Genomic DNA, 283,305 nt, shown 5'->3' on the forward strand with positions numbered 1-283,305 from the left:
GAGAGGAGGATAGTTAGAGGGAGAAAGAGAGAGAGAGTTAGAGAGACAGAGAGAGAGAGAGAGAGAGAGAGAGAGAGAGAGAAGGAGAGAGAGAGAGAGAGAGAGAGAAGGAGAGAGAAGGAGAGATAGGAGGAGGATAGTTAGAGGGAGAAAAGTATCATAAACGGGCCTCACTCAAATACACATAAGTTGAAACTATGGACCTATACCAGAGATAAGTATTTTAAAAACAAAAGTAGGTCAGGATAAAGTGCAGATTCACATTAGACTTAATTTGGGAAAAAAAGTTTAATACATAAATACAATTTAAAGTAATATAAGAATTGGTTTGGGGCGATTTCTCTTGGGAGGATGAAATTAGAAACCTTCTCTGGAATTATTAGGAGATTCACTGAAATAATTGCAATGTCGGCTCAGAGGTTTGCTAGATCTTAATGTACACATATACATATGGATAAACACCCTTTTCGTAGCATATCTTCTCTTTAGTTGAAAACCCGTCTGTACTTTTTATAGTCTTTTAATACAGAAAAAAACGTAACTTTTATACTAACATAGATAAATGTATAAAATTATTGAAAGATTTTCTATAAAAATCAGCAAAAGCATTTACTCTATGTACATATCAGTGGCATGCAGAGGGTTTTGCCCAAAATGTTGTCACCCCATTACAAGTTTTGACACTTATTTAAAAAAAAAACCGAGGGGGTCTATTACAGAGTACAAGAGGGGTGTATTTTTATTATTAGGGAGGTGGATACGCGCCCGCAACCCACTCAAAAGTAAAAAAAAGTCTCCCTGGATGGTTATCTATTTATGATCTCCTTTACTTAAGGAGAGTGTGCCATTTTTACTTTGACACCCCTCTTGGCTGTAGACTGTTAAAATCATCTTGCTTTCAAGTTCAACTATTCCTTCAATCAGAACTGGTAATCAAGAGAAAAGATTTTTTGTCTGCATTTAATTCTAGCAATAACATCTTAAATTGATTGTTTAAAAAGGTTAGAAGAAAAAAAGTCCATTTTTTTCATGCGTTTAAAAATGGTTTATGAGAACCCCACTCCTTTCAATTTAGATAATAATTTCCATATGAAAGGTGGGGTTTGCACATGGCGAGTGTATTATGAATTGAAGCATGTTGTTTAATCAAGTAATTGGGAATAACCTTTAACCCAGGATAATCTACAGGACCCCCCTTTTATATCCTTATTAGGCGACCCACCCTTAGAGATAGGTAAATAATTAATGTAATTACATTTTTTCCCCTTCAATGTAGATCAAATTAAACTTATAGACATAGAAATGGTTTATGAGATGAAATAAAAGGCTGTCCTATGTTTTAAACCAGCGGCTACTCCCCTAGAGGCCTCTAGAGGCACTTGAGGATTGAGAATATTTTTTATTTTAGATTTTCTAGGGGTGATATCTCTTGTGAGGGTGGTGGTACCCTCACTCAAAATCGTTTTAAACCTTGTACCCATTAGGGTGGGTCGATTTTGGACATTTTTTTTCTGAGGCCACAGCGGGGATCTGCACTCAATTTATATAGATATAATACACCTCTGGATGATTTAAAATTTATCCTAAGTCTTAAAACCGCTGACGACCAGACATTCAATTGTATAGCTATTTGTAAATGGGAGTCAAAAATTTATTGAATCAGAACTATGGCTTCATGGTGCTCCCTGGAAATGCCTTGAGGAGCTGAGTCAGGAACTTTTGTTCGTTTAAAAAAATCTCGTTCCTAGCCTGAGAAAATCTAAAAAACCTCTACAAATTGGACAATTCTCAATAAACCTTAAAAAATTTTGTCTTTTTAGTGATTTCTAAGGCTAGGAACGAGATATTTTGAAACGGACAAAAGTTCCTGATTCAGCTCCTCAAGGCCTTTCCAGGGAGCACCATGAAGCCATAGTTCTGATTCAAAAATTTTTTTGAATGTCGTCTTTGCATACTAATAAGTAAAGAATTATATTTTTAAGTGGTCGTGTTCTAAAACTCAATTTTTTAAAATTCTTTTTCGGTCAGAAATGTTTTTAAGGTTAATTTTATCTGTTGCATATCCCCGCTTTGTCTAATTCCGATATGAACCCACCCTAGTACCCATAAAGAACTGTAAAGGAGAACTATATTGGTTCAGCGGGTTGCGAGATCCTTCGGTACAAACAGACAGACAGACAAAAATCCTGTCATATTATTATAAGGATTAGTTGCATGCACAGAAACTCTATAACTATAACTTTACGTTTGTTCGACCAAGAAAATATTTATTTGCTATTATAATATACCCCTTTACCAAACATTTATAGACAATCGTTTAAATAAAACCAAAACTAAGCAGTTTTTAGACTTAACAAGGATGACAACATCCATAAAAGCGAAGCACTGAAACGGTAGGACAAACGGACATTAACACTTATATATTGTCAGAACTAAATAATCAGAATATAAATATATAAGAGTCGAAGCAAAATTCTAGGTAAATTTGTTAAAAAAATGCTTTATACAGGATAATGTTTATGGACATACCTACATTTTTAGGACTTGATTATAGAGTTGCTTCGCTTATAACATTATACTTTGTTCTTCCAGGAATCAATATACCAAAAATCAGATCAATCGGATGATTTGATCACATAAAAATTTGTTGTTAAAAAAGTAAAAAAATCAACATGTTTAAAACGGACGTACGGACATTTTGGTAATGATTATAGAGTTGCTACGCTTTCTAAATCGTACCTAACTATTAAAGGAATCACCATGCAAAATTTGAAATCGATAGGACAATCCTAACATGCCTAAATTAACGAAAAAAGCTATCCGTTACGGACGTACGGTCGGACGGACGGACGGACCGACCCTAATTATAGAAAAGCTTCGCTTTTAAAAATGAGTGTACGGTTTACCAAAAATGAGTATTATAAAGCCATATGGATCATTTTTTCTTGTTTTTCCTTATTTTACAAATAAATCGAGTAAACCATCTTAAAGTTATGCTCAAACAATCATAAAACTTAACTAAAACTGCAAAATTATCATTAATAATATCTTTAAATTGAGTAAATTACAACACATTTTAAGACTTTTTCGGTACATCTACCCAATAAAAAACTTTTTAGCTGATATAATAACCTTCACGTTAACATGCTTTTCAATTGGTTTTAAATCATTGTTAAGTCCCTGTTCTATTCAAGATTTATTTTAAGTATACCCATTTCTGCTACTGGGGCTAATGTAATTTAGCAATATACCTTCTGGTAACAATTTGATTTACAATCTACTTAAAATCAAATATCAACAAGTAGATGTATTTGAGTGTGTGTGTGTGTGTGTGTGTATATATGTGTGTGTAGGACAACAACCCTTAAGGTATGTGTATGTATTTGAGTAATTGTATGTGCCTGTATTTAAGTGTGTGTGTGTGTTTACGTGTATGAGTTAGACAACAACCCCTTATAGGGTGTTTCTACCAAAAAGCATAACCATTATTTTGTTAGCCATATTATATCAAGTACTGAAACTAATTCTAATGTATAATTTAAAAACATCTAAATCAAAATATTATTCTTAAATTTTAAAGGTTTCGTAGAAAAATATGATGCAAGTTTTTGTATAAATATGCTAGCGGTTGCGCCCTAGAATCTGGGGGCTATGCATTCAAGGAGGCAAAAAAAGCCTAAAACACCCTTAATGCTAAAATAAAAAGCCTCACTACTTAATTTATATCTAAAATTTAGAATATTTATGAAAATCATAGACATAAATCTTGATAAATTATTTAACTTAATCTGAGTTTTGCTAAAATGAAAAATAGGTTATCCGTCCGATATATATAAACACCGCCTTTAGGTATGTAGTAAATATTACCAACCCCCTCCCAACATCATGAACCAACCAACCCCTGTATGTCATGCAACAGAACAACAACAACAACAACAAAACAACACAACAACACCAACAATCTTATTACTCTGCCTAAATTACTTACATCCTCCCCTCCCCCCTCCCCCCTGAATAAACCCCTAGGACAACCCCTATCTCGTTCCGCCCTACTGATACTGATAGCTTTAAGGGGCAAATTTTACAGTTCCTTCAAAGCTAAGGAATTTTTTGCTTTAGAGTTTAAAATATTACCTAACTATAATTAACTATGTATGTATATTAAAGTTTTTAAATTGTGGCTCAGGTTTCAATAAATTCTTTTTTTTAAATTTTAAATGGAATTCTCAATTTTCAAGGTAGCTTTGCACAACTTCTTTGGAGGTTTTAGGCTATTTTACTTATAAATTAAAGTTCCAGGGGTGGTTTTTAGCTATTTTTCTGAGGCCAAGTGACAGGTTCTTCTATGGCAGCGCTTATAATATAGGTATTAAGAACTTTTCCTTTAAGTTTTGTCTATATTTGACTAAGAATTGTGCCTAGCCTATTTATGGTCCTAGACATTGTAGGAGCCTTGCAAAACATATTTTAGATCTTTTTAGTATAACGCATGGTTTAAAAGATTCCAATTGAAACGTGTTACGTTTTGCAAAATTTTCAATATTTAGTAGTATTAAAAGAATATTTAGTTATTATGAGCTCACCCCCCCCCCCCCATGTGTATATATCAGGCAACACATAGATTACAAAATATAATTATCTCAGCTGCAACTTGTTGTTCTTCATATGTAAAGTTTAAAGACAAAGCTTTTTCATGAATTAGATTTTTACTTGATCTTAAAATGAAATTGTTCAATTGTTTGTTCTAAGGTTTTGCCAAAACGTTTTGGGGCATTTTGGGCTCGGCAGCCCTAGCCACCTTTGCCGGGCGCCTTAGATAACCCTCATAAATCCGCCAACCAAGAAGTCGCAGTCACAAATTTATATTCAGCCGTAGCCGTAAATTTGTATTTAGCTACATTCTTTTTGGGGCATTTTTGCTTTAATTAAAGCTTAAAATGAATATATTTTGATGCTTTTTGATGTATAATCAAGACAATTGCAGCGACTTTCAAAATTCAATATTGAGTTTTTTTTTGTCTATTTGGAGAACTTGATAACTTTGCCACCATTTTAAGTGTTGCTTCTGGATAGGAAAACAATGTAAACCTTGAAAACCTTTTGAATACCAACTTGCTTGTTTTAGGTATTATCAAGGAACTAATACGTTTAACAACATGAAATAAACCATAAGTATGAAAAAAGTAGTATTTTAGTAATCGCAAAATATTTAAACCTACTGTACAAAAACTAGAGCGATAACATTCATAAAAGCATAAAAAATTGAAATAACATCTTTTAGGACTAGCTATGCGTGTTATATTAATCAAAGCTGTTTATTACACTAGTTTTTTAATAAGGTTTTTTTTTATCGTTAGCTTTACAACTTTGGTGACATTTGTGACTTTGTATTAGTTGGTTCATTAATTTAAGTGTTAAAACGTTTCAACCACTAACTTTAATCTACATAAGGGATAATTTTGTGCTTCCTCATTGGGGATTCATCGGCCATTTATCCCTTTAAATCTCCGGGTAGAATAGCTATTTATATTAAAAAACCCTTTCGTCTTATACAATCTATCATACGTTATTTTAGAGTTATACTTGATAACATACAAGATCTAAGCATAGAGAAGCTTCGTATTTAATAATGATTAATACACCCGGAATCAAATGGATAAGACAATGGCTGACAAAATGATAAACATCTCCAATGATGATACACAAAAATACTCCTTCTGTACATTACAATAAGTGGTTGAATCGTTGGGACACTCAACTAAATGAACCAACCAAAAACGAAACGAATAAGAAAACGTTATTGTAAGACTATGAGGACTAGTGTAATAACATTCCATTGTCCTCTCCCTCCCTGTTATAACACATATATCTATAATTGTTATCCACACACCATCAGAAGCTTTAATTATTCATATCATGCACAATAAATATTAAAATACATTCTAAATTCAGATTTGAATAAAGAATTTTAAAGAAAAATATTAAAAAATTAATAAATAAATGATGTAAATAATGAAAGCAAAAAAAATAAATGATCATATAAGTAAAAGGATGACAACATTCATAAAGAGAAGCTCAACAAATCAAATAGTTGGACAAACAAATAGCAGGGACGTCCAAGCCTTTTATTTTTAGGGAGGTAAAATGAGGGGTTTTAAAGGTTTGACAGGGGTAATCCAATACATTTCTAAAAATTTTGAGGGGGTTGAAATGTGTGGTTTGAATATTTGAAGGGGATAGAAACCCATTTACCCAGATTCTGGACGTCTAAGATAGCACTTGTAATATCAAAGAAACGAAATATAAAAAATTGTTTTAGATTAATTTTCAAGATAACATTTTTACTAATCATCATTTAAATCACCCAAAATCATCTTCTGGATCAGTCCAAAAAAGCAAATGTATGTCAGTGCTGTTAGTATATCAACACAAGAATATAAAAATTGCGTTACATGAGAAAAATGGATTTTTGGATTAAGCCTTGATTTAGACATTATTAATTCTCTCTTATATTGCAAATCTTTAAGATAATTTAGAATATTACAGACCGAAAGACCATCGTAAAGCGTGTAAAGTAACTCAACTGATCAGAATAAGATATAAAGCAATAAAAGAGCCGAAATTACAGATATCTTAAAAAGTAAATTATAGGCTCAGTGATAGAATAGCGATAAAGGACAATTTCAGACATTTTAGAAAAGAATAGTTGACCACAAAATGACTAAATAAGTACCTTTAATTGCCCAAAGACAATCTAAATTAAATTTTAGAGTGATAGACTTTTGAGAATAGCTTAATTTGTTCAAATTTTGGAAAGAGTAGATACTCTATATGACAAGAACAATATATGAAGTATATTTACTCATTTTTACTTTTTCCGAGAAGGTATCTTGTTTGTCCATCAAAATCTCGCTAACTGATTTGATCATTCATTTAATGACTTCAAAAAAAGTCCACGGAACTTGGAAGGTTTTTGGCTATTTTTAAAGACTTCCACTTAAAGATTAGCCCCTGTGTGCTAGGGGCGCAGACGATTGTTTCATTACATTGTAATTTCTGAAGTATTTATGGATGTTGACATACTTGTTTTTGTACAAATTGAAAGTGTAGTTAACCTTTAAAAGTATTAAATTTGATTCCTTAAGCATGTATTAATGAGATAATCAACATTACTCTTAGTAGGTTGTAGACAGGGATATAAGAGATAACAAAAACCTTATAATAAAGTAACATGATGTCTATCTGTTTGTCTGTACTGAAGGATCTCGCTAACCGCTGAACCTATCGGAACCTTCGTAACAGGGTAGTTTCTCATGGGTCCCGGGAAGGTTTATACCTATTTTAGGGGAGGGTACCACCCCATTTTATTTAAAAAAAAAACAAACATTTATAGTGCCACTAGAGGCTAGTGTACGATAAATCGATATACATTCCAAATGATGATAAACAATATATATCTTATGTAGCTTAAAATAATGGTTGAAAAGCTTGGACACTGTTACTTTGAAACCAACTAATCAAATTCAATAGCAGTATCTTAAGTTTTTGAGCCAACGAATAAGACTAGTGTAACATTCAGTCAAATGTCCCCTCCTTAGGTGTATTATAGAGAGTTAAAAAAACAATGAAAATAACATAATATAAGTTGGATGATAATAATAACCCATTCAAAGCGACATTTAATTTTCGTATAAAGCTAAGATGTAAATAATTTTTCTTATTTTTTTTCTACAAAAGTTTTTATCTGTAAGAAATTGTTTTATAACTGTATTAGTCTTTTTTATAGTCTGCTACTTTTTCCTTTTTATTACTTTTCTTTTCTTTTTTTTTCTAGATAGCTGCCATCATATTATCCTACATTCATGGTTTCTGTAAAGGTCATTTTTATCCCCAAGTAAAGGGTGAACAGATTTAATGTAGGAACGGTAGTTGACATTTACTTAAGATCATATTTACTCAGGGAGCGGGAGTGGGAGAAAGTCACTCAAAAATCAACAACGTGACGTCATAAAAATATGGGAGAGGAGAAGTGGTAAAGGAAAACCCTAAAAAAGAGATGGATAATCCCTCATTTTTATGACGTCACGTGGTAGATTTTTGAGGCTAAAGTAAACTTTTATTTTTATTTTCAAGAATCAGATATTTTTAACAGTCAGCTGCTGAAGTTAAGCCTTTCCAAAATAGCCAGCTGCTTAGCATACATAAAAAAAACATAAAAGTTATTGATTTTTATCTACACTTTCTTATCTCATCTGATTTTATCCTTTTCTGTACTGAACTATAAGTATCAAGTATAAAATGTTCATATTTCCTAATACTAATAACATGCAACCAAAAAACAGCTAAACTAAAAAAGATCAAAATCTAATATTTTTAAAAGAATTAAAAGTTCTGAGAAACGCTTAAATAAGCTGCGCTGTTAGCCTAAAAGTTGTTAATGTAAAAGCTTAATATATTTGGTAGAAAAATTCAAGAGATACAAACGAACAGACAGAACAACATCGTTATACTTGCATTTTATGTAGATTCTTTTTAAAGGTGATCAAAATGTCTATTTCAAAAATATCACTGTTTCATCCGTTTTTGAGATCTTATTGAATAATTGGTACATTGAAGATGATTAAGGTCACTCAACAGATTACGACGTCATACGATAATATAACAAATGAGAGGCCAGCATAAATTTTACCATTGGTCAATTACAGTGTATACTGGCCTCTCATTGGCTATTCTATTGTATGACGTCATAATCTGTTGAGTGACTTTTATCATCTTCTGGTACATTGTACGGCCACCCATTCTTATATGATGCAGCTTTAACCAACCGCTAAATGTTACATTGTAATCAAAACCCTATTATGCCTTTCAGATGGGTATGTGTAGTATCTACATTAGTTTTACAGATGGGGAGGTGTATTCAGAGATCTAAAGGGATAAGACAATGGTCGATAAATTGATGTTCATTCCCAATGATGATTACACCCAATTACCACTTCTTTAGAATCAAATTTGGGGTTGAAACGTTTAAACACTCAACTAAATGAACCATCCAATTAAAATTCAATAAAAGTCCCCAAGGTTGTTAAGTCAGAAAATAAGAAAATGTTATCATAAAACTTTTGGGACTAGTGTAATAAACAGCCCATTGTCCTCTCTCTCTCTCTCTCTGATTTGTATTATATTTCATGTAGGTATATCTTAACAATTCTGAAATCTATTCAAAGTTATAGAATTAGATATAGGTTAAACTATCTAATTTTATAGATATGTCTAGCATTTATGTGACTTCTCTTATTATGACCTACAAATAAATGAAGCAGCTTATAGCTCCCAATAAAAACGCTTTACCATTGGTCAATTTAAATGTATACTTGCCTATTATTGGTCATTTGAATTAGTAAACGGTACTCCTTTTATGACACTTAGATAAAGGGGTAAATTTATTTCAAATTAATCTTACCTTTGTCAAAAAAAAACATACATTGCTTCATTATTGTATTATATCTATTACTTTCTTTTAGGGAAGCTTATCTCTTTCCCTGAAAGCATCTACGTTATTATAGTTTGCTTATACAATTCACACACACACACACATATCTATTGTAATACTGTAATAGGTTGTGCTACTATTCAAATCAAATTATTTCTTCTATTAAATTGAAATTAGCTGAAGTAATATTAGACAGTCATTGTTTAAAATAATGGCAATTTTAAAGTATTTTTGATATAAGGAAGTTTTGGCGACGTCTTCGTTAAAAGGCCTAAGCTATGTTTATATCTTATTAATGACACCCTCATAAAACAGTTTTTCTAGCATTCATTTTGTTTAATGAACTATTTTAATATTATTAGTGACGTTTTTTTTTGAGCCAAGACATTCCCAATACCTTTATCATTTGTTTAGCAGCAGACTCTTGCCATGTTGTAAATTTGAAATTGTTTTAAGCAAATATTTAAAAACATGAATAACTAATCTAAAACCAAATAACATAGTTTTCTTTCATTTTACTTGACTTCAAGGTCAACACAAAATCTTTAAATAGATAAAAAAAATATTCGAAAAAACTTAGAAATGTGTATTTTAAGTATCTTAGAATGTTATGAAACATGTGATACGATAATTAGTTGTAGAGTAGCTATGCTCCCTGGCATAGTTGACCAATATGCTCGACCTAGTAAAGAAATAAATGCTGGTTAAATGTTTATACATTTCTTTTTTTTGCAAATGCAACAGGATCTTGTCTGGAAATATGTATGTGTATGTATGTATGTACACATGGACAAGTACAATTACGCACCAGTTTTCAAATATCTGATCAATTCCACATTTTTTTCATATGCTTTGAATGAAGGCAATTTATGGTAGAGCAAGGGCCAGCTCTAGAGCCTCACAATCCTGAATTTATCAAATAATATCAATGAATGCTATTTTTTTCTCTTATTTCTTTCAAACTTTCGCCATCCATTCTCTTGGCCCCCTTGCTTCAATATGTGCCCATCGCCCCCAGCTAGCCCCCCAACTATCTGCCCCCACGTCATCCTCCCCCCCGAGAATTCATGTCCTGTTTCCTTCTTCTCTCAATCTGACTTCCTTTTTTGTGAAGCCTTTTATTCTTTCCCTTTTTTGTGGCGCATACATGCGTTTTACTCCACACACATTTTTTTAATTGCATAACATGATTTCTATGGAGCTGTGGTGGTCTACCCTATAAGTGGCTAAAAATATGATTTCATTTTATAGCCATTATATATGTATAGACTTTTTTTGTTTTGGTAAACTTGTAACTTTAATTAGACTCCATACTATAGAAGAAAGATCTATTTCGAATTATTAAATTTAAACCTAAATAGTATATTATTAATCAAGCTAATTGTTAACTAAGTAGCTCTAGTAAATATAAATAAAAAGAAGAATCTATGACTATATGATCATTGTCAGATTATAAGGTAAAATAACAGAAAATCAAATAAACATTTAAAAACAAAAAAATTCATATTGAGATTGTAATTCATTTTTGGAAACCCGTTGCTTTTATACTGGTTCAGAGTTATTTATATTAAAATTTAATTATATCTGTATAACAAAAATTTATAAAAAGAATTAGAAATGTTATGAATATGATATTTGCTATTTAAGATTTAACTATGTGTAAGTATGTATAAACACTATGCTGTGGTCCGTCCCAACTGGAATTTTCGTGGCCATGAAGCCATTCACACCACTCCTTAAATCAATTATGATTTATTATAAATATTTTTAATGCTTTATTTGTCTATTTACATTTTAGATGTGACAAAAATTTAAAATCTCTGCAATGAATCCTTAAAAGATAAAGTTTAAGGCCAAAAATGTATTTTATATTTTTTACTGATTTAAGCGAAGTTGTCATGTACTTATAAGTAACAATTTTTAATATTTTTACTTTTTCAACACAAAATCCTTATTTTAGGTTAGTTTTGATACAAAAATGTATTAATTATTGTATTGATATATGCAAAAAAAATGGCCTTAAAAATATCTTAAGCTCGACAGGAGACAGTTTTTAGATTTCTCTATATGGTGTTGAGTCAAGGGGACGCGGGGCGACGACGGGGGCGTCTAAATGGCTGGGGGGTGGAGGGTGCGCTTTGAATTCGCGTACACGCTCCTGACACAACCATGCACGCGCGCCCCACCATGCCCACTAAGCGCCAGTATCAATGAAATCACGTCGTTGGTAGGAAATAACTTACCAAGCATAGGGGGGCTTGATTAGTAAAAGTGTGTGTGTTACTTTTTTCTATACAAGACACGCTTTTATACAAAGTCCAGAGGATATGTAAACTCTAGGGAATTAAAAAATCCCTGAAACTGTGAATTGTTTTTATTTAGATTATTTTTAAAAACGGTTAAGTGATAACAACCCTAAGGATACGAGTCAGGTTAGTAAAGTTTTTTTTTCTTTAATATTTTTTTTCATACTTAAATTCAAAATTTTAAAGTGACAGTCATATATTTGAATTCAAAACACTTTTTCATGCCAATATAACTAAAAATTTCGACGCCAAAGTTTAAAATTTGCATATTTGATGCTTAACCTTGAAAATTGTAATCATGCCTATATGATGTTAAGATATGATACGACCATTGATAGTGTCCTCTATTTTCAGAGTTAGGACACCAGAAGTAATCATGATTTTAAGAGCTTTGATATTAGTAGCGACCGCCGCGACGGTAAGTCACTTTTTTTTTTATACCTTTTTGACCTCTAGTGATATTGTATTTTTTAAAGTTCAAATATGTTTTGACACAGTTTCATTTTTTGACATATGTTTTGTTTCCTAACACTTTCCTTTAATGGTCTAACTTTTAAAATTCCAGCAATGCATTTTTTTATTTCATTATTCTTTTAAAAGTATTTTGCGGTTAACGAAAAATTGTCCCAAGGCCTTAAGTAATGATTCTTATTGATTTTGGTTAGAGTACAATATTATGAATGCAATGTCCTAACCCTCCCTCTCCCTCTCCCTCTGCCCCAACGCCCCTCAGTCTATCCTGTCTTTGGCCCTCATATACTTCCTAACATTGTTGGGAAAGAATTTCATGCAGTATGTGTGTGTGTGTGTGTGTGTGTGTGTGTGGTGCGCCTAGACGCCTAGAATTCTACTTCCACCAAACTCCTTCCTATCTTTCTCTCTCTCTCTCTCTGTATCCTATGTCCTAGGCGCCACTTTCATAGGCGCCGCTCTCAAAATGTGTATATGTTTTTTTTATGAAAAAAGGCGCATTTTGACATTTTAAGTGGGGATTTTTATGAATTTTTTTTTTTTAAATAAAGTTTTTTTTGGCCAATTTTTACATATTTTAATGATTTTTGACAAAACATTAATTTTGATGATTTTTGGACTCAATTTTGGTTTTCTGGATTTTTCCAGTTAAAGTTGTATTAGAGCAAATTTTTGGTTAAAAATTTAGTTTTTATTACAACAAGTATTTTATAAGTTATCTTCTTATTTTTATCAAATTAAGTCGTTTGTACATAACAAAATTATTCAATTAAAAATTACAAAATTTGACCAAACATACAAATTTATGTCAAAATGTCATGTTACCTTTTTTTGAAATTAAATTAAATTAAATTGTCAAACACTTAATTTATAAACATTGATTTTGATAATCATGCCATTTAAAAGTCAATTATATTTACTGTTGCTGTAACAACCCCTGACCTATCCAACCCCTCACCCCCTGAATACGTATCTAAAATATGTGTATATAATATATATTATGTTTGCTATATCCTTCCCGACTTCATTCAGGCCTCATATGTGTACAGGGTGTCCATAAAAATTGTCACTTTTTAAAACTCATTAATTTTCAAAGTCTTAGCTTAGAAAACAGATTTATAAATTTCATACACTAAATTCCAGACAGTATTGTTAAACATTTTCATATAATTATTTTTAATGATTTTCTATGATATTATTGAATTTTAAGATGAGGCAATGATATTGACGCACCCTGTAGTAGATATTCTGCTTCCTTCCATGCCAGTATATACCTCCATCTAGGCGGTATAATAATTCTATTCCCCCTTTTTCCCTGTGTATTACAACAAACTCCCCCCCCCCCCATACACCGGATAAAGATATTGAAGGAGGGAAGGTGTGTATATGTGTGTGTGTGTGTGTGTGTGTGTGTAGGGGAAGTGGCTTGAAGCACAATGGCCTAGAAACCAAATACCTTGAGATTCGGCCGGTTTGTGACCATATTATCCCGGGGCTATAGCACAGGGTCGAGTATACACACACGCACCCACACACACACACACACAACCATACCAGAATTTTTTCAACCAATAATTTAACCATTATCAAAGCTAGCTTTACATAACTTATTAAACACAGTTATTTAGGATAACACTTAATAAATTGAATTAACTTGCAATTATAATAAGTTATTAACAAATTTTTTGAATGACTGCAAATGAATAAAAAAATTCGTGGTTCCAGGATCCTTCGGATTGTGCCCCCTAGGCGCAGCAGGACATACCAAACTTTCACTCTCACTCACACACACACAATATTTTTGTATACACACAGATACACACCTATAAAAATAGTTATTATTACTAAATTAACAATTATGTAGATTGTCCATTTCTAAACCAAAAAAACATGGAATTTTAAAATTTTTCACAACAAAATTTCAAAGTTTTTTTTTGAGGTATATTGTATGTTTCCTAAAATATATGTATTGTACACTACACATGTATGAAACTATCCTTGACCCAATTGACCACAAATTTGGGCATTACTGCAATACTTTTAACTTTTATTTCTAGGGCTGCAAACTTACCCAGCTAAGTTTAGAGTTTTTAAAACTATCAAATTATATAAAGTAGTAAGGTTTTTTTCATGTACGCTAAGATTTCGATAACTACTTAACCGATTGAGTTTTCCATTTAAAGGAAGCTCACATAGGTCCCGGGATGCTTCAAGGCTATTTTGTTTTTATATTAAAGTCTTGGGTTGGTTTAAGGCTATTTCCCTGTTCTTTCCTACCCCTTCTAATACAAAATCCCTAGATACTAGGGGCGCATCCGCTAGTATGTAGATAGAATATAGAAAAATATGCAAATTTAATTATTATAAATTATCTAAAAAAATAGTTTTTTAGCAAAAAAATACATATTTTTCATTTTTTGTTATTTGACCAAATTCCCTTGAATTTGACCAATTCCCAAACTAATGACCATTTGGCCCCTAATTTAAATTTATTATCATAAAATTGAATAGTCCTATGTACATAAATCCCCTGTTAATGATACATAAATTAGGAATGTATCATTAGGAAAACCGCTACCATTAAATCTAATGACAATTTAATATTTATTAAGTAAGTAATCAATATAAATGATTGTTTTCAGACCTCCATAAAGTAATACTTCAATCTTATTATTTGTCTGAGTGGTTTCAATGTCTTAAAAAAACACGATATAAATAACATGTTTAAAATCTAATTATATGAAATGATTAATATATGTTTAAAATGAGACATGTAGGCATTTTAATACAAATTTCATTACCACAAATGATTTATTGAGAAAGGTCAATAATTACTATTTAAAATTATTATATGGACTATGGTCAAATGTTCTGAAAACATTATTTAGTGGAAAATGTTACTTGTTGCAATTTCCAGGAAAATCTTTGCTTAAATCATCAAATATCATGTTCTACTAATTATTTTAAGATATTTTCCCTCCCCGATTAGTTTAAGTCCAATATTTATAAATTTAATTTGTAAGATTTATTACGTAGAATTTGTGTAATAGTTTGGTAACTATTTGTGAATGAATGCGTATAATAGTATAATAGATTTGGTTAATAGACTAAGAATTTAGGATATGTTTATGATTTTGCCCTTGTCCCCTAGGCAGGCCCTCCGTCCCCTTTTTTGCTTCCTTTTTTCCCTAATTCCACCCTCCCCCCCCCCCCCTGGTGGATTACCTTCCCCTAGCCCTGACAGGGCTCCCTTGTGAAATGATAATTATCAGTGACCATGAAATTGAATATCTATCTATTATCTATCTGGTCATACCATACACAAGGTTTACTTACTATAAACTGCTCCCCCTCCCTCCCACTAACCCCCCCCCCCTCCACTACACCACCGCCAACCGCCAAAACCAAGCCATTATAACATTTTAAATTAACCGAAAACTTGTTTTTTTACAATTGAAATATTTTATTTTTTTAAGTCACATGTTTTTTTCTGTCATTGGTTTAGGGATAAGGAAAAATGTTTGTAAAACAGAAAAGTATATATTTATAAAGTAAAAAAAAAATCGTTTACAACAGCGATTCTAGCCACGTTTATAACTCTGTTAGACTTCTTGAATTTTTACCATTTAAAATATAATTTTGTATTATTCATCAATTGTATATTTTTCTCAAGAAAATTGACTCTTATAACATTAATTTGTTTTAAAAGACTTTGACCAAACCAATATCTACAATTTATAATTTTGAGAAAATATGACAAAATGTTTATATGTCTCGCTATGTAATAATGTAACCTTGAATCTTACATGTGTATTATTTGATCATTTTCTCATAGGAAATATAAATTATAATTTATATCTTGAAATATTCCAAGAATGAAGCATCAAATTAATTCCTGTATTAACTAGTTACATACATAGATGGTTAAATTCATTCAATGGAACAATTGTTATAAAAAAAAATGCAGAACATAGCAGAAAAATAAATAAGAAGTTGCAAATCAAAAACATTGGGGACTAAAACTTCGTCTGTGTAAAAAATTTCTACCATAAAGATTTTTATTAATATTTTGTTTTCTGTATACTCATCCATTCTGTAAGTTTGATATAATAAAACATTTCAAATTTGCTACAAGAAAATATTTAAACTAAAATGAAAAAAAAAATGACTGATTGTTAGAAACTATTTCGCATTGATCTCTTTTTTTTTGTGTGCAAATTTGTTATTTGCTCGTATGCAGATTTCCAGAATGAAACTTTGATATTTTCTCTTAGTTAATTTTAACATGTGGTAAGCTTCACTCTCTCTTTCTTCCATTCACTCTCATTTTTTACCCTAGTTTTACACAATTCATATTTCTATCATTTTTAATTGATACATTGTTTTATGCGATAATTTTAAAATCATTGCAAATGGAATTAAAATGAAAGTAAGGCTTAAAATTTTGTAGTGTAATGATTATTTCCATGTTTTCTAAATATAGTCATGTCCAAATTTGGCCAGCTTTGGAGATGCACATAAATAATGCATAAATAAATACATTGTAATGCCTTGCTGGTATTGTCACCAAACTAAGAGAATAATTGTCATGGTAATCATGCACATATACATGCCCTCTCCCCCCCCCCCCCCCTACCTAAAATGCATGCATATACACATGCAAATACATTACTAACTTATGCAACACGAATTTCAATGTAATTGTTAAATTTTGTTTATGTCCTGCCTAATATAGAATAACTACATTATGAATTGAATAATAATATAACATCCATAATTTTAATTCAATAACACAAAGTATGCTTGGATATTATTATAATTTGAAATCTAAAAATATTTTGCAAGATTTGAACTGAAGTGAAACTTTGTGTAATCATCTGGAAAACTTCAATCACTTATTTCTAAAATATTTTTGCAAAAATAATTTATGCATGTTTATGTTATTAAGCAAACTGTTTTTGTGGTGTATGTGTTATTGTGTGTTTGTTTATGTACACACACACACACACACACACACACACACATAATACACAGACACACATATGTCCCTGTCTGAAACCCGACAGATTTTGCAAAACCAATTGGACTTAGCAAACATAAACACACACACACACACACACTCTCATATATATAAACACACTTAAAAAAACACACGCACACACACACACACAGCTTGGGAAATAAACATTGAATTAGAAATTTGTGTCCTTCGTTGACCGATTTCTTGTATTATGCCTCGGGGTTTGGGCTGGCTTTAGCTAAATACATACAACTATATCATATATACTACTTTATACTTTTACTCAAGCAGATTATTATTTTTTTTATTTTGCAAGTTAATGCCAGAGGGTAAGGGAAGGGGGGTGAGTAGTAGCAAGGGGTGAAATTTAGTTTTAAAAATGATAATGTCGGTCAAATTTATTGGATCAAATTTGAAATTTACCCACACCTCTCTTCTTCCTATTCTCCCACGCCCCTGGATTTTTTCCAAATATTTCACATACTCTATTAAGATAGATAGATAGTGTGCCATACCTCTTTCTTTAAATCTAGTTTCTCCAAATATATCAGAATTTCAAATGGAAATGTGTCAAAATGATTTGCTGTCAGCAAAAATAGATTTTAGATTGAGAACAAATTATGTAACTTTAAAAATTTTTATATAAATTCTATTTCTATTCTAGGTTTTGTGTCAAGAACCTGATAGTGTGTCAATAGTAGAAGGAGTTCCTGTGCCAGGCGGACAACAAGCCATTGCTGAAGACAGATCTGACGACTATTCCGATGCCGACCAGCTAGCTGAAGAGAGCCAACTGACCCCACAATACCAGATTGCCCAGGACAGAGACGGCACCGGTGGCCACCATCACGGCGGACACCACGGCGGTGACCACGGACACGGTGCTGGTGGACATGGAAACAATGTTGCCGCCGCCGCTGGCGATACCTACTCTGCACCCCAGGCTGCACCCGCTGCCCCTGCTGTTGATGAATATGGAGCACCCCAGGCCCCACCTGTGTCCAACTACCAGCCTGCACCTGCTCAGCCTATCCCCGTACCTCTGCCCGTTCCTGTCAAGCCTGGATCAATTGTCATTCCCGCTGGGCCCAAGCCAAGCTACAAGCCACCTCCCCCACAGAGGCCAGTCAGCAAGCCCCAGTACAGACCACACCCACCCCAGAAGAAGCCCCACCCACCTCCACCCCAGTACAAGCCTAAGCCCCGTCCTCCCCCACAATACAAGCCCCAGCCCCGTCCCCCTCCACCACAGTACAAGCCTAAGCCTAGGCCTCCTCCACAATACAAGCCTCAGCCTCGCCCACAAGCACCACCACCTAAGCCTGCATACAACAAGCCTGTCGTGCAGGCTCCTCCTCCCAAGCAGACCTACGCCCCTGTACCTGCCAAACCAGTTGCCCAGCCCAGTTATGTGAAGCCCAGCAAACCCGAGGAATCATGGCCCAACGCTCAACCTGACATGCCCAAGATCACCAGCCTCGACGTTCAGTGCGAGAAGAATTTGATGAAGGTGTCCGTCAAGTTTGATAAGCCTTTCTATGGTATCATCTTCAGCAAGGGATTCTACAGTGATGTGAACTGTGTCCACCTTCCAGCTGGTGTTGGCAGAAGCGATGCCACCTTTGATATTGCCATCAACTCTTGCGGTACAACTGGAAACACAGGTAAACATTTTGAAAATGTTTATAACAAAAAAGTAGATAACAATTTTTAATTTGATTGTTTTATTTAAGTATATAAAAAAATACATTATAATAATTTAGAAAACGGTCTGTACGGCTATGGCGCTGACTCCGGCTCCGGAACCTACTTCGAGAACACCATTGTTGTGCAGTACGACCCTCAGGTCCAGGAAGTCTGGGATCAGGCCAGAAAGCTGAGATGCACATGGCACGATCAGTATGAGAAATCTGTCACCTTCAGGTGGGTCATGTTTATATTTATTCACATCATTTTCAACAAACCAAAAAATAACACATTCAAAATTATCTTCTATAAATTTCAAATCAATAATAAATACAATTTTATTTAGACCCTTCCCCGTTGACATGTTGGACGTTGTTCGTGCTGACTTTGCTGGTGACAATGTTGGCTGCTGGATGCAGATCCAGGTTGGAAAGGGACCATGGGCCAGCGAGGTCAGCGGACTTGTCAAGATCGGCCAGACCATGACCATGGTGCTTGCCATCAAGGATGATGAGCAGAAGTTCGACATGTTGGTCCGCAACTGCATGGCCCATGACGGCAAGCGTGCCCCCATCCAGCTGGTCGACCAGAAGGGATGTGTCACCAGACCCAAGCTGATGTCCAAGTTCACCAAGATCAAGAACTTCGGAGCCAGCGCTAGCGTGCTGTCCTACGCCCACTTCCAGGCCTTTAAGTTCCCCGACTCAATGGAGGTTCACTTCCAGTGTACCATACAGATCTGCAGATACCAGTGCCCTGAACAGTGCTCTGGTGCCGAGCCCGCCGCCCTGCCTGCCGCCAAGCCCAGCAACGAAGCCTACGGCGCCCCCAAGGCCCCCGCTCAGTCCAGCTACAACGCCCCCGCCAGAACCAAGAGAGATCTGTCAAAGAGAGACGCAGAAGAGGCTGAGGAGGAGACCGGAGATATTGGTGTGGAGAAGGTTATCCATGTTGTGTCCAGCGGTGACCTCACCTTTGATATCAAGGAGGGCAATGACACTGTTTTAGATGTTTACCCAAGTGTTGCACAATCTCTGCATGAGGAGCAGGTTAATATTTTTTTCTTATTAAAATAACAATAATTTAAGTAAAAAGTTTTTTTTGTCAAATATTAACACATTTCTTAAAAGATTTACTGATTAAATTTTCCATAGCCTTTAAATTTTTATCATTTGAAGCACTAAAATAACGAAAATATTTTACATAATTTTTACTAATAAATTCTTATTTTAATTTCAGGGCTACATCTGTATGTCAACCCCTGCCTTCTCAGCTACGCTCATTATTTTATTAGGAATTTTAGTTATTTCATGTTTCTTGTCAGCTTTCCTGTGTCTCCGACATAGGAGTTATTATGGAGACACGTCTTTGATAGCTGCCTTTACTAATCCTGTATTTGCTCACAAAAAGGGTCATTTTTAATTCATCCCTTTAATAATTATTAATTTTCTTTTTTTAATTTATTTTCCTTGTTATTAATTTATTTAATTTATTTTTCCCTGTTTTGTTTTTTCTAATTAATTTTTTTCCTGTTAATAATTATTTGTTGTTAATTAAATTAATGTAATAATTATCGCGGCGGATGAATTATATATTGATCATAATTAAAGATTTCCAGTTATAATTGTATGTATGAATGTTGATCATGTATTTATTTTTTTTCTATTTTTTTTTATTTTACCAAGAAACTTCCACCAAAATCAAACATATGTATTTCTCGTATTATATATTCTATATATAAATATGTATAATGTTATTATATATATCTATTCAAGTGACTGAATGTTTGGTTGAATTACCTTGCATATATTTTTTATACCATAGTATATAAAAAATGTGCGTCTAAGAATCTCTATTGAAGTAGATCTTTAATTATTGATAATATATAATCAACATTAAAAATGGATAATAAAACATTTTTTGCTGTGGTTCATGTAAATTTTGAAAAGAGACAAAAATTTAGCCATGAATTTCACTAAAAATATTTTATCATCATGACTAGATACCTACTAGATACCTAAACTGTGATACTCCATGTACTTGGAGCATAAGTAGATCAGCATTTCTTATAGCAAATTATTAAAAAAAAATGATTAAAGTAATAATTAATTTGCTCTATTATAAGTGTTCATTCAGCATAATTGTCATTTAATACTCACAGAAAATGCTCAATATCTTCAAATAAAAATGTTTTCAATGAAAGCATTGAAAAAGTAATGTTAATGTGTGCCAAAACAAAAAGCTTTTGAAAAATATTATAAAAATTGTTCATATAGGCAAATGTGCCTATTTCTGCTTCAATTTTGTATGATTTTTTCAAAGCTCTTGCTCATGATGAATACTTTTTTATGTATGATGATGATATGAACAAATGATTCATTACTTTTTAATGTATCTTGAAATGAAGATTTGACATTGATTTTGCTAAATATGTGTAAACTTCTTTTATGGCTTGTTGTTAATATTTTTGTTGTTATCTTTATTGTTATTTGTTTCTTGTTATTGAATTTACCTTTAAACTTTATCTTCTTTCTCATTGCTAGAAATCTCATTCCTAATCAACGATCTCATGCTTTTCAGCCTATTTGACTAAGATTTAATTTTATTTTGTAAGAAAAACAGACCTCCATTTCTATTCTAAAACAGAATCTTTACCATCATGTTTTTTGGATGATAAAAATTCTCACAGAATTGTTATGTTTTCTTATGAAACTTTTTTAAATGGCTGAATCAATTGCATACTTTATTCCTACTAATATTTTTATCCTTGTTACTTGACGCTGTTGATCTGTTATTGTTGTCAGTAGTATATACATAAAAGAAGTTGGCAAGTTTGGAAAAGTATTAAATCAATTATAAAAAAGCCAAAGTCATTAACCCACACACACCCACACACACACACACTGTAAATATTTCTGTTTTCTCTCTCTCTCTCTTACTCTCTTTACTGCTGTCTCTTTTTTATTTGTTATGTGAAAATAAGAATATTGTTAATTTGTTAGAATGTTGTTATTATTATTACTATTATTAAGATAAAAAAAGAATGAAAATGGTTACAATAATATCAAGTTTCATTTTTAATAGAATTTGGAAATGGTCTGGATTAAAAATGAATATTATTGTACAACGATCTTACAATAAAACTTTTAAATAAAATGTTTTTTTTTCTTCTTGTTTAGTTAGTCTATGTCAGTGAGGCTATCTATGATATAAAATGTCCGATCGTATGTCTTTGAAGGAAATATGCAGAAATATTACCCATTTCTTACTTAAAATTTTTAGCCGCTCCAATTTGAGTAATACAATGTTGATAAAATTTTCTGGGCCCTTACTTAAGTCACCATTCCCTTTTTATTACACACAACAAAATCTTTTGTAGAAAAATAATTCACTTACGACCTTAATTGTGTAAGCGCCCTACTGTGTAATTTGACCCATTGAATTGAGTTGTTTAATTAATTACCACCTTAACTTTAGCAAAGCGTTTAATAAACAATTAGCACTTTTATTTAAACGAGTTTTTTACCATATAATATCAAAAAATTATAATAAAGCCCGTTAACATTACCATGACTTATATTTAATGATCAAAAAAACATATTAAGTTTTATGAAATTTTAATTAGGGTATTATTATTATTGATTAATTGAAAAATATATAAGAGTCACGATTATGTTGGTCATATTACAAGCAAGCTGAATTTTTTTTTAAAATCTACAATTCAGTTTCTGGCAAACAAAAAGACTCTTCCGATTGTCGTCTTCAATATTTGAAATTAATTTCAGCCATTTTCTTATTGATGGAAGGCGTATACAAGGTTTATCAACTAAGTTTCAAAAAACTGCTGCAAAAATCTTGAAGAATAACTTCGGATAACCTTTTTTAATTCCTAGAAAAAAATCCTTTGTTTTGGAAAATAAGTTTGGATCACCTTATTTGTAGATATTTATATTTAATTTACTTTTTAGATGACACTATGAACTCAGAATTGGATTGTCTAAGGAATTTAGGGCAGTTTCCATGAAAGTACCTAAACTAATAAAGAAAAATAAACACCTCTTACAATTAAACAAAAATAAAATAGGGAGAGCTGGTAGTTATACTTTAGAAAAGGTAATAATGGGTACAGGGTATCCCCACAGGGTTAGGGCACCGAAGATATAAAGGGTGTGGAAAAAAATGCGGACATTTTTAAATTCAAATTGCGCGGCTTGTGTTAATGGCAGAAAAAATGTTACGCATACCGTTAGAACCGCTTTTGGAAATATAAGAAGGGTTCCTGTGCTACAAATAATCTAGGAGCTAGGTGGTAAAAAGTTAAAAAAAAATACTCGCAAGTCAAGTTTAAAGTCAGTTGAGACATTTTAACACATAGCTCCCTAATTATACGTAGCACAGGAATCGTTCTTATATTTCCAAAAAATATACTTCTTAGCGGTATGCGTCACATTTTTCTACTTTTTGCACAAGCCGCGCAATTTCAATTTTTAAAAATGTCCGCATTTTTTTGCACACCCTTTAATTCTCACAGCGTTAGGGCCTTCCGCTTGGGTTAGGCAAAGTGAAAAAAATAAACAATCACCCCAACCCAACGGTATTGAGAAAGATTGATTGTTTTGTGTTCGCTTGACACTTTATAGGGAAAGCATCTTAAATATTTTCCTTCATAATTTTGATTAGACTACCTCCCATCCTCCATAATAAAAGCTCAAACATTTTTAAAGGCAAAACCCATAGTAGAACTCTAATTAAGTAGCTAGCTAGAGAAACACAAAAATAATAGTATCATTTATTTATAACGCATAATAACCGACATATTCTTTGCTATAAAATGCAATATGAGAAATTTAACAACATAACTTTTATTATCTGTTCTTCGTTTAATAGTTTTTTATTTTTTTTTGTGTAACAATTTTTGTATATATCACTAGATTTCAGAGATTTTTTTTGTCACTTTTGAGTGTTCAATAACTTTACTTCACACATTTTAAGATCACTTGGCCATAAATTAATGAAAATAAATATACAGAAATTTGTGTTTATATATAATATAAAACAAAGTAAGAGAATAATAACATTTTTTTTCATAAAAAATATGAGGCGATTTATATGCTTTATATAGTACAGGAGTTAGAAAAACTATAACATATACCTTTGGTATGAGTTTTAAAGTCTTTTTTTAATCGTTTTATAATACAAAAAATTCATTTTTTTCTACAAATATTATTTTAATGATTATATTAAAGTTATTTACAATTTGTGTCTATAAATGATTTTTAATTCTCAGTTTAGGACATCTAATAAGCTGCAATTTTATTGAATATTACCAAGAACGATATCATCCATATCCAGTAAATAAGAGTATTTTAATATATATATTATTCTTTCTAGCCTTTAAATTCAAAATTAAAACATCAACAAAGGCACAGTTTAGGTTAAAAATATGACAATTTTTGTATGAAAAAGTAAATTTTTAGGAAAATTTTTAATATCTAATATTTATATTTATTTATAAACATCAAATCTAAAACTATTTAATTTCTTAATATTTGACTAGTGACCTTGCCCCTAGTTTCAAAGTGCTTTACTCCTCCCTTAAAGCTAGATTCAATTTAGCAATTCGTTTTCGGTGGCAAGGGATATTCTTTAGAGGATGGAGGTTTACCCCCCCCCCCCCAACACGAAAACAGCTTAAAACCATGCTATGACCAGTAGGTATAATCCCTAAAAAATAAATCCCAAACGGTTCAGCGGTTGTCGAGATATTTGGCTTCAGACAGACAGACAGACATCTTTCTAATTTATATCATAGATTATCACAAATAGCAGAAAAAGTTTGAATAATATGCAAATTTTTGAAAATACAAAATTGAATTTTTAGTAAAGAATCATATGAAAATCAAAAGGATTTTATTTGTGCAAAATAGCTTTTCAAATCTAAGCCTTAACCGATTTTTACAAAAAAAATTGCAGAAATTTAGCGAAAATACTGACAAACATTAGGTTGAGGTCTAAAGCATCCAGATCTCGTGAAGTTTTGAAAGTGCTGTAAAAATATTTAAACTATTAAAGTCAGTTTGTAGAATTTTAGAATAGTACCCGGTTATACATTTAATTATTTTTTACATAATCACAAATTTTCCAACTTAATTGTGACAACTCTTTATAGTGCCTATAAAAAAATGACGTCATACAATACAAATGACCAATGGAAGGCCAAAATAGAGACGAAATTACAAATATCAGGCCAGTATACATTTTAATTGGCCGATGGTAGGCCAGTATGGTGTCATTTTTTATAGGTTCTATAAAAGCTTCTAATTACTGCTTTAATGGACGAAAATTTAATATTAATAGAAAAATAAACTTTTTAATCCTGAAACATTTTTGTGTTAAATTTTGTAATAGTTAGGTATGCTACCAAAAAGTATTTCTCTATTTTCTTATCGTATAATAAATTTGAAGTATTAAAAGAGAAAAGGTCGATTGACCCAACTAAAAGAAACATTTTATATGATTTGTCTATTTAATCATTTAAAATACAAATAAAGATATAAAATTTGTGCTATTATAAAAGGTATGTAGCTGTCTATAGTGTCCTAGCAAAATGGGGATATATGTCACTGCTTTTGGCCTACCTATTACATTGACGTCAGGAAACACCCTATACCCCATCTCTTTTCTAGGGTGTTTTTTTCCTTCCCTTTCTCTTTCCCTCTACTATAACGTCAATAGAATAGGTAGGCCAAAAGCGGTAATATCTATCCCTATTTTCCTAGAGCACTAAACACAGCAAAAAAAAGGTATAAACTAACTTGATATCATTGGTAAGACTACTATCAGAAGACCTATGACAGAATATAAAAATCTGTCTCCTTTCTAAAAAAGATTATATAAGAAATCTACTTCCATAATTTTTTTTAAAATTATTTTTTTTCAAACATAACAAAGTAGTTTAAATTAAAGGAAACTAAAAATCAATTCTGAAAGAATTATAGTATACATCTCTGTATAAATCATATTCAAAATTAGTAATACAATTAAGAAATAGTTTTTTTACATTATCTTTTCTGAGAAAAATATACATTTTTAAATTTAGTTGGATATACTTTTTGATAATTCTATACTTTTATAAATCTATAAGATTTAATAAACAGCAAAATGTAGCAAACAAATGTATAAAAAACTAACAACATAGCAATAAGTATTAATATTGAGTATTTACTATCATACTTGCTTAGGGTTGGGCCTGATATCCGGCCATATTCAATATCTGGCCGGATATCCAGTTAGTTTATAATGCCGGATATCCGGTTATCCGGCGAGATATTCGGTAATTTGTTGGATATCGATATCCGGCATTAAAAATAAGCCGGAGATCCGGTATCCGGCTAAAAAAGTATCCGGTCCAACCCTAATACTTACCATATTCATTATTAATTATAACAGAAATTAATTCTTGTCAGATAGGAACTTTTTTGACCCAATTGAAATAAAGAAGAAAAAAATAGTGTGTTTTGTTTTTATATTGGAAGGCTGAAAATGTTACCTATTCATAGAAAGATAAATTCTCCCGTTTCAAAAGGTAACCATGACAATGCAATGTCAAAGTTACCTGCATGGTTTAGAAGTGTTAAAAAATAAAATTTGGGGGGGGGGGGGGTTTGTTTATTTTAGAGAAATTATTTAAAGTTAAAGAAAATTAATATTATTTTATTTTTCCAAGCCATTTTCAGCCATCCAACTGTCATAGTTTAACCCAGAGTTGGGTTCTTAAAATAAACAAGTATCTCTGGATTGGCTATGGTAGCCAGATCACAAAATCTATTTTGTACAAACTTATCTATTAGTACAAACAAAAGTGCTCTAAAATCATAGAAAGGTTAATATAAGATTTTATCTATTTTTTTATAGATTTTTTACACAAATATTTTTGGTTATTTCCCTTCCATAGCCAATGCAGCGATATTTGTTTTTTATACAAGAATCAAACTCAGATATATTTATCCTTGGTATCCAGCTATCATTCTCTAGGCTAGAAACTTACTAAGCCAATACATATATTTCTCAAACTTGAATTAAACTTTTTATGTTGAAACTTTTGGTCAAGAATGACATAGAAAATATCTAAATTATGAATTTTCACTTAATAAAAACACGATGATGCAATTAAGTTGGTATAAAAAGGCAAATTTCTTTTCTTGTCAATGTTTTTGCCACCTGGTTCACTGTGTGTTTACTTTGTAATTAGTTTTTTTTTATCACATACTTTCTACAGACAATGCGGGAGTTTTTTTGTATCAACATTTAAAAATTTTGAAAATAAATTATCAAAATTATATAATTATTTTCTTTCAACAGATTGGCTTTATATAAAATTGTATATCATATTCTATATATTGCCCTGTATATACATACATCTAGAGGTTTTATTTCAAGCACTCTGTTTTTAGTTTTACTTTAAAAATATTTTCTCTATAATAACTATGTACATAAACTTTGATGATTATGAAATATGTAGCACTCTGAATGTCTTTATATAAATCTAAAGAGACTGGACGGTAGAAAAAAAGCTTAGGTTTAGCTATAGCTGTTGTTTTGAAAATACATTGGTCGATTCACGACGGTAGAGGACTGATACATGGGCACCTGACAAATTAATATGCATTACAATTTTAAAAATGCTGTAAATTAGGGAGAAAATTGACATTTTCTAGAATTAAAAATATCACGAAACCTTTCACAGCTAATTTTCAGAATTTTTATGCTGAAATATACATCACTAGTTACTTCGCCTCCAGCCTCTAGGGGATGGCATGGGGAGGTCAGAAATAGCTTAAAACCAAACCAAGATTTATTACGCTTCCCCGAAAGGCACAAGCAAGTATTTTCCGGGATCTTCAGACAAAATCTTTACTACTTTATTTTATAGGATAAGAATTGAATGCATATAATTTTCCTTGTTTTTATCCGGATCCTCAGCACTGTTGGGTTGGTGCACAAGGCCTGGCTGTTGTGGCTGCTGCCCGCCCATTCCTGGCGGTTGCTGGCCGCCGCCAAGACCTACAGGCTGCGGAGAGAGCGCCGGCTGCTTGTGATTTGTGACTGGTGGACCACTGTGGGGGCGGGGCATTGTCGGGTTCTTTTCAGAATAGGGAGGTGGAGTCCTGAAATAAAAAGTTCATTGTATTTCCAAGAACTAAGGCAAAAAATACATTCAACAAAATTCTATTGATTTTTAAAAATTCAATGTAGGAATAGTTTAATGTTATACATTAAGTAAGATGTTAATGCTTAAATTTTTTTACTTTCATTTCTTCCTGTTACAATTTAAATCTGAATAAAGGCTGGAATAAGGTATAACCAACAAGCGAAATAAATCTAACGGGGGCTAGATCAAAAGGCCGTCAATTGTACTATATATGACCCCCGACGATAGCTAAAAATTAAGTATAGGATTCGTGATTTTTTCCCGAATTAATTTCGTTGTTGGTATAAGCTTGAATACAGGAAATAAAAAAAATTTTTTGATGATCAAGAACATGGTGTGTACAACAGGTATAATACCTTGATAAGCCAGTGAATTGTGAAGGCACTCCAAGGCTTGCCTCTGCCAGCTTCGGATCTGACAGCTTCTTGTTGGCCAGTACTCCACCAACACAGGAGGGAGTTGTGTGGTTAGGATGGGTGGCAACCATGCCTTGATGGTTGGCAGCTATGTTCGGGTGGTTGGCAGCCATGTTTGTGTGGTTAGCAGCCCAGAGGCTCTGAGAACAGCTTCTGAAATATATTTATTTGTTAGTATTTAATAAACAAAGCAAGAAATTTCAGCCGTTTATCTTAAATAGGAGCAGAGATAATCACGTTTGCACCATTCCGTTTGTAATGACGACATTTAGAATTATAGACAAACTTCGCTACTAGAAAATTGGCAATACGATATTTAAAGTAGAATAGTTTAATGGACCTAGCGTCAATGTCATATTGTTTCTTTTTGCTTTTTAGGACTTAAATGACTTAATAAGCTTTAGGAATTAAAAAAAAATATCAAAATCGAAATCTTATTTTATTAATATTGTGCATATATTTCAATGAATAAAATAACTGATAAAGTTTCAATAGAAAAAATAGACTAAAACCATCTTAAGCCAGGCAAAAACTCCCAGAAAAGCACAATCAGTTGAGCCATTTCTGAGATTTTTAACTTCAGACAGAAAAACCACACTAATTTACATTATAGGATATTAATCATATAATTTTAAGAAATGATAAAACAGAATGAAATTAATGAAAGAAAGATGAATTATTTTGTTGACTGTTTTTTTACGATTTAATTTCCCATTTCTCTATCCCTGTTGGAAACAAGTTAAAAAATCTATTTCCTAGTTTATGGAATATGTTTTAGTTTAGAATAATGTCAAAAACATAAATTTACTCTGTAATGAATTCTAGAATATATAATACTAGCGGCTTCGCCCCTAGCCTCTATGGGCTTTGCCCCAAGAGGTTTGATCAATCTAATTTTTCGTACTTTAGATTTAAAAAGAAAAAGTAAAAAAAAAATTTTTTTTGGGGGGTGGGGTATTTTTCATTTTTTGGGGGGGTTGGGGGTGTCCCACCCCCCAAGAAAATAGCTTAAAACCATCACAGGACCAGTAGGTATATTCCCTGAAGAGTAGAACCCAATCGGTTCAGTGGTTACTGAGATCTTAAGCTTCAGACGGACAGACAGACAGACATCGTTCTACTTTGTATTATAGATATATAATAGAGCACAGCTTTGATAAAATAATCAAAAATTATTTAACAATATTCTTAACTTTTTATTAAAATGTAAAAAATTCTACATTAATAATGTAGAAATTCATGTAATTATGCATAATAGAAAAGAAAAAAATAATACTTTAAACCAAAGTTTTTAAATCTATCTCCCTTTTTTATAGGCCCATTTAATCTAAAGTAATATAGTCGACATAAGCCATCGAAATGAAATCTTTACCAAAGTCAAATAAAGTTAATTACATTGCTAAAAGGATTTTTAGATAATATGAATCTTTTTTACACTAAAATGATGTCAATTTTATTAGTCTAATATAAAATATTAATAATAATTCTATTATTAATTCCTACTAACCTAGAAACCTATTTTAAGAAGATAAGTTACTCAATAATTCGAATTATCCTTTAGTCAGCTTTATTTACAAGAAGCGAGGCTACACTATAATTCAAAATGCCCTATATGTCCGTCAGGCAGCTACGTTTTAGGGTATATATAATTTTGAAGTTTTCTACTTTCTATAAATTTCTTCTTGATTGATGACCGTGGTGGTTCGCTACTCATGGATGTTGTCATCCTTGTTGCATGTTCATAATGTAATGTATAATACAAAGTAGCTTGATGTCTGTCCGTCTGTCCATCTGTCTGTCTGTCCGTCCCTTAAGATCTCGGAAACTACAGAACCGATCGGGCTCTACTCTTCAGGGAATATACCTACTGGTCCTGTGGTGATTTTAGACTATTTTCTTGGGGGGGTGGGACACCTCCAATCCCCCTAAAAAAGAAAAAAAATCCCCTCCCTCCATTTTTAAATTTTTTTTTACGAATTTGTACGAATTTTGCGAATTTGCAATATAGCGAAAATGTGCGATCCATTCGCATTTTCTTCCGCTGGTTAGGTAATAGAAGATGTAATTTTACCTCTTAGGGCAAAGTATATTTGTTTGTTTTTCTGTTTGTTTGTACCGATAGATCTCGCTAAACGCTGAACCGATCGGATTCTCATTAACAGGGTAGCTTCTCATAGGTCCTGGGAAGGTTTATAACTATTCTGGGAGAGGGTACCAACACCCTCCCAATTATAAAAAAAAATCGCTTTTGCGTAGAGACTTGAACGCAACATAGACAAATTATTCCTCAAATTAGATATAGGAAAAACAAACATTTAAAGTGTCACTAGAGGTCTCTAGGGGCGTAGCCACTAGTCTTTACATAACAACAGTAAGGTACAAAAATTAGCTAATCTTATCTATGATTTATTCATTAGTAATTGTATTATATTTCATTTGTATGTACGCATTATATAATTTATCTATTATTAAAATGTCTTATATTTTCCATTTTAAGATTTCTTAGATTAGATTAGAGTCGGTATTATTATGCATGTTAGAATTGTCCCCTCTATTTAAAACTTGACATGATGATTCCTACAGCAATTATGTTAAATTTAGAAATCTTAGCAACGCATCTACATATATATTCCGAATTTCCATTATGATATAGATTCCTATGACAATTAAGTATGATGTAGAAACCAAAGCTTCTCTACAATCAAGTCTTAAAGTGTAAGTATGTAATTATTCAACATCCTGTATTTAGATAATATTTGCATAGATTTATACGGATTTTTTGTTCAAACTTCCAATAAAGTTGAATATTTAATGCGTTATTACTTTATGATTGAGAGTCTTCGTGTGTCTGACTTCCTGATATGTTTAGCTTTGCGTTTATGGAAGTTGTCATCCTTGTTTTCATAGCGGATTTCAAAGGTTTAAGGGGGGTAACCTTGTGTATTTTTTTGGAATTTTGAGAGGGGTAAAATGAGGGGTTTCAAAGTTTGAGAGGGGTTAACAACCCTTTGTCCCCGCCATTGGACGTAAGCAGTTCAGGTTTCCTATGAGTTGTTTTCCAACTTAAAACAAATAACTTATGGCCACGGGTCATAGATATCAGAGCAGCAACACCATCATTCTTTAATTATATCAATTTATTGTTGCGTATTTTTAGATTTAATTGTCCATGTTTTATCTGTATATAATGATTAACATTACAAAATTTGACAATATCCTTCAATTTTAGATTATGCACTTATTTAGGGAGTTCTTGTATTTAAACAAAAAATATGTTTATTATTTAAAAATATCTCACAATACCTCAAAAAGCTGGTTATAGTTCCTATAAAAAGGACGTCATACAATACAAATGACCAATGATAGGCCAATACACAGATTAAATTATCAATGGTAGGCCAGTATGTCGTCACTTTTTATAGGTACTATAAAAAGCTTCAAACATAATAAAATGATATGCTTTGGCAAAGTGCTTAGTTGATCATAAAACGTAAGGTAGTTTCTCGTTTTTCTTTATTACTTTAGGTCAAGTAAGGTTAGGCTATAATGGGAAGCTCTTTAGGGGTAACGCACTGCCGGGTTAGGGCCTCCGAAGGGATTAGGCATAGATAATAAACTACTCCTCCCTTATTCTTAATTTATTTAAAATAATTGAGGCTAGATCTAGTTCACAAGAGGCATTTTAAGGAAAAGCACAAGTGTTTTCAATGTTTATTGTATTCCATACAAAAAAAATGTTTCGTTGTTTTCTATAAACGGCTTGTTAGTAGAGTTAAATTTTTAAGATAAATGATATATATCAAGTTTTAATCTCGTGTAATACAAAAGAATGATCTCAAACAGGAGCTTATTTTCTTGATATTATCCTTATAATAAAGTAACAAGATATCTGTGTGTCTGTACCGAATGATCTCGCTAACCTCTGAGGGTGTCCCATAGTGTAGTGGTTAGCGCACTACGCTGTGGTTGGGAGAAACCGAGTTCAAGTCCCCATATAGACTTTCAACTTGGTTGACAAACGCTGTCGCAATTTGTCAGATTATGATCACGCAACCTTCCCTAAGATGCCCTAGGGTTGTAAGGGGGGGGAGATTTGTAGGAAGTTAGAATTCTACAAATCAAGCAGCTCTAACCATGCTTTTATTCATCCATGCTCCTCGTATGAGAGTGCCATTAATTAGGGTGGCTTAATATGGTACACCTGCCAAAACTCTAGGCCAGGGTGATGTAATAATTGAGTAGCTTCCACGAGAATTGCGGGTCAGCTTGTAATATACCACAGAATACAATCAGCTGTGCGCGAAGCTTACCAATCTAAGATTGGCTAAAGGATTCTCACTTCCAGTCTCCGTGTGCATCTGAGTCCTAACTTCAGAGAATCATGGCTACAACAACAACAGCTAACCTCTGAACTGATATGGTACAATGTAGCTTCTCATAGGCTCTTTAAAAGTTTATAAATGTTTTCTACAACCCTTTTCAAGAGAAAAAATCAACCTTCTTACCCCCCCAAGTGCTTCTAGAGGCGTAGCCGCTATTATTATATGAAATAATAAGGTTTTTATAGCCACCCTTTTTAAAATATAGTCTTTATTAGAATAGAATTCTTGTATTTTTTACATGATTTATTTTTCTATCCTATTTTTTTCATAAAATTAAACTCTTTCCAATGTTTATATTTTGTCAAGGATAAATTGATGTAATAATAATCTTGATAATCTTTAACTTTGCATAAATAACATTTTCTAAGTAATAGGTAGAAAATTATTCATATAAATCAAGGAAAATAAATTTTTATTATCTTGTTTTCATTATATTGTAATTCCCTCAGCTCATTAAGTTTAACTTACTAGCGGCTGTGGTTCTAGCATCTACCAGCTCTCTAGTTGAAAAAATAAAAACCATCCCAAGTTTAAATATAAAATTAGAATACCTTAAAACCATCCTAAGACAATTGTAATGCTTTCCTAAAGTGGAGAACTCAATCAGTTCAGTGATTATGGAAATGTTAAGTTATATACAAAAAATAGGGGATCTAAAGGTATAAGACAATGACCGATGAATTGATGTACATCCCTAATGAAGATACATAAAATTACCCCTTCTGTAGATTATAATTAGTGGTTAAAACCTTTGGACGCTTAACTAAATGAACAAACCAATCAAAATTCAATTGAAGTGCTCAAAGTTGTTAAGCCAACGAATAAGAAAACGTTTTTATTAAAACTTAGGGGACTTGTGTAATAAACAGCTATTGTCTCCTCTCCCTCTGGCGGCTATACCTGTGTAGAGTATCCTGCAATGTGTCCAGAGAGATCTGTAGGCTGACCAGCTTCTCCTCCACTGACTGCATCTTCTCTTCAATCATGTCTTGTCGGCTGTTTATTTCACTCACTATCTCGTAAACGGAATTCTGAGTCTGAAAAAAAGGAAGAAAGTCAATATAATAAATCTATAAATATAGATGTATAACCAGACAACTATCTGGATCCCCTTTTTGGGGACCTTTTTCGTCTGCTGGCAAATTGCTCTCTGATCTTTTGTAACAACTTGGCTGTGATAATATTCCCGTTGATTGGTTGATTTTTAAAGACCCAATTGAAAGTAGGCACAGGGTCCTAGGGGTGGGGACATAAAGTTATTTAACTCCATCCCACTATATTGTTTTACTCAAATGTTTGAATTCTAAAAGAAACAATTGCAGAAAATAGTTTCTCGTATTCATTCGAATACGGTGGATAGGAACCGGTTCTTATCCATACGAAAAAACTATGTCTAGCATCGTATTATATACAGCTTTCTACGAATATAAAAATGTACAATCATAATATTAAAACCAGTTTTTTTAGCCGGTGCCTTCGGCACCTCGGGGCTAAAAAACTAGTTTTATTCTTATAATTGTTCATTCTATATCCGCGGAAAGCTGTTTATAATACGATGCGAGAAATAACTATTATTAGAGAATTTAATGGAACTCTCAATCAGCTGTTTAAAAGAGTTAATGACAAGCGTACTTTTAACTATATTTAGCTACCCATCAAAACAGAAGTAGATGAAAAACAGGGCTTGGCAGCCGCGCGTCAGCCGCGATAAAGCATCAAATCATAACCCGTTTGACAATTTTTTCGAAAAGTTGGATTTATCTATTTGGGTCAGGTTTAGACTTCCAGCTGATTTGCTAAGATTGTAAAACGTTGATTTCCCTGAAGCCTACCGGCGGCTGAGGCGCTGCTGCCGAGCCCTGCTGAAAAAATGTATACTATACAGGCATTAGATGATAATTGAAAATTGATATTGAAATATAGCTTTCCGTTTGTTCTCCATTTCAAGTATGGAAATCTAATTTCCTTCTGCCTTACTCAGTTGGGAGGAGGCAAATTTGTTATTCTCTTAAAAATATTTTTTAGGTTTCATTAATATCATTTCGAATAATTCTCATTTTTACAACTACATTTGACATTTGATGTAGAAAAAAAGGATGAAGGCAGCTTTCCGCGGATATTAAAATGAAAAGTTATCAGATTAAAACTAGTTTTGTTAACCACGAGGGACCGAAAACCCAGGCTAACAAAACTGGTATTAATTTATGATTTTATTCTAATAATCCTGGAAAACTGTATGTAATATGATGGTATATACATGATTTTTTAGTATGGCTGAAAACCAGTTCTAATCCAGCGGATATTAATCGGTTTAAAAGCCAAACTAAAAAATAGATTACAGTATAGATCTAAGAGAAGAATCTATAACTAACTCTCCCAACTATATTTGAAAGAGAAAAAATTGAAAAGATAGGACAAAAAATTAAATTTAAAACTAATACATTTCCAACTTTTATTTTTTTCGCAAATTAATTGTATTACATGATAAAAAATATACATTTATAGATATATCTTGATCTTATTTCCTCTTTTATATATCAATTTTATCAAATTCTTATTTGAATGTCATATCCTTTCTCTACCTGTATTTGAAATGTGAAGGCGCAAATCCAATATTTGCTGGATGAAATATTCTTAATATTTTATCTGCTTTTATAATTTCTAGAATATTATTCTAATTAAGCAGGGAAAAGCAATAAAAATAAATGAATCCTCATCTTAATCTGACTATTGGAATTAAAAGAAAATGTTATTTAATATTCCCTTCAAAAATATCAAGTAAAAAATATCAAAAATCATTTGAGGATTTTTTCCAATAAGGAAGTTTATAAAGATATAAAATTATTCATGAGCCCATCTTCTTAATATCAAATATAACAATTTGGAGAAAAAAAGTGCTTTCCCTCACAGAGCTTAGCAAACACAGAAATCCCCCCTCTTACATTTGAAACAAATTGAAAATAATGGTGAGGTTGATTTTTTTATAAGGGTCCTCAACCTGCAGGGCTATCCTTTACCTAATATAACCTAACTTAAGGTAAAACACTAACAAAGGTAAAACTACCTCCCCCCATTATATACTAAAGTAACATGATGTTTGTCTGTCTGTTTGTCTGTGTGTCTGTACTGAAGGATATCGCTAACCGCTGAACCGATCTGGTTCTCCCTAACAGGGTAGAATCTCATATGTCCCGGGAAGGTTTTTAACTATTTTGGGGGAGGGTACCACCACCCTCACAAGAGAAATCACAAAAAATTAGAAAGAGAGTTCAACGCAAACATAAACGTCAAACGCGACATAGACATATTTTAAATATAAAAAAACATTTAAAGTGCCACTAGATGCCTCTAGGGGCGTAGCCGCTAGTTATAGATATAAGACAAATTTGATTACAACGAGTTTACGTGTAAGATATAAGAATACAGACACTATATCAAATTTGGATTTTCTAAACTTAACATTTAGATACACATCCAAATTCATCAATAATTCAGAGTTCGTGTTAAAAGAAATATCACAATACAAACATCTTTAATAGTTATTTATCGCCTCGTTTTATAAACAGCTTTCCGCGGATATTAAAATGTACAATTATAAGGTTAAAACTAGTTTTGCTAGCCCTGGGATGTCAAAGGTGCTGACTAACAAAACTGGTTCAATATTATAATTGTACATTTCTATATTCGTAGTAAATTGGATAAAATACGATACAATACATAATTTTTCAGTGTGACAGAGAACTGGTTCTTATCCAGCGGATATTAATCGGTTTCAAAGCAATACTGGATGGAAAACAGATTACTTCACAGAACAAAAACAAATGTTTTGCACATGAAATATATGAGAACTAAATCAATAAAAGGATGGTAATATTAATTCTTAGCGTGCCTTTTAATTGTTAAAAGCTAAGGGTCGCTCCGTCCGTACGTCCGTAACGGATAGCCTTTTTCGTTATTTTAGGTATGCTAGAATTTTTCTATCGATTTCAAACTTTGCATGATGGTTGCTGTAGTTGTTAGGTAATTTTGTCATAACTTATATATTTATATTTTGTATATTCAGTTCTGACACCTACAAGAGTTAATATCGTCTGTCATATCATTTCAGAGCTTCGCTTTTATGGATGTTGTTGCATCCTTGTTTTTATTTACGTGTATTTGGCTAAATCTTTCCTTAGTTCAATGAATGCATAAGTTTCAATGTAATATCTTCATTTTTTTAAATATAAAAAAAACACTTATTTCTAAATTCTAAAACTTGAAAACTTTTATACAGTATATAGTTTCGATTCTGAAAAAATCCATAAAATAAAATAATGTTCAAAAGTAGTACAAACAGCAGCTATTTTATTTGATATTATTTCGCAACTCTTTAATTAAATATTAATATCCTTATAATAAAGTAACAGGATGTGTGTTTGTCTATCTGTTTGTTTGTACCGAATGATCTCTCTAACCACTGAACCGATCGGGTTCTCCTTAATAGGATAGCTTCTCATAGGTCCCGGGAAGGTTTATAACTATTTTTGGGGAGGGTACCATGACCCTTCCAAGAGAAATCGCCCCTAGAAAAAAAATACTTTTTCTTTTAAAATCTAAAATAATAGATTGGGTTATCAAATTCTACTCTCCCCTCATCAAGTACCCCTAGAGGCCTCTGGGGGAGTAGCCGCTAATATAATATAAACAAAAAAAGATATGTTTTTTTTTATAAAATTAATTATAAAGAAATGAATGAAAGTTTTAATTAAAGAAACAAGGATGAAAATATCCAGAATAAAGTAGCTATTATTACGTTAGTTACAATAGTTAGTATTTGGGCATTTTAAAATTTTTATGCGTTACCTATGTCGCTAGCCTCAAGTAGCGTATAGAGGATGGGATACACAACGATATCTGGAAGTCATAACTGTACATGGTAATGAGTTGTGCCTGTTTGGGGCCAGGGCATCCCCCCAACTCTAACTACTTATGTCGTGCAAATGACATAGCAGCAATATGCACCAATTTTAACGTCTTTAGTTTGACCGAGATGCGCTTTGTGTTACGTCATCACAGTCGCGGGTTTAATTCTCAGATGTATTTAATATATCAATGTGAAAAATCCGCAATTTTTTCCCCTTGATCTATTATTGTTTACCTTAGCCATATCTGTGATTGTGTTTGCATTGTCCATTAGTTTTCTTTGATCCATTTTCACCTTCCTCAACCTAAAACAGTCAAGGATGTCAGGGATGTTTCACCACAGGAAAATAAAAGGATCTCTCAAACTTGTAGATTTATATGGTTTTCCTTTACAGAGAAGCTTCCTATAGATACAGGGAAGGTTTACAACTATTTTAGAGGCCTCAAGGAGTACTTGAGGTGATGAGGGGTTGAATTCCAACCCCTTTCATATCTTATTTTACCCCTCATTAAAATAGTTAAGACTATATCCCTTACTCTTGTAGCTAAACAATCAAAACATTTTAATTAATTTACACTTTTTCATCATCAAAAGAATAAGAGAAAATATTTAGAAAACAATTAAAGACAGGAAGAAATTTTAAGCAAAAACTAAAAACCTATTTTAAATCTAACTTTCTCTTGATTTTTTTTTGGAAGGAAAGGTATAAATCTCCCATCTACCTGTGATAAGTTTCACAGTAAATGAGAACCATATCTATTCAGCAGTTAGCAATATCCTTCACTACAGACAAAAAAGCTTACTACTTTATAATAGAAGGATTATGTACTCCGTAAGCAAATGAAGTAAAACATCCGTTGTAAGTTGGGAAGCATGAAATAAAAGTTTTTAGGTTTGCCATACGGACAAAATTAATTAATGAGTATCTAGGCTGCTACAAAAAGGGATACTTACGCATATATAGCAAGGAGAAATTTTCTCTGGTGTGTTCTAACACGACTTGAAACAACTTTTTTCACCAACTATCAAATATAGATATTCTCATCTAACTTTTGCCCACAGCAGTTTTTAAAAGCGAAGATTTTCTATAATTAGGGTCGGTCCGTCCATCCGTCCGAGATAGTTAGCTTTCATTCGTTAATTTAGGCATGTTAGAATTGTCCTATCGATTTCAAACTTCGCATGGTGATTCCTGTAGTAGTTAGGTACGATTTAGAAAGCGTAGCAACTCTATAATCGTTACCAGAATGTCCGTACGTCCATTTTAAACATGTTGATTTTCTTACTTTTTTAATAATAATTTTTTTATGTGATAAAATCATCCGATTGATCTGGTTTTTTAAATTACTGATTCCTATAACAATAAGGTACATAAATATGAGCGAAGCATCTCTATAGTCAAGTATCAAAATGTCAATATGTCCACAGAATTCTGTATTTAAGAAGTTTTGCAACAAATTTACGTATAATTTTGTCAAACCTTATATTTTCATATTTTGTATATTCAGTTCTGACACTCAACAAAAGTTAATGTTCGTCTGTCATGTCGTTTCAGAGCTTCGCTTGTATGGATGTTTTCATCCTTGTTTATATATATTTTTTCGTTGTTTTTTGGACAGCAGGAAAATAAAGGAAAAATATTCAGGGAGGTAGGGGTCATTGGGCTGTTAATTATACCAGTCCCCAAAGTTTTATAATAAGTTTCTGATTTGTTGTATTAAACAACTTTGGAGACTGGTGAATTGATTGGTTAGTTCATTAAGTTGAGTGTTCAAAGTTTTAACCAGAAATTTTAATCTTCAGAAGGGGTAATTTTGTACATCATTATAGGTCATAAACATCAATTTATTGTCCATTGTCTTATCCCTTAAGGTCCCTGGTAAATATTAGACTAGTTTGTTCTTTTCATATGAAATGGAGATACATCATAAAGAATGTCTATAGGCTTTGTAATTTCTTTCTGATATCTTAAATACATCCATGAAATAATAATAATAATTTTAGAAAATAATTGTATACAATTTTAAAAGTTAAACTGACAAAGAAGTTCTAAATAGAACCAAAAATCAAGATATGAATAAAAACGGACTTTTAAAAAGGGTAAAGTTTTAACTAAATGCAAAAATGCTGATCTGTTAAAGATTAAAATCAGTTTCGAAACTTAATATTAACGTTTGGTCATAGATTTAGACAGGTGTGTGTTGTGTGGCCTCTTATAAAAGTAACAGGGTTTCTGTCTGTCTATCTGGCCCTAAGGAACTCGCTAACCGCTAAAATCTTACAGATTAACTGTGAAGCTTCTCACAGATCCTGGGAAGGTTTTTAACTACTTTGTGGGAGAGTAACAACCCTCAGAAAAAAGGCCCCTCGTCTAAAAAACACTTTCTTTTTGAAGCTAAAATCAAAACTGGAGGCCACTCCCCAACTTCCCTTACTTCAAGTGCCACTAGAGGCTTCTAGGGGCGCAGCAGCTTGTGTATTATATAAATTAATTGAACTATCAGCTTCAGCGCAGCCAGACTTAAGCTCAACTTTTTACAAAAACTTTTCTTCCGCACAAGGACAAGGACAAGGACTTTTATGTTAAAAACAGAATGAAAAAAGAAGCATTTTTTAGTGCCTAATAAAAATGACCTCAAAGTTCCCAGTGAGCACAGAACTCCTCCATTTTCTCAAAAAACTTAAAATAAGAGTAAGGTGGAATCATTTTCAAAATTTTTTGCCTAACCCCTGTCGAGTTACTTTGTTGGGCTTTTAACTCCGTGGCTCCTACCTGCATTTATCTAACCCTATTGGGCTTAGTTGTACCAAATATAACCTAACATAACCTGACCCAAAGTAACAGGTTCTAAGTCCTACTGAAAAATAATGTTTAGCATTGTCTAACAGACAAAAAGCTTTCTATTATACGATGCGATAAACAACTATTAAGAGTCCATATTCCTGTTGCATACAACAACTTTGGATTTAACAAAGAAATAAACCATGCTGCCTCGCTTTTAAATTTTGAACCAACTTACTCTCAGCTAGGCATATTGTGAGAATATAATAACATTCATTATGCATAAAAGTTTTGTTTGGTCAAATTAATAATTAAGTAGTGAAGCAGGGCTGTTGTTGATTTAGAATGCATTTTTTAGGCTATCCAGTAGTACAATTATTGTGCTTTTTAAATTTCAGAAAGCGTTTTGGTTTCAAAATGCGTTAATAAGGATTATAGTTTGAGCCAGAGCCAATGTGAAAATCTCATTAAAATGGAGCTGGATTGGAGCCGACTTGATTCACCCCCTATCCAACTACCACCTCAACCCCCCACCCCCACCCATATAATCCTTTAAAGCACACAAAAAAAAAAACGTCGGAGTTAAATATCAGAATAACAGTACAAAATGTAGCACACAATAAAAGCAGGTTCTGGAGACACATTTTTTTTATGACAATTGCATCCTACACTATTGCTGCCTTACGGCTGACAGCTAAGGACTTTAGAACCAAAAAATAATTAGATAATTATCAATCTTTGTTAGTATGTGCAAGCTCGGTTCTTAAAACAAAAATAACAAAGTAGGACAGAACATTTTCAGCTTATATTTTAGTGTAATTTTTGAAAGATTTAGCAAGTTATAAATTGTTAGAGCCTATCCTTTTAAGATAAAGTAATTAGCCACGTTTTGTAATTATCATAAGTGTATCAATAAATTATATAAATGAACATAGAGAAAATATACACTATTGTTATTATAATTTTTTTATGGCCTCTGCAAGAAGAGGTCAAATTTAATTCAGTAAATGTATTCTTTTAGCTAAACATCAGAAATAATTATTACGACAGTGCAAAATAGAGAAATTCAAGACTCGACTTATTAAAACTTGATCATAGTCAATCAGAGTACCCATCTTTTTGAAGTACCCATTAGAGAAGTAGAATAAATTAAATTTTCGTGAATATTATGCTCTATAATCCCAAAAGCTTTTAACAATAGTTTTTGCTTTAGACTTTTGTAATGTTTTTATTTTTTCAATTTGTCTATTGTTGCATATATCTAAGCCAGTAAAAAGGTATAACCAACAAGCGAAATAAATCTAAAATAATATTTAGGGGGCAAATGGAGAGGTCGTCAATTTTACGATGTGTTGCCACCAAACGACAGCTGAAAAACACGTATAGGTTTTGTGATTTTTTCCAAATTGATTTCGTTATTAGTATAAGCTGTATCCAAGCGAAGCGTCTCTATAATTAGTTAAACTGAGAATATTTTCCTTTGTGTGTTTGTAGATCAACCAAGTTTCCCGTAGCACGTTGGCGGCTGCGTTCTTCAACTAGAACAAAAATACATAATTAATGCTCAATATTATTATACAAAAGGGGAGGTAGGTTTCACTAAATATTTTAAACTAATATTTTATTCTATAGTTCTTTTCAATAAGGAATACACATATTTAGTATATATATTCAAATACGAAGCTCTTCATAGTAAAAAATCACATCATGCAATACATATGACCAATGATAGGCCAATACACAGACAAAATTACCAAAGATAGGCCAGTATGACGTCATTTTTATAGGTACTATAAAAAGTTTTTATCAAATACCTTATTATTATCAGGGAGTAAGGGAGGGGACAATGGGCAATTAATTCTATATAAGAGTTATCAAAGAAAGGGCATGAAATCCAGTTTAATCCAATAAATTTGTAGGAAATTAGAAAGGGATTGTTAATTAAATAATAGATTTCCTTAGCGTCATGTAAAGTGAAATCACAACTTGTTTTTGATGAAATATATTGAGGTTTTTTGGTGTGATTTTTATATTAAAAGATTATTGGACCCGGCCAGCTGCTAGCAAGAATATTACTGCCCCTTTTTATTCTGTTTATTTCCCTTGCCCCCACCTCCCTTCTCCCTTCTCCCCGTCTGCTACATTCCAAACTAACAACACAACGAGTGTTTATTTCCCTTCCCCCCCACTTCCCTTATCTCTTCTCCCCGTCTGCAATATTCAAAACATACATGACGAGTTGCGGCATTCTATGCGCAAGTCCCCAAACTCAGTCAGAAACTGCTAAATTCTTGCACATTCCCTTTAAGCCAGTCCCCAAAGTCTGAGACTCCTAAAAATTGAATATTCGATCCATTGTCCCCTCCCTTACTCCCTGATTATTATAGAGAAAAGCTTTAAAACACATTGTCCTAATCGTTTTACAGTTTTTGCAACATTAATTAAAATGCATTTCATTAATTTGCAGAGACAAAAAAGAGAATAAAAGAGATTAATAGAGATTCAGGTATATTTTTCTTTTGCTTAGATTGTAAAATAAATCAATAAAAGGCTTTCTAGTATAGGTTCGAAACAGATTAATCACCGCTGGATTAGAACCAGTTTTGACCAAAACTAAAAAATCTTGTATAGCATCGTATACCATACAATTTTCTTCGAATATTTAAATCAAAAACTATAAAATTAATACTTGTTTTGTTAGCTCGGGCCTTCGACCGGTCAGGGCTAACCAAACTTGTTTTAATCTTAATTTTTTTTAAAAATCCATGGAAGCTGTCTTTAATCCGATGCGATAAATAACTATTATATTCAATATTTGATATCAATTAAATTTTGTTAACATATATGTTGCTTGTTCTATTTAAACCATCTTTAAATTTTATCTCTTTTCCTTAACCTGCAGTTAAGAATATTGTATGTAATGTACATACATACTTGTGGAAGTAAAATAAAATATTCATAGTAAATTTTCAAAGTTATGAAAATTTTGGTCAGTACACAACATAGACAACTAGAGATAAATATCCAGGTAGTGTCTACAAGGCTGGCTGCATTTGAGTAAATAGTTGCTGTAGTGAAGTTGTAGGGTTCGAGATAGGACATCACTGATTCATATAAGAGACGTTAAAAATGTTTATGCTAATGCTAAATCTGACGCAAGAAAGTGACGGGAGGGGACGGTTTTGGCATGTAAACAGGCGCATTGCAAAGAACGGTTAGGCTTTCAATACAAAGGTTTTGCAATCAAAGGATTTATTATCTGTTGGATGTTACATTACCTACTAAAACAAAAACAATAAAAATCTACAATGGCATAAATAACAAAATGACAATAGAGGACTTCACCCCTACTAGTTAATGATAAAAGGGTTTTCATAGATAAAGACTCATTTTCAAACCATCTTTGTTAATTACAATCAACTACCTGTCTGTCTATCTAATATTTAGAGTTCGTTGTTGAAATGTATTACACAAATTGTACATTGAAATAGTTTTAAATTTTGCAGTTTAAAAATCTTATGTGTATTAAGGTTTAAAGTTGATCAAATTTTTAATTGTTTTATCATTGGAAACATTGTAATTTTTACATTTTATGTAATAAACACAGTACATTTTATTACAGTAACGCAAATTATTATATCCCTCCTCCCATTATTTTAAAATAAGTTAAAAAAAAGAGAGGCAGGTTTCGTCTGTTAGTCTCTTACCCGAGATTAATTAAGGTTACATGGTAGCACTGTATAGTTAAGTTACCGTAGGCCCTGGAGGTTAGGGATAAAAAGATCCCCTTATGAAGGTGGGAGGGGTGGTTCTGGGCTCGCTAAGAACTTTAAGGGAAAGAACATATTGTTCTAAGTTCAGATAATGAAATAAATCAAGATTTAATTTTTTTTACATTTATTTTTGTGACTGTGAAGTACGCTAATACAGACGTATGTTTTATCCTATTATTAAGAAGCTGCGCTACAAAAAAGATGTTTATAGGAAATGATAAAATATTAACCATTATGATTTTTATACCATAAATATTCTTTTATCCTCCTAGGCTATAAAATTTCTATCAGTTATGAGTGACGTCACTTGTCCTGTTATCTTTATAGAGAGCTCTCTGCCCGTAAAACAGTTGCAGATTTAAACAGAAAATGACGTGTTTTCAATACAGCAAACTTGAAAAAAAAAATCTATTGTAATTTTATTAAATACTTTGCTAGATCACAAAATTAAATTCAGCCTTTAACGTAAAGATTTAAAATAAAGTTTTCTTGACACGTTGAGGCTTTTCTGGCGGGTTTAATTAATAAAAATCAAACCAAGAATCTCAAAATGACTTCCTTAAATTTTTTTTTAATATAATTTCGTGGTTGGTTTAAATGATAAATTTTTTTTTCAAGATAGAAGAAAGATTTTATGGAAAGAACTTAACAGTATACCGTTTGGCTATTCATAGAAATGCTATGTAAATGTACTAGAATGTCCATTTTTACATTTTTGTCCCCAACTTGCATTGCTTGTTCCACAGATACTGTTCTTACATGGAATAATAACAGAAGATCGAGGATAAAACATTCTATAAGAATTTACAGCCTGAAAATTATATGAGATAACTGAAAACTTCACATCTTCTAATTCCTTTCTAGTACTTTTTTGTAGGACTAATAAGTGTTAAATTGATGAGCTACCTGACTTTTTAGCGATAACAATCACTGCAGCTTTCATATTCCAAGAAATAATTTACTTTTTTATGTTTAGAATTGGCAGAGCTATGGAAAAATAACATAACAACGTGTTATTTACAAATCATTTGGGAAGTGAATCAACTCTATATACAATTTCATATTTAGAAACAGTTTGACTTAATCAGCGCATTTGACTAAACTGTAACACACAACTTTACGGAAAATACCCAAAAAATGATAACTTGACAAAGTGTCTCAAAATCAGCCATGTGACGTCATAAAAATGAGGGAGATGAGAGGAGTACTGAGAAAAAAACCTAAAAAAGAGATGGATAGTCCCACATTTTTTTTACGTCTCAAAGCTGATTTTTGAGACACTTTGTCCAGTTACAAAAAATGACCCCCTTTTAATCGGGTTTACTTAAAAAAAGAATAAACAAAATTTGTTATCTGAACTTACTGGATTTATATTTCTTTGGGCATATTCGTTCTTGTTGATAATATCAATAATATCCATGCACGTGTTTTATCACATGGAAAATTCTTACCAACCATCCATCCTCTCACACATGGTAAGAGTTCAGGAATAAAGAAATGGTTGAAATGATCATAATTTGGTTCAAGACAATTGTTAGTGGTCAATTGATCAATTGGTTCCATATGTTATAACCACTAATTATAATCTACAGAAGGAGTAATTTTGTGTATCATCATTAGGGATGTTCATCAATTTATCTACTATTGTCCTATCCCTTTAGATCCCTCACTATAAATCACACATTCCTATCATAACCGACAGACAAAAGTTCAATAACTGTTTTAGAGTAGAATCCCTATTAAGTACTTAATGAAAGATTTCGTCAATTTCCCCCTCAATTTTGATTATAAATCTTTGGAATTAAGTGCTTGACGTGTTAGAAAACCCTGTTTTTTACTATTTCATTATTTCTGTAAAAAAAATATGTTTTCTGTGTATTACTTTACACAAAGATCTTCACTGAAAAAGCATTGAACATAAATAATTTCTTTGAATTGGAACATTTCCTAAATTTTACTTAGAATTATTTCCGTTTGTCAGTACGATATTTATGTTAATGTTTTCTTTTGAATGCTTTACATGTTCTAACTTAATATTTTGATAAAGAAGGTGTATCAACTATTTTTTTTATAGCTAGCCGGTTCTTTTAGTAAGTAGTAGATGTAAAATTTTTCATAGAATTCAGATATGCAATCGTTTTTTTTGTAGACCTCTTATTTTTTAAGTAATTTAAGTTTAAAAAAAAAAAAATTAAGTCGATTTTAAGGTACTAAAATGCAACAAAAAAAAGAAAGAAAATGGTCATTATGAACAAAAATAGTAAGATCTTTAATTTGACACCTTACTTTTTCAATTCTGTCAGGTAATTATTGAAAAAATCGATTTTTTTTAACCCACGAGAATAAAAACTTTGAACTTAATTTTATTATTTCACAAATAAAAAAATATGGGTTCATATATACCTTTAGAATCAGAAAAATATTACGAATCCATTGTAAGCAAAATTGAAAAAAAAAGTTTACAATATAGTATATAAACTACAATAAAAGGAATTATATGAAAATATCATATTATATTGTACAGGCAACGTCTTAATTCTTCAATTGAGTATAAAAATGGGAAGGGGGTAAAGAGGGGGTAAAGAGGGGGTAAAAAAGGGAAGACAATAGTGTTGTCTGAACAAAAAAAATAATTGGCCATTTCTTTAATTTTTTAATTTTTTAATTTTTTTCAATTTTGCTTACAATGGATTCGTAATATTTTTCTGATTCTGAAGGTATATATGAACCCATGTTTTTTATGTCTGTTTGAGAAAATATTTAGGTCTAAAGTTTTTATTATACCGAGGTTAAAAAAATAGATTTTTTCAATAATTACTCAACAGAATTTTAAAAGTAAGGTGTCAAATTAAAGATCTTACTATTTTTGTTCTTACTGGCCATTTTCTTCTTTTATTTTGTTGCGTTTTAGTACCTTAAAACCGACTTAATTATTTTTTTAAAAAACTTAAATTACTTAAAAAATAAGAGGTCTACAAAAAAACCGATTGCATATCTGAATTCTATGAAAAATTTTACATCTACTACTTACTAAAAGAACCGGCTAGCTATAAAAAAAAAAGTTGATACAACTTCTTTTGTACATTATACATATAAAGACAATGTATAATTTTGTAATTGAATTCCTATTGCATATTTTAATCAATTTATTTGCAATCTTGAAGATTATTCTTGATTGATTTTTGTTTTAGTTCCAGGCAAAAGTATAAAAAATTCTAAAAAAATTGTAGATGCAGCTTATACTGCCTAATAAACGTCATACAATTTAAATGACAAATGATAGGCCAGTATACATTTTAATTGAATAATGGTAAAATACATGCTGGACTATCATTTTCTAATAAGCACTATAATCCACTTCAAACTTGAATCTTTTTATTTCTCCACAAAAAGAATACTTACTCGTTTAGTTAGCTGGGTATCCATCATGAAGTTATGAACATGCTTCTCAGCCCTGGTGAGCTCCAACTTCCTGGAGACCACAGCCACCAGCAGAGCTGTACAGCCAGCACCCTGAATATTAAATAATATCATTATCATAGTATGTATGTGTCCTGGTCAGCTCCAACTTCCTGGATACCACAGCCACCAGCAGAGCTGTAACGCCAGCATCCTGAATGAAATAATAATGTCTATACGTCCTGGTGAGATTCAACTTCATGGAGACCACAGCCAGCACTCTGAATATTAAATAATATTATCATAATGTCTATGTGTTCTGGTCGGCTCTAACTTCCTTTTGACAACAGCCACCAGAATAGCTGTACACTCACAGCTAGCATCCTTTTTTTAAATAGCGATGGCGCATAGGAAAATGCCTTTTGACAAGGGAATTAGTCACAAGAAATATTTTATTTAGATTACGAGTTATTTTTATTTTCCATATAGAAATCATTTTTCAATTATAGATATAAATTTTCCTGAAAAATATCACTCTATTATTGATTAATACACATTTTTTGTACAGTATACTAATAAATAACTGAAAAAGGTAAATTGAAACAAATTGTTTGTCAATCTGCCTTGGAGCTATCATACTTTGATTTATTATATTTACTTTTGGATCAATTTATATTTTCTAAACAAATTTGTATATCTTACATTAAGATACTTTAAAGCTTGTATTTAAGTACTTATTTCATATTTCAATATAAACATGGCCAAGAACTGAATGTTTTTATGAGATTATCATGGATCTTAAGAAATGGTTAATGGACGAAATATGGATGTACTAACCATCTTCAAAACCCTCCAAAAATGACGTCATACAATAAAATGACCATTGATAGGCCAGTATACACTGTAATTGACCAATGGTAAAATTTATACTGGCCTCTCATTGGTCATTTTCTTGTATGACGTCATTTTTTGGCGGCACTTTACGCTATCTCTCTTAGACTATCTGATTTTTAGGTTCATTTGTCCCTTGTTATAGTATAAAAAGCAGAATTTCCTAGAATTCCTAAGATGAAACATCACTTCCACAATCAAAAACATAGGTTCAAAATTGTTATTTATTGCATCGTATTATAAACAGCTTTCCGTGGATATAAAAATGTATAATTATAAGATTAACACCAGTTTTTTATCCAATGCCTTTGGCTAAAAACTGGTTTTAATCTTATTATTGTACATTTTTATATTAGTAGAAAACTAGATATAATATGATGCTAAACATAATTTTTCAGTTTGGCTGAAAACCGGTTCTAACGCACCGGATATTAATCGGTTTCGAAGCGATACTGGAAAGTAGTTCTGACACACCCATGATACACCAATTTGTATGAGTACAATAGTTTGTACTGCCAATGCAAAATCTTTGGGTTGTGATCATGGTTAATTAAATGTATTGCTTGGTCGCAAAGAGAAATTTCATAAATTTGTACAACATGACACGTCCCTCTGTCAACGTATTTGTAGTTACAATGTAGATATAAAAAAATTTCATTGCTAGATATGGGAGGACCACTGATTAAAGTAAGCGTGTAAAGTGGCGCAAAGTAATGAATTTAATATTACTAGATTATCATGTTCTCTAATAAATTGCAACTTGTAGCGAGCTAAAATATCATCCACATATATTCTTAATCCATTCTCAAACTGTTTGTATGTCAAAAAAACACATCTAGGAGACAATGAACTTCGATGTGTTGATGTAAATCTTTTTCTGTTTATTAACAATAAAAAACTAAAAAAAGTAGTCTATGTATTTATATAAAAACTTAAAAATAAATAAGAATGTAAAAAAATCAAACATAAATAAAATATGCACAATGTACACTTATCAAAATTAACTTCTAGGAAGCCTAGAGGTTTTAAATTTGAGTGGTCTATGTGTTGTACTAATGGTTACGGAATATTAGTGGATATTATTACAGGCGATGAATTATCGCCAATTTAGGTTGCTAACATGGAAAACTCTCATTGATCAGTTCGTTCATCCAGTAGGAAGAATGGGGAAGGGAGTGTAACTTTACAAAGCGTCTCAAAATCATCCATGTAACATTATAAAAATGAGAATTATTCATTTTTTTGGTGGGGGGTTTCTTTTCCACTTCTCCTCTCATCTTCCTCATTTTTATGACGTCGCATGGCTCATTTTTGAGACACTTTGTAAAGTTACATGGAAGTTATCTTTATTTTAGCCCACTGCGAGTTTCACTCTACTAGAGAGCATGCAAATCTGTAAGATCCAGGTAATAAAATATCCATTGTTGTACTTTATAAATGTAATCATGATAAAAAGATAAATGTACTTTGGATAGGAACTATATACTTTCATTTCATATTACTGGTAAGGAATATAAATTTTCATAAAGATTGATCTAAAATGCATTTTTCAAAACTTTTTTTTAATGCTGTTTTTTGGGCGTCTTTGCTTTATGTCGAGCGAAAAACTGGTGGCTCCAGTAAAAAAGGGATAGTTGCATGAAGTGCATTTAAAAAGTTTGATTACAAGCATAAGTTACAAGAATACCATCTAACATAAATGATTTTGTAGCAATATAATTGTAAGGGGCGTCGTAGCTCAGTGGTAACGCACTGAGTTACGGTGATGAGAGTTCGAGTTCTAGTCCCCATATGGCAACTCGAATTTCTCAGTTGAATACATTCACGCAACTTCCCCTGGTTGTGTAAGAAGGGGATTATTGAGTAAGTTTGGAAACTTAATAGTCAAGTACATAATATCAGTACTACCCTTATCCCAAGCTCCTCGGCGGAGAGCGTCATTCATTACGGTGACTTAATTTGGGACACCTGCCATACTCGGCGAGGGTGAGGTAATAATGAGTAGGTCCCTTGAGACAGCGGGTCAAGTACTTGTACTTGAGCGTGGACCTTGAGCTGGCCCTGGTGTTAGCATACAAAAGTGTCTCGTCCTACTCCATGACTACTTAGGTCCAAACACTAAGAAACTATGGCTGCACACACACAATGATTTTGTATTACAATAAATAGAATCAATTAGACACCACCAAAATAGTCATCATGATGTTTTTGTGAAAACAGGACAGCCATATAAGTTGCATATATTCAAAAACATTATTATTGGAAATACCTGATATTATTGGAAATACCTGCTAGAAAATTTAAATTCTTTCAAATGTATGGCCTATACATATTACATGTAGTTTAAATTGTTGAACTGAAAAAAATATGCAGTTCACTAAATTCAAGTTTAAATGCACTTCGTGCAACTACCCCTTTGATAAATTATCTCTGTTATGTGTGAGTTAGCATTTACAACTTATTAGACCTCTATAATATATAGATAGATACACACAACAAACATCCATACATTACAACTCATTTTTTCTTTGATTTGAAGGACATATTTTGTCTAAAAAACGATTTTCTTCGATTTTAATGCTCAGAAATAAATTAAAGAAAATTGGGGGTGGGGCTTCGTGTATTTTAGGTTAGGTTATATTGGGTAATGGAAAGCGCAGGGCCTCCCGCAGGGGGTTTACATAAATAAAACAAAAACTATCTTATTAACAATCTATTCAAACATAAGGGAGGACGAGTTTTCTGCTCAATTGGTACTTTGACGGAAAGAACCAAAAAAGGATCTAATCATTTTTTATAAACTTGAAATTTACTTTTGGATAATGTTATGCATAAATATGGTAAATGTTAAACATTATTGCATGCTGCTAAAACTTTTGACAATTCTAGACTCAGAAAATCTGTTTTAACATTCTTTCCATTATAGGTTTTCAATATAGGTAAAACTTGTATATGGCTATGTTTAAGCAATTCTCTTTTTATTTTTCATTTTACACAGAAGCAATCTTTATAATATCCTTAACTTTTGTGCTTTCTTTTATAAAAATTTTAAAATCGAAGCTTTTCTATAGTTAGGGTCCATCTGTCCGTAACGGTTAGCTGTTATTTAAACATGTTAGAATTGTCATATCAATTTCAAACTTTGTAGGATGATTCCTATAAACTTTTAATACAAATAAACAAGGAAAATTACAAAAAAGAACATTAATAAAACAATAATTGTATGACATTTAAAGTAAAAAACAATTAAAATCTTTAAATGTTAGGTGATATTTTGTAAATTTAATGACGCAATCATCCCTCTACTATCATCACATTGTGACGTCTTTCTTTCTTTTATGAAAAAATAACAATTGTTATTTTCATTTAATTCATTTCAGAATCTAGGTTTATTTTCTTCAGTTTAAAAGTTAGAATAACAATGAAGTAGCTCTTTAAAGAAAAGTTTAACTAATGCAAGGACGGAATAGCGGAAAGTGTCATGTGTGACGTCATAAAATAGTCTATTATCCATCTTTTTTTAAATGGTTTCCCATCCTCTCATCCCTTTTTGACGTCACACATGACACTTTTCGCTGTCACCTAAAGCAATTATAAGGTTTTAACCAAAATCTGTATTTAATTTTTTCTCTTATTTACTAATTTGGTTCTTTTTTTCCAGGGCAGCTTTAAGTCTATATTATTTCAGGTCGATAATAAATCCACTCCTCTACCAGAAAGAAAACTGAAGATGTATTTTTCTTTTATGATTTGTGAAGCTTTGTAACGCTTTTAAGCATTCAACCAAACGAAAGGCTACGTGTTAATTTAACAAGTTTCGTAATTGTTAAGCAATTTTTAATGTTATTATTCCCATAAAGAGAGGGGACAATAGGCTGTGTATTACAATAGTCTTCAAAGTTCTTTAATAACTTTTCTCATTCGTTAGCTAACAACTTTGGGGACTTTTGTGAATTTTGATTGGTTGGTTAATTCAACCACTAATTTAAATCTACAGAAGGGGTATTTAAGTGTATCATCATTGTGAATGTACATCAATTTATCGGCCATTGTCTTATCCCTTTAGATTCCTGGCTTACCCATATCATGGAAAATGCTTACCATCATTCCCGTAGTGACCGCTATGCCCCTGCCACAGTAGGTGTTAGGAACAATGTCACCATAGCCAACACTCAGGAAGGTGATGGCGATCAGCCACATTGTGTTCAACAGATTCGCGTGCTCCTCATCATGGTATCTAAATGTGTTATTAAAGATGAATTTATTAACATATGATTTCAAGTAGTAAGATTTTTTCGTCTGAAATTTAAGATCTCAATAACTACTGAATTAATTAGGTTCCCTATTTTAGTATTGTAAGGTTAGTATGTTTTTCAACCTATTTTTAAAAAAATACACTATTCTTAGACTTAAAGATACATTTCGATTTTAGCAATCATTTTCAATTCATCTTGTCTCTTGTAGAAGTAAATCAAGCAATATTAGCTTGGTCGTTTTATGTAAACTTTACATAGGTCCCATGGTGGTTTTAGACTATTTAATTTTCTATTTTAATAATTGATAATTAAATAATTATTTTTTAGCTCCTTTGAATATAAAGCCGCTAGTAAATGAACTAGTTAGTTCAACCTTATGAAGTCTTGAAAAATTAAAAAAAACAATGTTTAAATAAGAATAATGTTTAGACCTAATCCTTGTGAAAAATATGAAGTGGTTGAAACTATTAAATCAGCACTAAACCAAAATTAATTCAGCGTTTGGCCACTTGATGAGTTGACAAAATAAATCAGCAATGATTGTTAATCTAATTTAAGTTGGATCAACTTTATCATAAAGTTTTTGGATAAAATCGTTTTCTGCTAGCTTTAGATCAAAAAGGCAAAATTATAGCATTAACCTTACATTGTAAACCCTATAATTAATCCTATAATCTATAATTTTTCTATCCCAAAACATCTTTCTAAAATATCATAAATAAATTTATAAAGATATTTTTATGAGTTCTTTCGATATTGAAGCTCTTTATAGTCATACAATACAAATGACCAATGATAGGACAGTACACAAATTAAATTACCAATGGAAGGTTAGTATACATTTAATTGACCAATGGTAGGCCAATATGACGTCATTTTTTATAGGCACTATATACAGCTTCTCGATATTCATTAAGTTATTTTCACCTGAACAATATAAAAAATGTTTATGATTGAGGTCCATAATTTTTGAAAATAAATGGGATATTGGTAATAAGCCAAATGCTCTTCACTAAAACTGCTGATAAAAGTTAGATAAAACAACATCATTAACTTTATCGAATAGTTTGGTAAAAACATCATGTTGTTTTTGATCAGTTCAAATTACATTATTTTTTTCCAAGTAATAATATCACTTAGTTTATTACTTTTAGCCTTGAAACTCTATTTTTAGATTATAAAAAGAAACGTACTTCGAAAAATGATTTGTTAATAGATAAACTGTTACAGCAGTTGAGTTGTTAGGTATAGGTAGATCGAGACTTTGCATTTAAAATTATTTTTGGTTGTATCTTTTACTTTTTGAAAACACTTCTGCATCACTAGTCCACTACAACTACATTTCCGTTTAAAAAAAGACCTTTAAAGATCCTACAAGTATGAAGGTTTGACTTTGGCAAAACATTTAAAATTGATTAAATATTAAAATTATTAATTTAAGTATTTTTTTTGAGAATTTTTGGCCTCTAGCTATAAAATAAAAGTAAAATGTTGCTTAATATTTCAACTTTTCAAATAAGATAAACATAAAATGTTTAAAAAAAAGAAAAATACAACTTTGTTTAGACCCCTAGCTTTAATATAGGAGTTTCATTTGATTACTAGAAAATTTGTGCCTGTTTTTCATATTTTATCGTTGATAAAACAAACATATAATTACATTAATGAAAATTGTAAACTTTAGGAAATATAAAAGGCTTGAACGCAATGCGGATATTTTTTCGTTTATGTTTTTATATAGTTCTAAAATATAACAGGTTTGTTGTGATAAATGTATAGGCAATTTTGCTAAATATCATAAAATGAATCATATTTATAACAAGATAATAATGATACTTTTCAATATAGAGGAATTAAACATGAATCTGCATTTATATCTTTACCATAAAATCTTAAAAGTATTATCAGAGAAGCTTCAATTTTGTATAAGAAAAAAAAATCTGTTGCAGAGAATATATTTTCCAGCTTCAAAACCGTATAATATCGGGTGAATAAGAACCAGTTCTCAGTCACACTGAAAAATCACGTATGGTATCGTATTATATCCAATTCTCCGCGGAAAGCTATTTATAAAACGATTCGATAAATAACTATTAAAACACAAATTTAATTATCCCCTTAAAGTTGACTAAATTGGACTTTTGCGTATTAATTTTTGTAAATTGTGTGCATTACCATTGGGGTTGTTCATCAATTTATCGGCCATTGTCTTATCCCTTTAGATTCCTGCATGTTATATCATAATTAGTGATGTAATTTTATAAAGAGAAATTATCAAATGGCCTAAGAAGAACAATAGGATTAATAATATTAAAAATATTGAGGAAAAGATTTCTTGTTACATAACTACATATTATTAAAATTATATAAAAAGTATTTCTTTATGATAGCTGTTTTTTTTTATCATAGTATCTGAAAACTAGTCCTCTTCTTCCTGGGAGATTTACTGGATAAAAATTGGTCAAAAACGACCAGGCTAATATTACTTGATTCACTTCTACAAGAGACAAAATGAATTGAAAATGATTGCTAAAATCGAAATATATCTTCATGTCTTAGAATAGTGTATTTTTTTTAAAAAATAGGTTAAAAAACATACAAACTTTAAAACAAAAGTAAAAGAAAAATTCTCCCCATTCCAAAAAATGGGGTGGGGGGGGGGGAGGATCCTCTCCCAAAATAGTTATAAACCTTCCCAGGACTTATGAGAAGCTACATTGTACAGTAGAACCATATCGGTTCAGCGGTTAGCGAGATTATTCGGTACAATATAAGGATGAAATAATAAATGAGAATATAAAAAATTTGGCAACCAAAAAAGGTAAAAAGGGTTGTAATCTGACATATACACTACACTAATATACGCTAAGGGCACTCAAGAAGCATTTATTAGGGAAGCGGAAACCTATAGATATGCTACACATCTAAAATCAATTACAATTACTAAATGTAAATATCTGTCAAAACATCAAATTAAGGTGTATTACTTTTCGAGTAGCCACTTTTTAGTGTAAAAATAAAACCCTTTACTTTAATTGCTATTACCAATTGTTATATAAGAGTTGTACAATGTAATTAAAGTAAGTTAAAAGTGTTGTCTAGTACAACTTAACAACTGATTGTTTTGTTAAGTAAACAAGTTTGACAGTATCCAAAAGTAGGACAGCAATTTGATTAGGTTCTGCCTCCGCTAAGTTTACCCAGTTTGTTAACTATTATAATAAGACATTTTATTTTTATTTCCATATTTTAACTTTTTGTAAAACTGAGATTTAAATCAAAAATGATTTAATGGAAAAAAAACTGTTTTCTATAATCCAATGATTACATATTATTTTTTTATTTACAGCACTATACTTCGAAAGTCAAAATTTCGTCATACAAAAAATGAGAAATAGAGAAATAGTTTTATGTTATCAACTCTTGATAATGTTAACTCTTTTAATCGATTTATTATTCTTTTATGATAAATTCAATGAGTGAAAAAGTATTTAATACTTCTTAGTTATTTATTGAAATATATTTCGGTGGACATTGCACCCTCTTCAGTCTAAAGGACACAAATAATATTAATTTAATTTACATATTAACAGATAAGTAAAAATAAATTTTTAGAACTATAAAGGCAGAAAATGTTGCTAAATTGAAAAAAATAATATGATTAACCTTACAGTTTAACTGGATGTTAAAAGTAAACTGAAAGGGATTTTTTAGCAAATGACAAAAATCAGCAGGGGGGAGGGGGATGTTTTATGTTGCACCATATTTTAATGTACTCTGGTAAATTGATTCTAGCAGCTAGGTACAATAACGATACCCCCATTCCCCATCCCATCACTTTCTACTGGATAAACGAACTGACTAATAGAAAATTTAGGTCCATATTAGCAAACTAAATTGACGACCAATTCCCTAGAAATATATCTTATATCCATTCCCTTTTGGTGTATCATTCCATTGGCAAGCAATATAAATATAATAAGATTTGATGTTGATATAAGTTATTTACAATTAGATTCGCAGTAATACACTTTCATAATTGCAAAGATAAGATGATTGATTTTATCCTAAAGAATTAAGGGGGTAAAGGAAAAGTAATATGTACGGACGGGGGGTCAAAGTAAATATTCATGGGTTTAAAAATAAATGTATATCGCCAAATCTCCTTCATAGCTTTTTTGGACATATTATCATGAACTTAAAAAGACCGTTATTAAAGAAATATTCACAAGAAAATTTAACTGTTAATCTTAAATGACAGTCAAGGTACTCAGGGAGGGAAAGAACATTGGACTGTTTATTACACTAGTCCCCAAAGTTTCATATTAACGTGTTCTTATTCGTTAGCTTAACAACCTTGGGGATTATAAATTAATTAAATTATTAAGTTCAGTTTCTTTATGTTTTCACCACTTAATAATATCTACAATAGGAGTAATTTTGTGTATCATCATTGGGACTGTACATTAATTCATCGACCATTGTTTTATCCCTTGTTTATACTATTAATAAACTCATATACTTTTAGATTCTGGCTTCTTTAATATTCCCTTTATCTGAGATGATCAGAAATCTAAGGGATACGGCAACGACCGATAAAATGATGTACATACCCAATGATGATACACAAAATTACCCCTTCTGTAAATTACAATTAAAAGTTAAAACATAAGTACACTCAATACAATGAAATAACCAATCAAATTCAGTACAGTCCTCAAAGTCGTTAATTGCCAACGAATAAGAAAGCGTTATAAAAAAAACTTTGGGGACTTTTGTATTTCACAGCTCATTGTCCCCTTCCTCCCTGGAGATGATATTATTTATATACACATTATACATAATCTAATACATATATATCACGATGACACTAGGGGTTATTATAATATATTATCACGGGACTTTTATACACAGATTTAAATCAAATTGCATCATGTATGTATGTATTATTTATGAGGACATTGTTAGATTCTTTAAAAAAAGGACAAAATAATCATTGTCTGATTTAGGGTTTTAAAACAAGGATAACCATGGGCAAAATTTGTGCGGTTATTGTAAACTATTTTGAAAGAATTAACAAATAATCTAGGGTAAATATTGACAAAAAATATCAATAAAATTATAGTTCCGTTAAACAGATCATTTGATCAATTAAAAAATGCTTAATTATTTTAAATATCTAATAGCAGCTACGCACTCAGCCTCTAATGGCTCTTTATTTAAAGAGGCAGAGAGGAGCTGGAAAAACAGCTTAAAACGGTCCGGATGACTAAGACTTAATTATGCTAATAGTTTGGCCTAAAACTATCCCAGAGGAGAATAATATGATTTACGGCAGTATTAACGTGCCTAACCCATCTCCCTTATATAGTAACTGCGTTCCAAGAAACAGAAAAACATAATGATCCAAATATTTAGATCTAATTGTCTGAGTACCTATCCCTCTCCCTTGTACTTAGGATATAAGGGAATATAAAGCTGTTGGTGGATTTATTAATATATATTTGTAAATAAATATTCAGGGATCTTAAAAGATAAGACAATATATAAATGTACAGTAACCCCTTATTATGAACAACACAAATAACCCGAAGTTTTAGCAAAGAAATTTTGCACCAACCTATCAAGAAATGATAAAGGTTCACCAAGATGTTAGTGCAACAAATGAGAGAACGTGTTTAATTTACAGCCCTTTCTTTCTTTGGTAATACTAAAGATTTTACACCCAAAGAGAGAGGGGAATGGGCTGTTTATTACACTAGTCCCTAAAGTTTTTCAATAACGTTTCTTATTCGTTCGCTTAACAGCTTTAGGGACTTTTCCTGAATTTTGATTGGTTGGTTCATTAAGTTAAATGTTCACTACGTGTTAACCACTAATTTTAATTTACAGAAGGGGTAATTGTGTTTACATTGGAGATGTACATCAATTTATCGGCCATTGTCTTATCCCTTTAGATCCTTGTGTTGCAACCCTTCCAGGAACCTGTATTTGAACTCTGTACATTTACAAGAACATAGGTTATGATCCAACTAATTAGAAAATCTTACACAATAAGCAATACAAATATTTAATTCCTTGTGAAATAAAAGTACAGTTCACAGAGAAATAAAGGTATACTAAAAGATGTAAAACATGACAAATACCAAGCTAAATTAACAAGGCTAAAGTAAATGTTATTTTGATCAAATACATTGACCAAATATATACATTATATTTATTTCAAAATAATTTTAGATATTTGTGTTATTATCGAATCAACTAAGAACTGCTTTAATAATTAAAACGTAGTGATTATTTTTATAAAATGCCATACAGTCTATATTATAAGTCAATTTATATTAGTGCAGTTATTATAAATTTTAATAGTGAAGTTCTTCTAAATACAGGTTCGGTGTGTCCGTCCGTTAGTAACTGCCAACTCTTATCATTAATTAGAATTGTCCAATCGATTTCAAACTGTGCCTGTTAATTTGGTACAGTTTAGAAAGTGTAGCAACTCTATAATCATTACCGAAAAGTCCTATCTGATTTTTTAGGCTTCGCTTTTATTGTCATCAATGTTTACTTTTTTGAATATCTAACCCTCTCGGAGAAGAAAACGCATTTAAAAGTTTTATCCAAATAAATTCTGACGTACCCCCTCCGTTGCAAGTACAAACTTACAAACAAAGTAAAACAAATCTTCACGTAATTCCTATGCAACTAACTGTCTATCCATATCAAATAGTTTTTTAATGACGTGTGGAAAATCGATGAAAAGCTCAAATCCTATAACCAAATCTAGCATTTTGAGCAGCTTTAAATTTATCTAAAATAGCCTTTGAAATACGTGCTATATACAAAATGCCCCAACCCAATGAAGAAAACATGATATTAATTACTAATTTCTTTTAATTGTAAGTAGCTTAAATTAAGCAATACTTTTGTTCCTTGAATAACGTTGCAGAACTTTAAAAGAAAGAACAAAACAAAAATTACTAAAATTTCTTTAAAATGATATCAAATTCTTTCAATGAACATATATTTTGTTCTTTAAATAAATGCATAATTCATAAGATTATGATATTAATTATACATGGATAAATATTATAATATTTTGATAGACATAATTATTACAATAAGCATTACCAAATTTTTCCTCAGGGGGGGATGGGTGGAGCTGGTATACCTTCCCAAAGTATCAATCAAAACAGCATTAAACTGTCCTTTGATAATTTATGTACTTCTATGAAAATTTTGGAGCTAATAACCGTTTATAAGATACTAATTCACACAAAAAATGTAACTTTTGCCTTTCGGATTTGAAATCTTATTATTTTTAAAACTTATTGTTTTTATGAAAATCATTCCCTTTCTTTTGATACAATACAATAATATTTTAATGAATTATTCTGTTTTTAATTAGTAAAGAGTGAATCAATAAGGTTTCCTACAGAAAGAAAAAATAATATTTCTGAATGAAAAAGCATGTAATAATCTTAATCCCAGTATTAATATCAAAAGGATAATTCTTAATTGGTAATTTAATATTAAATATGTTTCATTTGTTAAAAATCATTAAAAGAATAAAATTTATCTGATCAGCTTTTTAAAATTTATCATTAATTTATCTTTAATACAAAGTAGAACGATGTCTGTCTGTCTGTTTGTTTGTTTGTAGCGAAGATCTCGCTAACCCCTGAACCAATTACAGGTCAGTATATATTTAAATTGATCAATAGTACGCCAGTTTGACGTAATTTTTATAGGCACTGAAATAAGCTTCTACAAATAGCTGTCCTACTAAAAGCACCTAAAAGGTAATTTCGTTCGAAAAATTGTATTTACTAATTTTCAAATAGATTCATCGTTTTTTAATCTACAATACAAAGTAGAACTATGTCTGTCTGTCTGTTTGTACCGAAGGATCTCGCTAACCGCTGAACCGATTGGATTCAGGGAATATACCTACTGGTCCTGTGGTGGTTTTAGGCTTTTTCTGGAGGGGGGGGGGGGGGTGGACAACCCCAAACACCCAAAAAACAAAAAAAAAATCCTCCCCCATTATTTAAAAGTAGTGGTTTCAGCTCCAGAGGTACTTAATTTTTTTTAATTACCTCTTGGTGCAAAGCTCCTAGAGACTAGGGGCAAAGCCGCTAGTGAACTAATATAGAATTATTTTCTTTTTGGTGGACAATTAAAAAATGGTAAGAGTTTTTTTTCTCAGTACTGCTCAGAACCACATTATAGGACTTAATGGAAAATCTTTTTCAATTTTCCTTTTTAAAAAAAAAGTAAAAGTGGAATTGCAAAATTTGTTGAAATTGATTTTTCCTCGTAAATATCTTATTTGACTGTCATACTCAGGGGTAAGGAACAAATATTTCATTAGGGCTTCGAATAAGATTAAAATTCGCTCGATTAGAACCGGTCCAGCCATACTGAAAAATCATTTAATGTTGGCATTGTAGATATTTTTTCACGAATATAAATAAAGATAGAAAGTATTTTTTTATATTTATAAAATAAAGAGGCATTCGAAAAAAGGGATCGTTGATAAATTAACTAAAAACATCCATTGATAAGATAAATAAAAAATTTTGATTATCTATCTATGTTTGAATGCTGCTCTTTACATTATATTTTAAAATTTCCAAATTATGAAATTTTATTGAACCTCGATTTTAGTTTCATAATGCTAGATTTTGAAAATTTTTTTTTGAATGACATAATCCTATTCACTAAAGTAGCTGGATGTGTATTTGTCAGTTTGTTTGTGTAGGTATGGAAAACTACAGAGTCGCGTTATTTTGACATTTTTATGAAAGCTTTGTGAATGTTGAGGATGATTTTGGCTATTCTCCCAACTAACCATAAAAAAGTTTACAAAAATATTTGTCACTAAGGTGGTTTTCATCAAAGGCCACAGAAAATCTCCTCCTTTATTTGAAATTGATTTCTTCATGTGTTTGTTTTTGTTATATTGGACACAGGAAAACCCCCGAAATTTTAACACAAAATAGATATAAAACCCACAGGGTCATGAATCAACTGAATGAAACCAGGAGGGGATATTGGGCTGTTTATTACATTAGTCCCCAACGTTTAATAACTAACGTTTTCTTATTTGTTGGCTTAACAACTTTTGTTGAATTTTAATTTGTTGGTTCATTAAGCTATTGTCCAATCGTTTCAACCACTAATTACAATCTACAGAAGGAGCAATTTAGTACACCATCATTGAAGACATACATCAATTTATCCGCCATTGTCTTATCACTTTAGATCCCTGAAATGAAACATGCCTTTCACACTGTCTGAGTGTCCAGCTGGCAATGAAACCTATCTTTCACACTGTCTGAGTGTCCAGCTGGCAAAGAAACCTACCTTTCACACTGTCTGAGTGTCCAGCTGGCAATGAAACCTACCTTTCACACTGTCTGAGTGTCCAGCTGGCAATGAAACATACCTTTCACACTGTCTGAGTGTCCAGCTGGCAATAAAACCTACCTTTCACACTGTCTGAGTGTCCAGCTGGCAATGAAACCTACCTTTCACACTGTCTGAGTGTCCAGCTGGCAGTGAAACCTACCTTTCACACTGTCTGAGTGTCCAGCTGGCAATGAAACCTACCTTTCACACTGTCTGAGTGTCCAGCTGGCAGTGAAACCTACCTTTCACACTGTCTGAGTGTCCAGCTGGCAATGAAACCTACCTTTCACACTGTCTGAGTGTCCAGCTGGCAGTGAAACCTACCTTTCACACTGTCTGAGTGTCCAGCTGGCAATGAAACCTACCTTTCACACTGTCTGAGTGTCCAGCTGGCAATGAAACCTACCTTTCACACTGTCTGAGTGTCCAGCTGGCAATGATCCACAGAGTCACCATGAACACCAACAGAACAGTTCCAGGACAAATTGTCATCAACGTTTTCAAAACGAACCGCGTGTTGAAATTTATTCTAAATAATATAAAAATTAATAACCTAATATTAATATTAAGTATGCATTGTTAAAAATTTTTGTAATCTCCTAAAACGCGAATAATACTGTATTTCATTATTAAGCGTTTTGTTACTAAAAATTTTATTACGCCTCTAGGGGCCTTTAATGACTTTTTTTTCTTCATTATTTACTATTAGGATGATAGAGTTTCCCTCTTTTGAAATGTTTAAAAACCTTCCTAGGACGGATAACAACCGTCTCTGTAAAGGAAAACCATATCGGGCAAGTGTTAAGCGAAATTCTTCCCTATAGAAACATGGACATCCTGTTACTTTTATGTAAGAATATAAAATCCACACTACTGGTTTGATTAAATATTACTAGGAAAAATAATTGTCAAAGGGAAGATGATTAAAGTCCCTCCACAGATTATGACGTCATACGATAGAATAGCCAATGAGAGGCCAGTATAAACTGTAATTGACCAATGGTAAAATTTATGCTGGCTTTTCATTGGTCATTCTATGGTATGACGTCATCTTCTATCAAAGTCAATAACTATGTTAATAATTATCATACAATGCAGTTATTACTAAAAAATGCAGAAGTCTGAAAAATTGTCTCTACCTATCAATCTAAATATAATAATACTTTATCTTTAATCTAATATACTCGGAAGAATTTCCAATTAAGAACTAATCTTATCCTTTATAATGATTATAAATTACAGAAATGATGTAGTTTAGAAACATTAAGAGGAAGTTTTTATTAATTTGATTAATCCCTATTATAAAGAATATTATATTCAATAATCAAAATATGCATATTTGGCCTACTAAATTTAATTATATACTAGCAGCTACGCCCCTAGAGGTCTCTATGAAAAAGTTCAATCTGCCCCCACCAAAAAAATAGTTAAAAACTTTTCCAAAACCTATGAGAAGCTACCCTGCAAAAGAGAAACATATCGGTTCAGCGGTTATCAGAATTTTTTTATTACACTAGTCTCCAAAGTTTAATAAGAATGTTTTCTTTTTCGTTGGCTCAACAACTTTGGAGACTTTTATTTAATTTAAATTGCTTTTTTCATCAAGTTGAGTGTCGAAATGTTTTATCACTAATTTTAATCTACATAAGGGGTAATTTTGTGTATCATCGTTGGGATGTATCGGCCTATGTCTTATCCCTTTATATCCCTGAAATATGCACACATATTATAAATGTAGCCAAATTTTAAACTTTTCATTCGTATCCATTCTTAAACTTATTTATGTGTGTATAATAGGAATACTTGGTTTAGCAATACAAGTAGGATCATAGACATGGACTGGTATTCTTTAAATATTTCATAAAAGAGAAATTCCTTAAAAGTGCCTAGTCGAGGACACTACCCCCCCCCCCCCCCCTAATAAATTGAAATTATGGTGAAAGATATTTAGTTTTTCGTGTTAGTGTATAACATTTGGCTAGGTTAGGTTATATTGGATACAGTGTAGCCCTGTGCGGCTAGGGTATCTTATCCCCTTATTTTTTTCGGGGGGGGGGGGATTATTCTTAGGCACCTTGAATAAAAGCACCAATTTACCACATCCCCTCCCCTTCTACTTAATAATCAAACTGACCAATAAATGACAGGGGAAATAGCAAGCTAATTTTACCCCTGTCATGATCTCCTCATATATTGTACATCAATTTCAATACATTTGATTAGAAATCAAACATATTTAATTTTTGTATAAACTGTATGTATCCTTGGGATTAACCTAAAACAAGATATAAGCAAGTTTGGTATATGAAACACAATACCAAGATAGGCAAAGTTGTTGCATATAACAAATACTTACTAATAAATTATACTAATGCCAAAATATCAAGTACATATATACTTAGTTACAACCCTTAAAAGCTTTTATTATAGATACACTGTGTATAATGTAAAAGGCATACTTCACTTTTATATCAAAAATCATATAAAATGTTTTAGAGATGGTCTAAAAGTATAAGATAAATGTTCGTTTGAAAATTTAATGTATAAAGAAATCCAGCTATTGACAATTTAGTAAGATTAGGGTAGGCTAAAAAATACAAACTTAACCCCTTTGCGCAAGGGGGGGGGGGTCAAAATATCCCCTATTTCTCGGAAGCCAAAAGTTAATTCATAGACCTCCCATCCCAAGTAAAGGTTTAAAATGTATAATCTAAGATATTCTTTTATTGTTCTAGGAGAATTGATACTTCATACAGTCAGAAAGATTAATCGACTTTGAGTCAATTTGGTGCATCTTTTTGCCTAGTTTCTTAATATATAGATGTGTACATTATATACGATTATATAATAATAATTATATAATATAATATCTATATTATCATCTGGTTATCTTGTATCTTACCAGAGAGATAGGATAATGGAAGAAAATAATATTGTCTTTAAAACGTTTATAAACTCATTTTTTTCATTCACTAGCTTAAATACTTTGTGGGTTCAGATCGAATTATGATTAGGTTGTACTAAGTAACCTTGTACAAAATTTTTCATCACAAATTGGAATCTATAGAAGCGATTTTTTTGTTTATTATGATTTTTAGCAATCTTTTATTGTCAAGTCCCTGTATCCATATTTCTATATTATACACACATATAGTTGTATAAAATCATTAATAGCAATTATGTTTTTCTTGTGTACAAGCATAACTGGATTATCCCATGTATTATTAAAGATAATAAGCCTAGTGTAGTAATATTCTATCCGTGGGGATTTACTTTCTTGTTTCGGTCAGGAAAGGTATTTTTTGTTGCTGGAGCAAAGGAGATCATTTTTTTGAAGAAAAAAAAAAACAATGAGACTAATTACAAATTTATATGGGTAAGGTTGATTTTTTAAAAATTATTTTTGTCTCTTAACTAACAGTTTAAAACACTTTTCAAGGCATTCCTTAGTCTTGTGTCCATTAACTTATGTTGACTACATGGCACTTGTTCAAAAAGTTAAAATTTACTTGATATAAATGTTCAAATTATGAGCAATTATTTTCATTTAAGCACTAGTATTATTACTAGCGCCTACTCCCCTAGAGGCTTCTAGAGGGATATAAAGTAGGGAAGTTGCCTCCACCCCATTTTTAAATTTAGTATTTCTCTTGAGAGAATGGTGGTACCCTCCCAACTCAAGGACTTATGAGAAGCTACATTGTAAAGGAGAACAATATAAGTTTAGCAGTTAGCGAGATCCGCCTGTATGTATAGACAGATACAGACATCCTGTTACTTTTATTTAAGAATTATATCTTAATTCTGATTTTATTTTTTCATATACTATTCCTTGTTCTAAAGTTGATTGTTATATAAATTCTTATTGGATAACTAAAGGATATTAGTATAGCCACGTTTTCCCTATGTCACATCATATCATTCGTTTCAAACATTTCAAAACCATAAATTTGGGATAAGAAAATGATGACAGTTATACCTATGAACAATTTTTATTTTACATTTGAGAACCCTAGAAGGTTCTAAATTGGCAAAACATCCTGTTGATTTTATATACTCCAAAAGTAACATTCATTTGAAATGGTAACTGGTTTGTTTCACAAGAAAAAAGTCATTTTCTTATTTTTTTTTTGCCATTAAACTGAATACAAGATTTTTTTTATATTTAAAGTCCTTTGAAATGCGCTCCTGAAAGGAACATATCAATGCAATATATATATAATATATTAGCCTTCATTCTTAATTAAAACTAACATTTTTAGCATGTAAACAGCTTTATAGGTATAAACCTAAGCTTTCTAGGGTCAACTATTTTTAGCAATCTTAAGAAATAAGACAATAACCGACTTCAAAAATAATAAGCAAAATTACCCTTCTGTACTTCAATCTTATTGGTTGAAAAGTTTGAACACTAATTTATGACATTAGGTTGCTTGCCTTTTGAAAATAACTATATTTTACCTGTTTAAAGCTCCTATACTCCGTGAACTGGCGTCTGTAAATAGTTTACTGTGAAGTAACATCACCCTAAAATTAAAACAATATAATAATTTTTTATGTAAACAATCGGATAGCGGAAATGTCATATGTGACGTCATGAAAATACGTCTATTATCCATCTCTTTTTAGGAGTTACCTTTCTCACTTCTTCTCTTATCCTCCCTTTTTAGGCGTATTTTTATGACGCCACACTCGATACTTTCCGCTGTCACCAAAAAAAAAACTAACTTTTTGGCAGGTATTACCTCGCAACAGATTAGAAAAAAATGAAAAAACTCGCTACAAAAAGGACGCCCAATATTTTTGAAGACGAAGAAAGTCTCTCAATTACGTCATAAACATGAGGGATAAGGAGGGGAGGAGTGGGAAAGAAAACCTCTAAAAAAGAGATGGATAATCCATCGTTTTTATGACGTAACATGCTGATTTTTTAAGGGCATTTCTTCGTTTTTTTTATTTTGAAGGGAAGGGGGTGGAGTCAATCATCCCTTTACGCCCCCCCTCCTTTGACGTTCCTGGTACTGGTATCTGAGCCTTCGGCGCTAATCAGGGAATTCTTAAGAATTATCAATTTGTTTCTTATATACTTTTATTACATAGTACACACAATATGAATATTAGAGCAAACAAAATTATAGACATACAAATATATTATTTGATGCGTAATCTCTTTTCTATAAGTTTCTTCCCTCAGTGATTTTATTTTTGATGTCAAGTTTAATTTTTTTTCTGCTAACGGGACAAAGTGTCTCAAAAATCAGCCATGTGAAGTCTTAAAAATAAAGGATATAAGAGAAGAAGTAGGAAAGAAAAACCCTAAAAAAGAGATGGATAATCCCTCATAGTTATGACGTCACATGGCTGATTTTTGAGACAACTAGTCCAAAATGTACAAGGGCAAGTATTCTGTAAAAACTTGCTTCTAATATTATTATTGATATAAGATTTTGAGAATCTCTTTGTTTTTCGCATATCTTAAGGGAAAAAATATCTTTCGTCAAACTCTTGATTTAACTTACATTATATTTTTTAATATATACAGAAGCAGCTTATAGTGCCTAATAAAAAATGACGTCAAACATTACAAATGACCAATAATAGGCCAGTATACATTGCATTTGACAAATAGTTAATGTTTTTGGCTCCATAAGATGCTTCTAAAATACATATTTTGATATTTTTTGGTCTTTTTATTTCAAGAAAAATTATATGATTTGTCTTTGCATGTATTCGATCTTGTTTGGTGATTACCTAGCTATGTCACGAAGTGAGACAAAGAAAATATGTAATTGAGTTAAATAGTAGTTACTAGTTACCATGATAATCTACAAATTATATACATTATCAGGTATCCAGGGGTTAGGACAAGACCCCAAAGTTTTAAAAAGTTTTGGGGACTTCAATTGAATTTGATTGGTTGATTCATTAAGTTGAGTGTCCAAACGTTCCAACCAAAAATTGTAATCTACAGAAGGAATAAATTTGTGTATCATCATTGGGGATGTACATACATCAGTTTATCGGCTATTATCTTATCTCTTTAGATCCCGTGTATAATAAACATTTACAGATAAGGCCTATTATATTTCTACTACTTTTATGTGGCTGTCCGATTTAATCAAAAATTTTAATTCGTATTACTCTATTTATTGTAAATTAGCATATCCCTTTATACAAAGTAGATATTTTGTGCATCTTAATTAAAAATCCTTGAAAATATCAAGCTTATTTATGTAACATTAATAAATATTTCTTAGAAAATTCATAATTATTATTTGGTAAACTTTGTTACAGGGAGATAGATAATAATTATTAAAAAAATAATAAAGGGAGAGTTAGGTTGTGCTAAATTTCCGTAAAGGTTTGAGTTTTAGGGCTTAAAAACAGTAGTAGAATGATAATATTCACTAAACACGTGTATTCTTTATTGAAAAAATTTTTAAAATTAACTATACCTGAAAATTTTTTTTTAAAAACCTGAAAATGTCACCAAAAGCTTTGCTAATGTCAAGCTGACAAAAATTTATTTTTAACATATAATACATAGAATTACCATAGACAATCAAAGAATGTTTTAAAAATTAATATCTTTGAAATAATTGTCAGTTTGTTTTTTGTTTAACATTTTTGTTAACTCCAAAAAAAATTGGTCTATAGTTCTTTTCAATAAGGAATACACATATTTAGTGATTATCATTGTTCTACACCTGTTTTTGCTATTGTACAGTTTAGCCAGACCTTTTATTTTACAAAATATATTTTGGCAGAATTATACTTAACCATTTAATTAAAAAAGTAATAAGCTATTTTGATACTAAAAGTATTCTTACAATTTAGTTTACTATTTATTAATTATAACACTTATTACAATTTATGCATGATCCAGACTAAATTAATTAATTTCCGTCTTTTAAAACAGTTTGACTTTAACAAAATGTTTGATGAAAAACGAAACTTTTGCAATTAAGATTTTTGGTATAGTCCCTTTCGTGACAACGCATCACAAGGGGCGTTTGGTCGTATTTTCACAGTAGTTTTTCTCCTATTTCTAGCCCCTGCGGCGGTCTTTAAACCTGCGGGACAATCACCTAACCTAATATAACCTAAAATAACTTATCAAAGCAATACGACAACACGCCCCTTTAGAGGTGTTGTCACGAAAGGGACTATACCCAAGAGTGTTAATAGTTATTTATCGCTTTAATAATGAAAGGGTCATGTTTTTAAGAACATCCCTAAATCGGATTCGGAGCAATAATCGAAAAATATTGACGCAATAAATATTAAAAACTACAACATATAGCTATACAGTCACAAGAGATTAAAAACTGCTACGCTTATAAAAGAGTAACCTACCTACAAATAAGATATAACCTAGTAAACATTGGTAATGATAACATCACATCCACTGGTACCCACTGAAATATAAATAAATAGGATTAATATATTTTTACGGCAAAGTATGTTTTGGTGCTTTCCAGGAATAAGGTATAACCAACAAGCGAAAAAAATCTAAAATAATATTTGGGGGTCAAATGGAGAGGTCGTCCATTTTACGATGTATTGCCCCCCCCCCCAACGACAGCTGAAAAAGACGTATAAGTTTCGTGATTTTTTCCGCATTAATTTCGTTATTGGTATAAGCTGTGTGCTTTCTCTTTAGTAAACCTAGCGAATTTTGAAATGCTTAACTCATCATGCTTGATGTCCCTTACCCTGTGGTGCTACCCTGTAGCCTAACCTAAGGTAAATCAATAACACAAGAAAAGCAACTCCCACCCCCTCATTTTTTATTTAAAAAGGGGGGGGGGGGAGTGCTCGACTAGCGACTTTTAGGGTACTCCATTCCAATCAAACTTTACTCAAAACATTTAGTTTATCATACATAATAATTCATTAAACTTAACAAAATGATATTCTATTAACATTTAGTTTTGAACAATACTTTGATGGTTTTGAAAAAAATATATATTGAAGCTTGTAACCAGATTGTCAGGACAGATAGTTGGATTTTAGTTTAATGACTGCTCAGGAAAGAGAGGTATGGTAATTCAACAACAAAAAAATAATTTCAATGTTTTTGTTAGCAAAGTTACTTTATAAGTTACGGGGTAATGGGATTATCTTTTTTTACTTAGATAAGCGAATGAAATTCTGTAAATATTTACACCAGCAGAGCTTCTATTTTATAATTCACGTAATCCGTTAGTACGTCCATTACGCCGGGGGGGGGGGGGGGGGAATGGAATTTACTTGTGAGAATCAAAATTTTCTAGGATTTTTTTGAATACATGTTTTTAAATCTTTCTTTATCGTTAACAAGGCTACGAGAGAAACAAAAGTTGAATAAATGACTTTATTATTAAAGTATAGAATTAAAATTGATTACTTTTCCCTGTAATCATATTTTGGATTTGTTCAAAAGTACATACGGAGAAACTTTACTAGCTTGGCACTAGTACAAAGACCAATTAAAATACAAATAATGTCAATTTCCATTCCTTCTTATTATTCAATTTCTGAGAACAGTACCTTTAGCCAGAAACTTGCGTTGTAAAACTTTCTATTCCAAGATATCTGATATGTAGTTCTCAGAAAAACATACAAATTGTAAATTGTTTGAAACAAAAATCTGTAATTCAAACTTTGCTTTCATGTCTTTTCACATTGGCAAGAAGAATTTAGAAAAGTTTAAAAAGCATTTTAATCTTCGAATATGCCTTTAGACCCTTTGACCTCTGACGTAGATTCAAGAGAGTAAAAATGAATGACCAAACTATACCCTATTATGTAAAGTAGTAAGTTTTTTTTTATCTTTAGCTAACCACAAAGGATATATGGTTCTCATTTAAAGTGAAGCTTCTTATTAGGTCTTGGGAAGGTTTATAACTATTAGATTTCTAAACAAAAACCCAACTGAACACTATAATTAATTTTTATAACTTAATAGTTATTTAGCGAATTGTTTTCCGCGGATATAAAAATAAAGAATTATAAGATTAAAACGAGTTTTGTTAACCCTTAAGGGCCAAAGGAAAATCCCTAAAAGTCTTTTTTTAAAATACTCTTTTGTAGTCGTCCTGTACATACATTACAACATCCTACTACTTTTCAACGTACCTGTGAGCCAATTTTGCCACCATGGTTTGAAAGTTTGGTGGTCCATAGGAAGTAAAACTTTCCTGGAATTGGGTGGATAGCGCACAAAAATAATTCCATTATAACCTAAAAATAGAAATACATTTATCATTATGTATAAAAAATAGACGGTAATAAAATAGTTTAAGTTAACACTAAAAAGCGGTAACAGAAAGGTGTTGGTTTCAAAAGCATCATACATAAGACGTTAATGAAATTATTTACTTCATTTATCCCGCTCCCTCCTACCCCCCTCACATTTCTGTTATTTTTTTTCTTCTCGATTTCGTCCGAAACCGGTTAATATCCGGTGGATTAGAACCAGTTCTCCGGAAATGCTATGTCTAGTATTTAATCCAGTTTTATACGAAATTTTAAAAAATGTAGAATTGTAAGATTAAAACCATTTTTTTCAGCCCGATATGCCGAAGGCACGGGCTAAAAGCTAAACACGAAAAGCTGTTTATAATACGATGCGAGAAATAACTATTCTCAAACACTACAAAAAAGGTCCATCCCTGTTTTTGCCATTTTTTTCCTTCTTCTTTTACAAATAGAAGAAAATGTATTGTTGCCCTAATAAGTGTTGTCATATTTATAAATAGAAAAAAATACAATAAATATGTAATAACGATGCTTTTCCTTATTACATGGAGCTTATTGTTAGAAATTATCATAATATCATAACTATAAGAATAGTTAGCAGCGAGAGAAAATTATGTTCTGAAAAGATTTATAATATGTTCAGAAAAAAAGTGAATGATTTCTATTAATTAAGAACCAAAACTTCATTTGTAGATGCTAAAATCTTTTTATAAATATTTTATAAACTTCCCATTAAATTTTTATTTCTAACACGTCTCCTTATTCTATAATAATTATCTTACATTGAAAAAAGTACAATCAAAGCGTTTTCTATTACATATTTATTTTTATTAATATGGTATGATCTTTACACTAGGATGATAAATTGATAATATTCATAAAGAAAACAAAAAACAAAAAGTATGTCAATATATTTTTCAATAAACTCAGCATAACCGATAGACGGACAAAGTGGGTTATAGAGTGAATATTTATAAGGTAGGACAATTTTTACGCAGAAAACAGCAGTAGTCCTTTATAAATCACAACTAGCCTGCATAATTAATTTCCTGTATAGTGGCGTAATGGACGAACGGACAGACCGACCGACTGACAAATTAAAGTAAATAGTAGATACTCATTAGCCAAATTATATGTTTGTTTTTATAGTAGCCAAAAAAAACCACATATATCCTTTTTGTTATGACTGACGGTCACATTATAATTAAAGGACGCCTGCAAGAAATAACACGCTTTAACTGCTGAAAGACTGCCACAAGAAGACCCAATACCCCAAATTTAAAGCCTTCAGCTTCAATAACAAAAAAGTTCTAAGCATTTCAAAATAGCATTTTATGAACAATGGAATTGTTGAAAGATTTTCAATGCTCATAAAAGAAAAAAACAATATTAAATTACGTCGCCTAGACACAAAAATTATAACCTTATCTTTGTCAGAAACTTAGATTGCATGTAACTAATTACATTTTTACAATAAAAACACCACATTTCATAGTCAAAATCTATGAAAAAAATTCGATTTAAATTGCATTTTTTTACGAAAATCATAGCGGAAACAAAGGGGTAAACTAATAAAAGCTTAGCTGTGATTGGTTGTTAAGCTGATTCAGCCTTCTGATTGGCTACAGTACATTCGGTACAACGCAAGTAAAACTTAATTTTTTAAAATGATTTTGACTATAAAAATGGGTATTTTTATTGTAACAAGGATGCCAACATCCATAAAAGCGAAGCATTGAAACGGCAGGACAAACGGACATCAACACTTGTATAGCGTCTAAACTGAATAATCAGAATATAAAAGTATAGTCATAGCAAAATTGTAAATTAATTTGTTGAAAAACTGCTTAATACAGGATAATGTTTGTGGACATTTTTAGGACCTGATTATAGAGTTGCTTCGCTTATAATATTGTTCTTTGTTATCCTAGGAATCAATATATCAGATCAAACGGATAATTAGATCACATAAAAATTTGTTGTTAAAAAAGTAGAAAAATCAACATGTTTAAAATGGACGTACGGAACTTCTGGTAATGATTATAGAGTTGCTACGCTTTCTAAATCGTACCTAACTACTACATAAATCATAATGCAAAGTTTGAAATCGATAGGACAATTCTAACAGGCCTAAATTAACGATTAAAAGCTATCTATCTCGGACGGACGGACGGACGTACGGACTGACGTACGGACGGACGGACGGACGTACGGACGGACGTACGGACGGACCGACCCTAATTATAGAAAAGCTTCGCTTTTAAAAATATAATTAGTTACTGGAAACCTAAATTTATGACAAAAATAAGCTTATAATTTTGTTTCTAGGCCACGTAGTTTAATTTCAAAGTTTTCAACATGAGCATTGCAATTCTTTCAAAATTTTCATTGTACATAAAATGTCATTTTAAAATGCCTAGAACTTTTTTGTTATAGAAGCTGAAGGCTTCAAATTTGGGGTATTTGGTCTACTTGTGGCAGTCTTTCAGCAGTTAAAGCGTGGTATTTCTTGCAGGCTTCCTTTAAAGGAGAATGATTGTTTTTGCAATATTCCATAACATTGGACGCAAGCTTCCAGTCAAATACGCTTATTAGGTCTGATTTTGACTAAAAGCGTAGTATAATTAAACACATAATTAAGAATAATTTGAACTAATAAGCGCATTTGACAGGAAGCTTGCATTCAACTTTACAAATTAATAAGAAAACAAGGATGACAACATCCATAAAAGCGAAGCTCTTAAACGATAGGAAATACAGACATTAACACTTGTATAGTGTCAGAACTGAATAATCAGAATATTAATGAATAAGAGTCGAAGCAAAATTGTAAGTATTGTTGAAAAACTTCTTTAGGACTTGATTATAGAGTTGCTTTGCCTATAATATTGTCCCAGGAATCAGTATTACCAAAACAAAACAATCGGATAATTAGATCACATAAAAAATTATTCTTAAAAAAGTAAAAAAAATCAGAATGTTTAAAATGGACGTACGGACATCCTGGGAACGACTATAGAGTTGCTACGTTTTCTAAATAGTACCTAACTATTACAGGAATCATCATGCAAAGTTTGAAATCGATAGGACAATTATAACATTCCTAAATTAACGATGAAAGCTAATCGTAACGGACAGTCGGACCGACTGTAATTATAGAAAATCTACGCTTTTAATAAATACTTCTAAACACATAGTGCATGCCTACATATAAAAAATGTAGGAAGCTTAATATGATTAATGTAGCTATATTATATAGGTATGCTGGATATATATTTATTGATTATTTTTCTGCAACACATTATTCATTTAAATAAAATATTTAATATTCCAGTTTTTCCTAAAATTTTTCTTTTTAACAAATGTATTTTTATTTGCATTTTATGAAGGCCTCTTGAGAAAAAAACATAGAAAAGGGATTAAGGAGCTAAAAATGTTAATATTAAAAACTAATAACTAAGGTGCCATGATGGTTTTAGGCTATTTCAATATTACTTTCAATCGTTGGGATGGTTTAAGCTTTTTTTGCTCTATATCTATCCCTTTGAATACAGAGCCCTTTATATGCTAGGGGCGTAGCCTTTAGTGTATTTAGAAATACTAATATCTAAATAATTATATTTATTTAGAACTTTGAATATAGTTATAACGTAACAAAATTTACGATTTCTATTAAATTGTTCTCCATTTCTCCATAGTTATAGAGAAGTTTCTGTACAAAAAAAAAAAACATTTTAATTTAAAGAGAAATTTAATATGCAGTCGCCATTCCCCTCGTAAAAAATGAAATAGCATAAATATTACAGGAGGTTGAAATAGTGAAATGATCGAGAAAATTTATTCACATAATTCTCACCAAATCCAGGATTTACCAGCCGTCATTCAAACTGGGATAATACTTCTGCAAAATATGAAGCTCTTTATAGTGCCTATCTATAATACAAAGTAGAACGATGCAGGGAGTAAGGGAGGGGACAATGGATCGAATATTCAATTTTTAGGAGTCTCAGACTTTGGGGACTGGCTTAAAGGGAACATGCAAGAATTTAGCAGTTTCTAACCAATCTTGGGGACCAATTATGAATGACGTCACGCAAAATCATGCATAATCTCGCGGCAAACTAGCGCGTCAACAAAAAGATAAACAATAACAAGCAGACAGAATATTTTGATTTTGAAAATTATTTTGTAAATTGAATCATTACATTTTTTATATCTAATTCTTGTTTAATGTTAATTCATTTCGATTAGTGCGTTGTAGAAAGAAATTACATTAAGATTATTAGTTATTATAAGCAAAGCTTTCCTATAATTAGGTCCTGCACATTTGAACGTCCGTAACGGTTAGCTCTTTTCGTTACTTTAGACATGTTAGATGTTTCTTATTGATTTAATGTAAAGGCAAAAGTTTTTTGTCTTTAGCTTAATATTTTTGTAATTAATGATCCGATTAATTTTAAAATTTTAGGGAATATTCACGAAGTCCTGAGTTGTTCAAGGTTTGTTTATCATTAAAATCTCAAGATGGTGTTATTTTATTTTCTGTCCTGGATGCTAGGAGCGCAGCTACCAGTTATCCTAAGATATGTTACTTTAACCTTAAGATCTTTAAAATTAAGATGTACTTATGTTCTCAACTATTTTATTTATGTAGTATGAAATTTTGACGCAAGGTATCTCATTTTTATTTCGTTAAATGAAATAACTTGAGTTAAAAGTTCTGTAGGAAGGTAATTGTTTTAGTAAGTTTTGTAATATAAGTATTTAAAGGCTTTTTCATGTCTAAGCTTTTTAATAAATACAATAAAAAAATTTGGGTGAAAGATGTTGTAAAAGTAAAATGGTATGTTTCCTTAATTTTCCGAGGTTCAAATGATAACAATTATGGAAATGAATTGTAAACAAGGGTTTTGATCTCTAGAATCAAAGGCTTGTAGCAAAGCATCAGTTTAAGGATGGTGCATTTCGAATTAAAAACAAGTCAAAAATTTCCACTAAAGGTTGCTATATTGCAAATACTTGTTTTATCTGGAAATATCTGGGTTTACAACCTTAAAGGGTCACAACTTTAAAATTGAATTAACTGCCCATTGTCCCCTCCCTTACTCCCTGAGAACGATGTCTCTCTGTTTGTTTGTCTGTCTGTCTGTTTGTTTGTTTGTAGCGAAAGATCTCGCTAACCGCTGAACCGATCGGGTTCTCCTTTACAGGGTAGCTTCTCATAGGTCCCGGGAAGGTTTATAACTATTTTCTTGGGGGATGGGACACCCCTAATCCCCCTAAAAAATGAAAGATACCCCCCAAAAAAAATTTTTCTTTTTCTTTTTAAAACTAAAATTAAAATAGTGGTGTGAACTACCCCCACCCCCTCCCCCTCAAAAAAAAATTCCCCCCCCCCCCAAAGAATTTTTTCTTTCTTCAAAATTCTTATTTTAAATCTTTTTCTCTTGGGGCCCAAGCCCCTAGAGGCAAGGGGCGAAACCGCAAGTAGACATATAAAGAATAATGTATAAAGCATAACAAAGTATAATTTGTGACTGCTAAAAAAATCATTATCAAAAGAGCATTTGTATGATTCTATTTCAAATACAAAAGACTCATTATTATGTAAAAGTAAGAGGATCTTTGTTTGTTTGTCTGTATCGAAGGATCTCGTTAACTGCTGAACCGATATGTTCCTGGGTAGGTTTATAACTATTTGAGGGTAGGGTACCACCACTCCTCAAAGCGAAATTGCCAAAAAAAAACACATTAAATTTATTTTACAGGCAGCACCAATATTTAAGTGCTGCTAGGAGCGAAGCCAATAGTTTTAACATACAGAACTAGCAACACTTATTATAATATTTCATCAATGAGTATCTTTATTGATAGTAAAACCACCATATTTCATATGCGTCTAAATACACCTTTTTATTATAATATTATTCTCTTTTCTAGGTTTAAAGGGTTAAGTGTGAGGAAAAGCTATAAAAACATGGAAATGCCACGGACAGAATCAATTATTTTAAAATAAGAATATGTAAGATTAAGCTATTTTTATTTTCTTGAGAGCATATTAAATGTAAAATAAGAATATTTAGTATTAAATAACTAGTTTTTTTCACTATCATTGCTTAATGGCCGTTGCTTTTTAGCAGTATAATATCTAAATAAGCTAAACAATTTATTTTATTTCAAATTATATAAAGTAGTAAGGTTTTTTTAGTCTTGAGATTTCGATAACTACTAAACCGATTGAGTTCTACAATTTGTAAAAGCTTCACATAGGTCCCAGGATGGTTGTAGTTTTACGTCTTTTAATGATTTACGAATATCTTTCTGTACTTCACTACCCCTTTGAATACTAGTCACTAGATGCTGTGGCGCCGCCACTAATATTCATAAAAAGTAAGCATCTTTGCCTTTAATAAAATTAAAAGTTACACTTGATTGTTTTAATGTAGTATGTACATATTCAAATCTGACTTCAGAGAAGTATACATTGAATTATTAATTTCTTTATTTACTTTTCAATTGTTTCTCCATCATTAAGTTAGGCATACACTTTACAGTAGTATATGTGTACATGTACAAACAATTATACAATATACAAATATATGTAAATACCAGAGATCTAAAGAGATAAGACAATGGCCGTTAAATTAAAATACATCCCCAATGATGATACACATTATCACACATTGATTTTATTATAGTTAGTTGCTGAAAAGTTTAAAAACTCAACTTAATGAAACAACATATCAAATTCAAAATAGTCCCATTCCCCAAAGTTATTAAGCCAAAAAATAAGAAAATGTTATTATAAAACTTTGGGGACTATTCCCCAAACTTTACATGGCCTAAATCGATTTTTTTACTATTTTGTTTGCTCTCATTTACATAATTAATATACCCAATCCCTATTTCTGCTTAAAAACAGACAGAGGTATGTTAAAAACGCAGTTAATGTATATCATTAGTTGAAGAAACCTTGCAATAATCATCTTACTGCACTTACAAAATTGCATCTTTACATTAGTAAGATTATTTGGTTCTTTCCCTTAAAGTGGTAAAAAGGAAAAGAACCCCCTCTATTTAAATAATCTATTGAAAAAAGGGGAGATAGGCTAACCTGCTTATACCTGCTTCGTCCTAACCCGTAAGGCTACCCTGTAACATATATAACCTTACCTTGCCTAAAAAGGAAGAAATAATAGTTCAATTTGTTTCAAAATAAAGTGGGGAGGGAGGGGAGGGGATCCTATGCTCGATTAAACACTTTAAGGGAAATTGTTGATTATTCGTGTACTGGCTGATTAACATAATGGCTGATACAGAAGAATAAAATACTTCTGGTAAAAATATGATTTACAATCATTTGTATGATTTTAGTTTGGTTGGATTCATAACAATTTGCCCAAGCAATAAAAAATGCTGATGTATATAAAGAAAAATATTAATAATACACCCTTAAAGCTTGGGGAAAATGCTTACATAACTTGGCCTTAATCCTTCCTTGATGCTGATGGTTAAGAAGAAAAAATAAATATTCCGAAACATTCTTAAGATTTATTCTATATATAAAGTTGTAAGTTTTATCCGTATCTCTCTAACCGCTGAACCGATATGGTGTGAGTGAAGCTCCTTATGGGTCCTGAGATTGTCTCAGGTTAGTAGAAATATATTTAACTAGTGGTTGCTCCACTAGCATCTTGGGGCTATATATCTAAAAGGTCAGGTAAAAGTAGAAAAAAAATATTCCAAAACTTAATCTAAAAAAATAGATTAAACCCTTCCTGGAACCTATGTGAAGTTTTCTTTAAAGAAACAACTCAATCAGTTCAGTAATCATCGCAATCTTAAGCTACAAACAAAAATAACCTTACAACTGTATATAATGGGATAGATAATGATATACATTATAAATAATAGATTTTTATTTGGGGTTCCTAAGTAATTAAACTAGGATTACTGATTAGCCACAAATATTTAAAATTCCAATTGCGTTATAATGGGAATTTTTCTATTATTTATTACAATAAAATGTCTTTGACGTTGAAACATTTACGTTATTATCATTTCCCCAATCTTAAAATGTAAACATTATATTTACTTATAAGATGAAATATTAAATGAAAACCTTTATTTTCTATTTAATTATCCATTTATCCATGACAAATATTATCCATTTATCCATGACAAACACTAAACTCGGACTTCCCAAAGAAAATGCAAAACAAGGCAAATTATAATTCACAAAGTACCATTAAAATAGAAGAAAAGACACACTAACTATATATAATCTATTATGTTATGCAGGCTTGAAACATATAATCAAGTCAAAATATTTTCATAAAATTCCATATTTTGAATGGGTTAACCTAAAGAATATTTACTTGATTGTACTCTAACTTCTTTTTATAAAAATTATTACAATTAGATGAATTTTCCTAGCCCTGTATTTTGAGTTTTGACGTATTTCCATACAATATCATAAAAAGAAAGCTAGAAAAAACATGACTTGAATCGATTAACACCTCCTACTTTTTCAGAAATGCTTTTTTTCATGGGTTACAATCCCCCCCTCTCTCCCATAGAAATAAAAAAAACAGATAACCAAAATTAAATATTGGGCTAAAAAATGTATTTAAAAAGAAAACACAAAAAACTTTGCAAAATGCGCACAATTTAATGTATATACATTTATCCAAAGTCTACATGTTGCTATCGAAATTTTGTGTTTTCAACTGAACAGATGAATAGGAATTGTTGAGTTAATTTGTTTAAAAATTTGAATGTGCACATTTCTGTGTAGAGGTCTCTTCAAACTTTCAACCACAATTTTCCTTTTACTCTTGAATAGGTATAAGTATTTTGTATATTGGTTTGGTTATTCGTACAAGCACATAATAACATAAAGCAATATTATTTGAGTTGATTTTTAAGATTTATTAAATCTCAAAATCAATAAAAAGCTTCACTAAAAAAGACAATTGGCTGTTGAATACACGTGGATATTATTACTAAGTCGTAAATTTAGCTTGCTAAAATGGAGCTCATTTATTGGTCAGAAATAGGAGAGGGGATGAGGTAAAATGGGATGTAAGGGGAAAAGTCGTTATTTTAGTCTGCTGTGTTTTTACTTTATTAGACTCCAGAGAACATGAAAATATGGTGTAAGATCCAAGTAATAATATATCCATTGTCAGACGGATACAAATATTTACATGAAATAATTCAAATATATTAGAGTATATTAGAATTACCTAACATCGTTTTCCATTACGTCCCTGTAGAGGTGAGAATATTTAATTATCGCATCGTGTTACAGACAACTTTCCGCTGATATTAAAATAAAAATCATAAGATTAAATATATAGTGACCGAATGCCCGGTTTAACAAAACTGGTATTGATTTCATGATTTTTATTTTATTATTCTTGGATGTTTTTTTTGTTATACGATACTATACATGACTTTTCAGAATGGCTGAGATCCTGTTCTAATCCAGCAGATATTATTCGAGCCATACTGGAAAATAAAATCTAACCTGCATTAACCGTTGCCATGTCATGGCTATCCTCCAATCATCTGCACAATTGTCAATCATAAATAACTGAAAGAATAAAAAAATATTAAAATTATAACATAAATTATTCTAAATGTGATTATCATCTGTGAAAAATCATAAATAAAGTCTTGATTTTTTTATTAAATATAGCTTCAAAATCTGCAAAATATTCATATTCATAAATTCTGAAATAATAATAATCAATATGATTTCGATATATACTTAAGTATCACGATATTTGTCTGTCATTTCTGTCTGTCAGGTTGAAGTTTAAGATCTCGCTAACCGCTGTTACGAATTGGCTCTGCTTTTTAGGGAATATACTTTCTGGCTATAAAAAGGTTTTAGACTATTTATTTGGGAGGTTGGAAACCTAAAGGATAGATCTATTATATAAAGCTTTTTGTCTGTAGCGAAGGATCTTACAAACCACTAAACCAATATGGTTCTGATTTACAAGGTTGCTTTTAATAGGTCTTGGGAAGGTAATAACTTTTTTTGAGAGGATACCACTACCCTCCCATGATAAATAACCCATAGAGACCCCCCCAAAAAACTAAAATTGAAAATAAGGGTTTTGATCGACATTCCTTTTCTTACATCTCAAGTGTCCGGCGTAGAGGCCTCTTTATTTGATTTTTGATCAGTTTCAATTAAAAACAGTAAAAAAAACGTATTATATTTACATACGTCATAGTTATAAAAATGAAGGAAAAATCATTATTTGTTACTTTTCCTATTTTATTAATTTGAAATGATTCCAATTGAAATTTGAAATCTTGCATATTGCATCAAGTTTCCTCTTAATTTTACAACCAAGCTTTTTGCTTTGCAACCAAACATGCTTTTGATCCCCTTTTCATTCTAGTATAAAGATAAGAATTATGAAAGAAAACTTTATCTTTAACCTTTGTTTTTATTTCTGATTTTGGACTTTTAATTAAACTTGTACTCAAAGTTTTATAAACATGAACTCTCATTAAATTTCTTTTAAGCCTTTTGGACTTTTATACAATCTGGATTTGGTTGTACAGTGTACAAACCTTTCAACCATTAATTTTAATCTTTTTTTCTGCAGAACACCTAGTCCTGTACCTGATTACCATCGCAACAAAACGTTTTCAGAATGACCTTGCAGTACCGCTTGAAACAAGGATTGCAGGGACTGGTAAATGGAATATAAACTTTCAACATTAGAGGAAAACAAAAGTGATGGAAGGGGTTAAATAACTGTATGTCCCCCTGACCCGAGGACTTTCAATTGAGTCTTTGAAATCAACTAATAGAGTCGGGAATATTAGCATATCCAAGTCTCTACAAAAGAGCAGAGAGCAATTTGCTAGCAGACGAAAAAGGTCCCCAACAGGTGGATCCAGATAGTTGTCTGTGTAATATTTAACAATCGGCCTTGTACTTTCCCAGTAAAAAATATATCTTTGAATTTGATAATGGCTGATTTATTTTAAGGTAACCTGTCGATCCCTACATTCCTACTTTGAACAAAAAGGTTTCCTACTAAAGTTTGCAATTAATCAGAAAGAGGGACAGTTGTTCATAATGCAGACTAATTTTCTTGTTTTTACATATTTTGTCTATTTTCCTTATTCCTGGCAGTTAATACCTTTTTCTGCTTTCTTATTGCATGATTTTCATAATAACAAAACAAATTTTTTACATTAATAAATTATTAACTCTCAAAATTAAAAGCTCTTTGTTTAGTAGACTTTTGGAACTTTTTACCACTTGTTTTTCTACTTATAATTTTAAAAAAAAACAGGGATTTAAAGGGAAACGACAATGGACGATAAATTTATATACATCCACAATGATGATAAACAAAGTTATCCCTTCAAAATATTTAAATTATTGGTTAAAAAGTTCGGACACCAACCAATAAAAATCTAATAAAAGTACCCAAATTTTTTGAGCCAACAAATACGATAACGTGGTACCAGTGTAATTTACAGACCTTTGTCCCTCCGTTCCAGAGTGTACAGAATTGGATTTGCATTATTATTGCAGCGTATTATAAACATCTTTCCCCGGATATTAAAATGAAAAATTGAAAGATTAAATTTTTTTTGTTAACATTGAAGGGCCAAAAACTTGTATTGATTTTATTATTTTTATCTTAATATTCGTAGAAAATTGTTTGTAATACAATGCTTTACATGATTGTTTAGTATAGAAGAGAACCGTTTCAAATCCAGCGGATATTAATCGGTTTCGAAGCAATACTGGAAATATTTAAAAAAGATATTATTTACCTGAACTTCTAAAGAATGATAAACAAGAATGAGACCGAGTAGAAACAGTGTGGATGTGCTTATGAGAACTTTTAATGCTGTAGAGTAGGTATCCTCCTAAAATTTTAATAAAAGTAAAATAATTTGGGAGATTTATCTCAAAATACATTGCGAGAACACCCATATCCCCAACACCCATACCCAAAATTTAACCTTACCTAGGACAATACAAAAATAAAAAAAACTGCCTTCCCCCACCCTTATTTTTGGTTTATTTCAAATGAAGCGTGTGGGTTTTTAACTTCGAAAGGGCCCGAAAGGACCTTCCAAATCATATTCATATAGTTAAAACGTAGATGCCTGCCCATTAAATAGATCAGAAGAAAATTTCTTAAAGTTAGTAAATAATTTAGTACATAGAGTATAAGGCATTTATAAAAGTAAGGTTAGAAACAATTCCTTTTGATATTTGAGTAATTCTTAGGCATAGCTTCGCTCCGTGCCTCTAAGAGCTTTCAAAGGGAGCATGCATACATCAAATCTTATTATATTTCTACATCAGGTCGGAGGTAAAAAATATTTTTATAACTTTACACGATTAAATCAATTTGAACAGAAAATCAACAAAATTTGATAAAGAATTTTCATTGAGTGCGAGAAAAGATAAATCTTGGCTGTCAAAAACTTGACAGAAAAACCACAAAATTCTAGAAGTTAGTAAATTTAGACAAACTTAGGAACTTGTGACTCTCTATGTATGTTTGCCGCGGGCGGAAGGGGAATTGTATCAAAAAGATATAGGTGGAAAGAAGAACTAAAATTAAGTTGTTATGAGAAAATTTTTTTTGTCTGAATCTTTTTCAAAAAAGATATTTAGAATCTTTATAAAGCTCCCCTTTCCCCTCAATTAAAAAGCCTTTATTTAATAAAACACGTAGCTTGTATACAATGCACATTGGGGCAAATCAACCAAAAAGGGGATTTAATTATTTAGTACCCTTAAAATTCGTCTCACAAAAATTTCATTTTATACTTTTTTGTAGGTAATTAAACAACAAACAAATTTGCTTTAATGTTTTTTTCTGTCATTTGAAAGGAACATGGAGATAAAGGTCATTTTATGAAGGTAGATAGAAAATTACCAGATTAACCCCTCCCGAAAATAGCCCCCCCTTACCCTATCCATCTATCTATCCATCAATCTATCCATCTATCTATCCATATATCTATCCATCTGTCTATCCATCTATCTATCCATCTATCTATCCATCTATCTATACATCTATCTATCCATCTATCTATTCATCTATCTATCCATCTATCTATCCATCTATCTATCCATCTATCTATCCATCTATCTATCCATCTATCTATCCATATATCTATCCATCTGTCTATCCATCTATCTATCTATCTATCTATCTATCTATCCATCTATCTATCCATCTATCTATCCATCTATCTATCCATCTGTCTATCCATCTATCTATCCATCTATCTATCCATCTATCTATCCATCTATCTATCCATCTATCTATCCATCTATCTATCCATCTATCTATCCATCTATCTATCCATCTCTCTATCCATCTCTCTATCCATCTATATATCGATCCATCTATCTATCCATCTATCTATCCATCTATCTATCCATCTATCTATCCATCTATCTATCTATCTATCTATCCATCTATCTATCCATCTATCTATCCATCTATCTATCCATCTATCTATCCATCTATCTATCCATCTATCTATCCATCTATCTATCCATCTATCTATCCATCTATCTATCCATCTATCTATCCATCTATCTATCCATCTATCTATCCATATATCTATCCATCTGTCTATCCATCTATCTATCTATCTATCCATCTATCTATACATCTATCTATCCATCTATCTATCCATCTATCTATCCATCTATCTATCCATCTATCTATCCATCTATCTATCCATCTATCTATCCATCTATCTATCCATCTATCTATCCATCTCTCTATCCATCTCTCTATCCATCTATATATCGATCCATCTTTCTATCCATCAACTATTCATCTCTTTTTCCATCAACTATCAATTTATCCATCCATCAATCTATCCCTCTATCTATCCATCCATCTATCCATCTGTCTATCCATTTACTTATCCATCTATCTATCCATATATCTATTCATCTACCTATCCATCTATCTATCCATCAACTATCTTGAATTTCGTGTTTAAAATGTCTAATTAGAGGTTTTGGTTATCAGAGCAATATGAGAATTTTTTAGTAGCGCAGCTACCCTATCACTAGCTTTTTGGGCCCTTTAAAGTGTAACTAGGTTAATTGTAGTCCGATTTTAGTGTTCAAAGTGTCAAATTTGGGGTCATGGAATTCATTTCAGTAGGAGGGGAGGGGATGGTGTAAATGGGGGTGGATGGGGATCCTTATTTTAGCAAGCTACAAGTTTCACTTTATTTTTATTTTTAATAAATCCATTATAAATGTGGGCATGATTAACATAAATTTTTATTAACTAATATCTATATTTATAATGATATTATGATTCTTGTTTACTGTTTATATGTATACTAGCGGCTTCGCCCCTAGCCTCTAGGGGATTTGCCCCAAGAGGTAATTAAAAAAGGATGACAACATCCATGAAAGAAGCGAAGCTCTGAAATTGAAGGACAAACGAACATTAACACTTGTGAAGTGTCAGAACTGAATATTAATGCATGTCTATATAAAATTGTAATTAAAACTGATTAAATACATATTACTGTTTAAGGACATACTGTCGTTTTTAGGACTTGATTATAGAGATGCTTCGCTTATAACAATAGACGTTATTGAAATAGGAATCAGTATTCAAAAAATCAGATGAATAGGATATTTTTAACATTCAAAACCATTAGGTATTTGTTGTCAAAAAAGTAAAAATCAGCTTGTTATAAATGGATGTAAGGACTTTCTGGTAAAGATTATAGAGTTGCTGTGCTTTCTAAGTCGTACCTAACTGTTGTAGAAATCAGCATGAAACGTTTGAGATCGATAGGAAAATTCTAGCCTGTTTAAGTTAAGTAAAAGAGCTAACTGTACCAGACGTACGGACGTACCGACCCTAATTATAGAAATATGAAAAAATTGAGGGGGATTTTTATTTTTGAAAAAGATCTTTAAACAACCACAGGACCAGTAGATATATTCCCTGAAGAGTAGAATTCAATCAGTTTAGTGGTTAGCAAGATCTAAAGGGATGGGCGGACAGACAAACAGACATCAAGCTACTTTGTATTATATATTAACACCTAGGGATCTAAGGAACAAAACAATAACCGATTAATATATACATCCCCAATATTGATACATATTTAATAAATACATATTTAATAAATTATATTACAAAATTATTTGTCTGTAGATGACAATTAGTGGTTGAAAAGTTTTGACACTCATCTTAATGAACCAACCAATAAAAAATCAATTAAATTTCCTGAAGTTCTTATGCTAACGAATATAAAAACGTTATTATAAAACTTTGAAGTTTGGGTACTAGTGTAATTAACAGTCCCCTCCCTTTCTAAATAAAACTGCTGACTTTAAACATGAATACCCTGTAACTACATAATTTAAAAACAAAGCATTATCAATAGACAGACAGATAGACTACTTGCTAATTCCAATTTAGAATGATTATAAGAACCTCACGTTATTTGCATATTAACTTTACCTTTCCGCAGTGAGGTAGGGGACATTGGGCTGTTTATAACACTAGTCCCCAAAGTTTTACAGTTGTGTGTTCAAACGTTTTAACTACTAACTTTAATCTACACAAGGGGTAATTTTGTGTATTATCATTGGGGATGTACAACAATTTATTGACCTTTGTCTTATCCCTTTAGATCCCTGATATTTGTAAAAATCTATAGAAACGATTATTTAGTTACATTAAAACATCAAACATAAAGAGGTTTAGGTTTAGGTTTAGCCCCCCCCCCCCCTCTCCTCCCCATCATTTAGTACAATAGAACTTGAAAATATTTATTATTAACTTTAATTCTAAGTCAGAATAAGTATTTCCCAATATGTCTATGTTTTTGTGTCTTTTATTTATTTGAATTATATCTTAAGTTTTGACTTTAAAAGCGCACTTAAACGCCTTTTCTTACAAGCTTTTCGTGCACCCACGTTCAGAAAACGGGCTAAAAACCCCTACGGGGGCGCGGGGGGGTAAATGAAACCAGTACTGGCGATTAAAATATGTCCTTGGGTAATCAAATATCGTATTTTTAGCCGGTGGCAACCGGTGAAAACATGTTTCCTCTTACTGTCTTCTGAAATGTTGATTAAAAAACAAACAAATAAAAACTAAAATCTTGACTTCAACTAGAATTATTTAGGACTAATTTCTTCAATTTGTGTTTTTTTCTTTTATACTGTCAAAATATATGTAATGCATGACTCATCAGAAGTTATTTTGTCTAATTACGTTAATTCTAAGAGATTTTATAATACTTTTAAAATTGTTGGTGAAACACAAAAAGTATGCCTTTTTCTGTAAGAAAATTTTTGCATTTCTTGACTTTCATGCATTAGAATGCTTACTTAAAAAGCGTATTTTTACGATTCCTTTGAAATCTGATGTACATTGGGTATGATAATACTCATAGAATGTTTAAAACTTGATTTGGGGGTGGTGAATTGTTGCCCCTTGTTGCCCCTATGTGCAATGTCCAATCGTTGATTTCGATTTGACAATTTATTTGAAAGAATAACCTATCCTTTCCGGCCTTTGGGCGTTAAAACAAATTTATATTTTATTACTTTAAGGGATAGAAAATAAACTTGTATTTGCTACAAGGAAAGTTAAATCATTTTGAAATATGTATTTTAAAATCTAAAATCAAGTTGAAGTTCAGTTATTTAAACTAAATTTCTTTAATGTATATTGGAGATGTCCCAAAGGCTTTAAAGCTATAGAAATAAAATTTTGACGGTTTCCCTGGAGGTGACTAGTCGAGCATTTTCCAACCCTCTCTTCACTATTTTTGAAATTCATTGAAAAAAGGGTTGTTTTTCATTTTTTTTTTATAAGTTTAGGTCAGTTATGTTAGGTTAGGTTATATTTGAAACTGGGTTAATAAGGTAATTGGGTAGAGGACCCTGACAGTAAAGAACTGCAGGGTTAGGACTTTTGCAATGGTAGGGAATGATTTTCAGTTCTAGATAGGAACTTTGAGACAAAACACTAACATTTTTAGATAGTACGCACTTAAAAAAGAGACAAGAAATGGGAAAACAAAATATAAATCTATTTGTGTGGTTTAATGTAAGTAACTGACTATACACGTTGTTTTGATTAACCTCAATACGTCTTTACATCATTGCATTTGACATAGTTTGAAATTACCAATTTAAAAAAAAAGTTTTTAACCCGCAAACCAAGCCCTCCCCCCCCCCCCCCCCCCCCTACACTGAACTGTTGATAGCAATTTATTACTGCGATACGCATTGATATAATCATAATGGTTGTTGAATTGAATGCTAGATTTGATACAATCTTAAAAATTTAGCAGGCATTTTATGAGAAAAGCGTTATCTGAGTAGGATTTTTTGAAAGGCGTTTTATGAGATGACCCATGTTAATTACCTTTCCATAGACACCAGCTGAGGAAAGCTCATTTTCAATGACCATAACTATAATACCAAACATGCCCATGGCCAGGGCATAATCACTTATCCGTTTTCTCTTCTCAAACAATAGTTTTCGTCGTCCAAGCCGGTGGGAGAGCCTAAATCATAGAATAATATAGAATACAAACGTGAAGTTTTCTCTCATTTGATAGAGAACTAAATGAATACACTTTTCATCAGTTAAAAGTAATTTTAAAACACCATATCAATTTATTTATAGAAAAAATTATTGCAAATATAGAAAAGTTATTTTTAAAGAATATGGATCAAACAACCTTTACAAAAGGTAGAGACATTAATGTCAGGCGGGTTAACTTTTTACTCATACTTAAATGATGCTAAGTTAATTAAGTTATAAAATTAATGGAATTTTAGGGATCTAAAGGGATATGACAATGGCCGATTAATTTATGTTCATCCCAATGACCATACCCCTTCTAATTATTGCAATTGTTATTTGGACACTCAACCTAAAGAACCAACTAATCAGAATTCAAGAAAAGCCCCAAAGTAGTTAAGCCAGCGAATAAGAAAACGATATTATAAAATTTTGAGGACTACTGTAATAAACACCCCAATGTCTTAACCCGCCCTGGGAATTTTTTATGATAATTATGTTTTTATTTTAAAATTTTGTTACAATCTAAAATTCTCTCTAAAGTATGTACGTAAAAAATGATTATTCTAATCTAAACACAATTAGCTACCTGGCGTTGTACCATAGTAACTTAGTAATCCCTGTCATAAATACATAAATTTTACTCTGACAGTCAAAATATACAGACAATATTAATAAATCTAGGTTTATGTCTGATGTACAAAGGACTATTTTTGTCATATTGGTATTTTGGTAACAGAATATCTACTTTAATGACTTTTGTTTTTAGGTATAAGGTTTGTAGCGACGGCGCCCCTATCATCTACAAGCTCTATATTCAAAAGGACATGGAAGGGCAAAAAAGCATACATAGAGATCCTTCGCTACAGAAAAAAAGCTTACTACTTTATATGATAGGATCAAAATTTTATAGCTTTTGATAGAAAATATAAGAAATAGTCTGTGTGGCTGCTACGAAATAAATTTTCTAAACTAATAATGTAAATTCTCTTTTTACTCTTTTAATGTTCTTTTATATGTCTACCCAATTTACATTAATTATTTTATTTAAATTTTTATAATATTTTTAGTAAAAATGCTTTACAATGCCCATTTTGTTATTATGATGTAATAAATTGTACGATTATAAAAATATTCTAAATAATACATTATAATGGTTATAACATCTCAATTATTCCTAATTGGAATCAAATTTCCCAAAAACTCGGCACAGTTTATATAATATTTCTGTGGGTTTACTCAGATTGGCTTTAGAGTAATAATTTCTAGCCGTAAAGCTTGTTTACAGTTAGGAAAGTTTATAGAAAATTAGGGCGGCTCGATGAAATAAAAAGTCTGTAGGGTTTGAATCTTTTTATTATTTTAACTTAATCCCTAAATATTCATCTATGATACAAAGTATAACGATGTTTTGTTTGTCTGTCTGTTTGTTTGTAGCGAAGGATCTCGCTAACTGCTGAACCGATCGGGTTCTCCTTTACAGGGTAGCTTCTCATAGATCCCGGAAAGGTTTATAACTATTTTCTTGGGGAGGTGGGACACCCCTAACCCCCCAAAAAATGAAATTACCTCCCCCCCCCCAAATTTTTTTACCAAAATTAAAATAGTGGGGTCGACTAACCCCCCACCCCAAAATATTTTTTTTTCTTTAAAATCTAAACACGAAAAATTAGTTTGATTAAACCTCTTGGGGCAAAGTCCCTAGAGGCTAGGGGTGAAGCCGCTAGTAATTATATATTATACTAGCGGCTGTGCCCCTATGAACTCTGTATTCAAAGTGATAAAAAACAGAAAATAGGGCATAACCAGCCCAAGACTTTTCTAAAAATAAATGGCTTCCATAGAATAGACAACTCAGTAGTTAAGTAGTTATCAAAATCTTAATCTTCAGACAAAAAGACATTACTACTTTATATAATACTAGGGGCTTTGCCCCAAGACGTTTGATCAAACCAATTTTTCGTATTTTAGAATTAAAAGAAAAATAAAAAAATAAAAATTCTTTGTCGGGGGGGGGGGGGGGAGAAGTCGGTCCCACTATTTTAGTTTTAGTTTTAAAAAGAAATTTTTTGGTGTTTATTTTATTTCATTTTTGGGGGGGTTGGGAGTGTCCCACCCCCCAAGAAAATAGTTATAAACCTTACCGGGACCTATGAGAAGCTACCCTGTAAAGGAGAACCCGATCGGTTTAGCAGTTAGCGAGATCCTTTGCTACAAACAAACAAACAGACAGACATCGTTCTACTTTGTATCATAGATAATTAATAAATATTTATTGCTTACTATCTATATTCTTATACAACTGTTTTTAACTTTATTAGTTAACTTAATTACCTATGTCTCTTATATCATTTATATTAAGACTATGACGTCACAAAGATATCTTATCAAGTCAAAAAATACGTTTAATAGAAATCCTCTGATATTTTCATAAATAATGATCCAAGATAAGAATTTGTAAAAATAATAAAAAGAACTGCTTTTTCATGGAAAGAAAAAATAAAGGGGGGGGGGGGGTAGTAGTTTTTTGTTTTTTATCATTTATTTAGGGTAATTTGTTTATTGGGCACTGGGCAGCCCCGAAGGATTATGGGTAACTTTACAAAGTGTATCAAAAATCATCCATGTGACGTCATAAAAAATGAGGGAGATGAGGAGAGAAGTGGTAAAGAAAACCATTAAAAAGAGATGGATAATCCCTTACTATTTATGATGTCACATGGCTGATTTTTGATACACTTTGTAAAGTTACGGTTATGGCCCTACGCAAAAAACTATCACGCCCAGTATTTAATTTTTTGTTGTTGAATGTTTGTTGGGAGGGGGGCATTGCTTAACAGGAACTTTGAGGGAAAGCATCTAAATTTTGAACAGCGTCGAACACAGCGGTAAAAAGCTGGCCACGACAGCCAACGTTCGCCCATGAGTAGACAATGTTAACAGTTTGTATATTACATTGAAATTGGATATTCCAGACACTTTGTAGGCAATGTTTTGTTAATGTAGGCTGGGTGGTCAACAATTTCGTAATAAAATACTTTCAAAGTTTTAGAAAAAACTTTAAAAATTAAGCAAAATGATTAAATTAGGCTTATCTTTGTTTAAAATCATGCATTTTTTCCGGTGTTGTTAAATTCTTAACATTTTTTAAATTTCTTTCTGAAAATAAAATTGCGCCTAGACTAAACTAAATCTAAACTATGGAAGGATGTATTTCTTACCTGTTTATTAAAATTGAAATAATAATAATTAGATTGTTTTTGTTGTAATGTATATGTTTTCGTAGAATATAACTTTGTGTAATTTAGATTTTTATCTTTAATTTCAGATTTAGAATAAACCTTAAAACATATAATTTTGATAATTTATGATTTACATTATTATAAGAAGTAATCTTTTAATCTTTAGAATTATAATACTGTTAGTGTTGCCTATAAAAAGGATACATAAATTTATTTTAATTTATGATAATATATGTATGTGATTTTCTTAAATTCTTTTCTTTAGAGACCTATCACTTAGGGTTCTTTTGGTTTATACATTTTGTAGGCTTTTTATAAACTTTCCATACTAAAGAATATTTTAAGACACCGTAATTATTGGTATTCTACACAGATCTAACATTTGAAATAAAATCCAATTGAAAAAGTAAAAATAACCTTGCTCTATAATGAATGTATGATGTGTACTGTAATAGATAAATATTCATAAATTTGGAAATGATATTTTGCCAATAAAACCAATTTTACATTGCAGCTTGCCAGAAAAGTTTATAAAAAGCCTACACACAGACCTTATCTCTTACTTACGGGTATAGTCCCTTTCGTGGCAACGCTCCTTAAGGGTCGATTCTTTTTTTTTCACAGCAGCTTTTCTCCTATTTCTAGCCCATGCGGGGGGCTCTAATCCTGCGAGGACAATTGCTTAACCCTGTGGGGCAATCACCTAACCCAATATAACCTAACTTAATCTAAAATAACCTATCAAAAGGCATTTTAAAACTATGACGAATCACCCCTTAAGGGGCGTTGCTACGAAAGAGACTTTTCCTTTACTTACTTCTCACATATATCGTCTATTCTATCGATATAACGAAATACGGTGTGAGTTTGTATGTCCGACTCAATGTTTAAATCGTTCATGTGGCTTGAATGAATATAATTAGGAGGGAGCTTCCTGAATAGAATAATACAAGAAATTTTCCACGTTTGTTAATATTTAACAGAAAAGATGCTTTTTAATAAACTTTTTAAATATCAAGCAAAGGTTTTTAAATAACAAAGCTACACTAGAATAAAATTTTCCTGTCCGTCCGTCTGTATGTTTGTAATTTTCTCAGCTGCTATTTAAGATAGACGACTGCTTTTTTGGTTATAAAGAGCTTCCAAAATACAACATACTTGCTCCGTTGATCTGTCGGTCATTTTATAAGGCAAATAATCCTCCTACTCTTTTTCCCGTATTTTATGACCACTGAACATCTACTCTATAGCTCACTATTTGCGTTTGTCCACATCCATGATTTTTTGTGCTTTGCTACTTTTCATGATAAACTATGCAAAATTTTGTAGTAAAAGTATCACTATTTGACTTTTAATAGTAAGAATCTTAAACTACTATTTTTAAAAACGAAGCTTTTCTATAATTAGGGTCCGTCCGTATGTAAGGATAGCTTTATCGTTAATTTAAGCATGTTAGAATTGTCCTATCGATTTCAAACTTGGCATGATGATTCCTGTACTAGTTAGGTACGATTTAGAAAGCGTAGCAACTTTATAATCGTTACCATAATGTCCGTACGTCCATTTTAAACATGTTGATTTTTTACTTTTTTTATGGGATATAATCATCAGATAAGATTGATCTAATTTTTTGCTAGCATCTCTATTATCAAGTCCTAAAAATTAAGTATATCCTAAAACAGTAATTCTGTATTTAAGAGTTTTTGCAACAAATTTACGTAAAATATTGTCAAAACATTTATATTAATATTTTGTATATTCAGTAATGACACTCTACAAGAGTTAATGTTCGTCTGTCATACCGTTTCAGAGTTTCGCTTTTATGGATGTTGTCATCCATGTTTTCTGAAAAATATTAAATAAAATAAGAAAGCAATGTTATAAAGGAGTATGAAACAATATTGAAAATAAAATTCTTTTATAACCAATAAAATTGAAAGATAAAACAGTAAAATGTAATAAAAGTCAACTATTTATTTTATGACCTTTCCCAACTAACTGCGGATAACCCTGAAAATGTCCCGCTTTCATAAAAATGCAGATTATTTATTGTTTTGTATTGAAGTCAATTTATGTAACTTTTATTTGTTTCATAGTCTTTGAAAACCCATATTTTTTTTGTATAAGGTAAAAATGATTTTCCAGTAAGGCTGCGAAACCGAATAATATCCGCTGGATTAGAACAGGTTTTTAACTATATTAAAAAATTATGTATTACATCATATTACAGACAATTTTCTACGAATATTAAAGTAGAAATTACAAAATTAAAACCAGTTTTAACCCGAGCCTTCGGTCCTTTGTGGCTAACAAAGCTGGTTATAATCTTAAAAGTTTTCATTTCAATATCCACGGAAATCTGTTCATAATACAATGCAATAAATAACCATTCTTCTCTGCTTTTTAAAAACATGTATTATTATTATTATTGATTTCATATTATCAACGCATTATTGAACTATAAAAATTAATGAATAACTCTACTCTGAATGAACCAAGTGCAAAATAGTTTCTACTCACCCAATATTAGATTGATTCTTTTCATCTTTCTTATATTCTTCTGAATATTTGTTATACTCTGAGTTGATACCAACAAGTGCTATACCAGCCTCACCATCATCCTAAAAATAAAATCTTATATCAATAATGTCCACCAAAATTATTTTCATGTTATTTTATTCAGTGAGGAAGGCTTTTTATTACATTAGTCCCCAAAGGTTTATAATAGCGTTTTCTTATTCATTAGCTTAGCAACTTTGGTGAATCTTATTAAATATAGATTTTTTTGTTCATTAAGTTGAGTGTCCACACGTTTAAACCAATTAGTGTAACCTACAAAAGAAAAAATCAACAGTTATCGGCCATTGCCTTATCCCTTTAGATATCTTCATCTTAATTTACTCTTTTATTATGAAGATTTAGTTTTTAAAAATCCCTAAAAACAATAGTTTCAAATAATTTTTGTTTCAAATGTAAAATTATTTTAAGCATAAATAGAACAAAAGAATATAAAAAATTTCTAATGCTTTTTAGAACACAAGCGTTTTTGTTTCACTTTTCAATTTAGAGAAATCTTTACCAAAATGTAAAATCTATATATTGAAATGTGCATTCAATCTTCTGCTTTAAATCTCATCAATTTAAAATTGCTTTTCATTTTACAAAAATCTTACTTGCATTATATTTTTTTTTCTCTTTTTTGATTAGTATATCCTTTTAGAAAATAAAATAAAATGATATTAGGATCAAGACAAATCCTGTTTTTCTTTAATCCTTAATCTCAAGTTTTAAGTGGAAACATCTAAATTAAAGATTGAGAAATTAATTAAAAGAGAGAGAGAGAGAGAGAGAGAGAGGTAAGAACAAAAACACTGAGAGATGTCAGAGGCAGAAAATAAAAGAATAGATTTAGTAGGTTGGTATAAATAATGGAAGTATTTGAAAAAACAAGACAGATATTGGGCAAGGTTAAAATGAGAGGAAAAGCGCCAGAAATTTCATAGAAATATATCATTGTAATAGAGCATATACTTATAATAAAGTAACAGGATGTCTCTTTGTCTCGCTATTTGTATGTGTGTACCGAAGGATCTAGCTAATCGCTGAACTGATCGGGCTCTCCTTAACAGGGTAGCTTTTATAGGTCCCAAGAAGGTTTATAACTATTTTAGGGGAGGGTATCACAAAAAAATATAAAAAAAATTTGACAAAAAAGACTCCAACGCAACATAGAGAGGTATCTTAGAGACTTGAAACAAAAAAAACATTTAGAGTGCCACTAAAGGCCTCTAGGGGCGTAGCCGCTAGTATTGTTAAAAGTAAAGACTTTGTTTTTCTAAGGGATTATTCATAGTAGCCACACTTTAGTAATGCTCTTTCCAGAGGAGGAATTCCCCCTCCCCCCTTAGAAATGAATTTGAGGTTGAAAAGTCACTGATGTTTTTTTTTGACATCTAGAGGGCTTACACATTCCCCTCTCCCGGCTAGCGGCGAAGCAACTGTTTTCATACCAAATAAGAAAAGCAAAGATATCAATGTGTTTGAATAAGAGAAATAAGAAAGAAAAGTCTGTAATTATCTGAGATAATATGCATATATATGCAATACATTATAGAACACACACACATTCAGAATATTATTATTATTACATTATATTTATCAAAAGATAAGCAAAAAGGTACATATACAAGCTTTTTTATTGTTGTATCATAAAATAAATAATCAATTATTAGAACATGACAACTATTTGGCAGACAAAATCTAGGTCGGAATGGATTTTGGACCAATTGAGCATGAAAATATTGTTGGAAATGGTTTATGGGTTAGGGAAGATGATTTCTTATTCCACCTTGCCAACCCAATTATTTTTCCAATTCGGCCAGCACTTTCAGCTTTTAATGTGGTAGATAACAGGAATATCAAGGGATAAGACAATTGTCCAGAAATTGATTCAATTCCCCAATGATGATATACAAAATTATTGCTTCTGTAGATTACAATTAGTGGATGAGACGTTTGGACACTCAACTTAATTAACCAACTAATAAAAATTTAATAAAAGTCCACAAAGTTATTAAGCTAACGAATAAGAAAACGTTATTATAAAACTTTGGGGACTAGTGTAATAAACATCCCAATGTCCCCTCCCTCCCAAGCTGAGTTTTAAGAAATTTAAAATACTAATAAGATTAGTTGATGCAAAACGTATACCTTTTTTGAAATTTAGAAGAAGAAAAAAATTACTGTCCTTTCCTGTTCGAACCCAAAGAACGTCTAGAAATTATTATCTGACAATGAAAGCTAAAAAATGAAAGTTTGAAAAATAATTTCCAGGATTTACAAATTTTGATTTATAAATACACTTATACATCATAATACTTTGGTAATAAGACATCCAATTGCGGCAGCTGCCAAGTACAGCTGCAGCTGCTGAAATTTACATTTTGATATTTCTAATATAAATTTACATAAAGATAAACATTTTCTGCAAAAAAATTTTCTTCTAGCTTCAAAAATAAGAAAATTACAGCCGTTTGAAATTTTTAAGTAAAAAAAGACTTAAAAACAAAGGTTGTTAAATAAAAGGGGGAAGGAAGCGAAAATTGAAATTTATTATCAAACAGGGGATTTGCGCAAAAAAATTTAGCCCTCTAGTTCTAATAGGAACTGAGATAATAGGGGGGGGGGCATTGAACGCCCCCCCCCCCAGGCCGATTTAGGTGCGGCAAGGGGCCCGACTGTTAAGGGTTAATGGCCAGGTTTCTTATCCCTTATCCCTGATCTCCAGGGGTTAATGTCCCACCTCCCACTAAATAGCCTCAAACCTTTATGAAAAAAATTGTGAATTATCGATCCTGCCGTTTACAAGATCTTAGCAGACATAAGTATAGACATCCAGTTACTTGTTTTTTTTTTTTAAAGTAATGCATTCTAATGCTTATTGTTCAGTATCAAATAGAGTGTAAAGCTTAATTAAGTAATGGAATGCAATAGTTTTTGGTTTGACTCAAACTGATTAAATTGTTGCACAAATTGTTATAAAAATAAAAAGTATAAATATTTTTAATTTTAAAAATCTTTTTTTAGTATCACACCATATTCTGATAAAAGTATCATTAATATGTTGAGATATCCTATGGATATAAATATATTTATTCTTTAGGGAAATGTTTTCTAAGCATACTAATGAGATTTTCCGGCTGAAGAAGTAAACACTAACTTTATTTCAAGTTAATTAAGTATTCACTACTCTATACCTTTTTACTAATACAATTTCTTATTTCATTAACTACTGCAAAAAACCTAGAAATTTTTGGTAAATATTTCTTTATGGTTGTAGATTCTCTATAACTAGTTCGTGTCTGTATGTTCTCTAAGAAGATTTACTCTTTTGAGAACTCTAATGTCCCTCGGCAAATAATACACAAAGAGGGTCTTTTTTTGCATAATTCCTTAAAGTTGGGTGTTGGGTTGTAGTCAAATGCTCTTATTTAGTCAAAGTGTTCTTAATTATAACCAAATAAATACATTTTGATCTTATAAGAGCATTTGACATATGAGAAGCTACAAAGTAAAAGAGAACCGTATAGGATCAGTGGTTAGCGAGATCCTTCGCTACAGACAAAAAAGTACCTTACTAATTTATATTATTGGACAGCTTTCCATAAATTATACATTAATTGTTAGTTATTCTTACACTTTTGCCATTTTGGCAGATATACAAAGAAAATCTACTCTGGGTCCAAATGAAGGGTAATAATGTAAATAGACAAACATTAACATCTAATGAGAGCCATACATCTAATTTCTTACAGTGTACATTTTGATGCAGATAAAAAAATAGAAAATGAAATTGATTAATAAAATTAAGTTAACTTTTTATATGTAATATTCAAGAAATGGATGAATATGATCATTTCAAGTAATAATAATAGTTATTTCTCGCATCGTATTATAATTGGCTTTCCTCGGATATAGAATGTACAATTATAAGATTAAAACTAGTTTTTTTAGTCCCGAGGTGCCAAAGGCACCGGCTAAAAAAAATTGGTTTTAATCTTATGATTGTAATCTTTATATTCGTAGAAAGCTTTATATAATTCGGTGCTAGAAATATTTTTTTCGTATGGATGAGAACCGGTTTCTATCCATAGGATTTTAATGAATACGAGAAATATTATTAAAACATTATGAGAAGAAACCATTCTATGAAAATAAGTATATTAAGTACATCAACAGGCAAACTTTAAAGAAACTTAGCTATAAAATAAATGCCTTAAAAATTAACAATAAAGTTTTTCTTTCTAATAGATTTTCATTTTTCTAAAGGACATATGTCAGCAGGAAAAATGTGAAAGGATTCTAACCGTGCAAAAAGTGAAACTTATATTTGGATTATATTCTTGAATAAAGGGGATTAATGAAATCTTCACAGTACACTATCACAAGCAGAAAGTTCTAACTTTTTTATCACATATTAAAAAAGTATTTAGTTTCCTCGTGGGGTAAAGATATGAATGGTTTATGTTGCTGATTCTACACTTATTCAGATCACGATTCATTTTTATCATCTTTAAAAGTAGTAAAACAAATAAAATTTTTAATTTAAAAAAAAGGAAAATTACTTGTACCTTCTTTTAAATTTTTTTAATGATTTTGTTAATTTTAAGCTAATGTATAATATTACAAGTTTTAAATAATGAATTTATGGCCTCTATGGTTCGGACTCAATTTAATGTTATATTTACATATAAATAAATAGTTATCCTCTCTATTTAAGGGTATTTCAAGAAAAAAAGTGTACTGTATTTATTTTTTTTTCTATAGTGAAAGTTAACCGGAGGCGATATTGCATAATTCTCATAAAAAAGTTGATTTTTTTACCAGGGCGAGAATAAGAATTTATCTTTTGTGAATATCTGAGGTGCACCAAGTAGGAATTGGGATATTTATGTTTCAAAAAAGATATGAGACTGTGTTTCTTATAGATATTTTAATTCCGATTCTTATGATTAATTTTTCCGAAATCATATATTATGGAAAAACAAGTTTTTGAGGTATAATTAGTGGAAAACTGCTAAATATTTTTTCCCCGATACAAGATGCCCTAAGCCAATGAAGAAAATAAGATATTGATTATTAATTTTTGTCAATGTTAAGTGGGTTAATTTTGTTTCTGGAAATGACTGAAAATAATCATAAACAAGATTAGTGTAAGGAAAACTTACGCCTGTGGCAATAATCCTTTTTGTATATGTTTGAAAAATCATATGAAAATTTTAAAAAAAATATATTTAAAACTTTGTTTCGAACTATAATGAGAACAGTCGAGATATTTTAGATTTTATAGTGTGAATAACAAACTTATTTTTAAAGTTCTTTAGAAATCTACCAAAAATTTAATTGGAGAATAACAGTATATCTTTTTTTCAAGAAGAGTAAACAAAATACAAAATATTTTGCAAAGTATTCGGTGACATTTAATTACCAACCTATATCATTGTTGTTTTGTTGACTTCTGTGTTTTCATGTATAGGGATGAAATACTAATATATAGTTTGAATATTAACACACTGGCTTTAGATGGGTAGTTCAGAAGGCGATGTCAGACTCGCATACTCGCATACCTTACCTTACCCTGGCATGTGTCCTACTTTAGTCTAACATTATTTATGATGTCAGACTCAAATATATATTTAACAAGAGCTTACTTAGAATCACCTAACCAAGAAATCAGCACTTACTCAGAATTACCTAATCCTGGCAGGTGTCTTACTTCAAACTTTATGAATAGATATAAGATTCACATTCCTAACCAGAGCTTACTCAGAATTACCTAACCATGACAGGTGTCCTACTTCAAACTTTATGATTGATATACGATTCACATTCCTAACCAGGTCTTACTCAGAATTACCTAACCATGGCAGGTGTCCTACTTCAAACTTTATGATTGATATACGATTCACATTCCTAACCAGAGCTTACTCAGAATTACCTACCCCTGGCAGGTGTCCTACTTTAAACTTTATGAATAGATATAAGATTAACATTCCTAACCAGAGTTTACATAACCCTGGCAGGTGTTCTTCTTCAATCAAACTTTTTGAATGGATTTAACCTAAGAGGATATTATAATAAGATGAAATTACATATAGACTCGAACTCAGGGATCTAAAGACAATGGTCGGATCATGAATTGATGTACATCCTCAATGATGATATACAAGATTATTCCTTCTGTAAATTACAACTAGTGGTTTAAAAACGTTTGTACACCCATTTTTATAACCAACTTATCAAAATTCAATAAAAGTTCTCAAAGTTGCTAAGCCAGCAAATAAGAAAACAGTATTATAAAACTTTGGGGACAATGTAATAAACAGCCCAATGTCCCTCTCTATGTATGTAATTTGTTATTTAAGAAGAATTGAAAATCCAGAATAGCAGAAATTAATAAAGATTTGTACTTGAGAAGAAACTTATATAAAATATCTGTTTCCATAGATGTACAATGTACATTGTACTTCTACTATAGTGTCCACTCTTGCCTAGGGGTTGGAAAAACAGCTTTTACTGCAAAATTTTACATTCACTTCAAGTTTGATAATCCATCATGTTTAAATTTTTTTTACGGCTATAGAGAATCTCAAAAGGTAAAGGCATTCGGATATCTATAGTTGGGTTTGTATTCTATCTAAAAAGAACTAAATCGCTTAATTATTTTATTAAAATATTTTGTTTTTAGCAATGATATAAAGCAGTATTTTTTGTAGAAAATTTCTGAAGTAGCTGGTTCTATTGAGTTCAAATCTTTAGAGAACAATATTTACTATTACTCTAAAGGCTAGGAACGAAGCCACCAGTAATTGTAAAGATGATGAGACTTTTGATTTAAAAACGTAAAGGTTAATAATTGTACGCTATTTCATTATTTGTCTTAAGAATTTTTTTTTTTTATCTATAGCATATAAGTTCTTACTCAACTTTAAAAAATTCATTTTATTTTACATGTAAAAAATCTTATAGTATGACTTATGATTTAAGATATTATTACAGTAAAGAAAATCAAAATGGACGGACAATAAAAGAAATTTTTTTGATACATTTTTAATTTTTTTAATTTCTAATTTTTTCCTCAACATTTTAATATTTTATTTATTTTTAATTTGAGATTATAAAAAAGAACTGTTCTCCAAAACTAAGGAAAACCAGGGTAAATGGTTTATTTATCTATCCACAAATACAAAGTTCAAACTATTCGTCTTAGTAACTTACTTTCTATGCTAAAAGTTAAGACAGAAAACACAGGGCAAAACTATTTGATAATAAAGTTCTCAGAGTTTCGGAGTTTATTTTGCTTTTAAAAACCAAGAATAATTTCAAAGTTTTTATTTTATTTGAAATTGAATAAATAACAAGGATGACAACGAAGCGAAGCTCTAAAACGGTAAGATTAACGTACATTAACACTTGTAGAGTGTCAGAACTGAGTAATCAGAATTAGAAATTAATTATACTTTCGAAAAAATTTTTAAGTAAATTTGTTGAAAAACTACTTAAATACAGGATAATTTTTATGGACATACTTATACTATTTTTAGGACTTGATTATAGAGATGCTTCTCTGATAACATTGCACTTTGTTGTCCTAGGAATCAGTATTCCAAACATCAGACCAATAGTATAATTTTATCACATAAAAATTATTTATTAAAAAGTTAAAAAGCAACATGTTTAAAATGGACGTACGAAATTTCTGGTAACGATTATAGAGTTGTATCGCTTTCTAACTCGTACCTAACTCCTATAGGAATCATTATGAAAAGTTTGAAATCGATAGGACAATTCTAACATGCCTAAAAGAGAATAAAAGATAAAAATAATAGATAACAAATATTCAATCATTCACTTAATAAATTGCTAAAAGGGTAGTAGGTAAAAATGACTGAATTTTATTGATTTATACATAAGAATCTATCAAAGAGCAAGTTTTAATTTAGTTTATCTTGTGTGTACATGCAAAAGTGTGAATGTTCCTTAGCTACTGCATGGGGTTTAATAGCAATGTAAGATATTATGTAGAGGCCAGAATAAAAAAATAGAGTAGCTGCACTCCATTTTATTGTTCTATTCCCTATTGTAAATGTTCTATGAAAATTTTGGTTATTTCATTATTGTGAAAATAGTAACTTTTATTTCATAGTTTGAACCAACTGTGTTTGGGACTTAAGAGTGAGGCATCTTTATAATTCGCACTTGATTAGCCTTACATGTCCGCAGGGTTGGCGCCACCACAATACATATACAGTGCAGTGTTTTCAATAATACAAAATTTTAGTAATTGTGGTTTGCTTTATGTTTAAACGCTTAATATTTAGAGTAGCTGCACTAATAGACATACAGTTAAGGATTTCTAGCAACGAGGGTACTCTATAATTCACTTTGTCTGTCAGTTAGTCAGTCTGTCAGTCAGTCCGTAACGCGAAGGGGGAAACGTGATTTTCTCGGCTCCTATTCAAGATAAACACCTGATATTTTTAAGTATTAAAAAAGTTCACATTCTTCATTCTTAACTAAATTTCATCAAGATTTGCCCAATTATTTTGGATGCTAGATCCTATTCAAGAATGATGACTGAAATTTCCAGGGATTAAATACGAACACAGTAATAGTGTCTGAGTGATTATGACGTAACAAAAAAAATTAGCCAATGAGAGGCCACTATAAATTTTAACATTGGTCAATAACGGCCTCTCATTGGCTAATTTTTTTTGTTATCAGTCAGACACTATTACGGTGTTCATTAAATACGTTTACATTTTACATATTTCCATCAAGTTTATTAGGATTTGCTTTTTGATTTTGGTGCTAGATCGATTCCTAACGTTTTCAGGTTTTCATGATTTACTTGACACCTATTAAAGATAAACGGCTGAAATTTTCTGGGAATAAATTTGTATACATTCTATATTTATATTTTTTTCTTGATACCCATTAATAATTGTTGAGCTTCACTACCTATGGATATTGTCATCCTTGTTATTTATTCACTCTTCATGTATATTTCCATGTCACATCTGTGTAGAAAGATTTATTTGTATCAAAAAGTCTGATTAAATTCAAAATTACTTTGTAAGTTTTATCGCCAAGAAGTGTGCAAGTTTCGTAGCATAATGTATAGCATAGAACTATGAATAGACAAGCCGGGCCTACATATTACAATTTATTGTTTTTCTTATCAAGAATAAAGTTAACACACTAACTTACGTTTTGTTACCCAATTCTTTTTCATCTTAAAAAAGTCTTTTTTCCTTATTTATATTCATCCGCAGGAGTGTTAAAATACCAAGGCATAATTAGTGTTTTGATCATTATCACAAAATTAATTTAAACTGGCCTTCGATTAGAACATGCCAAATACCAAGTATTTGCTTACCCCTAAACATATAGATTTTAAAAAGTCGACAGACAGATAAACTGACACCATGCTAGTTAGTATCACATTTAAAAAAAAATGCTTACCTTTCTCGGCATAATTTCTGTAGAATTTGTGTAATTATAAGGTAGGGGTTTTTGCCCAAACTGGAACTGAAACTGAAAAATAATAAAATTAATATACACATGTTTTGGTAAAGTCAAAGTTACAATAATGTTGCAAAATTTATGTACATCCCAAATGATAACTCACAAAATTAGTCCTACTGTAGATTAAAATTAGTGGTTGAAACGTTTGAACACTAAACTCAATAAACAAACCAATTATAATTTAGTAAAAGTCAACAAAGTTGTTAAGCTAACAAATAAAAAAACGTTCCTATAAAACTTTGGGGACTAGTGTAATAAACAGCCCATTGTCCCTTCTCTGGTATTAACCTCTAAATAAGAAAAAATCGCGAAGAAAAAGTCATACAATTTTCTTTCTTTTACTTTTTGCGTAGCAAAAAAAAATGTTTATTTAGCTGCAGAGATTTGGCATATGTATATGATATATACATGGCTCACAGATATGAAAATAAACTATTCAATTTCTTTTTTCGACTTAATCTGGAAATTGTCACTCTTTTCTTGATATCATAAATTGATTGATTTAAGTGACGTCATACAAATACCCTAACAAGGAGGAGTTGAAAAGAAACCTCAATAAAGAGACGGATTTAGACGTATTTTTATGACGTCACACAGGACACTTTCCAGCGGTTCTTGAGGAATTTTTGCAATTTCTGGTCAGTTTTCATGTCATTTTTGAAGAGGAGGGATTTTGGAGAAATTTCCTCCGATTTTGAAGAAAAAACAACAAAAAGATACACAATTTAATTGCTAGGGTAGAAGTGACTGGTACAATAACAGTGATCTATGTAGATTAAGTGAGTACATTATTATGCCTATAATTACACATTACACCAACAAAAGCTGACCCAGAACAATATAACTCCAACAAAAGCATTTGGTAATTTCCTTCAACATTATTTAAAACCTACTATTAAATATTTTTAGAGGAAAATAAGCAGATTTTCAATGAGAATAAAATATTTTTTTCTGAATACATAAATACTGTATCAATATTGATAAACCAAAATATGTTGCCCTAAAAAAATATCTTTAATCTCAATATCAAGTATTTTCACTTACTTTAACTAAAAGAAAATTTAGAGATTTTTTTTTATGAGATGTTTTTTCTTTACAAATTTACTTTTCTCTGTTTCTAGATATTTTTTGCAGTGAAAAATGGGGGAATACTGAAGGAGTTTAACTTTGATAAATGGGAAATTGAGCAAAAGCATTTGATGGGAGAGGTTTACTAATCCTTCCAATACTAGACACAAGAAATGTGGACTCTATACATAATACCTAGGCACAAAAGTTCTAAATAGCATTTATCTATTCGCTCCTTTGCGAAGATCTTTAAAGTGCCTATAAATATAAGGGGGATAGATTTAAAATCTTATGGCAGAAAAATCTCGAATGACGTCATATTACCATGATGAACGACGCAACCCAATCTTTCCCACTTTTGTAGGAACATGATTCCAGTGACGTCATATTTTTCTTTCCCGAAAAAGGGAAGGGGGGAAGAAAATCTCTTCAAAAGAGATGGGGAAAACCCCCTTTTCTCCCATTTCTTTTTTTCTTCCCCCCTTCCCTTTTTCGGGAAAGAAAAATATGACGTCACTGGAATCATGTTCCTACAAAAGTAATACAAAAGTGGGAAAGATTGGGTTGCGTCTGATGAACTATTCTTATATGACGTCATTCGGGATACATTGGCCAAAAGTTTCAATTTATCCCCTTTTTATGAAAGGCACTATAAGGAGCTTCCCCTTATGCTATTACCCTTTGAATGAACAATCTATTGTAACTAAAAATTCTTATTAAAAGCAGAGATAAAAAAGATTGAAAGGCTAAGAATACACATTCAATATGGCTAAAGTAATTATGCTTTCAGAAGATCAATTATTTCTAGGTCATAATTAAATAGGCCTAATGTCCGCACCCCTAGAAATATCAAAAATACCAAAGCATTATAAAGTCCAACCTCTCACATTTAAGGAGCTCACATATGTTATTTTCTTATATAATCTGAAGTGGGCAGTGTAAAGTATCAGAGTGGTTGACCCAAAGTAACAAAATGTGGATTTTTCAATGTACTTTATGTTCTTAATATTATTTCAAGTTGTACAAGTACAAATTTTGTGTTGTACACCAGAGAGGGGGGGGGGCTGGGGGGGAGAATATTTGGCCGTTTATTTTACTAGTCCCCTAAGTTTTATAGTAACCTTTTCTTATTCGTTGGCTTAAAAAACCTTGGGAATTTTATTGGTTGGTTCATTCAGTTTTCATTCCAAACGTTTCAACCACTAATTGTAATATACAGAAGGGATAATTTTGTGTATAATAATCGGGGATATACATCAATTTAGCGGCCATTGTCTTATCCCTTGAGATCCCTGAATGTACACTGCCAACTTAAGATTTTTTTTATCTATTTAGTAGATGACAGGGATTTCTTTTTATGCAAAAAATGTATTAGAAAAAAAGGGGAGAAAGACAGAAAAAGGAAGATAATATATGCAAAGATAGAAGTATCTTTGAAGTGAGATAGCAAAAGTACAATAATAAGATATCAAAATCATAAAATGATTGGCTAAAAGAAACATTTAAGGCATTATTGGCATTAAGTGAGTGAGAGAGAAATAGAGAGATAAGTGGAAATATTTATATGTAAAAATGTGTGTGTGTATGTGTAAGTCTGTGTGACGTCATAGGAAGAATATTAGATCTAAGGAAAACTACTCACTTCATATATACTGCATCTTCTTATAAATACATATATTGATTCTTACTATAAGGATGTAAAATGAGTAAGAACCTTTTTATATTGATTCGAAATGGAGTCAGAATTATTAAGAGACGATTCATCTAAAAAATGTTTTTTTTCCTTCATATTTTCAATTTGAATTTATACATCATCAAAACCATACCAACCTAAATATACATTTTAGTATAAGTAAATAGTTCTTTAATCTATGTTCGTCCGTAAGTCAATTATAAAAGTACTCCTATATCATTGATACTAGCAGCTGCGCTCCCAGCATCTAGGAACTATTATTCGAGGGATTAAGAAAAGTAGAAAAATAGCCCAAAATCAAACTTAAAAATAAGAATTAAATAGCCTAAAAAAATCCAAAGAACTGTAAAAAGCATCCATAAAAAGGATTATTCAATCGATTCAGTAGTTATCGAAATCTTTTATAGGCACTATAGAGAGTTTCATTAACCCATTAGTGCCGAGCGCCACTTTTATGGGCCGATCGAGCTGTAAGTTTCAGGGAAGCTTTATAATGGTCAAAATGGAATTCGTATTTTTTTGTTTTGCTCTAGTGGCGTGCACAGGAAAGTTGCAAAAAAACCCGGTTCGGCTTGGCCATAAATACCAACCAGGCATTAACACCCGTTTTTGGTGCTTTCCCCCAGTTTTAAAACCCGGTTGACCTGTATAAACCCGGTTATTTTGACCAAAAATCGAAAAATGTAATTTTTGAACGCCAAAAGTGAGATGAACACTTTTTAGAACTTTGATACGATCCGTAATTGAAAACTACACAACCTCATGTAATCTAAAGAGCTACAAGTATAATACGAAGCGATTTATTTCAAATTTAGTGTTTCGGCTATAGGTGCCGCCGTTTTCGGGTAAAAAAAACCGTTGCTCGAAGTTTTAAAAGACACACACTACAAAAAAAGAACATATAAAATTTGGGTGTTACATATCAGAAAACGATCATAAAACTATTGGGTGACACCTATAGAGATTACTAGGGTTATTATGGTGGCTCAAACCTTTACTAATGACGTTAATTGTTATTTTTATTGGTTGAAAAGTTAAAACCGGGTAATAAAAACCGAAACCGAGCCGGGTTTTAAAATTTTCGGGTATGTATGGCCAAGCCGAACCGGGTCATAATAGGGCGTAAAAAAACGATAAAAAAATCATATAAAAAATAATAATTTGAATAAAACGAATTCACATATAGATGTACTTGTCAATAAACATTAGATTTCACGAATAAAATCAGCGACTTTACTATAAAAACAAAAAAGTTAGAAGGGGTATTTTGAATTTCATGATTTTCAAATTTTGTTGAGCTATACCATAAAACGGAAGTAAGCTAAACTGCCTGCTCCAGGGGGAAATGAAAGCCAGGGTAGTAGAGGAGGGATTCATACTGAGAATGATGCAATTATGGAGCCGGAAACCGGTTTTTTTTCCATTTTTCGGAACCGGGTTTTAATGTCCGGTTCGGCACTAATGGGTTAAATTAATTTGTAAAAATGTGTATTACTTTATAGAATTGAGAAGTCCTGAAAACGGAGGATATATTTTCTGCTAATAATTTTTTTCTGTTTAGTTTATTTTTTTTAATATCCTTTTATATGAATCTATATTCTATTTGAGAGAGGGCAGATTTGTGATTGTTCACTAAATCTTCACAATTTGCTGATATGTAAAAAATGAAGTCTGCTTATTCATAAATTTAAAATCTTTTCAAAAGTAATTTATATTTAATTTATTTATCTTGCTTTTATAATTTCGTCAATAATCAGTAAGTTTTTAAGGATATACTTATGAAAACCAAAGTATAATGTAGTAAGTTTTTTTTAAGCTACAGATCTATAAAATAATTGGTTCATCTTTACTTAGCTAATTTACAATGCTATTTTTTTTATACATAACAAAGAAAAAAATCCATAAGTAGGATTATGATTAAAGTCCCTCCTTAGATTATGACGTCATACAATATAATAACCAATGAGAGGCCAGTATAAATTATACAATTGGTCAATTACAGTGTATGCTGGCCTCTCATTGGCTATTCTATCGTATGACGTCATAATCTGTGGAGGGACTTCCATGAGTAGCTAAATAAAAAAATCCTAAAATGGACAAACGAACAAAGTGAACTATGAAGCAGATGTTCAGTTGTCATAATACAATGTTAATTATAAAGTTACTTCGCTACTAAAAATAATTTTTATTCTGATAAACAAAAAAAACACAATACAGCAAAATTGTCTTTAAAGTATGGAATTAAAAAAAACTAATAATAAAAACGTAATATCAAATGTTAGAAATCTAAGAAGTGAAATATTTATTGGTATATCTCTACCTGTTCTAAGCATATGATAGCAATTCTTTCTTTTTTCTTGTTAAGAATAGTTTGAATGTTTCTGTATAATTGGATAATAATATATTCTTATACAGTATGATCATATTAATTTTATTTTACTAGAAATATGGATATTATCAGAAAGAGGGGACAATGGACTGTTTATTCACTGGTGCCCAAAGTTTTATAATGACCATTTCTTAATCGTTGACTGAAACAACTTTGGGAATTCGGATTGCTTTGCCCTTGAAAGCTATTAATTTATTAGTATAAAGTTATGTAATAACAATATATGTAGAATTTAGAAAATAAGAAAAAATGGTCTGAAACCTAAAATTAGAATATATTTCAGTATCTTGTTTTTACCTTCTTTATGGTTAAATGATTAAAATATAAAACCTGGATGAAATTTTAACTAATTTACCTGTCCTATATTCCAACTTACTTAGTATGCTTTTATTGAACTAATATACATATAAATCAAAACAAAGTTTATCATAAACAAGGCTTTCTTTATTGAAGAAAACAATAGGCCTAATCATTCTATAGAAAATCTCGACCTAATTTTTTCTTCTTATATAATGAAAAAAAGATAACTTCCATTGAATTTGAGTGATTTTTTTTCAGATTTACCTTCCAACCATCTCAGGGTATATAAGAAGCTTCACTATAAAGAACTGACATATCGGTTCATAGGTATTAGGTAAGGGAGATCCTTCGCTACATATAGTGGGACATTCTGTTATATAAAAATGGAGATAATCCAGAAAGACAGAGATGTGTAGACTTTAAAAATAACACAAATTCTGACATACTGAAAATTGACATGTAGAATATCTTCACATATATTTTCTTCTTCTGATTTGTGTAGATTAATTATCTACCTGCAGTGTGGATATACTATGCTTTGTGACAATTAATTTTCTAGTAGTATATTGACCTATATGTACATGAAGAAGGTAGGGGGGGGGGGGGGGGACACTGGCAGGGATCTAAAGGGATAAGACAATGGCTGAAAAATTTATGTACATACCAATATTGATATACATATTACCCTTTCCGAAATTACACTTAGTGGTTAAAACGTTTACACACTCAACTTGATAAGCAACCAATCAAAATTTATTAGAAGTCCCCATAGTTGTTAAGCCAACTAATAAAGAAACGTTATTATAAAATTTTGGGGACTTGTGTAATAAAAAGCACATTGTCTCCAACCTTTCCACCTATATGTACGTCAGGGAGGGGATACTGGGCTTTAATTCTTCTGGTAACATAAACATGCTCTACATACGTTAGATTTAAAACTTTGTGATTTTTAAAAATCTTAATTGGTTGTGTTCTTCGATCTCTTCGACTAATAATGATGATTTTCAATTGAAGTAACTATTTATATAACTATTAGCTTTCGTTTAAAAAAACAAAATATTCTATTAATAATTCATATGACATCAAGCAGCATAATAAACTTTAGACATGTATTCATGTGATTCCTTGAAAAAATTTCATCAAATATTATTGAATATTCGGAAATGGTGGGCTATTCAGCTTTTTAAATTTTTCAATTCAGATTTTGGTATAGCTTATATTCTCTTTGTTGAATTGTTCAAATGTTTTGAAAACGTTTTATTTTCTAAAATATAAAAAACAACGAAAATTTTAAAACCAAACACTAATTAAGCTTTTTAGGAAACATTATTTTATTTTATCTTGTAGTTTTTAAGCTTGTGTATATTCTCAGATTACGGGGTACCTATGAAGGAAAATATTTATCCTTTTACTAAAGTAACATGATGTCTATCTGTATGTCTGTGTGTTTATATGTTTGTACCAAAAGATCACGCTAACCGCTGAACCGAGATGATTCTCTCTTACAGGGTAGCTTTTCATAGGTCCTGGAAAGGTTTTAAATTATTTTGGGGGAGGGTACCACCACCCTCCCAAGAGAAATCACAAAAAATCGAATTTATTTTTTATGCAAAGGGATTTGAACGCAACATAGATAGGTATCGTAGAGACTTTAACCAAAAAACCAAACCTTTAAAGTGCCACTAGAGGCCTCTAAGGGCGTAACCGCTAGTTAACAATAAAATGACATTATATGTTTTGCGGTCATATAAAAGTTTAAAAATACATACAGAAAAACTGAATCATATAGTATTATAAAAATTACGGAAAATTTATCTCTCTTCCTTTTTTTTACTATCACATACCAGGAATCTAAATGGATAGGACAATGAACGATAAATTGATGTACATCCCTAATGATTCTTCACAAAAAAAACCTTATGCAATTAGTGGTTGAAACGTTTGGACATTCAACTTAATAATCAAACCAAACAAAATTCATAAAAGTCCCCAAAGTTTTTAGGCTCAGGAATATGTAAACATTATCAAAATACTTTGGAGACTAGTGTAATAAACAGCCCAGTGTCCCCTTCCTTCCTGAAAATAATTCATATATGCTATTAAATATTAAAGGATTGTCGCCATTCGTGATCGAATGAAAGACAAAGGCAATTGCGTGATACATGATTTAGGAAAATATTACATTTATTCCAACTCCGGGATCTAAAGGGATAAGACAATGACCGATAAAATGATAATCCCAAATGATAATTCACAAGATAACCCCTTCTTCAAAATACAATTGTTGGTTAAAACTTTTGACATTTAAGTTAATGAACCAACTAATCTAATTCAATAAAAGTCCCCACAGTTATTAAGCAAACCAATAAGAAAACGTTATTATAAAACTTTAGGGACTAGTGTAATAAACAGCCAAGTGTCCCCTCCCTCCCTGGATCCAACTAGTATGTACTTTAATTTGTAATTGAAAATTGGTCCTTGTCAATATATTGTGTATTTTGTAATAAAATGTAGAGCGGAAGTGGACATTGGGCTGTATATTACACTAGTCCCAAAAGTTTTTTTATACCGTTTTATTCTTTGGCTTAACAACTTTTGGGACTTTACTTAGAATTTGATTGGTTGGTTTATTAATTTGAGTGTCCAAACGTTTCAACCACTAATTGTAATCTACAGATGGGGTTATTTTGTGTATCATCATTGGGGATGAATATCAATTTATCGGCATTTGTCATTCCTTTATATCCCTGAATGAAATGAGACCGTATTCAATCATAACGTGGAAAAGTTAAATCGAAACAGGATAATATTTAATCTACAACGCTTTCTTCTGCCAAAATGTATTAAACTTAAATTATAATTAATTAACCATGTCCAGTCTCAATCCCTTTTTATTTGTAAGTTTAGGTAAGACTATGACTAGTAATAAAAAATGTATGGTAGAGCAACAAATCTAGCTCAAATTTTATTTTAACCTGTGAGTAACATCCTAGTTTAACTAATAAAACAAGGTTGATGATAAATTTATAAAAGTTGGATTTAATTTTATGTAAAACCATTTCTCTAGAATATTGGAGTTAATTTGTCCTATAATTTTATACAAGGATTCTGTTGTTAGAAATAGCGAAAATATTTAATATTTTACAATTGGTTGAAGTCTATACCCAGGGATCTAAAGTGATAAGACAATGACTGATAAATTGGTGTACATCCCCAATGATGAAACACAAAGTTATCCCTTCTTTAGATTAAAATTAGTGGTTTGACCTTTTTAACGTTTTAGTACTCAACTTAATTAACCAACCAATCAAAAAGTCCCCAAAGTTAACATAAGTAAAACTACATTCCTTACTTATTTTTAAAATATATTCAAAATTATTGGACGGTATCAATGATCTTCAAGCACTAGAAGGGAAAGCACTTGGAATACAAGTACAAACATCCTTAATTAGCTAACCATTATCTGTAATAAAAAACTGCATTTTTTCACAAAAAAGTTAATATTCTTTGAGGAAAACTTATTTCAATTGAAATAACAACGTTTCTTGTTAAAAATGTGAAAAAATGCATCTTTTTCTTTAGTGTAGCTTCTAGATATTTTATTATATTTGTTTGTTTTTTGTTCTATTTTTAAGTCTATTAAAAATTGTATACGTGGTTTTATAATCAAACTCTAGTAACCGGAAGAATTTATATTATATTTTAAAAACCATTCACAAAAAAATATATATTTTTTTATTTAATTTCAACTTCTTATTTTCAAAATTATATCATGTTAAACCTTTTCTAAAAAATATCTGAGTAATCAAATATTGATCTATTTAGAAGTTTGTCTTTAAGGTTTTGAAAAATTATATTCTTGCAATTTTAGTTTATAACAAGGATGACAACATCCATAAAGCGAAGCACTGAAACGGTAGGACAAACGGACATTAACACTTATATAGTGTCAGAACTGAATAATCAGAATATAAATGTATAAGAGTCGAAGCAAAATTGTAAGTAAATTTGTTTTAAAACAGGATAATGTTTATGGCCATACTTACATTTTCAGGCCTTGATTATAGAACTGCGTCGCTTATAACATTAAACTGTGTTTTCCCAGAAATCAATATACCAAAAATCAGATCAATCGGATTATTAGATTACATAAAATTAGTTATTAAAAAAGTAAAAAAATCAACATGTTTAAAATGGAACGGACATTTTGGTAATCATTATAGAGTTGCTACGGTTTCCAAATCGTACCTAACTACTAAAGGAATTACCATGCAAAATTTGAAATTGATAGGACAATTCTAACATGCCTAAATTAACGAAAAAAAGCTATCCGTTAGGGACGGACGGACGTACGGACGGACGGACCGACCCTAATTATAGAAAAGCTTCGCTTTTAAAAATATGTACTTGTTCGATATTGATACGTCAGCCACAGAAAAAAAACAAGCACAATATGCAAAACAATTCAATAATCATAAAGGGATAGCTCAATGACTTGAAAATTTAAACCAAAAATATAAATCTATTTCTGTGTAGCTTATATAGGGGAATAGATACTTATCGCATCGTATTATAAACAGCTTTCTATAAAACTATGATTATAATGTGTTTTAGCACCAAAATGCAGAAGGCAAGGGCAAAAAACTGGTTTTAATCTTATGATTGTACATTTTTATTTTCGTAGAAAACTAGATATAATACGATGCTAAACATAATTTTTCAGTATGGCTGAGAACCGGTTTTAATGCACCGGATATTAATAGGTTTCGAAGCCAAACGGGAAAAAAGATAATTCCTTTATTAGCTTTCCCTGTGTTTCTGACAATACAAATCCCAAATATTTTTTTCACAGATTTATTTTAATGGTGTTTGTTTAAGTTTTAGATCAACAAGAATGAGAATAAATGAACTCTGTAAAAAAGGATTTTTTGTTATTGATTCTGTTGTTTTTTGTTATGAAAAAAAACTTAAAACCTCGGATCATGGAAATAAAACGAAGAAGCGGGTTTCATCGTATTTTCACAGTAGCCTTTCTCCTAGTTCTAGTCCCTGCGGGGGGCTCTATCCCTACGGGGCCTGTTTCCTAACCATGCGAGGTAAAAAAAGCTATTTCGTTTACTTTCCATGATCCAAAAACTCTTTTTTTCAATAGATATTTATGTTATGGTTTACCTTTAAAATATAAAATCAAAAGATCTTGACTCTTAAAAAGATTAAATTTCTATGGGTTCTACGATTTTATATTGGAAAATTTATATTTGAGTAGATTTATGAAAAAATAAATACAAACTTAAGTGAAAATACACTGAATACATAAACTATCAATGCATAACTGACTCAATGGGTCTCCAATACCCAGCCCAAAATTTGGTAATAAATAAAAAATAAGTTTGGACAAAAAAGAAAGTCAAATGCATAATAGAATATTAATTTAAACAAATAAAGGCTTTCTATGTATATGTCAATTATACCTATCTATTCCATAATACAAAGTAGTATTAAATAAAGAGGTAAGGTTTTTTGTCTGAACCTAAAGATCTCGAAAACTGCTGGTCCAAATGGGTTGTACTTTTCATGGAAACTTAAAACATAAACAGCCCTTAAGTGAATCTACAGTTCTAATCATAACGGACAAACGGACAAAAAGCGATATATAAGAAACAACGCTACAAAAAAAAGTTATTACCTGAGATTTAATCCAATACATAAAGTAGTGTACAACCATACAGACCCATTAATTGTTCTTCTTTGCCTGCAATAAATATTTATAATAAATGATAATTAAGTTTGTCCATGGATATTAATGTATTTATCCTTATATAAAAGTTACAGGGAGTATGAGTGTTTGTAATTGTGTATATGTCTCTTTGTGGCTAATGATAAGTTCTTTTTGAGTCCAAGTCAGGTTTATAACTATTAATGGGAAAGGCATCTTGGCCCTCCAAAGAAAAATAGCCCCTGAAAAAGAATGTCTCTATTTAAACTAAAACTTAAAGTTGAGGGTTCACCCCCCCCCCTCCCCCACTTTCTCTCGTGTTCTCTTGGAGAAGAACGATAACGAAAAACTTTTTATAATTGGCAGAATGTGCTTAGATTTATTTATAACTAAAAACTAGTTTTTTCACCATTTTTCCTCTAAGGATTCATAAAATTTCACATCCAGAATTTGTACAGTTATTTTTTTAAAACAATGTGCATGTGCAAAGAAGTAAGAAAATCAATAAATTATGAAAATGGTTAAAATTAAGTTGCAATTTCTAATATTAAAATTTTTTAAAAAGCTTAGACGTTGCTGGAAATTAGCTGCTCATGGTCATGTAAATAATACTATTTTCGAAACATCTTATAGTGCCTATAAAATAAAACTACGCCAAACAATACAAATGACCAATGATAGTCCAGTATTAATTTTTATTGACCAATAGTAAAATGTATACTGGCCTATCATTTGTCATTTGTATTTATGACTCTAAAAACTGCCTCACTTTTTCTTTTTCAAGTGTTAGTTTATCTACTCTGTTTATGGATATTGTCAACCTTGTTTGTAAGGTCAACAAAGTTTGTACAAGAGTGGAGACAACCCTATGAATGATTCAGAAATAGAATTAGGAATTACCATCAATCAATTTATCATCGAGGTTACCACAAACACGGGACAAAAGTTAGAAAATTAATCAGGGTTGCAATTATAGGTATAGGATTATGATAGATAATTAATCCTATAATATAAAGTACTAATTTGTTTTGTTTGTAGCGAAGGATCTCGCTAACCGCAAAATCAATATGGTTCTCCTTTTGAGGGAAGCTTTGTATAGGCCCTAGAATGGTTTTATGCTATTTTTTTTAAAGTCTGGGTATGGTTTTAAGCTATTTTTCTACCCTTCCATTTCCCTTTGAATATAGAGCCCCAAGATGCTAGAGGCGCAGCCGCTAATATTTAAATAATTTAACACATTTGAAGGGTTTATTATTAAATGTCATAAAATGGTACAACTAAACCATAACTAGTTATTTATAGCAGAGTTCTGCGGACATTAAAATAAAAAAAAATAAGTTTTGTTAGCCCGAGGGGCCAAGGGCCATGAATAACAGAAATGTTATCGATATTATAATTCTTATCTTAATATTCATGAAAATTGTCTATAATACGTTGCTTTATATGGCTTTTAAAGAATGGCTGAGAACCGGTTCTAATTTTGCGGAGATTAATCGGTTTCGAAGACATACAGAAAACAACTTGAATTTATAATAATTTATGAAATATGACAATGAATGCTAAATAAATTCCAATCCCCAATTTTATTAAAAATTTGCTCCATGAGCATTATTTAGTTTCGAGAGTATATATTCGACTTCTAAAAGTTAGGCTATATACAGAATTCAAATCATGGGGTGACACGCAAACAAAGAAACCATCCTTTACATTTCAATATATAATAATGATAATTTTGAAAAAAAAATTAAATTGTTTTTTTACAATCTTTTTTAAATAATACAAACAAAAAAAATATTTTTTATTCTAATCTTATGTATAAATTCTATTTTATACAAATTACTTAATATGTTACTTTAATTTTGATAAACAGTATACATATTAGTTAGGAAACAAGGACGGAAAAAGGCCAAGAATTGTAATATTAATATTATCCAAAGTTAGTTTACAATTTGGTTACACTTTAAAATCAATAACTTATAGTTAGCTCATAGACGTCCAAGGGGGGGGGGGTAATGGGGCGATTACCCCTCGCCTCTAAACGAATTTTTTTTCATTTTACCCCCCCCCCCCCTCCTATTCAAAATTTACCCCTACCTTGGGGGTGCCGTAGGCACCCCCAACCATTTAGGAGGGGGTATTTACCCCCCCCCACACAATATTATAAGCGAAGCAACTCTATAATCAAGTCCTAAAAATGTAAGTATGTCCATAATCATTATCCTGTATCAAGCAGTTTTTCTACTTTACTTACAATTTTGCTTTGACTCTTATATATTCACATTCTGATTATTCAGTTCTGATATTATATATGTGTTAATGTCCGTTTGTCCTACCGTTTCAGAGCTTCGCTTTTTATGGATGTTGTCATACTTGTTAAAGTATGTATTATTTAGTATCCAAGGTAGATAGTACATGTTTTTGTAAAAAAATAGATCAAGTCTGAATTGTGAAAAAGATTTGTTTTATAACCCCTTTAGCCAATGGTCATCTATTAGTTGCTAAGCACTAAAAATGTATGAACGAACAGATAAAGTTAGTTATAGAGCAGATGTTTATTTGTCATAAAAACAAGTATGACAACATCCATAAAAGCGAAGCACTGAAACGGTAGGACAAACGGACACTAACAGTTGTATAGTGCCAGAACTGAATAATCAGAATATAAATGTATAAATGTCGAAGCAAAATTTAAGTAAAATTGTTGAAAAACTGCTTGATACAGAATAATGTTTATGGACATACTTACATTTTTAGGACTTGATTATAGAGTTGCTTCGCTTATAATATTGTACTTTGTTGTCAAAATCAATATACCAAAAATCAGATCATTCGGATTATTAGATCACATAAAAATTTGTTGTTAAAAAAGTAAAAAAATCAACATGTTTAAAATGGACGTACGGACATTCTGGTAATGATTATAGAGTTGCTACGCTTTCTAAATCGTACCTAACTACTACAGGAATCACCATGCAAAGTTTGAAACCAATAGGACAATTCTAACATGCCTAAATTAGGGAAAAAAGCTATCCGTTACGGACGGACGGACGGACGGACCGACCCTAATTATAGAAAAGCTTCGCTTTTAAAAAAAATGGAGACAATGTACAAAAAATCATAGAAAAAATAAGGATATAAGACAGACCGACGGACCATATAAATTATATACTAGATGCTTATTGTTACAGGGAAACCTTCACCCAAAATTAAAGCTGACTTAAATAGCTACCGAGAAAATCACTTTTCTCTTATGTTGTTACTAACATGATCCTAAAAGCCAGATAAACACTAAAAAGCTGGTGATAGCAGAATGATTTATGATTCAATTTTGTTTCCCCGCAAACAATATTCTGTAACTATCAGGGATCTAAAGGGATAAGACAATAGCTGATAAATTGATGTACATCCCCAATAATTACATACAAAATTACCCCTTCTGTACATTACAATTAGTGGTTGAAACGTTTTGACTCTCAACTTAATGAACAAACCAATTAAAAGTCCCAAAAGTTGTTGAGTCAAGAAAACGTTTTAATAAAACTTTGGGGACAAGTGTAATAAACAACCAAATGTTCCCTTCCTCCCTGGTAACTATGCATAAAGATATTCAGGCTTATAGCAATATTGCATCAAGCAAATATACAAAACAAGAATTTCAGTTTACATAAGTAAAGCAGCGATAAAGCTTTTAAATTATAATTTAAGATGAATTAATCAAAAGAGGGATGTTCACTTTGGTAGTGTGAGTAAGTAGCACAAAAGTAATGGATAAACAAACGAACAAAGTAATGAATTAAGCAGATGTTCAGTGTCATAAAAATATATATATATATCCTAAAAGCATAAAACACAAAATCTTTTCTTATGAAACATTTATTGGTCTTTTGTAACTGACCGACTAGCTAAGTAAATTATACACATAAAATTTCAGCCGTTTATTTTGAACATCAGCCGATAAATTCATGATTCAATTCCTTTTCTTACAGACGGATGGAAATTTTTAATTATAGAGTAGTTTCGCTATTATTAAATTATTTTTATAGAATAGAAATTTATTCTACGTTAATAAACACCTTGTCAAGTTTTTTTTATAAAAGAACAAAACACCTATTCTATTTATGTTAATTAAAAATTTTAATAAATTAATTGGATGTATTTACGAGCGTCATAAAAAAACATTGATAAAAATCTAATTAATTAGTATAATCAATAAAACAAATCTAGAATAAAAAAGTTTATAAACAATCTAAAAAAGAATAAAAACAATATTGAGCGAGGTTTCAATAATGAAAAACCCTATATCCTTTTATATAAAGGTGTAACCTTTTTGGTTTGTAACAAAGAATGTCGCTGACCGCTGAACTGATACGGTTCTCCTCTACAGTAAAGTGTATTGTATGTCCAGCGAAGGATTTTAAACGTTTTAGGGAAGGGTATCTCTAACCTCCCAATAAAAATGCCCCACCACCCCTCCCCAAAAAAAATATTACAAAAGTTTTATCTATTTCTTTTAAAAACTCAAATTAAAAATGGGGGGAGAGCTGTGTCCTACCTTAAGTGCCACTAAAGGCTTCTAGGAGCCTTTAGTTCTTTATAATATAATGCCTAAATACTTTAAAACTAATCTTGGCCTTTACGAAAAAGGATTAAAGCAACTATTTACTTATAATCGGATAAAAAAATAAAGTTCCAAACGTTTCATAGAAGTTTATATAATAAAAAGCACCATAAAACACGAATGTTGGTTTTAGCAAACTAAGCAAATGATAACAAAAAACACAAAAAAATTCCATGTTTCTATAATAAAGACATGATGACTTTATAGTCCTTGTAAAAGTTTACCATCATAGCAATAAAAAAAAGATATGTTTTTTTTCTTCGTAAGAACTAGTATATTGTTTACAAACTATAAGGGAAATATTTTGATTTGCCTGTTACTACCTAGAGGGAAATGTATTAGGAAAAACAAAGGGAAGGACATATAATGATAAAAATAGAGCACAATAAATTGTTATATTTAAAGAAAAGAAGTTAATAACGTTTTTCAAGAAACTTAATTATATTTTCTGTTATTATACGTTAAGTCTCAATCTATAATAAACCTTTTCCCATTTGTTTCATAGAATGTTATTGACTTTGCCCCTAGCCTCAACGAAATAACGGCTACTATTGTATATTGTCAAAAAAGAAGAGAGAAAAAATTATGGGGTTTGTTTATTTTTTGCCAAATCACCTCTCCAAATAGCCCAAACCCTTCTTTAGACCAATGAAAAACTTACATACAAACACATAGACAATGACATCCTACTACTCTATAGGATATTTATCCCCCAACTATTTAATGTATACAGACATACATATGAGTGACTTTTGAAATCATTTGTCAGATGAGTTTGTTAATGAGAAAATCCTTCAGGATCTCCAGCTAATATAAACAATCCTATGCGTAGCCGAACTGTTATTGGAAAAATCTTTATTCTTGGTAAATTGAGCTTACAGTTTTCACACTCCTCATTTTTGTAAAGAAAAAATGTTTTGATAACATTGGTAAAGTTTTTAAAATGGATGTAGAATAAACGTAGATAATATGAAAGGGAAAAATTGTCTCAATTCAGGTTGCTATTTCCCATGTCAATTATTTGTCAGTTTGTTTATTTAGTATGAGGGGAGGAGATGGGGAAGGTCTTTATTTTAGCCCGCTACAAGTTTCCGTTTCATAGAGAACATGAAAATCTGGTGTAAGATCCAATCCATTGTTCCTACCTGTGGGCTTTTGTAAATGTTACACAGGGTTAAAACTTCTTAAAGAGGTTAGGGCTATTCAAATTACGGCATAATAACGGTGTTATTACGAGGAATCTAAAGAGAAAAGACAATAGATGATAAATTGATGTAAATTACCCCTTCTGTAGATAACAATAAGTGATTGAAACCAATCAAAATTCACCAAAGTCCCCGAAGTTGTTAACCCAACGAATAACAAAACGTTATTATAAAACCTTCGGGACTATTGTAATAAACAGCCCACTGTTTCATCTCCCTCTGGCTATAAAACAATACAGTATTATAAAAAATAACTATAAATATAAATCAAAGTTGGGGTGTATAATTATTCCACTTAGAAAATGTGAGATACTACTGTGTTATTTCTAATCAAGGACAGATTTCCTTTTTAGACATCAATTCTTTGATTTAAATATACACACATACATACATACATATCCTGTATCACTTTTTGTATACAACACTTTTATTAGACTTTTGAAGCGTTTATTTGATTTAATGAATATGTTAGTCCGTCTAGATGTCAGTCTGAATTTATTAACTTGATAACCGCTGAACCGATTTGGCTTTACTCATATCAGGGATTAAACCCACAGGGCCGGTAATTGTTTTGAGATTTTGGGTAAGAGGGCCCAAGAAAGTCCAAGGGGTGGGGGAATTAAAACGATTAAATTTTATTTGTGAAATCATCTTAATCCCACCCCCAGATAAATCTTACCCTAGAGCTTAAATTTTTATTTTGGGGGTGAAAAAATATAATATTTATATTCCTATCCGTCCATATGTAGATGTACAAAAACGTTGAACTGAAACGTTGAATTCTGCTTTTTAGTAATTCTACATACATAATAACTAATATAAAAAATTAATAAATCAATTTTAGAATAATAAAATTTAGATTGTTATTTTTTTGCTACTTTCGGGATATTTGTTAACCCTTCAAATAGCTTCAATACATTACATAATATTATTGTTTTAATGCTTTGTTGAAGTCAAAATCATGATTTATTAAAGAGAAAAAAAAATAAAACAGATTTTCACAGATTTGACATTTTATGACATTTAGGCTTCCAAGAAATTTCTTGATATGTATGGTATTATGGATAATAGTATTTTATAACAGGGCAGTTCTATGAAAATCTATAGATATGCTAATAAATAATCGTTTTGTTTGAGTTAAATATATAGTTAAAATTTGAATAATGTTATAACATTTTCCACAATTTGCCTATCAAATACATTTTCTAATTTCCTTAAAGAATCATAATATCCTATAAGATGAAAATATTCAAAAAGATCTAGAACATTGATTTTACGACAAAATAAAGACAATGATGTCCAAAATTAGAACAAGTAAAAAATAAAACAATCTAAAGACTAGATTTATATATGTTAACTATCTTTCAGTGTATCAAAAAAATATAGATAGTGTATTTGTAATATAAAATGACACATATCTTTATAAATCTGATTTCAAATTAAAATTGGAGCAGTAAGATATGACCGCAATATAATTAAATCTTGGAAAATACACCAATCAGTATTTTAGCTTTGCTAATATAGGATTTGAGAAGTAGTTTGTCCTGGACCTTGCAAGCCATATTGCTTACTTTTTTTTAAATTTTTCATATAAATTTACTGATAATTAATAAATACTGGTAAAATGAAAAAAATATTAGTTAAAAGGTAATAAAATAAATTTAAGCTGCACATATTTGATAATAAATTATCCAAAGCTTGGCAAATAAGAATAACATATTAATTTTATTTGCAACCCAACTGGGTCACCTCACATAAGTATTATATCAACACAGTATGCTGCTAGTTAAACAAAAGCCTTTCAGGCTACATAAACAATACAAATATTAGACATTTATTTATTCTATTGTAAAAATATTTTGCACTCAAATGTAATGTAAACAATAAGAGGACTGCTGTTGCAGAAAATACAACTATTTCAAATATTTATGAAATTTTCTAGAAATTGTTACAGATGGTTATAACATTTAATGAAATTGTCTCAATTAGCTCTCTTTTTATCTCTCTCTCTCTTTCTATCTTTCTCTCTTTTAGTGCCTTACTCTATTATTCTCTCTCGGCTCTGATTTACTCTATTTTACTCTTAATTTCTATAAAATTTTCCTTTATATCACATAATTGGTCAATTTTAATGTAAAATCATACATTTTATTTATTTGATAACTATTTTCATTATCAAATAATTATTATCACTTCTAAACACTTCTAGTTGCGGCACAATAATTTTAAATTTTACCCACCTTGAAATATGAATTGTAAAAATATTATTATTATTATTATATGGTATATGTATGTATGTAGTGTGGTGTAACTCTGTATGTGTAGTATATGGCACTGGTCTGGCCTCTATAGTTACACAGAGCTGATACAGAGGACTCTTCACTCAATCCGGCCTCCATAGTTTTACAGGGGATTTTAGAAAGAGAGAAAGGGGAGGTGGATCAAAAAGGGGATGGAAAAAATAAAAGAAAGAAGAGCAATAATAGAGAAATAAAATATGGAGAGAGAAAAATATTTCTTTGGGGGGGGGGGGGGGATTAAAAAAGAGAAATAAAAATGGGAAAGTAGAAGGAGCCGCAAAAGATTTTGTTTTCCCAGTAAAAGGGAATGCTGTTGAATTTCCACCCTTTCTAAATAGAAAGGCGTCTCATATACATATGACGATAAAAAGACTGCAATTCTTACCCACGACATACTGACAAGCCATCCTCAATATCATAATATTGCCGTTATTATATATATTTGCAGTATTATTCGCGAAAAATTTAGCATGTCGCTCTGACGAGAAAATTATGTTTTCCAATGGATAATTACATCGTACTTCATACTTCTACACTACATGCAACCATAAGTAATAATTTTGTTAGTAAAGTTAGACAGATTTTACTAATCCATTTCTAAATAAATACAAATCATATATGTAATATTGATTACTATTACCAAATAAAAACACAACACATTGGATGTACGTTTTTTTTCTACTTGTAAAATTAATTTTTATACACTATTTAAAAATAAAATTTGAGAGGTTTTTTCCCATTAAAAAAAAGTTTACAAAGAAAATTTAAAACCTCACTAAACCTTACAATTCTTTTAAATTATTTTAGAATTAAAATTATTGCCTCGCTTTTAACAATATTAGTTTTGAGTTTTAAGTAAAAATAAACAATATAACAAAAGTTTCCTTATAAAACGATGAAGAACGCAAAATTATGTATTATTTTATGAAGTTTGAAAAGAAACCCGATTATTAAAAGCTTTTAAATGTAGATATAACTTAAAATGGGAAAGTATATACGCCTAAAACATGCTTAACCTCTCCTGGCAACCAGAGAGATAGGGGATAATGGGCTGTTTATTACACTAGTCACCACAGTTTTGTAATAACGTTTTCTCATTCGTTGGCTAACCAATTTTTGGGACTTTTAACTGAATATTGATTGTTTGGTATATCAGGTTCAGTGTTCAAATCTTTGGATGGTTCTATTTTGTGTGTCATCACTGGGGATGTACATCAATTTATCGACCATGGCAAAGCATACTTCTATATCTACAATCTATGATATATTTAGCATAGCATAATATTTGGGTAGATGGTGTCTGAATAATAAACCTTTATCAACCTTTCATATGAATATATAAAATACTGGGTGTCTTTTATCTTAAAGCTATCAGGTACTAATAATTAAATTAGTTATTTATTGAATCGTATTATAGAAAGCTTTCTGTGATATTCGGTTTCTACCATTTTAAACTAAAACTAAAACTAGTAATAGTTTTCTTTTTGCACACAAAAATACACAAAAAACATCTTCCGTCCCAACTGTCAAGTGATAATCTCTTACTCTTGTGTCTTTGTTATTAACAAGACCCTGTATATATATAAAAAATACTTATATTAGAGCATATATGCAAATCATGGTGGGATCTATACATGCAATATTTTTATAATGCATACATTATCAAATACTAGCGGCTTCGCCTTTGGGGGGGAGGGGATTTTTTTTTTGGAGGGGGGGGGGGTGTCCCATTCTCCAAGAAAATAGCTTAAACCATAACAAAAATAAGTAGGTATATTCCCTGAAGAGTAGAGCCTAATCGGTTCAGTGGTTTCTAATATCTTAAGCTTCAGACAGACAGACAGACATCGTTTTACTTTGTATTATATCAAATATATATAAAAAATCTCATTGGAGATTGAGAACTATAAAACTAAAAACTGCAAACAGGCATAACATGCAAAAAAGAAATTTAAAAAGATATCACTAAACTTATATTTTGAAATTTATTCAAAATTTGAATGAACAAAAACAAAAATCACAAGGGCAATAAAACTAATTTTTTTTTGTTATACATACTTTCATTCATTTGCCCCAACTCCATTGGTTCAAAGCCCAATGACGTACAAGCTTAATTTTTGTTGTTGTTATTTAATACTAGTTATTTTGCAATTTAAATTGTTTTTATTGTAAGGTGGGGGGTCAATATCGTGTTTAATTTTTTACTTCTATTTTTTGAGGGGACTAGCCTCCAAACATATGGGACCCCCAAATTGATGTGTTGGATAAACACTTCTTTGACCCATTTCTCTGTACGTCCCTGGCAAAGCAACTAGAACCTATGATTAAAGCTTGTATATAATACGATTTTGAAAATATTAAAAACTTACATTTACAAATTATATTAATCCTTTCGGAAATTTTTTAAGATTCTCGTCCATTTACACATTAAGTATGTCTATTAAGAGATATAAGTTTTCCGGAATTTTAATGTAGGGAGTAGATTTGAAATCTGCATCAAATTTTAAGGATTTTTTATAAAATTCGTTTTTTGTAAAATTCTTTATCTAAAAGCGAAAATACATTTTAAGTTAATTAATTTTGACCAATAGGATAGGTGGATTTTAAACTACCTGCGCTCTAATTGGTTGAATGATGTACGACATCCAATCAGAGCGCAGATTTTTTAAATCCACCAATCACAGATGCCAAAATTAATTAACTTAATTTGTATTTCCGCTTTTAGATAAAGAATTATACAAAAAACGAATTTTATAAAAAATCCTTAAAATTTTATGCAGATTTCAAATCTACTCCCTACATTACAATTCCGGAAAACTTATATCTCTTAATGTCTATAAATCAAATAGTTATTAAACACTATTCAAAAGTCTAAGGGATTAAAAAAGATTTTTCTAAATCTATTCTTTATGAAGTAATTATACTTTTCTGTAATTATCCATAAACACAAGATTTAACAATGTCGTCTTATTTTACATTTCCTTGAAAGAAGATTATGTTTATTCTTCATATTATGAGTTAAGAAAGTATCATATAGTATATAGAATCTGTTACTTTCAGTATATCAAATTTTAAATATGAATTTTTTGTACAAAAAAAGGTCATGTAAACTATAAATGTTTATCTTTACTTTTTTTTCTAAAAGTGCAAAAAGTTGTATTTTATCATACTTTATTTATATAAGGGTATAATAATGTTTGTCTAGACCTTTGTCCTTTATGTTGAACATTCAGTACATGCTAAGGTTTTTTTTTCAAATAATACAACTTTCAGTGTCTTGTTAATGACTGAACTGCTAAAAAGAAAATGTTATACCAAAATCAACATTCCCATATAAACAACCCCTTAAATAGTGGATGTAAATATTCATTTATTTCCCTGGTATCTCATTTATATCCCTGGTATGATTTTAGAAGATTTTTAATTTTTTTTGGAAGATTTTATAATTTTTATTAATTACTAAAAGAAAGAAAAATTATACCAGGGAAATAAATGAAATTTAAAAACCAAAATTAAACCACATTTTACTAGCATAAAAATGAGTTTTTGTTTAAATGAGAATAATATTCCTGTCCAGTTTTTTGTTTAGGAATGAATATTTCTTACCCGAGGGAATAAATGATGGACCGATAGGTCATCATTTATTCACTGGACAGGAATACCCCATTGTAAAAAAGTTTTAATTACAGAACTGGAAAAAAATTCCATACAACTATATCTATATAATAAAAACTTTCGTATCAGACTGATATAAAATTAAAGATAGAAATAAAAAAGTTATTACTTATACACTTACATTGGTAACAAGTCATTTTCTGGATCTACTGCAGTTGACGGTAAAATATTGCTGGTAACGAATATTGCCAAAAATTTATGAATTTTAAAGGCTGTTAGCTGCCAAACGGCTGAACGTACAGATCATGCCCGCACACTGTTTTAAGCGGCATAAGCAAGCCTACAAATAATCTGGAATAGCCATAAATCAATAATGCATAATTATTTCGCAGTGCAGAAAAATGCGCGAAAAGGACATATTTTACGCGTTTTTTCTTCAGTGAAGCTTTCCCTGTGCATCACTGGATCTTCTTATATGCCGCTTAAAATAGTGTGAGGGCATGATCTGTACGTTCAGCCGTTTGGCAGCCTTTAAAATTCATAGATTTTTGAAAATATTCGTTACCAGCAATATTTTACCGTGAACTGCAGTAGATCCCATTTTCTTATCATTTCTTGGAATTTTCTTATATTGATATTCAACATCACTGAGGTATAGATAAGGTTTTTCAGGAATCTGAAGGGATAAGACAAGGAACAATAAATTTATGTATCCCAAATAATGATAAATAAAATTGCCCTGCAGATTATTATTTCTAATTGAAAAGTTCGGTCACTAATTTTTAGAATCAAATTAAATGGAAACTATCTGAGCCAAGACAGCATGGTTATAAAACTTTGGTTACCAGTGTAATTAATAGTCTAATGTCCACTCCCTCCCTGGATTTGAATTTAAGTCAATACATAAAAAAAATAATAAAGTCCATATCTTACCGGACATAGCAAGCAAATAAACAATCTAGCCGAGCCTACAGTTTCAATTCAACAACTAAATAAACAACACAATCGCTCACTCAAAACGTTTATCTTTAATCTTATTTAATTAATAATTTGTTATGATTTATAAGTTCAGTTACTTATCGCATCGTATTAGATAGAGGCATATTTAAGTGGATATCAAAATGAAAATTATAAGATTAAAACTAGTTTTGTTAGCCCCGATTGGTCAAAGACCCGAGTTACAAAAACTGCATTTGATTTTGAGGAAAATGATGCTATACATTATTTTTCAGTATTGCTGATAACCGGTTCTAATCCCGCGAATATTAATCAATTTCAAAACCATACTTGAAAATGTTTTCATTTATTTTAGTAGTGCAAATTTTTTTGATGTTTTAAGGCATTTCCTTTAATAAGATTTTGATATTTGCTCACCTGAATGACAGGGACGTCCAAGCTTTTTTTCTTTTCTTCCGACCATAGTCAAGTATCGTCTCGAGTATCTGCAGGGTATATCAGGCTTTTATGTGATTTTTAGATTTCCCTCACCGCATATTTCAACCGTAAACCATTTTATACTTCTACTAGCGGTTGAGTCCCAAGCATCTATGGTATCTTGATTAAAGGAGGAAGATATGAATCGAAAAATAGCGTAAAACCATCCCAATACTTACGTTTCAGGATGCAAAATGATTGGAGGCTTCTCAGGAGCAGAATATCTTGTAAAGAGAGGAAAGAGCCCCTGGTTTGCTGGACATCTTGAGGTCAAACATAATGATATCATCGTAACTAGCAGGAATCATTCATTCAAATATAAATCAAGACTGGGGCATAGCATGTAGTGCGTCACTCATCGTCGGGAAGGATGTAAGAATGCGACAACTATATAATAATATAAAATAAATATTAAATAAATGTAGAATGCCTTGACCCAAAACATGTGCAACTTATATAAGGCCTTGACTGATTTGGTTCAGACCAAAATAAGATCTAAAGGTGTATCATGTAATTTCAAACCTATTTTTAAAATGAACCTTTTAATAGTCTTAGGCCACTGTTGTTTTATTTGATGCAAAATTCCTTGATAAACTCTACATATCTATTTTGGCTAACATTATTTTGAACATGTTTGGCATTGTAGACAAATATTTGGTCTACAAATAATTTCATTAGTATTTTTAATTAAAAAGACCATAAAACTAAGCAAACTTTTTAAATTTGGTAAACATAAAAATGATGAATGATAATTAGAGGGCGAAATGTCTCTGAGGTGATAATCCCTGTCTCCTGTTTAATCAGTGTGACATACAGAAATTCTAAACTCATCCTAACCTCTATTCCGAAGATTGATTACAGGTAAGGTTTCAACCAGACAGATAAGGGACAGGGTATAGACATTTATATGTTCTGTGATTTAAATCTTGTATTGTTTGTGTTAATTGATTTAAATCCACTAACTATTGTATTGTAAAAAAAATTTGTGTATATCCTGTATTTTAGTGTAAATTTATACGCTTACATTTTTTCAAACAAATTTAAAACATTACAAAGTTGATGGAAAATGTTCAAAATTTTGTTTTTTATTATAGTTATCTAATATCTAGGTCATACTCTAATAAATAACACAATATTGTGAGATCAGTTTTAGAAGAACTTAGTAATAGTGTCTAACTTTTTATCTTTGTGACGTAACAAAAATCGATGAATGAGACGGGATGTGGGAAAGGAAACCCCTAAAAAAGAGATGGATTTTTGTTACGTCACAAAGAAAAAAAGTTAGACACTATTACTAGGTTCCTTTAAGAAATAATAAAATATTATTGTATATTAGTAGGCAAGTAGTGGAAGTAATTTAATATTCCAGTATCGCTTCGAAACTGATTAATATCCGGTGGATTAGAACCATAATCTTATAATTTTATATTCTATATCAGCGGAAAACTGTTAATAATACTATAATGCGACAAATAACTATTATTGTATTTTAGTAGGTCAGTTGTGGAAATAAGTCTAGCTGGAGAGGCCCAAAGCTTACTGAAACTGTCAACATTTTTGAACAGGAAAATTGAAATTATTAAATAAAATAAATATTTTTTTAATTACTGGCAATGCCTCTAGCAATAAGAGGGGTCTGAATTCGAAAAAAAACATATTAAAACTTAAATACAACAATAAAATAGCCTAACACCATACTAGACCTGTGTGTTCCTTTACGTAAAAAAGATAACCCTCTCGGTTCAGTAGTTGAGATTTTAAGCTTCAAACAAAAAATATTGGAAAAAAAATAAATAAATATTTCTAAATCTATATGATCAGTAAGATTCCCAAGGCTGGAGGGGCACAGGAAGAAAGAAATCTTCTTGTCTACATCAATCCTTTTGCAGGTTAGCAACATATCATCTCTCACAAATTAAAACATATAAAATACAATAATTTGGTGGACAAAGAACAGTTTAAAAAGCTGAACAAATAAGAACAATTTGAATGATTAAATTGGGAGTTATAATATAGTTTAAACAAAGTATGTTCGATTATTTCAATTTAAAGTTTAATATCAAGATCCTCCACAAATTGAAAAATATAGCCTCATAAGGTTCTAAGACTTTGAAGAACTTTAAAATCAAATTAAAACTTTTAAAATTTTTTTTTCTAAATGTATATCTGTATAGGAACAGGAGTTGCTTTGGCTAAATGGGATGTTGTTAAGAAAATATTGAAGAAAGCTGGGGTTCGAACTCATGTCATCAGGACTAAATCCCAGAATCATGCACTTAATCATCTTAGGTAATGAATACAATATGAGAAAACAAGGATGTGATTACACCCAAAAAGCGTCGAATCAATACTTGTACTGTTTGAATTAAAATAAAAGGTTGTTGAAATTGTAATTCAACAAAATCTAAAAAGAATATGAAATTAATAAATTCTAGATTGTTTTTTTCATCTTATTATTTGGAAGAGTATTTTTTGGGCTATTGTTTCAAACCTCGCTAAACATCAAAGCGATTTAGTTTTAGATCTTGGGGATGCTCCATTAGGTCCTAAAATGTTTTTTATCTTCTTATAAAAGTTTAGGGATGGTTTTAGGCTTTTTTGGCCTACTCTATTTGAATTGGATGCAAGTTGATTTTAAAAAGAAAAAAAATATATTTAGAAAAGCAGATTTATCTGAGTATTCAGGGGTGGTTTCTGTCTCTGGTGATGGACTAGCTCATGAGGTATATGATTATACAAACATATCTATTTGGGTCACTACCAATTACACATCTACTGAACTGTCGATGTATTTTTGAAGGTTCAATTTAAAAAATATGGCTATATTAATGGCAAATTTAATTTTAAGTGTACAAATGACAATAATATTAAAACTAATGCAAAACTTATATCTAACATTTTATTTATGCTGTCAATACATCCATGACTGGAAAAAATAGATCTGCCAAATCCAAAAAAAAACATCCAACACTGGCATTTATACATCCATAGGATTTGAATGTCAAATTATTATAAAAATAATATTGTATGTTATTTAAGTTATAGTACATTTGTCATGTTAAAATTAAAGATCCAGCTAATTATTTGACTGATATGGATCACCTTTACCATGGAGCTTTGGATGCCCCGGATATTTTTTATCTTTTTGAGAAAGAGAAATAGTCCCGAGACGAATCGCTATTTTTTCAAACTTCTCATTTTTAATTCCTTGCGACTCTTCTTTTATGAGTTAAAGACGACTTCGGCTGCAGCTGTGTCTCTTTCTTTGGCGGCTGAATCTTGACTTTATATCTAGGTTTTGAATGGTATGTATGGCAGAGATGATTGGAATCAAATAAGAAACAAATTTAACTTTGGGATAGTTCCAGGTAAACAAAAATCTTTAGACAGTTGTCCGCGGAAAAGAAAGTAAGAAGCCCCTTTTTGTTGTTTACATTATATTGCTTATATTTCCTAATATGATCATATATCGATAGCTTTGATTTTGTTTATTTTTGTATAAAGATTTATACTTTGAAAAGCATATGGACTACTTTTCAGGTGGAAGTGGAAATGCTATCCACTGTTCGTTGCTATATCAAATGAAAGAGTCTTTCAACGATGAAGTTATTGTTTCAGCCCTAAATCTCGCCAGGTAAATACAAAACAGTATCACAAACAGATAGATTTACCAGAGATCTAAAAGGATCAGACAATGGCCAATAAATTGATGTACACCCCAAATTATGATACACAAATTTACCTCTTTAAAGTTGTTAAGCCAACAAATAAGAAAACGTTTAAAAAAAAAAAACTTTGGTTACTAGTGTAATTTACCCCACTCACCTAGAGGGGAGGGGGGGGGGATAATAAAAGTAAATTTTTGATATAGTTGACATTTGTTTCGCTAATAACCTTATTGTGAAAATTTAATTAAGAATTGAATTTAAATTATTTTTAAATTAAACTATTTAGAGGGAAATCAGTAGATGCTGACTATATCATGTGTGAAACAGAGGTTATACAATTAATCCTTATAATAAAGTAATATGATATGTGTCTGTCTATTGGTTTGTCGGTACCGAAGGATCTTATTAACCGCTGAACCGACATGTTTCTCCTTCACAGGATAGCTTCTCATAGATCATAGAAGGTTTTTAACTAGTTAAATATATTTACCTAAAAGTATTTTGCCCAATTGACAATATTTTGAGATTGAGTTGAGGACGCCAAAAATGTATGTAATTTATAGAATGTTTATTCAATTATCATCCAATTTATCCCATTGTTTATTTTAACTTATGAAGTGCAATTTCAACTATTTTCTAGCCCGTGCCTTAGGCATCTCGGGGCTAAAAAACTGGTTTTAATCTTATAATTGTACATTTTATATCCGCGAAAAGCTGGTTATAATACGATGCGAGAAATAACTATTTCCTTCTCAAATTATTGAGTTAAAGATTCATATTTGAAGTTAAAATTGAAACATTGAGTGTTAAATTAAATATTCTTTAAAATAACGACTTTCAATCAATCAATTATTGTAATAATACATTTGAAATTATTTTTCCAGGAATATTTTTTTATATCTAAATTAAATTTGAAGACATAATGAGAAAAATTTAATTAAATTTTAAAGTGTTTGATAAAAACTAATTATGCTTGTATTTAGTTAACCATATGAAACTTTCTTTTTTAGAACAGGAAGTTTTTGTCGATGTTTGGCGTCTCCTGGGGTCTTATACCTGACTGTGATATCAATTCAGAGGTAGAAGATAAAATAAAGTAAAAGAACAGAGCTCTGTGTAAATGTACCCACAGGGCGGGAATCCCATCCTTATTTTGTATTTGGTCTTTGAAATCACCTAATAGTGTCAAAAATATAAAAAAAAAGCCGAGTCCCTACAAAAGAATTGAAAGCAATTTGCTAGCAGACAATAGAGGTCTGCACCACTTGGGCAAGGATTATATGTACATCTACACATATGAGTTTTTTTAAGGATTACAAAGACAATAATAACCAATGATAGAACAGCTAATATATTAAATAGTTATTCTTACAGATACAAGTTCTAAATTAAAATTATAAATAATACTTCTTTTTTATTAGGTAATCCGGTGGGCAGGTTTCATGCGAGTTTATATTTTCTTGATACTGAGGTAAAAACACTCAAAAATAATAGCTAGTGTACAGTTTTGTATCTATGAACATTTTGAATATCCTTATTTAACAGGGTTTAATTTATGGTTCTCGCTAACCGCTGTACCGATATAGTTTTCCTTTAGAATGAAGCTTCTCATTGGTCATAAAAAAAGTTTTTAACTGTTCTGGGAGAAGTTAACTCCACCATTGCAAGATAAATCAACTCTAAGAAAAATCCCCCCAATTTTTAATTTTAAAACTTAAATGTACAGGTGGTGGTCTACTCCCACCTACAGTTCAATCAAATAAAGGCCCCTAGCCCCTAGAGGCGTATCCGGTATTAATAAATAAATATTTAATAGGTTAGCTCTTATGAATGTTATTATCCCTGTTTTTCAAGATTTTGTTAGATATTAATGCAAGTACCAAACTTTACAAGATAAAAGAACTTTAAACTTGAATATGGCTTTATAATCTACAGTTTAGAAATCGCATTATGTCTACATACTTTAAGACTTTCAAATACCATGATTTTTATTTTTTATATTAAAAAATCCTCTAAATTCAAATATAGTCTGGACTTGTTCATTATTCTTTATATAAAGTAGTAAGCTTTTTTGTCTATAGCGAAGGATTTTGCTAGCCTCTGAACTGACATAGTTCTTCTTATAGGTGCAGGGAAGGTTTTAAAACTCTTTTGGAGAAGGGTATCTTAACCCCTTCCAATAAAATGACTTTCCCATCTCATTTTTTTTATAATTTATAATTATAAAACTCAAAATGAAAATGTGGTGAAGGTCGACTTTACCCCCCTTCCACCTTGAGTGCCCCTAGAGGCTTTGGAGGGGAGGGGGGGGGGGCGTAGCCGCTAGTTTATTATATTTTGAGTTTTTTTTTGAAATGTTAAGATTGTTGTCTCCAAGATATTATGGTGGACGAGTACATTTCCTTCCTTCTAACGACAAAGGTATAATTTTAGTAAGCTAGGCAATCTATAAATGATTTTAATCAAAATCTAAAATGAACGTATGAACTTTTTGGTAAAGATTATACCTTACTTTTATAGGAATCTTTAAGAAATTTCTAGATTTATACTAACATGCCTAAAACTTGCTAATCAATAACTTATGTAGTGAAAGAAATACCAGAATTGCCTAAAATCGGAGACCCTGTTCCAAAGAACTGGACTACTGTTGAAGGTAAAACAAATTTCTACAGCAAAAACTTTATTATTAATAAATTTAATATAAAGATATAATGAGACAAATCTGTAGATAAACCAACCAATCAAGGATCTGGAAAGATTCAAAGTATTCACAATTGTGTTGGCAAACGATAAAAGTATGATATTCAACTTTTTAAATTCACAGTTCAACGGTTAAAATCATCTAAAAATGGTCCAATTTATAATTTGTTTAATTGATTTGGTCGATTTTTTATTTAGGAGATTTTTTGATTGTGTATGCATGCAAGCAAAGTTGGCTCGACTATTCTACCATATTTGTACCAGATGCTAAATTAGATGATGGAATTATATACTTAGGTATTTCTTATAATCGTAGCTCTTTATAGTGCCTATAAAAATAACGTCATACAATACAAATGACCAATGATAGGCAAATATACAAACTAAAATACCGATGTCAGGCAAGTATACATTTTAATTGACCAATGGTGGCCCAGCATAACTTTATTTTTTGTAGGTACTAAAATTTTGAATAATTTTTAACTAAATTTTTAAGAGTTTCTTTTTAATATTATTCTTTTTCAGTTGTTTGCCGGGCCCCTCTCTCCCTTAGAGAAAGCATAAAGTAAGTTTATTGTTTTGTTTTTTTTAGAAGAAAAAAAATCGAGTGGTATAATTATTCTATTCATCTGATTTTTAGATTAAGTATAAAAATGTAAGTAGATATTCCTGTATTTACGTAGTTTTACAACAAATTTGATTACTTTTATTCTTATTAGACGCATACATTTCTATTCTGCTAATTCAGTTATGACACTCTACAAGTGTCTACTTCGCTTTTATGGACGTCATCCTTGTTTTGTTCTTTGTAGGTTACTGCTGAATCCCTCTGCAAGAGACCTCCATAGCAATATATTCATCGTTCCTGTTTCTGCTTTCAGGTAACAACATTTTAGGACACATAGAAAGCTTACATGAAAACAATATAAAATAATTCTTGTCATTTGAGATAGGTATTTATTAGGAATATTCGTTTTAATTATGTCTAAGGTAAAACTGATGAGCGAAATTATTCGTAAAATTTCCAGTCGTTCACTTCAGCGGTAGGATGTCTAATTATTTTTAGCTAGGACTAATTTTCTTTCCAGATAGTCTCACAATTAGACAGTAACTTTTTTTAAAATTTAAAAGGCCAAAGTTTTCATTAAAACTAATCCTATCACAATAATTAATGGCACAATTTTCATGCAAAATTCAAGGACATATAAGATTAAAATTTGGTTTGAACCAGTTTGAATTGCCTTCGTCTTTGTCCTTACACAAGCACCAATTTTAAAATGGGTCCACTGGGCCTCTCAACATAAAGGTTTCCATTCAAAATTTGATGTGATAGGAAGATTATAAGTAATAACTATTTGCATACAAATATATATTGGATAGAGATAAATAATAAAAGATGAAAGGTTAAACTTACCCTTTTACAAAAATATGTGCAATACCCTTTATTTTGGATAGGGGGGGAGGGTTAAAAATTTTACATCGTTATTAATACCTCGATCCCTGGAAGATGATTAAAGTCCATCCACAGATTATGACGTCATACAATAGAATAGCCAATGAGAGGCCAGTATACACTGTATTTGACTAATTATAAAATTTGAGCTGGCCTCTCATTGGTTATTTTATAGTATGACGTATTAATCTGTGGAGGGACTCGTCAATCCCTGCATATTTTAGCTAATTCTCTAGCCAGGGACAAGGTACAAGGATTCTAACAAAATGTCTTCCAAATCCAATCTACTTAATTTCGTTTAAAACCCACAACCCTTTGATTACATTCCAAAACTTGTTTTGACTCGAATTTACCAAGACAAATACTAAGGTTTTAAGTTAGATTTAATTGCTTAATGCCAGCCATTTGAATTTGAGATAAAAATTTCCATCAACGTTTCGGCCAGCCAGTTAAATCTGGTTAAAACCGACCTTATATGTTTTTTTTCATAATCATTATAATTTTATGCATTATATGTTATATGCATGTACTATGTAAACGAAGATAAACTGAGGAAAATAAACAAGTTAAAGACTATATAGTACTTGATTTCGTCAGTATGTTTTCAGTTCTTTTGTCTAGATATATTTAGTGTCTCTTTGTTTGATAGATGCCTTTATAGTAAAGATGTATAACCAGACAACTACCTGGATGCCCCCGTAAAGGACCTTTTTTGTCTGCTAGCAAATTGTTTTCTGCTACTTGGCTGTGTTAATTTTCCAAAGATTATTGTTTGATTTTCAAAGACCCAATTGAGAGTCGGTACATTGTCCTTGATATGTATACAGTTGAAACCTTCTTCCTAGTGTTTTACTTTATATTTTAATGGCAAAAAAGACAAATATGAATTTTTCATAAATCAGTCATCTTATATTATTTACTGGAAACATAAAAGTAATTGGACACAGTGTATTAAACAAAGAACAACATAAAAGCAATTTTAGTAAATGACGTTCACGTATGTAAAATTTAAATTTGTATGCAGCATATTTTAAATTTAACCAACCCTATATTTTGATATTTGGTACTAGGGAAAAATACAAATGTTTATGAGAAGCCAAGCTTAGATTTTAGACTTTTCATCTTATTCAAAACCGATCCCGAACCCCTCCCTTTTAGAATCTTAAAAAAACAATTCGAATATTTTAATATAGGGGGCTATAATCTATTTTAATTTCATCAGTAATGAAATTAAAGCCAACTATTAATTGTAATACCAAAGGATACAATATTTATAATTTAAAAGTCATACTCTAGATCGTATGATGATTCCAAAACGTTTTATGAGATCTTCAGCATAAAGAGACCTATTTTACCAAAATACATAAACGTTTTTTTTGTCTAAAACAAATGCTAGCTGAATTGCTTCTTTATATTAAGATTATTTGAGAAATTTCAAATGGTTTTAGGCTATTTTGATACAAAAATAGGCTCAAAGTGGTTTTTGGGAAACACTAGTATAATAAATTAATCCAAATTATTTTTATGTTTCTGATTTTCTCAAGGGTGGCACGACAATGTAATCTCTTCCTAATAGTGAAAGGATATGACCAAATATTCTGCTGAGATCTCTGCCATAATTCTTATATTCAAATTATTGTTCAAACTTTGTGACCATACAATTTGTGACTAGAATTTTAAAATATATATTTCATGTGCCGTGGCCACTTTTAAATATTTTACAAATAAATCTATAAATTTCATTATTTTAATGAGGCTACTGTCAATTTTTAGATTTAGATCTTGGCCCCTACATATAAAGAACCCTTAGAAAATAAAGTGATGTAAATAGTATTCTTTTTTTAGAATATTTATGCACTTCTTGTTTTTTTATCTGATAGTCAAATTTAAAAAAATAAATCACGAAACCTTTTCATTCATTTGTTATATGAATGAATATTTAGATTTGATTGCATGAATGACGGACCAAGTCAATTCTAATATAGACATTTATTTGTAAAGAAAGAGTAAACAAAAAAAATAGCCAACTGTATTAAATAGCAGGAGAGAAAATTACATCTTACCTTTAACATTATGAACTTACAGACAGACAAAGTGAATTATAAAAAAGCTTGGCTACTCAAAATTGATGGCACAGCTATCCCAAATTCTATACTCCATTATTTTTTTATAAACTTTTTATAATAAGAAAACTTGTGTGTATTTTATAATCTCGATTGTTCTATAATTGTTCATAATTTAGAATTGAAATTAACAATCCAAACGATCCTTTGACAGTAGATGCTGAAAAGTTGACATGCCATACAGTGCAGGTATAACAATTCATTATTATAATAGTATCCAAAGTTTTATTATAAAGTTTTCTTATTCGCTGGCTTAACAACTTTGGGGATTTTAGTGAATATTGATTGGTTGGTTCATTAAATTGATTGTTCAAACGTTTCAACCACCAATTTCAATCCATAGAAGGTTTTTTTTTGTATTATATTGGGAATATAAATCAAGAACACAGTAATAGTGTCTGGCTGATTATGACGTAACAAAAAAAATTAGCCAATGAGAGGCCGTTATTGACCAATGGTAAAATTTATAGTGGCCTGTCATTGGTTATTTTTTTTATTACGTCATAATCAGTCAGACACTATTACTGTGTTCATAAATCAATTTATCGGCTATTGTCTTATCCCTTTAGATCCCTATTAGCAATGCCCCATAAATTATTTTTCTTTGCGAACCGTATGTTCTTATTTATCTATTCTTACACAAAAAAATTTAATAGAATTTTACAAATGTGTAATTTTAAACCAAACAAGGATGACAACATCCATAAAAGCGAAGCAATGAAACGGTAGGACAAACGGAAATTAACACTTATATATTGTCAGAACTAAATAATCAGAATATAAATATATAAGAGTCGAAGCAAAATTCTAAGTAAATTTGTTGAAAAACTGCTTTATCCAGGATAATGTTTATGGACATACCTACATTTTTAGGACCTGATTATAGAGTTGCTTCGCTTAAAACATTATACTTTGTTCTCCCAGGAATCAATATACTAAAAATCAGATCAATCGGATGATTTGATCACATAAAAATTTGTTGTTAAAAAAGTAAAAAAATCAACATGTTTAAAACGGACGTACGGACATTTTGGTAATGATTATAGAGTTGCTACGCTTTCTAAATCGTACCTAACTATTAAAGGAATCACCATGCAAAATTTGAAATCGATAGGACAATTCTAACATGCCTAAATTAACGAAAAAAGCTATCCGTTATGCAATTTATAGCAGTTAATATCCCTCACAAATAATAGAGGTGGGTTCTTAAAAAATCTAGCATCGCTGAATTGGCTGTGGGAGCCAGATCACAAAAGTTAATTTTGTGCAAAGATTTTAAATAGGATTTTATTTGATTTTTGTGATTTTGAAGGATTTTTCACAAAAAACATTGTTCGTGATACACCGACCCAAGTTTTTTTTTAAAGAATGCACCTTAGGTATAAAAATTATTTGTTTTTGTTTTAGGGTCGCATAGTATCACCTGGATGTAAGATGTTGGTCAATCTAACAGATAAATAATTGTAATGTCCATTAAGTAACACATTATAAACTATATATTTATTTCTTGTAAAATACAATTTCATCATTTTTTACAAACTTACTAATATCAACATTTTAATATCATGGATAAAACTTCATTATTCAAATTATTATACTTATGGTACTTAAAACATATTATGAATAAAATTATCTATTTATACTTTATCACATCTTTAGTTATTATAATTTTGATATGTCACATTTTAAATATAATTAAATTGTCTTATAAATGAATTGTAAATAATTTATTATAATCATAAAGGTATATTTTGTGGAAAATTAAACTATTTACACTTATATTTATTACTGCTAAAATTGCACATATCAAGTCTTCAATTACTTATGTCACAAAAGCAACCAAAATGCAGAATAAATGTAAACTAATTAAATTAAAGTACTGCTGCACCTATAGTCTCTATGGACTGTATATTCAAAAGGAAATGGAAGGACAGAAAATCAGGACTTGTAAGACTCTAGGGGTTTAGTCCCGTTCGTGGTAACGGCCCTTAAGGGGCGATTCGTCAAATTTTTAAAATGGCTTTTGATAGGTTATTTTAGGTTAGGTTATGTTGTATTGGGTTAGGTTATTGCCCCAATGGGCTAGGCCCCGTAAGGTTAGAGCCCCCCGCAGGAGCTAGAAATAGGTGAAAAGCTACTGTGAAAATAAAAAACACCCCTTAAGGGGCGTTGCCAAGAAAGGAAAACCATAACGGATCAGCGGTTAGCGAGATCCTTTGCTACATAAAAAATCCACAAAAACAAGCTTACTACTTTATATCATAGGATAGGATATAAACTAAATACAGTCTAAAATTTGGTGATTATAGTTTTAACCTATTTCTTTTGAGTTTGATTCTGTGGTTGTTTTAATTGTTGCTGTTGCTGTGGTTTAATTGGTGGTTTCTGTTGTTGTTGTTTAGACACAGGTTGTTGTTTAGGAGGTATATACCAGCTGGGCATTGCTCTTACTGCTGCTGGATTCAATGGATGGTAATTCTGAAAATAAAAATAGTTTTAGGCCAAAATAACCAGAGAGATAGGACAATGAGCTGTTTTTTTACACTTGTCCCAAAAGTTTTATGATAATGTTTTCTTTTTCGTTGGCTCAACAACTTTGGAGACTTTCAATAGATTTTGATTGATTGATTTCTTAAGTTGAGTGTCCAAACATTTCAACCCCAAATTGAAATCTACATAAGGGGTAATTTTATGTATTGTGCGTTGAACGAACCCCCCCCCCCCTTGACTGGTTATTTTAATCTCATTTTTTGTGTGTGAAGAATAGAGAGCTATAACTAAATGACTTTTTTAATATGGGTATGGCATGATTGACTATAGGTTTTCTGAAATAGATTTTCTGAATGGACATAAATGTAGAAAAAACGTATAGACTGCGTGGGTGCAGGGGAATATTCAAAATCAAATAAAAGTGGGGCTATTTGATATGATCACTTATTAACAAAAAAATTCTAAAATGATATCAAGAAGTTCAGATCTAAGCTAAATAGATAAAAATTGGCAAAACTTACTTTTTTTTTGGTGTTCTCTCCAATTTAGAATATTTTTTTATCGAATATACTCTCTCCTTTAAGTGTCAAAACGGTAAAACCTTTAAAAAATACCTACCTTTCTTGTCAATGTTATTTAAAATTTTGAAGATTCAATTCGGTTGTATTCTGGAAGTTAAACCAATCCTGAATTTAAAAAAAGGTGGTCTCCAATCCCCTTCTACGCCCCATGTAAATACCCTTCCTAATTGACATTGGTGAACGGAAATCATGATATGATGTTACATGGTGTTTATACAATTTCAATTTTTTTTATTGGCAAATGATAATAAATAGAATTGTGTAAAAAGAGATATAATTATCTTACAATACTCAATAATCTAGCTTAGAAAAGATTGCTTCTAATCTTTTAGTCAAAATATTAAAGGGCCTCCAATGAATTTAGGGAATATCAAAATGAAATGTTATTATTTTCAATGTTTTGTTTCTTATATAAAGTATAAAAGACTTGGGCAAAACTAGTCAACTCTAAGTCTATAATATCCAGTAACGTTTTTCTTGACTGTTTCGAATTTACACTAAATGTCCAATAATAGTAGTAACTTGATATGGATTTCATACACAGCGACAAATAAACACTACAGCAAATATTCATGTATTGTTGTTTTACAAATTTAGTAATTTCATACCGATATGTTATTGCTAAATTTAAATGCATTTACCTAATCATTTTGTGCTCTATTTCTATTTTTTAATTTTTCTATAACTGCTCACAAGTTCTCATAGAACTATATACTTTGTTTCTTTTAATTCAAAGAAAATTTATTTTGTTGTAAGAATAAAACACCACAATAAAACACCATAAGAAACAATTCTCACCTGTCTGAGAAAGCTCAGGGATTTAAAGGAATAAGACAATGGCCAATAAATTAATGTACATCTCCAATATATACAACCCAAAAATTAACCCTCTTGTAGGTTATAATTAGTGGTTGAAACGTTTAACTTAACAAAGTTACCAAAAGTTATTAAAAGTTCCCAAAGATGTTAAGCCAACGAATAAGAAAACATTATAATAAAACTTTTGGTTTTTAGACTAGTGTAATAAATAGCCCATAGTCCCCCCACTCTCTCTCTTTGAGTGAAGCTACTCAATAATTTGATTGTCGATTATTCCGTCGGTAAATAGGAAAGGTTTTTCTCTGCTAGTAGTTTTAATTTAACTCACGACCGTTGCTAAAAACAGAGCGCATCTGCTCGTCGTCGAGAGGTGATAGGTTTAACATTGCGTCATAACTAAAGACATCCAAGGTACCAATATACCAAAATTCAGAAATGTAAAAAAGTAAAAAATTCAATATGTTTATAATGGACGTACGGACGTTCTTGTAATGATTATAGAGTTGCTACGCTTTCTAAATCGTACCTAACTACTACAGGAATCATGTAAAGTTTGAAATCGATAGAAAATTCTAACATGCCTAAATTAACGAAAAAAGCTATCCGTTACGAACGGACCGACACTAATTATAGAAAAGATTCGCGTTTTTAAAAGTAGTATGTCAAAATAAAACGTCCTTTAATAAGTTAGCCCTTTTCGTTAATTTAAACAGGTGTGAATTGTCCAATCAATTTCAAACTTTTCATGATGATTCCTATATTCCTATATTAAATTATCATGACACTCTACTTGTTTTAATGTTTGTTTGTCTTACCATTTTAGAGCTTCGCTTTAATGGATGTTGTCATCCTTGTTTAATCATCATCTGGAATGTACGTCAATCTATCGTCCATATTTGCATAGGATAACATTTATTTATAAGGGTATTAATACATATCATTGATTACTGTAATTTAAAATCTTATTTTTAAAGTAGCTTCGCCCCAAAAAACATAATCTGTATGGGTTGTTTTGTCCCGCCTTTTATAATGTAACTCCTACTTTTTTGTCAGGGTTCTAAAGGGATAAGACAATGAAATATAATTTTTTTTTATAAAAATGCAATAATTAAACACAAAATTACCCCTTCTGTAGATCACAATTAGTGGTTGAAACATTCGGACATTTAATTTAATGCACCAACCAATCAATATAAGTCTCCAAAACTGAATAAAACATTATTATATTGACTAGTTTAAAAACAGCACAATGTCCCCTCCCGTCGTTTTTTTAATGTTCTAAGCGAAGCATATTTACAAGCAAGTCTTAAAAAATTGGTATATCCTTAATAATTACCCTTTAATTAATTAATTTTATGTCCTATTACTCTACATGTGTTTATGTGTCTGTATCCGTTTGATTTATTGAGCTATGCTTTTATGAATGTTGTTATCCTTGTTTAATTAGAAACTCAACTTGTTTTATTATCACAAGTTTATATTCTAACAAGGATTACAACTTCCATAAAAGTGAAGCTCTGAAACAATAGGACAAACGAACATTAACACTTGTAGAGTAACAAAACTAAATAAATTTAATATAAATGTATAAGTCTAAATAAAATTGTAAGTATATTTTTGGCAAAAATGCTTAAATACAGGATAATGTGTAAGGCCATGTTTACATTCTTAGGACTTGATTATAGAGATGCATTGCTTATATCATTGTACCTTGTTGTAATGGGTAAAAATCAGATGGTCAGGATAATCCTAATATACAAAGTAGTAAGCTTTTTTTTGTCTGTTGCGAAGGATCTCGCTAACCGCTGAACTGATATGGTCCTCCTTTACAGTGAAGCTACTTATAGGTCTCTGGGGGGTTTTAGCCTATTTTTCTACTCTTCCACATTTCTTCGAATATTGAGCCCTAGGTGCTAGGGGCACAGCCGCTAGTTATATCATATAGTAAAATTTCCTGTCAAAATTTAAAAAAATAGCATGTTAAAATGGACGTACTGACTTTCTGTTAACGATTATAGAAATGCTACGTTTCCTAAATCATACCTAATAAAATTGTTATAGAAATAATCATACAAAGTTTGATATCTGGTAAAAAATTATATAATGTTTAAATTAACGAAAAAGCTATCCGTTAAGGACGGACCGACCCTAATTATAGAAAAGCTTCGCTTTTAAAAATGTAAATGTCAATAGACGTGCAGAGTAAAATGAGACAAATTAACAAGGACATTCCTGATTTATGGTCGTGGATAATAATTTGTGTGATGAGATGTTAAATCACATAAATAATACACAATTTTCAAGATAATTTATGTACTAAAATATGGCTCAAGAGGCAGAAATTTTTGTTTTGGTTGTAAAAGTTTTAAAATCAAAATTTCTCCTATTTTACTTTTAAATGTTATGTTGTTTGAAGATCAACTTTATAATGTAGCTGCGCTGCCAACTTAACATAATTTCTTGTATTGGTATTCTCCTCCTTATTAATTACAATACTCCTCCCCCTCGTAAAGTTAAGGATCTGAACATAAATTTTATTTTTATTTGTCGTAAAAATGTGGAAAATACGCGATATCAGTGTCATGTGTTAGAATTGTGTAGAAGGGTGTCACACTTCTTAAAACTAATATTAGGAAGGCCTGTCTTCCACTTTTTTCAATCGCTAACGGTTGCACTAACTCCTGGTGAAGCACTGTGCACGCCACTGCTTTTTTTAGATATTTTCATAGAAAAGTCGATCCGTAGATTTAGAAAATCTTAGCTAAAACTTTAATTGAATTATAATTCGATTTGATTTTCATAAAATAATAATTTTTAAAAAGGTATAAGAAGAAAATTATCTTTAGCTTGTTTACGCTGTGAAATTATGGTTATTTGAAATTCATCTGCTTTTTCTAATTACATTAAATCCCCAACCCTAATTTTCATACAGGAAGTGTTTTATTGTCCAAAATTTTTCTGTCAAGGATAACCAACAAACAAGTTTTAAAAGTTAATAACATTAAATGTGAACACAAAATAACGCATAGGGTCCTGCAGGGTAAATGCCCTATTAAAAGTACCAGAAACATTTTTGGTCCATGTGAGGAAAAAATATCCCAAATTGTTTTTATTTTATTTTTATCTTTTTTTAAACCTAATTAAAAAACACTCTACTAAAAAAAAACTAATTCTAAAGCACTATAATTAAAAGTGCTGAGTTTGCATGACTTTATTTTTTAACCTGATGGTATAAATTATTGAAAACTGCAGTCTGCACCTGTTTCTTGTAATTTTATCCTATCTCAGGGATACAGGGATAAGTAAATTAAAAATAAATTGTTTCCACTAAAATAATTTAAATCTTTACAAACAAAGTTTTCTTGTAATGTAAAGGTTGATTATGTTATCATTTAATGACCTATAATTGTTTATAGTACTCCAAGATACTATCACGTTTTTAAAAAAATATAAAAAAAAAAATATTTGCAAGAATTAAATTTTAAAAAAATCTTAAATTATTTTTAAAATATCTGTTTTTACCTTTAAAAATACATTTACTCTTAAAATGAGAAAAACGTTGTATTTAATACAATACAATTTCTTTAAAATTATGATCGGTTTGCATAGCATATTATTAGAACTGTTATGAATAGATTATGATTAGACCTTTTCAGAAATACTACTATTCAGAAAATCTACACAAATGCAAAATCTACGCATGACCTATGGCATATAACTGCGAGTTGGACGTTTTTGAATATCTCCATCCTGGCGGGCAAAGAGAATGACATTTTTCTACGTTTTAAATCAAAATAAACACATAAAATTTCACAGGAAACATACGTTAAACAACGTGAATTCTAAATAACTCTTTTGTTGAGAATTCATTGTGGTCAATAAACCATTAAACCCAAATACATTATGTTACATAAAGAAAGTACGACAACTTTCTAAAGAAGAATTGTTTACATTAAAAAAAAACCTCTGAAGGCTATTTGAAATTTTGAAAATATTTTTGAATTAACGAATGATTTTGAACGGAACGTCTTTTTATAAAGGATTAAACAGAATTGTCGGTCAAAATCTTAAAATTCCTTTAAACCATTTGAAAATAACTTAACAAATTAATCTAAGATACTATTAAAAAATTTGGTAAAAATTACATATTTACATATTTTTCAATTTCAGAAGCATTATGAATAATTGAGGAAAAGCTACTCTATCAAAATTAATCGATAAACCATTCAGTCTGCAGACTATGTAATTCATAATCTTTATGAATTATTACTTAGTCAAAATATTGAACTTTTTATCAAGAACTTATAAAATTATACCAATAGAAATATTATGTAAGACGTTATGCAATTAGTGGCGTTCATAGAGTATTTTCCCAGGGGGTGTAGACCTGCAGGGGCAGAGGACAAGGGAAAGTCAGGTCTTTCCCTTTTAATATCAAGTAAATTATTAACACCCCCCCTCCTCCTTCTAAGATTGTTCATGAAAGTGAGGCATGATCAAGAAATGTGATTCAACAACCTAATTCAACTTATTTTTGCCAAACAAATGTTGAGGTTAAACCTTGTCCTTGGGATGGAACTATGGGGAGATAGGAAGGAATGATTGACTAAAAACGTCCCAAAGTTTCCCTTTAGTATGAAATGAAAAATCTAAAAATAAATTTACTTTGTAAAAAAAGTTAAAAATAAACAAGTTTTAAAACCACATGTGTGTGGAAGTGGTTTTTAGGATGATCTGTTTTCCCTTTTTCACTCCCCAAAAGAATACACCCTCCCTGTGCACGCTTTTGAACCTTGCATGTACATTTTTTTTATATGATTCTTTCCTTACTATATGATTATAGTAATGTATAATTCATGTATAATTCGCTTGTAAAAGTAAGGAATTTTATAATTGTACGTTAACCCCGATGTATTACACACAATGTAATTACTTTAAAAATTACATAAGATTTTCAAATTAGAAACATGAAAAATAATCTTAAGAAGAGCTTTAGATGTTAATTTAGGTAGAACAATGTTTATCCTCTCGTCTATCCATTTAATGTCCGTTTGTTTGCCCGTCTCTTAAGATCACGATAACCGATGGACCAATCAGTGAATATAATGGAATAGTAATAAAAAAAGGAAGCAGAAAGTGAGGATACAGAAAACGTTCCATGTTTTATTGCAGTGTTTTTATAATAATTAAGACGTTTCCAAGTACTTTGATTTAGTCAAACCTACAATTTATGTTATTAATTCTAGTTTAGAGTATTAGAAAATCAGGGCCTCTGTCCTCTAAGAGCTTCGCGTAAATCAAAAATATTCTATTATAAGCCTTATCCATCTGAAATAATTATTCTCTATCTATTGTACTTGACCCATTAAGAATATAAGAATATAAATAATGTATGCAAACAATAACTAAATTGTTTATCTTATTCTCCCTTCTAGGAACAATTGGCCAATTTGTAATATACATTTTATAATTTTTTTAGAAAATATTTTGTTATCACTTTTGATTTTGTTCATCCAAAACTTTATAGAAATTTTAATAAGTCAATTTATAATTTTTTTGATCTCTATTTAGACCAAACGACCAATAACGTATATTGTATGTGTAGATATATTGAGTGGTCAAATTTAGTATACCCTCAAAACCGTAAAGTTTTCTATTTAGCCAGCAAGAATTACCCAGTGCTATGTGACGCCTTTGAGAGCAATCCTTATGATAAAGAAAAAGGATGTTATTCTGTTTGTTTATACCGAAGGATCTGCTAATCGCTTTACAGGGTTACTTCGCATAGGTCCTAGGAAGGTTTATAACTATTTTGGGTACTACAACCCTCCCAAGAGAAATCATCCCTAAAAAAATACCCCAAACAAAAAAAAATCAAACTAAAACTTTTTTTTAAAAAGTCCCACCCTCAATTATTAAACTTTTTTTTAATCTAAAAAATTGAGTTATCAAATTCAACTTCCCCATCCTCAGTGGAGTAGTCAAAGGTTACAATATTATGATGCTACAGCATGACTATGGATTAAAATCTATAAATAGTATAAGTTGATGCTATTGATACTTTTTTTAAAGCTTGAAAATGAGATTGTCCCACAAAAGCAAATGGTTGTATACAAAAGAGCAAAAACAATAAGTTTAAACTATTCTTTTGGAACATTTTACGGATTTTATTATGATTTTTTTTACGACTGCAAATGAACAGCACAATATTTACCTTGTAATCAATCTCATGAATTGTCTTGTCCTCAAACTTTGTGTAGCGCGGAGATCTAAATATAGATAGATTGGTAAATCTTTGTAGAAAAATAACAGGATGTGTGTTGGTGATTCTGTTTTAAAAGATCTCGCAAACTGTAAAACAAATGTAGTTCTGTAACACCGCGTCATAACTAAAGATATTAAAAATAATTCCTACTACTGTCCTGTAAGGCGCAGGGCATAAATGGTCAGGGTAGTGGAAATGCCATGGCTCAAAATAGCGCAACTGATTATCGTGCACAGTTAGGACTTTAAAGGCAACGGTCGTGCAATTAAAGAGTAGGTTGTCTATGCGGTGAATAGACGCTTTACACTACAGTTAAGATGCGGAGTATTTTTCAAGGTGCGTTGAGAGGTCTAGAACCTGAAGCGACACCAATCTCCTAAAAGTTCATCATGAAAAAGTATACATTGATAAACAAACATAAAAATGATCACATCTTTTTTTTTACAGAAATGCAAGATAAAATGCCTTGTTCTAAAACTTATATCCGCGCTGGGTAAGTATGAGACTGATAAACAGACTCACGCAAAAGCTTCGCCCCTTAAGCAATTTGATATCATATTGCATGGTCGATATATGTAATGAAAAGTGGATGCCCTACTCTGACATCATAGTTAGTTGTATCGTTATCTTTAATGTGTTATTTCCCACTCTGAAAATATATATCTAGATGTCTTTATTACGCCAGATATGGGCTCAACACATAAACACAAATATAAAACAATCAGAGATTTGGACTAGTATTATAGTAAGAATAAATCTATAGTATAGATGTATAACCAGGCATCACCTGGATCCCCTTGTTGGGGATCTTTTTTGTCCACTAGCAAATTGCTTGCTACTCTTTTGTGGCGACTGTTTTTCATATTCCCGACGCAATTGGTTGATTTTCAAAGATCCAATTGAAACTCGGCACTGGGTCCTCGGGAAAGTGGATATACAGTTATTTAACCCCCTCCGCCTCATGTTGAAAGCAGTTGTTAGCCATACAATTCGTGATTCGTTTAAAAAACAATTTTGAGGTCAAATAATTAATAGATGAAATCGGCTTTTAAGATATTAGATGCTATGCGATTCACATGAAGCTCTTTATAGTGCTTGTAAAAAATGACGTCATACATATTAAATGACCAATAATAGACTAATACACAGGCTAAATTACCAATGCCAGGCCAGTATACAATTTAATTGATCAATGGTAGGCCAGTATGACGTTATTTGTATAGGTACTTTAAAAAGCATCGATTCCCGTACATACCCAACTATAAATCGCTATCTCTCTTTTGGACCTTTTTAGCTTGGTGTTTTGGAAACGCGATAATTTTTAACATTTGGATCTTTTCCTTTGAATGTTCCATTCCACTCTATAAACGTTTCAGAAAAGTCCTAATGCCATTTTTTAACAAAACTATTTCAAGCTTTTTTGAAGAAAAAAATTTAATACTTGTCATATTCTATTGACTTAGGAAAAATGGATTCCTATATATGCCGATTAAGAACAATTTTATAATAGATCATAGATCATTATGGAATTTTCAAGAATCAACAAGATCGTTTGTTTAACTGTTGGATTAATTAAATTTTGCTGCCCTAAATGTTTCTATATTATGTTTTACTGATTATTTTTTATATGGAATTTTCCTCTATAATAGAACAAGAATAACAAGTTTTGAATAGTGCAACTGCCTTTTCAAACAATTTAGAGAATTTTTTTATGGATGATTGTCTTGGTACTTATATAGTGTGTTCCTTGCGGGATCGAACCCCCACCTAAACCTTACTAGAAATATGAGTAGAAGACGACTTTTGTAGTTTGAAATCATATTATCTAAGCAATGAAGCGCGGCATAGCCATATGTATGCGCCCCCACGCGCTTTCTTCCTTTGTATTGTTTGATGCCCTCAGCACGGCACATGTTATGTGACGAAAAATCATGTTTTGTAATAAAATGTGTGGTTTGCTGTTTGATTTTTTACCTCTATATACTTCCTGGCTTGATATGAATTAAGACTGGTGAGTATTCTTTCTTTTAACCTTTGAATTTTGAAGAATAGAGTGATTTTTTTTTGGTTTAAGATATAGCAAATTGATTTCTTTATTTTTTCATTAAAATAGACCAAATCATTGACTTATTTTTACCTACGAATAATTTTATATATTTTAAAATGATTCTGTTTGAAATTTATCAGTTTCTATTAAAAAATATGCACGTTTTCTTATTCGTTGAAACATTTTTAATATTTTGTATTAATTTTGTTATTATCTTTTTAGATCCCACCGTTTCATGGTGTAAATACACTATTTGTAAGTCTGTCAGCCGAAGAAGAAGCTGTACTGGATGACGTTACTGTTAATGTGCTGGATTATTGAATAATCTCTAGACCAGACTATAACAGTAATCAGTGCTAGTTAAAGTGACATTATGGCTCAATATAGCGAACTTGTCAAAGCGCAAAAAGTTATGGTGATCTGAAATGATTTATTTGATGAACTCTAGACGTTACCAACCATAATTGTAATCAGTGCTAGTTAAAGTGACATTATGGCTCAATATAGCGAACTTGTCAAAGCGCAAAAAAGTTATGGTGATCTGAAATGATTTATTTGATGAACTCTAGACGTTACCAACCATAATTGTAATCAGTGCTAGTTAAAGTGACATTATGGCTCAATATAGCGAACTTGTCAAAGCGCAAAAAAGTTATGGTGATCTGAAATGATTTATTTGATGAACTCTAGACGTTACCAACCATAATTGTAATCAGTGCTAGTTAAAGTGACATTATGGCTCAATATAGCGAACTTGTTACAGCGCAAAAAAATTATGGTGAACTGAAAAAGACTCTCAAAGCTATCGAAGATCTTAAATCATTGAAATTCATGATGGAGATAGCAGGCGATGATCTATATAACTGTAGAGTTGAGTTCATCTCTCTATGGGCTAAAGCTGCCGCCATAATTCAAAATGGTTTTGTGAAACCGCCTGGCACCTTAGTTGATGATATCGCCAGTATGTTTTACTTATTGGCCAAGGCCAATGTTGAGCCTTGTTTACCTTCTAAGAAGAAAAACACTGCTACGGCGAGCACTGCCGTAGCTGTTGATGATGAACCTGTTGGTTCTGCTTGTGAAGCTGTTGTTGATGCTGTTGTTTGTGTTGCAGTCAATTCTGATGTTGAAGTTACTGCTGCAGCCGTTGACAACATTGCTACGGCGGGTGTTGCCGTAGCCGTTTCTGATGATAATGTTGTTTGTGTTGCAGTCAATCCTGATTATATTGAAAATAGTGCTGTAGCCGTTGATAACATTGCTACGGCGGGTGTTGCCGTAGTTGTTCACAATGCTGATGTTGGTTGTGTTGTAACCAACTCTCATGATGTTGGTGATAGCGCCGCGGCCGTTCCTGATGATAATGTTCACGTTCCAGCCGTTGCTGCTGTCGTCAGAGTTGCAGCCAATTCTAGTGTTGAAGTTGTTGCAGTTGACGCTGATGCTGATAGTATTGCAGTTAATACTGAAGTTGTTGCTGTTGCAGACAACATTGAGGTTGGTAGTGTTGATAATCACTGCCGAAGAGGCTTCCAACTGCTGAAGATGGTTGGAGGAAGCGGAGCAGCTTTGAGGGCTGTCTCCACAACAGAGAAAATTATAGAATATTTCTCTTGTGCAATTAAATTAGTGCCATGTGATAATGGCCGCCGACACTTTGTATTCGATACAGGGTGGTCATTTTGAAGCAGTCCAGCCGCGGATTTTTGTAGCCAAGCTGGCCAGGGAAGTACTGACAGAAATACCTATCCCTGCACATCTAATCTACGACATAAACCATTTATGTGTGAAAATGATCTCCTAAAGAGAAGAAATGTTACAAGTTATATATTAGGCTTGTGAAGGGAACCAAAATGGGTTCTGTAAAGAATAAGTATTCATTATTCAACTAATTTTATTGTTCATATTTAAGCACAAAAATTCTACAAAACTGTTTAAACTTTTAAAGCAGATTTTAAAAGATTTTGTTTCTTTAAGTATGATTTTGAAAAGCAAAAGTTTGTGTGTATTAAATACCAAATGATTTTGCAGATTTTTAAATTGAGAAAAATAGTTTTTTTTTACAAATTATTTTTCTAGGTATTTTTTTCATGGTTCACGTTTACTTAAAAAATGTTATTTCTCAGATTCTCATATGAAATAATGCATTAAAGTAAAGAACACAACATGTAATATTATTATGATAATGTTTAAAATATTCCTTATTATTATTTTAAAAGATTATCGCAAAAAAAATCAAGATATTCGTAGTAATATACGTACCTAGCAATTTCGGACAGTTTAAAACCTTGAGAAAGTAATTTATAGCAATTATTTTCCTAGGTACATATATTTTTTTCGTTCATGTTTAAAAAATGTAAACTCTATTTCTATGAGATAAGCATTTATAATAATGAACACGATGTATGATATTATTAAAATATCGATTATTATTTTATATGAATATCGCAGAATTAATTTAAGATAAACTATGCATATTTTAAATTAACTTTACCTTCATTTTTATCGCAGATATTAAAATTGAAGCAGTATTTTTTTTAAAAGAAATTACCCATTTCTTAAGATTTATTAGTAACGCAAATTTTCATACAATTTTGTTTTAACTTATAAATGAGTTCAAGATTTTATTTTTGACGCATAAAACTAAAGTTTTCTAATCGAATATGTAAGTTTTTTCAATGAATTTCATTTGATCGGGACCTGGGATTTTTTCGCGTAAAAAATCTTAGGTACTTATTTTTTTTTAGACACGAAGCATTTTTGTTCCTTGTTGGACACAACATGAAATATGATATATTGATAAGAAATAAGAATGAAACACATTTAATCATTTGAAGAATTAATTTTCTTTTCATATATTTACATGCATTTCAAAATAATTTAATATTAATCGTATATTTAAGTTATTTTTTTCGTTCTGAAGATTTACCTAAAATAAAAGCAGTTAATTTTCATGAAGAAAGCAGATTTACTTTGATTTGTTTTGATTTTCTTGAAGCAGAGATTTGATGAATAATTTGATAATTGATTTGATGAATTATTATTGATTAATTTTAACTTTTATGTTAAAGATGTGTGTCGGTATGTATTTCTTGTATTCCCTGGCAAGTTCGAACCCATTAATCCCTTTTTCCTTACACCAGAATTCCCCAGAGAATGAGTGTGTTACGCGGCATTCCTAACTATCTCCGCGCGGCGCGTGGCTTGTAAACGAACAAAAGAGACGCGCACTTTTCCTTTGATAAGTCCCATGTGAGGAGCTACGTGAATGAAAATAATGTATTGCTTGAATATACATGCGCTCTGATGTGTGGAAAATCTCAAATAAGCCTTCCTGCTTAGTTTGACATCATATGTGGTAAGAATTTATCTTTTAATTCTTGAAAATAAGCATAGAATGGTACAATTTTATGAAGAAATTTAAATCATTAATTTTTCAACAAATAGACCATTTAACTGCTAAGTTTTGATATACGAATATTTACTTTTATAATGTTGATTATTTTATTCTAAAATTATCAATTTCTGATGCGATTTAATATGATTCGTGCCAATTTTAAGTTTATAGAAAATTCATATTTTTTTTATTAAATTAAAATCACGAAACCTCGATGCTAAAAAATAATAACAATTAATTTTATGTAATTAATTCTTATATTTTTGTTTTAGACTCACTGTTTTCATGGTAATAAATACACATTCGTAAACTTCACTATGTTGGTCATTCGGAGGGCTTCAAGATAAGATTTCGAGAACGGCTAGGCATTGCGTTCCGAAACAAGATGTTTGAGTCCAGCGCCAGAAACCCTGCCCACAGCTAGCTCAAAGAAAATTGTCGACTTGGTAGCCGGAGGCAGGGATTCTTGTGCCAGGCATATAAAATAATTGATTCTTGCAATTATTTTAAAATGTTTGTAGTTTGAATATTCAGCCGGAACTGAATATGATTATTTTGTGTGTATTGACTGTATCCTGTTGGAAAGCAATTACGCAAAAGATTTAGAGAGTTCGTAGATAAAGGCTTATTACCTACGTAACCAAAGAGCAAGTTTTGTTCAAACTTTTTGATAAGAAAATGTTAAGTCAACAATTTTTAAAGCCCTTTTCATTTTTCTGAGCTTAATTTAAATTTGCATATTGCAAAAATGCATTTTTAATTTTATTTGAAGTTTTATTTTGATGATTTGATACAGTCATTTTGTGTGTTCTTAGATTTAAGGATGCTTTATTTATTTCGATGATTTTAATGCATTTCATTTTTAGCATTAAGGATTCGTTTTATTATTATGATTGATTATGAGCTCCTAATGAAAGATTAGGTACTCTTTTATATTATTTCTTTCTTTCTTTTTTGAGTAAAAAGATTTGATTGAAACGAAGTTTCTAATTTTATTATTTCTTTCTTTCTTTTTTGAGTAAAAGATTTGATTGAAAAGAAGTTTTTCTGATTTTATTATTTCTTTCTTTCTTTTTTGAGTAAAAGATTTGATTGAAAAGAAGTTTTCTGATTTTATTTATTTCTTTCTTTCTTTTGAGTAAAAGATCTGATTGAACTATTTAATCTTGATGATTTACCTTATGATGATTTTATGATACAGTTTTGATGTTTAGATTTAAAGATATTTTATTCTATCGTATAAAATATTATTTTTAAAAACCCTTTTGGGTACCTGATGAATGTTTGGGTACCTTCGTAATTATGGTCTAGCAAATTAATTCAAAAAGCAAATTCAAAATTGAATTCTTTTGTTTTAGTTGTGAGGCTATGTGGCACCAATGTTGTGTGTGAATGGGAAATGTGAAAGTCTTCAATGATGTATACATTTTCTCCTATTCCTTTATTCCTGCTTATAATGTGTAAGTGAGGCAGTTTGAGTTGTTGTGGATATTCGTGAATGTTTTTTACGAGCGAATTTGAGGCCATAGGGCCATTTTTTAAACTCTTGTGATTTATGTCGTCATGAGTTTTGACTTTTGTGGACACTGTCTGCACACAAAATTGCAAAGAATGTTAATGATGTGTTCGATTCCTCAGTTCACAGGCGGGTGTGTCTTGGTACTTATATAGTGTGTTCCTTGCGGGATCGAACCCCCACCTAAACCTTACTAGAAATATGAGTAGAAGACGACTTTTGTAGTTTGAAATCATATTATCTAAGCAATGAAGCGCGGCATAGCCATATGTATGCGCCCCCACGCGCTTTCTTCCTTTGTATTGTTTGATGCCCTCAGCACGGCACATGTTATGTGACGAAAAATCATGTTTTGTAATAAAATGCGTGGTTTGCTGTGTGATTTTTTACCTCTATATACTTCCTGGCTTGATATGAATTAAGACTGGTGAGTATTCTTTCTTTTAACCTTTGAATTTTGAAGAATAGAGTGATTTTTTTTTGGTTTAAGATATAGCAAATTGATTTCTTTATTTTTTCATTAAAATAGACCAAATCATTGACTTATTTTTACCTACGAATAATTTTATATATTTTAAAATGATTCTGTTTGAAATTTATCAGTTTCTATTAAAAAATATGCACGTTTTCTTATTCGTTGAAACATTTTTAATATTTTGTATTAATTTTGTTATTATCTTTTTAGATCCCACCGTTTCATGGTGTAAATACACTATTTGTAACTGCATCAGTGCCTTATTCATTGGAAGTAGTGAGGATGATTGTGCTTCATGCACTTAAGATCTCATAGACGGCCACGTAGGCCTAAGTACCGAGATATTCGGCCCAAAGTACCGAAACAATGATGGAAAGAAAACGAAGTAGCGGGTTTCGTCATATTTTCAGTAGCTTTTCTCCTATTTCTGCGAAGCTAATTTTCTAACCCTGCGAGGCAACATTTACCATTTAAAAAACCTAACCTAAACTAATTGAAAAACTTTAAATTATTGCCCGTCAATTAGGTGTAGATTTACGAAAAAGGAATACAGTTTTTTTTAACTTTTTATATTTGTTTAGGAGTTTCGCTGCCAATAGGTATAATTATCCTTGATTGTTTTAAAAACAACTACCGGAGTCGCCCCTAGCCTCTAGGGACTTTGCCACTCTATTAAAAATGCAAAATTATAAGTGAGGTTTATGGTTTTGTTCTATGAGTGCTCCTAATCCTTATGGGAATTTTTTTGTTTTTTTGGGGGTTGGTGGTGTCCAACCCCCCAAGAAAATAGCAAAAAACCACCACAGGACCAGTAGGCATATTCAGAGAAGAATCCAATCGGTTCAGTGGTTACCGAGGGACAGAGAGAAGGACGGTCACACGGACAGACATCATTCTATTTTGTATTATAGATTATTAGTGTTGAAGGTTGATAACCTAAAAATCCAACCTCACCAATGTACGCCAATGTTTACGCAAATATATTTGTATAGTAAATGCATAATCATACACAACAAATATGAATATGTACAAATAAAGCTTCCCTGTAAACAACATAAACAAGATTAACATGTGAAATATATGTTTGTAGATAGAAAATCAAATAAAAATGAGGGATTATTCATCTATTTTTTAGGGTTTTTTTTCCCACTCCTTCTCTCCTCATCCCTCATTTTTATGACGTCAGAATTTTTTTGAGCGACTTTCTTCGTCTTCTTATTTTTCAACAATCCGTAGCTGAGTAGCACTTCAAATGAATGGCTGTCGAGCCCTGACTATACTTTTTATAATTTTTAAAAACAGATAATAATACACGCTTTTTATCCCATGTCAGGAATAAGGTATAACCAACAAGCGAAATAAATCTGAAATAATACTTGGGGGGCAAATGTAAAGGTCGTCAATTCTACTATGTGTTGACCCCAAACTACAGCTGAAATTAACGTATAGGTTTCGTGATTTTTTACCGAATTAATTTCTTTGTTGGTATAAGCTGATTTTATGAACGTTGTTTATTTGAAAATATCGTTTTGTTGACAGGGAAAACTTTGAACTCCCTCTAACCTTAGATTATCTTGTGGGTGAGGCGATGCTTTGGTTTTTGTTGAATGATCCGTAAACGCTGCATAATCTGAGGCTTTCTGAGTGAAATCCATTTGCCCAGCCAGATTTAGATTATCCCTAGAAAAGAATATTATTTAGTTTAGTGGTAAACACACGGTTGATTTACCAATATAAAAGACAGATTTTAAAATAATCAGAGTAAAATAAAACGATAAGAAAGCACGACAATAAAATAGAAGAAAAAACCTAAAATCAACAAGGATGACAAGTTATAAATGTAAGAGCAGCAATAAAGATAAAAATAAATAAAAAAAAGTAATCAATGACTGTATGTATCATGTAACAATTTCTATACTCTTAATAGCCTTTTTTGGTGGTGTTGGTTGCAAATGCTTTTGTAATAAAGAGTAAGAATTTTTGTCTGAAAATAAAGAGCTCGGAAATTTACTGGTTTGATTTGTTATATTTATTTAATAAAGCTCTAAAAAGCCTTTTTCAGACATTCTCCGCCTCTTCTAGAGGCCAGGGCGAAGTAACTAATGACTATTGTTAAAAAGTTCAAACCTGTAAATATGAGTTTGTAATATTCATTTTAGACGTTTACAAATCAAAGCATATCATCATACATTTTAGATTGTTAATACAGATTTAAAATTTATCAAAGCAAAATGAAACATTAACAACAAAGTAAAAATAATAGGATTGTGCTTTTAGAATATAAAGTATGAAAGACGGATTTACAATTTTTAACGAAAAAAAGACAATTAAAAAAAGGGGCCACTCAGTATTTTGTCAGTATATAGTAAAATACATGGATTTTTAAAGAATAGTAATATAGGTTTCTGTTGGAATCAGGCGGTCGAAGTACATTAACACAAGAATTAATGCTGTATATGCGCAGCAATAACAATATCAGACCAAAAATATCAAAATGTAAAAATCTGCTTCAAAAAAATACCTTGGTTTAGCAGAACTCTGTCTTGACTTTGTATGGTATGCTATTAAGGTGTCATCTGAAGAAAAAAATCACTGTTACTACGTAAAATATTGCAGCCAAGCTGTTTCAAATTTCTAGCAACTGCTTTCCTAGCATCTAGGAGCTCTTTTTTCAAAGGAGTAAGGAGATAGGAAATTTCCTAAAATCAAACTTAGATATAGAAATTAAAAAAACTTCCATAAAATGAAGAACTCAATCGGTTCAGTATTTACCGAAATCATAAACTACTATAATTAGAAATAACAGAAACTAAAAACCTGTATCATATTTGGTGATGAATGTCAAGACCATTTTCTTAATGAAATTATAACATGAATTACCTAAAGATCTGTTTGGAAAATGTCTATCACCAGAAAGCGCAAGGTTATCTCTAAAAAATATGAAATAATAATTTTTTTTTAAAATTTCATTTTTAATTTCTTATATAAATTATTATTTTTACTTATTCAGCAGATAATTTATAATCTATCTTTTAAAATTTTAAGTAAAACACAAAAAATCACTTTTTTTCTATATATGTTTATAAATATGTTTACTACAAATCTGGGTTACTCTTATGTTTAAGTGTTTATTTGCTACTAGCGGCTACGCTTCTAGAGGCAATTAGGGGCACTTAGCGAATTGAATTGGATAACTTATTTTCTTTATTTAGATTTTAAAAGAAAAAGTAAAAAAAAAATTGGGGGGAGGGATTTTTTTGTTTGGGGGGGGGGGGGGTGTGCTTCCTCACCATTTTTAATTTTAGTTTAAAAAATAAAATTGAAAATTTTTTTTGGGGGGGGGAAGTTATTTATGTTTAGGGGCGATTTTTCTTGGTACCCTCCCCCAAAATAGTTATGAACCGTCCAGGGACCTTTCACAAGCTACCCTGTTAAGGAGAAACAAAAAGACAGACAAACACACATCCTATTACTTTATTATAAGGATAAATCTATTTACTATAAATCTGGTTTACTTCTTTGTTTAAGTGTTTATGTGCTATGACTGATAAATAGCTCTGCTAAGGATGTAAAAGACAACCGTAACAAATAGATGGATTACTCACATTAAAGAATAACAACTCAAGCTTATAATAAAAGCAGTCTTTTTTAGAAGGCTGTAATGGTAACTTAATCAGCAGCTAAACTTGCAGCTGGCAGTTATTCAAGAATACGCAGCATTAGTTGAGAATTTTTGCGATCACAATCGGATAAAAGTTGTTGAAAGTCACAAATCAGCTTCTGTCTATAGTCATTAGTAAGTAAAAATACAAACTATACATTCGCTAAGGTGGCCTTTTCTTTAACAATTAAAGGACTGGCAGCAAAGAAATTTTGATTCAGCTTACTTAGAGTAAAACACTAGAAGGGGTTAAATAACTGTATTCCCCTTCCCACGGACGTTCCATTGGATCTTTGAAAACTCAATGGCGTCGATAATATTAACACAGCCAAGTTGTTACAAAGGAGCATGAAGCAATTTGCTAGCAGATGAGAAAGGTCCTTAACAGGGGGATCCAGGTAGTCGTCTGGTTATACATCTATACTATAAATTTATTATCTTAATACTAAACGGGATTGTCCTTTTTGGAATTCATTTTCCTTTTTCTCTGCAGATTATAATAATTAACCCTGAATGTAAGAGATTTTTCTAACAACAAGAAAGTGTCCCCAAAGAAACTATTAAGGGTTTGGTTACAGCAGATTTTTAAGCTTGATGAGTGAGCAATCATTATGTGATTATAGAATATTTATTAATACAAAGAATCAGATGATAACTGACCTTGGTTTAGTAGCCAAAGTCCTCGTTGATTGGGCACTGTAAGAACTTGGCTCATATCTATACAGGGTTAACACAGTGGGTTAGTAGTGGATATTATAGTACACAGTTACACAGTAGGTTAGTAGTGGATATTATATTACAATATTACACAGTAGGTTAGCATTGGATATATAAATAATATATTACAATAGCATTGTTCATATCTATACAGGGTTAACACAGTGGGTTAGAAGTGGATATTATAGTAAAGTGTTACACATTGGTTTATTCGTAGATATCAAAAAGTATTTCACAGTTTTGCTTTCAGTGTCAAAACAATGGGTTAGTATTAGTAGACTTAAATGTTTTTAATTGATAAATATATAAAGTTCGATAAGAAATATCTAAATCAAATAAAGGTTGAAGAAAGTACATGAACTACCCACTGTGTAACATATTTACTTGTATGCAATTTGCAAGTTAATTGTTCCCCTTTTGGACCATGCAGTTAATTAAAGATACAGTGTTATCAATTTTCTTTCAATGTACAAAATAGCTTTAAAATATACAATTATGTTTAGTCAAAAAGAACAAAGAAAAGATTTCCAAATATAAAAAAACGGATCTAATGCAGTTTATGAAACATGTTTGTTCATTTGTTTTTATGAAAGGTTCGATTCCATACGTCCATTAACATTTATTTTAATAAACTAAATCAAAATTTTTAAATACTTTAGTTAGGTCTAATTTAAAAATTCTACGCAATTTATATTTTTTGTCTATTATAAATTACCACACTGTATAACAAATGATTAGTTGTAATAATCAGAAAAAAGTAATAAATAAAATTTAGACCAATAAAATTCAACCCCTAAAAGTGTGAAAAGTTTGTATTTATATCTTACGTTGCTTGAAAATAATACACTATATAATATACTGTATAAGATATTGGAGGATTTTTCTGCTCCATTTACCTATCCTTTGACCTGTGAGAATTAATGATAAAGTTGTACCTTTCCTTATTACCATAGTCGATGCTGCCAAAGAGAGAAAGATTATCCCTCGGCTTCATGTTGGGGTAAGTGAATATTCCATTGTATGATTCCCACCCCTGGCTATAGTCATCCTAGAAAAAAAACAATTATTTTATATTTTTTTATTTACTAGAGGCTACGCTCTTCGAGGCCTCTAGTGGCCCTTGAAGGGGGCGGGAGGAGTCGTCCTACTTAAATTTATGTTATTTATGTTTTTAAAGTTAAAAAATTGGAGGAGGGAGGCGGGTATTTTTTCTAGGGGTGATTTCTCTTGGGAGGGTGTTGGTACTATCCCCCAAAATCGCTATAAACCTTCCCAGGACCTATAAAAAGCTACAATGTAAAGAAAACCATATTGGTTCAAAGGTTAGCGAGATTCTTCGGCACAGACAGAAAGACATACAAACATTCTGTAACTTTATCATTATTATTACCTTTAATGCAGTCCCCGTTGAATATCGTCTTTGACTATCATACACATTCTTAATACATTTATCAAATTAAAATATTGATAAAAAGGGATTAATTAGGGTGTTTTTTAAAACAATTGCCTATAGAGAACTGAACCCCCCTTCCCTTATCTTTGATATTTTTTTAGACACGGGGGTTTATTTTTTTGCTATACCCAACCTAACATAATCTGACTTACGTCATAAACAAACAAAAGACGAACTAACCCCCCCCCCCTCTTGATCTTTAAAAAAATTCTTTCAAAACGGGGGAGATTTTCAAATAATTTAACATACAGAAAAAAAAATAGTGAACATGTATGTAGTTTTTATTATTTAACTAAATTTTAGATGTTTAATAGACAGGAAATTTAGTTAAATAATGATACTCACATTTGTAGTTGCAGGTCTTGAATAACCTGTGTAGTTATTTGTTACAAATTCATCATCTAAAATAAAATAATAATAATGACATTAGTTATTTCTCGCATCGTATTATAAACAGCTTTCCGCGGATATAAAATGTACAATTGTAAGATTAAAACCAGTTTTTTGGCCCGTGCCTTCGTATAAGTGTACAATTTTATATTCATAGAAAACTGGATACTATACGATGCTAGACATCATTTTTTCAAATGGATGAGAACCAGTTCTAATCCACCGGATATTAATCGGTTTCGAATGAATACGAGAAATGAAATTAAATACCATGAAACCAAAGTAAAAAAATAATTTTACAAATACTACATTAAAGATATTTAAAATTTGCTTCGATTTCATTTCATTACTAAAATTACATTTCAGAACACCAGAACACCAAAATCAATGGCGATAATTGTTACGTTTTTAGTAATTTACCCTCAAATATCTACCAGTTAGCAAAGGCAGAAATTGACACATACGATTTGGGGCTTGGATAAATCTACCGTCCGTTTTACCATCCCTGTATCCCTGCTTTAAAGCACCACTTTGGTAAATTACTGTGTGTTTGTTTTGTATCCTTTTCATAATTTGCACTTTTGTGCTATAATAAACTTTATCGTAAATATAGGTTCATTTACTACCCTTTTTATGTAATTATTACTTATGCATAAAAAATCAAATCGAAATTATAATCCCTAATGACGTAATTTTAAAATTGTCTATTATCATAATGTGACGTCAAACAGAATACATCAGTCAGAAGTTTTTAAATTTATCCTCTTTTTAAAGGCACTGTAAAGAGCTTCCTGAAAAAGGGATTTTTACGGGGAAAGGTCTTCGGGGCTATGAGCTGAGTGTGTGGTGTTCTTCTAACCAAAAGCCTTGGACCGATGTAAATTAAACTTCCCTAAAAAATTGTGAAATGATTATTTTATAGGGTCCAAGAAATTAACGAACATACCGAACGACATATATAGACTGATGAAAAAGACCTTTATTCTAAAATATAGTATTGTAAACTTGAATTTAGTTACATGTATCTAAACAATGTCCTAAGTTTACTTGCTTTTTAATGCATTTTAAATGAAAGTAAAGTTGTTAAAACTCATTTAAAATTGTTAATAAAATTAAGCATATCATTTTACAAATTTAATTGCATTGTAAAGTTACCAAGTTTGATTCAAATTTCAGCGGATGAGACTTTTGTTATTCATAGATTATGATTCTATCTGCAAACCGTTGAAAATTAAAGTTTTGTCTTACTAGTTAAGGCTGCAATCGGTTTAAATTCTTTTTCAAATGTTGAACTATTTGGTCTAATGTGTTATTATATGGACATGTTGTTAGGTTGAGTTGCTCTTGGACTGAATAGCAAACAGCATAAAGAAAGCAATAAATCCTTTGATTGTATTATATTCGTCTGAAGATTCTAACTGTGCATGTTGCGCTTGTTTTAAGATGTTTCATCTTCTTTTTTGTCTTGAAAAGAAGTTGCTCTTATTAAAATCTTGGATTTGATGCAATGTTATTTTATTAGATTGTAATAGTTATTTATCGTATCGTATTATAAATATCTTTCTGCGGATATAAAAATGTGCAATTATAAGATTTAAACCAGTTTGTATATTCGTAGAAAACTGGATATAATACTACAATGCTATACATAATTTTTCAATATGGCTGAGAAACGGTTCTAATCCAGCGGACATTAATCGGTTTCGATGTGATACTTCAAAAAAACTATTTTATGAGTTCATGTCACTATGGCTGTATTTTACAAAGTTTGGACAAGGTTTGAAAAATAATCTCGGATGCATTCTAAAGAGGTTATAATGCACAGCGGGATAGGTAACTTGGTTCTGATTTTGTATCTGTAATATTTCTCTTTTTAATGTTTATTTTGCAAAAAAAATAGAAAAAAGTATCAGTTTATGTTAACAGGGATATAAAGGGATAAGACAATGGCAGATCAATTAATGTTCATCCCCAATGATTTACGCCTTCTGGAGATTAAAATTATTGGTTAAAACGTTTGAAAACTCAACTATATAAAATAACCATAATTTAGTTAAAGTCCCCAATGTTGTTAAGTTAACGAATATGAAAACGTTATTATAAAACTTTAGGGACTAGTGTAATAAACAGCCCTTTGTCCTCTGTTTTTCTGATATGTTCAACAGTAACGATAAGATATGTATGTATATACATATAACTCGTAAGATTTTTCTTGTTTAGTTAGGTTTGTTGTTATCAGCCGCAGCCGCCAAATTTTAAAATGAATTACCTGCAGAATATTTATTCAATTCACTGACTGGCTCATAATTCCATCTAAAAAAATGAAATAGATATTACTTAGTTTCTTTATTAGACTAATTTTGAGAAAGGGGATCAGTTTTGGCTGTATTCCCCATGTAGTTGAATGTAACCATTTAGTCAAATGTGCTTATTAAGTAAAACTGTTTTTAATCATTACCATATCATAAATATGCATGTATTTGGTCATAATTAAGAACAGTTTGACTTAACAAATGCATTTGACTAAACGGTTTCACACAACTTTATGGAAAATTGGCGAAAAAAATTACCCATTTTTATTTGGCTAGCCTAAGAGTTAGTGTTTCCTATATCTTATTTCTAAGTAAAACTGATCAAACCCTAACTCTATTGTTATTTTGGAAACTTTTATAGTATTTTACCTATTGTCTGTCAAAATCAGGGCTTAAACCCTTTTTGGACTATGATTTTTTTTTAAAAATGAGGTATTGTCATATTTGGGTCAGGTTTAGAAATGTAGTTGAGTTTATCTTTGTAAAAGGTTGATTTCCGGCTTATATGCAGCTGATGAGCCCTTGTCAAAAAGCTTACTAAAACATAAATATACTATGTACGAATATAAGATTATATGGATATCATCTTTAATAATCATCAATTGATGTCAACATTGGACATACAATATAACAAAACAAGAATGGTTAAATCTATATCAGAATAGGAAAATATTAAAGGTAGGAAGTTTAAGAAGACGGAGGACTATGACATTCGGAGCTACTAATTATTTGACTTTAAGCTCTTTATATTGCTCATAAAAAATGACTTCATACAATACAAATGAACAATGGTAGGCCAATACACAGAGTAAATTACCAATGGCAGGCCAGTATACATTTTAATTGACCAATAGAAAGCCAGTATGACGTCATTTTTTATAGTCACATGTGAATTATACAATTACTGCGCTACTAAATCAAGTATATAACATATTTCCTAATCATATATTAAGTATATTATTCAGAAATAATTCCAGGAAAGGATTTAATAATCTTTGATGTCTAAGTACATATGTATATGTAGAATATATCTACTTGCAATTTATATATTAGTATATATGTGTATAGTGCCGATAAAAATGAAGTCATACAATACATATGACCAATGATAGGCCGATATATATTTTACCATTGGTAAATATAACTATATAGTGGCCTATCATTGGTCGTTGGTATTGTATGACGTCATTTTTTTATAGGCACCATAAGCTGCTTCTATACAACCTGTTGCTAAAGTTTAAATATCTAGGCAAAAAATGTCAAATTATGACTCGATTTGGCATTAAACTTTGCTTTTCTGAAACAAAAAATCTCAGAAACAAAGAGTTGTATTTGCTCTCAGGGAAACTTTTTTGCTTATCATGTATATCATTTGAATCTAGAATTGTTTTTGCTTAGGTATACATTGGTCATTCAGCGATAAAAAAGCGGTAAAAAGACGAGAAAAAATCTGAATAAAAAATTATGTTTTACCTTGTATCGTTTCCGCCAAGATATTCATCCTTCTAAATAAAAAAGATAATTAAGATTAAGCAATTAAAAAGAACGACAATGTTCGGTCCTAGGACAAACGCAGGAGTGACAAACGTCAGAATGGACAAACTTCAGAGTTAACACGTAACCCAACCTAGTCTTTATAGCAATACCAAATTAACTTAATATTTTGGTACTTCTGCGTTTGTTCACTCCGACGTTTGTCACTCCTGCATTTGTCCTAGAACTCAATATTCTTTATCAAACGCTGCAAACCAAAATATGTCGATCTCCCTTTGTTATCTAAAGATTATGAAAATTTAAGAACATCAATTGCTTGAAATTTGAATTGAGCTTATCCTATGATATATGTGTTTCATCGTTAAGAAAATTTTAGCAGGGATCTAAAGGGATAAGACAATAGCCGATACATTGATGTACATCACATAAAATTACTTCTTCTATAGATTACAATTAGTGGTTGCAACGTTTTGACAAAAAAAACAATCAAATTCAATAAAAGTGTCCAAAGTTATTAAAGCAACGTATAATAAAACTTTATATCAATAAACAGCCCAATGTCCCCTACCTCCCTAGAAATTTAGGCTGTTTTTACTAAGGATCATATAATCTAAACAGATAAAATTCCCATATTATCATAAATACTTTCATACTTAATTTATTAGTTTACCTTAAATACAATCTATTCTTTAATCTTATACTTTTCTAATAGGAAATGAAGTAAAAAACTATATAAAATATTATAATGAAAAGTACATACACTAGAATAATTATACACGGTCATTGTTTGAAATGGTCAAGTATTTGACTGGTTAAATTTGGTTTCTCCATACTTTCTTTTATTAATTGTCACATACGGGTTGCTTCATTTGTATGGGACAGAAATATATAAATTATTTCCAAGAAACAGTGACATTTATTCAACAGTTTTGATCAATTTAAACTTATTTCTATCTTAAACATGATTTTTTTACAATAGAAAGTAGCGAGTAGAGAGGGGACATTTGGCTGTCTATTACACTAGTTCCCAAAGTCTTATGATAAAGTTTTCTTATTCGTGGTCTTGACAACCATGGCGACTTTTAATGGATTTGATTGCTTAGTTCATTTAGCTTAGTGCCCAAACGTTTCCACCACTGTTTGTAATCCACAGGAGGGGTAATTTTGTGTTTCATCATTGTAGATGTACATCAATTTTTCGGCCATTGCCTTATTCCTTTAGATCCCTGAAAAAAAAGGTTTCCCAGTTTCATAAAAGGACTAACAACCAACCATCCATTAAAGCGAAGCACTGAAACGGTAGGACAAACACTTATATAGTGTCAGAACTGAATAATCAGAATATAAATGTATAAGAGTCGAAGCAAAATTGTGAGTAAATTTGTTGAAAAACTGCTTGATACAGGATAATGTTTATGGACATTTTAGGACTTGATTATAGAGTTGATTCGCTTATAACATTATACTTTGTTATCCCAGGAATCAACAAATCTAAAATCAGATCAATCGGATGATTGGATTACATAAAAATTTATTGTTAAAAAAGTAAAAAAATCAATATGTTTTAAATGGACGTACGGACATTCTTGTAAGGATTATAGAGTTGCTACGTTTTCTAAATTGTACCTAACTACAACAGGAATCATCATGCAAAGTTTGGAATCGATAGGACAATTATAACCTGTTTAAATTAACGAAAAAACGATATTTGTTTGTGACGGACGGACGTACGGACCTACCCTAATTATAGAAAAGCTTCGCTTTTAATAAATGTACATATTTTTGAGAGCCCTATTGAGTTAGGATTAATTAAGTAAGGGAAAGATAAACGTGTCATTGAAAAAATAAGAATGATTGGTTTCTGCAAATTGTAGTAAACGCTAAAAATTAAAACATACAATACATGAATCAAATCAATTTAAGCAAATCAAATATTTGTCCTTATTTAACAATTAATTTTAATTGTTATAAATTCTTTCTAATTCCATATTACTATAATAATTTATTGTAATTGAATTTGTTGTTAATAATAAGTTTTTATGTTTATTTGCTTTCTTTTAATTTTACTATTTTCAGAATTAAGTTATTGAAAAATACTGGTTAACTACATTGTTCAATCTAATACAAATAATTGATTATCAAGTATATCAACAAGGTAGACAACATCCATAAGTAGCGAAGAAAACAAACAGAAAACAAAGTAACATATAGTTTTTAAATCCCCGATGGGCCCAAGGGCCGGATTAACAAAACTAATATTAATTCTGTGACTTTTATTTTAGTATTCGTGGAAAATAGTCTTTAATTAATAAGATACTATAAATAGCGGATATTAATCGGTTTCGAAGCCATACTTGAAATGATTTTATGAAAATTTTAATCAAATGAGAAAATAAAACTTTGAGGTTATTATCTTGTCGTCAAAAACTATATTTATGTTAGATTTTGATTTTGTACCAGGATTACTGCGCCCTAATTTTCTTAGTTACAGTTTAAAAATTACAAAATTATCAAAATTAGTTCATAAGTAATCAATATTAATAATAAACTTTACAACAAATTTAGTTATAGAGGACTTGACTATAACAAACCAAAAATGAAGGGGACAATGGGTTGTTTACTACACTAGTCCCCAAAGTTTTTGATAACATTTTCTTAAACTTTGGCTTGACAACTTTGAGGACTTTTGATGATTTTTGAAAAGTGAATTCATTTAATTGAAAGTTCAAACTCTTCAACCAATAATTGTAATCTACAGAAGAGGGAATATTGTGTATTATCATTGAGGATGTACATCAATTTATCGGCATTGTCCTATCCCTTTAGATCTCTGATAAAAACAGATTCTCACCGCACTATATAACTCTAGGTCCATAGGAAGGGCAGGGATTTCTGGAACACTTGACCGTCGTGGTTCCCCTTCATAGTAACCATAGTCAGGTGAATACGAATTCCTCGCATTATCCGCCTCCTTGTAGGTACCCATTCTTGTTAACTGAAAAAAAAGTAAAACTTTTAATATTTCCTATTTACAGTAAAACACTAAAGGAGAAGGGGTGAAATAATTGGAACTCCCCATCACAATATCCTTGTACCGACTCTCAATTGGGTCATTGAAAATTGATAAATATTAACACAGCTAAGTAGCAGAAAACAATTTGGAAGCAGACGAAAACGAAAAAAGGCAATTGAAATAAGGAGGGAGGTAGTTATCTGTATATATATCTATACTATAAATCTGTTATTTCCTAGACCATTCTATTCATAAAAGAATTAAAAAGTATAGTAGGAACAATCTTACCACTTTATTAGTTAGGAATCAGTGGCGTCCACAGTGAGGGGGAGGGGTGTAATTACTTGAGGAGGATGAAAAGGGGAAGGTAATTCATCACAAGTTTAATTTTTAAAGTGCTGTTGATACCCCCTTGTGCAGGTCTATGTTGAGAAGTGTACACATTTGTTTTAAAGATTTTTTTTCATTTCCACATTATGATAAGCAAGTATTAAACAGTTGAATTTTCTAGGATATTATATGCTTAAAGAATTTATATAGTTCAAAAATTGTATCGCTTATAATATGAGATTGAATGAAAAATATAAACAAAAACTTTCGTCTGCTAGAATTTGTTTTTAAATTAGACGGATTGACCTTGCCTGATTGTTTTTCTAAGGAAATAAATTAATCTAAATGACAGAAGCACTTTGTAACTTATTAGCGGCTACGCCCTAAGGACCTCTAGGGGCACTTAAGGTAGGAGGGGGAAAAGTTGACCCCTTATTTTCAATTTGAGTTTTAGAAAGAAAATAAAAAAATATTGGGGGTGTGGGAGTCATCTTTTCTTGGGACGGTGAAGAAACCCTCCCCAAAAATAGTTAAAAACATTCACTGGACTTACAAGAAGCTTTATTGTAAAGGAGAACCATATCGGTTCAGCGGTTAGCGAGATAATTCACTACAGACAAAAAAGCTTACTACTTTAATAGGATAGAATATAGTTTTCATGTCACTCTTATTGTTTCTTATGTTATAATAAAATAGCTTTATTTCGACTTGTAAAAGTTTATCATGTGCAAAGATTAAAGATTAAACTTTTTATTCGAATGTAACAACAACAAAAAAAAATTCATAAAAAGAGTGTATAAGCAATGGTTAAAATGAACTGTGAATTGAGCGAAAGTTAGTTTGACGGCCTTTCTAAATAATGGTTTCCTTCGTCATATAGACAAATACATTACACAAAAATAGAAAGCAACAAAGTTAGTAAATTTATTGTAATATTGAGCTGTTGATAACTACTGGCCTGTTATTACAGACAGAACTTGCCTACATGGAAACTACAAAAACAATTTAAAAGAAAGAAACCAAGGCAATCAATGAGGGTTGGGTTAAAATTGGTCAAAATAGGAAAAAATTAAATATAAAAAATTTTAAGAATATTTTTTTATAATTTAATATTGTCGGGGGAGGGGGGGGGGGGTGTTTGGTTGAGTTGAATGGGTAAAAGAAAGTTCGGGTGACGCACCATTATGTCTTTTAAAAGTTTTTTTTTTAAATTAAGCTATATTAAGTGTTTTTTACTAAAACAATTCAAATATGCAGTTTTCAGTAAGAAATAAATCAAGAGTCTGATATGCTTTGAGTTGAGCGCACTTTTTAGTATAAATAAACTAAATTGAATGGAAATATGCTTAATGTTCAAAAAAAAAATTGTGCTTTCCTTAAAATTTTTTTGTCGAATACTTGACCCCCTTCACTTATATTTTTCCATATAATAGAAAGTTTTTTTTTTTTGGGGGGGGGCGGGAGGAATGACTAGATTGTTTCCCCAAAACCCCTATGGGGTCTATCGACGCGGTGCCCTAACGCTGCTGAGATACTTAGTATCCAAAATAACTTAACCCAATCAGACCTAAAGTAACTAACCAAAAAAAATTCTTCCTTTGTTTTCAATTATTTTATTGGGCTTGATTTCAACAAGGTACTTTAAGAGAAAAAATCGCCAAATTATTGTTTATTTTTAAAGCCGAATAAAAACAAAATGTAAAGTCTTGTTCATTTCTAACCCATTGTATATTAGTGCATTGAATTTAGGTAAAACTTCATTATAGAGGTCATGCGGTCTAAATTTACATGAAATAATATTATTTGCTTTTAATTATTATAGTACCAATAAGTATTAACTAAAGTGGCTTAAACCTTAAAGCGAGGCTTTAAAGTAAAATGACTTACAGAGTTTAATTGTTTGTTAACTTTAATAAGTATTAAGAGGAAGTTTTTGTCTTCTATAAAATTTTAATGAAACAAATATAAGCTACAAAAATATAGCCTAATTTAATTGAATACTTTACTTTGCTTAACTAGTACCTTACAAAAATATTCGTACCCTTTTGTAATTCTAACAATTTTATAGAAATATTGGGTTAAGTCCCTTTCGTGGCAACGCCCCGTCGAATTTTAAAAATAGATTTTGATAGGTTATAGTAGGTTAGGTTCGGTTATATTGAGTCAGGTGATTGCGCCGTAGGATTAGACAATTGGCCCCGCAGGGTTAGAGCCCCCTGCGGGTGCTAAAACGAGAGGAAAAGCTACTAAAAGGGCGATGCCACGAAAGGGACTGTACCCAAAATATTATATATATTATTTCATTTGGTATAGGCAATGTCAATGTTTTATTATTGAAAACTATTAATAGTTGGCAAATAGTTTATTAATAATTAATTGTTTAAATGAAATGATTTATATTATATAATAATTAACTTTGTTTTATTTTTAAAAGCGAGGCTTTTCTATAATTAGGGTCGGTCTGTACGTCCGTCCGTCTCTAACTGATAGTGTTTTTCGTTAATTTAGGCATGTTAGAATTGTCATATCAATTTAAAACTTTGTTTGGAGATTCCCGTAGTAGTTAGGTAAGATTTAGAAAGCGCAGCAACTCTATAATCGTTACCAGAACGTCCGGACGTCCATTTTAAACATGTTGATTTTTAACTTTTTTAACAATAAATTTTGTTTCGACCTTCATACATTTTTATTAAGATTTTTTTGTTTTAACACTCTACAAATGTTAATGTTCGTTTGTCCTATCGTTTCAGAGCTTCGCTTTTATGGATGTTGTCATCCTTGTGTTATTTGATTTTATACCGAACAAAAATCAGCATCTAAAGACCTGCAACTAAATATAAAATTTTAACAATGATGACATCAAGCATAAATATGAAGCACAAAAAAAGGAGCGACAACGGACAAAGTGGTTTTTAGAGGAAATGTTCAATGTCCATATAAAAGAGGGAGAGGAAATAAAAAAAGGATAACGTAAAATATTATTTTATTGTAGCTTTGCGAAAGAGCAAGTCGTATACTAGATACCACTTGGTAAGGGGATATCTTCACAAAAAAAAAGGATTTGACCTTTAATAGAATTTGTTAATACTTCAAGGAACTCTTTTTTTTTTGGGGGGGGGGGAAGGCATCAGATGTGGAACTGATATTTAGATTATTATTCTCTAGCAAAACCCTGTAAACGCCACTTAATTAAGGTATCATAACTATACATTACGTTGTCAAAACACTGTCTTTGTTTACTCTAAAAAAATATTAGTTTGTATTTCATGTTTATATCCCTTTTTCCCTGCTCTCCGACCCTGATACTTAAAAAATCTAAAAAAATTTTGTGTTTTGTTATGATATATATATATATATATATGTACTATATATGTATGTATATAAAAAATAATACTTTAATAATTTATTCATTATTTAGTGGAAACTTTATTGTACATCAAATATATTTTTTTCATCTGTGTATATGGGAAAAAAATCAATTTGTTATGAATGATTGATGAATACGTAAGGACAGAAATATAGGAATATTCTTTTTTTCATTTTATCGTAAACTGCAATTTAACTAAGAACTTTTAGTTTCTTGTACATTTTTGGCTCCTTACTTTTAACGCCAGCGAAGGTTTATAGCTATTTTTGGGATGGTACCATCACCCTCCCAAAAGATCGCCCATAGAAAAGAATATTTTAGACTTGAATAACTGGACTTCACTTTGTAAAAGGGTACTGAATCTTTTTGAACTAGAACTTAAATTTTGTGGGTCGACTTTCACATCCCCCCACCCCTCTAGGGGTGGAGCCGATAGTATTTCAAATTGTGTCAATCTGTTTCTTATAGTACTTAACACTAGCGTATTGTTGAATTCAAAATATAAAATTTTTAATTCTTCTTTATCCCTTAGTTTAGCTGCGTGGTGCACACAATTCCTCTGTTATAAATATAGAATTCAATTTTAACTTTTAATGTCACAATATAAGTGTATAAATCAAAATGTCTCATAACAAAAATTTGATACAGCCGGGTTTCATCAATATTTGTTTATCTTGTAAATCCTTATAATAAAGTAACAGGATGTCTTTCTGTTTGTACCGAAGGATCTCGCTAACCACTGAACCGATATTATTCTCTCTTACAGAATACCTTCTAATGGGTCCTTGAAAGGTTTATAACTATTTTGGGGAAGTTACCACTAACCATAAAAAAAATCCCGTAGAAAAAATTACAATTTACCCCCCTAAATTTTTTATAAAAATTCTTATTTTAAAACTAAAATTGAAAGTGGAGCATTGAATTCCCCTCCACACCCTCAAGTGTCTCTAGAGGCCTCTATCATTTCGTATTAATTAGATGTATTACCATATTATGAAAATTATAACAAATATTAAATGTATTGAATTTGATTCCTGTTTAATAACAATATTAAAATTGTAGCAACTCTATGAAAGCATATTGCATTGTTATTTATTTTATCAATTATAAAAAATTGTATTAACCTATGACATTAACTAATAAATTTAGAAATTCTAACGACTTGAATCATATAACGTTTTTGTTGTTGTAATAAATTTTTATTCAAAATAGTACATTTTAAACTTTTATATTGTAAACAAAAATTGATAAGATTTACGTAATTTATTTACAAAAGTTACATAAAAGACATGTGATTGTGAATAAGGTCACAGTTTAAATTTGGTTAAACACGATTTCTCCAATTTAACCAGAAACGGATTGTTTTTTTTTAAAACGCCATTTTTAGATTTTTGAAGTAAAAAAATATATTTTTATATTTACCTTCTCAATACTACACAAGGATTTTATTTTTATTTCTTCTTCAAGGCCTTCGTCTCCCTTAGGAAACAACTTACACACAACCAACACTTGCACAATACATGCACGATTTATAGCTGAATATCCTGTGCATGAAAAAATGATGGGCATTTTCTCTACTCAGGTCCCCAAGGCTTAGCAGCCGAGCGTCAGCCGCCTGTAACCATCAGGGAAATCAATATTTTACTTTTTGAAAATCAGTTGGAAGTCTAATCCTGACCAAAAATGGCAAACCCTCTTTTTGAAAATAATTTCAAAGCATCCAAACGGGGGAAATATGAGGCTTCGTTGCGGCTGAGGCGCGACTGCCGAGCCCTGATAGACCAGACAATTCAATAGTTTTTAATATTTTTTATAAAAAAGAAATATGTATCTATTTTTGCAGCACTAAACTTAGACTTATTTGTTCCTTAGATATTTAAGTTTTTTGTAAAGACTATTTGTCTCTGTTGCTGCATATAACAAAAAGCATGATTTCTTGAATAAAACAATGACGTTGTAATTGTGTGTCAAATACTATGCTTATGTCAAACTTACATTAAAGTTCAACTAATCACAAGACGTACAACTACAGCCCAGGGATCTAAAGAGATAAGACAATGGACGATAAATTTGTATAAATCTCGAACATTGATACACAAAACTACCCTTTCTGTAGATTACAAGTAGTAGTTGAAACATTTAGACACTGTACTTAGTGAACTGATAAATCGAAATTAAGTCCCCAAAGTTGTTGAGACAACAAATGAGAAATCGCCATTATAAAACTTTTGGTACTTGTATAATAAACAACATAATGTCTCCTCCCTCAAAGCGTTCAACCAACTAATCTTGTTATATTCTTTTAAGAAGCGCAACTACTCTATTATTTAGGCTATGTCTGTAAGTATGTCTGTTTTAATTACTGACGGTCTTTATGTTTTACAAAGAAGATTGCTCTTTATGCATCTTCACAACTTTAGCCTAGTAATTTAATTACTATTATCTATGATACATTATTCAAAGACCAATACACATATTTTACTTTTTATTTATTTAAAATTAAGGGAATGGGTCTCTGCTCGACTAGGCACTTTGAGGGTAATCAACGCTTGCTTTAACGTAACAGTTCTTGTATTCATTTATTTATACATTAGTTAATATGGAAAAAAAGGTGAATAAAAGTTTTATAATTAATAATGTATCTTATATTAACTATTAATTTTCTAGATATGTCTATAATATAAAGTAGTAAATTACTAATTTAATTCATCCTATTATATAAAGCAATAAGCTTTTTTGTTTGTAGCGAAGGATCTCGCTAACCACTAAACTGATATGGTTCTCCTTTAGAGGGATGCTTCGTATAGACGCTGATATGGTTTTAGGCTATTTTATTTATAATAATAAGTCTTTGTATGGTTTTAGGCTATTCTTCTGCCTTTCCTTTCGAATATAGACTCCCTAGATGCTAGGGGCGCAGCCGCTAGTTTTATATAAACTAACAGAAGAAGGAACAATTTTCTGAGCAGCTTTCTGTTTGTTGCGATACTCATGGACAAAATTGATCTTGTTTAAAACTTAAACAGAATTGTAGCTTATACACTGTTGTTTACGCATAATTTTAAGGAAAGCATATATTTACATTATATATATCTTAGGCGTGTCGGGTATGTAGAATAGTACAATAGGTTTCTTACTCTTATAAGCTTTTAAATATATTAGGCAAACTTGAACAACTTTATTCAGATGTAGCGTAGCAAGAACAATTAATAAGTATGCATAAACTTAAAGGAAAATATAAAATAAATATATTTCGACAAGAACCCCCTAGCAAAGGAGAGACTGGCTGAATATATACTTTTTAATTTTGCTATAGCTGTCAAAGATGAAAGCACTGTTTTTGTCAATTTTCTAGGAAAGTTTTGTTTTGGTCCAAGGCAGGTTTTAAGCTATTTAAAGAGGCACGTCAAAATCATTTTATATATGGTAACGAGCAAAACAATTTCTCTCCCAAAAAAGAATAATTAAGATCAACCCTTTATATGATAGGGGCGAAGTATATTGTAAGGTAAATATAACCCAGAGTATCGTATACGGTTTGATAATTGGACGTATTTTTATTTTATAGTAGCTTCGCTTCTATTAAGTTCCGACTTTCTTAAGAGTATAAGATTTATTTATATACTAAATACACGCAAACAAGGGAAAACACATCCGTTGAAGGGGAGTTATTTTAGACTTGGTATAAAATAAGGATTTCCTAACTGAAGAAAAAATGTATTTTAAATGTAATAAAATATAAGATAAAACTCAACCATTTTATAAGACTAAACTTATTTATAAACCTTCACAGGATCCCTGTGATAAGCTAACCGTAAAGCTTTTAAAATGCGGCAAAGATTCAGTGTCTGCAGTATTCGGACCCTAGTATCTCAACGCAATACTGTGTTGTCAAAAAATCAAGAGTTGTGTCAGCTATCCTAATAAGGAAAGATAGATCTTAATTCATTTAACTTTCAAACATTAGAAAAGGTCTCTTTTTAAAAATATGTATGTACTGTATTTTCTTACTAATTGGCAGATTTAAGAAGTAAACGTGAAATAGATTGCATTGAATTTAATTTTAAAAATTTAACTGAATTTATTGTATTACATGATTTATGATTTTAAGAATCTAACAAATTTGTCCTGTTTAGGATTTATGTGCAATACCTACCATAACTTTATTTAAAATTTTTTAACAGTTTTAATGCATCTATGAAACAAACCAATTTTTAACAACTGTTATTGTTTGTTTTCTTTCTTCTTAACTGTTGTACCTAAAAGTAGAAAATATTTAGAAATAAGTATTTTTATCTTGTGTAAAGCTAGTGATTCTTTAGTTATATGCATTGAATATAAGTTTTTCCACATTATTAAAGTTGCCAAAAATAAAAAAAAAATAACTACTAAAAATACCTTAAGAAAAAAGTGGCTAATTTTTTTTAATGGCAACAACTAGAAAATGTAAGCAATTGCTAGAAAGCACACTAGTATATCATTTAAAGTAAAGATGCAACCCAATTGAGGCACGGCATTGAAAGCTTTAAAAGAATGCCCCGCGAGGTCCGGTCAACTCGCAACTTTTGTCTCGGCGAAACAACGCCTTCTTATTACTGTTTAACTATTCCTGTGATTAGCTTTTCTCAAGTTAATTTACTTGTGATTGTAAACTTATAATCTTATTATGTCTGAAGACAGTAAAAAAAGTTGTGGGGATTGCGGAAAGGTGAGTAGATTATTTTTGTTGCTTTTTTATTAAAATTTTAACTTTTAAAGGCAAGCGTTGAAACGCAACTTACTACGAAATAATCATTTGATCAAACTTATTTTTATATTTATTTCTAATACAAAGTAAATAGATTATTTCTTTATGCATTAGGTATGTTTGGTATACTATATATATTTTTTTCCATTTCAAGTAAAATCTCATAAACAGCTTCACCGATCGGGTCACAATTTTTAAAAAGCTAAATATTAAAGAGAGAAAAATCACTAAGAAAGATTTTTAAAAGGTGCAGGGTTATCTTCTCTAAGGTTAACTCTCTAACTACATATAAAGTAGTACGGTTTTAAGTCTGTAGCTTAAGATTTTTCGCAGATTTTCTCTGATAAACGGACAATAAGGTTTCAGTAAAGCATTTTCAAATTTTGCAATAAAAACAAAAAAAATGTTGATGAACGTTCAATATGAATGTGTGCATTGTACTCAACGAAAAAAACTTGAATTTTTATAAGCATCTCTATAAATATCCACTTCCCTTGCTGACTCTTTGAATTATTAATTAACTCCTTAAGAAATGTCGTTTTAAAAGTTGTTAAATTTAAAAATCATAAGGATTTTTGTCAGAAGCTTAAGATTTTCATGATTACTAAGCTGATCGAGTTCTACTTATAAAGAAAGTTTCAAATAGGTCCCAGGATGGTTTTAGGCTATTTTATATTTATATTTAATCTTTTGGTTGGTATAAGGCTATTTCATGCCTATGTGGTACCCCTTTGATGTGACAGAGTCACTGGATTCTAGGGGCGCAGCCGATAGTCCTCTTATATAAAGTAGTAAGTTTTTTTTGTCTAAATCTTAAGATGTCAATAACTACAGAAATTATTGGGTTCTCTATTCTAGGTAAGCTTCACATAGGTCCCGTGATGGTTTTAGGCCATTTTAATGATAAATTTAACTCGTTCAATGGTTTTTAAGCTATTTTCACTTTCATCGCATATTCTTTCGAATAAAAAAAAACTAGATTTGGGCACAGCTAATAGTTATTCTTAAAGTAGTAAATAACTTAAGCGATAGGTCCACAATGGGAATATATTGACAGATTATGTATTTACGTTTACGCTTCTACAAACGTTTGCTGTCTTGTTTTCAACAGCTGCACAAAACAATAAACTAATTTTGTGTCAAATATATTACAACAAATTCTGTTTAATCCTATCTGATGATTGCCCTCTATAATGATGTAAATGATGTTTGCTCAAGCGAGATTGGATTCTTTCACCGTGAAATTAAATTAGAAAAAATGTGGCAAAGAAAAATATTTCACTTTTGTTTCATTAATGCAATGATAGAATGTTATCAGTAGCAGTTGAACCACAAATAGAATTAAACCAAAATATGAATGTAATGTATTAAATGTTATTAATAAAGATTATAAGGATAGCCTAAATCATAAATGTCCTTCAGATAATTGTTTGTAGAGGTTTCCTTGACTTATAAAATATGAATAGCTTTATCATATGGCACGCTTTGTCCACCCATTCATTACCTATTAAAGGAAAAATCTATTCAACTGATATTTTAGATCATTGAAAGAAAACTAAGTATCGGGTTTCGTCGTATTTTCACAGTAGCTTTTCTCCCATTTGTATCCCCCGAGGTAGACTATAACCCTTCGGGACAATCATTAACATTTACCTAACCTAACATGAAATAAACTATCAAAAGGTATTGTGAAAATACGACGAACCCGCTACTTCATTTTCTTTCCATGATCCGATATTTCTTATCCTATTAAAAAAGCATTGTGTTTTAATAATAAACATTTATTTTATTTAAAAATCACGAAACCCATCGTTCAAATGTCTGATAAACCTTACCTTACATTTAACTAAATTTTTGTACTTTCTACTTTTTTGATAACAAAACAATTGCAACATACTTCTTTAATCAAATTAAAAAAAGAAAAGTAAAAATTCAGGAAACAACAATTTTACTTTTACGATCCCTAATACTATAAAGATACACAAAACTGACCTGATAACCGTATCTGTCATTTGACCAAAGGTAACAAGAAAATTTTTAAGGATTAATACTATCAAATTGTGCCTATTTGAAAAAAAACCAAAGTCTTAACTTTCCACAATACATTTATAGCCCTTGGAACCTCTGAATGTTCTATGAGGTTTTGCATGTCTATACTCTAAAAAACATTAAACCTTTTATGAAAACTAAACTATTTTTGATTGTTTGTTTAGGTTATCTCGACCTTGTTGACATGTAGTGGGTGTCTGTCTCAGTTCTATTGTTCAGTGTCCTGCCAGAAATCAAATTGGAAGGTTCACAAGAAGATATGCAAAGCCTACAAAATTCTTGAAGTAAGTAACACAATGTGCAATCATATCCTTACAGGGTAAACAATAGAAGAACCCAGGAATCTTATACAGAGAGAGAGAAAGAGAGAGAGAGAGAGAGAGAGAGAGAGAGAGAGAGAGAGAGAGAGAGAGAGAGAGAGAGAGAGAGAGAGAGAGAGAGAGAGAGAGAGAGAGAGAGAGAGAGAGAGAGAGAGAGAGAGAGAGAGAGAGAGAGAGAGAGAGAGAGAGAGAGAGAGAGAGAGAGAGAGAGATAGAGAGAGATAGAGAGAGGACTATAGGCTGTTTATTATACTAGTATCCAAAGTTTATAATAACGTTTTCCTATTTGTTGGCTTAACAACTTTGGTGAATTTTGAGAAGGTTTTGATTGAATCGTTAATTTAGTTGAGTGTTTAGACGTGTCAACAACTAATTGTAATCTACAGAAGGGTAATTTAGTTTATCATCATTGAGGATGTACATAAATTTATCGGCCATTGTTTTATCCCTTCAAATCCCTTTGGATCTTATAGTATTAGACAATGTAAGATAAGTTGGTAAGCATCCCCAATTATGATAAACAATATATTTCTCCTCGTTTAGAAAAGTTTGTACAATTAAATTTCATTTAGAGTCCCCTAAGTTTTTAAGCTAACTAATGAGATTACGAGTGAGGGCCTTATGATTTCAACCTCCAATTTCCCATCCCTCCAAGACACACAAAGCATTACAAAGTTCGGGTATAGTCCCTTCCGTGACACCGCACCTTATGGGGCGATTCTTCGTATTTTTCACAGTAGCTTTTCTCTTATTTCTAGCCTTTGCGGGGGGCTCTAACCCTGCGGGGCCAATTACATAACCATGCGAAGCAATCACCTAACCCAATATAACCTAACCTAACCTAAAATAACCTATAAAAAGCCATTTTAAAAATATGACGCATCGCCCCTTATGGGGCTATGTTACGAAAGGGACTATTCCCCAAAATTCTTACCACCCCTTATTAATTTACTCTCAAGTTGCATTCAATATCAAGTCTAATTTACTAGCTATTGTTTATTTTGCAATAAGAAAATATTTTGCAGAAGTGAAGGCACATATGATGATATTTAAAGAATCTAAAAGTATAAAGATGGTCAAAATTTATGTTAAACTTTTACCCTCTTAATGTTATATATTATAATGACCCCTTTTTTTCATTATTTATGTTATAAGACATAAAAGTTTCTGTTCATCTTAATTGTTTATAGATATCAATTTACATCTAACGATTCTAGTTTAAGGCATTCAATAATTTAGCTGAAAAAATACAAAAATGGGAAATAAAATCATTTTAAAAAGTTGAATGTCTAATTTCTAAATGAGTTAATCTTTACTAAGATGACCAACTTTAGAAATTAATATTTTACAATAACAAGTAAAGATAGAAATAGGTTATATAAATTATGTACAAAAAATTGCAGTCTATGATGGAAAATGTTGGTAAAATCTCTATTTCTGTTCTGAATGGTTATAACTGGGTCAACGAATTATACATACCCATAAATTTTCCTTTATAAGTAACAGTTGGAACAAAGAAAATATTTCTTCTCTCTTGAATTTGCAATTGAACAATAGTATTCTTATGTTTACATTAGAAATTGTGAAATAAGGTTGACAACATCCATAAAAGCGAAGCTCTGGAAAGGAGGACAAACAAACATTTACACTGAATTAATATTATTCCTAAATTTTGAGGATTATAGAAACGATTCGCTTATAACATTTACCTTGTTGTCCTAAGAAACAAGCTAACTGTTCTGGACGGACGGATGTACGGACAGACGTAACGACCCAAATCTTAGAAAAGCTTCGCTTTTAGAATATATACTAATACTGTGAAGTTTATTAAAACGAACATGGGGACTGTTTTTTGAAACAGCTATTGATATTTTCAAGTTTCGGATAAGAAAACTAGGGAATAATTCTAAGAGACTAACAATTTTTCCAACTCCCAAGAGTGTAATGCTCTAAAATATAGGCTTAGTTGTACATGATGCCAAGCATGTTATATCTAATAGTCTTCGTCCCCAGGGTGGGAGGGGACATTGGGCTGATTATTACACTAATTTCCCGAATTTTTATGATAACGTTTTCTTATTCGATAGCTTAACAACTTTGGGGACTTTTATTTAATTTAGATTTTTTTGTCATTAACTTGAGTTTCCAAAAGTTTCAACCACTAATTGTAGTCTACAGAAGAGGTAATTTTGTGTATTATCATTGGAGATGCACATCAATTTATCGGCCAATGTCTTATCCCTTTAGATCCCTGATTCACCCCCCTTTCAAATATTCAAACAAATTTACGGAGAACACGTTATGTATATTAAATGTTCTCTACATCAAAAAATTAAAATTAGGTAAGATTATAACCTACTACTAATATGTCAGGCACTTGTAACGTTTATAATTGTGCATATTTAGAATTTGCAGTTAAAGGATTGTCATTAAAAGTGGCTGGACAAAGTGTCTAAAAAATCAACCATGTGACGTCATAATAATGAGGGATTATCCATCTCTTTTTAGGGGTTTTATTTCCCACTTCTCCTCTTATCTCCCTAATTTTTATGACGTCACATGGCTGATTTTTAAGACAATCTGTCCAGTCACCATTACAATATAATTTCAAATACTCGCAGGAACACTATTTTGGGTATAGATGCGTGCATTTCAATTTGATAGAGGGTGTCAAACTTAGGGTGTTTGGTAGGTTAATAAAGACGGCTTAAGTTAGTGTGTTTTTTCACCTTTCTAAAAATTCCATTTGTGCTATTCTACGGTAATTTAATCTCCTATATAGTCTGTACAGATAATTATTATAGAAATATGTACAGTAGCCAGAAAGTAAGAAAAAAATGGTTTTCGCCAGGAAGGAAGGGGACAATAAGCTGTTTATTACACTAGTTCCCACTTTTTTCGTATTCCATTATTGGCTCAACAACTTTAGGACTTCTTGTGAATTTAACCACTAATCGTTATCAATAGAAGGGTAACTTTGAACATTAAAAAAAGGAATGTACATCCATTCATCTGCCATTGTCTTATCCCTTTAGATCTTTGTGTTTTTACCAGTTCACTATTCGCCTCTTCACCATAAACAATTTACCCCTTTCCGTTTCCGTTCATCTAGTTACAAAGTACATCGATTCAGGGCTCTAGACAACTTTTAGAAAATTTAACTTTTAAAAAAATGTTTGTTGGTAATCTAATTATATTTTTACTTAACCATAAGATTTCAAAAGTCTTGCTGCAAGACTGAATATTAGATTATCATCATGTAAACAATGGTTAAATATAAGTAAATCTTTAGTAATACTGCTAATACTAAGTACGTGAATCTTACTGACACAATTTTTTTTAAAATTTGGTATCACGGATCTAAAGGGATAATACAATAGTCAATAAATTGCTATAAATCCACAATGATAATCATAAAATTACCTCTTCTGTAAATTAAAATAAGTGGTTGAAACGTTTGAACAATCAACGAATAAGAGACGTTATTATAAAACTTTTGAAACTAGTGTAATAAATTCTCCCCTCTCTTTATTTAATGTTGTATATATGCCAACCCTTTATTTCCATGAAAAAAATTTATGCTATGATGAAAATAAGGAAAATTTTAAATATTATTTTGGTTTAAGAAAAGAATTATCAATTGCATTCTTAAAACTAAGTTATGTCTACATGCCAAAACATGGGAAAATTTAAATAAAAATGCAGCTTGAACTTGGCAAAGCGTTTGATTGTACAATAATATTTTCCGCCACCCTGACCTAACTTATGGGTCCATCTGTAAAGCTGATATAATCTTATGTTACATCTTGGCCTCTACATCTTACTTTTGTTTGATTTAGTGCCGCACATTTACAAGAGTATTCCAGTAATATTCCATAGATAAATAAACTATATTTGACCACATACTTCATGTGTTTGTTATTTTTTGTGTCTTCTGAAAAAAAATTTAAACAACGAAAATCAATATATTTAATATTTTCCTTAGATAATTCGTTGCCATTTAAATTATCTTCAAATTATGCAGCAATCTAAAGGGATAGGACAATGGCCAAAAAATTGATGTATATTCTCAATGATGATACACAAAATTATCACTTCTGTAGATTACAAGTAGTGGTCGACAAGTTTGGACAATTATCAACTTTATAAACCAACCAATCAAATCCATTAAAAGTCCCAAAAATTGATAAAAAAAAATAAGAAAACGTTTTTATAAAACTTTGGGGACTAGTGTAGAATCTGGAGAGTAGAAAAATTTACAAACTCCTGCCTCTATTTCTACAACTATTGCTCGAAATATTTAATTTTCTATTTGGTTGTGTATTATTTTTAGAATACTATGATTTGGAAAGGGATGATTTTTATTCTCCTAAAACTGTCTAGGTTATGTACAAAATTCAAATTTGAAGATATTTGGGGTAAAAAAAAAAATAAAATCAAATAAACCTTATCATAAATGTCATCTATTTCATTGGAAATGATTTTTATTCCCAAATTTGCATTAATATTCTAAACTATCTATGGCCATATATAAAGAAACCGTTTTGGACAGTGTCCAAATCACTGAGATAATATTATTTGTAATAGTATATAATTCTTTAATACGAAGCAAAAAGTACTTTCTACACAGATTTAGAATGCAATAATCTTACTTGTATAAGGATAACAATTTTAAAATGTCTAAAAATTGCATAATTTGATAAAAAGTTGATATTCATAATGTACATTTAACTTTAGCATTTATGAGAATATAAAAATTAATAAATTTAAAACCCTAACACTTTTATTTTACATTTCAAGATGTATTTAAAATGATATTTTCAATTTTATTATAGATTCCTGGAAAAGGATTTGGTATGGTTGCTATCAGAGACATAAAACAGGTATAATTTTATTTTCAGAAATCAATTAACATAGCTCAATGTTTTAAACGTTTAAGTTTTGATTAAGTTGAGACCAAACAAGTGAGGAGTCTTGTTCCTTTAAGCCTTACAAGATTCCCGGGTTTGATATGGCCTGATATAAATAGATGCAATATCAGAGTAAAATCTCCTCAACATCAATTCACAATTTTTTTTACAAATTGTGTAAAATATTTAAGAAGTTTAAAAAATAAACAAAATATTCTTAATATAATCTGTCAACTAAAGAAACCAGACTAAAATATTCCTGTTTAAAAATAGATTAAAAGAATTGCATCCTGTGGAAGAAATATGCAAATGATATTCACAAAATTTTAATTCTTATTCTGGATATTTTGTCAGCAGAGTGACATATTTATTTGAGACGTCCTTTTATTTAAAGTAGTAAGGTTTTTGTTGTCTGAAGCTTAAGAATTCAATTAATACTGAACTGATTAAGTTCTCATTTTTAGGGAAGCTTCACATAGGTCCAGGGAAGGTTTTAGGCTATTTTCTAAAAATAAGTTTAGGTTTGGTTTTAGGCTATTATTCTGCCCCTCCATAACCCTTCGAATATATATCCTCTAGATACTAGGGGCGCAACCGCTAATATATTTTTATTTGCTTGAGAGAATTAAATAATGTGGATACACCTATCTTAACAGACATAGGTATATATATCTCAATAGATGGGTAAAATATAATTATAGTTATTTATCGCATCGTATTATAAACAGCTTTCCGCGGACATACATGTACAAATATAAGATTAAAACGGGCACGGTCTAAAGAAATTGGTTTTAATATTATGTTTGTACATTTTATTTTCGTAGAAAACTGGATATAATACGATGATATATCTAATTTTTCAGAATGGCTGAGAACCGATTCTAATCCACCGGATATTAATCGGTTGTTAAGACATGCTGAAAAAATATTTCCCCATATTTAAATATAATATTTTTGAAGATAAAGAAGATGACTTAAATACTAAACTGTAAATTAATTTGTTAAGTACGTTGCATAAAGGAAATGTTACCCTCATGAATATGAAATGTAAACTAGCATTAACTTAAAAGGCATATTATATGTATCATTATGAATTAACAAGGATGACAACTTCCAAAAAGGCAAAGATAAAAACTTGACATTCGGACGTTTGAGATTATGACATAAATCATAGTCCTTCCTTTTTAAGCACTAAATAGTTTAAGATACATAAATCACCAGTTATATATCGTAGCGTATAATAGATAGTTTTCCGTGGAGAGTAAAATAAAAAAAAAACAAGGATGACAACATCCATAAAAGCGAAGCTCTGAAACGGTAGGACAAACGGACATTAACACTTGTATAATGTCAGAACTGAATAATCAGAATGCGAATATATAAGAGTCAAAGCAAAATTGTAAGTAAATTTGTAGAAAAACTGCTTGATACAGGATAATGATTATGGACATACTTACATTTTTAGGACTTGATTATAGAGTTGCTTCGCTTATAATATTGTACTTTAATGTCCCAGGAATCAGTATACCAAAAATCAGACCAATCGGATAATTAGGTCACATACAAATTTGTTGTTAAAAATGTAAAAAAAATCAACATGTTTAAGATGGACGTACGGACATTCTGGTAATGATTATAGAGTTGCTACGCTTTCTAAATCGTACCTAACTATTACAGAAATCACCATGCAAAATTTGAAATCGATAGGACAATTCTAACATGCCTAAATTAACGAAAAAAAGCTATTTAAAAAAGTAAAAAAATCAACATGTTTGAAATGGACGTACGGACATTTTGTTAATGATTATAGAGTTGCTACGCTTTCTAAATCGTACCTAACTACTAAAGGAATCACCATGCAAAATTTGAAATCGATAGGATAATTCTAACATGTCTAAATTAACGAAAAAAGCTATCCGTGACGGACGGACGTACGGACGGACGTACGGACGGACGGACCGACCCTAATTATAGAAAAGCTTCGCTTTTAAAAACATTGGATCAATTTTAGTTTTGTTGTCACCGAGGGAAAATGATATAATTCAATGATTTTTTATGGATCATAACTGCATTTAATCCAGTGAAAATTAATCGTATTTGGAGCCATACTGAAAATGAGTATTTAAACTGCGAACCAAAAAAATAGGCAAATCTAAATTTTCAGAATAGAAGATTTATTATTCATTTATGATGATTTTACTGTAAATATGAAATGTAGATGTATCTTTTGGTTACATGTTTCCACCGTTAATTTTTTATTAATCAGCACCAATGATGCACAATATCTCAAAAACAGCATTTGAGGAAAAACTGTTGAACCAAAAAGATATGCAAATCTTTAACAAATCAACGGAAAAGTGATTTTTTTTCACTTTTCTTCTCTTAGAGATTGATTTTGATAAATTAATGATTTTTAAAGGGATTTATGCATTAATTAATATAAAAATAGTGTAAGGTAGAAAAATATGATTTTTCTAAATAAAAATATTAGAAAAAAAGAAACTCGACCCCTATCACTTTAGAGGACAGTTGCTGACCTCCAGTCTTATGGATGAAGCTATATACACATTAAAAATAAAAATTAACCTCAAAAGTATACAAAAATGTTTTGTGATGTGTTAAAGAAATTCTTCTCAAAATCTTGATTTTAAGGATGATGGCCTTTAAGATGCGCCTACGGGTAGTGATGGTGAGCCAAACGTTATCAAAGTGCATGCCCATAATGACAACTTATATATTGAACTCTGGTCCAATTTTTGTATTCATAGCAGCCTCCAGCCAAGCAGTATTAAAAAAGAAAAAAAAAACTGCAATTTTAATTACTCCAATTCATAATGTAATTACTGTAGTTTTTAGAAAATGTTTAAATTTCTTGTCGGTAGGCTCCATTGGAGATTGCTATGAATACAAAAATTGGACTATAGTTCAATATTTAAGTTTTCATCATGGGCATGCACTTTGATAACATTTGGCTCACCATTTCCACCAGTAGGAGCATCTTCAAGGCTATCATCCTCAAAATCAAGATTTTAAAATAGATCTTTTTAACACATCAAAAAACATTTTTGTAAACTTTTGAGGGTAATTGTTATCTTTAGCATGTACTTAGCTTCATCCATAAGACTGGAGGTCAGCAGCTGTCCTCTAAAGTGATAGGGGTCGAATTTCTTTTTTCTAATATTTCTTATTAAAAAAAAATAATTTTATCAGGATTAATCTTTAAAAGAGGAGAAAAGTGCAAAAAAATCTCTTTTTTATTGATTTGTTTAGGATTTGCATATCTTTTAGGTTCACTAGTATTTCCCTCAAATGCTGTTTTTGAGATCTTATGCTTTATTGGTGCTGATTAATAAAAAATTAAGGGTGGAAACTTATAACCCAAAGATGCATCTACATTTCATATTTACAGTAAAATTATCCAAAATGAATAATAAAGCTGCTATTCTGAAAATTCAAATTTGCCTATTTTTTGGTTCGCAGTTTAGTAATAAATGTTCTAACATATAGACCTTAATTTTGGAAATGGTTTCCTGTTAGTTAATTATAATTTCTAGCATAAGCAAATGTCAAATGATATTATACTCAATATACTTTACAAAATGATTCTTAATTTATATTTCTACCTGCTTTCTCATTTCATGAGTCTAAACCTATTTTTTTCTTTCAATTCATTTCTAGACACTTTGTTTGAAAATCCATTAAAACAGCGATTCAGAGCCTTTTTTGGCATGTTTTTTTTTATTCTTCGATCAAAGACATACAGGCATTTTGAAAAAAAACCTTATGTCTGTCTGCAGTGAAGGATCTCGGTAATCACAAAATCAATATAATTTTTAAAATTAAAATTACATGTTCTTAGAGACTTCTATGGACGTAGCCGCTAGTGAGTAAAACAAACATTGGAAAGTTTAACCCACAACAGAAACAAAATGCGAAGAAAACATGAGTATACAAAGACCATGTGTTTACAGTATGAAGAACTAATAACCTATACATTTAAACTATGGAGTAGATTTGCCATTCTAAGAAAAGTACAAATTTCCTTACATAATACGTCTTTCAAGTGACCAAATCAAGGATTACAACACCCACAAAAGCGAAGCCCTGAAACGGTAGGACTTGTATAGTGTCAGAACTGAATAATCAGAATATAAATGTATAAGTGTCGAAGCAAAATTGTAAGTGAATTTGTTGAAAAACTGCTTGATACAGGATAATGTTTATAGACATATCTAATTTTCAGGACTTGATTATAGAGTTGCTTCACTTTTAATATTGTACTTTGTTGTCCAAGGAATCAGTATACCAAAATTAAGATCAATTAGATAATTAGATCACATGCAAAATTGTTGTTAAAAAAGTATAAAAATCAACATATTTAAAATGAACTTACGGACGTTCTGGTAATGATTATAGAGTTGCTACGATTTTTAAATCGTACCTAACTACTACATGAATCACCAATCAAAGTTTGAAATAGATAGGACAATTCTAACATGCATAAATTAACTGAAAAAAAGCTATCCATTTCGGACGGACCGACCTTAATTATAGAAAAGCTTCGCTTTTAAAAATATAAAAATATGATAAATGTAAAGTTTAGTTTGCCTGAAGAAAGGTTTGTATAGAGCCGATGTCTCTTCACCCATCAATCTATTTTCCATTATACCAGGAAGGCACTGAAATGGACACGGGTTCAATTCTTAAACATAAACATTTAGTGCAATCCTTTAACACTGCCATGATAAATTGACTGTCATGTTATTAATCCCTAAATAAATTATTTTTCCATTGTCAAAATCCTTATAATAAAGTAAAAGGAAGTCTGTATGTGCCGAGGGATCTCGCTAACTGCTGAACCAGTATTATTTGGCAAATATCTGATCTTAAAGTAAATAAAAAGAATCATTTCTTATATCTGCTGGAGGCCTCTAGGGGCGTATTCCTTAGTATTTACATATATTGTTTAAATCCTTAATACTTAAACAAAACAAGTTGTTTCTTTTCAGAACAGGTTTTTTAAATGATTGAATGCATGTTTGTTCTAAAAAAAATACTTTTTTACGAGCCTAGTCTGTCTTTATTGCATGATTGAATGTTTTACGTCTTCCAATAGAAAATATATTGTTTGTAAATATATACAGATATATGTCTCGAATATAAATCCAATTTTCCTCAAGTAAAAATCATATCAAAATAGAATAAAGGTTAAGTTAAGATTTTGATAAAATCATTGATTTGAACAATATCACTTATAAAAGTATACAAACCAAGAACAACAACTTAAGCTTTGTCATGTACGTTACGATATATCGTTATCAATACCTTATAAGAAAGTTAACGGATCTCTTTCTGTGTGTACTGAAGGATCTCGTTAACTGCTGAACCAATAAAGTACTCATTTACTGGGTTGCTTCTAATATGTCCTAGGATTTTTTATAACAATTTTGGGAAGGGTACAACCACCATCCCAAGAAAAATCGCCACTAGAAAAAAAATGACTTAACTTTTTCTTTTTAAACCCACAATTGAAAGTAGGGGATCGAATTAGAAATAGATTAGATTAAACCTATTTAAGTAAACAGTAAACACATAGTATTTCTAAATTTATAAATTTCAAATGAATTCTAGATATATTTGTAGAATGGTTGTGAAATCTTTACTACCTAGTTTTACAATTTCTAATAAAAGCCTTCAGTAACTTCATACATGCATCTTCTTAGAATGTATGTTTAATTTTATACATTTTTTAAAATCCCTAAATAGTGAAGCTGCAGCCTTCATATCACATTATTAAAAAATGCTTGACATGTTGAATAAACAAATAAAAAAGCCTAAACCTATTAAAATTAACTACAGTAAGACGTGCAAACGGCAAAAGGCACTATTAGACATATTAAAGACATTCTTTTAACTAAAAAGATGTAATTTTCTGTTTAAAGATTTAGGTTTCCATTTTTCTTGGGATGTATAATCTTAAGGAGGGAAAGGTAACTTCCCTGTAAATAGATAAAAACATACCCAGAACCTTTGGAAAAATCAACAGTAAAAAGGTCAATATTTGCCAGACTTTTCGGTTCAGACAGACAAACATATATTCTTCCCTTTTACCTTTTTTTGCCATAAGAGTTATTTAACTACTCTCCAATTACCACTTAAACTACCAGCAAAATGAACAGTTTCAGTTATATTATATGCAGGCCTAGCTATTCTAACAATCAATCACGAAACCTTTGGAAGTAAGGTGGGGCTATGTCATGTTTTTCTATGTACCTGAAGAGGGGTGGGAAAGAAGGATAGGAAAAGGGGAAGGGAGTTGTGGGGAAATTTTTCCTTTAGAATTGTTTGTCAGAATCACATTCTCTTTTCCCTGTATTATATGAAATTAGAAACAGTTTTTTTTTGTAAATCACAAACTGAGTTATTTTTGAAAATTTAGATTGATTTAATGAAATATCTTATTTTTAGGGCGAACTAATACTACGAGAAGAGCCAGTAATATTGATTAATAAAAAGAACTCTCAAAGGACTGGCAAAGAATTACAAAGACAATTTGAAACTTTAACCAAAGAAACACAGGTAAGTTGAAAATGAAGTTTTTCTAAAATACAAAATGCTTATACAAAATGGTTTACTTATGTTTTCAAAGAAGCTTTTTATGTGATGAAATTAATTTTTGAGGGTCATAACCGTAATGTTAAATTCCCCACTTAAGAATAATTATGTATAGAATGATAAATTATTTGCTTAATACTATGATATATTGTTAAAAACGAAACTTTTCTAAAATAAGGGCGAGTCTTCTAGAATATATAGCTTTTTTCGTTTATTTAGGCGTCTTAAAATTGTCCTATTAATCTTATTTTTCCAATAAATGAAAGACAAAAAAGTACAATGTTTTAATCGAAGCATCCCTACAATAAGTCCTAAATAGATTAGTATGTACTTAAACTTAAACATGTTCGTTTGTCCTACAGTTTCAGAGCTTCGCTTTCATGGATGTTGTCATCTTCGTTTATTAAATGTTTATTTTGTCTGACTAAACTATAGTATTTACAATACACGTTTGTCATTAAAGTGAGAATCAGTTTGTTTTCAAAGTTTATGTCTTAATCCGTTTATATAGATTAATATGGCTGGATATTAGATAATATCATACATCATTTAATACTTATATTTGCGGGAACTTTTGTTTAATGAAATCTTCCAATTTTTAACATTTACAAAACAGCCTGCTTTATTGCATCAAGTTCCATGACAGATCTATATAGGAAATAAATGTCAAATGTTGGTTTCCAAGGTAGACAAGAGTGCTCTACATAGTATTCTATGGAGCCCATTACTTAAAAGTAAAACATTTTATCTTAACCCTTACAGATCGGGGGGGTGGGGGGCTCCAAGAGCCCTCCCCCCTCTAGTTTTTTCAATCTCATTTTTTTTGTAGGTAAGATGGAGTGCTGTAACTTCATGACTTTTTAAGTTTAGTAATTATACGTCAGCAAGAGTTGATTTTATTAGGATATCTGGTCTGTGTCGGTCGTGGTAGCCGGTCAAAGTCGGTTGGGTAGCACCAAAATTAGAAAAAAATTCTAAAAAAATCTTAATTTCTACATTATGACTTTTGTGTATAAGGAGAAACCTAAATTTTTTTTGGTGAATACTTAGATATCAATGACCTTCTGAGAAAAAATGTGTTATGACCGTTTGACCGCTCCCTGACCGACTTTATGACCGATTTTTGTCCGGCTTTTACTACAGACATATATCATGAATATCGTGGCTTCTATTACAGCTAGAGTCCTATAAATTTTTTTGGTAAATCCTTGAGCAACATCAAACAGATAAAAATATTAATCGGCGCCGCCAACCGCCGTTTTACCGCCGTAACCGCCGAAAATAGCGGTTTCCGTTATTTGCCGTTTTTTGGCGATGATCAGAAAAAGTAATTTTTTTGTTATGAAAAATAAAAGTTCGTCCTAAAATTTGGTCATCTTAGCTGCAAAATTGGCCGCTCTACAGCTGTTTTAAAATTTAGCGGCTGGCCGCTAAAAAGCGGCTAAGGAGCGGCCTGGCTGCTATGACTAGAAAAAGTAATTTTCTCTAAAAATACACATGAACCACCAGAAAAAATTTTACGTCTTTATCTGTAACAGGAGCCGAGATAGAGGGGGGGCTCTTGGAGCCCCCCCCCCCCAATCTATTAAGGTGGGAATTGGAGCCCGAGCTGTAAGGGTTAAATTTTTCTTTTCTTTTACTCAGAGTTTCATGCTTCTGCAATCATCAGATGAAACTCTGAATAAAAGAAAATAAAAATTTAAGATAAAATGTTGTTTTACTTTTAAGTAAGTAGGAAATAAATGTCTATATATGAGCTCAAGTTTTCCAAGCGATAAATGTTTAAAACTCATAGAGCTCCAATAATCTGTAATAAACTCTCATTGACCAGAACAATAAGACCCATTATTTTACTGTATGAAGAATAAATTCATTTTTTTATTTCATGTTGCTATTTGAATTATATTGAAGTATTAAATTTATATCCATAAAACAGAAAATTTAAATTAATAATATAGTAAATAAAAGAAAACTCAGTTTTAAAATATTTTGATACTAGCAATACGTGCGAAATGTAGTCAGATATTAAACTAAAATTTAACAGTTAACTAAACATTTTAACCCTTTCAGGACGATAATTTTAAATAAAATATATTAAAAAAATCGTCAGGGAGAAGATAATGGAAGAATAGGGTTAATAGTCAGAATTCAGATAACCAAAAGAAAATAAAACATTGAATAAACCTAGCTAATAGCGTGATAATTATATCGAGTCCAACTCTAGTAGATATATATTGCCTTGAATAAACTTAAAAGGACGTTCAATGTCAATTTTAAATTTTTTTTTTAAGTATACCTTTTTATAAACAACATTTTAATATATAAAGTAATAAGATCTTTTTTTTTAGTTGCGAAAGAACTGGTTATATGTATTTGTGTCCAGTTAACGGGTGGTTCAATTAATCGTATAGTTTTCAGGAAAGCTTGGTATTTTTGTCTGTTTCTTAATGAAGAGTAGGAATCCCCCATATCCCATATGGGCCACTAGATGTCATTATTGAACCAAATGTAGATATTCATGTGAAACTAGTGTGGTACCTAATTTTCAGGGAAACTTTTTCCCCTCGGAGTACTGTGTTTATCTAAACCTGTATTGTTTTAAAGTATTTTTTCATTTTCAAATGAATATGAGTGTCTTTTGTTTAGTCTGAGTAGTGTTTGCATTTCTATTTAGAAAGTAAACTATAAACCATTAATAAAACCATAATATTCCATTAAAGAAATTCATAATATGGTAAAATTACGGCTAAAAAAATGAACAAAAAAAATGTTGCTGCCGTGGCTTAACACGTAGCACATCCGCTTGTCGACGGGGAGGTCATCCGCGTCGTAACTGAAGACGTTAAAAATGGTTCCGAAATAAATATACATATTAAGGAGAATGCCTTGGCCCAGAACAGGCGCAACTCACTAACATGCAAACTTGCAAGGTTAGAATTTCTATAGAAAGGTTGTGCAATTACAGAGTTGGTTGCATGTTGGGTGTTACTGATAATAGGATTAGTCTCCCCTTAGTTATCCTAGATTGTTATATCTGACGTTAAATTGTCATGGAGTCAATTCCACTTCTATTTTAAAATAATTAGTACTATATCTAAACTTAGATATTAACATAAAGGAATATTTCTTAAATTGTTTTTTTACAACAAAAATAGGATCTTAAAGGCCGGAAATGAGATAATGAAATAAAGAAATAAGATTAAGTAAGTTTTATTTGTTTGTGTATTAATTTGATATCGATTTTATAACTTTCATTCAATTTTAAATATTTGTTAACAAGTAAACTTGTCCCAAATTATCAATAACTCCAGATTTTTCAGAACCTATTTTATTATTATTTTTTTTATTATTATTAATCTGACAGTCTTATAATTAACACTGGATATATTTTTAATTGGATCTTACACCAGACTTTTATGTTCCCTAATGAACTAAAACAAATAGCAGGCTAAAATCACGAATTTTCCCCTTCCTAATGGATGAACGAAATAACCAATAAATGAGTTTCAAGTTAGCAAGCTAAATTGGCAACAATTTTTTCTCTGTCATAACATCCACGTATTATTCTATATCCATTCTTATAACCGAATGATTTGCTATGATACTATTAAGGCAAGTGTAATGAATTTACACGATGACAATCCTACAGGAGAAAATGACAAGAAGTTGAGAAGAATATTCGAAAACAATGGTATAGATGTTAACCAAGGAGATGCAGCGGCTCTTTATCTAAATATACCCAGGAGAAAAAACATTATTTTAAACAAAATATTTTTATTTTATTTTTAAGTATTATGGACAGTGCTTTCCCTCAAAGTGCCTCTCGAGCACTAAACCCTTTTTTTTCTAAATAAATAAAAAATATTTCCTGTGCCCAACCACTGCGGGGTGCAATAACCCTGCGGTGTTTTAAGCCTTCGATGATATCTATATAACCTAACCTGGCATAAACAAAGTAAACTCTTCTTACCACTTTTATCAATTTATTTGAGTTGTGCTTCACTAGATAGTTTGATGGAAACTGCCATATTATCTTTCATTTACGATGCTACTTATACATCGAATACAGAAAAATAATTGTCTGGCAGCTTTGTGTATGGGCAACCATCGAATTTACCACTTTGAAAATCAAAAAAATGAATGTCTTAAACTGTCCCTTCAGAAAATTCATTCCTTCAATATAAATTTTAAAAAGTTGACATAGAAAAGATTTTTTTAACGCTTTTTAGCTGCTTTTTTTACACAACTTTCAAAGACTTAAACCTTTTAAGGTTTCGCAATAATAAGTGTTTGCATATTATCTCTCTTTTTATTTTCTTTGTTATGATGACAGATAATCTGCTATATAACTCACTTTGCCTGTTTGTCTATTTCATAATAAATTTTGTGCTTCGCATCTTTCATTCCACAACGATAGTCTTTTCTGAAACATTTTTATACGTCAGATAATTCAGTAATGAATAATGTTTATTTCGATTATGCAGAATTAATCACAGTTGTGCTGCAAATGTTATCTGGGGATACTCAAAAACTAGTATTGTTTCTAAGGTGAGTTGATTATTTATTGTTTCTATACTCCTATAACCTAAGTAGGGTCATATTAAGAGGTCTGAATAACCAAGTCAAAGTCTGAATATGACTATCAAGTCTATTCTTGAATGTAGATTTAATCGCAGCCTTTTTCACGTTAATGAGAATATCATTCCAGAATGTAGCTGCTCTAATTTACTTTAATTTTAGTTTGTCTTAACATGAATGATTAGTTCTTGTCTAGCTAACTTTCATGCCATTGCATTGGACCAAATTAAATTAAATAAGGATACCTTAGTCATACCTTACTACATTCTGGTGAAAATTGCCAATCCTATTCTTGATAAATGTATAACTTACTTTTCAACAAATCATATTATAATTGTTAAGCTAAAAGACAATTTATCCGGCCTATTCTATCCTATTATATAAAGTATAAAGGTTTTTTTTGTCTGAAGCTTATGATTTCAATAACTAAACTAAACTAATTCAGTTATTCTTTATAGAAAAGCTTCACATATGTCACGGGATGGTATAAGGCTAATCTATTTTAAGATTCAATTCTGGGATGGTTTTAGATTCTTTACTTTACTTGTCCCCTATCTACCTCTTTAACCCTTTACAGTCGGGCCCCTTGCCGCACCTTAATCAGTCGGGGGGGGGGGGGGGGGGGGGGCGTTCAACGCCCCCCCTTATTATCTCAGTTCCTATTAGAGCTAGAGGGCTAAATTTTTTTGTGCAAGTCCCCTGTTTGATAATGAATTTCCGACCTTTTATAAGTCTAAGTCAATTTTCGCTTCCTTCACCCTTTTATTTAACAACCTTTGTTTTTAGGTCCTTTTTTACTTAAAAATTTCAAACGGCTGTAATTTTCTTATTTTTGAAGCTAGAAGAAAAATTTTTTTCCAGAAAATGTTTATCTTTATGTAAATTTTACATTAGAAATATCAAAATATAAATTTTAGCGGCCGCAGCTGTACTTGGCAGCTGCCAGCCGCCGCAGTCGGCGGTCGGCGGGAAAACGGCGGCGGATCTTCATGAAATTTTAATACGTTATGAAGACATTTAAGAAAAGCTTAAGTTTCAAATTTGAAGTCTCTAAGTCAAAAATTGCGGCCACAGGAGCCTTTTAAAGATTTCTGGAGACCTGGAGGATCAGGACCTGCAGGATCATACCTGGAACCTAAAAGTGACTTGAACACCTGTATTTTATATAAGGATGTACTACTAGAGGATTTTTTAGTATTTTGGTATGATAAAATGCTTTGTTTTAGTCAAAAAAATATTTTTGCTCTTTACCTGGATGACCCTGCCAGATTTGCTGGCATCCTGTGCCCGCCAGGATGGAGATATTCAAAAAATTCCAACTCTCAGTTATGTGTCATACCCATACTTAAAAAGTCAAGCAGTTTGGGCTCTTCATCTTTCACACACAGAAAATGAGATAGAAAAAACCGGATGGGGGGGCGTTCAACGCCCCCCCCCCCCCGACCGTTAAGGGTTAAATACCGGGCCCCCTAGATGCAAGGGGCGTAGCCACCAGTATGCAAGATAAAAAATTGAGTACAACCAACATTGACCAGAGTGAATATAAAAGCATTACATTGAAACCAACGCTTTTTTAAGGAAGTTCGATCGCTGCGAGCAATTTCTAAAGGAGAAGAACTACTCGCGAACTATATTGATTCTTGGGAAAACTCTTTTCTTAATCATCGTGATAGACAGGTATATTGTTTGCGATTTTTTTGATTTAAATAAAGGGTTTCGTTTATATAAAAGTAACAGGATACTGTCTGTGTGTAGCAAAGGTTCTCATTAACCACTAAACCGATATGGTTCCATGTTACAGAACAGCTTCGGATAATGGAAAGACAACGAAGTAGCGGGTTTCGTCATATTTTCACAGCAGGTTTTGATAAATTATATTAGATTTGTTTAGGTAAATGTTAATGATTGCCCCGCAGGGTTAGGAAATTGGACATACAGGGTTAGAGCCCCTCCCCCCCACATTGGCTAGAAATTGCAGAAATGCTACTGTGAAAATACGATTTAAAAGGTGCCCCCCCCCCCCTCCCCCGAGTTATCGACCTTAGCATTTAAATCTAAGCATTTTCTTGTAGTATCAACAGAATATTTTTAAAAATAATATATACTTTTAATCTATCAAACATAAAACTACTATTTTGAAAATGCAGTTTTCGAATGTAATCCTAAATTTTATAGAGAAATTATGCAAGAAACTAATATTTCATTCTGCTGATTCTAAATTTTATTTTAAGTACAAAGTTTATCAGAGTTTAAAACTGATTTTTAAAAGCGAAGAATTTCTGTAATTGGGGTCTGTCCGTCCGTCCGCACGTCCGTACGTCACGGACAGTTAGTTCTTCTCGTTACTGAAAACAGGTTAGAATTGTCCTATCGAGTACAAACATGGTGTTTCCTGTAGTAGTTAGATACGATTTAGAACGCGTAGCAACTGTATAATCGTTACCAGAATGTTTGTACGTCCATTTTAAAATTTTGGTTTTAACAACAAAGTACAATGTTATAAGGAAGCATCTCTATAATCAAGTCCTAAAAATGTAAGTATGTCCTAAAACAATATGCTTTATTTAAGCATTTTTCAAACACATCTACTTACAATTTTGTTTCAACTTTACATGTTATTCTGACACTCTACAAGTGTTATTGTTCGCTTATCCTACCATTTCAGAGCTTCGCTTTCATGGTTGTCGTCAGCCTTTTTTTATCAACTATATCAATTCTACAAGTCTTATGTAATGGTCTTAATTTGTTTGGTCATGCGTTCATTAAGCCACTTTGATTTTCCCCCTTTTTGGAGTTCGAATCTCGGCTCAAACTGCGGCATATCTAAAAGCGTTAACAGTTGTACCTACTGCTGCTATGTCAGATGCGCGATCTTAAAGTAAGATTAGAAATGTTCTGCCTAAATTCAGATTCAAACTATTACCATGCATCTTAAAGAACTTCCAGGTCGTGCACTCAAAGGATATATAGTCTGGATAAGTAAGGATAAAAAGTGCCTTAAGACCTGTAAATAACTGACCAACAACCGTCTGTAGATGAATAACATACTTTTATTCTCCCCTTCGCCTGTTTGTTTGTTATTCATTAGCTAAGGATAAATATAAAAATACATGTTTTTAGTTTTGTATATACATATGTTTATTGTTTAGTTCTTTTTTCAGAATAACATTATCCTCCTTGTTACTGCTTTCAGGCCCGACTTAGAAAATGGAAATTTGACTGCAGTTGTTCTGTGTGTGACCTTCCTAAAGATTTACTTCACATAAATGATAATATAAGGTAAAATTTAGTAGGGATCTGAAGGGATAAGACAATGGTCGATAATTTGATGTACATCCCCAATGATGATTCACAAAACTACCTCTTTTGTCGATTAAAATTCTTGGTTGAAACGTCTGAACACTCAACTTAATTAATCAACCAATCAAAATATCTTTTAAGTCCCCATATTTGTAAAGCCAACGAATAAGTAATCGTTATTCTAAAACTTTGGGAACTAGCGTAACAAACAGCCTATTCTTCCCTCTCTCTCTGAAATCTTGGTCACTGTTTATATTGTACAAAATTAAAATACAAAAACCTTTTTAAACCCTATAGGTGATTAAAAATATGCACCTATGTAAAATAACAAATTAATTGGTGCTCTTGCAATAGTTTTAATCCCCTATATTTCTAAATCAGAAAGTTTAATAGATTTAGGCTATTTTTTTTGTCCAATCCCTCTCCCATTGAAAAAGAAATCGTAGATGCTACTAGCCACTAGTTTTCCATAATTAGAAGGAAAGTTACTATGGAAAATTACACAATAAAGAAAGAAATACAGGCTAACCACTTGTTAAAAGCGAAGCTTTTTTATAATTAGGGTCGGTCCGTCCGTCCGTAAAGGTTAGCTCTTTTAGTGAATTTAAACAGGTTAGAATTGTCCCATCGTTTTCAAACTTTGCATGATGATTCCTATAACAGTTAGGTACGATTTAGAAAAGCGCAGTTACTCTATAATTATTACCAGAAGGTACGTACGTCCATTTAAAACATCTTGATTTTTTACTTACTTGACAACATATTTTTGTAGGTTAAAATTATCCGATTCATCTGATTTTTCGAATACTGATTCCTATTACAACAAGATACAATGTAATAAGCAAAGTATATCTATAATCAAGTCCTAAAGCTGTAAGTATGTTCTTAAACAATGTCCTGTATTTAAACAGTTTTCCAGCAAATTTACTTACTTGCCCTTATGCGTTATTATTCAGCTTATTCTACAAGTGTAAATGTTTGTTAGTCCTTTTATGGCAAAGCAACTTGTCATCCTTGTTTCTATATATATATATGTGTGGTGTATCGGATTTAAATATCAAAATCTATTTCCATGATGAAACTTAAATGTCAGGATATTGCATCGCAATCCTAATATTAGATTAATTCTTTGGTTTAGAAACTAGACTTAGCCCTGTGGAAATAATCCTTAATAATCATTATTCGATTCTGGAACTTGTAAATTCTATCGTTATTGGCATTTTTAACGGTGTCAGAGCTTAATTTTATATTCCTGTTTTTTTTATTTTAACAATCTGAGATAAGTAAAGTAAGTTTTTTAATTAAAGATACCTCTATATGCTGGGGGTACATCTGCTAGTTTGTCATAAAGAATTAAAATAAATGTTTCAGGGAAGGTATACTGAGGCAGCATCAACTTGTACCACAATATATGGCTAAGTAAGTCTTTAAAATAAAATCTAATAAAAGTACTTTCTATTTGTAATGTAAAGTGTTACTTTATCTGTTTAAATTGTTTTACGTCCTCTTCGTAGTATCTTATCTCATAAAAATGTTAAAAAGAAAATCTAGCTTTTATAAAGTTAATGGAATAATATTGCTTTAATTTATAAAATCTACACTTTCTTTATCTAAACTTACAAGCAAAATTAAATTTACATATTTTAGTAAGTTTTTTATAGTGCCTATAAAATATGTCGTCATATTGGCCTTCCATTTGTCAATGAAAATATATACTGGCCTGCCAATGGTAATTTAGTCTTTGTATTTACCTATCATTGGTCCTTTGTAATGTATTACGTCATTTTTTTAAAGGCACTACAAAGAGCTTGAAATTTTAGTCATAACACAACTGAAACACAACATATAATACATTTTTTATTTTCGGTTTGAACTCTTGGCTTTGAAAAGCTCCACCAGCCTGGACCTGGTGACAGAGTCAACAAGATTCATTTCAAAGATTTATACACAACTTTGTTTGTACTATTTTAACTTGAAAATAGGTCAAATTAATAATATTTTTAGCCTTTATTAACTTGTAAAAATCAAATCTTTGAAATGATTCTTGTTGACCAGTAACGGAGCAGTGTACCTGAATAAAGTAGGATACTTATTTACAAACAAAATAAACCAAAATTCAGTTTCAAGGGTGATGTTTTCTCCCCCTTCACCCGCCCACCGAACGCCACTGATTTTTAAAGTAAACTAATTTAAACGCCAGGTATACAGCAATAATCACATTTTTTTCCAACATTTCTAATGATATGTAGCTTACTGAACCAAATTACATAAAAGTTTGTAATTGCTGAAATGTAAAGACGTAATTATTTTTCTCGTATTCATTCGAATCCGGTGGATAGGAACCGGTTCTCATCCATACGAAAAAACTATGTCTTGCATCGTATTATATATCCAGCTTTCTACGAATATAAAAATGTACAATCAAAAGATTAAAACCAGTTTTTTTAGCCGGTGCCTCCGGCACCTCGGGGCTAAAAAAACTAGTTTTAATCTTTTAATTGTACATTCCATATCCGCGGAAAGCCGTTTATAATACGATGCGAGAAATAACTATTCTCGTATTCATTCGAATCCGGTGGACAGGAACCGGTTCTCATCAATACGAAAAAACTATGTCTAGCATCGTATTATAAACCGCTTTCTACGAATATAGAAATGTACAATCCTAAGCTTAAAACTAGTTTTTTTAGCCCGTGCCTTTATATGTAGAAATAACTATTCTCGTATTCATTCGAATCCGGTGGATAGGAACCGGTTCTCATCCATACGAAAAAACTATGTCTAGCATCGTATTATATCCATTTTTCTACGAATATAGAAATGTACGATCATAAGATTAAAACCAGTTTTTTTAGCTGGTGCCTTCGGCATTTCATTCGAATCCGTTAGATTAGAACCGGTTTTAATCCATATTAAAAAAAACTATGTCTAGCATCGTATTATATCTAGTTTTCTACGAATATAAAAATGTACAAGCATAATATAAAAACCAGTTGTTAATTTTATAATTGTACATTTTATATCCTCGGAAGGCTGTTAATGATACGATGATTATACTTCTATTATTGGAAAGTTTACATAGATTTGTCTGTAATTTAACACATTTTAGGTTCTTTGTTCATCTATTGTGGGTGCTACTGATTTTTAATAAAGATTACAGTTCAGATGCAAATTTTTATTTAATACCAACGATACTGAAATAGCGGTGAAGTTGTGTTACCTGTTCAAATATAAAAAGAATGATGATGGGCAAGATGTCTAAAAGTTTAATTTTTATCAGAGAGAGTAGGGACAATGGGCTGTTTATTTCACTAGTCCCCAAAGTTTTACAATAACGTGTTCGTACTCGTTGGCTTAACAACGTTGGGAACTTTAGTGAATTTTGATTGGTTGATTGGTTAAGTAGAGTGTTCAAACGTTTCAATCACTAAAATTAATCTACAGAAGAGGTTATTCTGTGTATCATCATTGGTTATGTACATCAATTTATCGGCCATTGTCTTATCCTTTTAGTTCCCTGATAAATACACACAAAATGTAAATTTCAGATTTGCCTGTGTAAAATAAACGTTTATTTCCTCCAGGTTTTTCTTGTGTTTATAAATTTCTCCAGAGATTTAAACAATATCATATTTTGTACTTTTATTATCAACATGAAAAATATGGATAGGTATATTAGGCCGTAAATTAAACAGTTAAAAAATTGTATTATTGAAAGAAAACGAAGTAGCAGGTCTCGTCGTATTTTCACAGTAGCTTTAGATAGGCTATTTTAGGTTATGTAAATGTTAGTGATTGGCCCTCAGGGTTAGGAAATTGGCCCCGCATGGTTAGAGTCATAAAAGTATGTTTTTTGGTTAGCTTCAGAAAAATTATCCAAATGAAGGGGAATAAATTCGTTTTTACTTGTCTCTTTTTTACTGGCGGTGCACATACGATATAAAACGTCATAACTATTTTTATACTATATTACAAATTAAACTTTTTCTTTCACAAAAAAGATAAAACTTAATATTAATTCTGTATAATGTAATTTGATGCTGCTTAAACATTTTTTAAGTCTTTTAAAGCACTAAATATAAACTTAATCTTTGTCCTCAACAATTGAGTCCCATTATAATTACATGCAATTCAATTTTCTTAGGCAGTTGTCTTATTCTTGCTGTGATAAATCTTCCAAACAGTAAAGTTAGCAACCAATATAAACTCTTATCTTTAGATTTATATTTTTTATCCCAGTAAATAGTATTTCTTCCCTTATAAGGCTACATTGAAATTAATCAGGGGGGGAGGGGACATTGCGCTGTTTATTACACTAGTTCCCAAAGTCTTATAACAACATTTTCTTAGTCGTAGACTTAACAACCTTTGAGAATTTTATTGTATTTTGATTGGTTTGTTCATTTAGTTGAGTGTCCAAACGTTTTAACCACTAATTATGAACTATAGAAGGGATAATTTTTCTTTTATGCTGAAAAGCAACAAACGCTCTTAAGAGGCGATTCATCGTATTTATAAAATGGCTTTTGATATCCTATCTTAGGTTAGCTTATATTGGGTTTGGTGATTGCCCCGCAGACGCCCCTTAAGGGGCGTTGCCACGAAAGGGACTTTACCCCTATTTTGTTAAAAAAAAAATAGGTCATAATCTTATAAAAATTCAGAACCTAGTAATAGTGTCAAACTTTTTATCTTTGTGACGTAATAAAAATCGAAGGATAAGAGGGGAGGTGGGAAAGGAAACCCTTGTTACGTCACAAAGATAAAAAGTTAGACACTATTACTAGGTTCTCAATCATAATCGGGCTATAATTTTACATTTAATCCAGTTGACCACCACTACACGGATGGAATATTTCCTATGTACATGGAATATCTAAAAATAGGAGAAGATATCTAATGTTAAAATAAAATATGTTGCGTGATTTAACTTTATTGGATATAAGTATATGAATTGTTAAATATTTATGTATTATATATGAAAATATAAAGTATTTTATAAATTGTTTCTCAAAACTCATGTACCGATTTAGATTCATATATTTTTTTAAAGATTTTTTTTTACATTTTAACTTTTAATTTTTTCAACAAAATTAAATCTCTGTACAAAATATTAAAATCATAGGTTGAAAGTTTAGACAAAGATGAATTTATACATCCAATAATGATTTATTAAAAGCACCCAATGTTTTAAGCCAACGAATAAGGGAGAGCATGTTTGGGTACCAGTTTTATAAATTGAACAGTTTTATAAATAAACATTGATATTTGTGAATAGTATCAGAAAAAAGGTTTAACCAACAAGCGTACATAATATTTGGGGGGGCATATGGAGAGGTCGTCATTTTTACAATGTGCTGCCCCCCAACTACAGCTGGAAAATTTGTATAGGTTTCGTGATTTTTTTTCCCGAATTAATTTCCTTATTAGTATAAGCTGGAATAGTATGCCTCCTATATGTAGTCAAGAATTTAATCAAAATAATGGCCGATAAATTGATGTACATCTCCAATGATGATACACCAAATTACCCCTTCTGTAGATTACAATTATTGGTTGGAACTTTTGGACATTACACTTCATGAACCAACCAATTAAAATTAAATGATAGTCCCAAAAGTCGTAAAGCCAACGAATAAAAAACGTAATTATTAAACTTTGGGGACTAGTGTAATAAATAACCCAATGTTCCCTCCCTCCCTGCTAATTTCAAGCTCTACAAGAAAGAGAATAGTTTCCAGCCGTTTCTGAGATGTTAAACCACAAAATAATATATATATTTTAACATCCAATCTCTTCTAGATTATAACAAACCTTGTTTATGTTTGATTAGGTGGGATGTTTCCAAAGCTTTGGCAGCGGCTAAAGAAAAACTAAAATTACTTCTTCAAATTAAGGTAAACAATATCAAGTTTTAAAAAATTCTCAATAATTACAGTCTAATTCACATAATCTTGATTGGGTCGTACAAACTAACAGTGCCAAGTTTATTCATTTACCACTATTTGGGATGTACTTCTATTTTTCGGCCATTGTCTTATCACTGAAATTAATTTTTTTACTTAACACTAACCTTGGTATGGCAGATGTCCTGCTTGAATTCATTAAACTAAACAAAACATTTTGACTAGAGAAAGGTGTCAAATCTTGAATTTAAGTGAATTTCCGGGGATTTTCATAATTGACCTATTGAGCAAAAAAACTCCACCTTATTTTTAGCAAAAAATAATTGTATTTAGCTTATTTGTCAGGTAAGAAGAGGTTATTTTGGGTACCGGTTTGCATGTATAGTCCCTGTAGAGTTATCTCCAACAGCAAGGGTTAGTCATAAGAAAAGAAACTAACCCATCCCGCCTTTTTTTCAATTTATTTCAAAATTAGGGTGGAAAGGAAGAATTCTGTGCTAGCGAGGTATTTTAAGGGAAATCACTGAATTTCTTTTTTAACAGAAATACATAATATTTGAAAATGTTAAGAATGAGGTCCTGTCAAGCCTGCCATCCTGTTACCTGGAAGTTTATGAAATGGCAAGAATTCAACAGGTATTCTCTCATTTTCCCTATACAAAAATTTCACGAGAAATCTTCCAAAATAAAATTATATATATTCAAGAATATTTTAAAACACCAGAGTTTTTCTGAAAATCTTGGAACCGCAAAAAGCTTTTAAACAAGTATAATAATGTGCATAACTAGTGTATTAAAAGAAAAAAAAACGAATAGTTAACTTTCAAACAGTATATTTGAATAAAAAGGCCAGCAAACCTTCAAATTTTTAGTTTATTCGACATAATATATATGTACATATTTTATTTATCCTTTAGTTATTGAGTGGCTCTAGTCCTTTGAAAAATCAGAATGCCTTGTTGGTGGAAGCTGAATCTTTATCCAAGTTCTACGGACATTCATTCTTGGTCTCATATCAGGCTAAGGTGAGTTAAGGCTAAGGTATTAAGATTAAGAGTTAAGACTCTAGGGGGCTAGGTGTCGCTTCGGGTACTAGACCCCTCTCCACGCACCTTGGAACATGCATACAATACTTATAATTCACCCATCAGACAACCAACTCTCTGAGATGCACGACCTTTGTCTGAGAAGTCCCAACTGTGCATGGTAGCGAGTTGCGCCTGTTTTGGGCCAAGGCATTCCCCCCACTCTTACTATTTACGTCGCGTATCTTACATAGTAGCAGTGGGAACCATTTAGTTATGACTCGGTGTCGGACCGAGACCTTTCCGACGACGAGCGGATGCACTACGTGTTGAGCCACGGTCGCGGGTTAAGGCTAAGGTAATAAGTCTGCCAATCTAGTGTTTTTTTGTTAAAGTATTGAAAATCAGAGAGAGGGGGTACAATGGGCTGTTTATTACACCAGTCTCCAGAGTTTTAAAATATTTTTTTCTTATTCCTTTTGTTTAACAACTTTGGTTTTTTTACTGAATCGTTGGTTTGTTGAGTTGAGTGTTCAAATGTTTCAACTACTAATACTAATCTACTAAAGGAATAATTTTCTGTTTGATTATTGGGGATGTACATTGTACATTAATTTATCGGCCATTGTCCTATCCTTCTAGATCCCGGGTTGAAAATTAATTTTCCTAAATGCACACAATAGCAGCCAATCATTTTGCACGATACGGAACTTTACAATTTAGTTGTCCATTAAAAGGCTTTACAAAAGCCTTCCCAATAAAAAGTCAGATAATTTGAATATCCAAGGGGAATCATTTAGTTAAAAATTATCGTGAAAATTATAGAAATTTTATGATTTTTTTGTTAAGGTAAAGGCAATTGAAGATGAAATCCAGGACATAAAGAAAAATAATCCACAAATTTTAAAAATGTGATATCGTATATCCCATTATATTTTATTAATATGTGATATAAATAACTAAACGAACTGTAAAATTTTATTATATTCGATTAAATTAAAATTTAAATATATGAAATATATTTTCTTGGTACTCTAAAATAAATGTCTGTTGGTCTGTAATGATTTGAATAGTACTTCAATTCTCATTCTATAAAATGCGAGACATATAAAGCTGACTTTGCACCGTATTCATTTATTCAATTATTTCCATCAATGTGCTTAGCGACAACAGAATACAAAAACTTACCCTGCTCCTCTCCCCCAAACTTTTTTGAATGAATTAAAAATAAGAAAGAGTAATTTGTTTTCTTTTTACCTAACCCGGGTGCTCTTACCCTATATAAACCTATATAAAGTTTTAGAGTAGGATTTCTAACAGCCTAGCCCATTAAATATTTGGACAAACTGCAGTTTCTATTTAGTTCCTAATCTACATTCTTTCAAAGCTGCACCCACAGGATTAATTTAAAATCTGCTTCCAAGAGGCCAATTAAAAAGTCAATTTACATGAATCTGTTTTTCTTCTAAAAGCATCGCTACTATTAAATGTAACATTCCTTGCTAAAATGACTGAGAATAAAAATGCATGAGAGAAAAATATATATTTTAGAATATGTATTGCATAATAATTATAATATCTATACAAGCTTATCTACAGACGTAAATTATAAATATTTTAAGAATAATAATGAGAATTATGTAATTAGAAACTATATATTTATAATAATTTTAATAATTTCTAAATTAATAGTGGTAAGTGGGTAAGATTAAAAATGAAGTGAGAAAAATTAGAAGTTCCTACAAATCAGCAATAAAGATGCATTTTTGTTAGTTACTATAATGTATAGTAACTCGAACCAAAATTGTGCATCATATAAGATTTGAATCAGAACTATGCACAAATAAAAAAAATATTGAAACTGGTAAAATTTTGTGTTCTTATCAAGTTTTTTTTTGTAGGAACATCACTAAATGAAATTGGGTCAGTTGAATTTTTGTTGCCGATTGTGTACATACATAGTTTCCTCGGTGTTTCCTCGTCATATCTCAATATTTATTTAGCTGAAAAAATTCAATCTTTCAAAAAATCAAAATTTAAATGTCTAAACGATTTATGTACTATACATATAAAATTTTAATTTTTTAAAATTTAGATTTTTTTGGAAGATTGTAGCTTTTTTAGCTAGTAGTAAATATTGAGATAGGATCAGGAAACACCGAGGAAACTGTGTACACAATCGGTAACTCAAATTCAGCTGACCTAAAATTGTAATGAATAATGACATTTTTTATATGACACAGGTAAATTGAAAGATCAAAAGTCATGCATAAAAAAGTTACAAATATGATTTTTTGTAGCATAGATAATCTATAATTACCCATTTATAGTTCTGTTCTTCACTTAAGCTCACTTTTGTATATTTTTTTTCAAGAGAGAGTTTGACAAACATATATCTTTTCCTTATGAATTTATACATTAGGCCATACCCCATAATATTTCCTAGGTTAGCCTAATAGTTAGTGTTTCTTTAGCCTTACATAGATATAAAAGAAAATTTAAGACTTTGGAGACCATAACTCCTAGGCTAGTCTTAGATTCTTTATATGATTTTGACCACTGTATTCTTTATATTTAGTGGCTTTAAATATTTGGTGAAAAGAAAGAAAGAGGATAATAGACCACAAAAAAATCGTCTAACCTTTAATTTAAATTTTTTTACTTTTGAATGGGTCTATTATAATTTGGCAGATGATTAATTAATGGCTTTTATTCTCTTCCTGTTTTCTTAAATTAACTCCATCCTATTTATTTCAGTGGTGTCATTCTCCCCTCTCCAACATTCTTTGATTAAAATTAATATTAATTTTAGTTTTTATTTTATTTACATAAATATATTTATTCTTCAAAATATTAATCTTAACTTTTCAGTCAAAGTTTCTTTATTTTTTGTAATTATTTACTTATTGTACTTTTTCAATTTTGGCAATTTATAATATTCTACTAAAACATCTTTAAAATATATTTTATAAAATAAAATAATCTCATCTTTATACTTTATACTATTATAGATTATTGCGTTGACTTCATAGTACATTTTTCATTAAGCAAGGAAAAGTATCATGAAAATATAAAAGCAGGACTAAAAACAAAGAATTTTACATATGGCAAATGATTTTTAGCTCTTCTTATTTTCTTTTTAATGTATTCTATTACTTTTTTTTCACTGGATATAGAATACGTGGATATTGTGATAGGGGGATTTTTGTAGTCAATTTAGGTTGGTCATATAGTCCTCAGATAGCGGTCAATAAGTTCCTCCTTACGTCAGAGGAGGGGATTTTGTAAAGTCATAAAGAGGGGTATCGTTTTATTAGCCAGTTGGGAGAAATATTAATCAGGGTATCAAAAATCTCCGTTTTATCCACATAATCTTTATCCATTTCATTTTCAGTCCTGTACTATTATCATTTTTTAGGATACTTGTTTCCTATTATAGGCACTAAAGAAAAGTCACCTTGTACACTTGTTTTTCTTCATAATTCACTTATTATAATAATTCACCACCAGAACCAGGAGTTTACAAAGATTTTAAATTGTAGTTTAGGCTTTCAATCACTTTAGTATTTTTAAATAATTTGATAAATAAGTTGTACTTTTAGATTATGTTGTTTTTTACTTCTTCAAATTACATGTAAAAATCCATTTTATTAGGATCATGTCTACTGTCTAAACTTTCATGTAAACACTTCTCATTAATTTCTGTAAGGACAGAGCCCGTTTTCAGCGCCCCAAGTTTGTAGGACTGTTCCATGCCTTCACTAAGCGAGGCCGACCTCACAATGTGGCCGTTTTTGGCCGTCGTCGGCCTGTTGGACATCTCCATGCTTTGCTCAACCGTCGACATAACAGATGGCGCAATTTTATTGCCTATTCGTTTGTTGTTAACATTATTGTTGCCGGGATCGCTGCCCTTGAACAGGGAACTGTTGAATAAGTTTGTCATGGATGATCCGAGCGAGGAGCCGAGAATGTGTTTTCGGCTGGCATTGGGTGCCATGCTGATACCGTTGCCATTGTCATTGCCGTTCGGCGTAAAGGAGGTTGTGTTGCGACGCTTCTGGTTGAGAACATACCTGGCCAGCGCAGATTTTTCGTCATCTTTTCGTTGTAAAGCTGCGCGCGCTACTTTCTTGTCGTTTCTGGTTATTTGCCAGGCTGAAAAAATATATTTAAATCAAGAACAACTAATTCTAAAATAAATCTCAAAGCAGCTTGTATACCTAATAAAAAATTACTTCATACAATACAAATGACAAATGATAGGCCAGTATACATATTACTATTGGTCAATTACTGGATTGTCATCGGTAATTTGTATTGTATTACGTCATTTTCTTTATAAGCTGCTTCAACAATATTTTTTCTGTATAATTATATTAACTGTAAAAAATTTCAAACTCATTTTTTTAGAAACAGCGTAAAGCGCCGCCAAAAACGACTTCATACAATACAAATGACAAATGATAGGCCAGTATACATTTTTCCATTGGTCAATTACAATGGATACTGGCATATTATTGGTCATTTGTATTGTATGACGTAATTTTTTATTATGTAAGCTGCTTCAAAAATCTCAATTAGTATATAATTACTCTCTATTAACTCAAAAAAAAAATTTTAAATTTACTTTTTATGTGTTTAAACTTATTAATTTCTATAATTACCTTGTCCCTGCTGTTTTTGTTCCAGCTGGGTCTGAATTCGGACTTTGTCATTTAGCCTAAAAGGAAAAAAAATCATAATTAGTTAAGAAATACAGTAGAAGACATATTTTTTGTCAAAATTCAACCTATTAATTAGATTTCAACAAACAAACATTAGAACAATACCAGAAAAGATTAGAAACGTTGAATTTGGATGCAAGACTGGACGCAGTATATAGTGCCTAATGAAAAATGACTTTATACAAATAACCAATTATAGGCCAGTATCATTGGTCAATTACCATGTACACTGGCCTATCCTTGGTCATTTGTATTGTATAACGTCATATTTTATTAGGCACTATAAGCTGCTTCCCAAGAATAAATTATTTTAAAGAAAAAATTGTTCACTGCAAATGGTTGTTGATCTTTCTTGTCTGAGAAAGTTTTATTGGTTGCTTATCAGAATAATCTCCCGTAGGAAATACTTCAGGTTAAGTTGTAACTATTTCTATTTCATACGTATTCACATTCATACAATAGCCATGCTACAAACACTAAATACTTGCTAAATTTACACTGTGAAAAATGCATTCCTATTTTGAATTTATATATTTTTTTAATTCTGATATAAGAAAGTCCTAAAAAGATGTTTTATCAATTTTTGTGAATAGATTTTTTTTCTCTCATCAATATTACAAACTTGGATATGTGAATTTAAAATGAAAAACATCATAATACAAATTTTACAGTGTAACATATTTCATTGCATTTTGTTGACATATTCTAAAAATTTATTTTTAGAAATTGACATTTTAGATTTGTCACATGAGGCAATTTTTTTAGTTGTTCAAATGTAGAGATTACATATGTTTATGATATATGATTATTATATAATTTTTTTGTTCCAGAAAACTTTAATTAAGAACTTAGTTCATAATAATGGTTTTTATGCTTCTGCTCTGGGGGGGGGGCAATTATCAACAAGGTGTGTAAAAGCTCCAATTCTTGTTCTAACTAACATGGTAGCTGTATATAGTGCCCAAGCAAAATTGGGATAGATGTCACTGCTTTTGGCCTTCTTATTTAATTGACGTCAGGTAATACCCTATACCCCATCTCTTTTATGATGGGGTTTTTTTTCCCCTTCCCTCTACGATGACGTCAATAGAATAGGTAGGCCAATTGCGGTGACATCTATCCCCATTTTGCTAGGGCACTAAACACAGCTAAACTAACATGCATACCTACAAATATGTACAAATCATACAAGAACAACATTCATGCATAAATCATGCTTGAAAAAACTAAATCATGCACTGTAGTTGTTTCAAACCTGCTTTTTTACATTGATGTGGTAATACATATTCAATATTTTAGGTTTGGTTATTTATTAATAAAAAGCATTTTGTTAATTCAAAATTTAAGCAGTTTATGTATTTTTGTATAAAAATAAGTAAGCTTTTTTGTTGTCTGTATTGAAGGATCTCGGTAACCGCTGAACTGATTTAGTAGTTCTTTACAGTGAAGCCTATTATACGTTCTGGAAAGATTTTTAACTATATTGGGGGATGATGTCTTTCCTCTCACAAAATGCCCCCACCCCCAAAAAATATATTTTTTACTTTTTCTTTTTAAATCTTAAAATATAAAGGTTTGATTATTAAGCTTTGGAAGATATCAATTTTGTACGAATATTTTAAACAATTTTGACAGGTGTTGCTTCCATTGAAATTGTCATCCTTGTAAATAAACAAATTCGTGTTTACAGGATCATTTTTTCATCACCGCATAACTCTTTTTTTGATTTTGAATAAATATTTATGTTTGGATTGCTACTCTATATTTAGGATTTTCACTCAAACCTATTTCTTGATCCCATAGTGCCCCTCCCTTTTTCAAATTAATTAACCTTCTTCTGACCTTAACATAACATAAATAAGCATCATAAATTGAAATGTTCTTTTAAGCTCAAGATGTATTATTATCCTCTATTCAACCCTAAAGAAACAATTTTTTTTGTCCATTTGATTAGTTAGTTTTTACTTTTTTGTAATGTGTTCTTTTTCTTGATCCTGGATAAAACGGAGAACTTAGCATAAGGCTTTTAATATATGCAAAAGTATGACGTCTAAAACGTATCTTTTATGGAGATTGTTTACTTTTTTATCATAATAAACTTTTGAAATATTATTCATGGTTCGTCAGCCGGTGAATAAACCGCATTCAGCCTTGCGAATTACTGCAGCCTTGCTAACAGAAATTAGCTTACATAGGCATCTACTCTCAACCGCGGCCACGATCTTTTAGTTAGGCCACAGCCTCGCGGTTGAAGCGCTGCTAACGAGCTCCGATATACACTATTTACATTAGTTTTTTCTTTCTTTTTAAGCAGAGTACTTTAGAAATATGCTTTGATAAAATAAATTAACATACTAACAATAAATTGTTAAATCATCTGAAGACTTTCTCAGATGAAATCACTTATATAAAATTCAAAAACTAAATATACATGTTTAAGAACACATCTATACAAGTTTCTCTAGTTATTTTTTCTCTGCCTTTTGTTAAAAGTTTAAGTTTACTTTAAGTCTGTGTATGATATAAATATTTAAAGGTCGAAGCTATGATGTAATAAAAGGTTACTTCAAAAGAACTTTTTATAATGAGTAAATTGATTCATAATTATCTGTGTGGGATGTCAGATAAAACATTATTGTGTTAGAAAATTAAAATTTTTGCTCAATTTACATTGATGTGTAATCTATTTAACAACACAATATTTCTACCCGTATATCGATTATGATTTTCTCTTTCTAATACTAGTAAACAATTATAAATATTCGTGTATAGCCAATATAATTTTAAAGCTTAATTCTAATAGTCTAAGAGTCTTAACAATTTTATAATTAAGCTGATTTTCGTTTTTGCCTTTCCGGAAGTAAAATTGTTTTACTTACAATTTTGTATTGTGATGATATCAAGTTGAAACCATTTAGTTTGTAAGTTTTAAAAGGAAACAGGGATCAAGTCAAGCTGAGTATGCCAATAGCCTGTTCTGGCACACGCTACTTGACTTGGGGGAATATTGGCATACTCTACTTGACTAGGGGGAATATTGGCATACTCTACTTGACTAGGGGAAATATTGGCACACTCTGCTTTACTTGTCAAGATATGCTTTTTCTAAAATTCTGAAATAATTTATGTATATATACTAGCGGCTCCATAACCGCCCCCCCTCCCCCCCCCCCCCCCTCGAAGTCTCTAGGGGCATTTGAGGGAAGGAGAGAGCTGAAAATCTCCTTTACATTTAAGTTTTAAAAAGAAAAACTATTGTAACAAAATTATGGTATTTAAAGGAGCTCCTAGATGCTAGGGACGCAACTGCTAGTTTATACATATATTTTACGTACATAAAGTAGTAAATTTGTAGGTTGAATTATTATAACATAAATCGGAAAATATGTTAAATTCATCTTTTTTTTTTTTTTCATGCTGCTTTGTTTGCTAAACTATTGGCATACTATGCTTTACTTGATGAAATATTGGCATACTAAGTTTTACTTGGGGGAATATTGGCATACTCTACTTGACTAGGGGGAATATTGGCACGCTCTGTTTTACTTGTTGCCATTGGCACACTCAGCTTGACTTGATCCGGAAACAGTAATATAGATTTGTCTTTTTATGGGAAAAATAAAAGGATAATATATTGGTATTAATTCCTCAAAGACTGGTGCTCTTTGAGATATATTCTGTGTTAAAGTAGGAATTTTATAAAAAGGTTCATGTCCATATTGTTCGTACTTTACAACAATTTAAATGTCTTTTTTTTGTCAAATTTATAACGAATTGATTTAAGGCTATTACAGGCGAAGATTGTTCTGTAATATTGTGTTATAAATCAATTATTGGAACAGCTTCATGTTTAAAAATCATTATACTATCCGTTGCATGATTTCTAAATTGGGGACCTTTATAATTATTGAATAAATAATGTATGTATTTAAAGGTCTTATTGATAATGATATGCTTCTAATTATGCATTATACATGGTATTTTTGATATTTTTATTCAGGAATAAACAGATGCACTAGTTTTCTACCAAATTTTAAGATTATTTAAAAAAAAATATTAATTGGTTCATTATTATGTAAACTACAAACATTTTTTTAAAATTAGACTCTCCCCCATTACATCAATTTTAAAATTGTCTAACTTTTTGTTTTCTAGTTACCTATCCCTTAGTTATGGTTTAAGTTACATTGACCTTAAACGTAATATGTTTGATATCCTTATACTAAAGTAACAGGATGTGTGTCTGTGTGTTTGTTTGTACCGAAGGATCTCGCTAACCGCTGAACCGATCGGGTTTTCCTTAACAGGGTAGCTTCTCATAGGTCCCGGGAAGGTTTATAACTATTTTCTTGGGGGGTGGGACACCCCCAACCCCCCCAAAAAATATAAAAAAAAACAAAAAAAAACATTTTTGTTTACTTTTTCTTTTAAAATCTAAAATAAGAAATAGGGTTATCAAATTCGACTCTCCCCTCCTCAAGTGCTCTAGAGGCCTCTAGGGGGCGTAGCCGCTAGTGTTAAATATAACATGCGATCTAAGTGTAAATGAGCCACTAGCCTAAATACCTTCCTTATATTTTTTTAAAAATCTGTCTAGCTTGTAAATATATAAGTTGCACTTTTTTTCTTTAACAATGTTCTTTAAGTGATAGGCAAACTAGTTATTGCAATAAAGCCACACATTAGAGTGTCAAAGGTTAAATGTCAAACAATAGAGTGGACAAAGGTCTTAGGTACTGTAAGATTTAACAGCTGTGTTGAATTTACAAAGCATTAATTGTCATGTAGTGAAGTATTAAAATTGCTGTGAAATGATTAAAACAGAATGCTTATATTGCATAGAAAATGTGAGTAAATAATTGCAATAAAAACATAATACACATTAAATAGTCCAAAGTGTAACTTACTTTGTCCACTCTAATGTTTTGTTTGTCCTTTGTCACTTCCTGTGTTTGGCACAATCCTACTTTAACTCATTTGTTTCAATTTTTTAGACTAATGATTTCACATTCAAATCTGAAATGGCTGCAAGTCTATCATTATTAAAAATCACATTTATTGTATTATTTAAGAGTTAATAAGTTAATTTAAACTACATTTTTATGTTTTTTTTTGTTTTAGTTAGACAGTGCAGTGTTTTTTTTATCTTAAGATTTATGTTTTACTACTTTTTATATGATAATAGATAGAAAATAGAATGTTAGCTCTGAACAAAAATCTAAATCTAATCTATGTAATCAAGGGTAACATCCCTAACATTGATAACTTTGTTTAATACTGGTTTGTTAGTGATACATTAAACTATAAATACTAGTGATTGTTGATATTTTAAGTATAGCCTTTTTATAAAATTACGATTCTGTTTTAATTACTATCTTTTTTTTACTTTTCAACATTGCTAAAACTTTTGATAACTAATTACTGATGCTGTAATCTAAAAATAGGGACAAAAAGTAATTTTAAACTCCTTATTTATTGTAAGTCTGACATCGTCAAAGCATTTGACATATATATATTTTAGTTTAGGATCTCCACATAAAACCAAGGTAAAGCCAGGTATTGTTCCTTTCCCAATTTTCTTTTTGCTATTTAAGAGGGGTAATTATATAACATTTGAATCAAAACAAATTTTTTTTTATCATTTGATTATCAAAAGTTTTAGCATGTTCAATTACTTGTTTTTCTTGCTCTAATATGTAAGTGATACACTTTTCTTCTGAACTTAAAGATTTTATCAAAAGATCTAATTAGGCAATTTCTTTTTAATCATTAAAAAATAAGTTAAAGATTATTTCTTTCTTCTATAAAGTTCAGAATAAGTGTAAAGACAAAAATTTCAAGATTTTTTTTATGTTTTTTTTTGCCAACAAAAAGTTACATGAAGCTAATTCTTACATAGATCATGGGCTCATCATTTTTATTGACGACTCCTCGGTCAACTTGGCGGCTGACAGGTAGTGCATACGGTCAACTTCACCGCCGCTACCACCGTTAGCGGCCGGCGGTGACGGTCTGATGGAGTATTCATCAATATCGCTATCATCAACATATGTATCTGTTGGAATTTTGCGGGTGCCGCTGTTTCCATTACCGCCACCGCCGTTCCCACCACCACCGATGACCTTGTGGTTGGCCATAGCGGCGCCCACGTTACCGTTATGGCTGATAAACGACTCAGTCCGGAGACTGAGCCGGTATCTGGCCTCACGGATGTTCCGCTTCGTTTCCTCCCAGGTGTACAAGTCCTTGCCCCGCCGCATTTCTTCTATTTCTTGTTCAATTATGGATTTCTCATAATACCTGGACACAAATTGGTAACATGATTCCAGAGCAATTTTTTATACCTGGATCTTTTACAAGTTAATGATTCATTAATCCTGGAAATAAGATACCCCTGGAGAGGTTTATTAATTTAACTAAATAAAATGTAAGCAACACAATAAGATTCAAAAGAAAAAAAATATTTGACATTAGGTTAAGCATAAAACTCAAATTTTGTAAAATAGATTTTATTTAACCTTACATAATTTAGACACGCTAATAATATCATGATAAATAAATCTAAAATATTTTTGACTTGACTTGCTATTTACACTGCACTGTAACATTCCAAAAAAAGTTTTAAAACTATTTAGTAAGATTTAAAAATCAACTAAACTGTCAATCTTTCGTTGAATTTATCTCTTACTATATAAAAAAAAACCACACAAGTATTTGGACAACATAACATTTTATTGAATATTTTGAGTATCTCTTACGTCCTCATGGAAAGGAAATAGTATATTATACAATTTCATGTTATATTACCAAATACTTTGAAGCACGCTATTTATAGAAATAGTATTATACAGTATGACCCAAAGTAAAGTAATAATTTGTCATTGAACATGGAAAATGTACTAAAACACATTTTTAAAGCAAATAGGTAGATTACAATTAGAACAATTGTTTAAATAATTTTTCAGGTACCATACTGTAATAGTTTTTTGGTCTATTTAAAATCACACACGCACACACATTCATTTTTAGTCCAGTATAAAAATGAACACTGCTTATTTGACTATTGTATGATGTCATTAAATTCATGTACTTTTAGAATAATTATTTTCTAATGAAATTCAATGGAAAAAGTAAACAATGAAATCACGACATTTAAAAAAAATAATATTTTACTTAAAAAAAAATATTTTTATCCCATAAGTACATGAATTTAATGACTGAAAAAAAATATTTAAAAATATGTATTGTCACAACTATAAATAATAGACAGAACGAATGATAAAAAAGGAAGTATAGCTGAAAAAAACATTTATGAATATATATATAAAGACGGCCACACTGCAAGAAAAGCAAGCAATTTTACATGATTTAAAAGAGAGAAAATGCATAAAGTAATTTTTACATAAACCCGTTTTTGCAGAATTAAGGTTCAGAAATAAACTGCTTTTGAAAAAAATTTTATTTACAGAAATAGTTCACTAAGCTAATATCACTCTTCCCATTAAAAAACACATGATATTCGTCTTTGCTAATCTGTGATATATAAATTTACTTTGTTATTCATTCAAAAAAAAACATTGTTTTGAAAGCTTAAATACATCTATATTTAATTTAGGGTTAGATGAAATTATCTGCTAATGAACTATCCCTGGTAATATGCTGAAGTGTAAATTTGGTGAAGGGCGTGGTTAATGTACAAATTTAGGGTATACAAAATGTGTTATAAGAGTGATTTTGAAATACCCTCTAGATCTATGATTTATTTATTATAAAATTTGACTTTATAGACTTGATGTAAAAAAATCCTCCCTGTGAAAAAAAACTAGCAGGGACAAAAACAAGTGTTCTTTAAACAAAATTAGAACAGGACAAATAAATTCAGTAAAAAACAATATAAACCATTTTAAAATAGAATTTTAGACATTAATATATTAAATATTCAAATCATTAACTAAATTTTTTCTACCCTGTTCTAATGATTGTTTATGAGAATACTTATCCCCCCTGAATACATATTTTTAATACAAATAAACTTGCTATGTATGTAAATAGGGTTGGGTCAGATATCTGGCCATTTTGAATATCCGCCCGAATAACAGATATTGCAACTATCCGGGTACCGGATATCCGGCTGATTTTTAATTACGGATATCCGGTAATTTGACGGATATCGAACTTTGACCAGATATACGACAGAACCGGATATTTAGTATTAGAAAGCAACCGGATATCCGGTATCCGGCCAAAAAAGTAGACCCTAGTAAAAGTGTCCGAGTCTGATTATGACGTAAAAAAATAGCCAATGAGAGGCCAGTATACACTGTAATTGACCAATGGTAAAATTTATAGTGGCCTCTCATTGGTTATTTTTTGACGTCATATTCAGAGTCAGACACTTTTACTAGGTTCAAAAAAGTATCCGGCCCAACCCTAATGTATGGAGAACTGGACTGTGTAAACAAACTGTACCTGTTGAAATTAGCAACTATGATGGGTATGGGGAGGGTGATACAAAGGACGCCGCATATTGCGCAGAGTGAAGCTACTAGTTTACCCCCGGCTGTTCGCGGGGCGATGTCTCCGTAACCTAAGATTATGTTGATAAGTTATTTTGTGGTCATTTTTATAGAATAATGTATGTGTAATATTGAAACCTAAGAGATTGGGGTCAAGAGGTCAAGCCAAATATTTTTTCAAACCTCTAAAACTAAAAAGGATCCAAGGTTTTATGGAAATTTGGTTTCACCCCTTTCTTCCTGATTTAGTTAGGTCTTCCTGGGGACCCAAATTTGAATGTTTGATTAAGTCTATGTGTTCAGGGATGCTACTATTTTACATGTAAAGAAAAATATTATCAAATCCACCCCACAAAAAACGATATAAGAAAATAGTTCTTTTGAGCAGAGAGAGAGGGGACAATGCGCTGTTTATTACAATAGTCCCCAAAGTTTTATGATAACGTTTTCTTATTCGTTGGTTTAATAACTTTGGGGAATTTAGTTAATTTTGATTGGTTGATTCATCAAGTTGAGTGTTCAAATATATCAACCACAAATTATAATCTAAAAAAGGGGTAAATTTATGTATCATCATTGTGATTTACATCAATTTATCGAACATTATCATCTTATCCCTTTAAATCCCTGTATTTTGTTATTTACATGCTTCTTTGTTTTTATTACCAAAATTCAAAATTCCCGATAACTAAAGGCATACCCGAAGTAGTATTTAACCTACCTGTGCTAGTCATAGTTATAATGGCCCAGTATAACGTCTGTGGAAGTGTATAGAACATTGTATCAGGTTCATCTTTCTCAAGAGCATAACCTACATCCATTTCAATTCAACCATCAATATTATTTTAAATTTATTTCTTTTCAGATTTAAAATTATCCAGTTTACAGTTTGTGTTGTTTTTAATAGACTGAAAACAAGATACTGCTAACCCGAACAACTATAAGTTAAGTATTATCACATATTATCACATTTGATACAAATTCCTCCTTATAGTAAATTAATAAGATCTCTATCTGTGTAAATGTCTGTCTTTAAAGGGTAGCTTCTCATAAATCCTGGTAGGGTTTATAACTATTTTAGGGGGGGGGGGGAGTGGTACCACCACCATCCCAAGATAAATCACCACTAGAAAAATTACATCCTTAAGTGCCCCTAGAGGCCATTAGGGGAAGTAACCGCTAGTATTACATAAACAACAGGAGGAAAAAATGATGGCATACAATAAAATAACCAACGGTTTGCCAGTATACATTGTCATTGACCAATGGTAAAATTAATACTGGCCTTTAATTGGTCATTTTATTGTATGACGTAATTTTTTGGCGGAACTTTACGTTGTCTCGGTGAGAACAGATAATATTTTTTCTCGTATTCATTCGAATCCGGTGGATAAGAACCGGTTCTCATCCATACGAAAAAACTATGTCTATCATCGTATTATAAACCGCTTTCTACGAATATAGAAATGTACAATCATAAGATTAAAAAAAAAATTTTAGCCCGTGCCTTCGGCACCTCGGGGCTGAAAAAACTGATTCAATCTAATAATTGTACATTCAATATCCGCGGAAAGCGGTTTATAGTACGATGAAAGAAATAACTATTATAATATAAATATTAATTATTTTTTATGAGGTTAAATTTTCCTAAGCCAGCAAAGATGAGCATGCCCATACTGACCGTCATACTCAGTAACAACAATTCCCTAAACAAATTTTCAAAATTAGTCCAATTTTTGTTTTGTTTTTATTGCGTTGTAATTGAGTGGCTTCTACGGTTTCTACGGAACTAGAGTCAACTATATAAAAAAGTTTTATTAAAACCTGACAAAATATTAGATTTTTTTGATATTTCAAGATAAAAAAATTCTTTAGATTCAGACATAAATGCCTATCTGTGGTACAAAAACTAACTATCTCTGTAATATAATATAATAAATACAATAGCTATTTTTGGTTTTATCGGTTTTTCTTCTGATTAATAAAGTCATTAAAGAAAGGAAAATCCTTACTTAGCTTAATACAAAAACATTATGATGTTATAACCATTTATTATTGAAGTTAACAGTGGGTGGCCATCTTCACATGTGGGAATGTTATCCGGGAGGGTGGGAACATTGGACTGTTTATTATAACAGTCCCCAAAGTTTTATAATAACGCTTTTTTATTGGTTGGCTTAGCAACTTTGGAATTTTAAAGTATTTTGATTGGTCGATTTATTTAGTAGAGTGTCATAACGTTTCAACCACTAATTGTAATCTGAAGACGTTTTTTTCGGTATTTTCATCATTTTATCAGCCATTGCCTTATCCCTTTAGATCCCTGGAATTAATGGTATTCACTATTCGTGGCTTCTCAGGGTATCGGGAATAGGTAAATCAAAAAGAATCGAATCTTCCCTTTAATTAAATAAACTCATTTAGATATGTAATAAGGGGGGGGGGGGAGTTTTTCTTCTTTATGCTTTATCCCTTAATGGGGTTTTGGGGTTAGTCTTTTTCTGCTTTGTGCTGAACAACTTGAGGGGATTTCTGCTCGACTAGGCACTTTGAGAGAAACCACCGGTTATGTTGTAATGTGCATCTCTATATTTATTAAAAACGAATCTTTTCTATAATTTAGGTCGGTCCGTCCGTCCGGAACGGATAGATTTTTCCTTAATTTAGGCATGTTAGAATTGTCCTATCGATTTCAAACTTTGCATCGTGATTTCTGTAGTAGTTAGGTACAATTGAGAAAGCGAAGCAACTCTTTAATCATTACCAAAATATTCGTACGTCCATTTTAATTATTTTTTTTAACATAAGCAACTCTTTAATCAAGAACTAAAAATGTAAGTATGTCATAAACATTCTCCTGTATCAAGTTTTTCTTCAAATATACTTACAATTTTGCTTCGACTCTTAAACATTTATATTCTGATTATTCCGTTCTGACACTATACAAGTTCTGTTTGTCCTACCATTTCAGTGCTTTTATGGATGCTGTCATCCTTGTTAATTAGAAAATATTGCTAGCATGTATTTGGAATTTATAAATGAATTCTTGTGTTACTTATTGTCTAACAAGATACAAATTTTGCTAGTATCTGCAATATTTATTATGGAATTTTCTATAAAGATTTTTATATTCATTTTAGTTTTTAACAAAAATATATCATAATGGAATATTTAAAAATGCACTTTATTTCTAAAGCATTAAGAAATAAGTAAAGTAATTCACAAGAAAGTTTTACATTTTTTAGCATTAAAACAGTTCCCATTTTAAATTTTAGTTTGAAAAATCAATATATTTAATATTTTTAGCCATTATTGATGTACGTACGTATCATATAATTTTAATATTTAATACTTCGCTTAAATCATATCTTTTAAAATCACAATATTATTCTGAGACCTATTTCTTATTGATTGGTTATTCTTTTGTCTCGGATAACTTCTAACAAGGACTTTGAATAAAACAAATGATAAAATCAAGAGGTACAAAATTTTGCTTTTTTTTCTGAATTTTGTAGGTTAGGTCATATTTGGACATGTTAGCCCCGCATGCTTAAATCACTGCAGGGGTAAAAAAAGCTCCCCTTATCTTATTTTCAATTTATGTTAAAAATAAAAGAGGTGTTTTTTTTTGCTTGCTAGGCATTTTCAGGGAAACGGCCTATACTTTTTTAAAAATGTATCCCTAAAATTTAAAAAAGAGGGGTTCTGAATAGGTTAGGTAAAACTTGGTAAACATTAGCTCCGTAGGAACCAGGGCACTGCAGCTCATCTTATTTCAATTTATGATAAAAATAATGGAGGGTGATTCTGTGCTCGGTAGGCAATTTGAGGGCAACTGCCAATTTTTTTTTTTAAAAACATACTTATCACTCTATTCCTGACTAAGTTTGTACACCGCACATACCTGTGACTGTTCCTGAGGGTTGTACCAAGTGTTTTCAGCCCAGTTATATGTCGTGACAACTTGAATATTCGCAATATCCTCAGGATCCTGAATATCTGGGCAGCCTTGGCAATGTACTCCAGAGAGTACTGGGAGGACAAGAGGTTGAGGGAGAGGGACAGGTAGAATGGTAGGATACCCAGCAGGTCGATGATGTTTAGGAACGATGTCAGGAACTCATACTGAAGAGAAAAATAATGGATTATGAATCTTAACAAAGGCTTAATTGTCAATTTTTTCATATCTAATATCAGGCTTTTAAAATCAATTAACAAAAAGGTTCTGAGGATATGAGTAAAAAACATTTTTCGCCTAATTAACCCTTTTATTTAACAACCTTTATTTTAGGTCCTTTTTTTACTAAAAGGCTGTAATTTCCTTATTTTTGAAGCTAAAAGAACAATTTTTCAAACAATGTTTTTCTTTATGTTGATTTTATATTAGAAATCTCAAAACATAAATTTCGGCGGCCGCAGCCAGTAGTTGGCAGTAAAACAGCGGTGGATTTGTATGATATTTTAATATGTCATGTAGTTTTTAAAAATCTGGAGACCTGGAGGATCATACCTGGAACTTGTAATTGACTTAAATATTTATTTTTCATATGAGGAAGTATTTGATAACATAAAATGCTTTGTTTAAGTCAAAAAATTGCTTTTTACCAGGACGGCAATGCCAGGTTTGCTGGCATTCTGCTATGGTTAGCTATATAAAATGTATATAATATTCATTTAATTATTTTATTGTTGTTATACGTACACCCAAGAATAATAAATCTAATCAAAATAATGAATACATATTTACCTTAGACGGACTAACAATACATCTGATAAGATATTCAACAGTAAACCATCCAACAAAGATGGCTTCCGTCACTCGAAAGAAATAATTCTCCTCCTCTTTACCATTATTCGTTTCCTAAAAGAAATTGAAAATTACCATCAGTATTGCTTTGAAACTGATTAATATCCAATGGATTATGACCGGTACTCGGCCATACTAAAAAATTATACATAGTATCGTATTAAATCCATTTTTCTATGAACATAAAATCTTTTAATCTTTTATAGCTGCAGAAAGCTGTTTATAATACGATGCGATAAATAAAAATTATCCCATTCTTATCAGAGAAGCAACTATAAAACCACCAATTTTAGTCAGCCCGTTCTCTTGTAATGATATTCAATAACTGTTGTCTGTGTTTTGTCTGATGAAATTTCTTGTTAAGGTGCTTTCACTTAATCATTTCTTTTAACCACGGAAACTTCAGTGCCCTTATTTCCAATTTGTCCATTCCTTCGTATTAACCTAACCTAAAATAAGCCTATAAAATAATTTTTTTTTCTCAAAAGTTAGTTTGTTGTCCTACATGAGATATGAGCGAAATCGCCATTGAAAAGATTCTTCTGAAAAAATCAACGAACATGAACTCCTCTCAATCAACGTGTCTGTCTATAACACAAAGAAATATTTTACAGAAGTTATCATCTTTTTTATTTAAATAATTTGCAAAAAGTGAAAATACTTTTATAAGTAAATTGAAAGGGTTCAATTATCAGAATATACATTTCTATTTTTACTAAAGGTTCAGTTTAACTAAAACTTTTGGTATTGCCTTCTAACCACTAAAACTCTCAATTCAAAAAATAGCTTTTTCAGGGATCTAAGGGGATAAGACAATGGTCGATAGATTGCTGTTCATAATAAAAAAAAACTTAATAAAAGTCCCCAAAGTTGTTAAGCTATAGGATAAGAAAAAGTTATTATAAAACTTTGGAGACTATTATAATAAACAGCCCAATGTCCCCTTTCTACCAGTGTCTTTTTGTAACCTTAAAGTGAGATATCTAGATTTAGAATTTAATCTCCACAACAATAAAAAGACAGAAATACAATATGAAATGTCTTCAGCCATAAAACTTTTGCTTCATAATAAATACTGTTGTATTTTTTAATGCTAATATGTAGAAACCCTAAACTTTTAACTTTTACATACTGTCTTAACCTCTTTTCAAGGAAGCTTTGTGTTTATCAAGATCGAAATTAATTCCTTATTCATTATCCCAAATTAAGCACAAATGTCGTCTTGTTTGACTTTCCTTTTCTAAAGAGACGCGGCATGGATTGTTTATATTTTGATGCGTCCACGTTCTTTTACTTTTGAATGATATGTGAGTGTGTGAAGATTTCGGAGAACAAAGTTGGGCCTATCATTGGTCTCATAGTGCGTGAACGACCCTAGTATACCAGGGGCTTGAAACCATAAGAACTTCAGGTAGAATTTGTTAAATTTATTTAAATAGAGTGGCGTATAGGACGATTTATTTAGTTTAAAAGGCTTAGCCAGCTAAGCATGAAACTTTATTATGATTAATTATTATGTTTTAGTAATTTTTTATGTGCTTTTATTTTTGCATTTAACAATGATTTATTAAACCAAATAATTTTCCTTTAAAGCCAAAGTTTCCAAAGATTCTTAACCGTAGAGAAAAATGATTTTAAAAAGCAATTAAGATTACGTGGTTATAAAAACTGGAATTTTGTATTAATTGATTTTGTAATTTCAGGACTTTGAAATAGTTGCCTCAATAAATCTATAATCAAACCTGCTGTTGAAACTTGATGGTTCCTGGTATTGGGGGTTTGTGTGTACGTCAACAAGATCTCTAGAACTTCCCGCTAATTCGGAAGTCACACTCAACCAAAGTGTCATGGTTGAGACACATACCAAGAAATTTAGAGATAGAGGGTGTTTAAAAAATAACCGATCGCTCACAATTTGAACCACAATAAGTACTTCAAATCTTGGAGATAGACCCCATAATGTTTGGAGTTTTTGATGGGGCATGTAAAGACCTTTCTTTAGACACCTTAACAAGGTTTCTAACTCAACCTATGCCAATTTGACATAAAAAAGACATTCCCATCCAACTTTGAGGCATGACGGCTCTGTCTATTCCTAGTTCTTGATGTTTGCCAGGTCTTTCTTTTTGATGCCATATTGGCTAAGATTGTGTTAGAAACCTTGTTTATGTGTCTAAAGAAAGGTCTTTACATGCCCCATCAAAAACTCCAAACATTATGGGGTCTATCTACAAGATTTTAAGTACTTATGGTGGTTCAAATTGCTAGCGATTGGTTTTTACAAAGACAACTTGTAATCAAATATGCACTTTCGGCGTAGGGCAAATTTCTCTGCAAGGGCTAGGTCTTAAGCTCTAGGGCTCTGGAAGGGTGAGTAGATTCAAAATTCAATATTGTTTTCTCATTGTCATTGCTTGGGCATGATATGTATTATTTTTTATTAGTTTTGGACCTAAACTGTAAGGTTTATATTGAAAAAAGTGAAGCGATTGGTTTTTATTTTAACACCCTTTAGACATATGGAAAAAAAAATTTTACCACTGTTTTTTTAACCAACTCAAATACATAATTATTTTCTTTTTAAAATGACGTAAAGTTTTTTATCTTTCATTTATCAATCCCTGTATACATGTTCTTTTCTGGAAATAGTCACTCAAACTTTTGATTGATATGTTTACATATGTTCTTTTTTTTATGTGGAATCATATATAAAATATTATTTCTGGACTATGTTAATGATTTATGTTTGGATTTAATACTTTTTGTAAATAGAAATTAAAGCAAAAAGTCATTAAACAGCTGCATATATATTTACCTTTATTTTTTTCAATTTAGTTATTTTTAAAACTAAAAAAAGGGGGACTTTGACCACCCATTACCAAATAATAATAAGATAATTTACCTAGCTTTGTGAAACAAATTAGATACTACTTTAATATTTGATGTAAATATCGATACATAATCACTTGGATATGGCAACATATTTTTGCTTACTCAAATAAAAGGGTCCTTCCGGCTGGCTACTATAACGATACCCTCCATGTGCCCATTTTACCCCATCCTCTCCCCACCTACTAAAGAACTAACTAATGAATGAGGACTATTGTAGCAACAAAAAATTGGTGACAACAATATACCCTTTAAAACAAGTGAATAGAACGTATTCTTTATTTAATTATTGGCTGTAAGATGTTTATGGCATGAATAAATTAAAACTAAGATAAAGCATTTAATGAACAAGATATGGGATTTTTCACATTTAAAATTAAGCTATGAAAAAAATCAATAATTTCAAATAATTATGTTTTAAGGCTAAATATAATAGTAGAAACCTTTTTTAGAAGTCTTAAAATCATTTGATGATTATTTTCTATATTTGAAACAAAAATGAAAAAGGAAAATCTAAAGAGTTTAATTTTTCCATGTTGTGTTCTTAATATTCTAACTAAGGTAGAAGTTTTCAGGAATCCAAAGGGATAAAACAATGGACGATAAATTGTTGTCCATCCCCAATAATAGTATTAAAAATTTCATCTTCTGCAGATTACAATTATTGGTTTGTTTATACACTCAACTTAATTAATCAACCAATCAAAATTCATTAACGTTTTAAGCCATTGCATCGCGTCGGTTAAGAAGACGTTATTAAAAACTTTGGGAACTAGCGTAGTAAACAGTCTATTGTCCCCTTCCACCCTGATAAGTTTTATACTTTTTATCAAAATTAACATCTTGAGATTTGCACTTGCTCAAATTAACGTGAGATTTTTTACAGTTCAGATTGTTTTTTTTAAAATCAGTTAGTGCATATTAACAATATAGTAAAAAAAACTAAGTTTAAGAGAATATAAACATAAATTTTAAAGGTAAATCACAATTGGCCTAAAATAGATAAATTAAAATCTTTTTGAAAAAAATTTGAATGCAATGCCATTTCGAAAAAAATGCATGAAGTCAGGCTAAAAGAGTATTCTTTAAAATTAAAAGCATTGATTCTCTCGTATTTGCAATTAAGGAGCCCTTAAATATTCCCTTTAATAGCAGTGTTATTTATCTATTGTTAAATAAATCTATTGTTTATCTATGTTGAAGTAAAACAATAGAGGGGAAAGGGGTTCAATAACTCTATGTTTCCCACCCTGTGGGCCTTGTGCCTGTTCAATTAGGTCTTTCAATATTAGCCAATAGCGTCGGAAGTATTAGCACAGCCAAGTCGCTACAAAAGTGCAAAAATCAATTTGCTAGCAGACGAAAAAGGTCCTCAAAACTAGATCCAAGTAGTTATCTTGATTACATATCTATACTTTATTTTTTATTAATATTGTTATGCTTGTACATGTTGACCTAAATGTAACCTTGAGGAAAAAGTATTGTAGAATGAGACAATAAAAAAGTGGTTATGTGTTAGGACAGCTTCATTACAGATAAACATTAGGGAATATATAGATTGCCTAGATAACTGTACAGAATCAACAACAATATCAAGATTCAAACATCTTTATAGCTTAATAAACATTTTTAGTAATGGTAAAATAGGCAGAAAGGTTAATGAAAAAGGTGCTTTTTATTACATTAGTCCCCAAAGTTTTATATAACTTTTTCTTATTCCTTTTCTAACAACTTTGGGGATTTAAATGAATTTTGATTTGTTGATTTATTAAGGTGAGTGTCCAAACGTTTCAACCAATAATTGTAATTTACAAAATAGGTAATTTTGTGTATAATCATTGCAAATTAATCTGGTATTGTCTTATCCCTTTAGATCCCTGGAAAATAAGATTGCAAGTAAAACATTTCCGTTAATGGTTGTACTTTATGGTAAAATACACTTAGTATACCAAATTAATACGATAATAATGTCAAAAAGCCTTACAAACCATTCTGAAAATTAAGTGTAGCAAAAGAATAGTAATGTAATTTTATCAATATTTTGATTTTTCTTACACAAAATTGTTTGAAATTTTAAGATTTTAAATTTAGTCAAATATTTAGTTTAATAGATATGTTGCTAATATTTGAATTTAGTTATCTGAATTAAATATTTAGGTTTATATTTATTATAAATAGAGAAACGAAATTGTATTTATGTAATGTTTGGACTCAAATATAAACAAAATTGTCATTTTGCATTCAGCTGACCTAAATTTTTTTCATAAATTTATATCTTAATTTTTATGGTTATCATTTGTTTGTCATAAAGAAAACTATAAAAAATTCAACTAATGATTTTTACGGTGTAGCTCCTCTGTAATTTTTCATATTAGAACTTACAGTTTTATGTAACTATACCTGGAACTAACAGTTCTATGCAACTATACCTGGAACTTACGATACAATGTAACTATACCTGAAACTTAAAGTTCAATGTAACCATACCTGGAACTTACAGAACTATGTAACTCTAACTGAAGCTTACAGTGCTATGTAATTATATCTGGAACTTACAGAACTATGTAATTATACCTAGAACTTACAGTACTATGTAACTATACCTGGAACTTACAGTACTATGTAACTATACCTGAAAATTACCGTAATATGTAACTATACCTAGAACTTACAGTACTATGTAACTATACCTGGAACTTACAGTACTATTTAACTATACATAGAACTTACAGTACAATGTAACTATACCTGAAACTTAAAGTTCAATGTAACTGTACCTGGATCTTACAGTACTATGTAACTATACTTAGAACTTACAGTACAATGTAACTATACCTGAAACTTAAAATTCAATGTAACTATGCCTGGAACTTACTGAACAATGTAACTACACCTGACACTTACAGTACAATGTAACTAAATATACCAAGAAGAACTTACAGTACTATGTAATTATACCTGGAACTTAAAGTCCTATGTAACCATATAGAGAACTTCTGGGTAACTATACCTGGAACTTACAGTACTATGTAACTATACCTGGCACTTACGATATAATGAAACTATACCTGAAACTCTGGAACTGTAGATAAAATGAGCATCATTATTGAGGCTAACAGGAACATGGAACTTACTATCATTAACACCTAAACAAATGACAAATGAGATTGTATTCACAGCACTATTGGCTCAATCAAGTAAATCGGGACACCCATTATTGCATGGTTCTGATACAAGGAAGGTGTCAAGTTAAAAAAGTCTCCATTACAATATAGCCTTCTTTCTCTTCTTAATGGAAGTATATCAGGGTTTTTGTAACTCTTTAATTTTGTAACTTTTCTAGCAGGATAATATTGATAACTTATTAAACATATAAATTGTATAACAAATTTTTAAAGATAATACCTTTTACATTATAGTAAGAAATTATTGACTTAAAATATTTCTTTTGTAAAATATTTTGTAATGATTGCATCATTTTAAAAAAAATCAATTTATGTAACATGTACTTTTCATATAACGAAGTTTTACAACAAACCCTAAGTAGAGCAATAATAACCTTGGTTTATCATAACATTTATGAGTCATTATTTTTAGTTTACACGCATGTAATTCTTCAACATTTATAAAAGTTAAAACTAGGATAAAAAAATTAGCATAATCTCAGTTTGCACATGTATAACTTTAAGCAGAACTTAGACTTAAAGAGCCCAACAAACGACTAACTTTATTGAGATAAAAAAAATAGGAATCTATTTTTTATTCCAAACTTGCCGTTTAAATTTTAAACCATTTACATTTACATGTTAGTGCGTTCACTAGTCGTTCAAACATTAGTTTATTTTTGGCAATGTATTTTTTACATACAAAATAAAATCCGCGACTAAGTTAAGGCTCCCTCAGGTTAAGATTGTCAGGAGAAAAGTGAAACAAAACTCTAAAGACTTTGAAAACTTTATCAAAAACTTACATTTGTAAAGCAGGCTAATTTTATAACTGCATGGGTTAATATTACATATTTTGTTAAATCATTATTATTTACAAAACATAGTCTAATACACTACAACTATGATTTTTTTCTTTCTTTTGCGTTTTTTTCATATTATAGTTTATTAAACTTACCAAAAAATATTTGCTTCTACCTTAAATTGTTTAAATGTTAAAATGTTTTCCCTGTATTTAAAGGTAAATAGTCTAAAACCATACTAAATATAGCTAAAGTGTAGCACTGATCAGTTTAGTGGTTTTCAAGATATTAACAGACAAAAAAACCTTGTATTCTATTCAAATGTTATAGCTGGTTAGCTAGATCTTATTAGACAGACAAAAAATCTCACTATACATTGTATCATGGATCACTTAAAAGGATCATTTAAAAATAAATTTAAATTTTTGTTTTTTTTTATTGCAGACAGTCCTTTTAACTGTTTACCTTGGCGGCTGTTGATGAGTTCGGGTCCTCGAACAGCTTCCATATCACATTTCTTAGTTTAGGACAGCACATACCAATAAATGGATTCACCTCCAACAAAATAAGCTTTCGTTATTATTTACTGACGCTAGAAATGTATTTTTTTTCCGGAATATGATAAAGTTATGGGTTTACAATTCTGCCAAAAGAATAAATGTACATTGAATATGCCTTAAAATATGGCTTTTGATGTAATAAGTAAAATATACTTAAATATTTAAACTTTTAGTAAAAACATTCGATACAATATGTTTTTCAGAACCCAATGAAGATTTTAAGAATTATCAAAAAGTCTTAAGGCAACAAATATCAACAGTAAAGATAAGAATATTTTACAGTCCATTACCCCACCCCTCCCTAAAAAAAATCATAAAATCATGTGTTCATTGGCGAAAATTATCATTAAACAAAGTAAGACGCCTATCTCTAATAATAGCCGAAAAAGTTACGTTTCCTTATCTCAATTTTTTTTTTACAAATTGAGAACCTAGCTAATATGGCTTTTGATGTAATAAGTAAAATATACTTAAATATTTAAACTTTTAGTAAAAACATTCGATACAATATGTTTTTCAGAACCCAATGAAGATTTTAAGAATTATCAAAAAGTCTTAAGGCAACAAATATCAACAGTAAAGATAAGAATATTTTACAGTCCATTACCCCACCCCTCCCTAAAAAAAATCATAAAATCATGTGTTCATTGGCGAAAATTATCATTAAACAAAGTAAGACGCCTATCTCTAATAATAGCCGAAAAAGTTACGTTTCCTTATCTCAATTTTTTTTTTACAAATTGAGAACCTAGTAATAGTGTCTAACTTTTTTATCTTTGTGACGTAACAAAAATCGAAGGATGAGAGGGGAGGTGGGAAAAGAAACCCCTAAAAAAGAGATGGATTTTTGTTACGTCACAGAGATAAAAAGTTAGACACTATTACTAGGTTCCAAACTGACAGAACGAATATACGGACGCTTTGAATTATAGAGCAGCTTAACAACAAAATAAATTGTAAAAGTTGAACCTCATCGTCATGGTCCACACCATGATCTGCTATAGGTAGGAGCCAGGATGCTCTCTGGAACGTGTAGGCACAACAAGGTTCAAGGTGAAGGGAGGATAGCCCCCAGTATTCAAGCTCACCCAAGAAATCTCTGGAGAAAAACAGATTGGGTCATTTTATGTTAAAAAATACTTCCAATTTAAAGCATCAACTATGAATTATTAAAGGAAGCCTGCAGCAAATGCCTTTCTTTATATCTAAAATTAGACATTATTTATAAGCAACTATTATAGCCTGTTTTGTTATTGAAATCTAATCTGTCAAAAATGAATAAATAAATGAAATGAAATAACATATGAAAAGAAGTTGTATTTAAACGATTTTTATAATGGTTTATTTGTTTAGACAGCTAAGAGGTTATTTTTTGCCTCATAATTATCATTTACAGGTTGATTTTGTTTAAAAAGGAAGGGGAAAAAATAGTAGTTCCTACGTTTATTTGGACAAAAATAAATTTGAAAATATTAGAACAAGAATATGTTCAAAGCCTGTAATCTCAAAAACTCTTTATAGCGAAGCGTTTCTACAAGTAAAGCCTGAGCTTGTTAACTTATGTACATACTTACATAAACGGAAACCAAATGGTTTTACAAAGATGAAAAAAACTCTCAACTTTATAATTATTTTAAAAATAAGGCGGAGAAGGTTTTGATTGCTGGATATGCTCTTTGAGGCGAAGCACCCAAATATAGTTGTAGGACATAAAGTTCAAGTTCTAGAATAGCTACGCTTTCACACAAAAAACTGAGCTTTGAAAGAAAACAAAGTAGCGGGTTTTGTCGTATTTTCATAGTAGCTTATCTACTATTTTTAGCCCCTGGGCGAGACTCTAACCCTGCGGGGCAATCTTTAACATTTACCTAACCTAACCTAACCTTTCAAAGATAGTGAAAATACGACAAAACCCGCTACTCTGTTTTCTTTCCATGATCCAAGTCTACCGTGATAAAAAAAACTACCTTGGGCAAACGCTTTCTGTGAGGTGGAGCTCCCCTTTTCTGTAGAGCCCCAGAATATTCTCAAATATTCTTGGGGACCGGTCAAAAAAGAATTCTCTATTGCCGAGGGAGAAGCTGTCGCACAAGGATAATATTTCTTCTGAAAATGGAAATAATACGTGTTATATCTTTTAAATATGCAATCTGGTTTCAGGGAGAGAGGGGACATTGAAATCAATGATGTGTCTACTAGATATTTAAAATATTAAGTATTCCAAACCCTAAACGTATCGTATTTCGAGAAAATTTAGAAGGGAATTTAGAGATATGAAAATATTGAAATTGGGGAATATTAATTAACGTGGGCAAGAATTCTATTTCAAAAATATGATATTTATTCCCCTCTCCGTTCGTTCAAAAATACCTCCCTATTTCTATTTTTCTAAATATTCAAATTTCTTAATATTTATTTACGAAGTACTTCGTAAATAAATAGAAGATTTTGAAAAATAATAAATTTTTACGCTTTATATTTCTATTTCGAAATAAATCACGCAATCTTAAATCAAGTATGTTCGTTAAACAATTCCGAAATAAAATTTACTAGATATATTAGACTTTTAGGTTCTTTCTATGAAATTAATGTGATGACATAATTTCCTTACTCCAAAAAGTCTACCTGTTAAGAATACGACATTTTAGACGTCTTACTTTTTTCATTGCTTTTTTTACAGGGTAAAATAAAAATTCTTCCTAATATTAAAAAAGTATAATTTTGCATTACGTAAAAAAAGTATATAACGATAATGAAATATATTAAAGTTAACTTATAATAGTTTGTAATTGTATTTGTAACAATATATTTATAGATTCCCTGTTATTTGATATCATCCGTTTCCGGTGTATGCTGTTCAATTTATATCAGGGATAAATATATACACAAAAATTCCTCCAACAAATTTTTATTATTTACCGTGGTCAAAACATATTAAAAAATCTTATTTTAAAAAATGTAAATATAACGAAATAAATTATATTGAAGTTTCTAATTACCCATGTACATTTCTACCTCGTGTCTCCATGAGGTGCACACACACATAGTTCTTCAGTCCTTATTTGAATTTCAGAGTGTATTGACACGTCATACTACGCGTTAGTTAGATACAAAGAAAAGTGAAAAATAATAAAAAATTTAATATACAATGTGAAAACTTCAAATGGAATTATATTAATACAATAAAATAAAGTGATAAATATTATTTGCAATTGAAAATATAGTTATAAAAAAAAGAAGAAAGAAACAAAGTCAAGTGTCAACACAAGATCTAATTCTGTACTGTCGTCCGAAAAGGATTATTGTAGTCTATTGTTTTGCGTGAATGTCATAAGAGTACATGCACGTCAAAATAATAGGCTATGTTTTCTATTTCGGAAGGCGGTAACACTTAATCATTTAGTAGAGTATATTAAGGTAAGGATTTTGTAATAATTTGTAAATATAAAGTGAAAAGTCTGTTCGTTATAACTTAATTATTCTTATTTTGCCTTTTGGTAATTTCAATTTTAAACGCACAGATTTTATACTGTGAATAATTCGGCAAGCTCCATACTTTGTTATTAATTATGTTTTTTTTTATTTTTTTATATCGTTCCAAAATTACAAAGTATCGGGTGTGTTTTATCGATAAGTCTTAGTCTTACCTAAAAATATTGAATCCCTGTGTTCGAAAAGAATTTCCATGCATTTTTTTACGTCGTTCAGAACGGCTCGGCTCCACATTAGTTAAAAGTGAGTTTTTACAGTAATAATATGATTTAACGGTCTATTTCCTTAAATTAAACTTAAAAACCATATGTTACCAAATATACACACATCCGCAGCCGTATTTCTAGATTCGGCTCCGCGTTTTTTTGCGTTGAAACTCGTTTTTAAATGTACGCTCATATTAAACCTGATTATCAAGCTGTTTTTAAACAAATTTACTTACAATTTTGCTTTGACTCTTATATATTCGCATTCTGATAATTCAGTTCTGACATTAATGTCCGTATTTTTTTTACATTTTAACAACAAATTTTTATGTGACCTAATTATCCGATTGGTCTGATTTTTGGTTTACTGATGTTTGAATGTACAATAATATAAGCGAAGCGGCAAGTACGCTTTTTTATTTTTTTCCATCACCCTTTAATTGAAATTCAAATTTATTTTTGGATATTTAGTATTTACTTTCATTTGATGTCCAACTTATTTACTCTAGAACCTCGAGCAAGAGACCATCCACGCATAAAGACACAAGACAAGTATGATTTGAGTAATGTTTTTGGCTTCGCTACTTATTGATTATTCATCCTTGTTAAATTAAATAACAATACTGCAAAAAAAATAAATATATCAATAAACAGTTTTTTGGGTTTTATTACAACATTTATTTTATAATGGTAATGATACAGATATTTAAAAAACACAAAATTATTTCATTAAATTATTTGTTTTACTTTTACTTCTACTTTATTTCTTTCCAACATAATTAATATGATAAACATATTTACAAAAATTATTTCATTCACTTTTCCAGTTCCTTGGTTGCTGTCTTCTTGGTAACTTTTACCTGTCTATCCCAAAATGCTTGGGACTTCTTGGGGACTAGCTTGTTCATCTTCAAGAACATGATGGCGTGGATGGTGTCTTTCTCTAGGTTATAGCGCCTCGATGAGTAAACTAATTTGAGGTGTGAGAAAATTCTCTCACACCTCGCATTAGAAACAGGTAAGTTGTTGAAGTTGGTCATCAAACTGACAAGTCCAGGGGGATAACATATCTGCTCTGCAACATGTTCATACCTGGTAGTAAGCATCCTGTGGCTTGCGGTCATTGCTCCTTGTTTGTACAGTTTCTGGCGTTCTTCAACATCGAAATCCTTGGACTTAGATTTTTTGACTTTCGCAATTTCCTCCTTTATCTTAGCGACTTCACGTTGGTAACCGTATGTCAAGGCATGCAACTTGGATTCATCTATATTATTCCAATCCTTCAGCCCAGCTTTCAGGTGTTTCTTCATGACGTCCAGGGGATCCTTCTGTTTGTCACGTTGTTCTTTCTTTTTCTTCTTGGCTGCTGCTTGAGCCTGAATTTGTTTGAACTCTTGTTGTTTGTTCCAAAACATCTTTTGGATGGGTGTCATCATGCCTGTAATACATAAATATAATTAATAAAAATGATAATTGAATTATTTAACTAATGTTATTATTATTATCTATTTTAATTAATATTGTATATCTTTACCTGTGGGAGGTGCAGTTGCTGGAGAATCGTACTCGTCAGCTTCGGAATCCTCATTGTCGGCATCCGCATTAGCACTACGCAGGTCGGCCTCTTCATCTGCCTTTTCTTCAGGACTTAGGTTGGCTCTCAGTGAGATTCGGTGTAGCCGTTCACCCAACAACCTACAATTTTTGGGTGCTTGTTGTAAGATTGTTTTTGCTTCATCCTGTGTCACCGTAAAGCTTTGTGTGCCACTCGCAATCATTTCCAAATGACTGCGTGACAGGGGGTGTAGGTAGAGGCAGACTTGCCAGCCTGCATTATTACGGACAATCTTGTTAACTCTCTGGTGAAGGAACTTGAATACACGTCTAGCGAATAAGTTGCCAGGCATACTTGTCTGTAGGGTAAAGAACACCGTATCCAGCATGGTGAACATCTGGACGATTGTGGCCTCATGGGCTTGGGCGGGAATTGTCAGCATGGTATCCACACACTCCAACACTTGCAGGACTTCTCTGAGGGCAAGAACCTGGTCAGGTGTTGGCCACAGATTGTCAAACTTCTTGTTGACTAAAATAAAAATTAAAAATTAATTCTATTGATATATACAGTTCTAATTTTTAATTAAGGGAACGAGAGAAGAAATAATTTATTTAGTTTAAATTTTAATAAACTTCTATTTGTTACCTTTCTCTTTTGTTTAATTAAGGGACAGAGAGAAATTTAAGTTGGTAATTTTGTTAGTTTTAAATTGTTGTTTAAATTATAATTAACTTTTTTGGGTTTACCTTTCTGATCCTGCACGGATTTTTTCACCTTCTGAAGTAGTTGTTTGTTGTCAAACATCTCTAAGAACTGCTTTATCATGTTCATTCTGGAGCTCCATCTCGTCTCCACGTATCTGGTAAGCATACGTTGTCCACTCTCTGCCAAAATGCGACGCAGCTTCTTGTTATTCATAATTTTACTGACCAGCTTTGCCAGGTTAATTATGGTTCTGTTGTACCTCTTCCCTTTCTAAAAAATATAATATTTGTTAATTTTCACGTTTTTGTATAATTTATTATTTAACTTTTTAAGTTACTGTATAAGTTATTTAGTTGGTTCTATTAATCATTTAATTAATTTACTTACAACTTTGGCAGCTGCCTTCAACGCCAACTCGACTTGGTGGTTGAGGCAAACGCCTCCCACTATTAGTCCACATTTTTGCTCATCACATATCATTATTTTCTGGATGTTCTCTTCCATTAGTTTCCCGAAATTTGTGATTGCTGAAAAGAAATAATTTAATAAATTAATATAATTTAGTTAAATGCATTTCGTGAAACTACCCCTGTAAATCATTAAATGTAATTCATTGAATTTTTTGTGAATGAATTTAATTTAACTTTACTTACCCTCTCTTTGTTGTGGATCTTTGATGGCGATGGACCTGTAGAAAATCACACTTGATATGCCGCCATCGCCTTGTCTTGTTCCTGCCAGGGTTTCTTCACCTCCATCCTGACCCTCACCTTCGGCTTCTACAACACCATCCTCAACCTCATCTAAATCTTCTGCTTGTGCAACTCCTTTGTCAACCTCATCTATAACCATATCCAACGGGATTTCATCTTCACTATCAGCCTCAGGTGTGTCTTCCTTATCACTATCATCATCATCATCACTGACTTCCTCATCTTCATCCTCATGGTTCATGTAACTTGTATACTCTGTGGGGGTTTTCCCGTGCTCTTCATTGAGTATCTTGACGGACTAAAGAATGAAAAATAAATTAATGATTTACTTTCTAATGGTATTGTTTTAGAATATTAATTCTCGTATTCATTCAAATATTCATCTAAAAAAACTGGTTTTATCTTACAATTGTACATTTTACATCCGCGGAAAGCCATTTAAAATACGATGCGAGAAAAAACTATTAAATAGTTATGATTTTATAATTATAATTTATAATTTTTCATTACCTTTACACAGTTGGCAGCCGAGTCGGATGTGGAGCTGAGAAGTTGATAATGCTCAAGCCCAAACCTTTTCAACAGTTGTTCGAAATATTCGTAGATGCTGCGGCCGGAAGCATCGGGTTTAGGCATCTAAACATAAGTAATTAATCAAATTATCATTTAGGTATTTGTGGTCATTCTAAATTTCTAAGAATTAATTTTAAACTTATACCTGTTCACAGGCGAGCAACAATTCTTTGGGACCTTCTGCATCGGTATAGTTTGCAGTTACTGAAAAATTAGTAATTCTTTTATATTATTCATAATAGTTTACTTTACTTTATTTAATTCAGGTTATGTAGCTGCTGCAGTTGTAATTGCATTAATAAATAATAATAGTTTATTTATTTTATTTAGGTTACCTGCAATGAAGTCGGTGTGGTGAACATTGCCGAAGTCGAAGGAAAGGTGCACACCTGCGGAAACAAAGATAATATTGATTATAATTATTTGTTATTTAAAATAATTAAATATTAACATTTTTTTCGCAGGTGTGCACCTTTCCTTCGATTTCGGCAATGTACACACCCGCGGAAGTAAAGATAATTTAAATTAAGTATTTGTTATTTCTTTCAGATTTTGAAATTATTTAGTAATGTTTTAGTTTATAAATTATAATACTTAATAGTTAATAGTTATTAATACCTTTATTTTCTAAAATCTTCTTGAAGGATTCCATGTAATACTTGTGCTGCCCCTGCAGCCAGTTATGAAGCTGTTTGCTGGTGGGAACAGCCTGCTTGTTGCCTTTCTCAAGTAAACCGACCTGCTTGGCGATGAGATGGTCAAAGGCATTGCCATCCTTATCCTTAAAGCGAATTTTTTAAAGTTAGTATGTTTTTCAACCTATTTTTAAAAAATACACTATTCTAACTGACATGAAGATATATTTCGATTTTAGCAATCATTTTCAATTCATTTTGTTTAAAAAAATATAGGTATGAGAAATTAGATAACAGCAAATATGATCAAAAATATTAAACATACATTTACCTTAAAGCGAAGGAAACTTTCATTATTAACCAGTTTTCCTGTGATGTGGCGCAGCGCTTCTAAGGCAGTGGTGTATATTTTGACTTCATGGATAACTTCAGCATCTGCCTGGGCCTGTTGAAACTTCCTCTGAAAGCTGGCCAGGTTCACTCCCTTCCTATACTCTCGGTAAACATCTCTGTGGTCATTGATCCAGTGATGGCGAAACCTCCTAAACAGGTAAGCAATTAATATTATTTTTTTTAGCAAAGCTACTCTATAATTCACCTTGTCCGTCAGTATATATTTTTAATCAATGTTTATGAATACTTAATACCAGTGTTCTGGAGCCGGAGCCGGGAGCAGCAACATTTTTGGTGGAGCCGGAGCCGGATCCGGAGCCGTATTTTTTGTTAAAAACGGCTCCGGCTCCGGACTAGGTAAAAATGATTTTTTAAAGTAATATTATAATTTGGCAACGGTCTATTTCCATATAATAAACTGAAAAACTATTGTTACTTAACAAATAGACACACATCCTTCTACTTTTATATAGCTTTAATCAAATAAAAGCAAAATATTTTATATTATTTATCTTATTTTATCAAATTCAATAATGAAAAAAAATTGATATATTAATTTTAAGGTAGGAGCCGGAGCCGGAGCTGGAGCCGGAGCCGGGAGCCGTATTTCCAAATACGGCTCCGCGGAGCCGGAGCCGGAGCCGCATCAAAATTATACGGCTCCGGCACGTTGCGTTAATACATCATGTTATTTTATGTCAACTTAATATTATTACCTAAGAAGGTTAGTTTCTTGCAGTATAAAATCTCTCCTTGCTTTTGGATCTGTGGGGCATTCTTTCACGTGGTATGTGTCATCCCAGGTATTGAAGTGACAGTATTTGCACCCCCGCCCCCACGGGGTCTTATGCTTACCCTTTCCAGGGTAGTTGGGGATCATGTAAGCATGATCTTCAAGCACTTTAACCAAGTAGACATAAACCTGAAGTAATTTTAATTTTATTAAACATTTTATTTAATAATCTCACACCTGTAACTCTTTTTTTAGTTGTGTTCCTTTGTTGACTTTTAGTTTTGGTTTCAAAAAGTGTCACTTTTGCCCCCCCCCCCCCTCTACATTTTATTATTATTTTTAGTATTTATGTTTGTACCTTATCACCATTACTATATGTTATCCTCTTCCCATCAAGGCGGTCATAGAGCGAGTGTGTGTCACCTTGTACTGTATCCACGCAGTCTAGGTAATCAATAGAACAGTTAATTTAATATATAGGTAAAGTAAAACAAACTAGTATTCTAGAAATTTATGTATTTACGGTTGAGATTGTATGGTTATTAATTATAAATAAAATATAATGTATTTTATTTAAGTACAGACAAATAGACATCCTGTCAATTAAATTTTTAATGTTACTACCTATGTTATTGATATTAATTATACTAATTTAAGCTTACCTTTGATGAACATATGTTCCGAACTGTCACTGTTTATCTTGGGTTTATTCTTGGATCCTGCTTTACGGCCACCTCTCCCTTTTGGCTTTTCTCCAGCTGGGGATGACTGTGCTGAAGAAGGTGTGTCTCCAGCTGGTGTTGTAGGTGTGGCTGCGGCTTTAGGTGTGGCTGTTGTACTTGTAGGTGATGGAGATGGCGGCGGCGTTACGTTGAGTGGGCGCATTGGTGATGTATCTGGTGTTGTTTGTGAAGCTGGTTCTGGGCTTGCTGGTTTTGACCTTTAAATAATTAATTAATTAATTAATATTATTTTTCCCTTACCCTCTGGACAAAATAAAAAAATTATTTGGCTACTTGTTTTTTTTACCTCGATTGGGGAGAAGGTTTGGGGGGTGAAGTTGTTTTTTCAGGTTCTGGGCTTGCAGGTTTTGACCTTAAAAAAATAGCCTATTATTTTAATTATTAATTAATATTATTTTTCCCTTACCCTCTGGACAAAATATAAAAATTATTTGGCTACTTGTTTTTTTTACCTCGATTGGGGAGAAGGTTTGGGGGGTGAAGTTGTTTTTTCAGGTTCTGGGCTTGCAGGTTTTGACCTTAAAAAATTAGCCTATTATTTTAATTATTAATTAATATTATTTTTCCCTTACCCTCTGGACAAAATAAAAAAAAATATTTGGCTACTTGTTATTTTTACCTCGATTGGGGAGAAGACTCTTTTCTTCTTTTCTTCACCCTTGGAGGTGAACACAACTTTGTTATTATGCGCTTCCGTTGTGGATCAGCTATTTTTGACGCCACTGGAGTGCAACTGAAAATTAAATAAATAAATAAATAAAGCATTTCAGTGTTTGTGTTTTGTTACAATTTTATCTGGTTCTTTTTAGAACCCACCAAATTTACCAAATTTGGGATTATATTCTAAAAAAAAATGGCCTCTCTTGGTGTGTAGAGCACCGAGAGTTGCTGAACATGGAAGGAATTCGCCCCGGAGGATGGATTACTCAATGCGACCCAACCTAACCTGACCAAAAGTAAGTAAGGATATTTTTTTAACATTTACCTACCCTAAGATAAAAAGTTACTGTAAAAATACAAAGGAACCCACTACTTTTCATAATCCCCTTTATTATAATTTTATTAGGGGTATAAATATAAAATGAAAATATTATTATTACCTAATGGTATTAGGGTATAAATATAAAATGAAAATATTATTATTACCTAATGGTATCAATGGGGGTTATTTTTTTTGTGGGGGTCCCCAAACCCTCCTTTTCCTCCAACATTTCCGACACTGGAGTGCAACTGAAAATTAAATAAATAAATAACATTTACCTACCCTAAGATAAAAAGTTACTGTAAAAATACAAAGGAACCCACTACTTTTCATAATCCCATTTATTATAATTTTATTAGGGGTATGCATTTGAGCTTAATAGTAAATAAAAAGTAAAAATACGACGAAACCCACTAATTTTATAAGGGGTAGTTTCACGAAATGCATTTGAGCTTAATAAATAAAAAGTTACTGTAAAAATCCCATTTCTATAATTTTTTTAGCATGGGTAGATGCACTTCGTGAAACTACCCCTTTTAGTTTTTTTATAACATTATTAAATATAAAATGAAAATATTATTATTACCTAATGGTATCAATGGGGGTTATTTTTTTTGTGGGGGTCCCCAAACCCTCCTTTTCCTCCAACATATCTTCAACCTCATCCAAAACATCGGATATGCTTGCATCGTCGATCTTACGTTCACGGAAACTACGCGTAACTGAAGAGTCAGGCATAGCTTGGACAACCTCACTGTCAATATTAATAACATCCGAAACATCGGACATGTTGTCATCATCGTCAATCTGACGGTCACCTATAACTTTATTAGAGTCAGGCTCAGCCATTCTCTAACGATGTTGTAACTGAACTAAAACTAAAATAAAAAGATTAATATTAATTATGACTTTATGACTTTAAGCCTAAGGTGGTGAAAATGGCCAGGTTACCGCTTACATTGGATGATTGGGGGAAGAAAAGGGTTAACAACTTAACAGTAACTCCACCCATAATTTTATTTTTTGGAATAGTAAGGGATAAAATAAACACACATAAAAGAAAGTGTGGGGGGGGGGGTAATCCGTATCCAATTACTACGAGGGAAATCATGAGATGTGTTGGAAAATATTTATATGACATGTAAGACTAAGAATTCTCCTAATTTCCCCTTGAGGAGGGGGGAGGATTTGATGCTTAATCTGCAGAAGGGGTAATTTAACACTTAATTTACCCTCCGTAAAAGATTAAAGATTAAAAGATTAAAGATTATTTGAAACCTGCCCCACCCCCCTTTTTCAACACTTCTTATTTGAATATAATTATATGTAATCTTTTTTTCTCCACCCATCATAATGGTTAGGAGGAGGGGGGGGGGGGGGGAAACAACAAGATTTAATTTGGATTTAATACGATGAAATTTTAGTAAATAAATTAGCCGTTAGAGGCTGAATATTTCAAATTGTTTTTCAATTTATACTTAAGTTTCATCATTCATTGGTAAGAAAAGTTAAAAATTATATTTCAAGTTTTAGAAACCTATTTTTAAGAAAAGTTACATTTGAGATGAATAGAATTCAAAAAGTATTCGGTAATGTAGACAAACAAAATTGCTTCAAAGTTACATATTGGAAGTTACATAACAAGGATTTTCAGCATTATTGTCAGTTTGCTGTTTGTCACTTTATGAAGGCTTTTTGGCCAATTATAGAATAGATTGATGATAATGATATGATGAATATCTGTATCATTTCATATCTTTTAAAAACAAAGTTTTATACCAACGTTTTTGGGTATAGTCCTTTTCACGACATCCCTCCATAAGGAGCGATTCTTCGTATTTTTCACAGTAGCTTTTCTCCTATTTCTAGCCCCTGCGGGGGGCTCTAACCCTGCGGGGCCAATTACCTAACCTTGTGGGGCAATCACCTAACACAATATAACCTAACCTAACCTAAAATAACCTATAAAAAGCCATTTTAAAAATACGAAGAATCGCTCCTTATGGAGGGATGTCGTGAAAAGGACTATACCCACGTTTTCTTTTTGGTTTGCTCAACAATTTTGGGGACTTGGGGAATTTTGGGACTTGGTTGCTTCATTAAGTTGAGTGTAAAAACGTTTCAACTATTAATTGTTATTTACAAAAGGGGTAATTTTGTGCATCATCATTGGGAGTGTACATCAATTTATCGGCCATTATAATATAAGGTTATAATTTATAAAGGTGTCATATATATAAACCTTTCTTAAAAGTTAAAAAAACTCTCTCCCGTCACCTAGCATTAGTGGAAAATTTTTATAAAGGAAAATTTAAATAAATAAAGGGATTATTCTTTGTATTTTTTTTTGGGGGGGGGGGGTTATAATAAAGGTGTCATATATATATTATGGAAAATTTTTATAAAGGAAAATTTAAATAAATAAAGGGATTATTCTTTGTATTTTTTTTTGGGGGGGGGGGGGTTATAATAAAGGTGTCATATATATATTCAAAATCTTCAACCCTTTCTTTTCATATAGCAACCCTTCTTAAATAGGGGAGGGGGGGGAGACTAGTGTAAAATAAACAGCCCATTGCCCTTCCCTTTTTTTTTGGGGGGGGGGACTATAAAGGTGTTACTTACATGTAAAACCCTTCCCCCACCCATATATGTTTGATATTGACCTCTAGGCTCTAAATGCGGATGCCACTTATTTTAAAGGGTATGTAAAGATAAAATTTTTTCATGCTATTAGACTATTAGTATTAACAAATTAAAAATCTTAACATTTTCTAAATAATAAATATCGAAGATTGATTTTACGGCATTAGGTTGGTTTATAAAGATAATTTACATTTTACATTTTACAAATTTGTAATTTAAAATTAAATTGTAGGTTGGCGACGAACGAGAGATGGGCCAGCCAACTTCAAGTTACTTGGATACTAAGGGGAGAGGCGGATGTCAACAGAGGAACTCAACTAAAAAAAGAGTTGAAGAAACGGCGGCGCAACCGCCGAAAACTGCCGAGAAAAGGCAAAATAAATTTCAGCGGCTTATCTGAAGGTAATGATGAAATTACATTTTTGCATACAACCCCTTTATTTTAATGGCTTTCTCTACCTTTTCAACGCCTTTCTCTTTCTTTTAAATGCGTAATTATATACGCATAAACTTATAAAGTTAATTATTTTTTAATATTTGATTTTGCAGTGTTTTTATACTTATATTGTGAACGTTTTGAAATTGAATTATATCTGCATTTGCATTATGAAAAATACTAATTATTATTATTTATTACCTTAATAATTTATTTCAGTATAAATATCCGAATATGAAATCTAGACCCAGCACGAAACGAAGGAGCCAGCGAATACAAGAACGACGTCAACGACTTGACCCAGGTATAATATATATTGAATTCTATTTATTTTTAGTTATTCCAAGTGTAATATAATGAATAAATAATCCTTATACTAAAGGATCTCGCTAACCGATGAACCGATCGGGTTCTCCTTTTTACCTTTTAATTTACCTTTTTAAAAGCGAAGCTTTTCTATAATTATGGTCGGTCCGTCCGATTTAGAAAGCGTAGCAACTCTATAATCATTACCAGAATGTCCGTACGTCCATTTTAAACATGTTGATTTTTCGTCCGAGATAGTTAGCTTTTATTCGTTAATTTAGGCATGTTAGAATTGTCCTATCGATTTCAAACTTTGCATGATGTAGTTACGTACGATTTAGAAAGCGAAGCAACTCTATAATCATTACCAGAATGTCCGTAAATCCCTTTTAAACATGTTGATTTTTCTACTTTTATAACAACAAAATTTTATGTGATCTAATTATCCGTTTGATCTGGTTTTTGGTATATTGATTCCTTGGACAACAAAGAATAATATTATAAGCGAAGCAAGCAACTTTATAATTAAGTCCTAGAAATGTAAGTATAACCATAAACATTATCCTGTATGAAGCAGTTTTCCAACAAATTTACTTACAATTTTGCTTCGACTCTTATACTTTATATTTAAATTATTCACTTCAGACACTATACAAGTGTTAATGTCCGTTTGTCCTACCGTTTCAGTGCTTCGCTTTTATGGATGTTGTCATCGTTGTTTTAAGTATAGCTACTCTTTAGTTTGATTATATTACTGTAAAGTTTAAACTTTAAAGTTAAACTGTCCGTTTGTATAAACTATAGGACTAAGTTAATAAATTTATTTAGTGTATAAGATTTAATTCATTAAGGTGTAGCTGTTGTAATACTTTAACACTCCTGCGTTTGTCCACTCCGACATTTGGGACTCCTGCGTTTGTCCACTCCGACGTTTGGGACTCCTGCGTTTGTCCACTCCGACGTTTGGGACTTTGAAATAATAAATAAGATTTAATTTATTAAGGTGTGGCTGTTCCTCCTGTTGCTGTTGATGATGGCCATGGACGAGATGATCGGGTTGTTCAACCAAGAGGACAAGGTATTATATATATAATCATATTTTTATTATTACCTATTCCAAGTCTTATATATCTTGTACATATTAACCTAACCTAACCTGTACAGAAATACTTAAAATTAATATTTTAATTTAACACTCCTGCGTTTGTCCACTCCGACGTTTGGGACTCCTGCGTTTGTCCAGTCCCCTTACTTTGAAATAATAAATAAGATTTAATTCATTAAGGTGTGGCTGCCGCTGTTCCTGTTGAACCCCAGCCTGATGGGCATCGTCGAGGCCATGGACGCCGTAATGTTCCAAGAGGACAAGGTATTATATATAATTGGGACTCCTGCGTTTGTCCAGTAACCTTACTTTGAAATAATAAATTCACCTTTTGGAATTAATTTAATCTGATTGCGTTGAGATATTTTATGATTTTGAAAAATTAACCATTTAAATTAATAGTAAATATCATACAGAATTGCTTACATGATTATTATAAAACAAGGATGAAAACATGCATAAAAGAGAAGCTCCAAAAAAATGCGTCAAAAAATCTAAGCTGGATCTTTAATTAAAATGTATTTTTTTTGGCTCTTTAATTAAAATGTATTTTTTTTGGCTTTTATGGAACTAATTGTAATCTACAGAAGGGAAAATCACTGGGGATGTACATCGATCTATCGACCACCCTCCTGAGAGATTTTAATTTTAATTTTGATTTAATTTATTAAGGTCATGCTCAACAGGTTGTCCAGATGGGGAACAACAACAATGTTGGTGTTGCTCCGGCTCCCCATCAAGCACCACAGCCCCCGCCCCCCCCTCAACAACAGCCCCCCCCTCAACAGCCGGACCCCCCTCAACAGCCCCCCCCCCAACAGCCAGACCCCATTCCAAACCCCCCCCAACAGCCCCCCCCACAGCAAGAACCTCGTCGTGACCGTGTCGTACCTATTTTCAATTTGACAATAGGTGCGCACGCCACAGTCAATATTAACAATAATCAATTTGAATTCTATTTAAATTAATATTTATAATTTTGTAATATTATTTCATAATAGAATTCAAATTGATTATTGTTAATTTTGTAATATATATTATTATTGATTTTATTGTTAATTTTCGTAAATTTGCAGATTTTTTAAAGGGGTAGTTTCACGAAATGCATTTAAACTTAATTTAGTGAACCGCATATTTTATCCTGGTTAAATGGTTAAACTACATTTATATGGCATATATTTGAAAAAATTTCAATTTTCTACCACATAGTTTTTAAAATGTCAAGACTTGAAAATCGTCTTTTTAAATTGCATATATCACAAAAAAGACAATTTTCAGGTCTTGATATTTTAAAAACTACGTGGTAGAAAATTGAATTCATTTCAAATATATGCCATATAAATGTAGTTTACCCATTTAACCAGGATAAAATATGCGGTTCACTAAATTAAGTTCAAATGCATTTCGTGAAACTACCCCTTTTCTTTAGTTTTAATTTTTTCATTTTCATTTAATTTTTTTTTCAATTTCATTGTTTCATTTTCATTTTGTATTTCATTCATTTCATATTCATATTCGTGATATTGTAAAAATAAATGTGATAAGAAACTCGAAATAATACACTTTTTTATTCATTCTTATGGTCGGTCCGTCCGATTTAGAAAGCGTAGCAACTCTATAATCATTACCAGAATGTCCGTACGTCCATTTTAAACATGTTGATTTTTCGTCCGAGATAGTTAGCTTTTATTCGTTAACGATGCAAGAAATAGCTATTGATAATTTTAAATACGTGGAACGCTTACCTAACCTACCTAAGTATATCAAATAACTATATCAAACGTCTCTCTTCCTTGGATACAAACGGCTGCGCCCCTAGCATTTAGAGGCTCTATATTCGAAGGGATATGAAAGGGCAGAAAAATAGCCTAAAACCATCTAAGGACCTATACGAAGCTGTACTGTAAAGGAGAACCATATAGGTTCAGTGGTTAGCGAGATCCTTAGCTACAGACAAACAGAGCTTACTTCTTTATAAGTTTATATTATAGGATAGATTCATACAATTATTAACCAAGTCTTTAATTTAATTTCATAAGATTAAAACCAGTTTTTTTAGCCCTGACGTGCCGTTTAACGATGCAAGAAATACTATAGCTATTGATAATTTTAAATTTATGTCTTCAAAGTTAAAATAAGTACACAAATAATCACGGCAGAAACATAAGTATTTCGTAAACATATATTAATTAACGACCTAACTAAACTTTAACTATATCAAATAACTATATCAAACGTCTCTCTAGCCTAAAACCATCTAAGGACCTATACGAAGCTGTACTGTAAAGGAGAACCATATAGGTTCAGTGGTTAGCGAGATCCTTAGCTACAGACAAACAGAGCTTACTTCTTTATATTATAGGATAGATTCATACAATTATTAACCAAGTCTCATCGCAAGTCTTAGTAACAGACATTAAGAAATTCAAATTATAGAGCAGCATCGCAATTACAAATTAAATTAAATAAAAATAAGAAAATTATTTTTCATAGTTTTATTATTATAGCATATATATGTCAAGTTATTTATGTGGAATCTAAATATTCACAGGAATACGATCTCAACTCAACGCAACATCAATCAAATTATCAATCGATAATGATCACAGACTCAGAGTCATCACGGGTAGAGTTCGCGCTCGCGCCACCTTCATGTTCCAGAACTTCCAGGATGGCGTCAATATCGTCATCATCGGATGATGGATTGACATCGCCGGAGATATCGGGATATTCGTCTTCATCTGATGATAGATCTACTGTGCCATCTAAATTAATGGCACGGTCATAGACATCTAACGACTGGATAACGTCGTCACGGTAACCGTTGCATTTGGCTTCAAGTTGCTGCAGAACAAGTTCATTTTCTTCGCGTGTCCGCTGAGAAGATGGAAGGGCTTGGTGAAGGAATTGGTATATACCAATTCCTTCACTAAATAGCCTGAGCGCCTCCATATTACGAACCGACTGAAACCCCGACCTGAAAAGCAGGTTACATATATCTTTAAAATATCTGTGTAGGACCTGATAATGGGCGAACCATCCAGGCATCAGGTCGGGGTATAAAGCCGGTTCTGGATCTGTGCAGGTAAGAGTACGGGGGAAGTAAGGAACCAAGTCATCCATCATCACATTGCGCCTGCGGTCAACTCTGACTCTCTGTCCTTGTTCCGCCATAACGATAGCAAAAGTAAAACAATGCAACAAAATAAATACTAGAGAATGTAGAATGTAGATGATATGAATTTGTAGTACTGTAGTATATGTTCAAATGTTGTCACTTCAAAGGTCCGTAAGCAAATGAAATTTCAAGGAAATCATTACCCCCTACAAATTTAGATTTTTACCACCATTTTTACTATTTTTCTTTGTTGTTGGTTTCCAAGAAATTATTAAGATTAATAATATTCTAGATATCTTCAAATATGAAGTGTTGGGAATGGGATGTGTGAAATATTTTTAACAAGGATGACAATATCCATTAAAGCAAAACATTAACATAAATGCATAAGTATAATCAAAATTATAAGTAAGTATTCTGTCTATAAATTATATAAATACTAACATACTGACGTCTATAACCAACACAAATTATAGAAAAGCTTCGCTAATTCCTAGTATTTTGAATTTTCCATATGTTTTGTTTTGTTATTTCTTGGGGGGGGGGGGGAACATTAACATAAATGCATAAGTATAATTATAAGTAAGTATTCTGTCTATAAATTATATAAAATAGTAATACTAACTGACGTCTATAACCAACACAAATTATAGAAAAGCTTCGCTAATTCCTATTTTCCATATGTTTTGAATTGTTATTTCTTGGGGGGGGGGGGAGGGGAGGGGTCAATATTTGTATCGTAACGGTCAACCTTCAAACTAGGGGGGGCGAGGTAGGGGTAGACAACATTTCTTAAATAGGGGAGGGGTGAGACTACACTAGTATAATAAATTATTATCGATTCAGCGTTTTTTTTTTTGGGGGGGGGGAACATTTATGACCGCATAAAGCTAAGGGTCAACTCATGATACAGGAAATATGAGACCTTAGAGAACAAGGACAAAACGTTACAATTTACAAAACTAACTCCAATCCAAAAAAAATAAAAATATTTATTTTCATTTTATTTAAGTCAACATAGTTTATTTATTTATTTAGATTATTTATTTCATTAAAGTAAAAAAAGTTATGATTATTGTTTTGTTAGTATGTTAGGTTAAATAATAAATTAGTACATATTACTTGAGTTAGAATGATTAATACATTATTTAATGGTTATTGGTGGTTTATTTTTTAACTTTTCTTTCACTTTATGATATTAGCAAGTTTGATATATGGTTGAGTTGAAATGTAGAAGACAGTAAGCAGGGTGGAGGGTTGGAGAATGTAGGGTGTTGGAACTTTGGAAGGTGGATTGTTATAGAGTAGATACGCTGAAAGCCTGAAACAAAAAATCTTAAGTCTTAACAGCTATGTGAGGGAGAGGGGGGGGGGGGTGGTAATTTATCTATCCTTTACAACCCTCTCACATACTCACACGACAATACAAATACACATAATAAATACTAGGATATGACAATGAAAGAAAAATCGAGATTTTTGGAATAAAGAAAGGGGAGAATAAATTATTTAAAAGTCTTATCTATTATACAAATTTTATATCTAAGTTTTCATATTTATTGAATTGTTTACAAGTAAAACTGATATGGTTCTGATATCGCAAAAACCAATCAACCAATATTATTTTTTTATAATTCATTCTAAAAAAATAAAAAAAACTCATCAATATTTAATTTTTAAAGTTTTCATATTTATTGAATTGTTTAAAAGTAAAACTGATATGGTTCTGAGTTCTGATATCGCAAAAACCAATCAACCAATATTATTTTTTTTATAATTCATTCTATAAAAATAAAAAACTCATCAATATTTAATTTTTTAAAAAAAATTGTATAAAAAGTAAAAAAAAACACTGAGAAAATATTAGGTGTAGAGGTTTCGTGTTCTTTCTAGACAGCTATAATGGCTATTTTTCCAAATTTTGACGGAACGAAAAAATTTATTGGAAAATATCAGTAAATATTAACTTTCAGGATCGTAAAAATTTAGAAAAGATTTTAATATTTATGTTTCATGTCCAAATTCAACCCTTTCCCTAATTATTATAAACGACTTTGGACAGTTCGAAAATAGGGGGAATATTTGAGAAATATTGACCCGTGAGTTTCAAATTTCCATCGTCAAAGATATATTGGATTGATTTCAAATAGACATATGTCTGATTGAAATAGTCCCCAAAGTTTTATAATAACGTTTTCGTATTCGTTTGCCTAACAAATTTGGGGACTTACATTATATTTTTATTGGTTGGTGCATTAAGTTGAGTGGTTAAACGATTAAACCTCTAATTGTAATCTACAGATAGGGTAATGTTTTGTATCATCATTGGGCAAGTACATCAATTAATCTGCCATTGTCTTATCCCTTTAGATCCCTGATTTGGTTCAGAAATACTAGGGTATGCAAATGCCTAAAAGAAATGATTACATAATAGCTATTTCTCGCATCGTATTATAAACGGCTTTCCGCGGATATAGTATGTACAATTATAAGATTAAAACCAGTTTTTTAGCCCCTATGTGCCGTAGGCACGGGCTAAAAAACTGGTTTTAAACTTATGATTGTACATTTTTATATTCGTAGAAAGCTGGATATAATACGATGCTAGTCATAGTTTTTTCGTATGGATGAGAACCGGTTCCTATCCACCGGATTCGAATGAATACGAGAAAATATCATTATTTATGAAGGTGCAAACGGAACATGTTGGTCATTGTTCATAGGAATATTACATGAAAATAAGAGCCATCTATGAAGAGAACCAGCACAAAATTATATTTTCTCCATAGACATGCTGACAAAGACGGACAAAGTAACTTGCAGAGTAGCTTCACTATATCAAATAATATTTTTTCTGTTTCAAACCTTGAATTAATAAGAACATGTATAATACATAAAATAAATATATGGCAGCAGCGTAGGAAAATATCATCAAATGCCAATAAAGGCAGGGATCTAAAGGGATAATGTAATGACCGATAAATTTATGTACATCCCCAATGATGATACACAAAATTCCCTCTTCTGTTAACTACATTTATATGGTGAAACGTTTGGACACTTAACTTAATGAATCAACCAATCAAATTTCATTAAAAGTCCCCAAAGTTATTAAGCCAACGAATAATTAAAAACTTTTTGGACTAATGTAATTAACCAACCCATCCTTCTTGCAATAAAAGCAATGGCTAATAAACTTTTATTCAATGTGTCTTTTAAGATGGAGAGAAATGACATTTAAATAACCTTATGGTAAAGTAACAGGATGACTGTCTGTTTGTCTGTATGTCTAATCAAACCGAAGGATCTCACTAAACGCTAAACCGATACGGTTCTCCTTTACATGGTCGCTTCTCACTGGTCCTGGGAAGGTTTATAACTATTTAACTATCTACCTACACCCTCCAAATATATTTACTTTACATTTTTAAAAACTCAAATTGAAAATGGGGAGGAGGTCGAATTTCCTCCTCCCACCTTAAGTTCCCTTAGAGGCCTCTAGGGCGTAGCCGCTAGGATAAATGTACTTTACCATAAACTAGAAAACCCTTTTTAACATTTTTATCTCAATTTTAATAGACTATGTCTATAAGCATCCATTCTTATCCCATTTCATTTCAATTCTACAAGAGATCTATTCAAAAAGATGGTTTTGTCAATTAAATGATTTAACAATACTAATAGTTTTACGATTTCTTCTAAAAAGAGTTGGGTGCTTGCTTACATGTGAAGACCGGAGCACCGAAACCCCCCCCCCCCCGCTTAGTTTTGGCAAAATTAAAACCTTTTACTGGCCCCCCTCCTCCTTATTTTCTGTTCAGGGATACATCAATTACTAAAATCAGTCAATAAATAAGGAAATTATGCCCCAAAACATGAATATCCCTGTAATAAGGTTTCCCCTCTGGTATACTGAATTTAATTGATTTACCTCACTCAACTTTCTGGCGTGTTGTACAGAGAAAAAACTACCCCCCCCTTATTTTTGATTTTCTTCAAAAATAAGGGGGGGGGGTTAAAAACTATCCCCCCCCCCCTTATTTTTGATTTTTGTCAAAACTAAGCGGGGGGTTAAAAAACTACCCCCCCCCCCCTTATTTTTGATTTTTGTCAAAACTAAGCGGGGGGGGGGGGGGTTTTCGGTGCTCAAGTCTACCACATGTAAGCAAGTACCAAGAGTTGTTGTAGGTGCATAAATGCGAAGCTGACCAAACGAAAGTCCAAAATATAAAACAAAAAATTACCTTCCGAACTGGCATGTCGTAGTTTTTGTAATCTGCTCTTTGGAAATTTGTCTATGGTCTCCCACCTAACCTAAACATTAATTTGTCTATGGTGATTGTTTAGGACTAACGAATGGATCCATGATTAAAAACCAGAGTTATTGAAACTCTAGAAAACGGCTAAGAACACAGTAAAAGTGTCGGACTGATTATGACGTAAAAAGAATTAGCCAATGAGAGGCCACTATAAATTTTACCATTGTCCAATAATGGCCTCTCATTGGCTAACTTTTTTTACGTCATAATCAGTCCGACACTTTTACTGTTTTCGCCCCTTCTGGGGCGATGTTACGAATAGGGACAATTCCCAAAAATTGTATTTAATCCTATATTTATCCCCTCATTGAAACATTCGCTCATAAAGTAAGAAAAATATATTTAAATATATCTTAATTAGTTAAAGAACAACTGTTTTGTAGAAAGTAGAGACAAAATTATGCAACTCTTAATTGACTTCTCGGAATTTCTTTATTAATATTTCTCAAATAGAATAGCAAGCTCTGTCTTATATCTAACATTTTATATTATGTCAAGAAATTTCCAGGGAAAAAGATAATTTTCTATACAAAGAAATTAAGATGTGTATATCGAAGGGTCTCACAAAACGCTTAAACGATATGGTTCTCCGTTATAGGGTAGGTTCTAGTACTTTCTTCGGCAGTACATATACTAAAATTGGAACGATACAGAGAAGATTAGCATGGCCCCTGCGCAAGGATAGGGTAGGTTATTATGGGTCCTGGGAAGGGTAACACCACCCTCAAAAGAGATAAGAGATAAAAAAAATCGTACCTTGTTGATCACTGACAATAACGCCTCTTATTATTTTAAATAAATTGAAAAAGGAGGGAAGGTAATATTTGGCTGTGTTTTTAACGTTCAGGTTAAGTTAGGTTATATTTTGTACTTGTAAAATTCATTAATAAGTCAATCTGTTTACATAGCCTTGACGTTGGTATATTTGTAACCTCAAATTCTGATGAAATATGAAAATATTTTGGCAAGGATACAATTACAAAGACATAAACAGACCTACTTATTCTCAATTTAATCTGTGATAGGTATTGTGTTATCAGATCTTTTACATGTGTTTTGATTCCAAAATTGAGGTCAGATTTTGTGTATTTAATGTTCTTAAAAAATGGAGAAAGCAATTCTGCTTATATTAATCTTAACCCTTATCTTTCCACTAACAATCATAAACTACCAAAGGATGTATTGGAAAGAAAATAATTGGAGAAGGAGGGGGATATGTATTCATTGTCCAATGAAAAATCACAAACAATGAAAATTATTAAGGGTCCTAATTGTTTAATGGAATGTAATCTTGTCGAGGTAAATGGCCAAAAAGCGAAGCTCTGGAATGGTAGACTAAACGAACATTAACTCTTGTAGATAGTCAGAAAGAATGCAAGTCTAAATAAAATTGTCATTTTGTAGCAAAATTTTAATTTTTGTTGCAAATTTTAATTTTTGTTGCAAAATGGTAATTTTTGTTCCAAAATTTACTTTTTAAAAGCGAAGCTTTTTTATAATTAGGGCCGGTCCGTCCGTACGTCCGTTCGTAACGGATAGCTTTTTTCGTTAATTTAGACATGTTAGAATTGTCCTATCGATTTCAAATTTTGCATGGTGATTCCTTTAGTAGTTAGGTACGATTTAGAAAGCGTAGCAACTCTATAATCATTACCAAAATTTCCGTACGTCCATTTTAAACATGTTGATTTTTTTACTTTTTTAACAACAAATTTTTATGTGATTTAATCATCCGATTGATCTGATTTTTGGTATATTGACTTCTGGGACAACAAAGTATAATGTTACAATCGAAGCAACTCTTTAATCAAGTCTTAAATATGTAAGTATGTCCATAAACATTATCCTGTATAAAGCAGTTTTTCAACAAATTTACTTACAATTTAGCTTCGACTCTTTTACATTTATATACTGATTATTTAGTACTGACTCTGATGCTTTGCTTATTACACTTTGTTGTCATAGGAATCAGTATTTCAAGATAAATAGAAAATTATATCACCTGAATCTATTGAAAGTTAAAAATCGACCTGTTGTGGACATCCTGGTATCGATTATATGTAGGGTTACTAAGCTTCATAAATCGGACTTAACCACTACAGGAATTAAACTTTGTTTGAAATCGAAAGGACAATTCTAATATGCCTAAATTAACGACAGAGCTATCCGTTATGGACGGACGAACCAACTATAAATCTTCGCCTTCAAAAATTTAAGGTCGACCTCAACCCACATCTTCAATGCCCTTATCCTACATGTAAATCAAAGCGTAGTAGATTTCAAGATTTCAAATGTACTAACCTGATGTAGGGAGCCACCCACATTTAGAACTACTGTGCCCCCAACTCGTTGTCGTTCTAAAGCTGAAATTAAATATTAATTTAGACACCCTTCTAGTTTACAGGGTCTGGTCGTTTGTGAAGAAAAATAATATATAAACAGAGCAGATTTATTCACTTATCACCTAAACTACTCTACTTTACTGTCTGTCAGTTACGTTCGTATAATTCACCTAATCCGTCAGTCCATCTGTAATGCTCTAGAAGACACCAACTTTCTCTAGAGAAAATGGGTTTTACATTAGGGTAAAACACTAGAGGGAGAAAGGGTTAATTAACTTTATCTCCCCATCGCAACAACCTTGTGCATCTATTCTCTTGGGTCATACAAAATCAACCAATGGTGTCGCTTGTATTAGCACAGCCAAGTAGCAGAAAATAATCTAGAAGCAGACGAAAAAGGTCAGTGAAAATAAAAAGAGGTAGTTGTATGTATATACATCTATAATATAGATCCAGCTATATAGATCTGTTGGTTTTACTCTCTCTCTAATTTATAGAGAACGCAGATTTTTTTCTTAATGTTATTACTTTAAAATTCAAATGATTTGCTACTTATGTGATTTGTCATCCTTGTGTATTTATTTATTTGCCCTGTTCTACTATATTTTTTCATAAACTATCTCTTCAAGTTTAAGAGTGCTCATGAAAAAAAATAATTAATGGTGTAATTATTTTCAATATACTGCTTAACCTTTTATGGAAGGGTTTTCTAAAGTGTAGTGCTTTTTTCATTAATAATTAAAAGTAAGGTAGAATTTAAACTGAATAAATTACATATTTATTTTAAGTATTGTATTTGAGAATAGTACAAAAAAGAATTGAAGGCATATAAAAGTCAGATTTTGATATTTCTATTTATTTCTACGTTTCTCCCCTTTTTTTTCTACTTCTCAATCCCCGCGCGATATTCAGGCATAAAAGATTATTTTTTAAAAATATTTTTTTTGGAGCAGCAGCTCTTTTACAAAAAAAATGCCTTTCTGTTAGAGGGTATCTGATAAAATAATATGTGGGTTTTGAAATACTTGAGTGTGTACTGTATGTGGTGCTTTTGAAAATCATTTCAGTAAGCTTTAAATAAGAAAAGAAACGATTTAGATTTAAGAAATTGGTAATTCAAATTATTCTAAGGCATAAAGAAAGTAAACTATATTCAACTAAAAATAATCAGGCTTAAAAGTAAAGAAAGGTCAACATTGAATTTATGTTTTAACTATAATTGTAGTCTATATTCCAGTATGGCTTCGAAACCGATTACTTTTTGCTCTCAGCCATACTGAAAAATTATGCACAGCGATATCTAACTGTTTTAACACATGCAAGCATGCTAAATATTCCTGAAATTTTGTTGTTACACAACTTGATTTTATAATTCTCCAATGTGGAAACTTGTTGAATAAGAAATATTTAAATGTCATATTAACCAGAGGAAACATACACTGTACATAACTTTTTAAAAGCGAAGTTTTTCTGTAATAAGGTTCGGTCCGTCCGTATTTCCGTCTAGAGCGGATAGCTTTTATCGTTAATTTAGGCAAGTTAGAATTGTCCTCTCGTTATTAAGCATTTATTATTAAGCATTATCCTGTTTTTAAGCATTTTGCTTTACTAAAAATTATGTTTCGCCTGTTAAACATTTATATTCTGATTATTTATTTTTTGACACTCTAGAAGTGTTAATGTTCGTTTGTTCTAATGTTTCAGAGCTTCGCTTTTATGGTTGTTGTCATCCTAGTTTATATAGAAAGTACCGTAACATGTATAACATAAAAATCTATGTTTTCTGTTTATTAGCGGCAATTTAGTTTAAAGCTAAACAAGGATGATAACATCCATAAAAGCAAAGCTCTGAAAGGAAGGCCAAACGTGCATTTACAATTGTAGAGTGTCCAAACTGAATAAGAAGAATATTAATCCATAAGTACAAACAATATTGTAAGTAAATGTGTTGCAAAACAGCATAAATAGATTATACTGTGTAAGGACATACTTACATTTTTAGGACTTGATTATAGAGATGCTTCGCTTTAACATTGTACCTTTTGTTGTCAAAAACGTAAAACATCTGCATATTTTAACCTTTTGGTAACGATTATGGAGTTGCTGCGCTTTCTAAATCGTACCTAACTGTGATATGAATCACCATGCAAAGTTTGAAATCGATAGGATTGAAATAAGACTAGCTTTTTCAAAACAAACGTTTGTTTACAAGGAATATATCAAATTAATTCTAATAAATTTCATTGAAACGGAATTGAAGTCGTAAAGAAAGTATAAAAAAGACACAAATTAAGTGTAAAATTTCGTATAAAAAAATATTTTACTTTCTTTCTAATTATGCTTACAAACATGCCACTGTTAGGCAATCAAATTAAATACGTCAAAGTAAATAATTCAAGCTAAATTATCGATCTAAAGGAACCTTTATTCACTTATTTTTAACACAATTTATTTAAGCCATACATAATATTATCATGTAATAATACTGAAAATAGTTTAACAATAGGCTGTCGTTATTAAGAACTATACATATAACAAATATTTCAAATCGATTTAAATCGTTTAGTATAAGTAGTTCTAAACCCCTACAGTAACACAAATGAGTATCAAAATTTTGGTAACTTTACTAAGTGTATAAAAAATCAGCCATGTGACGTCATAAAAATAAGGGAGATGAGAGGAGAAGTGGGAAAGAAAACCCCTAAAAAAGAGATAAATAATCCCTCATTTGTACAGTTACCAAAATTCACCCCTCAACCTTCAAGCCTCAAAAAAAAGATTTATTCCTAGCCAGATACTTCCTAACTAACAGTTAAAAATGCATGAAACACTTCTTCTACAAACATTGCATTAATAAAATACCTAGATAAAAATTACCTATTTAGAGTCCCTGCTATTTGGGCATAATAGTAATAATTAAGGATACAAAGTGAATTAATGATTATAATAGGCACAAAAGCTTATAATTAAACTTAAACAAACATACATTATTTCATACACACTTTAGGCCTTAAAAATAGAAAGCATTATTTTTAAGTTTCATTAATTTTATACAACACTTTGAAATGTTGAAAAAAATATAATAACTTTAACATTATTTTTTTGGTTTGTATTTTTTTATCAGTAGCATAAAGCGTTTTTTTCTATTTTTAATGTAATTGTGTTTTTTATATCTATAAGTAGCTTGATGTCTATCTGTCCGTCCGTTCCTTAAGATCTCGGTAACCACATCACTGATTGGATTCTACTCTTCAGGGAATGTACCTACTGTTCCTGTGTGATGATTTTAGGCTATTTTCCTTGTGATTGAGACAGCCCTAAGCCCAACAAAAACAAAAATCCCCCCACATATACGGCGAACAACACAGAGTAATTTGACACAGAATAACTTTCTTTAAAATATCTATAGCTTTAAGAAAAGTTCTATATAGGAGGGTTGACTTCCTGTTACCTCATATGGCGAAGCCCATTTAGGCTGGGGGCGAAGTCGCTAGTAAATATATAAAGTGAGGGATTAAAAGCTTTATGGAAAAGAACAAATAATACATGTATGTTATGGTCTACCAAATAGTAATGGAGCATGAATAAGGGATTTCAGATATCTTAAAATATAAAGCAGTCAGGATTTTTATATGAAGCTTAAAATCTCAAAAATTTTTCCAATACTATACAATGCATAGAACTATAAATGTTATTTTGGAAAAACTTGAGTTTTTTAAGGGTCTTTAAGAACAAATTATATGATAATTTTTACCCAAAGTGCCTATCGAGCCCTGTAACCTCTCAACCTTTTTTAAAGAAAATAAATGGAAAATAAAGGGGGAAATAGTTTGATTTCCTATACCTAACCCCTACGGGTTCTATACTTTCAGTTACCTAACCCTCCGGGCTAGCCAGCTGTCAATATAATCTGACCTAAATTGAAAGATAAACAAGATAAATCTTATTTCCTCTCCCCTTTTTTTGATTAACTTTAAAATAAGTTGGATGGATTTCTGCTCGTCAAAGCATTTTAAGGGAAACCGCAATATTTTAGATCCAGGATTCATACTCCTTAAACGTGAGAATTACTAGTCAATAATATCGACAATATCGTCATATTGTTGTATTGGTAATAATAATCATACATAATGTATTGCTTTTTTCTTGAGTACTTTCTTACATATTGTATCGAAAATATTAAATAGTTTTATATAACAATTTTGATCGGTATTAAAAGAGGCCAGCGGCAGAAGGAGATTGTATCCGCCACCCTGGAAAAAAGGCGATACAGCAGTATACAATCTACAAGAAGAAGTTATTTCTTTCTTATTTTTAATTGCGCTTTGATTTTGATTGTTCTTGGAATAAATGCCATTAAAAATCCTCGAGTCTAGAGACAAAGCAAACAAATAATACGTACTTCTGCCTATTATGTCGTGCCTGGGGGTAGTATAGTTTAGAGTACAACTGTATTATTTTTTATAGTCATTAATGTAAATTGGTCCAGTGGGAATGCTGGACTTATATAGACACACATACATTTATTGGGATAAAAATTTAAATAATTCTATATTATATAGTAGTAGGATTTTTGTCTGAAGGAAAAGATCTCGGAAAGCTTTACAAAGTGTCTAAACAATCAGCCATGTGACGTCATAAGAATACGATTATCTATTTCTTTTTTGTGGAGGTTTTCTTTCCTACTTCTTCTCTCCTCCCAAATTTTTATGACGTCACATGGCTGATTTTATAAGACACTTTGTACAGCTTCTAAATAACTGAATATGTACTTGGTGCTTATTGGTATATGACTGACGCAAGAAAAAAATGTGAGTTGTATAGTAGCTTCTCTAATAAAAAAGACCAGTCTATTTTTTAAAATTAATTACATATCCCTACTTATGACGTCAGGGGCTTGACAAAACTAAGCAATTTTCTAACTCTTTAGATAAATCATCCCTTTCCTTTGACAAAACAGTATACAAGCGGATATAGAAAATACGAGACATTTGCATAATAAAAAGCACGTGGTTCAGCCATGTTATTCATTTGACTAGTAGTAAAATAATAAAAAGAGAGAGATTAGCAAGATTATTATCAAAGACTCTTTATAAATCATAATACTGTTTAAAAAAAGGTAATTTTGTAATAAGCTTATAAAGAAAGCAAGAAATAATAATAAGGTTGTGCATTTCAGTGAAGCTTAGTATACAAGTTTATATCATATAACAATTGTAATTAAAGTGCACTTGTGCGTGATAGACATAGTAATATATTATTTTGGTTAAATATATACACTTTGACTTTAGCAAAGGGTTTAATCATTGTATATTCTTTTTTTATACTTACACTTAAAGGGTGAGCAAAAAAATGCAAAACTTTTTAAATTCAAATTGCGCGGCTTGTGTTAATGGTAGAAATAAGGTATGCATACCGTTAATAGTGCTATGAACTCTAGTTTTTGGAAATATAAAAACGATTCCTCTGCTATCGATAGTTTAGGAGCTACGTGTTAAAATGTCCCAACTGACTTAAAACTTGACTTTCGAGTAAATCATTATCTAACCGTGTACATACCTTTTTTCTACAATTATCACAAGCCGCACAATTTAAGTTTTAAAAAGGTCCGCATTATTTTTGTTCGCCCTTTTACATAGTTTATAAAGAAATAAACATGCATACACTAGAAAGACAAGTTTAAAGAAACATATAAGCAAAGACGTATTTACTTGGGTAAGTGAATTAAAAATTTAGTCAAAACAGATAGTGGTAAAAATGCTTTTTGGTTTGTTATAGTCAATCGAAACTTGTCGCTATTTTTTTTATATTGATACATGCAATTTTGTTAATAAAAACATAAAATATAAATATTTCAGACACTTTAAGAATCATGTTTTGCCTATATCTTTTCCTCTAGCCAAAAATTATAATATTTTGGACGGATCAACAAAGGATTGAGGCAAAACAATCTTACCAAAAGTGGCAGTCATACCCTACCTTGAATATCCACTCCATCAATGAAATTATCTGAGATGGACGGGTAGACCTGGTTGAACCTAACCTTCAGGCCGCCAGAGTTGTTTAGAGATTCCCGGTACTTTTCTTCAGACCTTCGGATCAGGCCTTCACGGGTAAGGGACAGTGTATGCTCTAGTTTTTTTTCTTCAGGGATTAGGAATAAGCAAATTTTTTTTTGACGGGAAAAATACAACTTTTATTATTCTTGTATTTTCTCTATTTTTTAAAAATTCGGTATCTAGATAAAGAAGTTGTATCAACTTTTTTTTTTATAGCTAGCCGGTTCTTTTAGTAAGTAGTAGATGTAAAATTTTTCATAGAATTCAAATATGCAATCGGTTTTTTTGTAGACCTCTTATTTTTTAAGTAATTTAAGTTTTTAAAAAAAATAATTAAGTCGGTTTTAAGGTACTAAAACGCAACAAAATAAAAGAAGAAAATGGTCAGTAAGAACAAAAATAGTAAGATCTTTAATTTGACACCTTACTTTTAAAATTCTGTTGAGTAATTATTGAAAAAATCTATTTTTTTAACCTCGGTATAATAAAAACTTTAGACCTAAATATTTTCTCAAACAGACATAAAAAACATGGGTTCATATATACCATTAGAATCAGAAAAATATTACGAATCCATTGTAAGCAAAATTGAAAAAAATTAAAAAATTAAAAAATTACAGAAATGGCCAATTATTTTTTTTGTTCAGACAACACTATTGTCTTCCCTTTTTTACCCCCTCTTTACCCCCTCTTTACCCCCTTCCCATTTTTATACTCAATTGAAGAATTAAGACGTTGCCTGTACAACATAATATGATATTTTCATATAATTCCTTTTATTGTAGTTTATATACTATATTGTAAACTTTTTTTTTCAATTTTGCTTACAATGGATTCGTAATATTTTTCTGATTCTAATGGTATATATGAACCCATATTTTTTTATTTGTGAAATAATAAAATTAAGTTCAAAGTTTTTATTCTCGTGGGTTTAAAAAAATCGATTTTTTCAATAATTACCTGACAGAATTGAAAAAGTAAGGTGTCAAATTAAAGATCTTACTATTTTTGTTCATAATGACCATTTTCTTTCTTTTTTTTGTTGCATTTTAGTACCTTAAAATCGACTTAATTTTTTTTTTTTTAAACTTAAATTACTTAAAAAATAAGAGGTCTACAAAAAAACCGATTGCATATCTGAATTCTATGAAAAATTTTACATCTACTACTTACTAAAAGAACCGGCTAGCTATAAAAAAAATAGTTGATACACCTTCTTTAGAAATTTGTTTTATGACATACAGGATAAAAAGCGAAGTAGCGGGTTTCGTCGTATTTTCACAGTTGCTTTTTCACCTATTTTTAGCAACTGTACTGCGGAGGGCTATAACCCTGCGGAGTTAATTTAATAACCCTGCCAGCCAATCATTACAATTTACCTAACCTTAAGTAACTAATCAAAAGCAACTGTGATAATACGATAAAACCCTCTACTTCGTTTTCTTTCCATGATCCGAATTAATTCAAACAAATATGGCTGGTTTATTTTTTAAAAATTATTCAACTTCGTTATTCTCGTGGTAATAACTAAATACTTAAGATCTGCTTATTTAAGTGTATAAATATTAACTTTATGAAACTTGTATAATAATTTTATAAGATATAAATTGAGTTGTTAAACTCAATTACTCAATATGTAATTTACTTTGGCGTAGCCTAATTTCAAAGTATGTTTAATTTTCTAAACTAAATTTAATTAAAATATTAAAGTTTACGCTTTGATTCGAGGAAGAAGGAAAATATAGAAACATTCATTTTTCTATAAATGTTTTGGCCACCATCCAAACAAAAAGCAATGCCTAGTGAAATAGGTTAGTCATTATAGTTTTTATGAATGCCACTATCAACTGAGAAAAAGTGGCCATTGCTAGCATAACATTCTTCGAAAGTTTCAAGTAACATTATGTACGAAAAGTGTTTATGGCTGATATATTATCCATATAATTAGCATGGCTATATTCTTAACATCATAGTTTTAATTTTAAGTTTGAAACTAGTGACTGCACCCCTGTCATCTATTATCTCTATTATCAAAGGGTTAGTGTAGGGTAGAAAAATAGCCCAAAACCATACCGAGATCTATGTGATTTTTTTGAAGAAAAAAAGCCTAAAACTATCCCAGTACCTATATAAAGCTTCCCTAATATGGAGTCATTCGGTTCAGATAAAAAAAAACATACTACTTTATAGCATAGGATTAGCAATTATCTAGAACTATCTAGAGTTATTCTAAATGGAAGAAAATATACACCAATTAAAAAAAACCCTAAATTGTTCGACTTATTCTAAGCAAATATAAGAACTATTATTAAAAGAGCCATGAGATCATATGGTGATTCTAGTAACAATTAGAGCACACTGTCCCTCTTAGATCATTCTCTTCATCATCCAGAAGACCCGTATCAAACTGGGGACTGGTAACCGTGTCCTCAACAGTGTCTGTCTCGATGCAGCCAAATATATTTTTTCGCGTCATAACACTAACATACCACTTCCTGTGTCTGCACCACGGCCAACCACAAACCTTCACTTGGATTCAATCAAAACTTAGTTTCTTTGTTTTCCTCTTTTGGAAAAATGTCCATACATGTAATGCATACTTATTTCGGTGGTTTCCCTCAAATGTCCTAGTGAAACTGGAGGTATGGGTAGTAGGATTTTCGTTTGTTTGTGTATTACTTTAGGTCAGGTTAGGTAGGTTATATTGTTACGCCATATTTAGGGATTAACACAGGGTTTTAGGCAAGGCACATAAAAAACCTGACAAAAACATATCCCTCCCTCCCCCCCGGGAGACCCCCCTATTATTATCAATTTATTCCAAAAATAAAGGGGTGGGGCCAATGTTTGATAGGCACTTTGAGGGAAAGCACTGAAATATCATATATGTTAAAGTAGCTTAGATGTATGTGTGTGTGTGTGCGGTAAAATTATAGAGCTGTAGGGGGGGGGGGGGGTTACTTGGTACAACCCTCTGAAAAAAATATAGTATCGGGGATCAATTGTAATGGGGTTAATATAAAAAGATTACAAAAAAACACTGAAACCATAATGTACAGTACATAACTCCCTCTATTTTTGTAGAATAAATAAATTCAAGAGAACAAAATAACTAATACGTAAATTAGGTTTGCTTTTCCAGAAAAGAATGAATCAATGAATCTTTTTTGACATATTTGAATTTGAAGTTACAGCTGCAACTATAGCCTTTAAAAAAGACGTCCGACGAAGAAAACATTAAAGACACTTTCACGTGTCTCATTTCTAACTATGGATTTTTGAATGTTTGTCCCATTCCTCTGGACATGACATGTTAAATGTTGGTAAATATTTTGATAGTACAACAACATTAATTTAATATGACTTATAGTTATACAAATGCATGACAAGGTATTGTAATATTAAAAACTTGGAAAAACAAGCAACGTTGGCAGCCATGTTTTATTTTTTTTGTTTTAAAAATATCAACACATCATGCAATCTGAGTTATGTTCTCAAAATAAAGATATTTAAGTTAATTATACTTGTGCTTGGTTTTACATTATTTTTGTATTTTACTTTAATAGGCAAGTTTTAGAAGATATCATATTAATACTTAACTATAAGTAAATCATATAATTCTGAAAGTAATTTGATTGTTTTTCGTCCAAGTAAGGTTTAAGTTCCTAGAGGGATCATGAAAGTTTGAACACGGCCAAAGATGATTTGTACACCAAATGGCTTTCGATTGCTCCTTTCAGTGGTGATTGGTTAAAATACTTGATGCTGAATCCTGATTGGTCACCCAGAAAAGAATCCTCTAACGTGATTGGTTAAACAAAACAGCTGATTTGTGCTTTTACAAAAGAACAATGGCGTCTAAATTGTTGATTTCTTCACAATGGATTAAGGATGAAATAAGTACACTATGCATTGACTGGTTTACGGTAGAACAAGGCACTGGTAGGGCTCTTCAGGTACGTTTCACACTGGTATTCAAATTAACAAAAGTCTAGTTTATAGATAAAACAGGACAATAGTATATTTACAGTAGGACAACACACTGTACTATAATTTCTACATGCAATCCACGTTTTTAGTTTTCTTTTTTGATCAATTGCTACTTCACGGATTTTCACAATTAACAATCTAAAAGAAACATTTTCTTGCAATTTGACAAAATTATCTTAATTTGAATTTAAAATGTGTTACTAATGTAATAGTTTTAAAAAAAGCTTTTGCATCTTTTTATTTTATTAAGATTTGTTAAAAAGAAATGTATTTGTAAATGGAAATTCAAATTGAGATTCTTTTGTCATCCACTGCAGAAACTTTAGAATAGAAATGTAGCTATTAACACATCTAAAATGTACTTTTCCTTTTTTGTAACAAAAATATACGTAAAAAGTGAGAAAAGATTGTTGAATAAAGTTTTGTCAAGATTATGTCTAGCATATTTATGTCTAAGGAAACTTGTTGATTAAACAAAAGGCCAAAATTAACACGAAGGAGCTTTTTATTATTTAGACTAATAATACAACTATGCTATTACTCTGAATATTAATTTTATCAAAAATCAATCCCAAAAATATTATTCATTCAAAAATAATGATAATAATGCACACGCCATCAATAAAGCAAAACATTGAAAACCTTACAAAAAATTTCATTAAAAAATCTATAAATTTACTAGAAGCATTATATAGGTTATTATTTGCTTGCAAAAAATGAACATATATTTAGCGGTTTTAATCATCAAATGCTTGTCCCAATTAGTAATCAATTGATACCCTCTACCGTATATTTTCTTCAGTATCAAAAGCACTGAATGAAGTTCAAAAATGATTAAAACCGCTAAACAACTGTCCAATATGCAAAAGTAAATTAGGGGGCGTCAAACATTAAAATCAAAGGTAGGTAGCAATTCTTATTTTTGTCAAACTTCGTGCTTTTATTTATTTAATTTTATTTTATAGTTTTTAAGTTTCCCCCAAAAAGACAATATACTACAATGACAACACTTAAAAAGGATGGACAAAATAACTGACGACTGCAAACTATTCACATTATAGACAGTTTAAATTTTAAAATTTGTACAGCTTTTTTTGCGCATTATTACTTTTTAGGTGATGTTTTATGCCAAAGATTTTTACTTTAGTAAATGCTGTGAACTCATGATTTATTTTTCACTTTTTATAATATAAAATATAAGTACAAAATGCAAGCTGAACAAAATTTAAAAATGAACTTGTTGATAAATTATATTTTTACCTGAAGACATAAACTCTACAGCTGCCTGCACAGTTGCAGGACCTAGACATTAAATATGATTTTACTTCTTTTAATATTTTTATTCTTTGTTTTCAACTATGCATTCCTGTATTGGGTAGGTGCTATTCTTTGTTTACTTTAAGACAAGTTATATATCCCTTTTATTTCTGTGTATGTTAGATAATAGTCTTTGTCTACCCTAGACAAGTTACTTATCCCTTGTATTCCTGTGTATGTTAGATAATAGTCTTTGTCTACCCTAAGACATGTTACCTATCCCTTGTATTCCTGTGTATGCTAGATATTAGTCTTTGTCTACCCTAAGACAAGTTACCTATCCCATGTATCCTTGTGTATATTAGATAATATTCTTTGTCTACCCTAAGAAAAGTTACATATCCCTTGTATCCCTGTGTTTATTAGATAATAGTCTTTGTCTACCATAAAAACAGTTACATATCCCTTGTATTCCTGTGTATATTAGATAATAGTCTTTGTCTACCCTAGACAAGTTACTTATCCCTTGTATTCCTGTGTATGTTAGATAATAGTCTTTGTCTACCCTAAGACAAGTTACATATCCCTAGTATTCCTGTGTATGTTAGATAATAGTCTTTGTCTACCCTAGACAAGTTACTTATCCCTTGTATTCCTGTGTATATTAGATAATAGTCTTTGTCTATCCTAAAACAGATTACATATCCCTTGTATTTCTGTGCATGTTAGATAATAGTCTTTGTCTACCCTAAGGCATATTGGTTCAGACAATAACTCATTTTTACACTTTAAGAGGAAAGATTCACAATTTCTCTTTTAAACATTTTAATGTAATGCTCTTTCTGTATCAATGCTACTCTATAAGTGTTCTTGTCTGCAGGTAAGGCTTGCCAGGCCTGATTTTACTTCACGTCCCCAATTACTTTACTTCCCTTTAAGATATTCCTTCCTTGTCAAATCCCATAGATTTCATCTTATTTGTGTAAAATGATATTAAATCAAAAGATCAGAAATGTTTAAAATCTCAGAAAATTGGTCTTTACCCCTGCACCAAACAAAAAATTTGTACCTGTCATATCAAGTAAATGTTCTTTTAGGATCTCCTGTATTCCAACTAAAACAAAAATGTTGAATCAAAGATGGTTGTTTATTTTAAGATTTTGTAAAAATATACCTTTACTAGATTATTAAATGTGAAAGCTTGTTTTGTTTTTAGATATTTTTTGTATCTGTTTAGATTGGGTGATTTTTCTAAAGTGTCTTATCGTAAACAGAACCCCCCTCCCCCTATTTTGAATCAATTAAATTTGAAAGAAGGTTAGCTTTTGTGTGTTAGTGTTTTAACTAAAGCTAAAGTTAGGGTAAGTTAAATATAGTAAAGGGTAACCCCGCGGGGTTAAGGTAATCTAGGTTTTTCAATGAGAGGTTCTGTGCTCGCCAGGTTCCATTAGGGATATCATCATTAAATGTTTCTTTTTTCGCATTTAATTTTTGAAAAAAAAAAATTACCTGAATTTTCATGATTTCTTTTTCTAATATGCATGTCTTACACTCAGTGCTAGTCTAATTTTTGTTCTCACCTATAAATATTTAAAATTTAAAAGGAAATACAACATCCTTATCAACAAATTACCCCCCCCCCCCCCCCTTAAAAAAAGATAAAAACCCACTTCAACTCAAGTGCCCCTAGATGCCTAGCCGCTGATTAGTCATAAAGGATAAGGTAACAAATTAAAGATTGTATGATGATTTTGTTTGTGGTAAATTGTCAGAAATATCTTTATTTGATTAGGAGGGAGGGGGTGCAAGGGGGGGGGGGAGGTTGAGGATAAATAAGCCTACCTCCTCCTTTATTATAAACTAGCAAGTGTGCACCTATTATTATTCAGAGGCTCTATATTCAAATGGGTAGGATAGAAAATAGCCTAAAAACTAAATATAATAAAAATAAAAATAAAAATAATTTTTAAACCAGATGGGAGAGTTTTGAGAGAGACGTATGAGAAGCTTTCCTATAATGGAGAAACTGTTGAGTAGTTAACGAATCTTTAGCTACAGACAAAAAAAACCTTACTACTTTACATAAAAGGATAATAAAATAAGTTGCACGAAAGGTTCTGTTAAAATAACGCAAATCATATTTCATAATAACATAAAATATAATTATATACATACAAAAATAGAACACACATAAAGCATTTATAATTCAACATTTAACAAAACCAACAATTCACCGAAATGTGTTCTATAGTATTAAGTTGATTAAATTTGGATTTTCTACAGTTACGTAAAGAAGTTGTATCAACTTTTTTGCTTTTTATTTAAGATATCTAGCCGGTCCTTTCAGTAAGTAGTAGATGTAAAATTTTTCATAGAATTCAGATATGCAATCGGTTTTTTTGTAGACCTCTTATTTTTTAAGTAATTAAAGTTTTAAAAAAAAATAATTAAGTCGGTTTTAAGGTACTAAAACGCAACAAAATAAAAGAAGAAAATGGCCAGTATGAACAAAAATAGTAAGATCTTTAATTTGACACCTTACTTTTAAAATTCTGTTGAGTAATTATTGAAAAAATCTATTTTTTTAACCTCGGTTTAATAAAAACTTTAGACCTAAATATTTTCTCAAACAGACATAAAAAACATGGGTTCATATATACCTTTAGAATCAGAAAAATATTACGAATCTATTCTAAGCAAAATTGAAAAAGTTATATAAAACTATAATAAAAAAAATAAGTTTAATTTAAGAATCATAATTTTCGGCTTTAAAGGGTTAGCTTGAACCAAACCTGAACCAAACCTAAACAAAAGACAATGCAATGTAGCAGATATTTTTTAAACACAAGAAACAATAATGTATTTTTAACTGCATTGTTTTGAAGTTTATAAACAGACTGATGCATATTTGTTCATAATTTTTCATTCTTTACATGTTCTTTAATATCACTATATTTATTGTAGTATCTATTGTATATATTGTATGAACGTTCTCCTTTTTTTCTGGCAATTCTATAGGTTAATTTTATAGATTAAGCTTCCCGATTCGTCAATTTTTGCGATTTGTGATTGGCTAGTTTAGTAGTTACAATTCTTAAAATAACTTTTTTATTTTTTCTATTTTTTATTACAATTTTTTTAAACTTTTTCAATTTTGCTTACAATGGATTCATATTATTTTTCTCATTCTAATGGTATATATGAACCCATATTTTTATGTCTGTATGAGAAAATATTTAGGTTTAATGTTTTGATTAAACCGAGGTTAAAAAAAAAAGATTTTTTCAACAATTACTCAACAGAATTTTAAAAGTAAGGTGTCAAATTAAAGATCTTACTATTTTTGTTTATACTGGCTATTTTCTTCTTTTATTTTGTTGCGTTTTAGTACCTTAAAACCGACTTAATTATTTTTTTTAAAAACTTAAATTACTTAAAAAATAAGAGGTCTACAAAAAAACCGATTGCATATCTGAATTCTATGAAAAATTTTACATCTACTACTTACTGAAAGGACCGGCTAGCTATCTTAAATAAAAAGCAAAAAAGTTGATACAACTTCTTTAATCGATAACACTAAAATAAATTTTACTAAATTATATTTATTGCTATGAAATGAAGGAAAATATTATTTTTTAACTATAAATTTTAAAAAAATATTAGTGATTATGAACTAAAATTTATTCGTTGGCTTCAAAACCGTAGAAACTTTTTTGAATCTTAATTGGTTGGTTCATTTAGTTCAGTGTCAAAAGTTTCAAACATTAATTACAATCTACAAATGGGGAAGACGAAGAAAGTCCCTCAATGACGCCATAAAAATAAGGGATGAGGAGATGAGGGGTGGGAAAGAAAACTCCTAAAAAAGAGATGGATAATCCCTCGTTTTTATGACGTAACATGCTGATTTTTAGAGTTACTTTCCTCGTCTTCACAGAAAGGGATAGTTTGTGCTTCACCATTGGTTAATAGTTATGAATTGGGGATGTATATCAATTTAACGACCATTGTCTTATCCCTTTAGATCCCTGTATGTCTACTAGCTTAGTAAGATCTAAGAAACCCCTGGACTGGTGGTTCTGAATTTTTCAAGAAAGCTTAGTATTGATCCAATATGTGTAAAAAACATTTGGCAGGGTAATATAGTTAAACCTTCAAATAGTTAAATCAATCCCATTTTTTTTCTTTAAAAAATGTTTTATAAAACTTGATTAAAAATTGGGTTAATTAATGTGCTAAAATTTCCTTTAACACATCTAGTTGGATAAAATTGGGCTTCATGAACTCATCTATAAGGACTTTAACAAATCCAATAAGATAAAGTAAAATAAAATATATTTTCCATAGAATGAAGAACAAGGATAACAACATTCACAAGAAGACATGACAAGACAAACAGACTTAAATTTTCAGTGGACATAAATAAGAAAAAGAAAGAGAGAGATAAAAATAGAACAAAACAAAACTTTAAAATAAATATATATATCAAATGACCTATAGGCCAATGAAATTTAGTGGTATACTGAATGCTCTTTGGTTATAGATATCCTTACAACAGAATAACAGTCTATCTTATATACCAGCCGTGAAAACCACAATTTAAGTGTATTATAAAGTTGAATTACAAGCTTAAACGCAATTTATTAAAATTACTGTCAAGAATATATAGTTTTCAAAACATTCAATGACACAATAATATAAATTATTTCGATTAATAAAAATAAATTGTGAATATTTGTAATTGTAATTATTTATAAATTGTTTGAATGTTTCTTTCTGTCAGGGAAAGTAAACTGGATGATTAATTAATCTCACCACCAATTTTGATATTGGTTTGTTAATGTTTAGGAACTTTTTTTTGTACAACCCAATTCTGAACTGACCTTTCCCTCCCCCCAACCCCCTCAACATTTTTATTCAATGGGGACCCTTTACCAATTTTGTTTTGGGTCTTTGAAATCAAATAATAGCGTCGGAAATATAACACTACTTTTATATTTGATTTTTGTGGATTATCGAAAAATTTGTATACTGCATAGTACCAACCAAATAAATTCAGCCGTTTTAGAGATATAACAGACACATATCAAACCTATTTAAAAAGACAAAACATACATACCTTTATCTGGCTAACCCATTTAACAATTTTCCATTGTTTTCACAAATTTTAATGTTTTCTTTCTAGGCATAATAGTTTCTTCTCTACGCTTATTGATAAGACCATTGTACTTGTTTTTATATCTGCTAAACGTAAAATTAGCAAAAGATTAATTTTTGAATTGTAAAAGTTAATGTTTCCCTCTTATTATACACTAACAACAAAGTTTTTTAAAGGAAAAATGGACCATGTAAAGAAAACGAAGTAGCGGGTTTCGACGTATTTTTACAGTAGCTTTTGATAAGTTATTTTAGTTTAGGTACATGAAAATTGTTGCCTCGCAGGGGCCAAAAATAAGAGAAAAGCTACTGTGAAAATACAACAAAACCTACTACTTGTTTTCCTTTTCTTGGTCCTTGTTTTGTTTCCATGATCCGAAAAAATATACATTTTTGTAAGCCAAGTTAGGTTAGTTTAGTTCAACTAAGTATAGTTCATCAAATAGATAGACCCCCGTAGGGGCAACAGAACGATTTCGAAGACTCAAAATTATATAAGATAGAAATAATTAAAGATAAATAACTCTTTTAGTAGTTGCACTTTTTGAGTTTCACTTGAAATTTTGCACCAACATGTAAAATGACAAATGTTGGCACCAAATCAGAATTTTCAGGGAAAATTCGGTAATTTAAGTCCAATAAATTATAAAGTTACAAGTGAGTACATTTCATAGAAGATTTGTTCTAACAAATAAAAAAAGGTAAACTTACATTGTTTTGAAAAATAAATGATAAATAATTTTTTCTAATAGTGTTATAAAAGACCCCAAAAACATACCTAAAAGATATTTAATTGCGGTACATTGTCAAATTGGTGGCGGTTACATAAAATTGTCAAGATATTGAAGACTAAAAAAATACTTTTTAGAGAAATCTTTTTACAAAATCAAAGTTTATTGAACCTAATTTTGAAATTAGAATAAAAACCATTCCCAAATGTAAGATTGCCTTAATTAATTTGTTTAAAAAGTTATTTCTTATAAAATACTTTTTATAAAGAACATTGCCTTGGAAAAGGTCACTTGTTTTCTTAAGTCAATACCTATTCACCAATAAAATATTAAAATCATTGTTGAGAACTTTAAAAAGTGCCATAAAACCACTTGTTAGTCTAAAGTCAAAACTACAATTATTAACCCTTTTGATTTATCCAAACTTATGCTTTTTAAAGAATTTTTTTCATAGGAATTTCTATACATGTATTTTCCATCTAACTCAAATGCAAAATTAGTCACCAAAAGTTAAAATTAACATGCATTTAACATGTCAATGTACATTTGTAATAACGAACGTTTTTATGTTTTATTTTCAAGTGCTTGGAAAGGAACTTTCAGGCATACTACTCGAGATGATATTTGTATTGGAAGGGGAGAGACACATTCCCCCATACTATATCGCAACAGAGAAAAATCCTCGGGCTATACTCATGGGAGGCCGCTAAAACATGTTCGATACTTGAACGTAACGCTGATATACACATACATATATGTATGATTATTATAAAGTAGGTATAAATAACTTTTTCCCTCGTTTAATCTTAGTTCTTATTCTTGGAATTTTTTATAAAACGATAGTTGTTAGCCAACAAATGTCACAAAAACTATGGGTATATTCTAAAATGTTTTGATTTTTTTTGCTAAAAATACCGCCAATGAATTAACTATAGTTTATTTGGTTAGCCTGAAATTTCAAGTAATTTCTGGAAATATAGTTCTATATAAAATCATGAATTATAATTTTCTATGTTAAGTGCACTGCACATGGCTTTAATGTGGTTTTGCAAACAGGTAGTAGAACAAAGTAAAATGCTTGTCACATTCATTGTTTTCATATTTTAAATTCTCTAGCAACGATTGTAAAAGAAAAGCTTTTTTAATTTTCTATATTTTTAATTTCCGTATGTCCGGAACGGATGATTTTTTCATTAATTAAGGCTTGTTAGATTTGTCCTATCAAGCTCAAACTTTGATTGGTGATTCCTGTAGTAATTAGGTACATCTGTAATAGTTACCAGAATGTTTGTAGTTCTATTTTAAAATAATTGATTTTTTTTCTTTTAACAACTAATTTTTATGTGATATAATTATCCGATTTTTAGAATGCTGATTCCTAGGACAACAAAGTACAAATTTATATGATCTGTTTAGTCAAGTCTTTAAAATGAGAGTAAGAAGGCCTTAAACATAATCCTGTATTATAGCAGTTTTTCATCAGATTTACTTATAATTTTATTTCGACTTTTATACATTTATCGAGCTTGAAAAAATGCAAATAACAAAATTAATTTAGAATTTATTTACAGATAAACAAATACTATTAAAGGCAGACGTTTACATAAAATTTGGTTGAAATATCCATTTCTTTATAGGTAAAAGTAATACATAAATTTCAGCCTTATTTTTGAAATACTACATACAAAAATGTTTTGTTAATTTTTAGGTTAGATACAGAAAACAAGGACGAAAACTCGAATAGTAGGCAGAAAACACAGCCAACCAAATACAGTGTAATAAGAGAAAGAGTTAAGATGAATAACAGAAAGCAAATAAGAGGAAGTAATGAAAAAAAGTAAGAATACAGAGGACAAAATGATATTAGAATGGTCATTTATCACATCGTATTATAGACAGCTTTCCGTAGATAATAAACTTACATAATTATTCTGTATGGTTTAGAACCGGGTCTAATACAGCGGATATTAATTTGTTTCAAAGCCATACTGGAAAACAAATTGCGCACAATACATAGATAGGTCATTTAAAAGCCAAACTTCATTTCTACTTAAAGAACCTCAATATGCTTTTTACCATAAACCCAAAAGTCTATTTGATCTACCTTTCTCTACAACTATATTTATTTTTCTAACATGAGCGTAAATGAATAATTACTGGGTTACACTAGCCAATAAATCAAAACTGTATTTTACTAGAAAGTTCAATAATTACCAGGGTTGCTTCAGGGATAAGACAATGGCCGATATAATTATGTTTCTAAGCAAATAAATTATATAGCTTGTTTATAAAAATTAGGTACTATTAGATTTTACAGTCAAATGTTCTCTCCCTGGCTTATAATTACCCATGTGGTTTCTAGACTTGCTGTACACTAGGAGGATATTATGTACTTTTGTAGTATTTTACTACAGCTAAAAATGTACTATCAAAAATAAAATTAACTTTTTAGGTTAATATAATTTTCTAGTATTTTCCATGCAAACATTTCTTATTAAAAGTGAAACTTTTCTATCATTAGGGTCGATCCGTCCGTTGACCATAACGGTTAGCTTTTTTGCTAATTGTATAAGCATGTTAGAATTGTCCAATCGATTTCAAAATTTGAAAGAAGATTCCTGTAGTAATAATTTAGAAAGCGTAGCAGCTCTGAAATCGGTACCAGAATGTTCTTCCATTTTAAACATGTTGATTTTTAACTATTTTGAAAACAGAACTGTTTTGAAAACAGAAAGGTCAGATTATGTTTTTAAAGGCGAAGTTAGGTTCGTTCATAATTAAGGCAAGTTAGAATTACTAATTAAAGTCAATCTTTGTCAGATGATTCCTGTAACAAATAGGCATAATTTCGAAAACATAGCAACTAATATTTTTAATATATTGATTTTAAGATATTGTACATAAAATTTTTGGGTTCTTAAATTCAGATTCAATATTTTTTCCGTATAATTTGCAACGTATTTGTCACCAATTATATTGTTTGAACTTCAGAGCAGGGGCGCGGGCAGGTTTGTGTATTTAATATGGTTAATTTCGCTTTTAGAAAGGTTTGTATTTTTTACGAATGTTATTTTTGTGTTTGCAAAATACAGGGGAGTTTTCGCACTTCTATTCCCCTAGATTATGCTTTCCTGTGAAGAAAACATGGATTTAGGGATATTCATTATTAATATGTCAATTTAAAAATATAAAAATAATCCTCAATTGGAAATGTGTTAATTCTAATGTGTTATTCTCCGTCTTTGGAGTCAGAATATCATCAGGAATAAGGTATAACCAACCAGCGAAATGCATCTAAAATAATATTTGGGGGGCAGATATAGAGGTTGTCAATTATACTATTTTTTGCCCCCCCAACGACAGCTGAAATTACGCATAGGTTTTGTGATTTTTTTCTCGAATTAATTTCGTTGTTGGTATAAGCTAGGATATCATTCTTAAGATCTTAACATTAGAGTAAAACACTAGAGGGAGAAAGGGTTAAATAACTGTATCTCCCCATCGCAGTCGTTTTGTGCAACCTTCCTATTGGGTCATTGAAAATCAACCAATGGTATCGCTTATATTAACACAGCTAAGTAGCAGAAAATTATTTAGAAGCAGACGAAAGAGGTCTTTGAAAAATGAAGGAAGGTAGTTGTCTGTATATACATCTATACTATATATCTGTTATCTTAACTTTACAAAAATCTTTCACATGGCTTTATTATAAACATTTCTGCATGGGTTTTGTGTTCTATTTATTTAGATTCATCTCATACTAGGACTTTTGAGTCTACACTATTTAGCGGTACTCCCCGAAGTGCTTTATCGAGCAACGAAATTTCTTCCGACTTATATTGAATAAATTGAAATAAAATAAAGGAAGGCGGAGTTAGTTTTTAGTTTGAGTTCAAGCTAGGATTAAAAAACTTCGAAATGCGAAAAATAATAGTAGATGATACTGTGCTTAACAGGGTACTTTGAGAGAAAGCACCTAATACTTTAACATAAGAAAACAACATCATTGAATTATTTATCAGATGGCCTACCCCTGAATGCCTGATGTGTAGTAACAATTTGAAAATCTGGATTAAACTGGAAAATCATGCCATAAATAAAATATGCCGGTAAATAACAAAGTACAACCTATATTTAATAAATTACTATTTGATGACTCACAAAAGGGAATTTTACTATGGCCATGTTTTTTTTATGCAAAACTTTCTATAATTAGGGTGGGATCGTTAGACCGTCCATACAACCGTCGTAATTTCGCCGTTAAAGGTGTCTTAACTATTTCAAACTTCGTATGATGACTTTTTATAAAGATTTAGAAGGCATAGCAATCGTACACTGTGAAGTATTAAACTGTGTAAGTATGGCCATATTAACATCCTGTTTTACCTAATAGTGTGTAAATTTTTGTTTGTTTCCCACTATGGATGTTGTTAACCTTGTTGATAAATTACAAGGGTGGTTTTATTAACATTCTTCGATAAGAAACAAGTCTTTTCTGACTAAATGAGAAACACGAACAAATATTTTATAGATAAGTTTTATCCGTGCCTTCGAAATCTCGGGCTGAAAAAAAAACTGGTTTCAATCTTATAATTAAACATTTTTGTATCCGTGGAAAGCTGGTTTTAATACGATTGATGAATAACTATTCTAGCATTTTTATACAGGTATTCTTTGTCCTTCCATTCATAAACTTGTACCTTTTTCAACAGATTAATCTTTTGGGATAATTAATCTTATGACCCCCCCAACATCAATGGATATGCATAAATAAGATGAATATTGGATATAGTAATGAAAAAGTATAATATGTATACAAATAGTTATGCATTAGTAACATAGAAAGTAGATAGGAATTATTGAAACAAGAATCTAATCCTACATCAATATAGAAAGATGATTAAAGTCCCTCCACAGATTATGACGTTACACGATAGAATAGCCAATGAAAGTCCAGTATACACTGTAATTAACCAATGGTAAAATTTATGATGGCCTCTCATTGGTTATTCTATCGTATGATTTCATAATCTGTGGAGGAACTTTTATCATCTTCTTTTATATATTTTTGGATTTATTATAAAGAAGCTTCGCTTATCAGATTATGTCTAATTATCGAAGGTATCCCTTCCAAAAAAGCAAAAGTATCAAGTAAAAAGATATCATCAAAATAACTAAATATTCATCCTGCATAAAATGTTTTGATAATCGTTTTAGAGTTTCTGAATTGTACCTATTTGATACAGAAATCATGTGATGAATCTTATTTTCATTATTTACATCTATGTTAATGAGTATGTAAGCAAATGTCCATTGATCTAAGAAAAATACAAGTGATCAATCTTCTATCTATCCTATCATCTATATAGTTATAATAGACCTACTGACTATGTATATAAATAAAAATTTAAGAATATTCTGAACCCTTTTTTTCGTCAAATCTAAGAAGGAACATTTCTAGTAGACAAAAGTATTGTTTACTTTCAACTCAGCTGATGTGGATTTAAAAAAATGATAGACTTGCTACTCGATAGTGAGGCAAAATTATGTTTATGAAAAATGATCCAAAAGCACATTAAAAATCTACAAAAATTAAACAAAATCATATGTTAATAACCCTTTTAAGATTTTATTTAATTTTTGTAAATTTTTTATTCGATTTTGGAGGATTTTTCACAAAAATAATTTTGCCTCACCAGCAAGTAGTCAGCCTAACTTTTTTTAAAAGAATCCACCTCTGTTTGAAGCTTTCAAATTTAAGACGAAATTTTTGGGCAATTAATTCTGATTCCGCAAAGCTTTCTACTAAGAAAATATACTGTTTACAGCTGACTTTTATCTATGTATGAAATGAAAAAAAAACATGTGTTCATAACAAAATGTGTACACAATTTCAATCAATGAAATTAAATGTATGTACCGATGCGATTTTCCTATTGGCTCAATCAGACATTACATCTCTTTCTTAGTACCTTTATTTGTATATAACATACTTTTTGTACTTTTGACTTGATAAGAACATTTTATATTTTTGCCAATCAAAGTATTAAAAAAGTAAAATTTTCTTATATAAGCTCTGAAGAAATAGATCTTTATGACAAAGCCCAGATTATCCTGTTTTGATGTCATAAATTTTGATAAAGGGAAAGGAAAAGGGAAAACCTATTTTTCCCATCTCCTTTGAAGAGATTTTCTTCCCCACTTCCTTTATCCTATCCCAAAATTTATGAAGTCACAACAGGACAATATTGGCATCGTCGATCTTTATATGTCGTTTTAAAATAAACATTCTTAACCCATTAGTGCCGAACCGGGCATTAAAACCCGGTTCTGAAAAATTGAAAAAAAAACGGTTTCCGGCTTTATAATTGCATCATTCTCAGTAGGAATCCCCCCTCTACTACCCTGGCTTTCATTTCCCCCTGGAGCAGGCAGTTTAGCTTACTTCCGTTTTCCGGTATAGCTCAACAAAATTTGAAAATCATGAAAATTCAAAATACCCCTTCTAACTTTTTTGTTTTTATAGTAAAGTCGCTGATTTTTTTCGTGAAATCTAATGTTTATTGACAAGTACATCTATTTGTGAATTCGATTTATTCAAATTATTATTTTTAATATGATTTTTTTATTGTTTTTTTACGCCCTATTATGACCCGGTTCGGCTTGGCCATAAATACCCGACAGTTTTAAAACCCGGCTCGGTTTCGGTTTTTATTACCCGGTTTTAACTTTTCAACCAATAAAAATAGCAGTTTACGTCATTAGTAAGGGTTTGAGCCACCCTAATAACCCTAGTAATCTCTATAGGTGTCACCCAATAGTTTTATTCTCGTTTTCTGATATGTAACACCCAAATTTTATATGTTCTTTTTTTGTAGTGTGTGTCTTTTAAAACTTCGAGCAACGGGTTTTTTTACCCGAAAATGGCGGCACCTATAGCCGAAACACTAAATTTGAAATAAATCGCTTCGTATTTTACTTGTAGCTCTATAGATTACATGAGGTTGTGTAGTTTTCAATTTCGGATCGTATCAAAGTTCTAAAAAGTGTTCATCTCACTTTTGGCGTTCAAAAATTACATTTTTCGATTTTTGGTCGAAATAACCGGGTTTTTACAGCAAAACCGGGTTTTAACGCCGGCGGAAACCGCCCAAAACGGGTAATAATGCCTGGTTGGTATTTATGGCCGAGCCGAACCGGTTTTTTTTGCTACTTTTCTGTGCACGCCACTAGAGCAAAACAAAAAAAATACGAATTCCGTTTTGACCATTATAAAGCTTCCCTGAAACTTTCAGCTCGATCGGCCCATAAAAGTGGCGCTCGGCACTAATGGGTTAACTTAGATTTTAAATATTTCATTCATTGGTGAAACTTTTTACTTAACAATGCGCATTTCATAGGATAATATGGATATTTTTCAATGATAATTCTTTTTATATTTAAGAATAAGAGCAAATAATCTCCTCCCCCCCCCCCCCCAGCATATATAAAAATTTAGATAAAGGTGGGTGGTTTTGTTGTATTATGTAAGGGGTAGCATCAAATAGTCATGACCCCAGAGGCATAAAAAAACCATACCCTTTCCTAATTTTCAATTTAACTAAAGAAAAAGACGAGTTTTCCGTGCTCGCAAGATACTTTGAAGGAATGCACCATATTTTCTTTAAAAGAAACAGTTTAGGAATCTTATCGAAATGAAATTTATAGTTTTGAGATTATTTGCTGAATTAGGTATTGTAGTAGTATTGTACTAATACCTACATATTGGTTATTAGTAGATTAGCTTTTACTATTTTCTATTTTGTATTAAGCAGTCTGTTATTATAAGTCTACTATTTGCTTAGATACACACAAACATACATAAGCAAAGATGGTTGCATTCTGACGGGTCAAACCTATCCTTATACTAAAGTAACAGGATGTCTGTGTGTCTGTGTGTCTGTCTGTGTGTACCGAAGGATCTCGCTAACCGCTGAACCGATCGGGTTCTCCTTAACAGGGTAGATTCTCATAGGTCCCGGGAAGGTTTTTAACTATTTTGGGGGAGGGTACCTCCACCCTCCCAAGAGAAATCACAAAAAAATGAAATATTCTCGCCGCGTAGCGCTTGGCGCTGCGTAGACACATGAATTTAAATTTAAACAGCTGATCAAACATAGACAAATTATTTCTCAGATCAGATATCTTAAATAAAAAAAACATTTAATTGCCCCTAGAGGCCTCTAGGGGCGTAGCCGCTAGTATCTTTATATTTGATAAGCAAGGGATCCATAACACCACAGAATTTTACTTTTTCTAAATAAATTTACTATTAGCTACGCCCCTAGAGGTCTCTAAGGGTGATTTGTCTTGGGAGGTTTCTAATACGCCTCCCCCAAATAGCTTAAAACTTTCTCGGGACCTATGAGAAGCTACACTGTAAACGAGAATCATATCAGTTTCCATGTCACCGAGATCCTTCGGTACAGATAGACTAACGAACATACAGATAAAAAGGCAGAGAACCTTTTAATTTATAATAAGGTTATTATGCTTTAAATTCAGTGTATTAAATTGGTTTTCTTAGGGCCTTTTCTACACTGTAGGCAAATTTAATTTTAAAATTTCTAGTGTTATTATTATTACATTGTCTTTAATTTATTTTTTTTATGATATCTAAATAACATATCATGATATATTGATTTAGATGTTGTATTTTTATTAGGGACCCCTTCCGTAATCCCACCCAATCTAAAAATAAATATATACTTTTACATATCAGAATATTTTATCCAGTTTACCCAATGTAATGTGAAGTAAACGAAGTTGCGGGTTTCGTCATATTTTCACAGTAGCTTTTAAAGGTTATTTTAGGTTAGGTTAGGTTATGTGATTTTCCCGTAGGGTTAGGCAATTGGCCCCGCAGGGTTAGAGCCACTCGTAGAGGCTAGAAATAGGAAAATTGCTACTGTGAAAATATAACGAAACCCGCAACTTCGTTTCCTTTACATGACCCAAAGTAAC

At 31.0% G+C, this 283,305-nt stretch overlaps 7 protein-coding genes, 1 long non-coding RNA gene and 1 pseudogene across 10 annotated transcripts; 5 read left to right on the top strand and 4 right to left on the bottom strand.

Moving 5' to 3' along the window:
• Positions 1-11,693: 11,693 nt before the first annotated feature.
• On the top strand, positions 11,694-22,129 carry LOC145308354 (uncharacterized). The gene is made up of 6 exons (XM_080150260.1): positions 11,694-11,922; positions 12,151-12,214; positions 17,952-18,951; positions 19,051-19,210; positions 19,320-20,022; positions 20,213-22,129. The coding sequence occupies exons 2-6, from the start codon at positions 12,173-12,175 to the stop codon at positions 20,393-20,395; spliced, it is 2,088 nt and encodes a 695-aa protein (XP_080006386.1). The 5' UTR covers positions 11,694-11,922; positions 12,151-12,172; the 3' UTR covers positions 20,396-22,129.
• Positions 22,130-23,750: 1,621 nt separating this feature from the next.
• SK (small conductance calcium-activated potassium channel) lies at positions 23,751-123,912 on the bottom strand. The gene is made up of 20 exons (XM_080150262.1): positions 123,808-123,912; positions 115,715-115,780; positions 104,516-104,587; positions 95,012-95,112; positions 89,088-89,229; positions 83,467-83,562; positions 81,179-81,244; positions 71,524-71,628; positions 69,760-69,821; positions 66,865-66,930; positions 62,810-62,932; positions 52,835-52,970; positions 47,846-47,956; positions 42,149-42,208; positions 38,843-38,910; positions 38,123-38,192; positions 33,883-34,019; positions 28,541-28,753; positions 27,932-28,140; positions 23,751-27,621 (listed from the first exon to the last, which is right to left on the bottom strand). Exons 2-20 carry the CDS (start codon positions 115,751-115,753, stop codon positions 27,554-27,556), a joined length of 1,944 nt encoding a protein of 647 aa, XP_080006388.1. The 5' UTR covers positions 115,754-115,780; positions 123,808-123,912; the 3' UTR covers positions 23,751-27,553.
• LOC145308386 (sphingosine kinase 1-like) lies at positions 55,481-140,639 on the top strand. Of its 2 annotated transcripts, none has more exons than XM_080150263.1 (19): positions 55,481-55,493; positions 129,101-129,215; positions 129,671-129,777; positions 130,410-130,478; positions 130,735-130,805; positions 131,091-131,205; positions 131,576-131,639; positions 132,212-132,284; positions 132,457-132,550; positions 132,871-132,913; positions 133,595-133,663; positions 134,006-134,055; positions 134,947-135,005; positions 135,172-135,237; positions 135,483-135,581; positions 135,810-135,849; positions 136,097-136,165; positions 138,980-139,049; positions 140,268-140,639. In XM_080150263.1, the coding sequence occupies exons 2-19, from the start codon at positions 129,111-129,113 to the stop codon at positions 140,319-140,321; spliced, it is 1,317 nt and encodes a 438-aa protein (XP_080006389.1). In that variant the 5' UTR covers positions 55,481-55,493; positions 129,101-129,110; the 3' UTR covers positions 140,322-140,639. The 2 variants fall into 2 exon arrangements, with proteins under 2 accessions (XP_080006389.1, XP_080006390.1); XM_080150264.1 differs by having other exon boundaries at positions 130,413-130,478.
• Positions 140,640-140,824: 185 nt separating this feature from the next.
• LOC145308412 (uncharacterized) lies at positions 140,825-169,468 on the bottom strand. Its single transcript, XM_080150266.1, has 12 exons — positions 169,329-169,468; positions 166,457-166,488; positions 164,941-164,984; positions 162,627-162,682; positions 162,219-162,266; positions 161,764-161,876; positions 160,772-160,828; positions 159,331-159,380; positions 158,972-159,026; positions 158,014-158,130; positions 148,965-149,019; positions 140,825-141,338 (listed from the first exon to the last, which is right to left on the bottom strand). Exons 1-12 carry the CDS (start codon positions 169,461-169,463, stop codon positions 141,177-141,179), a joined length of 924 nt encoding a protein of 307 aa, XP_080006392.1. The 5' UTR covers positions 169,464-169,468; the 3' UTR covers positions 140,825-141,176.
• Positions 155,535-156,702, top strand: LOC145312767 (uncharacterized). Its single transcript, XR_013877112.1, has 2 exons — positions 155,535-156,402; positions 156,661-156,702. It is a non-coding gene; the product is annotated as an uncharacterized LOC145312767 (long non-coding RNA).
• An 8,225-nt stretch (positions 169,469-177,693) lies between the features above and the next one.
• Positions 177,694-207,681, top strand: LOC145308428 (uncharacterized). Of its 2 annotated transcripts, XM_080150267.1 has the most exons (13): positions 177,694-177,895; positions 180,148-180,267; positions 185,139-185,186; positions 191,682-191,792; positions 195,441-195,568; positions 196,310-196,376; positions 197,985-198,083; positions 199,600-199,685; positions 201,078-201,125; positions 205,540-205,603; positions 206,183-206,248; positions 206,530-206,637; positions 207,487-207,681. In XM_080150267.1, the coding sequence occupies exons 1-13, from the start codon at positions 177,854-177,856 to the stop codon at positions 207,550-207,552; spliced, it is 1,053 nt and encodes a 350-aa protein (XP_080006393.1). In that variant the 5' UTR covers positions 177,694-177,853; the 3' UTR covers positions 207,553-207,681. The 2 variants fall into 2 exon arrangements, with proteins under 2 accessions (XP_080006393.1, XP_080006394.1); XM_080150268.1 differs by lacking the exon at positions 201,078-201,125.
• A 751-nt stretch (positions 207,682-208,432) lies between these two features.
• LOC145308454 (voltage-gated potassium channel regulatory subunit KCNF1-like) lies at positions 208,433-273,679 on the bottom strand. The gene is made up of 17 exons (XM_080150269.1): positions 273,534-273,679; positions 269,924-269,994; positions 269,484-269,528; positions 268,418-268,459; positions 257,068-257,129; positions 254,692-254,761; positions 234,071-234,209; positions 233,072-233,202; positions 232,009-232,100; positions 230,645-230,722; positions 224,628-224,741; positions 223,785-224,005; positions 221,527-221,586; positions 220,602-220,690; positions 219,834-219,951; positions 211,305-211,360; positions 208,433-210,795 (listed from the first exon to the last, which is right to left on the bottom strand). Exons 2-17 carry the CDS (start codon positions 269,955-269,957, stop codon positions 210,266-210,268), a joined length of 1,881 nt encoding a protein of 626 aa, XP_080006395.1. The 5' UTR covers positions 269,958-269,994; positions 273,534-273,679; the 3' UTR covers positions 208,433-210,265.
• On the bottom strand, positions 236,233-238,124 carry LOC145312768 (uncharacterized). The gene is made up of 2 exons (XM_080152013.1): positions 237,336-238,124; positions 236,233-237,239 (listed from the first exon to the last, which is right to left on the bottom strand). Exons 1-2 carry the CDS (start codon positions 237,796-237,798, stop codon positions 236,617-236,619), a joined length of 1,086 nt encoding a protein of 361 aa, XP_080008139.1. The 5' UTR covers positions 237,799-238,124; the 3' UTR covers positions 236,233-236,616.
• LOC145312899 (U6 spliceosomal RNA) lies at positions 255,376-255,449 on the top strand (annotated as a pseudogene).
• Positions 273,680-283,305: the final 9,626 nt, after the last annotated feature.

The sequence above is a fragment of the Acartia tonsa genome, chromosome 2, assembly GCF_053477335.1.
Source record: "Acartia tonsa isolate MP-2025a chromosome 2, ASM5347733v1, whole genome shotgun sequence".
NCBI lineage: Eukaryota > Metazoa > Arthropoda > Copepoda > Calanoida > Acartiidae > Acartia > Acartia tonsa.

Bases quoted from the DNA above. Each gene is read 5' to 3' on its own strand.
- LOC145312768 (XM_080152013.1), bottom strand. From the start codon at position 237,798: ATGCTGACAATTCCCGCCCAAGCCCATGAGGCCACAATCGTCCAGATG. The intron at 237,240-237,335 runs GTAAAGATATAC...TATGTATTACAG, and splicing joins AGCAACTGCACCTCCCACAG to GCATGATGACACCCATCCAA.
- SK (XM_080150262.1), bottom strand. From the start codon at position 115,753: ATGGTTGTACACTACTTTATGTATTGGATTAAATCTCAG. The intron at 66,931-69,759 runs GTAGGTTACTCT...TTTTAATTTTAG, and splicing joins AGGTTATATCTTATTTGTAG to GGTGATGTTACTTCACAGTA. The intron at 62,933-66,864 runs GTAAAATATAGT...TATATTATTTAG, and splicing joins AGTATAGGAGCTTTAAACAG to AATAAATTTCAACACGCGGT.
- LOC145308428 (XM_080150267.1), top strand. From the start codon at position 177,854: ATGTCTGAAGACAGTAAAAAAAGTTGTGGGGATTGCGGAAAG. The intron at 199,686-201,077 runs GTAAAATTTAGT...TAAATGTTTCAG, and splicing joins CACATAAATGATAATATAAG to GGAAGGTATACTGAGGCAGC. The intron at 201,126-205,539 runs GTAAGTCTTTAA...ATGTTTGATTAG, and splicing joins GTACCACAATATATGGCTAA to GTGGGATGTTTCCAAAGCTT.
- LOC145308412 (XM_080150266.1), bottom strand. From the start codon at position 169,463: ATGGGTACCTACAAGGAGGCGGATAATGCGAGGAATTCGTATTCACCT. The intron at 164,985-166,456 runs GTAAAACATAAT...TCATTTTTTTAG, and splicing joins CTTGGCGGAAACGATACAAG to ATGGAATTATGAGCCAGTCA. The intron at 159,381-160,771 runs GTCAGTTATCAT...CATATTTTTTAG, and splicing joins ACTTTGGCTACTAAACCAAG to AGATAACCTTGCGCTTTCTG.
- LOC145308386 (XM_080150263.1), top strand. From the start codon at position 129,111: ATGATTGGAGGCTTCTCAGGAGCAGAATATCTTGTAAAGAGAGGAAAG. The intron at 130,806-131,090 runs GTTAGCAACATA...ATATCTGTATAG, and splicing joins CTACATCAATCCTTTTGCAG to GAACAGGAGTTGCTTTGGCT. The intron at 139,050-140,267 runs GTATAACAATTC...TTTTTGTTTTAG, and splicing joins TGACATGCCATACAGTGCAG to GGTCGCATAGTATCACCTGG.
- LOC145308454 (XM_080150269.1), bottom strand. From the start codon at position 269,957: ATGCATATTAGAAAAAGAAATCATGAAAATTCAG. The intron at 268,460-269,483 runs GTACAAATTTTT...TTTAATGTCTAG, and splicing joins ACATTTACTTGATATGACAG to GTCCTGCAACTGTGCAGGCA. The intron at 234,210-254,691 runs GTAATTTTTTGT...TTCCATTTTCAG, and splicing joins ACGACATGCCAGTTCGGAAG to AAGAAATATTATCCTTGTGC.
- LOC145308354 (XM_080150260.1), top strand. From the start codon at position 12,173: ATGATTTTAAGAGCTTTGATATTAGTAGCGACCGCCGCGACG. The intron at 12,215-17,951 runs GTAAGTCACTTT...TTTCTATTCTAG, and splicing joins TAGTAGCGACCGCCGCGACG to GTTTTGTGTCAAGAACCTGA. The intron at 20,023-20,212 runs GTTAATATTTTT...TTTTAATTTCAG, and splicing joins AATCTCTGCATGAGGAGCAG to GGCTACATCTGTATGTCAAC.